Raw genomic sequence first — 272,860 nt, forward strand, 5'->3', positions numbered from 1 at the left:
GTTGTTTATTGTCGCCTAACAACGGCACCACTAACGTTTAATATACCAGCACCAGCAGCCATAGCCACTTAAATTAGGCCGTACATGACTTCTATGTCATCGTTATCATGTCTGCGCCTGGCATTTGTGTTCAGTCGTCTGTTCGCATTACGTTATACTAAATTCGGTATATCGGAAGTCAGTGAAACGGCCGCGAGCACATCATAATCGTGGCATGTAGTCATGTTCTCACACGACACGCATCTCATGATTATCATGTTTCTACAAATCACATACCTTCGTCATCCGTTCACCTCACATATAACCTATGTTGGTATATGTGAAGCCAGCGAAACGACAGTGAGAGCACCATGAGCGTATGACGTGTAGTCATGACTTACATGACATATATACCATGCTTTGCACTTTAGGGCCCGTCCCTTATGTTCGCCTAGCTGTCACGTCATACCATACCAGATTTGCATTTGCCATGTGAACTAAACTACAGCAAGAGTAGCAAGACCATGACATGTAAATCACGACGTTCGTGAGATAAAAGTCATTATTTTAATGTTACGACTAGTCACTTATACTCGTCATACAGTCAATTTATGCCCTACCAATTTCGCTATAGATACCGTCATTGAAGCGGCCGGGAGAGCTAAAATCGTAGGCGGCTAGATAGATAGATAGATAGATAGATAGATAGATAGATAGATAGATAGATAGATAGATAGATAGATAGATAGATAGATAGATAGATAGATAGATAGATAGATAGATAGATAGATAGATAGATAGATAGATAGATAGATAGATAGATAGATAGATAGATAGATAGATAGATAGATAGATAGACAGACAGACAGACAGACAGACAGACAGACAGACAGACAGACAGACAGACAGACAGACAGACAGACAGACAGACAGATAGATAGATAGATAGATAGATAGATAGATAGATAGATAGATAGATAGATAGATAGATAGATAGATAGATAGATAGATAGATAGATAGATAGATAGACAGACAGACAGACAGACGGACAGACGGACAGACAGACAGACAGACAGACAGACAGACAGACAGACAGACAGACAGACAGACAGACGGACGGACAGACGGACAGACAGACAGACAGACAGACAGACAGACAGACAGACAGACAGACAGACAGACAGACAGACAGACAGACAGATAGATAGATAGATAGATAGATAGATAGATAGATAGATAGATAGATAGATAGATAGATAGATAGATAGATAGATAGATAGATAGATAGATAGATAGATAGATAGATAGATAGATAGATAGATAGATAGATAGATAGATAGATAGATAGATAGATAGATAGATAGATATGGTCAAAGTCACCGAACTTCGCTAAGGAATGCCTGGCATTAAAATTCTGTGGATCTCTCCCGAATGAGAAAATGGTTTAAGAGTGCGAATGTGTCTGACGCAGAGCCCTCCTTTTTTTCCTCATTTCTTTCTGTTGCGCTGGCCAATGCTCCATCCTAGCTTTTTTTTTTCCTTCCTCCATACCGGTAATCGGACCATCTAGCACGTGCCTACAGCAGCGCAACACTTCGTTTGTTACAGGCAATAAAAACAATGGGTATGCGTTTCAATTAGCCCCGAAAATGAACACTGGTGTCGCTGTGGTCGCAGAGATGTGACGTCACGGTAAGGACTCGCCTTCGCCACCGCTTGTCTCCTTTTTCTGCGTCCGCCACGTACCAGCTCTTTAGCGATACCTTTGTGGTTACTCTTGAACTGTGTGATGCAAATATTTCAAGAAACAAAGGGAAAGGTTTCGTAACTAGTCAAAGTTATCGACGCTGTAAAAAGTTTACATAATTTAGCTTAGAATAGGCAGGCTCTTTCCCGAACAGCAGATCATCACTGTGTAAATTGATGTTTTCGTTGCGTACACCAATAAATTGGTGCTATGGAAAGTAGCGTAAACGCGCTATAACATAAACTCGGGAATGAGAATATATGTGTGCCAGAATATCACAAATTAAATTAAAACTTTTCTAATTCCCTACATACATTGCGCTTTGCCGTGAATGATGCGCCTACATATGCGAATAATATAAATGATTTGAAAGAATTGAGCTTTCTCCAACGAATGACTTTAGATGAATCTATGTGACTGTCATAAGCACAAACTTCACCTATTCGTAAAATAAACAAAATTGCACTGCCACACACCACAATTTCGGTATTTTGGTATATTTCCGTTTACTCGGATCATGTACACATTTTTTTTTCTAAACAGTCACCAGGGATTGTGAAGTCGTATACTCTGATTTGCGTGAAATACTAAATTGATCTACCGCCACGCCAGAAGCAAAAACGCTTCACATGAGGGCACCTCTCATAACAACAATTTCAACACAAACGGCAGGAAGTCCAATGAACATTTTCGATGGCGCAGTCAGCGATGTGGTCCAACTAATAATTGAACAATCTTCAGCTCGATGTGGCGATGACTGGTCTCGTTGATCATGTTCAAGTACAGGTAATCAATGAGCCGCATGGAAAATTAATTTATTAGATGGCTAACTAAACTGGTAGTTACGCGTGCGACAGCACCGTTGTTACGATTCTGCACGAAGATAGAGTGTGACCGCAATGAGAATTCCCGCAGATAACTTCAGCCGTACTTAGCCTCGATAATTTTGGTGAAATGAAACTCCAACTTTATTGCGAGAAAAACACGAAACAGAATAACGTGTTTAATGAGCACTAATTTTGGTGAAATGAAGCTCCAAATTTGTTGCGAGAGAAACATGAAAGTGAATAACGTATTGAATGATAAAGTACACGCGACAGACAGAACAGTGGTGGTGGTATTCTAGGATGAGCACATACGATATATTTTGCGAGCCTTGATAAATCAAGAAAGCGCGGATCTTGGCACACCAGCGAACGCAGTGCCCGTAGATACGTGGATTCTTCCAATACAAATAACCCTAGAGGAGAGTAAACCCTCCTATTTTCTTTAGGAGTCACCCATGAACACCTTCGCCTAACGATGTAAATATGGTTTCTTGCGTCTCGAAATCACGTGATTATGCGCCAATGAGTCTTGTATCTAAGCATAAGGGTGTTTTAGGAGCGAAGCTCCTTAAACGGCACCCGTTCGTCCCTCGTCCTAGTACGCAACATGTCTTACGCTTTGACCGGCAAGGTGATGCAGGTGGGAGATTTCTCTTGTGTGTTGTTGAAAAATAAAAAAAATCGCAGCGTGCGCGTTAACCAGCAGCCGAATTCTCCTGTCTCATTCCCCATTAGCAGCCATTGGCATGTACATATTGAGCACTATCTGACAAGAAAGGGGTTTTACATGCTTTACATGCAAGTTTTACATGCTTAACAGATTTATTCTGCCTTTCGCGTCAAAAAAGACACTTGGTTAAGTAATTATTTGCAATTTAAAGCGTTTGAAGATTCATGTGAGTCATTTCTTCCACGAAAAAGAAACATTGCGCGCTATTAAACGTATCGTGGATCTATAAGAGCAAACTTTGATGGCCCAGCAAAATGACGAAATAAATGAGGCAAAGTTGATTGATTTGGTGCGTCTTTTATTTACTCTACACCGCCCCCCCCCCCCCCACAGACACTAGAATATTTCTAAATATTGACGCCGTATCCATGGAATGCACGTTGATAAGTGAGCGAACCTTCATAAGGGAAGATCATCGATAAACAGTAACTCTCCCGTGAACAGTTAGTCCATTACATCATTAGAAAAACGTAAGACTGCGCGTATATTATAAAAATCAGCTTTTTTCTTGTTCAATTGTTCTTTTGTTTCTCCGTTTGTTTGTTTTTTTATTTATTCGTTTTCATGGCACCATTGCAACGCCGGCGACAGCAGGGATAGGCAAAATCACTTCGGTGCATGTTTCGGCGGGCGAAAGAGCTTCGCTATCCGTCAGCCTCTCCATCGCAGATAAATGAGCCGAAAGAGTGTTCACTCGATGTGCACTCGAACGTTGCTGGCAGTGGAGAGAGTTAATCGTGAGAAAAATAGGGAGTTTTAGTGCTGGGTACTCAAGCGGCTTGCGTACCTAGGACGTTGGGGTGGCGCTACTGCGCATGTGCGAAACCCCAAACAGATGCGTCGCTAGATCGCTGGTGCACTGCGTCCGCGTGGCAATAAACAACGCTGCCACCACTGGCCTCCTAGCGGAGATGAGGTGCCCTGGCGCATCATGTTACTTTCACGGCGAGCAAAGCCGAGGTGGGCCAGAGCCACCACTTTAACTTTTAAGTTTTACGCGCAAATAGTGTAGTGGCTAGCCACTATACAAATAGCATGGCACAAAGGCGCGAAATTTCGGACATCATGGATCGGCCACCTTGTAAGGTCCACCTTCGCAGGAACTTATGGTATCCGCACAGCAGATACTCTAGCCGTCGAGTTAAAATAAGCCAAAGTGCGAGAACTAATAGCGATTACATTGTTTCAGCCAGATTACTTCAGCTAGTATGGCCTGGAACATAGAAACTGAAAATATGCAAGCCCCCAACCAGCTGAGTAGGTGGCGCCATCTAGTGGGTCACCTACTAATCACAACACTGTTATTGCAGAAACATTGTTGATTGTACATCTGGTGCAGAACCGCGCAGCGGCGTTATTACAAATGAGTGAGCCTTTTATTCATTTTCACCCAAAAAACATTACGCTTAAGCCAACATGCCCATGACTGTGGTTGCACGAAGTGTCACAAGATGTCGACCCTATCGTTACAGTTACTTTGTATTTTTCACTTTTTTGCATATACCAGGATAGGATACTGTACACGATAAAAAATTTTCGTGATTTTGCCGCAATGGTGATTATTTCCTATTTAAGTTAAATGCAGTTTAAATGCAGTTAGCATCACCACATATGGTTCGCGACAACGTAAAGGCCTGCATGTTTACTTATAAGGAGTTCAAAACGTTCGAAGAGGTGCGTTCCGGTAAGACTGTAAACGCAAACTGGTATCCGGTAACACATTAATATAAAGAAGTACACGTACAACCTAAAACTTACACGGAGTTACACGTTACACCACTGTACAGTGTACTAGAAGGGGAGGTGCACCGTGCGTGGCGCGTTCCAATGGAGGCGAAGATAGGGTGGCTAGCAACCTAGCGAAGGGGCCCCGCGGTGATGAAGCAGTTTGAGTACAGCCTGGGGGCGCTAGGGGACGCTGCGAGCTAGAGGAGCGCGTGTGTCAACACATGTTGCGCTGCAAATTTGGCTGTTAACGCATGAACAGTTTCTCGTTGCCGGTATTTCTCGCATCAGATAACTCCGCTACCCACCAGATTGTGCTGTACGTTAGTGAAGAAATTATGGTGTTGCTTGCATTTGACTACTAATAGGTGAAAAAATGGCTGGCAAACTGCGGGCCAATCGAGACGGCTTTTGCTTTGTGTCAAATTGTAACAGCAGCTAACGCTCTTGTAAAGAGGCGCACTCCTTATTTCGGGTGCCGTTGAAGCTTACCGCTGGCAACAATGGTCGCGCAACATCAAGAGAGGTGATCGAGTCCTCGACAAGAGCAGCGCTGTTTGTGAGCGACACATCAAAGCAAGGTTCATACAGCGAACTTTCAAGACGACTATTATTGAGATCCCCAGACACCGGTAACTCCTATAAAAAGACGCAATTCCTACAATTTTTCCTGATGCTCCCAAGTAACTTTCAAAATCGCTGCCAATTAAAAAAACAGAAGGATCGCAACCTTAGTGATCAGATTATCCCCGAACCTAAGCGAAGACGTGAGAGCAACACGCTGTCAGAAGTTGAGTCGAACGACGTTGATCAAGACAGTTCAGTCGAAGATATTCCTCAACAGGAATGCCAAAGAATGCCGATTGATGTTGGCCGAGATGGTGCCACTGATAAAGCTCATGACCAAGAATTTCAATGGCTGTCATTTTCAGAGCTCACGATTCCAAATGAGTGGTTGGAAATTTTCCTGCCGTGGGTTGGGAACTCATTTCTTTATGCCGAGTTAGAAGCCGATGATGTTGAACATCATCGGCTTTCACTCGCAAGGTAGCATTGGAAAAACTCATTCGGATGAAGAAGCAAGCTGCTAAAAGTGCTGAAACCACCAAAACTTTGATAAGAGGAAAGAATAGGCACCAAGAGGAACTCGTTGCACGAGAAGATGCAGAGTTGCTGATAATCAATGTGAGCGAATTGACTTTGTGTCCCGGTGTGATAACGGAGCCTTTAGCTGGTAAATGCCCATCGTTTATTGAGGTGTTCTCTTCGAATAACTGCACGCTTGTAGTAAAGTGACTTCAGTGCTTGTGTTCCCTGCAAATATCAGAGAAAGCTCATACTAAACCAGCTTTCCAGAAGATGTTGTCAGAAGATGTTTACAAAGTCCTCACAATATACGACGTGACCTTCGCAGAAAGAATTTAAGCCAAGCTTAGCAGCGCAAAAGTTAGCTTCAGTCGAATGAAAGCAAAAAATGGGCAGTTATCTGAAGAAACAGTAGCTGAAAGATTAAGAGGCCATCGATTGACGCTTCCAGACCGTTTTGTATGCAAAGCAATATAAAAGATATAAAACACAGGACCTCACCGAATTGTAGTCGGGTGTTTTTGTGTATGCTCGTTATAGCGAGAGAACCATTAATGCCTATGCGCAGAGGCTAAGTTCACGATTAAGTGGCGTTTATCGCATAAAAATCTGCGCATAAAAATGACAGCCATTGAAATTCTTGGTCATGAGCTTTATCAGTGGCACCATCTCAGCCAACATCAATCGACATTCTTTGGCATTCCTGTTGAGGAATATCTACACAGACACTTGTATGCAAAAAAAAATATTTATTCTATATAAGTTAATACGTTGAAATCCACCCAATACTATTTGAAAGTACATCACTACTATATAAAACTTAGTAACTTCAAAAAGAAAAGGGATCGGCTGCTGTAAACGACCTCACCGAATCGTAGTCGGTGTTTTTGTGTATGCTCGTTATAGCGAGAGAACCATTAATGCCTATGCGCAGAGGCTTAGTTCACGATTAAGTGGCGTTTATCGCATAAAAATCTGCGCATAAAAATGACAGCCATTGAAATTCTTGGTCATGAGCTTTATCAGTGGCACCATCACGGCCAACATCAATCGACATTCTTTGGCATTCCTGTTGAGGAATATCTACACAGACACTTGTATGCAAAAAAAAAAATATTTATTCTATATAAGTTAATACGTTGAAATCAACCCAATACTATTTGAAAGTACATCACTACTATATAAAACTTAGTAACTTCAAAAAGAAAAGGGATCGGCTGGTGTAAACGACCTCACCGAATTGTAGTCGGGTGTTTTTGTGTATGCTCATTATAGCTAGAGAACCATTAATGCCTATGCGCACAGGCTAAGTTCATGATCAAGTGGCGTTTATCGCATAAAAATCTGCGACGACCACTCGCAACAATCCACAAATCGGCCGCACAGCCCGCTCACAGAGCCATCATGGCAGCGAGCGAAGTGCTCCTTTAGCCAGCAGCACCCTCTAGGGGCGCGCGGAGCGGTCATCGCTAGAAGGACCCTTTTTCGGCGCCACACGGCACACTTCCCCTTCTAGTACACTGTAACCATTGCTCTGTCGTCGCGCTTGTTGGACTACGACCGGCCGTCTGGATTGCTTGGTATCGACGGTAGAAGTGTGCGCCGACTGGTCGGCGCGCCGACCAGTCGGCGCGCCGCCGCTGAGAGTTTTCGCCGCGCCGCCGCCACCGACACGAACTGATCGGCGCGCCGCCGCCACTGCCACCGACATTTTTCATCGGCGCAATCGGCGCGCCATTTATGCACCAGTACCGAATTTTAACAGATTTGTCTTTTTCTTTTTCATCTTTATTTATAGCTTTGTTTCACATTTATGTAGCCAGTAAAAAACAGGCGTCTTAGTTATCTTCATCCAGCTTTAGAGACCGAGAGTACCACTATGAACAGCGGCACAAGTTCGGCGGCCGCTGCATGAAATGACATGTTGGACTAATTGACAAAAAATAAATGTAACAGTTACAGTAGTGCCTAGACGCTGCCATCTTAGGCTTAAAATCAATTTTTCCTGGTTTTCTATGTCGTAATTAGCAATGATTTTGGTCATACAACGTTGAATGTACTGGCCCAGCGTGTTCACCGTAGCACTATTCGAATATTCATATGGATGCAAAACGGCATCATAATCAGTCCAAAATGGCAGCCTATGATCGTGCCCGAAACAGGGCGTGTGTACAGAAGAAATGAAATGGTAGCAGTGCAGCACGAATGCAGCGCGTTAGGTGAAGAACTACACAAGGCCCCGAAGGATGAAATCAAAAAGGAGAAGTTTAATGGAGATTAGAAGCGTCGAGGCATAATACGTGCTCGAACCTACTGAGGATATATCATCACCTGTCCGTGGTGTTAACATTGATAATTTTCGAGGATGACCACTCATATGCAGCGTCTCAACATGCTGCAGAAAATATTTGATGCCTTTTAATTCAGGCATCAGATATCCGGGATGAAGATTCCAAGGCAGTAAGATGGCAAGAGAGAGAAAGGAAGGCTGGGGGATTAACCGGATCTTGGTATCCGGTTTGCTGTCCAGCACTGGGGGGGCGGGGAGAGAAATAGGGGCAAGAAAGTGGGTGTAGATAGACAGAAAAAAAAAGGCATGTGCACTCGGGAATAGGATGGCAAACTCAGCAGAGGATTTATTACATTCTGTACAGACAGGGCGAGAAATCTCTTGCAAATGAGCTGGGTGGTTCATTATAAAGTGTGCGTTTTGACTAAATCAGGGAATGGGTCCAGAATTAGCTTTTGAATCACGGGGGACACACACTATTTCTGACGGTGCCGCTCACACTCGCTCAAGTCAACGTCTTTGATTGGGGCGTGGCCACCACACTGCACCTGTGACGCCAAGAAACCACTGTGGTCGTCTCGTCCAACGTCTTGTGGTGTCGGAATGCCACCTCACTTCCCGGCTGAGATGGACAAAACACGGCGGACAGCAGGTTGGCAGCCCTTCGGTGACTTGTTTGACGAACAAAGAACGCCGCTCTCCCCCGTCGGCCCAGGCGCCGCGTGTAACAACGCTATGTAAGTGGTGAGCAGAGGCGTAATAAGGTTGTCTGAGGCCATCAGTTTTAAAAAGAAGAAAAAAATTTTAAAAAACTTGCCAGCAAAGCGTGTACAAAAGACGGCTGGATTCGTGAATAATGCTGAGACAGACACTTGAGCGACATGTCATGTATGACGTAGTCCAGCAAACATGTTTTCATCACGTAACTTGAACGGACCTACTGGCACAGTAAAAGATGAATAATAATTGTTGTGGACAGTGGTGATGTACTTCTGTTGCGAAGGTAATGCTCAGAATTAACCAAATAAATCTTAACTTTATATTCAGGTCTTGATAAAAAAGTTAGTCAACTTAGAAAGCTTCTCAGGTGGCCAAGTAATAAATTACTTCACCATACTTTATGGTGAAGTAATTTGCAAGGGAATATTGCAACCTCTGTTTAATGGATATTCAATAACGTGAATGCAATCAACGGTGTGTCGTCACTATAAAACTGGAATGTTATCTGCGGACACAAGCGGGCGAATGCAGCGGAGAACGAATATGTCACGTAATAAAAGCGACGTGATCTCGCACATATTTGCCTGTACAACTCCGTGCCCTTTTGGTTGCTCGTGATGTATTCGAAGGAGCTAGCCAAGTCTCGGGTAAAAGTCAAGAAGAGTAGCCGGGGCTGATAATAGGAACGTTTGTATACACTATTTACACACTAAAGGTAAATATGTTGATGGTAGCATCATGGAAGCGTGATGGGAGCTTCTCAGGGATGGTTCAGAGCGTCTCTGTGCTCACGCTTTACGCCCTGGTCTTCCTAAAATTATCTGCAGGAGAAAACAGTGGACAGTTTGCAATAATCTGCTAGGCAGCTTTTTTGTAAGGTTAGTTTTTCAACCAAGAACTCACGTTCACAGGCTGCTTTTTTCGCTCATTTCGTTTTTGCCATTCCTTTTTCTTTTTTTTTTGAGAGCTTGTTGTGCTCGCGTGCCTCTTGGCACGTCGAACAAATCAAGCAGCCTCGATTTCAAACAGCTCTTCCTAGGCCGTCAGTCAGTCAGGCGTGTCCAAAGAGTTTCTGACGAGGGGAGCCAACAGCCCTAAATAATTCGAAGTAGACTTTCGTGTTGTCGCCGCTTTTGGCGCACCTCGAGAGCGTTGATCCGGAACAAATCAGGGTAGGCTTAGCTGCAATGGTCCCCCGCGTCCAAGCGGCGCCCTACCAGGGAGGTCGATCTTAACATCTTCTACAGACACACGCACATAAGCACGCACAGTTTCACTCCGAGAGGGAATTGGTAGTGGACGCAATGACGTACCTAACGTGGATCTACTATAAAAAGGCGTGCAGTGTATGCGATAGCTTTTTTTTAAAGTCTTGTAATTCTAGTATATTCTCATTATATAGCCGAGGTATGAGGCGGTTGTTACTCGCATACATTTGGGTTAAAGTACTACAAATATTTATTCGCCGCACATGACTTCTGGAAATGATACTCCAAAAAAAAGGAAATCGCTCCAATATTTTTTAAACTGAGTTCGCACGTGGGAGTACTTGTTCTCTGTATGCGCTTTTCCATGGTTCATGAGTGTTAAGCCCCGCTGCTGCTTCTATAGAATGGTGTACGATAAGCCATATCAACGCAGTGACAGGATTTCCTACAGACTACCAAGCATTCGATCACCAGGAATTTTCCCTCCGGCATATTTTGATTGAAGAAGCGACATATTTTTGCTGAAAACCCGGTTTATGCTTTGGGGCCCGGTGCACAGATGTTCCAAATTGCAACTCTTGGTCATCGCGAGCGCGAAGACGGCAAGCGAAAGCCTCTATGCTGTTGTCTGTACGGCCGGTGTAACGAAACCCTCCAGTCTTGAGGGTGTTGGGTTAAACCATGCACTTTGCCCATTGCTATTTTTCATTATGGCGTTTGTCTATTAACTGAGTGGTGCTATGTGGAGCACGCGGCAGTAGTGCCGATGTGCTATTTGGTGCTGGTACAAAAAGAAAACTAGTTTCGATCGCTTCTTCATTGAGTCCTTCAATTAAACCTATGCTAGGGGGCTGCATAGCAGACTATACGCCTGACACACTTGGGGAAGTAATGCATATTGTAAGAGACCACTTCTGCTAATTGAAGGACTTGTAGACCATCACCATCTAGACTTTGGTGTTCTGCAGAAAGATTTTGAGCCAATGGCGCACCGCATTTGGTTCTAAATTTAACATTGATGTGTCCAGACAGAAATATACTAATAGCGCATTTGCTAGCAGCTTGCCCTGTGTACCAACTTACCAACTGTAAGTTTCTTCAAAGAAAGTTTTTTTTTGTTTTTAGTGAGTTAACTAATTTTGAATTGGCGTTCTACTGACCCAGTCCTCACATGTGTTTATATAAATGTGGTTGGCTTACACCATAAGCGATGCATCCTAGCAATAAGTGCAAGCTGAGCGGACGCGAGAAACATCTAGACAGCATATCCAGCTCTCTAAGTACTTATTCAAATTATTTCCGTGGAAGTATTAGCTTTAGTCAACGAGGAATTCCAATACCTTTAGAGTGCACCACGTGGATATCTTGTGACACTGTGAAAGGATACCGACGTTTCAAGCACCTCGTTAATTACACCCGAAGATTTATAAATTGATCGAGCACAACGATCAAGCAAAGAATCCGCAAAAATAAAAAAGGTATACGCTTAGCGGCGGATAAGTTGCAATTATAAACCAACACATGATTGCTTGTTAATTAAACATGGTCCCTCAATTACTATTCGGTTAGTTCATATCTGTGACTTCTCTGCCATGCAACATTTTTTTATTTTTATGGATTCTTTGCTTTTGTCGCACAGGTTGGTATCACTTCCCGGTAAGCAAAAAGCTGCACGTGGTATAAATGCACCTGGGTAGGGTTCGCATATATTGTTGACTAAAGCTATAATAATGTGGCACTCGAAATGCTGAAAATCAAAATGACGAACTTTTGGAATGCCGAAATTTAGAACATCGAAAAATCAAAAAGCCGATTATACAAGATACCGAAGGTGTAAAATGTCAAAAAATCAAAACACCAAACTATGCAAACGCCGAAATATCAAAATGTCTGCGTCACCTAGCTATACTTGAAGATGAAGTATCTAGCTAAATTAGAGGTTACGCTAGCACACTCGTTCACCCTCATTTCCAGTTGTCCCTTTACATTTATCTCAAGCCTTCATAAAAATAGCAAACTATAAATTTTTGCACCTGAAAAAATCGTGTTAACACCCAAGCCAGGCAAGTGACTGCAGATTGCGGACTTGAGACCCATATCTCTCACATCTTGCGTGGGGAAACTCATGGAGCACATGATTCTGGAGAGGATAACTACCTATCTCGAGGACCGGGATGCGCTTCCACCCACAATTATAAGGTTCAGGAGGAACCCCTCAACGCAAGACGCAATGCTACAGTTAAAACATCAGGTTATAGATAATTCGAGAACAGCGACAAAGGCCATTCTAGGGTTAGACCTCAAGAAGGCCTTTGATAATGTAACCTATGCAACGGTGCTAAAAAGGGTAAACGATCTAGATCAGGGACAACGGACGTACAATTACGTGCGTAATTTCCTGACAGGAAGGAAGGCAAAGATCATGATAGGTGACCTAGTTTTGGAGGAAATTGAGATGGGCAGTGTAGGTACGCCGCAAGGATCGGTATTATCACATATGTTATTCAATCTGGCTCTAATTGGACTGCCAACCAAACTCCAAGCAATCAAAGGACTGCATCATACTATATATGCAGACGACATCACCCTATGGGTGAGAAGTGGTAGTGATGGCGAAATAGAGGAGACGCTTCAAACAGCAATCGAAACGGTCGAGCGGTATCTGGAGGGTACTGGGCTAGCCTGCTCTGTGGAAAAATCGGAGCTGTTGCTGTACAGACCTACTCGAAGAGGTCTCAAACCAGACAACTGCCTGCAAGATCTCGCTCATAGAGAAGAAATACAGTTAAGAACAGCCGATGGAAAAACCATACCCATAGTCGACAGGATCAGGGTACTGGTTCTGCTCATCGAAGCCAAGGGCAACAATGGAGAAATCCTCAAGCGACTGGATGCAACTGTAGCCAAAATAATGAGACTCATAAAAAGGATAGCAACTAAGCACAGTGGCATGAGGGAGGAAAACATTATAAGGTTGATACAGGCATTCGTGATAAGCAGAAAAGCATACTTAAAATGGCAAGTCGCGGAAATGATCAAGCTACACTGCCTCATACGAAAAATATTTAAACTAGCTATAGGGCTACCGATTAGCACAAGCACCGACAAACTGTTACAGCTAGGCCTGCACAATCTGAACGTCTCTCTAAGACACGAGCAGGAAGACATATTCTAGAGCGACTAGGCATAACGTATCACACGCAACACGGAGTTAAGGTGGACATCCCGAAAGAGACCAGGGAAACAATGATGATACCACCCTTGTCAAAAAACATGCACCCCGAACACAATAAGGCCAGACGAGAGACAAGAGCAAAACAAATACAAAAAAGTTCGGTAATGACAAGGACGCAGTTTTCGTAGACGCTGCTCGATACAAGCGCAAACGGGGGTTTACCGTAGCCGTAATTGATAGCAACAAACGCTGTACGACATGCGCAACGATACGCACCACAAGTACCGAGACAGCGGAAGAGGTAGCCTTAGCGCTCACAGTAGCTCAGACAAACGCAACCGTGATAGTCAGTGACTCTCAAACGGCAGTGAGAAACTTTGCCGACGGCCGCATCTCCCCGGAGGCACTACGTATTCTCAAAGGTGGGTGTCGAACAAGCCCCAGAAATACATATATTATATGGACACCTGCTCATGCCATCGCGGGGGAGAGCAACAACGGGGCTGTACATGACGCAGCTCGAGGGCTCACCGACCGAGCTGCCCTCTCAAGTGCCGCCCCAGCCTCCTTCTGTGATTACGGCGTGGCAGACGAGTGGGAGTGGGAAGACAGAATGACCAGATACAAAGAAATTGCAAAACATTATAGATTACAGAGGAGCATATTCCCGCCCCTCACCCAAAATTAACAAAAAGACAGTCTGTCGAATGGCGACAGTTACAAACTAGGACATATCCGAATCCTGTGCTATCGCACATTATCTATCCTGTTATATACAAAACGGACAGGTGCAAGCGTTGCGACTCCAGAGCCACTCTGGAGCATATGTTATGGGAATGTAGAGGGATTAGTACTCATAACAAGTATGCGGCCTCTGCTGACAGCCTTCGGGCGCGCTGGGAAGCCGCAATGCTCAGTTGCGTCCTCGAAGACCAAATGTGGGCCGTCCAGTGGGCCGAGGAAGCCGCCAGGATTCAAGGACTCCTGGCCGTAACCTAGGCGGGGCCAATCGCCCACCCCATCTACTCACCGGACTCTAATAAAGTTCTTTCCTCCTCCTCCAATCGCACATCAGAGTGATTTCTTGCTTATCGCAAACAGTTTGCTCTGTAAGCAGTGGGTTTGTCGCTCTTTTGACAATGTCTTCAAGTCTGGCTTGCTTCCTCTTCATGGTAGCAATAAGCCGAAAGTTCATGGCTGTCGTAGATCACTTTCTTCGAGATTGTCATGCGAGTACCTTCTACAGGAAGGTCGGTAGTCACTCTGGCGTTGCAGTCTCTTCACTTCTCGCGCCTCCAATAATGCTTAGGATACACATTCTTGTCAACAACATAAACATAATCACAACTGCAACAAAGTATTGGTTTTCCTTTTTGGTAACACACCTCGCCACATCTTCGTCCATTTTCCTCCGAATATTCACGTGCATGGTTCGCGTGCATGGTTCAAGAAATTTTCGGCGATACGTCTTTTCAACATATTGATTTTCCAGAATTCGTTGCTTTAGGTGTTTCTATTCTGTGGAAGTTAAATTTTTCAGCTTTTTGACATTCGACCTTTTAATAAATCGGCGTCTTGATTTTCGACATTTTGATAGGGATCCAAGCTAATACCCCCTAATAAATCACTTCCATTAGCCTGAACAAAGCTTAATATGTTCTCTAAATTCTCCTCGCTTCCACAAAGCTTGTACTTCATGCTAGGATCCAATGTTACAAAGTATGAACACGTGCAAGCAGACAGATAACTCAGATAAGCCGAAGATAACTAGTGAATGATTTTCTCGCCTAAAACAAAAATTAAACAATACCTTTCAGTCAGTACGCAATCACAATCACTACTAAATCGACTGTTCAATATATTTTACCTGGAACACGTCAATGTTAAACTTACGACCACTCATGAGCGAAAAAAAGCTTTTTTAGCAAAATTTGATGACAGTTGTTCACACTATTTTGCATTACGTAAGTTTAAAATTATTTTTCGCCTACAGAAAAATTACTTGACAATTCGATAATACAATCTATTTAATTTCACTATTATCCATCTATGGAAAAATTTCCAATATGGGCCATATTTCTCTTCCTTAAGGCAGCAATAAACACCCAAGAAAGGGTTTGTAAAAATTATTTCAAGTTAAAAGGACACCCCTGTTCGATTCGACAAGCTTTTCTCTATTGTAATATAGGAGTGAGTTAGTAAAAATTTTATTGAGAATGTAGAACAGATTTTTTGGCAATACATTTTACGATTCAAGCTTCCAACTTTCCGAAGACAATTCGCATGCGTCTTACGGTACTGAAAAATGTATGTCAAGAAACATTTCAAGGAAAAATCTCTTGCTCTATAAATAGATGATCCTCAATTTTTTAAAGCTAATCTCTAATGGTCGAGCGCCAACGTTTGGAGAGATGGCGTGGAATATCCCAGTGCCAAATAAAGCTGTTTGTTTGCTCTAGATTGAGGTATAAAGTTAATTTTCACTTGGAGCCCCATGTGGTGTTAATTTCGTCTCAATGTGGACCCAAATTACGATTTTCTTAAGCCCGTGTTTTTTTCGCAAAAAATAAGACAAAAACTTTAGTCTCCCAAAAGTATAGGCATAATATACTCTCCCCAGAGCAAGCATTTTTTTACTCAGGTATTTATGCATAGCGCAACAACACAAAGAAATAAATCAGGGGCAGCGTCATGATTATTTTTCTGGTGGGCCACTCATAATAAGTGAGTTCCATAAGGGTGGGCAGGGAGGCAGGGAACTTAGCCAGTGTGTTGTGACTATGTTCTCTCTTGGGGGGGGGCAGTGGGGGGTGAATGGAAATTGAAAGGGGGGAGCTCCAGCTCCCCCGTGCCCACCCCTTGCGCCGCTACTTGGAAAAAATGCAAACAGAACATTTCGGCAAGATTTCTGGATGCTTGTATGACAGAAAAATAGCAGCAATATTGTTCAGCTTTTAACACCTGGCACAAACAATTTTGCTTAGTATGAAAACCAAATTCGCCCTTGTTACAAGCTGCCACTCTAGCGTCGCCAGCGCGAAGTCGGCGACGGGAATGACAGCAGGTTGGTTCGTTCCGCACGCAAGCAGAGACAGTGAAGAGATCAGAGACGTGGGAAAACAAAACAAACTTTACTCTAGTGATATTGCAGCACACGGGATCTATTACAACACTTCAATACAACTAACAAAATACATCGACACTTGATACAACTAAAGAGATATATAACAGAAACAATAAATCAGCTTACGAGAGAGAACTATTACAAACTACACAAACTAACAAGAATAGAACGACGGAGGAGAAAGTTCGAAGATATATAAACAGGTGAAGGCATACGTGTGATGACCGGCAGCGTTGTGTCCCCGATGATCGGATGCGAGAAGTCGAAGAGAGTTCTGGCACGACTGCGATGTCGGCGGTGTTGCAACGCTGGTGGCTCCGGGAGGCTAGTGCTTGCAGGTGACTTCGAGCAGGTTGAGCTAACTCGAGGCGAAGTCCCGATGTCTACGTTGCAAACGTTACTATCGCGTCACAACTAGACGAACGGCTAAGTTTAGGTGGCCAGCCGATACAGAGCCACACTAAAACTTCTAGAAGAGATGCTTGTTGATCTGTTTCTACACCATCTTGGTCAGCGACTAGTCTGCCTAGCAGGGCAAAATCCTGCGCTTAAATCTCCCTCGTGTCTCCTCGCTCTCTTCCTTGGGGACAAGAGACCTCTACATGGGTCCAATCATGTGCGTTTAATTAATGGAAACTCCGCCCCAAAAATATTTTGACACTACCCCTTGTTAATTGGGAGAGGGCCCTCAACTAGCGAGAGTGACAACCTGTCGGGTCGTTGTCATACGGCTTGGCCACCAGAGCGTTTCCCACGCTTTTCCCCGTGGGAACGGTCAACCGTTTGGCTCTCAGCCGGTGCGTCTCGTAAGCCCCGTGTACATGGACGCGACGGGGGCGGGCTGAGTTGAGTGGCGGGTTCAGCTTACCTCGACGCGCCCGAGTTTATATGAACTCGCACGGACGAGTTGAGGTGAGCGGTGATCGCAGCGACGCTTTGCGTCGAGGCGAGCCGAAAGCCCGCCTTCTGGTACTGGTTTCCGCTCCTCCAAGCCTGCGCTCTCGCCGCTGTGGGCTGCGGTTGTTTACGCAGTTGTCGCTCCGCCACCGCGGTGGCTGTCTTGGTATTTTTTCTCAGTTTGCACCAGCTGTACTTTATGGTTGTGTTGGTGTCTTGGCTCATTTTGTCAAACCACTTCCACTTTGACGGCTCCCCGCCACTTTTGCATAGGAGCAGGCGTTCCTGCGAATGCCAAAAAAAGTCATTAGAAGTTAAAGCGCCTGAAAACTTTTCGAATCAAAGCGAACAGGGAGGTACTTACAGCCGTGAAGCGTTTCTTCGAATTCTTCCAACAGGTCCTTATTTGCTCCCACGTCCACGTCAGGCCCTGTTCCTTCAAACATCTTTCCAGGTCCATGAATATGTCCTTATTTTTTTGTCGCTTGCTCTCGAGCAAATCACTCATTTTTTTCTCGTTGACTAAAGCCAGCAACGTCGTTATTTCATCATCTGTCCACATGGTGCGTGGAGCCCGCGAGGATGTCATCGTGCCTAGCGCGCGCGTACCCGCCGACAGAGAAAGAGCAACGTCGGAGTGATGGGGACAGAGGAAGCGGAGACCGCGACGGGTGGGAGAGGTCACGAGCCGTCAACTCAGCGCGACCGGTTATACATGCCCTTTCTGAGCGCGGCGAGTTCGGTGAACCTACCCCCTGTCTCCGGGTCGACGGGACTCGCCGCGACGACTCTCCGCCCCGACGCGTCCGCTTATACATGGGGAGGGCGAGTCCAGAAAACCTGTTTATTTCGACTCAACGCGCCCTCGTCGGGCCAATGTAAACGGGCCTGTAGTCTAATCTTTGTTCGGGGTATACCGCGGCCTTCTACGACCTTGCAGACGCCGCCACAGTTACAAAAGAATTAACTGCTGGTGGCGACGTTCTAAGAAGAGCACCCCATTTTGCCCTTCTCGGCTCCCTTTCATGCGCCGCCGTTCTCATGGTCAGTCGGGGAGTACGGCGCCCGTTAATTGCCGTGACGCGGTGTCGCCAAAAATGGCCGTCCGTGACAGCCCTTCAAAGGATCAAGGTTATAGTAAATTTCGCAAACAACACTCAGACTACACTCTGCGAAATACGGAAAGATCCCACGTACGGCATAGGTTGGCAAAATAAGTGGAACTCAATCAGACTAACTCAATAACCACATATAAAAATATTTTGCTTTGGACTCACTCGGACTCAGACTAACGAAATTTTTCTCTATTTAAACTCACTCAGACTCACCAATGTTTTTGTCAGCCGGATCCACTAATACTTCCCTCAAGTATACCCACTCATACTCAGACTGATCAAAACGTTCCTCCAGTGGACTCACTCGGACTCTGAAACTCGCCAAATGTTTCTAAAACAGACGCTTTTGGACTGAAAATGAGCAATATTCGACTTGGTCCGACATGTGTTAAAAACACATGTGAAAGGATTGAAATTGCCGAACAATATATATATATATATATGTATATATATATATATATATATATATATATATATATATATATATATATATATATATATTGTAAAGAAGAGGAAGTACTCCGGTGCAGAGGCAGCAGCATCGAGTGTGCAGCAGCGGCTCGGGCTTGGAAATTGCGGCTGGTGCATCGCCTTCCAAGCCTTCCCAGCACCAACCTTTCTGCTTAATAAATCTCCTTTATAATTGGTGGAGACGTGCCGGGTACCGTCCCTTACACCTTCCCGCTACCATCCTGGAACTCCGTTCTCGACGGCTACCTTCTGCTATGCCGGACGCCGATCAGCAGACGCTTCCATCTCTTCCGGCCACCTGTCCAGGCAGTGTTCCTCAGCGGGAGCCTCCAATTTTCAGTGGAACAGATGACAACGACGTTGAAGAGTGGCTCTCGACTTTCGAACGGGTGAGCTCTTTAAACAGATGGACGGACGCAGACAAGTTGACACGCGTTTCGTTCTATCTCGCGGGTGTAGCCAGCCTTTGGCTTAGAAACCGCCAGGCAGACGTCCGAACGTGGCCGCAATTTAAAACGTCGATTGTAGCAGTCTTCGATCGACCTGCCGTCCGAAAACTTCGTGCCGAGCAACGTTTACGCACACGCGCACAAGAAACGGGTGAAACCTTCACAAGTTACATAGAGGACGTCGTCGATTTGTGCAGACGCGTGAATTCCGAAATGACGGAAGCTGAAAAATGTAAGCACATCCTCAAAGGGATTGACGACGACGCTTTTCAAATGCTCTTGGCGAAAAGCCCGACCACTGTTAACGACGTAATTAGCCTCTGCCAAAGCTACGATGAATTGCGGAAGCAGCGAGCTCTCACAAGACGTCCTCCAGCGCACGATTTGGCATCGCTGTCTAGTGTGATCAGTGGTCATGACCACGCGTCACTAATAGCCGAAATAAAAGCATTTGTTCGCGAAGAAGTTGCACGACAGCTTTCCTTGGTGCCTTTCACACCAGAAGCTACCACAACTTTACCATCGTCTCTACGTGACGTCATTCAAGGAGAGGTCGCCGAGGCCTTACCAGCTGCTCGCGAGCCTAATCTTGTGGCTGCTCCTCTCACCTACGCCGCGGCTGCAGCCATGCCAACTCGCAAGGCGCCTGCGCCTCCGTTCCAGCCTCGCGCGAGCTATCCCCCAGCTCCAGTTCACTGGACCAGCACTAACACCACCAACCCGTGGCGCACCCTCGATAATCGCCCGATATGTTACGCTTGTCGATACCCCGGACACGTCGCAAGGTATTGTCGCCGCCGGACGCATATCACCAATGAAAACCGCCGTGAGCCTTTCTTCCCGCTCGACTCCAACGCGTGATACGGTTCCTCCACTCCAATGCCAGCCCGCTACCAGGACGACCACCGCCCTCGGCCGGGACGTCTTCGCTCGCCCTCTCCACGCCGCCGCTCGCCTTCTCCTATGCGTCGACGGCCCGCACCTAACGAGGAGGAAAACTAGACGACGCAGTTCCTGAGGCAAGAACTGCGCAAGTTTCGGTTTGCCCAAGTCCTCATTTGTCACCTACCAATGTTATTGATGTGTTTGTCGAAAATATCCCTACTGTCGCTCTTGTAGATACCGGTGCAGCTGTTTCGGTTATAGATGCTGGATTTTGCCGCTCAATTCGTAAGGTTACGACGCCTTTCTCCGGATTATCGCTTCGCACAGCCAGTGCTCAACCTGTTCAACCGACCACAGTATGTACAGCCCGCGTGACAATTCAGGACGTTCTGTATACGATAGAGTTCGTGGTTCTTTCATCATGCTCCCATAATATTATTTTGGGATGGGACTTTTTGTCGCGTCATAACGCCGTAATCGACTGTGCTAGGGCTGAGGTCGAATTTTGCTCACTGGATGACCAAGCGTCCGTCGACACCCAGTTTGCCGCTAAACTTGTCGTTAGCGATGACACCTACATCCCTCCATGCTCTTTTGCGTTCGTGCCAGTTTCATACAGCGCCATATCCGACGGCACGGTCTTCTTCACACCATCTCCAATATTCGTCGCCCGAAGAGCTCTCCCCCTGCCTTTTGCTGCTCTCGATCTTGTAGAAGGGTCAACCACAATGCCAATTTATAATCATGAGTCGTCGTCTTTATCCCTACTTTGTCGCGAGTGCCTTGGCCACGTCGAGACAATCAGTTCTTCCAGAATTATATCCGTCCCCGATGAGGTGCCTTCTACCTCCGTCTGTGAACTGGCTGTCGTCTCAGCGCCTGACTCAACGTCGGCAAACATATTTCAACCATTCATCGCTGCAGATTTGACATCTTCGCAGCGTTCACAACTCCTCACCATTCTTGAGAGCTACCGCCACTCTTTCGACGTTGAACAAACATCTCTCGGCCGTGCCTTAGCAGTAGAACACCACATCGACACTGGGTCCCACTCACCGCTGTGACAACGACCATATCGCGTGTCCGCTACAGAACGCCGCGTCATTGCTGACCAAGTAGACGACATGCTTCGCAGAGGCGTCATTTGACCTTCACAGAGCCCATGGGCGTCTCCGGTGGTTCTTGTCAAAAAGAAAGACGGTTCTATTTGTTTCTGTGTCGATTTCCGGCGATTGAACAAGATCACGCTGAAGGATGTCTATCCACTACCGCGCATTGACGATGCTTTGGACAGTTTTCAGGGTGCCGAGTTCTTTTCCTCGTTAGACTTGCGGTCAGGCTACTGGCAGGTGCCTATGGCGGAGGCCGATCGCCCCAAAACCGCTTTTGTCACGCCAGACGGCTTATATGAATTCACCGTCATGCCCTTCGGACTTTGCAATGCACCTGCAACGTTCGAACGAATGATGGACAACATCCTGCGTGGACTAAAATGGAAGATATGCTTGTGTTACCTCGATGATATCGTGGTCCTCGCCCCTAACTTTGACACACACTTACGTCGCCTTCAGCACGTCCTTACTTGCTTAACTAACGCCGGTTTGCAATTAAACCTCAAAAAATGTCGATTTGCCATGCGTCAACTGAACATTTTGGGCCACGTTGTTTCCAAGGAAGGCATCCTCCCAGATCCCGAGAAATTGCGAGCTGTTACGGCGTTTCCTAAACCTGCCACCATCAAAGAACTTCGAAGTTTCATCGGCTTGTGTTCTTATTTCCGGCGATTTGTCCGAAACTTTGCGTCTATTATATCACCTCTCACGCAACTTCTCAGTAGCTGTAAAGACCTCTTATCGTGGTCCCCTGCGTGCGACGAGGCTTTCACCACCCTGCGACGGCTTCTTACGACACCACCCATTCTACGCCATTTCGATCCTGAAGCTCCAACTGAAATCCACACCGACGCCAGTGGTGTAGGCCTGGGTGCTGTGCTCGCACAGCGTAAACCGGAACATCAGGAATACGTCGTGGCATACGCTAGTCGCACACTTACCAAGGCTGAGAGTAACTACAGCGTCACAGAAAAGGAGTGCTTGGCCATTGTGTGGGCCCTTGGAAAGTTTCGCCCATACCTATATGGTCGTTCTTTTGACGTCGTGACCGACCACCACGCGTTGTGCTGGCTTTCGACGTTAAAAGACCCATCTGGCCGCCTCGCTCGCTGGGCGTTGAAAATTCAAGATTACGACATACGCGTGGTTTATCGGTCAGGACGGAAGCATGCTGACGCCGACGCCCTTTCCCGTTCCCCCCTGCCCCAGAGTGCCACAGCTGACTCCGCTTGCGATTCCACATTGTCATCGCTTGACTTTGACACCATTGCTATCGAACAACGCAATGACCCGTGGACTGCGTCTCTCCTCAATCATCTCTCCGACACTTCTGAACTCCCAAAGACGCGAACGCTTCGGCACCAAGTTCCACACTTCTCGATACGTGACACGCTTCTCTATCGACGCAACTACGCACCAGAGGGACGCAAGTGGCTGCTCGTCGTTCCACGAACCCTGAGGTCGCAGATTTGTTCCTCTTTTCACGCTGACCCACAATGTGGCCACGCAGGAGTCTTCAAGACCTACGAAAGGCTTCGACATCGCTACTACTGGCGTAGCATGTATACCTTCGTTCGCAACTTCGTCCGCTCTTGTGCCGAATGTCAGCGCCGAAAATCTCCACCACACGCCTCCGCCGGTGAACTGCAGCCTTTACCATGCCCTTCCCGACCTTTCGAACGGGTTGGAATAGATATTTATGGGCCACTTCCATTGACTCCGACTGGCAACAGGTGGATAATAGTTGCTATCGACCACCTAACGCGCTATGCTGAGACCGCTGCTCTTAAAACGGCTACAGCACAGGAGGTTGCCACTTTCCTACTGCGTCATTTTGTGTTGCGTCATGGATGCCCTCAAGAACTCCTCAGTGACCGCGGCCGCGCCTTCTTGTCCGAGGTCATTGAACAATTGCTCGCTGAGTGTGCTATTGTACATCGCACATGTACCGCTTACCACCCACAAACCAATGGGGCTACCGAGCGCTTTAATCGTACTCTCGGTGACATGCTATCTATGTATGTGACGCCTGACCACTCTAACTGGGACTTAGTTCTCCCATTCATTACATACGCCTATAATACAGCAACGCAAGCGACAACAGGCTTCTCCCCTTTTTACCTTCTCTACGGCCGTCACCCCTCCCACACCATTGACACCATTTTGCCCTATCGACCAGACGCGTCCGAGTGCCTACCGATCTTGGACGCTGCCAGACACGCAGAAGAATGCCGCCAGTTAGCTCGTCGCTTCACCTGCGATGACCAAAACAGGCAAAAAGCAATTCATGATGCCCAGACCTCAAATCCCGTTTTTCTTCCGGGTTCTCTTGTATGGCTGTCAGTGCCGCATCGCACACCAGGGCTCTCTTCCAAGCTTCTGCCAAAGTACGATGGGCCATATCGTATTGTCGAACAAACTTCGCCAGTAAACTACCTCATTGAGCCTCTTACGCCACCATCAGACTTGCGACGTCGCAACCGCGAGGTTGTACACGTCCAGAGGCTCAAGCAATACCACGGTTCAACGCCGCCTGCCCAGGACTAAGTCGCCAGGATGGCTCCTTTTTTTCTCCGTGGGGCCATTGTAAAGAAGAGGAAGTACTCCGGCGCAGAGGCAGCAGCATCGAGTGTGCAGCAGCGGCTCGGGCTCGGAAATTGCGGCTGGTGCATCGCCTTCCAAGCCTTCCAAGCACCAACCTTTCTGCTTAATAAATCTCCTTTATAATATATATATATATATATATATATATATATATATATATATATATATATATATATATATATATATATATATATATATATATATATATATATATATATATACCCTACTGAAACGTTCCATATGCGATGTCCAATAATTCCGTATGTTTCCGTAAGAATCTTACGGAAATATATAGAAAATATATAGGAAAGATATGTATTTTTTACGGAAACATATGGAATAATTGGACTCGCATACGGAACGTTTCAGTAGGGTATATATATATATATATATATATATATATATATATATATATATATATATATAGCGGGAGTAATAATTCAATGGGCCAGTTAGTCTTCGTGATGGTATGAGGTATGGCACAACGGGAGCGTTGTCAACAAGGATAAATATATTTATTTCCCAACAGTTTCGGGAGGGGTCCTCCCTTCATCAGGGGATGAGTATATATATATATATATATATATATATAGCTTTCAGCATACAAAAACAGGTTATTTCTACTGCCTCCAAATCATAATATCTAAGAGAAACTTAACATCACATGCAATTTCCTCGACAGGCACATGCGCGCTGGCAGCACTAAATACAACAAGTACCATATGAATTGGCTGCTGTAAATACCTGTGCTATTTTGAAATTTGGTGATACTATGCTGGTATATACATTCGCCCACGCTTGTAATATGGTCATTGTGCGGAATGCTGTAATATAAAATTTTTGTCAGCTGAAAATCTGAGAACCATGACTTCACAGGGTCACGTTCTTTAAAAAGTCTGTTACCTGTCCCGAGTTTCGTATCAGGTAAGGTGCATTCATGGTTCATCATTCATGAAATCTTTCTGCAAAACACTGCAAGAAAAACTTGTCTTCATTGGAAGGACCTGTGGTTAGTGCACATGTACGTGACTACATAAGCTGAGTCTTTCAACAATAACTCATCAGTTGCAATACAGCGCCTGTGTTTGCGTCTTTTTAGGTGGGCGTGAATGTGTTTTATTGTATGATGCTTTCTCAAAAGGAAAATAATGACTAAGTCGTTAGCTACCTGCTGCAAAAAATAAAAAAAACAAGATGCGACATTTTTTTCTTACAGTACTCCTCTTTCTACCCTCTACCCCACGCACACACACGCACACCAGAGCTATAAGCGTCCAAGAAGGAAGAGGGGATGTTTACGGTTGCGCACCTGTCATTGCTTCTCTAAATGTTTCGGTGTGAGGGAGTTTGTCGGAGCAGCGAGGATATAATGTACGACAGGAATCAAAGGTGAACATTCGACATAAGCCATGTTTTGGATAGAAACTGAAGGAATGAGAACTCCAACCAAAATATATTTCAGCAAAAAAAAACAGATGTTTCGAAGCTGGTCCGGCTTCTTCCTCGGGGGTGACAGATATGCTTCAAAACGTCATTTTTTTAATATGTTTTGGTTGGACTTTTCTCATTACTTCGATGTACGAATAGAAGTGGGGATGGTGGTCAAGGAAATGATTGCCCCAGTGGCTTTTGCAATACTTCATTACTTCATTAGGCAAAATATTTTCTCTTTTCATCTTGCTGTGTAATCTCCTATAGCCATGACTCATGACTCTCGGCTAAGCTTTGTTTTGCGCTCGATAGCTCAGGGTGAGGTGAGTTTCCGCGAACCTTACCTGCCTTCCAAACTAGTTACTGCATGCAAGCTTCCCCTGAATGGGTGAGTCTGTGGTTGAAGAAAAGGAAAAAAAGACGCTATCTTTTCTTGCGAGAGCAGGGCTCAGTGGCTTGAAGCGAGGGGGGGGGGGGGGAGTGGAGAAAAGAGTTTAGAAGTAGGAAGGAGGAGAAGGTTTGGAAGAACGTGATGGCCATGGCTACCAGAGCAGAAAGAGAATAGGGGCTATTGGCAGGGCAGTACGAGTCGTACGACTTGGAAATGTGGAGCTGCAATCACGTACGCACACACCTGTGGCCATTCCCACAAGAAAATAATGTCCTAGATCACCTTTCTTGGGCAAGAATACAGAAAACTAGCTAAACGAGAAAACTAAAATAAATAAACAACCGATAATCCACCCACCAATTGTCACCACAGCTGCGGAAGGAAGGAAAAACGTAATCCGTGACCTCAGCACCAGCGGCTACACAGAGGCATTTATTCGCAGAACACTGTGTATAAGAAAAGACACGAGAAACACGACACCAATGGCACTGCAACGACGCCGCATGTCGACCCAACTTGAGCGCAGGGAACAGCGAACGGAGAACAATGGCAGAACACTGCGACACCACTCCCAACATGTTTCGCCCCATACCAGTCCCGAAGGCACGGTGTAGAGCTCGTTGCGATTTGTAGTCTTTCTGCATTTCTTGAAGGGCACAAAGAGCGCGAAAGATAGGGTACGAGAAACTTGAGCGTGGAAAACGACTATGCCATCAAGCTTTTTGCAGTGTGGACTGGAAAAACCCAATAATGGGTGAGGGACGACAGGAAGTTCTTACGCGCTTCAAAGATGACTATGAATGGAAAAGCGTTTAAATGGGAATGAAAAAAAATCTACAAAAACACGGGCGTTGCTATGTTGTGTCCGTACAACAGAAGAGCAGGCCTGTTGGAAAAAGATGGCAGCAATATCTCATAAAGAGACTCGAGAATTAAAAGCCTCTTTGATTGCCGATAGGCAAAAGAATTCTTCTACCACGTTACAGCTTGAATAAATTTATTTCCGCGAGTGATGAACGATCACGTACGGCATGAACGGTGCGTTTCTGCCTCCTTCCTTCTTGAAGTATGGCTGCGAGAATTTTCATGGTACCCTAAATTACGCAGCCGCTGTTTAATTGGTAGCAAATGGCAAGACAAAAGCCTATGGTCTGTATCATCGTACATTTTAACAAAACTTGAAATCCAGCCAGATGGAGCATTGCTATCGCATTGCTATCGGGAGATTATAATGGAGCATTGCTATCGGGAAATTTTTAGCGCAAACTAATGCTTCTTGACGACGTTAAAAAGCACCCATCCTGTCTCTCTCGTTCTTCTAAACGTCTTGTTTAGCGCTCACAACTTTCCAAATCGCCACATTCATTCACGAAAAAACTGAAGTGGCATCTGAGGGCACAAGCATTTCAACGCAATAGAGAGAGAGAACGGGTGCTCGATTGCTCACGAATCGTGCTGCTTTCTCGTCTTTGAAGCCACATTATTAATGAATTTGGAGCTCAGCACTTATTCTCCGTTGATTAGGTACATAATCATAGATCAAGCTCAGTGTAGATTCCGATGTCACGTAATAAAGGTGAGCTTGAGTGGCACATGTGTCACAACAAGCTGCAGAATCCAATCCCATGCCTTCGTACCGTCATGCTCGTTTAATACAAATGTTTGTAGATTGGATTACAGAAACAACGTTAAAAGACCGAGCAATATTTAATTCCTCCGTCCGTTAGTAACGCACTTTCTTATGTATTCTTCTGTTCTCTGGGAGCAGATCACGTGAGTTTTGTAGCATGAATTAACATAAAGTGCTGTTTCTATTTCACCACAGTCAGCGAATGGTGTACTCTACAAACACATCACCTACATTAAACTTCGTGCCAGCACAATGCATACAATCCTCAATTACATCACAAAAAAATACGGGTTTCACAGAAAGAATTTCTCAATGCTTCGTTATATATTCAAACGTCAAACTTAAAAATACCACCACCATGAATGGGATTAACTCCATGGCCAAATTTCACTGCAAAAAGCGCTCGAATAACTGCACCTTCCAGGTATGCAACATACATTGCATGAGGCTTTAGAGGTGTGGTGAGATCATTAGTTCAGGTTACATTGTTTTAGCGTAGAACTAGCTTTTTAGTCACGTTTACTATGCTTTTTAATATAAATATTTCACCTCATTGGTCATTTAGTGACGGTCATTTCATTTCCACATCCTTAAATGAGAGTTATGAATAGTTGATAGCCGAGCATTTTTTAAAGATATATGACTGGTGTTTATCAAAGGACCTAGAATGAGTTCCGGGGAGGGAGAGATATGAACAGTTTTATCATTTAAAAAATAAAGTTTTCGGCTTTACAAGCCGGAATGTCAATACGACAACAAGGCACGCCATAGTAGGATGTTTTAAATATTCGGAACCATGGGTCGGCAAAATAAATGGAGCCTACACAGACTCGCTCAGTAAATGTGCTTTTATCTTAGTACTCGATATAGGGACCAGCCTATAGCCGGTATTTTGGTCACATATAGGTGACCAAAAATATTTTTCTCTGCAAAACATTTTCGCAATAGACTGCTTTCAATGGAGTAAATCATCCCGACATTTTTCGAATTACACCTGAGGTAGTCGCCAAAATGCCTTGGACGTTTGGCGTGGAATGACCGATCAAACTTTACGTCGATACCTATCCCTTTTCGTCTCCGCTGCCTCTTTCCAAGTTCGTGTTCTTCCTTTTTTGACATTCAACTTCACAGTAATTTAACAAATCCGCATTATATTGGTTCTATAGAAGAAAATAGCTTGTGGTATACGCATCTTAAATAAAACTTGGCCGCGCACTGACTGTTTTGTATCAATCATTTCACCATTCTCATCTCACTTACCATATTTTCACGTGGTTGCGACGGCAAAGAATATGGTACTTGGGTTGCTCAAAACGACACTTTTCATTTCGTGAACATGTGCCTAGAAAAGTACTAAGTACTACAAATTCACGCTTTACGCAGATAGCGGTAATCAGAGCATTGGTCGTCGGTAATATGATCTGCGCGAAGGTACGTCGCCATATATACCCGTGACATTGAACATCATCCATATTGTAGGTTTCTCAAGCTTATCAGAAGATTCCAAAATAATCTAGAATTTTCGCAGGCAGCCAAGCGTGCTTTGCGCAAGGCAATTGATTAATATGTGGTGTTCAACGTTTCAAAACCACCATATGATTCTGAGAGATGCCGAAGTGGAGGACTCCAGAAATTATGACAACCTGGGGAGCTTTAACATGCACCCAAATCTGAACACATGAGCCTACAGCATTTTCGGCTCTATCGAAAATGCAACCACCACAGGCGGGATTCGATTGCGCGACCTGCGGGTCAGCAGCCGAGTACCTTAGCTACTGAACCACAATGGCGGTGTCTTTGCGCAAGACAGTGACATAAAAATACAAGCGAAGTGGCAGTATAATAACGTTGCAATAAAATTTCAGCAGATGTGACAGGATCCACTGTGGATGCTATTTTCATACAGAACCGTCAGCGAATAGCCACGCGTTGCTAGGTGGATCGACGTCTTTGGGTATTTCGAGTAGGCTAAGTTTCTACCTAAAACATACGGCGTGACGACAGCACTCACGTTGACTATAAATTTTAGCGAAACGAAGTGCACGCTTCGGTTGAATGATATGCATAATATTAAGAAGCTGTTGTGTATTTCTCAAAGGTCGAGAACATCAATGGTCAAGCAAACCTTCACTATCACGTGCTGGATGAAAGGAATATATCTATGTAATGTTTACAGCCAGCCTATAGACCGCAACTGACGGTGTGGGCCGACATCACTCATGTAAGTATATATATTTAGGGTTGTATCCGTTACAGTAAAAAGTAACTAAATACGTTACTCATTACTCTAATAAAAAAGGGAACGTTTCACGGCTCCACGTTATATATATAGATAAAAAAGGTAACGCATTACCATTACCATAACCTAAAAAAACATAACGAATGTTACCTCTGCCGTAGCTCCGGAATCATCAGTTTTAATCAATGTGTCTTTGCTGCAGAAACCCACAATGAGAATTTTTAAATTTCAAATTTGTGTTTCACACATACTAACCCAAACAAGGATCATACTCAATGTTCAACTAACGAGAATTATTTGTACAAATGTGCTGAACCTTAACAATGTTATATAGAGGATTAATGACGCTTGCCCATGTGATGGCTTCTGACTCTGCAGTGACCCAGGGTGAAACCATTTTTTTTCATTGGAGCATTATACACAAAATGAGGTTCGATAATCTACGGTATTCACAAAGAAGCTATCATTGAACTCTCAAGAAATTTCCAACAATCGGCCTTTCTTGATCCTTCAGCATCTTCAATAAAGCATGTCGAAATCGGTAGTGTTGGTCCTAGCAACCGAAATGGCCAGCCGTGCGCCAGCAGGCAATCACAGAGGCCTACGGAGGACTACATTGGTGCCTTTTTATTGGGGAGGGGGGTATTGGGAGATGTCGTGGGGAGGAGGGGGGGGGGGGCACTTGCAAGTTTGTGACACCAAATGTGGCTTGCAGACGCGTAAGTCTAGAAAAATCACGAAGGGGGGCACACATCTTGCAATAGCAGCCATTTTGTTTTAATATTTTGCAGGTTTTATTTTTGTTTATATAAGAATTAAAATCATGTCTAGAAATCAAATTGACAAACGAACGTAGGTTCCTAGCTCTCGTAATTGCATTCTTCTATTGAGTCTTTTCCGGAAGCAGTCTAGACTGTCAGTTGCGATTTCAATTGTCTCACACACGTGATGGGTATTGAGTATGTGTACACGCTAGAAAAGGCATTAAAAAGTTGAATGTTTTATACATACTTATCAAGCATTCTTATTTGTGACGTTTATAAGAGAAATTTTGATGGGGCCCACTTGCAAGGAGTGTTCCCCTCCCCTGACCGAGCACAAAGGGGTCGGGGAGTCAACGTTCTCTGCAGGCGTGGTCAACGAGCCTTCAGGTTGTGACCAGTGTGGACTGTGTATCTGAGCAAATATTTCATTTGCTCTTATATGCACATATGGCCATCGACAGGTTTTTCTCTAGGGGGTAAGTAAACCCTTCTTTCAACTTGCATCATGGCTGAGGGAGGGGGTCGTGTTGGTGTCGCTAGAGTGGGTAGCAATTGCTGTTGCGGCTTGAAGGGGTCCAGTGCCCCTTTTGCACCACCCGCCTCGCCCATGTCTACACTTCATTCATAGAACACTGCGGTGAGGACTAGTTGACTAAATGCACAGATTTGTTTTCTTCCGCATCTTATACTGCTACATAAAAACATTCTCATATTGTGAAAAGTAGGTATATCGATTCGTATAAAGGAAAGTAACATTCAAGGCATGACAGATACTCAAAAGAGCAATTTCCTGCCATCGCAATAAGAAAACTCGTAGCAGAGGTGCTTCTTTTTTCGTGACGCGTACAATGTAAAAATGAGATACGATTCGGAAAAAGCAAACTGGGTGACGTTCGTCGTTGCTTGCTCAATGTTGAATGAAAGAAAATTTCATGAAGTATGACGTAGCCAACAACAGAAACAAACTGCTGCATCTTAAATTTAAAAAAACAAGCAAAGGGCTGCACATTCGTGGTAGAACATGGACATATATTGAAATACGCGTATTTTATTATGAAAGCAAAATAAAAAGTATTTTACAAAACGCTTTGCATTCATCGTGATGTCCGCACATCTGTGTAAAGTCATTAGTGCTATTTGGATGAAAATCCCCCAATTTCAACTAATTCAGTAACATGTGGCAGAACCTTTTGAATTTTTAGTTTCGGTTTCCGCGCCGCCGATGAAAATTGGTTGCGCGCCGCCGCCGATGAAAAAACCGGCGTGCGCCGACAACGCCGCCGACTCTGGACGACCCCCACATCGCCGCCGGTCGAAATCGCCTCGGCGCACACATCTACCTCTAGGTACCGCCCGTCTCCACGGAGGAAGGAAAGGCCCGTCTCCGTGATAATCGTGATAATGGATGGATGGATAGATATGGCTGTACCCTTTGGATCGGGTGGTGCCTAGCGCCACTAAGCCGTTATACTTAATGAACCAAAAACTAGATTTATTTACGGGGCAATACGGGGAAAGACTGAGCCAGCAGAGGAGGAGAGGGAGGCCTGGTCACCTTGGCAACGCTTTTCGCGCCACCAGCAATGCCCGGGCGGTTCATCCCTTGGTTTCGCGCGGAATCGCTCGCAGGATTTCAAGCTGGACGGTCGTGCCCTCGCAATCTCCGACGCCAGCGTAGTTCCCCGACTGGTTCGCCCTCCGCGGTCTCCTGGCGCTGTGCAGCTCTCGCATTGTGGCGCCCCGCCCTTGGACTGGTTCGACCGGATCCCCACTTTCTTATCTCCTTCTTTTTTCCGTCGCTTGCCTGTCTACTTCTTCGTCTATTTTCCTTCTATTCTTTTTATCCCTCCTTCCCCCCACCCCTATAAGGCACTGCGCCGTGTCGCCTGAAGGCAGACAGAAATTAGGTGCCTTTTTCCTCTACCTTGTAACCACTACCACCACCATTCACTTGCAACACCTGCAGCTACCGTCACTCACTCCGCTGCCGCGACCGCCGCTCGCGAATCTTCAAGCGCTCACCGTAGTACTCGCGTCAGCGCCGTTCAACCCGTGACTCCACCCGTGCGCAACGCTGCGGTTTCACATCGTATCAGGGTTCCCTTCGGGAAGATGGTGTAATTTCTTTAGTAAATGACTTTCTGGTTATGTGGCCACGAACCTCTGGAGCCTGGTAGTGTCTTCTCTTTTCTTAAATCCCGGCTTGCAGGTCGAGCAGAGCCGCACCACCCCAACTGATTATAATTATTCACGCGATAGCGTAACGAGATCGTTTCGCAGAAACTCCCGCGTCAATACGGACATGTGTGTGGATGGTGGTGCAAGCAAAATCATCATGTGCGACACCAAGAAATCAAGAAGATGCAAATAAAATAAATAATTTTTTCCGGGCCCAAGTGAAGATATAACACGGTCGTTTGGGTGGCAAGCAGATGTACCACTACACAGCCATCCGCCTGCTTGAATATACAGTCAAAATACATTCATCTGCTGGAAAATTCACTCAAAGTAGCATTCCTGTTTTACAGACACACACGTTCTGTATACAGGCTTCACAGTAAAACATGTAATATCGCCACGATATTGCGAGGTAATAGCGTAAATTGCCATCGGGCCTCAGAACATGCAATAATCATGACGACTAAGTACGTGGTTTGAAGGTGGCACCCCATTACAAAAGGCACACATGTTACTGCACGTATTACTATAAAGGGACTCTAAAGGCAATACTAATTCGACCTTTATTGTTTAAATAGCGGCCCAGAAACGATGTAGTGGTAGTTTCGTGCCAATGAAGTGCTTATTTTGAAATAAAATTATGGTTTATTGGTCCGCATCGCTTTAGTGCACTTGAAATCGCCCGCGGCTGAAAGCAGTTGTTCAGACGTCACTGTTACCAATCCTGACATTGCCCGCCTTTGCTGCGAGGCCGCCGACACGAGTAGCAGCAGAGCGAAAGTAGGGGGAGCCACGATAGCAACGGCCTTTGAACAACTTTCTGCAATCTCGGAGGCCATGATTTGGCCACAGCTTCCGCGATAGCGGGAACGTGGCGTTTCTCTCCGGCCGTCCCAATCGCATGGTGAAAGCGTGTGCGTGTTTCCAAAAATGGGCGTGACCCAATCTTTTCACCGCACCGCAGCGCTTCAAAGAGGACCGAAAAGACTGCCACACTTGCGCAACTAAAGAAAATTGTCTCGTCCTTTTTTATAGCCTCACACTCATTGGGAAAAGTCAGGTCAATGTGTACGAGAGGCAAAGTCAATGCTAGGGTGTATATATTTTGAAATGGTCTTTTTATTGCTGTATATTTGCGCCATCTTTATTAGATCATATAAGTTTACAATCCATCTGTAACAAGTTTGCATGTGCCAGATGAATCCAGGCGTTTCCGGTCGGTATAGTATAGGGGCATCGGCAAAGAAAAAAAGGAAATTGGCCTGTATCTGCATGTTCGACTGCAAATCTCGTCGAAAGACAATAGTCTATCATCTGGAGAGAGTGAATAAAAGAAGAAGAAAAGAAAATTGGCCTGTATCTGCATGTTCGACTGCAAATCTCGTCGAAAGACGATAGTCTATTGTCTGGAGAGAGTGAATAAAACCTTTGTTTGATGTTCTCTGCGAGAAAACCAGTGAATGGGTTTCGGAGGTACTGCTTGAGACATTAGCGCTATCTGGCAGTAATCTTGGAAAACAAAAGCGTGGCATCCCATATACTGAGCGCGTGCAATCTCGGAGGTCATAATTTGTAGAATGCAAGGCCATGGATAGGTTACAGCACTATGTCGTCTTAGCAGAGTGTAGGAAGCGCCCAATTTTTCCTGCATAGCATCGCATTGCCAGCGTAGCATGAAAAACGCTACGGCCGTTAGAATTATTTATGTATCCATTTTCTGTTATAAAGACACACAGCTCAGAATACTGGCGAGCTCAGATTGTGTCTAACGTATGCGCAATATTTGCTTTTTAATGCACAACGCGCACAGATATGAACGAAGAAAGAAGTTTGAGATGGGAGGGCATTGAGAAAGTGGTTGAACTTCAGCCGTTTCGGTTGACAGGCACAGACGAATCAACCAACAGACAGACCGAAACTTTCGCGTTGAAGTATCCCGAGAACAATCCAATTCGCGAGCAAAGTCAGGAGAGCGCCGCGTTCACGCTCATGTGTTATTCCATTAAATGTATTTTTCTTTCATTTCATCGAAATAGCAAAGATTTTCATAGTATTTACATTTCAAGAACTCTTGCACACCTGCTGATGTAATCACGTCCTACGTTGAAGTTAGTTTCAAAGCTCCGCGCTGTTCCTCGTGGCGACTTTCTTGTTGCAGTACTATCAAACTTAAGCATTCATCATGCATCTGACCGATATTCTCGTGTCGCATTTGTGGGCAGCTTATGTGATTACCACAAGGTCGACTCTATAGAGTGGCCCGGATGCGCTGCTCATTTCAAGTTGGCTAACAATCGATGTCCTAACTATATATCAGCTGCCTGTATTACGTTTAACCTAAAGATACCAGAAGTTCCAAGTGAATGAACATTTTCAGTGTAGGTTTTATGACGATCGTTACCATTTGAACCACAGCCGTTTTGCCTAGGCGAAAAACGACCCAAGGCGTCTGTAAAAACTTCAAGCAAGTTGACTTATTGGAAAACAGAAAAAAAACGCTATAGAAAAACAGCACTCGTGTTCTCAACTAGTTACAAAGAAGACGTTCTCGAAAAACAGTACTCATGCTTTGCACTGGTCACCAGCTAATTTTTTTATCACTACGCCTATTATTCGAGAGCATAGTGCGCAATTTTACAGCACCATCACCGTTTTTGTAATATTCCATCTTTTTAGGAAACTCGTGAATATTTTTTTACAAAAAAAAGTCTCGTCGCAGCTGAAAACATCATTACTCTAGCCATCATGTTCTGATCATAAACTATTTAACTAATAAGATACAGTGGCAACCACTCCAACTTTTCAAGCACAATCCGAACTAAAGCACCAACTATGGATTTTTTGTCATATGCCTCCAGACAGCTTCCACAGTTGCTTTTAATCCAGAAAGAAAGCCCCGTGGGGGATGATGTAAGCAACATTCTTGAAGACACCTCATCGGAGTGAGTACACTTTCATGTGGTCCGGGCCCGGCTGCTCCCAGGGGTACTTGTGAGAGATAATAGGCACTTTTTAGACGTTCTCACTTTCTGGGAACATACCCACAGATAATGTACATTCCCGGTGTGTTACTTCCTGGTGCGCCATGCTGCACAGGGAAGAAGTGACACCAACGTGTGCAAGACCCCGTTACCTATACTATGGATCAGAAATTAGAACACTGCGATTGAGAACAATATCTATTCCTGTGATATGAAGGAAGTGTAACAAAACCTAGAGACTGGTGAAACCTGGCCACTTGTCTAATATTGATATAATGTCAATGTGATGCAACTCCAAGTATCGACAGGGTTGTTCATTGGGTGCCTTTCGTATTGCTCTTCTATTTCTGGCGGCTCCTTCAGACTAGCCACTGGGCATCTAGGGGTGGCATGTGTTTTCGAGAAAATTCACTCCTTGGTTATGAATTTTTTAGCATTGGTATATGGACTTGAATTGCTGGTAACAAGTGCGGAAGGGTACCGGACGAAAGCTCCCACTTTCTGTGTGAGATCAAAACTTCTTGTCTGGCAAAACGTGACACCAGTGCGTTACCGTGTCATCATTCTCAAAGTGAACGTCATGGGCTTTTTTTTTTTGGCAGTGAGCTTTCTATCTTTACGATGCAAAGCTTGCTCCCACTTGTTCAACTGCATCTGATTTCTTTGGAGGCCTCTTGTGGTGAGAATTAATTGGTTTATATTACAATAAAGAACAACTTATGCCAAGCAAATGATTTACTTCATCATGGCGGAATCGAAACCCCGACAATAGTAACGTGGTCTCAACTTGTTCTGCTCGTCCGGTTACTCTCCTGAGATATTTTTGTTGGAGATTACTACTACCTTTCAGTGTTTGCCCTGATCATGCTTTCAAATTACGTTGTCATATGAACTACTCTATCTTCACCTTTACATATTATGTATTGTGTATTATCTGAACGCGATGACGTTAGAGAGCTCGTTTCGCAAATATTCTGATGTCGGCCTTTGTGTTCGCGTCTCCAGTAGCAAGCGAAAAAACATCATCTTGTCCGTGACCGAAAATCCAGAAAGCTGACAATAAAATAAATAATGAATACCTTCAGTATGGATGAACATCGAACCCTGGCTATCTCAAACGGCAGTCAAGTCTTTTACCACACAGGCACTCCAATGGTCGAAACAGATTAAAAAAAACATTATGAATGTCATGTAGTAGAAGTTCTTATTATTATTGCATCTAATCAAAAATGTGAGGCCGCATGTTCACACTTCTTTCCTACGCGTAAGAGAAGGAATCTTTTTAGCACACGCATAATTACGGGGCAGAAGCTTCGAATCGTGCCGCACTATTCAGGTGTCAAAATATGTGAAATGCGCCTCGAGTGGGTGTTTGAATGGCCTACCCATTACAGAGCGCCCCTCACTGATTCGAAAAAGGAAAAACTATGGCGTAGTTCGTACTTACCAATTGTACTTGCAGTAGACATTTTACGATACTTTGTGGAGCTGGTGTTGCACGCACGTTCTCTCATGGCATTGTTAAATCATGCACTGAGACCTTGCTGTGTAATTGTTGTCACACAATATATATAATGCTCAGAAGTGGCACCTCCATCATATCTGCCAAATGCTGTCACTTGTAATATAGATGGAACGGAATGATAATTTTTATTAACGCGACAATATAAACTCGTGTAACGTGCAAGAACACACAGGAAATTCTCTGAATTTCATACGTCTACTATCCCGTCATCGCAGGGTGATAGAGGCCGGAGGCCATCTATATCAGCTTCTTAAGCAGTTTATGACCTTGGCCCCGGTAACTGTGTAAACATGTTCAGAAAATAAATTAATATTAAATAAATTGCTTGAAGCGGACTCGTCATTGTGGTCACCGCTGTTGGATCCCGGTGCAAAGCAAGTCGGCGTACTTCCCTGTAGATAAATCTGCTCCTCCTCGCTACGCTTCATACATGACAAACGCGTTTTCATACGAGAAAATACACAGTGCCAGAAACAGTCTGAAATGACATGTGTGAAGAAAGCGCACCATTCGCGGTAACCGCGCGCACGTCCCCGCTGCCGATCACAACATGTCCGGCCGCGGGAGCAAAATCTGACTACAGTGCCACAAGTTCCCGCGACCACCACGCGGACCTCTCCAGCGGAGCTTTGATATTGAGTTTGTCCTAGTAACGGTGGCTAGTAACGTTTATCACAATTGGCACGCCAGGCTCGCCCAGTTTCCCATTCTAAATACATCCCATCACGCCACCGAAGCATAAGGCAGGGAGCAAGGTGCAGGCGGTCAGCAGACGTCGCCGGTTACGCGGCAACCACGGGCTGGTTACAGGAGCATTTTGGTAACTTTGGACGGATGTACGGGCGGACGGAAGGTCGGACGGAAGGACGGATGGATGGATGAATGGACGGACAGACAGAAGGGCGGACAAATGGATAAATGGACGGATGGATGTGCGGATGGATGGATGAATGGATGGATGGATGGATGGATGGATGGATGGATGGATGGATGGATGGATGGATGGATGGATGGATGGATGGATGGATGGATGGTTGGATGGATGGATGGATGGATGGATGGATGGATGGATGGATGGATGGATGGATGGATGGATGGATGGATGGATGGATGGATGGATGGATGGATATGGAGGGATGTATGTATGTATGTATGTATGTAAGTATGTATGTATGTATGTATGTATGTATGTATGTATGTATGTATGTATGTATGTATGTATGTATGTATGTATGTTCAGGTGGTAAATGTATACGAACTAATACCGAAATATTTTGCTTGTTCAAGAAGAATGCAACACCTATTTAGAGTTGGTGTACCTGGTATGAAACACTGAGCGTGACATAGCAGTGACAATTTCCACTCGTTCATCTATACTTTACCTCGACGAATACTCAGTTTTCTCTTAGTGTAAAAGACGTAAGGAGTAAATGTAGGTCGGCTAATCGAAGCATTCTACAGTATCTCAGAAAAATTACTTATCGCCTTAATTCAGTGACATGACCAGGGCACTCGGTTATCTAGAGCGTAACTGTGATTCGGTTCACCACCTTACAAATATCTGTACGCGATAAAATAGTAATACAATGTATCACGATAGAGGGGCAATATGATTCAACAGCGATAATTAGCCCAGCTTTTATCGGCACACGTCTTCGGTAAGGAGGAATGCTGAAGTGCCATTAAAATTTGTAAATCAAAGTATTTATAACCGACACAAAATCAACCATAACAAAAAACAAATACTACCACAGATTATTATATAAGAAAAATTTGGCAGTTGGCAGTCTTTTCTTCAGAAATTGGACCAAAATACATGCAGCAACAGAAAAAAATGACTTGTCTTCAGTGCAGCTAGAATATTCTCGCGGTGATCCTTCTTCGAACGTGAAAAAAGCGTGGCTAATCCCCCAACCTAGGAATAGCTACAAGACAAAAGTAAAACGTGTCTTCACATATGTAATTGAGCGTTTATTGTGCATTGTTTCAGCAACAGCAAGAAATTGCAAAGTCACATGAAGAATAACAATCAGCTCAATACTTGCAGCGCACACCTCAAGCAAAAAGAACGCACGAAATTATCATACACAAGACAAGAGCAGAATTAAGAACTGTCATAGTTCTACACCTAAAGCGCGCTGTTAAAGCGTAAAGGCGCACCAAACAAGCGCACAAGCACACACAAAGCAAACTGTCATGATTCTTTGTCATGTGTCGGCAGCAAGCTTCTTTCGTGAACACAACCGCGACTGCAAGCGAAGCGTTTTCGTTCTCATCCAAATTACGAGTCTATAGTAAGCGCGCGCAGGAGAGAACACGTGGCGACGATCTTTAGAACGTGCCCAATGCGACCTCGTCACACCGTTTTTTTACTGATTGCGATAACGCGCTCAAGCTTCGGAGCTCTGAGGACACCCAAACGGTGTACACTAATGCCTTGCCGTTAGCATCAGCGACAACGTACGTTCTGCGGCGTAGTGGCTAGCGCGGCACAATGCAAACTGAGGAGTTGCTGGTTCGATGTCGTGCGACGGAGTATTTCTTTTTCGTTTTTTTTTCTTTGCAGTCTGTTAGTATTAATTTTACAACGCCATATTTGTGACAGAAACCCGTCAGCGAAGCGTGGAGGACCCCGGCATTAAAGACTTGTTAAAGAAGATGCGCCAGCTGGAATACCGTGCGCTCTGCCTTCTGCAGCAGTGCCCGCCGCCGCCAGAATCCACAGTGAATGCGCCCTCTCGCGGTAACTTGGCGCGTGGAGTGAGGCTTGTTGGTTTTGTTGGCGACCCGGAGTAGCCGGAGAGAAACACGCCGCGCACTTGACATCTCGGAGGCCACGAATCTGCTCTCTAGGTTGAACTATGGATGGATAGATGGATTGATATGGCTGTACCCTTTAGATCGGGTGGTGGCTAACGCCATCAAGCCGTAATACTTAGTGACCCAAAAACTAGGTTTGTTTTTTTTCCTTCAAATAGTGCGGTTGAGGACTCGTACTTTGCAGTGAAATGTTTAATTTTTACTCGTGCCTTGACTTTAGCTACCAGTCCTACTAGTTAATTCTACCCGCTCAATGTCTATTTTGCCCTCCCCGTCTCTAAACCCCAGTACTTTGAAAAACTCTGCGCCATCATCCTGAACTATAGGATGAAGCCCTTTACAGAACATTATAAAGTGTTCAGCAGTTTCCTCCTCCTCTCCACATTCACTGCATACCATGTCTACCCCTTCCTGTTTGGCCCGATATGTCTTGGTTCGCAATACTCCCATCCTGGCCTCAAACAGTAGAGAACTACCCCGAGTATTACCATAGATTCTTTCCTTGGCAATATCCTGCTTAAAAGTTGGATACATCTCTGGGGTAGACTTCTTAATCATGCCAATTCTCCACATGTTAGTCTCCGTTTCCTTCACTTTCTTCTTAACCGATAGTTCTTTTCGGTTTGGCCACCTGCTGTTTTCTAAGCATTTACCAGTCAATTTTCTGGTTCGCTTCCTCCATTTTGTATCGACATTCTTCATGTACAAGTAGCTGAAAGCCTTCCTAGCCCAAAGCTTTTCTCCCATTTCTCTCAATCACTTCTCAAATTTTATCTTGCTGCTAGCTTCCCTGCCCTCAAATGATGTCAATCCCATATCACCTTGTACTCCCTGACTTGGTGTATTCCCGTGAGCTATTAAAGCAAGCCTACCTATTCCGCGTTGCTTAATTTGTAATCTTGCTTGAACTTCTGATCTCATGCACAAAACCGCATTGCCGAACGTCAGACCAGGAACCATGACCTCTTTCCGTATTCATCTCACAACATCATACCTATTGTAATTCCACAGTGCCCTGTTTTTCATTACCACTGGATTCCTTTTACCTTTAGTCGTCACGTATATTTCGTGTTCCCTTAGGTACTCAGCCCCATCGCTTTCCCATACGCCCAGATATTCGCATTTATCTGTTATCTCTAGCGTTACTTCCTGTATAATAACCTCACAACCTTCATTATCATTAAAAATCATGACTGCTGATTTTTCCTTGCCGAATCTGAAATCTAACCTATCTCCCTCATTACCGCAGATGTCCATCAATATCTGCAAATCTTTCCTTTTGTTGGCTATTAGCACTATATCTTCTGCGTACATTAATGCTGGTAGTGCCTGATCAATGAGTTCTCCTTGTTTGACGAAAAAGAGGTTGAAGCCAAGATCCTTGAGCCCACTAGATAGCGCCACCTGTCGAGTCTGACCAGCCACAAACGGAACTTTTCAAACACTGGCACCATTCCCCATAGTAACGCAAAGAAGTTCTTTTTTCTATAAATCAAACAAAAACAGACAAGCAGCATGCATTTTATTACGTCTTTTGAAACAAGGAAAGTTTTTTTTGCAACTAGTTTGATTACTAGTGATTAATTGAAGGTGAACGATCTCACATACTTGGCATCATTTCGCAAATTCCCCACTTGTGGCACTCGTCGTGTGATAAATTTTGCTTATTTCTTTGTAAATAAGGCACTGGTGTTGATGATATTGCTATTTTAGACGCTTTCATGCATTAAACTTTTACTCTGACATGAATTGTCCTTTGCCTTCAGTGCCCCTTTAAACCACGTAGTGGGTGCACAGCAAGTTTTAAAATATTTCGCGGGCATGATTGCCCGCGTTTTGAAGCATGTCGCTCATTACATTGACTGCAGCCATATACAAAAGCTTCACTGACACAAGACACTTTCAACTTTATCAATTACAATGTACTATTCCACAATTTAAAGTTCTCGAGTAACCAAACACACAAAAATACTCACTAAATGGATCAAGTACGCACTCGGGAATATTGTTACGTGAGTAACGAGACAAAGTATTGCGAATATATTCGAAAAATATATTTGCAAGAGCGGTTGCAGCACTGGCCAGTCTGGCTCCGAGCTCGAGCAGCCAGCGAGCCTCTTCTTCTTCGTCGGGCGCACACGCGCATTCGCACTATGGTTTGTGGCAGCCTACAGGTAGCATAACCCCCGTCGGCAAAGGCGCCGTCTCGGCGCATCTAGATGTCAAGATCATTGGGCGAGTGGTACTGCTTCAGGCGTGCGACGTGTACGATGTCGCTGGCCCTAGGGGTGGATGAAGACGGCGAGGCAGCAGGAGTGATTTCATAAGTGACGGGAGTCACCTCACGAAGCACTCTGTAGGGCCCTGTGTACCGAGAGAGCAGCTTGTCAGACAGGCCAACGTGCCTGGTCGGAGACCACAGCAGAACTAACGAACCGGGCGAAAAGTGCACATCGCGGTGTCGTTGGTCGTACCGACGCCGTTGGTTTGCTTGGGAGGTCAGAAGGCGAGCACGAGCGGTTTCGCGTGCGTGGGCGGCCCGGCTGATGGCGTCCAGAGCATATTGTGAAGTTGGAGCTGCTGGTAACGGAATCGTCGTATCGAGGGGTAATGTGGGTTCGCGGCCGAACAGCAAGAAAAAAGGGGAGTAACCGGCCGTGTCGTGGCGCGAAGAATTGTAGGCAAATGTCACGTATGGTAAAGCGATGTCCCAGTCAGAGTGATCTGAGGAAACGTACTTTGCAAGCATGTCAGTTAGGGTTCGGTTCAGGCGTTCTGTGAGGCCATTTGTTTGCGGATGGTACGACGTAGTGAGCTTGTGGCGTGTTGCACAAGAGCGTAGAATGTCCGCTATGACTTTCGATAGAAATGTGCGGCCTCGGTCCGTGAGCAGCTGGCGTGGAGCACCATGTTGCAAGATCACGTCGTGTAGAAGAAAATCGGCGACGTCAGTGGCGCAACTTGTTGGAAGGGCGCGTGTGATTGCGTAGCGTGTGGCGTAGTCTGTGGCCACAGCTATCCACCTGTTGCCAGCAGAAGACAGAGGAAAAGGGCCGAGTAAGTCCAAGCCGACGCGAAAGAAAGGTTCAGTAGAAATATCGAGTGGTTGAAGGCGCCCAGCCGGAAGCGTCGATGGTGTATGGGAGCAGCATCACCGGTGTTGATGCGGTGCTTGACAAGCGTATCTTTTTTAGACACATCTTAGCGTTATAAAGTATTATTTCATGTCAGTTTTTCGTAATTGAATATTTTATTAGAAGTATCTCTTGCGCGAACACGCCAAACTGAAGTTGCACTGATTTAAAGAAATTTCATTTATTGCAGGCACATATGAAATAGTTCGGCTTCTGCAATGAATCAAGACAAATGAGATCTGATATATTAGTAAAAACATAGTAAATCAATAACCTCAAAAGTATGCACTAACACTAGAGGCACCTTCGTAATACAGGTAGGCATAATAAATGTTGCGGCACCATTCCTTTTATTGAGGTTCCTTTCCCACTTGATAATGTCATAAAGTGCGCCAAGTATGATATAAGCTCTTAATTAGCAAGACAGCTAGAACTGATCGTGTACGGAATAATGTGAGATATATTGGTTCTGATAAATTAACCAAAAAATGTTTTAAACACGTGCAGTGCTGACACAAAATACTCCCGAGCGTGAAAATTCTCAATATTTGTAGCCAGTTTCATCGTGGACCTATGTGTGCCCCTTTTCTAGCGCCAACTTTACTTTTTTGGGGGGCAAGCTCCTTACAGCGGCACCCGTTCATACCCCGTAGCCGTTGTAGTAGTGTGTAACAAGTATAACATTTTGACGTCCAAGGTGGTGACGGTGAGGGATTTCTTCTGTGCGTTGTTGAACAATAAAAGATAGTGCTTAATGTACATGCCAACAGCTGCTAAGGGAGAATGAGAGAGAGGATAATTCGCCTTTTAGTTAACGCGCACGCTGCGAATTTTTTATTAATCAACAACGCACAGAAGACAAAAAAGGGTCGCTACGTTATACTCGCTTGGCGTAACTTCCTAGGTTTTAAAAATGTTTAGCGAGCGTTGGGCCGTAGTGCCATGAATACAGTGAACTAGTATACACCATGAACTCAAGGTGGTTAAAGGGCCACTCACCAGGCCCCATACCGAATTTTAGTTAGACAGTGGAAGTTGTTGGGTGTTCGATGAGGAACGTTTTGCCACAAAAATTTTTCGAATTGGTTCATTACGAGCGGAGAAAACCGGTTTTTTGAAGCGGCGCGAAACGAGGGTGAGGAGACGATCTCGACACCCTTTCCACTCCTCCGCGTAGCCTTCGCAAGCCAAACCTCTTCCCCACCCTTTCCGGCATCCGACCAAGAGGTGACGTTTGTATGACGTGTCCGAACAAGTCCAGCCCCTGTGCACGCGAGCGGCGTTCCTTTGTTGACAAACGTTATATTGTGTTCTTCTGCCTGTTTCTGCGGGATAGTTTGGAAACGCTGGCTTAGACGAGGAGGAGGAGGAAAAAACCTTTATTGATGCTGGCTGTGCCAGATAGCCCTTATCCCCACCGGGCTGGTTGACATCTCTAGTCCGGGACGTCATTAGTCGAGGCCGCCACCCGAGCCCGCTGAACTAGAGTTCGCTGTTCCTCTAGTGTGGAGCTATTGAGTAGAGTCGTCTCCCAGTCCTCTTTGGTGGGGTTGGGAAAGGGGGTTAATTTTGGGTTCATTTGGCAGGCCCAGACCATATGGTAAGTGTTGGCCACTTCCCCACAGTACTGGCACTGCCCACTTGTTTTTGGGTCGTAATATTTTAGTATGGCTGGACAGAGCAGCGTATTTGTCTGTAGGCGCCGCAGGATGCGCTCCTCCGTTTTCTAGAGTCCCTTCGCTGGTACGGGATACAAGCGGCGTTACTCAATGTAGTATTCTTTGATTTCTCGAAACCGTGTTAAAGGTGTGGGACGTTCAGGTCTATCAGGGGAACGGGGAGTTTCCCGGGAAGTAAGCACGCGGGCCGCTGCATGTGCAGCCTCGTTACCCTGTAGACCCTTATGTCCCGGAGCCCATATAAGACGTTTTGGGGTAGGATCGCGGTTCCTGATGCTGAATTTTAAAAGTCTATTAGCCAATGGAGAGATTTCTCCTGAAAGATAGCTCTCGCAGGCTCTTCGAGAGTCTGTAACTATTTGTTGTGAGTTTGGATGAGATACTGCCAGTGCAATGGCCACCTCCTCCGCCTTACTTGAGCTTGTGGCTTTGAAAGTGACGCCGTCCACCTGCGTTCCTTGATGTATTACCGCCGCCGTGTAGTATCTCCTAGGTGACGGCCCGGCCACATCGACGTAATAGACCCCATTACGGGAGCCAAGCCGTTCTTCAAGTGCCTCAGCGCGCGCTTGCCTTCTACCCTGGTGCGCCTCCCTGGTCATATTGCGGGGAAGCGGGGACACCCAGAGTTTTGTTCTCCAAAGTTCAGTAATACGCTCCGCATTTTCGATTTCGCATTCGTGCCAGATCAAGAGGCGGTCCAGTAGGCGCCGCCCGGGAGGCGTCTGCGTAAGACGCGTATATTGATTTGTGAGGTGGGCTTCTTGGAGCTCTTGTATAGAGTTAAAGACTCCCAATGCAGAGAGTTTCTGATTTGAAGTGCTGATGGGTAAATCAAGTGCGCGCTTAATTACTTTCCTAAGAATAGCATCGACTCTGTTCTCTTCGTGTTTAGTCATTTGTAAGTACGGTATTGAATATAGAATCCTGCTAGTTACAAAAGCATTGGCGAGCCGAATCGCGTCCCTTCCTCGTAGCCCTCCGCGCTTGTTTGACACTCGGCGGATCATGTGCCCTACCTGTTCTCCAATTTTCCGTAGCCTGTCTAGCGTGGTACTGTTTTTTGTTCTGTTGTGAATCAGAAGGCCAAAGATTCGTAGTTCTGAAACCTCTCGTATTGTTGATTTTGATACCATCAAGTTCAGGGTCGTCCTATCTTTAATGTTTTCTCTGATATGCAGGAATTCAGATTTGGATGGAGCACACTGCAACCCACACTGGGCTACATAGTCCTCCACAATGGAGGCGGCCTGCTGCAGGCGGTCTTCAATTTCTCCTAAACTGCCCCGATTCGTCCAGATTGTTATGTCATCGACGTATATTGCATGATATATTCCTTCCACTACTGCCAATGCTTGCGCAAGCTTCATCATGGCAATGTTGAATAGCAGCGGAGACAGGACAGCTCCTTGCGGGGTTCCCCGCGTCCCCATTTTGCATGGTCCATGTTCCTCGTCATCTATGCGAATGAACGCCAGTCTCTCGGAGAGGAAGTCTCTGATGTAGGCAAATATTTTCTTACCGCAATGGACACTACTCAAGTTTTTCAGGATGCTTTCATGTTTAACGTTGTCGAATGCGCTTTTAAGGTCTAGTGCAAGGATCGCTCTGTCGTTGTGCGTCAAAAGAATGGGTTGGATAATGTCTCGTTTTAGTTGCAACACGATATCTTGCGCAGACAGGTGTGGCCTAAAGCCAAACATGGAATCTGCGAAATGCCCCTTGCTCTCGAGGTACGTGGCGAGACGGTCTCTAACCATTATTTCCATGAATTTGCCGGCACATGAAATTAATGATATAGGTCTGAGGTTGTCCGTGCTGATTTGCTTGCCTGGTTTGGGGATGAATGTGACAACTGCTGTTTTCCATTCAGTTGGCAGTGGTTGGCCATCCCAGATCGCGTTAATGTACTGCAATAGATGCCGATAAGAATCGTCTGACAGAGTTGCTAACAGTTTTACCGTGATCAGGTCTCGGCCCAGGGCAGTGCCGATTTCCGCCGCCTTGCGTGACAAACAAGACACGCACAAGGCGACGCTGACCGTACTTGCGCGAGCAATTTTCTCGATTTTTGCAAGCGTTGATCAGTGGCGTCCTCTGATGTCTTCTTTCGAACTATTGTGACAAGGAGGGAGTAGAACCGCCACTCTACAAGCCAAGTGATCGGCGACCACACAGAACGCCACCCCAACACGGCTCGCGTCTCCGGCTGGTTCGGGCACATGATGCGCTCGCGATATTGTGTGCGCATGACGCGTTCACGCGGATGTGTCATGTGATCCCGCTGGCTTGCCGAAAACGGGAGGAAAAGATTTGGCTTGTGCAGGATATACCGGGCGAGAGGCATAGCTTGGGTTTCAATAATAATAATAATAATAATTGTCGGGGTTTAACGTACGTACCAAAACAACCACATGATTATGAGAGACACCATAGTAGAGGCCTCCGGAATTTTTGATCACCTGGGATTCTTCAACGTACACCTGTCAAAGCACACGGGCCTCAGACGTTTTCGCATCTATCGCAAATACCGGCCGCCGCAGCCGAAATTCGAACCCATGACCTGAGGGTCAGCAGCCGATTGCCTAAGCTAGCCGACCATAGCGGGTAGCAAGGATTTCAAGAACCCTCGCCTCTCTCCATCACGGCTTCACGCCACCTCAAAACATCGGTTTTCTCTGCTTGTAATGGACTACATAAGAAAATTCTTGATGCATAATGCTCTTTATTGAGCGCGAAACATCTTCCAGAGTGTAACGAAAATTCGTCGTGTAACCTGGTGAGGGGCCCTCTATAGAAGGTTTGCAAGGTAGCCACAACCTGCAGTGAGCTCGAGCCCGTGGTGTTGTCCATCCGGTGAGGGGTGTGCTCGTTGTGCTCATCAATTACCTATGCACAGCTCAGAACTATAATTTGCTTTTAGAGATAACTCGAAATCACTGAACTTTTGCTCAACCAAACGCACTTGTATTACTCACCGTTACTCACCCAGACTCACTGCTTTATCTGAGTGTGTGTGTCTGTGGTCGACTCATGAGTGACTTTGGCGACTTATGGGTGAGACTATCGCCGTAACCAAACAACTCCGAACAAACCGCACTCATCAATGCACGCAACGTGTGCCCTTCATGTTGGCGTACAAAAGCATTGAATATTTCGTAAATGTGTTCGGAAAAATGTTAAATTTTCGACACAAATGAAAAAATGGTGAATTGAAAAATGGGTAGCTGCGCAATATCAGTGTGTACAGAAACAAACTCACGGTAGTGACACCGCAAAGTGAAAAAATTTACTGCTTAATCCCACAAACGGTCGCTATTGGTGGCGCTTTTAGTCCGAAACCTCCAGTATGAGATGCTTCAACGTTTTGCTCATAACCGGGAACGAAGTCACAATAACCTGCGACATCTGGCTTCCGATCGGTAGCCAGTATATCTTGGCATCTCTGATCCGCTCGCACTGCTCCTCGAGATCGCGAACGTGGTCCTTGGAAACACGCGTGTTCAAAGCGAGGAAATCCTTGAAGCGCCACACTTCACGAATCATGTCCTCCTGGTTCGACTGCGACGCGCTGTGAATGCGAAGCTCGAGCCGTGTGCCACCCTTGCGCGACACGTCGAGGATGTCCACGATGGATCTCAACTTGCGAATGCTCTTGGTGGCATCCAGAGCGACGTGCAAGTGCGCTCTCACCAGGTTGGGGAACTTCAGCAGCATGGTAAGCAAGAGCGTCTTACCGCTGAGATGGCTGATGGAGATGCTTCGCAGGTTTATACAACTACACAGAGTGCTTAAGGCGGAAGGCGTTAGAATCAGGGCGCTGAAGGCGACGCTTAGAAGCTTGTTGCGGCAGCTTTCGGTGAGTAGCATCAGCTGTTGTTCCTGTATGTGGAGGCGCGCCACATCAAAAATCTCTAGATCTTGTAGAAGGCGAAAACGGTGGTCGAGCCAGCCCATGCCACATTTGCCATACACAACGATCGTTCTCAGCTTCCGGAACCGTTCGAGAGCATGGGCAACGGTCACGTCGTTCTCATTCCAGATCGCGCCTATCTGGAGCAGTTCCAGACTACCGCAACTCCCGGAGGCACGCAGCAAAGCAGCCGAAGAAATTTGACTTATCGAAAGGCTCTTAAGATGTCGCAGGTGCTGGAGGCCCTCCCAGCTTTCTCTCCTAGATATCAGATGAGAGTTGAATTGCAGACGCTCGATTTGAGGACAACTGATGCACAGCTGTTGAAGAACGTCATCGTCGATCTTGACTTCTAAGGAGGCTACCAGTGTTTTGAGGCACTTGAGGTGTTCCAGGGTGCGTATGTGGAACGACAGCAGCACGTCCTCGCCGCATAGCACGACCTTGCTGAGTGTTTCACAGTTGCGCAAAATGACCGGCATGCTAGCGTGTGACAACACCCGACCAGGAATCACCATTTCCTTGATCATCTTGAATCTTACAGAGGCCAACGCTATAACGTCGAAGTACAGAGGAGCAGCAGAGATGTCCAGCTTCCGGATCATTGTAGCTCTGTCCAGAATGTCGCGAACATGCTGGGAGCTTCGTCCATTCACCCAGTCGATGCGCACTTCAGTCCAGAGGCTGGGATCAAACGCGAGCGTCTTCCATCGTTCTGATACTTCGGCTATTGCTTGCAAACATCGCTGAGGCAGGTAGGACAGTACCTTTAAGGCAAGCTCGACTGGTAGATCGTCAAACGTCAACATGGCCGCTCACTCTGAATGTGCTTCTTCTTCTTCCTTAGCTACCGCAGCATTCGCTTGCGAATGGACACAAACGTCTTCGTCATCTCGTTCAAGTGAATCACGCGTTCTCCCAACAGCTAAAAACACTCCACCCACGCACACGCTGATTTTGTCGGCTCGTACTAAACAATCTGTCTCCTCTCGCTATGCTTTATATATGACCCTCCTAGCAGATTTCAGACGCTACCGTAAAGTTCAGGCAAAGTTGCCACCGCGTCTACTGAGCAGCCAAGCCCGAGGTGTTACGACGCGTCAGCCTTCAGACGCCGGAATGGTTCGAGCTTGAAAACCCAGTTAGCTGGCCGACGCGAACAAGACACCTTCAAGAAAGCTTCACACGATGTTGCCTTCTCTCCTGTCCTGTAGAAACGCTGAAGTACTTCACGTTCTGCCTTTGCGACGCTTAGTGGCGAGGCACCTCTGGACAGCCAGCGCCATTTCTGACAGAAAAATGCAAACTGCGAAAGTGCGTTGCGCGTTTTCCCTTCTGTCTGTCGCGCTGCCGATCACTTTTGTGCACGTGCACAGCGAAGAGCCTCTTTCGAGCGTCCATTGCGTACGGATGTGCTCTTCTGAGCTCCAACGTCAGCTAGAGACACTGCGGCGTGTCGTGCAACCGTGCCCACTTTCTTCGCTTCTGTCTATGTTAAATGTGAAGCATTTCTTAGCGAACTTCGGCGACTTTGAGCGTATCTATCTATCTATCTATCTATCTATCTATCTATCCATCTATATTTCTATCTATTTATCTATCTAGCCGCCTACAACTTTTAGCTCTCTTGGCCGTTTGCATAATGGTATCGATACCAAACTTGGTATAGTATAGAATGACCGTATGGCGATCATATTTGACTATTCATAACATAAAAAAATGGCAGATCCCACGTACAGTGGGAATCACTTATATACGAAGCACGAATGGGAAATGTTGGTATGTCACTTTAAAGTCAGCACAACGTTACTAGGTGGAGGTAAGTGGTGACGTACATGACCACCGTGTCATGATTATTATGTTTGGATGTGTCGTTTATCTTCGACATTTATTCAAGTCACCTGATACCAAATTGAGTATATGTGGAGCTAGCGAAACGACCGCGAGCATGCTATGAGCGCGGTATGTTGTCATGTTCTTACATGACACGCGTGTCAGGATTATCGTTTTTGCACCAGTCATATACTTTTGTTATCCATTGACGTCACGTAACATCAAATTTGCTATATGGGGAGCTAGCAATACGGTCGCGAGCGCATCATGAAAGGCCCAATATACTCCACTTCAGCGCTGACCCGCACGCACGCTTGGCACGGCGACGCTACGTTAGTAAAACGCAAGCACTCATAATCTGCCGCCAGGTGCTACCAGTAGGGAGCGTACATGAACGGCCGTTTTTAGGGTGGAGACATCTTAATAAGTGCCTTCAAGAAACTCAGCCAAAACCAGTGGGCAACGAGGCACGCTGTTGCCAGCTTCCACCAAAATCAGCATAGTTTTCTGTGCGCCGCCATTTTGGAGCCAGCCGCCGCTCCCTCCAGCTACGCGAAGTACGGCGCAACAAAAAGGAGCCGACCGAGTGACAGCGGCGGTTCTCAGGGTCGTGTAAGCGACCCAGTTCTCAAAGTGAGCGCATGAAGAAATTTGCAGCCCACACACAAACACTTGCAACATAACACTGAGGTTACGCTGACATGAACGCAAGCGTGGCAACAGCTCAGACTAGCGAGCGCGTCTCCGTACGAACGCGTGGACGCGTCCCGTTTGTGGGCTTCCTACTCGCAATGCGTGGACGCAGCAACGACAACTTCGGTTATCTACTCATTCGCGAACACCGCGAAACACATATACGTGTGCCGCAGGAAAAAACTGTGAACGAAATACGCGGTACTCACAGAGCAAATACGAGACGCACTGGTGGGCTCCCAGCCGTCTCGCTTCACTTGAGCCAGCCATAGTTGTCGTCGGCCAGGGCTCGCTGGGAAGCGGAACATTCGCACCCCCTTTTTGTTGTGGTTAGTGCAGAGCGGTACGCAGCATCCAGGTATTCTAAGGCTTCACCGGCAGCGTTTAACACGCTAACGCAACGTTCGACGCCGTATTATTGAGAACTAAACGCAACCGGGCGTAGACGCAGTGCGGGCACCAAGATGGGGCGACAGCGTGGCGTTGCTGTCTGGCAACATTGTGTTTTGGCGGGCGGCGGTGCGTTGGCGGCATGTAGTGGGTCAAAGGCTGACATCACCCTAAAAACGGCCGTTCATGTAGGCTCCCTAGCTACCAGCATCCGTCAGCGCGGCCCAACAGCAACCGGCGCGACATGCGACATGCTGCATTTCGTGCCGATGCGTTACCCAGACAACACTGCGTAACCCTCTTTTCGTGATGGAGCAACGCCGAACGCGCTGAAACGCGCATGCGTCAAAGCAACGCAGCACGGCACGCGCCTGGAAGTATGTGGCAGGACCGGTGCCTGGCGTGGCAACGCCGGCATGACCCGAGGAAATGAACGCCGGTGAGCACATGCACCGCGTCACGTCGAAATGTATTAACGCATTGACTGAGGAATGTAGTCATGTTCTCACATGACACGCATCTGATGATTATCATGTTTGCACCAGTATCATACCTTCGTCGTCGACGACGAAGGTATATACCAAATTTGGTATATGTGACGCCAGCGAAATGCCTGCGAGCGTAACATGAGCTTAGGATGTAGTCATGTTGTTACATGACACGCATGTCTTGATTTTTATGTTATGGTCTCTCACTTGTGTTGGCTATGCAATCATGTCTTACCATACCAGTTTTGCAACATGTCATGTGAACAAAACCACCCCAAGAGCAGCACGACCATCAAATATAAATCATTACATTTATGGCATCCATGTCATGATTTGCTTTTTGTGACTAGTAAAATATGTTCTTCATTGAGTCGTGTTATGCCATACCAAGTTTGGTATCGATACAATTATTCAAACGGCCTGGAGAGTTAAAAGTCGTAAGCGGCTAGATAGATAGATAGATAGATAGATAGATAGATAGATAGATAGATAGATAGATAGATAGATAGATAGATAGATAGATAGATAGATAGATAGATAGATAGATAGATAGATAGATAGATAGATAGATAGATAGATAGATAGATAGATAGATAGATAGATAGATAGATAGATAGATAGATAGATAGATAGATAGATAGATAGATAGATAGATAGATAGATAGATAGATAGATAGATAGATAGATAGATAGATAGATAGATAGATAGATAGATAGATAGATAGATAGATAGATAGATAGATAGATAGATAGATAGATAGATAGATAGATAGATAGATAGATAGATAGATAGATAGATAGATAGATAGATAGATAGATAGATAGATAGATAGATAGATACGCTCAAAGCCGCCGAAGCTCGCTAAGAAATGCTTCGCAATTAATAATGACACGTATGTCACCAATGCCATCATGTACATGTTATGGTCTTGCTGCTCTTGTGGTGGTCTCGTTCACATGAAATGTTGCAAAACTGGTATGTTATGACATGACTGCATGGCGAACACAAGCGACAGACTCAAACATGAAAATATGACATGCGTGTCATTTAACAACAAGTCTACATGCCACGTTCGTGATGCGCTCTCGGCCATTATGCAACCGTCACATATACAGAGACTAATGAGATTCTTCGTTTCCCAGAAAACGAAAAATCTCATTAGGAAGCGTCAAATCATGAAAGTCTCAAGTGCAACAGATGAAATAGAACTGGCGGAGCTTTCAAAGCTGATTTATAGGCGTAAGGTATGCGATGTAAGAAGGTATAACATGGAGAAAATTGAACACGCCCTGAAAAACGGAGGAAGCGTCAAAGCAGTGAAAAGGAAACTTGATATAGGCAAGACCCGAAAGTATGCACTAAGGAACAAAGAAGGCAAAATAACTACCAATATGGATAGGATAGGTAAAATAGCGGAGGAGTTTTACAGAGATCTGCACAGTAGCCTAGATAACCACGACTTTAATACTATAAGAACTAGCAGTAACCCAGATGACACCCCACCAGTAATGATAGAAGAAAACAGAAAAGCTTTGGAGAGCATGCAAAGAGGCAAAGCTGCTGGTGAGGATCAGGTAACATCAGATCTGCTGTAAGATGGAGGACAGATTGTGTTAGAAAAACTAGCCACCCTGTTTACGAGATGTCTCCTGAGAGGAAGAGTACCAGAGTCATGGAAGATCGCTAACATCATCTTAATACATAAGAAAGGAGATGACAAGGACTTGAAGAATTAAAGGCCGATCAGCTTGCTCTCTGTAGTATACAAGCTATGTACAAAGGTAGTTGTTAACAGAGTAAAGAAAACAATAGAATTCAATCAACCAAAGGAACAAGCGGGATTTCGAGCAGGCTATTCGAGAATCGAGCACAATCATACTATCAATCAGGTAATAGAGAAATGCTCAGATTATAACCAACCACTATACGTAGCCTTGATAGATTACGAGAAAGCGTTTGATTCATTAGAAATATCAGCCGTCATGCAGACACTGCGGAATCAGGGCGTCGATGAAATATATATAAACATCATGGAATAAATCTACAGGGGATCAACCGCTACCATAGTGCTTCATAAAGAAAGCAACGGAATACCAACCAAGAAGGGTGTAAGGCAGGGGGACACAATCTCCCCAATGCTATTTACCGCGTGCTTACAGGAGGTTTTCATAAGCTTAGAATGGGAACAGTTAGGGATAAGAGTTAATGGATAGTACCTTAGTAACCTGCGCTTCGCCGATGACATTGCATTGCTGAGTAAGTCAGGGGACGAATAGCAACTCATGATTTCGGAGTTAGACAAGGAGAGCAGAAAGGTGGGTCTTAAAATCAATCTGCAGAAAACGAAAGTAATGTACAATAACCTCTGAAAAGAGCAGCGCTTCGAGATAGGTAATAGTGCACTTCAAGTTGTAAAAGACTATGTCTACTGAGGGCAGGTAATAACCGCGTAGCCGAACCACGAGATTCAAGTAACTAGAAGAATAAGAATGGGGTGGAGCACATTTGGCAAGTACTCTCAAATTATGACATGTATATTGCCACTATCCCTCAAGAGGAAGGTATATAGCAGCTGTATCTTGCCGGTACTTAGCTACGGAACAGAAACCTGGAGACTTACAAAGAGGGTTCAGCTTAAGTTGAGGACGACGCAGCGAGCAATAGAAAGAAAAATGGTATGTGTAACCTTAAGAGACAAGAAGAGCGCAGAGTGGATTAGGGAACAAACAAGGGTTAAGAATATCATAGCTGAAATCAAGAGGAAATGGACATGGACCGGGCATATAGCGCGTAGACAGGATAACCGCTGGTCATTACGGGTAACTGATTGGATTCCCAGAGAAGGCAAGCGGTTTAGGGGGAGACAGAAGGTTATGTGGGCAGATGAAATTAAGAAGTCATCATCATCATCAGCCTGACTACGTCCACTGCAGGACAAAGGCCTCTCCCCTGTTCCGCCAGTTAAACCGGTCCTGTGCCTGCTGCTGCCAATTTATACCCGCAAACTTCTAAGAAGCAAGCGGGTATAAATTGGCAGCAGCAAGCACAGGACCGGGTTAACTGGCGGCACATGGGAGAAGCCTTTGTCCTGCAGTGGACATAGTCAGGCTGATGATGATGATGTTGTTGTTGATGATGATGATGATGATGACATATACAAAATTTGGTATTATGGTACTTGAATGGATGACGAAGGTATTAGACTGGTGAACACATAATAAGCATGACATGCGTGTCATGTAACAACATGACTACATGCTACGCTCTTGATGAGCTCGCGGCCATTCCGCTAGCTTCACATACATGTTTGGTATTACGTGACGCGAATGGACGACATAGGTCTATAACACATCCAAACATGATGATCACGACATGCGTGTCATGTAACAACATGACTACACGCCGCACTCATGATGCGCTCGTGGCCGTTTCGCTGGGTTCACATATGCCGAATTTCGTATTACGTGACGTCAATGGATGACAAAAATATGAGACTGGTGCAAACATGATAATCATGAGATGCGTGTCATGTGACAACAAGACTACATGCCACAGTCATGGTGCTAATGCATTTCGTCGTGACACGGCGTGTGTGCGCGCTGGCGTTTGTTTTGTCGAATCACCCCAGCGTTGCTATGTCAGTCGCCGGTCCTGCCATATACTCGCAGGCGCGCCGCGATGCGTTGCTTTGACGCATGCGCGTTTCAGCGCGTCCAGCGTCCCTCCATCATAAAAAGAGGGAGACGCAGTGTTTTCTGGGTAACGCATCGGCTCGAAATGCAGCATGTCGCATTTCGCACCCGCTGCCGTCAGGCCGCGCCGACGGAGGCTGGTAGATCCTGGCGTCCAACTATAAAGCGCTCGCGTTTTGCTAACGTAGCGTCGCTGTGCCCAGCGTGCGCGCGCGTCAATGCTTCATAGGAGTATATTGGGCCCTTCGTGATGTACTCGCGGCCGTTTTGCTTGCTCTACGTATTCCAGCTTTGGTGTTAGGTGACGTCAATGGATGAACAAATATATGAGTGGTGCATACATCATAATCCTGACGCGCGTGTCCTTCAAGAACATCACATTATACCACGCTTATAGCGTGCTCGTGGCCGTTTCGCTAGCTTCACATCTACTAAACTTGGTATCACGTGACGTGAATGAATGACGAAGGTAAACGACACGTCGAAACATGATAATTATGAATCGGAAGTCATGTAAGGCATCATTACCTCCACCTCGTAACGTTGGGCTGATATTTAAGTGACATATCAACGTTTCTCATTCGTGCTTCGAATATCATCGATTCCCACTGTACGTGGGATCTGTGAATTTTTTTTTCTGCTGTTAGTGTGAGTCACGCAGTGATATTCATTGACTGTGAGTTTGCTTTCAACGACCATCAGTAGTCTTTCGTGTCTCATGTTTCCCACGCCGGGGCTCAGTCTGCACCGCCCGTCGCCATTGTCATTGCCGTTTGGCTATAGTGCTTCAGCTGCGTTGTTGAGGCCTTTCAGAAGCTGTAAGGAGCTCCGAATCTCTGACGCCTTCCAAGCAAACATCGCCACTATTGTGAACTTGTGGCAGACTAGACGCGCTGCTTCCTCAGCAGCTACAGCTTGAATCGTGGCCGCTCCTGCTGTCAATGTGCTGCCGGGCCCACCTGCGAGTCCAACGGCATGATCTTAAGGGCCTTTACAACAGGTGACCTCACACGAGTCACCTCTAGTGCCAACAATGTGCTCACTCGACCCCAGCCATTGCCCGCTGCCTGTGGCCACAGACGACGAGCTCATGGACTCCACGAACTCCCGTAAACGATGCCACGACGACGACGGGAGCGAGTGCGACTCTTCATGCAAGCATGTGCAACCGGCACCAAGTTCGTCATGTACGGACGCTTCTGACAGCTGTGACGCACTGCCGTGTTCAGTGCAGATTTCAGTGATTGGATTAGATTGGATAAACTTTTATTTGGTCCTCCAAAACACAGATCACTGTGTTGCGGGCAGCTCCCACGTGGGGAGTGAGATGCCAAGCTCCTCAGCCGCCTCGCGGGCTTGGTGGACAGCCCAGAGCTGATCTGCCAAGGACGAGCTGCGGATTGCCGCCTCCCATCTGGCAGAGGTGATGTTCGGTATATGAGCGAATTCGGTGCACTGCCAGAGCATGTGTTCTAATGAAGCTATTTCCGCACAATGTGGACAAAGATTACTTGGGTATAGGTCAGGGTACATGATGTGTAACATTTTCAAAGTAGGGTACATCCGCGTTTGCAAAAGCCTTAATGTAAGTGCTTGGGGCCGGGTTAGATTTTTGTGAGGTGGAGGGAAAATCCTTCTAGACAGGTAGAAATGTTTAGTGAGCTCGTTATACGTTGTAAGAATTTCCCGGTTATCCCCTTCACCGGTAGAACGCATCCCCGGGGAGGCGCGGTTGGAGAGTTCTCGCACGGCCTCGTGTGCTGCTTCGTTGAGACTGGGAGGGGAATCGTTGATTTGTCCAAGGTGAGCTGGGAACCAACTCAGAAGATGATGTGTTATGTTCTTGCCTTGCAGTATTTTCAGCGTTTGTTCACAGACCGTCTCTTGGCGAACGCCCGAAGTGCTGCCATGGAGTCACTGTAGACGACTTCAATGTTATCCATTTTGAGTGCTAAGGCGATGGCCACCTGTTCCGCAATGATTGGGTCTTTCGTCTTGACCGTCACTGAGTTGACGACATTACCAGCCCCATCGACTACCACTGCCACAAACGCTTTCCCATTGGCGTAGGAAGCCGCGTCAACAAATACGACCCCTCGTTCCTCGTTTGAGACTTGACGAAGTATAGTCCTGGCCCTCGCTACTCTTCTTCCGACGTTGTGTTCTGGATGCATGTTTCTCCGTATAGGAGATACCGTGAGAGTCTCCCTGATGTTGTCAGGGATATCATTGTAATTGTGTCTGATTGCTATTTGGTGTTGGCCCAGCTCCTGCAGGATCATTCTCCCCGACCTTGTAGTAGATAACCTTGTAAACTGTGCTCTCTCTTGGGCTTCTGCTATTTCTTCGAGCGTGTTGTGTATGCCGAGCTCAAGCAGACGCTCGGTGCTGGTATGTATGGGTAGGCCCAGGACCTTCTTGATAACTTTCCTGAGGAGCACATTCAGTGTCTCTGACTCTGCTCTTGACCAGTTGTGCATTGCTGCCTCGTATGTGAAGTGACTTGGAACAAATGCATGCATCAACCTGATGAGGTTGTCTTCCTTGATCCCATTTCTTTTGTTGGCCACTCTGCGTATGAGGTGCACCGCACTGTCTGTTTTCCGAGTTAACTTGGATATAGATTTGCTGTTGGCGCCGGTAGACTCTATCAGCATTCCCAGGATTTTGATGGAGTCGACCCTCTGGATGAGATTTCAGTGAATGGTGGCGGAATGCCTCAGTAGGGTCCAGCTAGTTCGACACCACAACTTCCGCAGTAACCAGCTGCGGCTTTTCTGAAGCAAAACCCACAGCCGATGACCATGAACACGGTGAGGAAGAAGGGCAAGTCAAAGCGCCCTGGGCCACATGGTACATGGCAGCTCCCAAATCGACCTGCAGTACGCGCAGGCACTGCAACCACATCGCAAACTCAGTGCACACAGGAGGTTCCTCACAGCACCAGCACGGCGGACTGCTCGGCGCCACAAGCTACCGTTCCAGCTCCGGAGAATTTCACTCTGGTGTTCTTTTCAAAGAGGGCCCGTTGACGTGCAAGGGCACTCGCCGCGTCTCCTGAGATTCCCGTTGACTCAGCCGTAGCAGGGACAGTTTTAATCAAACCGTCAGTACCTAACGGTGCCTTCATTTCAAGATCACGCTTGATGCTGGCGTCTGCGCTATCGTCGCGGCGTGGTGTCGTCAAGATCGAGACAACAGCGTCCGAAACATCATGGCAGCCGACATGTCTTCCCGGAAGTGCCAGGAGGAGCTTCTTGGTGTCGCGAAGCTCTGCGGCATCCCCATGTCCGCCCGAATCTCTGCTGATCTCCCTTTGTGAAATTCCCAATGGACATTTTAGAGTCACTGATTATTATTCTGTCGTGTTTTCGACCATTGATTTCGACCAGTGCAATGGCCATTTCTTCCGCTGCCTCCGACGATCTGGTCCTAACGGAGCCCGTGGTCAAGGTCTTCCCTTTTGTATCAATGACCGCCATTGCGAAGAAGGAGCCATGCACAATCCTATTACTGATATCTTTATTTCGGGAATACCGGGTGGCGTCTACAAAAAGCACACCCTCCCACGTGCCATGGTTTTTAAGGATCATTTTCGTGCTGCTTTTTCGTCTCTCAACGTTGTGTGCAGGGTGCATATTTTTTGGAATATTTTCCGTTATTATCGTGTACCGGACATCCGGGTGAATCTGCGCCTTGGGACCTCTCAATTTGTGGTAATTAATGGAGATCTTTTCCATGATTTCTCTACCCGCCATGGTTCCAGACAATCGTTCAAGTTGCGCTATCCTTTATGCTTCAGCGATCTCGTCCAGCGTGTTATGTACTCCGAGTTGTAGCAGCCTTTCCTTCTTTGTAAATTGCGGTAGACCCAGCGCAGCTCTGTACGCTTTTATAATCCGCGCATCAACTTTGTCTTTCTCGGCTTTGTTCCAGTGGACGAACGCCGCTTTGTTCCAGTGGACGAACGTACGCGACATGTCTGATCGCGAATACCCGGACGAGTCGTACAACGTTTCTTTCTTTGTTGCCCGTTCGTTTATTGGATACTCTTTGTATTAGCCTAACGGCCGCCATGACTTTCTTTTCCAGGCGCGTTAGAGTTTTTCCATTGGTTCCTCTGGCTTCGATCCAGAAACCCAGGATTCTTATCTTCTGAACGAAGGGTATCGCCGCGCCAATTCTAGTAGTTATCCTGACTCCTTTGTGTAATTCTGCTACGTTTTTGCAATGTATGCCTAGTCTGTTGGGGTGGTATAGTAGCAGTTCTGATTTTGCCGGTGAGTTGAAGAAGAAGGGGCTCATAGAGAGCCCCGTGGCACCATTATCGATACTGGTTGTGGAGAGCTGAGCGCGTGGCCGACTCTCACACGAAAGAAATGGCATGCGGCCGTGCACGCCCAGGGCTGCTAGTGCCTGCATGACTGCCAGGTGCAGCAGGCCATCAAAGGCATTCTGCACGTCCAAAAGCAGTAAAAGGGCCGCCTTATTCATGATTCTTGCATGCTCCAGCGCCGAGACGACGTCACTTAGTGAGTCTGCTGTGCCACGGTGGCGCCGGAATCCAATCTTCTGTTCGGAAAAGTAGTCCAGGGCCCTAGCAGTCCACTCAAGGGGGGCCAAGACTATTGCTTCCACCACCTTTCAGGCAGCTGAGATAAGAGAGACAGGCCTGTACTATGAATGGGTTGACGCTGGCTTACGTGCTTTTAGGATCGGCACGATGACGACAGTAAGCCAGGATTCTGGTAGCTGTCGGCTGTTTCAGATGCCATTGAAGTAGTCAAACAGCTGGGCCTTCTCACTGCCTGCCAGATTGTGGAGCATCCAAAATGTGATTCAGTCCGCTCCCGGTGCACTTGGCCACTTCGAGCGGTTGAGAGACGCGGTCAGTTCAAGGGGCAGGAGCCGTTCGTTGCACAGGGCTGCCAATCTCTCAACGGTAAAGGCAGGATGGTGTATATGGGGTATACATACTGGTATGTGAAAGAGCCGGGCCTCTGATAGTAGTCCTGGCGGTCTCGTAGCAAATTGACTCGCCATTAGGTCCCTCAGAGAGAGCTCCGTGAGGTCCAGAGAGATGGCCACGGCCAGTATAGGCTGACTAATGGCTGGTCCGTGCGGCAACGATCCCAGTAGCTGCCATGCATGGAACTGCGTCGAGAGCTTGAGATGGTACTGCAGACACCCTCCCAGCTTCGCTTCCACCATTGGTTTGCGTGGCGTGTACAGACGGTGTCGAGACGCCTGAAAGCTGTCCAATCTTCCGTCGTAGTACTGCGGATGGCATGGTGCTCGGCCCACAACTGTAGCTGCTTGAGGTCATGAACGGGACGTCCGGGCTTGGTTCTCGACACGACAGCAGCTGCTTTAGCACCGTCGATTACATGCTGCAGGAAATCACCCTCCGCAGGAGTCGCACTCCGTCGTTGAAATATGCCCCGATTGACCACAGAGAAAACTCGGCTCCTGCAGCAGTATGGTGTCTCAACCCCTGGAGTATGGTGACCGTTAAAGTCCCCGTAGAAGAAAAAACGTACGGCCCAGGTGAGAAACTAGGGGAAGCAGGCCGGAAGCGTTCCAAGATTCGTTGGGACGCGCGTAGAAGCTGGCCTCAGTGGTGTCGCCGGTGCCTAGACGCACTGTTCCAGCACAACATTCCTGCGGGCCACTTGTGAGGCCATAAATACAGACTATCATGTGTGCGATAGATGTACGCACGTACATGGAACATTGGGCAGCGCCTCGGGGTTAGCCATCGAGCAGGAATGGCTAATCGGAGCATCCGGATACTGTACAGGATGTGGTACTGCAGTAGCCGACAAATCCAGGTAGCCGTGTTGTCTCGCTGGTGACGTACACTTCCTGCAGAGCGAGTGCATCGTAGTCGCCCTGAAGCAAGCGCTGTTTAAGTTCGAAGTGCCCCCGTTGCAATGAGTTGGTGTTCCACTGGAGAACACGTGAACGTCGGCTGGGCCCTTGACTAGCCTTGATGTCTGGAAGTTTTCTGCAAGCCACCGGCCTGGAGGCAGGTGACTTTCAGCGGACTGTTCGATGAGAGGAGTTCACTGATCACCCGCAGAGTGCGCTGCAATGAGGCGATGATGGCGTCTCGCGGATCATACCGCAATTATGGCGCGGCCTCGGCAGAAAGCACCACAGCAGGTGTAACGGGAGATGCATTGGATTCAGTATTAGGTGGCACCAAACGGGCCTTAGCCTGCTGGCGGGCAGGAGTTGGTACAAGGCGTGGTGCACTGGAAGCGGCCAGTGCATACGTTCGCGTGGCTGCGCTAGCAGGTGGGCCCGTCAGCTGTCGATGATTTTCTTCCTGTACCATGACGCGCACAGCTCGTCTGAAAAGCGGTACTGAAGAGAAGGCCAGGATGGTGGCCAATTTGCGTGCCTCTTGCCATTTACGACAGATGGGAGTATTTGCTGCGTGGTTATCACCACAATTTACACAATGTGCTCTGGCACCGCCGCTCTCTGTGGAGGGATGACTCTGACCGCAACGTAGGCAGCATTTGGCGTACCTGCAGGTGGCTGTTGCATGACCAAGGCGGCCACACTGCATGCACTGCAATCAGGGCGCGCCCGACACCGCAGCTTGAAGAGGCTCACGTGCTCTGATGGGACAGGACCAGCAAACCGCAGCGTGACTGTCTTTGTGATTCGTACTGCAGACACCACCGAGACGCTCGACTCAATGCACTGCAGCAGCTCGTGATCTGCAAGGTCACCTTCCACACTGTGCAGGTATCCTGTGCTGTATCTTCAGTCGAGAGCTGCTAGTAGAATTCGCAGAACGCCATAATTTACGGATTTCGGATACTTTCTACCGAAAAACTTGTAAACCGCAAGTGGACAAGGAGGAGCCCTAATGGCGAAAATAAGAGCGAAATAGACTTTATAATGAGTGCGCACCCAGGCATCGTGCAGGATGTAGAAGTGGTTCGCAAGGTACGATGGAGTGACCATAGGATGGTACGGTCTCGAATTCGCCTAGACTTGAAGAAGGAACGACAGAAACTGATACGCAAGAAGCCAATCAATGAGCTAGCGCTGAGAGGGAAAGTACGGGAATTTAGAGTGTCGCTTCAGAACAGATACTCAACTCTTAGTGACGAAACCAACCTTAGCGTAGATGCAATGAATGATAATCTGACGAGTATCATTACGGAGTGTGCGGTGGAAGTTGGAGGCAGGGTAGTTAGACAGGACACTGGGAAGTTTTCCCAGGAGACGAAGAATCTCATTAAGAAGCGTCAAAGCATGCAAGTCTCAAGTACAACGGACAAAATAGAACTGGCAGTGCTTTCGAAGTTGATTATTAGGCGTAAGTTTGCGATGTTAGAAGGTATAACATGGAGAGAATTGAACACGCTCTGAAAAACGGAGGAAGTGTCAAAGCAGTGAAAAGAAAACTTGGGATAGGCAGAAATCGGATGTGTGCACTAAGGGACAAAAAAGGCAAAATAACTACCGATATTGATAGGATAGTTAACATAGCCGATGAGTTTTACAGAGATCTGTACAGTAGCCCGGACAACCATGACCTTAATACTATAAGAACTAGCACTAACCCAGATGACACCTTACCAGTACTGATAGAAGAAAACAGAAAAGCTTTGGAGAGCATGCAAAGAGGCAAAGCTGCTGGTGAGGATCAGGTAACATCAGATCTGCTGTAAGATGGAGGACAGATTGTGTGAGAAAACTAGCCACCCTGTTTACGAGGTGTCTCTTGACGGGAAGAGTACCAGAGTCTTGGAAGAACAATAACATTATCTTAATACATAAGAAAGGAGATGACAAGGACTCGAAGAATTACAGGCTGATCAGCTTGCTCTCTGTGGTATACAAGCTATTTACAAAGGTAATTCCAAACAGAGTAAGGAAAACATTAGAATTCAATCAACCAAAGGAACAAGCGGGATTTTGAACAGGCTACTCAACAGTCGACCACATTCATACTATCAATCAGGTAATAGAGAAATGCTCAGAATATAACCAACCACTATACATATATCCTTTATAGATTACGAGAAGGCGTTTGATTCAGTAGAAAGATCAGTCTTCATGCAGACACTGCGGAATCAGGGCGTCGATGAAGTATACACAAACATTCTGGAAGAAATCTACAGGGTATCAACTGCTACCATTGTGCTTCATAAAGAAAGCAACAGAATACCAATCAAGAAAGGTGTAAGGCAGGGGGACACAATCTCCCCAATGCTATTTACCACGTGCTTACAGGAGGTTTTCAGAAGCCTAGAATGGGAACAGTTAGGGATAAGAGTTAATGGATAGTACCTTAGTAACCTGCGCTTCGCCGATGACATTGCATTGCTGAGTAAGTCAGGGGACGAATTGCAGCTCATGATTACGGAGTTAGACAAGGAGAGCAGAAAGGTGGGTCTTAAAATGAATCTGCAGAAAACGAAAGTAATGTACAACAACCTCGGAAAAGAGCAGCGCTTCGAGATAGGTAATAGTGCACTTCAAGTTGTAAAAGACTATGTCTACTTAGGGCAGGTAATAACCGTGGAGCCAAACCATGAGATTGAAGTAACTAGAAGGATAAGAATGGGGTGGAGCACATTTGGCAAGTACTCTCAAATTATGACATGTATATTGCCACTATCCCTCAAGAGGAAGGTATATAGCAGCTGTATCTTGTCGGTACTTAGCTACGGAGCAGAAACCTGGAGACTTACAAAGAAGGTTCAGTTTAACTTGAGGACGACGCAGTGAGCAATGGAAAGAAAAATAGAAGGTGTAAGCTTAAGAGACAAGAAGGGAGAAGAGTGGATTAGGGAAAAAATGTAGACTCCCCCAAACCATACATACGCAAAAAACATGATATCCACGGAGTGAATGGTGATGAGTGGAGCGAAGCTTCGAAGGGTTTTATTGGTAAACCGGGAATCGTCCATCCGTCCATCCAATGGCCGCGTACGTCTCTCTGTCTGCCTTTCCATTCGTCCGTTCTTCTGTCTGTCTGTCTGTCTGTCTGTCTGTCTGTCTGTCTGTCTGTCTGTCTGTCTGTCTGTCTGTCTGTCTGTCTGTCTGTCTGTCTGTCTGTCTGCCCATTCGTCCGCCCGTCTGTCCATCTACTGAACACTCGAAGTACCACCACATCGCATGTTTTCATCATATATTCATCATATACAAGTACCGTCATCTAGCGGACATTCTGAGAATTTTACGAGAGGGGGCTGCCTACAACTACATAAATCGAGGACGCACGACCCCCGAACCATATGTACGGAGTGCTTGGGCGGTGATTTTTTATGCTTCGGTATCTCCTAGTGTGATGTACATGTGCATTTTTTAACATTTCGAACAATTAGCCTGGTGTTATCGGCCACGTGACTCAACGTTGACTCCAGCGCCATTCTTTGCAACCCACACTTTTTCAAAACTTTGTTTGAATGGCGCGTACAATCTCGTTGACTTGTTCTAACTGCTTTGCAAATGGACAAGCAATGACAAAAATGACAAATAAAAGCCACGTATTCCTGATGAAAGTACTGATTCTAGTATAATATACTGTTCGATTTATCTCCACGTAAATCGGCCGCATGCGATCAAGATTTCAGTTTAAAACCAGAAACACTAAAGTGCGCATCTACCAATACATCTGTTGTTTTTGGAGTCCAGTCCGCGGTGCCGTTTAACAGTCCTACACCTCTGCAAGGCATCTCAGACTCTTCCCTTTTAGAGTACCTAGTACTCTAAATCTTTAACCACTTTTTCTGAACACATATAATACCCCTGTCACACGTGGTAACTCAAGTGCACTTCGAGCAAGTACACTTAGCCGCGAGTGTCATTTGCATGCTGTCACACGAGCAAGTTTAGTGTCACTCGCTGCAAAGTGCACTTGCTGGAAAGTGCGTTCCCCAACCTCACTTGGCTGTGACGAAGTGGACAGCCTCAGTAACAGTGGCTTGCACAGAATATGCTGTTACCTAAAGCGGCGCTCATACCATTTTCAAATTATTGTTTTCATTATAACGAATACTGATATGTAATAAAACAAGTCATAAATCAACAAAATCCTTGCTGCGTTTCGTGGCGGTAGTTACCGGCCATTGTGGCAAGTACATCACAAGCCTCACTGTGAACACGGCACACGCTGAAGCGGCAGAGGAAGCGGCTATAGCACTGGCCCTCACACAGACCAATGCCATTTACGGGATTAGTGATTCGCAAACAGCAATTCGCAATTTTGCCAACGGACGCACCTCGCAAGAGGCGTTTCACATACTCCAACGACATCCCATACATCCAGGAGAGGTCGACTTCGATAACCGAAGGCACCTATTATGGATCCCGGCACATACCGGACTGAGCACCCCCAACGAAGCGGCTCACCGCGTTGCTCGAGGCCTCACTCACCGAGCATCGCCGGAGGACGATGAGCCCCCGCGGGGAACTGCAGACATTTGGACATGGGAGGATCATATGACCAGATTTCACGACATCACCACACATTACCAGTTACAAAGACGCATATACCCATCTCCTCACGAAAGGCTAAACAGAACGCAAGCGGTACACTTCAGACAATTACAAACAGATTCATACAGAAACTCTAGACTCATGCACGCCATGTATCCAGACATATACACTACAAACAGATGCACGTCATGTGGCGAGGTTGCCAGCCTTAGTCACATGATGTGGGAGTGTCAGGGCCTAATAAACAATTCGAACAGTGTCGATTCATCTCACTCTTCCACCACCAGCCTCCGCTCGCGTTGGAAGGCCGCACTACTCAGCTCGAACCTGACAGCACAACTCTGGGCCTTCCAGCGTGCCGAGGAAGCTGCTTCGAGACAAGGTCTCAGAACCGCATCCGCGGTGGGTGCCCAGGCCCACTAAAAACGCCGGACTCGAATCGTCTGGATTCGAAAAATAAAGTTTATGTTCTTCTCGCCATCAACCAGTTTGCGGCCATGTCCGCTGGGGGGAGGCGGGAGCACATGCCGTGCCGTGGCTGCGTCCATCGCGTTGTTTACTTCCCGACACACTTGCACATGTGTAGGCGAGTCGTTCTCTAGTCATTTTCGATGGCGTGTGCCACTGGTGCTACTTCAATGAAGACAAAGGAGTCCTACAAAGAAACACGGGCGCGAAAGTAACAAATATATACTCAGATACAAACAGACAGTTCCCACTGTCATCATTTCCAAAGTACACTTAGTTTTCTTGTGCAGCAGCGAACCGCTGAAATGACACTTTAAAAACATAAACTGGCTAGCATTTGTTAATTACAAGCAATTCTCAGCTAGTCATGCACTTCTGCAAGGCATCTCGGGCTTTATGTTCTCCCCTATACCTAGTACTCAAAACCGTTAACCACTTTTTCTGAACTCATATAACGGCCTCATCGATCAAGTGAGGCCCCAGGGATTGCTTTCGGCTCTCCCATAGTAGAGTGTCGAGTACTATAAATCGGTTAACACTCTAAAAAGAGAAATCGTCTAACATGTGTTAATTACAAGCAGTACTCATTCCATGGTTTTGCAGATACGTGTCTATCTAGGTGTTTGTCTAGCAGCCGACGTATTGCTGCTCTCATGGTCACCCCATTGGAGTGACCAAAAATTAGTATGGGAAGGTAACATGGTTTGACGAATATGACCCGCTAGTCATGACATGAATAATGTGACAATCCCTAGGTCGTCAAACACTTTCCCTCAGATACCTGTGACAAGTGTTCCGGTGTGTGCCACAGATGATTGACACTATAGCTACCCAGAAAAAGCAAGAACAAGCAGGGTAATGTCAACGCGTGAGCGTTAAGAAAAAATTGGCCCCGTATGTGCATGTTAATCTGCAAATGTCGTCGAAAGACGATAGTCTTGTGTGTGGAGAGAGTGAACAAAACATTTATTTGATGTTCTGCGCAAGAAAATCGATTAATGGTATTCTCGAAGCGCTGCGTTAGAGTGCCTCGAGCGTGTAGTGGAGGCGAACGAGTGCATCAAGTCACGTCACACGTGAGACATGAGTGCCATCTGGTAGTTATCTTGGAAAACGAAGCGCGTGGCTCTGAAACGGGTGTGCACCATCTCAGAGGTGATAATGTGTAGAACGCAAGGCGGCGGGTAGATGCCACCACCATCTCGTCTTAGCAAAGCGTTGGAAACACTCGCCTTTTCGCGCAAGCGTTGCATGATCAGTGCAGCGTGATAAGCGCTGTGGTCGTTAGAATTACTTATGTATGCCTTTTCTAGCAAAAGACACAAATACAGAACATTTACGTGTTGTTATGGCACCCCAGACATGCGCAATAATTGATTTTTAATTGACAATCGCACAAGTATGAACGCTAAATCTTGAGCAACATTGGTGGGCGCTGCGGATGGGGTCAGCCGTTTCAAGTACCCGGTGCTGTTAATGGTGGACAAACAGACAAGTGTACGGATAAACAGGCAGACAGACGGACCAAAAGTTTTGCGTCGAAGGTCCCCAAGAAAGACTATCGTCTTTAAAAACTTACATCGGCAGTTTTGACCAAACGAACGCAAGAAATAAATCTCAGGTGGTGGTAAACACTTTATTTTTTTAAGAAAAAGAAATGAGCAATGGTACAGAGATAAGGAGAGGTTGCTACACTAAGTATGCTCCACAAATCTCTCTGCCCAACCCAGGATGGCCTCATGGACGTCGGGTTTCAAGCTGTGCAAGGCAGCTTCTCATTGCTCCTCATTACTAACGTAAATACTTTTCGGAGAGATGGTGGAGGCACCCCCACGTGGTAATATTAGGATTTGCTTTCTCTGTGGAGCTATGTTTGAGAGGCTGGGTCTTTTAGGTTTCAACACTTAAGAGTCGAACAAAGTGGCGATATCCTGTCCCCATTGCGTACTTCAAACACTTAATGAATTAAATGTTTTGTAACCTTGCTAATCACCGACTACGTGACATTAGGGAATTGACGTAGTAATGTTTGTCCCTTGTGTAGTAGGTGCCCAGCTTTAAATCATGAAGTCATTATGACAATCGTATGTTCTGAAGCGCAATTACAATGTATGCTTGTATGATTACCGATAAATTTCATGTTGCATTGTGACGCGCGTATACAGGACGAGTGTTTTTGTAAAGCATGAAAGTTACTATCACTGCATTTTCAAACAGAGGAAGTTAAGTCACTGCATTCACAAGCAGTGAGTTCTGCTCTTTCTCTCGTGTCTAACAAGCGGGTTTCTAACCGGAATTCCGCGTGCCTGCTTGATTTATATGATAGTCAAGACGACCACCTATGTAAACCAGGGCCAATCAGCAGCTTTTAACTGGCAGTTTGTCGAAAACAAAATGAGCATGCATATTATGCAGCATGTAACATATGTGTTTTTTTTTTATCTGACCACCACGACAAAGTTCGTTCTGATGCCACCACGTAAGTTGAAAAACATGATGGCAGGTATACCGAATTACCGGATAACAGTTTCGCAGAAGGAAAGTTGCCTTGCCGGCGAGGTGTTTGCGAGGACGCGTTAGCCTAAGCCACAGAACTAGCTGTTATAAAAACTACGCGGGTTGATTGATACTCAATACTGAGATGCCTCCGTGTAACTTAATTTGTGCTACAGACTTGGTTCTTGGTACGAATAAAGCAGCGGACTACTCGAAGCTTAGCTTTGTTGAGTCAGCCGGTACGGTAAAGCTTCTATCTGCTTCGGCTACCGTGCCGAAGTGGCATCGGAATTTATGTCTGGCTAGATAATTCTCAAATGTCTTGCATTTTTACTCGTCGTTTAATTCGTCCTATTTAGTGTTCAAGTTTTCCCGCTTGCCTGGGTCTCCCTGTAGAATAAAGATGTTTAATCATGCAATGTCAATAATACCTAGGGTTTTACGAGCCCGACCCGGTATGATTAAGATGCGCGCCCTAGTGTGGGTACCAGAATTCATTTTGACCGCTTGGGGTTTTTTCATTGTGCACATAAATCAAGGCACCTGAATGTTTTTTGTACTTAGTCCCCATCAAATGCGGCCGCCGTGGCCCGGAATCTATACTGTACCTTTCGGCATAGCAATGCGACACCGTGCGTGTATATACTGTCACGGTGGTTTGCTTGATCAGCACCCGCGTGTATACATACCACCTCCGAAGAAAAGAAAATATTGACGCCACTATACTCCTTGTCTTTATTTTTCCTACTGCAGAAGTGGGCACCGTGGTATCGGCGCAACATGTACTTATCGATGAAGGCGTGTCAGCTTGCATTACCTTGACACAAAGCAGCCAGAAAATGTTGACAAGGGAATCTTCATCACGGCACAGCGCTCTCTCTTCATCGTCGTAAGCATAGACGCAGTCCACGTGCAGAGATTCCCTGCGTTTTCAAGTGATTTCTTGTGAGAGTAACCTTCAGACAAAGTTATTATCTCTAAGCCACAGTGCAGCACCACTGGCGCAATGGCTGCTCTAGCTGCTCTTGCTAAAATTAAGCGCAGGAACGATGCACAAGAGTGCTTTCACTGCGGTACACTGCGGCTGGTCGTCTGGGTGCGAGCGGCCGAGTTGTGCCTTGACACGCCGCCAGGTGCCCTTTTTCGGCGCACCACCTATTGAGCGCTGATCTTCCTTACACGTCCCCCTGGCTGTTGTAGGTTGTTTATAGTCGCATGAAATGCATCTCAGAGCAGACCGCGATGCTGTACAAGCCTGTTCTCATTCAGGATATCTACATTAATGCCACCAGCCAGTATTACGGGGTCGTTCCTGTATTTTGTACATAGTCTTGCATTGCTATATCGATGTACTTTTCTACGCTGCCTTGGGGGAGATTCGGGGCCAAGAACACTATCATTAGAACGGTTCCCTTTAATAGTTTTATTGCAGCCTGTTATTACACTTGCTTAGCGGGTACCTCTTATCAGGAAAATGATTAATGGCATAGTGGGTGCATCAATATCGTCACATCGTCATGACATATAGTGGGTACCTTGCATGCGCGTGTTCTGATAGCAGAAAGCGAAAGTGTGGTCTGGGACACACATGTTCTTCACCACCATCAGCGTCATCATCATCGAGGGACAACGGTGGACATTGTTCGACGCTATAAGGAGCTTCGCCCCCCTAAAAAGCGACGCAATTATCATTCGCCGCATACGTATTCTATGTGGGAGGTAGGGGTTCCGGGGCTCCAGCTAACCCGAGAACCTCTCAGGGAATGTGCGAAGCCGGACCAAGAACCATCTTTAATGACGTACTCCTCGGCTATAGTGAGCTAGAACCAACATATATCTGTAGCCTCGGCCACAACTCTCGCTGCCAGCGACTGCCGCGTGCCACGAGCGATCGTCATTGTCCTCTTCTACGATCGGTGAACTCGTGGCCGCTGCTGGGTGAAACCGCCTAGCTACTGCATTGGTTTACTCACGTTGTGATAACGCTATGGCACGTGCTCTTAAACTTGGTTTTGCGCAACTTGGAGGTCCCGCGAAGGATAGCTTATGGTTCCCTGAGCGGCCAGCACGAATATAATCTACCCCTGTTTAAACCCCCGTTAAAAGCTAATTTATTTATTTGGAAAAGGAAATTTGCATAGCATTTTGCATTGAAAGAGGTTGTCACACACCGCATTGTCACATCGGATGTCTGCAGATAGTGAGACAGGGGTAGCTACACCGCGGTGGTCTAGTGGCTAAGGTACTCGGCTGCTGACCCGCAGGGCGGGGGTTCGAATCCCGGCTGCGGCGGCTGCATTTCCGATGGAGGCGGAAATGTTGTAGGCCCGTGTGCTCAGATTTCGGTGCACGTTAAAGAACCCCAGGTGGTCTAAATTTCCGGAGCCCTCCACTACGGCGTCTCTCATAATCATATAGTGGTTTTGGGACGTTAAACCCCACATATCAATCAAGGGGTAGCTACACTAATAGCCAGTCGTCTAGTGCGTGCCATGAAACTAGTAATTGATTGATTGATATGTGCGGTTTAACGTCCCAAAACCACCACATGAATCTGAGAGACGCCGTAGTGGAGGGCTCCAGAAATTTCGACCACCTGGGGTTCTTTAACGTGCACCCATATCTGGGCACACGGGCCTACAACATTTCCGCCTCCATCGGAAATGCAGCCGCCGTAGCCCGGATTCGATCCCGCGACCTGCGGGTCAGCAGCCGAGTGAGTGCCTTAGCCACTAGACCACCGTGGCGCGGCCATGAAACGAGTAAGATTTGCAATCCCATGGTATAACAGAATACGACGAGCACTGCTGATTCCTGATCTATAGCAGTCGAACCAGTTCTAACGACATTAACGGGCACCTTGGTGCTGCCTACTTCCCTCCCATCCCACTAAATCCTTCCATCCACCCCCTGAGCAGCAAAAAAGCACCCTTCGCGACGGCGTCCCCGACGTCTGTCGGGTGCTGGTTCTGTGGCTCTAAGCTGTCGCATAGGTTGCCACAGGTGTCCTGAAATAGGGACCTTTCCGGTTTCTTCTGAATGGTAAGATGTCATCATCAGCATCATTGTCACTTTATTCGTTCGACGCTTCTCCGAACAACAAATACTGGCGTAACGTGTGCATCCGCAAATATTGTGATTTATGGCGTAGTCAGTGCCATGCATGTGCACCAGTATTATATTGCCCCAAGAGCGTTTATTTAAAAAAAAAAGCTTCCGCTATGACAGCACAGTGCGTTGCGCGCAGACCTGACACATCCCCTTTGTTTTTTTTTTTACTTTTTTTCAAGAGTGTGCAGCACATTTCTAATTGTTGTTTGTTTGACGTGCTACGATATAAATCTAGTGTCTGTGTGTATCGGGTTCCATACTTATACTTGTTGGCTGTAGCGATGTTTGCTAAGCCCCATTCGGTAGCAACGTCAGAAAGACAGCGTTGCATTAGTGACCCCCATAATATGCGTGACACAAACCCGCCAACAAGCGAGTCACATACATTGACTCACTGAAACGTCCAAGGTCGTCTGGACTTTTATAATCATGCGGTCATGGCCGGCGCACCACACAGTAGGCAAAGTAGGACAACGGCTCGCACACGCGACTGTACTCGAGCGGTGATGCGAAATACAAACGCTATTATTGTCTATAAGAATTGTTAAATGGATCTTGGTGTCTTCTGCATGGGCCGCAACCCGATACATGCCTAACGCAGCGTCCGGCCCGTGCAAAAAGTTCTTCACAGAGGCCGCATCCGGGTCATCTCGCGTTACGAGCATACCGTCGATTACGAAGACGGTCGCTGCGTACGGTAAGCGCTATAACGGTTTGTCGGTCGCAGAATGCGGTCGCAACTACGTGTGTACAAAGAGGGCACGTGACTGCCTTTTGTCTATAAGCGGCGCCGCGCGTGCGTCTCGCGAATTCTATGCAGTTCCTCTAAGCGCGCTCGAAATGTCCATGACAGTAGAGCGTATATTTGACCGTCGTTGAGGTTCCAAGCGTGATGCTGCTTGGAACGAGTGAAAACTGCGGGGCACTTGAGTGAATTCCGTTAGGGCCGGCTCGCTGGATTTCGTGCCGACCGGTTGTGCGCCCACGCGCTCCGCGCGCTTGCGACCTTCGGCGTCACCGTAGCTCTGGCCGACTGGGCTCGCCCTACGTCACCTCCTGCCGCCGATGACAGTGAAGCTCTGACTTACTGGACCTGCTCTACGCCATCTACAGACGCCGACAACATCTCTCGCAAGTGTACCCCGTCCTCGGACTCCAGTGACCGTGCTTTCCATCTTTCCTGTCTCTTCTATCCCCTCAGTTTGTTGTTGCTTCTTTTTCCTCTTTTCTATATCTTACTCCTAACTTTTATATCCCTTCTCATCCCCATCCCTTGTGAGCTCTGTGGCGGTGTCGCTCACTGAAGCAGACAATAACGGGGCTCACTTTTCTCTTCCTTTCTCCTTCTTAAGAACCACTTACGAATTCCGTTAGCCAGTTCGCTTTTGCCGAAGACTAGATTTCTTTCCGCATTTTTACTTTTCTTTCTTTTACATATGAACAAACTTTTACTGTGCTCTTTGAACGCCTGCTTACCGAGATGATTATTCATTAGCAGTGCCCTCGAGTTCTATAAAGAGTGCAGCAAAGTATTCCGCGGTGCGAACACTTGTCCATTTTCGACGTGATGCGACATACTGCGCGTTCACAGTGGGCTGTAGAGATTAGAAGCACGCATCTGGCGCAAAGAATTATCAAACGCGAGGTTATAAGTGTCCCCTACTTTTAGAAAACGAGGATTTGGCATGTAATATGCACCACATATTTTTTTTGGAAAACAATGAAGCTGGGTGACATCAAGGCAGAGTTGATTGCATTCCCCCCTCCTATAATAAATTTTCCCCAGCTCCACAAGAGCCACTCAGGCACGAAAAAAATACATACGTCGCGATACTAAAGCGTGTGGGGGCGAGGATAAAACGGAGCGGGAAACTGAGCGAGAGAACGAACATTTCAACATAACAGGTCCTCGTAGCCCTTTTACGTGTCTATATAGGGAGTTCCGTCCCTGATGCATCTCTTGTAATTATAGGTTACCCATGAGTGAAAACAGGCTACCTTGTGGATTTGTCTAGGGCGAATATAATGTGAGAGTCATGCGCTGTGGCTAATTCATGATAATCACCACTGTCGACACCAGAGCTTCTTCACGCGAATAACTGCACACTTTGTTAGTGCTGTGGCTACTTATTATTATGAAGATGGCGATAACTTGTAGCTCAGCCCTTTGGAACGGGTTGGCCCCTTTTAAACGCCCCCGTCGTTACGCAATTCGCGTGGTGTGACGCCTGCTGCGATTGTAAACGCTTCTGCGACGCGATACTGCAGCTGTTAACGATACTGATTTTCCGACATGACGATTGTATAGAGTCTCTTTTCAAAGTGGTTTCGAGCCCAGCCGCTTGTCGCAGGCTTCCATGCACTTTACATAAAATTGAAAGGTTGTGCGATATACTTGCTTCGGCGTAATGTTCAAAGTCTCTAAACCTCTCTTTCCAATAGTGCGCGCTGGATATGAGTGCACTTAATTGGGCAGCAAAATATTCTAGTGGCACAACAGACCACCATATCCCCATGACCCGAATCACAGACCCGAACCGAATTCATCTGACTGCATGTTCAGTCAGCTAAGAGATGTATTTGAACAAATGGAATTTGAACCAATGTGGTGTTTTGTGCTGATGAGGAGTTCTGCCTTATCGCCTTTCTTATGTGCGATTGAAAAGAAAAACCGTTACCTGATGTATCCGCTTCTCAGATGAGTTTGAATGCTTTTATTTTATTTGTCGGTAAATGCGCCGCGATACTAACGGAAGGGACAAATGAGCTCTCTGTATGCCATATAAGGAACATTTATTTTGCTAATAGATACTTGAAAATGGAAAAAAAAAACAGGCATGGCTTGGTAGTGCTTGTTTGTGACGCAGAATATTTATGTTCGATTCCGTCTAGAGACACGATTTTAAAAACACACTCACACCACACCGCCATCTTTTTCGAGAACAGTGTCTGATGTGGCACTCAAGGCTGCCGCCTCTAACATGCGAAAGGATTCTCATAATAAACTGCTATCTCGCCCTCCTACATGGTACAAGTCCGAGGTTCGGGTCTTGGTCATAAACACTGCGGTCAAGTTTTCTTGTTTTAAGTCCCCACGATTATGACGCGCACTGTGGTGGAGTATTCTGTATGACCTTTGACTGCCCTGTGGTCCTTAACGTGCGAGCCATTGGGCGTTCTTGCGTTTTGCTTGCATCGCAGCGCCGCTGGGAATCGACCCCGCCACCTCGAAATCTACAGAGCGGCCACTTACCCGCCCGCAGAACTGCAACGGCACGCAATGTTCGCCGCTCTGGGACGCACCTCTATACATCCATCCCCCCGTACTACCCAAACTTGAATGCCGAGCGCTGCACGCAACTAACCTGACACAGAGCGCATACACGCATAAGCATAAAGGCACCGCTGCAATAAAGCAGCCAGTGGGCCAAACGAGACACCAGGCGTGCGGGCGCTGCGCGAATCGTTACGTAAACGCGTACGCGCAGTGCTTTCTCAAGTAGCAGCGGGACGACTGTGCCATTCTCTCGGAAGGCCACGCTCTGCACGTGCTGAGGTCCCATCTGCCGGCCTCATCTGCAGGGTATGTGTGTTGCAGGTTATAGCAACACACAGACACACGCAACTCCAGAGAGAGCGTGGCGGACGCAGCGACCCCCAACAAGCCGGTTCCAGGGCACATGGTTGCCATTCCAGGCCACCGTCGCCTATCTCTTCCTTCCACTCCGCTCCATTCGATTGCTGCACGAGCGGCGGCCACGCGCACCGCCCATACGTGTGCCTCAGTTGCATGTACGTATGCACGTATGTGAATGTATGTGTTTATATCTGTGCGCGTATGTATGTCTGGCGCGTGTGTGTGCAAGCGTGCGTAAGCGCGCCCTTTTCGTTCAAGGTCAACCATCCTCCTCGCTCGTTCACTCTCAATAACGATGTTATAAGCGTTCGTTTTCCTCCCATCTTAATGTACGCCCTTGCGTGCCCTTTTAAGCTCTCCGTCGTCTGGCATGACGAAGCATACGGAGGGGTTTGTGACTGATAAGCATGCAGACGAAGCCTCGATGCCTCAGAAGCTAAATGTGCGGGCATAGGTTAAACGCTTTTCTTTGTGACATAGGCGTATAAAGTGTGCATAAATAGTGCCTGCTGTCTGATAGCTCGGAGATTTTCATTTCTTCGCGAGGACGACTATCTTATAGGCGAGCACGTGCTACGCAAACAACTTGCCTTTTTTTTTTCTTTTTTCACTGCATCCATCAAGGTTCAGGGGTCACATTCGTGAACATTCAAGAACCAGTGCAGAATATGTATTATGCATTTCACCCAGCACCACATCGAGGCGAAGCGCTTTTTTTTTCTGTCTTTGCTGCGGCTTTAAGTCTCCGATGAAGCCCCTCTTGTGAACTATGACTGCTGTGGTGCACACATTTGGCTCAATCTTGTGACCCTCGATTTAATAAAACTCGCAGGTGCCTTTACACATTGACGACTCCGAAAAGAGAACCATCCTATCTTCTTTTTTTTTTTCGATTGATTCTGTTTTCCCAAGAAACTTTTGAAACCAATGGCGAAGAGAGTGAGACACACAAATTGAAATCCTTTCAGCGTTGGCTGTTACATTTGTGTATACGCAGATCGTCTGAACTGGTTGTGCCAAGCTATGGCTCAAAAAGAGCAAGATTCCTACTGAAACGTTCCGCACGCCGATAGTTATAGCGCGAGAACAGAACGATGACACAGAGACAAGAAGGACACGAAGGACACGAGTGCGGACTTCCAAGCGCTCATGTACGTCCTTCGTGTCCTTCTTGTCTCTGTGTCGTCATTCTGTTCTAGCGCTATAACTATCGTCATGTCATACCAACTAGCCCAAGCTGCCACACTTCTAAGTTCCATACGCCGTTTCAGCAATTCCGTATTTTCCCTTACGGGATCCATATGTCTTCCGGAATAATCTTACGGTAACATGCGGAACTATTCGAATGCCATACGGAACGTTTCAATAGGGGTACATTCCTAGATGAATGAACTAAACCGTCTCTATAACCAGCATGTCTTGACTTTGTTTCAATGTGCTGCGTATGACTCTAATCGAACACATTGTGTTGAGGTAGTGCGATTTCGGACGAGTCTTTCGACGTGCCGCGTTTCAGGACCAACGTCAAAACTTTTCTTCTCCCGAAATGAGTACAACCACGAATCACTTGCCCACGCATTTGGAACCTATAAATTAACTCTTTTCAAGTTAAAAATGAAGTTGCTAAAAATGCAAAATATTGAATATTTATAGTTACATACTGATCACGATTAGCGACTGAAACTCGCACATAACGACACATATTGCTCCATTTTCTTTCTTGTAATGTAACATTGGGGGCCTTGGCATTATGCTATGTGAATTTGACACGCTTGGGGTTGCTTTGCGCTAAACAAGAAATTATGACACACATAAGCTACTGCCCCGCGAAAGTGTGGATAGGCGGTCGGCGGCGCGTATAAAAATTCACGTAGCGGCACTCCGTTGCGTGCGGTCTGAGTCGATTGTCGGCAGATAAAATGCGTTGACTACAGTTTACTGTTAATATCTGTACTCTTCTCTACTGAATCGGTGCACTTCTCCTATGCTACGTTAACATTACCCGTGAGTTAAGCGCATTCTGCCTTCCATAGGGATACTCGCCCTTGGTTGCCTCTCTTCACGCTCTCGCACTAAATCACGCCTTTGTTGTGTTTCTTGTACGTGGTTAGCTTCTGTTCCACCTGCTACGCCCGGCTGTAGCGTGACTGAACTACTTATTTACATCTTTGTCATCTGCATACTACAAAAAAGAGAGAAAGATCGTATAAAGCCTGCGTGTCTGTGCGATTAGTTCAGATAAACCGTTCGCACCTTATACGCATATGATCTTTAGGGGCAAAGCTCCTTAAAGCGGCACCCTTTCGTCCCTCGTAGTAGTGCGTAACATGTCTTACGCTTTGACCTGCGAGGTGGTGCCAGTGGGAGATTTCTCATGTGCTTTGTTGGACAATGAAAAATTCGCAGCGTGCACGCGTGTAATCTAAAGGCCGAATTATCCTGTCTCTCATTCCCCCTTAGCCGCCATTGGCATGTATGTTGAGCACTATCCGACAAGAAAGGGTTACTCGTTGGGCGTAACCTCCTTGGTTTTAGAAAGGTTTAGCGAGCTTTGGGCCGCAGTGCCATGAATACAGTGAACTAGTATATACCATGAACTCGAGGTGGTTAAAGGTGGGAAGTAGACAAGAAGCGCAAGGCGTAAGAAAGTGTGCGTGTGCCACCTCTCGTTTAGTCCTTGTAATGTCTTCTGGATGGCGGTGCTTCTATATGCGGAATATATGATGAAAAGATGCGTGATGGTGGTACTTGGAATGATGACTAAATGGACGAACGAACACACGGACAGATGCATGGACGGACGTACGTATGGCTGCACGGACGGATGGACGCATAGATGGACGCAGGGACGGATGCATGGACGAACGCAGGGATGGGCGCACGGATGGACGTGCGGATGTACGAACAGACGCACGCATGGACGGGTGGATGGACGCATGGACGGTCCCACAGACGGACGCATGAACAGACGGAAGCAAGAACGAATGGACGAACAGATGCTTATCCCCACTCTCCATCATTCACCCCGTGGATATGTTGCCATTTTTTTTTCTCAATCTGTTCACTATGAAATGTGGGACGTTCGATAAGTCTAATCAGGAAAGCTTAGTGGCTGACGACGCTTTGCGCTACATTGTGTCTACTCCGTGTACTCACATGTTCCTGCACCAGTAAAATCTTAGATAAGAGTTCAGCAGAAAGCTTTCATCGATGGATTACGTGCATGATGGTGCTACAACAAACACCTTTGGTCAATGCGACAAGCATGTTTTGTTTGTTTTTTATACAAAAATTACCAATGCCTTCCGTCGGTCACTAATAATGCCATACAAACGCTGAAAACAATGTAAAAAGATTAAATTTTCAGTGAAATCATACGACATTATGTATAGGACATGCCGTCTGAATTAATTTTCAACGTCTGGGCTCCTTAAAGCATTCTTAAATCTAAGCAAACGGTTGCGCATGGTAAATATGTTGTAAGTACAGTGTAAGGACGAAAGTCTCACAGTTTATGCGATAGTAATATTTCTATGTAGTGGTACAACGGCCAGATAAATACAACTAAGGCCCCTGGAATGATCGTTAAACTACAGTGTCGTAGTTGTACACATATACCAACAGCGCGCAAGTGCATGACCTAAAGCATGCTTTCTTTTCCTTTTTTTACAGCCGAGTTTAAACGCTGCAATCACCCAGAATTTAATCGTCCTCGTGTTTGGGAGGACGCCAAGAGTACTTCACGATGTGCTAGAAATAGAAACCAGCACCCACTCTGAAATTATTCTGGTGAATGAAGGGTAGGACGACAATAAACAGCACTCTGGAAAGTTGCGCTCGCAGATCTTATTAATAGGCATCAGAAGCCGAGAAATACCAAAGGCTTTCGTACATTGTTTCAGGCATACATAAAAACCGTTACACTCGCGCTGACATGACCAGACAAACCACACTTCGAGAACGTGCATGACGTATATGCGCACATTGAGGCACGACGTGGCTAGCAGACGACGCAAGCAGCAATCCACACTTCACCGTTTCGGCCAGTTGCCGCCATGCGGCGCCGGGGCTCCGGAAGTGTATCTGAATGGGGGGGGGGGGGGGTAACGTTTGTTGGCAGGAATATATATATATATATATATATATATATATATATATATATATATATATATATATATATATATATATATATATATATGAGAGAGTGAGAGAGAGGGGGTGTTAATACTTATCTGTTTTTGCTAAGGCGAGAAAAAGAGGGGCAGGAGTCATAGCAGCTGTTAATGGGGGGCATGCCCCCCCCCCCCCCCCTAGTTTCTAACCTGTGGGGGCAACGGCCCTGCTGCTCCCCGCCCCCCCCCCCCCCCCTCGTCGTTCCGGAGCCCCTGAGGCAGCGACTCTGCTCGATCTCTCGGCAAACATTATTCACGCGCACTCGGTCAGCGTACATCACCCTGTATTATGCTAGAACGCGCGCCCCACTTTTGCTGGCGTCACATTTATTAAAGCAGAATCGCGAGTTGGGCGAGTAGGTGGATGTTCATCGCGCAATATTTTTACAGCGGAACGGGTTAGAACGGGTGTCCCTTCTCTGTCCATTCTAACCTGTTGCGCTGTAAAAATATTCCACGATTCAAATTTATTTCTGTGCCTTCCACGCTCGGGCGTTGATATATGTTTGGCTAAATATACGAAAGAGCCTTATAAGAAGGCGCAAGAAACATTCATGCGCTGCACTTCCACGAAAAAGCTGTTACGGGGAAGATTTATTCGGTAACAGCGGATCTAGGTAACGTTCTACTGAGCGCACAGTATTGCAAGCCAACAGGGCAGGCACCTTGAGAGTCCAGCCAACAACAACGTTGTCGCCTTCCTCCACTCGATGTCACTTTAACGCCTGTGCCGGAGTGACCGTTCCATACGCATGATAATATGTAATTGACTCTTCGCTACGTGTTAGTACTTTGAAAGAGAGAGAGAAAACGTTTATTAGGTGGCAAGTGAGTGAATGTGGGAGGGTCCATTATTGCAGAAACCCTCTGCGGGGCTTGGACACCTGGAGATAGAAAATACAAGGCTTTTATTTTTAAAACCAAGGTGGAAGCTATAGAGTGATGTTCTCGATAGTTTTCGGTCATTCTGCGAATAGAAGCAGAAGTCAAGGGAGCCTGTAAGGTCTGGCGGTGCAGGCCATGGAAGCGAGTCTTCTCGGTCTCAAACGGGCGCGCTTCCCAAAAAGCCGATTCTCGGGAAATGATAATCTCGGCGCAAGCGCGCCCCTCTGGCAAGGATAACGCGGTCAGTCGTGGCTTCTAGAAACCCACTAAATGGTCCCCGAACCTCGGAATGCCGGCGGGTGACGTGAGAACAGTGCATAGCCACCCAACAGTCAGGTTTAGAGTCCGCGGTACGGCTGTCGCGCTGGACAGCGTAGTCATCCGCGGTAATGGAGGGGGCCCGCAGCCGAACGGCGCCACCATTGTGTGCGTTCGCACAGTTCGCGGAACGTGGTGTACAGGCCGGTCCGTTCGTCTCTCTCTTTCCGACCGAGCAGTCGAGTGCGGGAAGGGGAGAGGGAGAGGAGGGGACGGCAACAAGTGTGTTTTCTGTCCAATAAACAGACTAAATTGTTTTGGTTGGCCGGGAGGAGAAACGGGAGGGGCAACCGAGGTATTAAAACCTGGCTTCCGAGTCCTCGCGGCTGGTTCTGGTCGCAACAAGGAGTGCTCTGCGCTATCGGCTCTGCCGAGGCAACATGCGACGGTTCCGGCGGTCAAGTCTTGTAAATATGTACATAAGTTTGTGTATATAAAATCGAGTTGTTGTCACGTTTGAGATGTGCTAGCTTCCATCTCTGAACAAGCAGCAGCAGCTACGAGAACACAAGACGGACACCGAGAAGCAACCAACCTTCCACTCCCTTCTGTAGCAACAGCCGCTACGCAGCTGGGAGAGCTCTGCTCAAGGGAACAGAGGGAGTGGGTAGAAGGTTGAGTTTTACTGAGCCTGAAGCACTTTTCCGAGTGACCATTGAATAACTTCAGGAGTTTGTTAATTAAGGCCTTACATGCCTCGTCTAACTGTAAAATTGAGCGTCGGTGGTGTGTTATTCAACACGGGTGATGCAAAAAATAACGCCATCATATAATTCTCAAGCATTCGAGATCACAAATCGCCGAATGTAGTGACGTCAAAATGACGTCACAAATGTTTACTTATATGCAGTAACCAACGATCACCATAATCGACTGAGAAAAGGAGGATATTGCTTTCGCCTTCGTGTCATCTTGGGCGAATACATAAGGAACCTTGTGAGTTTTAAACGTGAAGCATTGCTCTGCGTTCTGGAGGCACATTTGCGTGTTGCTTATCTATCTATCTATCTATCTATCTATCTATCTATCTATCTATCTATCTATCTATCTAGCTAGCTAGCTAGCTAGCTAGCTAGATAGATAGCTATAGCTAGCTAGCTGGCCGCCTAGGTTTAGATGCTCTCGTGATTACCCCATAAACTTGTGGTAAACTGAAATTGGTATGGAAGGGTAACATGGTTTGGCGAACATTGCTGGCTAGTCACGGCATAAATAATGTCACAATCCCGTCGCGTATGTCGTTAAACGCTTCGCAGCAGACACGCATGACACATGCATGTAAACACTGGCGGGTTTATGCCATAGGTATGCGGGTATGTGCCACAGGTGTTAGGCTGTTTACATCTTCCAAGGAACGGCGAGAACACTGACATTGGTAGTATAAATGCAAGAGAGTTAAGAATAACTGACGTCGCCAGTGTTCACCCGACGAGCGCGAAGAGTAAATGTTATGGCCTCAGCAGGATTCGAACCCAATAATCCTGCGTGGAAATAAAATATTTTACCACAGAGCCACGCCAGGCATAAGCATTCCTTTCGAAAACGGCCCCTATATACGCAGGCCTCCTTTCATAATTCGCAAGGGCGCTTCTCGGCACTGCATGTTTGTCCTACTAATGGCGACAGCCGTCCTACTTCAAATGGAGACCTTGTTAGACATCCTGGGGCTCGTCTATTGTGCACAGTAATGTCGAGATAGCTAAACCTACATTTTTTAAGTCAGTGCAACTGAGCATGAACATTCTGTTTGCAAAAAGTGACTAGCCGCCATTAGTAGGGCAAACTGCATAGCAGAAAAGCAAGCTTCACAATTATGAAAGGTGTCTATTGCGGCTACGCGGTAGGCTCCTCGACACGCTGTGCTCGGAGGTAGCATTGCAGCTTCTGCGCCAGTTGCCCCATAACCATAGAGGGCGGGGGTGAGCTTTGGGCTTGGCCCCTGTCACCCTTATTATTCATGATGTACCTACAAGGATTAGAGGCAAAATCAGAGGGAAATGGACTAGGATTCAACCTCTCTTTCGTCAAACAAGGAAAACTCATTGAGCAGGCACCACCAGCATTGATGTACGCAGATGATATAGTGCTAATGGCCGACAACAAGGAAGATTTGCAGAGATTGGTGGACATCTGCTGTAATGAGAGAGATAGGTTAGATCTCAGATTCAGTAAGGAAAAATCAGCAGTCATGATTTTTAATGACAATGAAGGTAGTCAGCTTAAAATACAGGAGCTCACGCTAGAGATAACAGATAAATAGAAATATCTGGGCGTATGGATAAGCAATGGGGCCGAGTACCTAAGGGAACACAAATTATACGTGACGACTAAAGGTAACAGGAATGCAGCGGTAATGAAAAACCGGGCACTGTGTAATTACAATAGGCATGATGTGAGAAGAATATGGAAAGGGGTCATGGTTCCTGGTCTGACGTTCGGTCTTGTGCATGAGATCAGAAGTTCAAGCAAGATTAGAGATTAAGCAACGTGGAATAGGTAGGCTTGCCTTAGGAGCTCACGGGAATACACCAAATCAGGGAGTATACAAGGTTATATGGGATGGACATCATTTGAGGGCAGGGAAGCTAGCAGCAAGACAAAATTTGAGAAGTGATTGAGAGAAATAGGGGAGGAGCGTTGGGCTAGGAAGCTATTCAGCTACTTGTACTTGAAGAATGTCGATACAAAATGGAGGAAGCTAACCAGGAAATTGACTGGTAAATACTTAGAAAACTGCAGGTGGTCAAACCAAAAAGAACTCTCGGTTAAGAAGAAAGTAAAGGAAACGGAGACTAACATGTGGAGAATTGGCATGATTAAGAAGTCCGCACTAGAGATCTATCAAACTTTTAAGCAGGAAATTGCCAAGGAAAGGATCTATGATAATACTCGGGGTAGTTCTCTACTGTTTGAGGCCAGGACGAGAGTATTGCGAACCAAGACACATCGGGCCAAATAAGAAGGGGTAGACACGGTATGCAGCGCGTGTGGAGAGGAATAAGAAACTGCCGAACACTTGATAATGTTATGTAAAGGGCTTCACCCTATAGTTCAGGATGATTGCGCAGAGTTTTTCAAAGCACTGAGTTTAGGGACAGGGAGGGCAAAATATACTTTAAGCGGGTAGAATTAACTAGAAGGAGGTTATCTGATTGGTGGCTAAAGTCAAAGCCCGAGTGAAAATAAACCCTTCACTGCAACGTACGAATAATCAACCTCACTATTTAAAGGGAAAAAATCTAAGTTTTTGGTTCATTAACTATTACGGCTAGGTAGCGCTAGCCACCGCTCTATCTATAGGGTACTGCCATATCCATCCATCAATCCATCCATTCATTCTTGGCTACAGCGTTACAGTGTACTAGAAGTGTTCTAGTACACTGTAACAGCGTACTCCTCTTTGTACATTGTAAGCTGGGCCTGCCGCGACATTGCTATAAGGGTCTCAGTGTGTCGATGGTGCCTTCTGTAAACATGGAATGGACCAATATTTGCTCTGCTACGGATCAGTGCAAGCAGTGTTCATGCGTATTCAAAAGTTGTCACGTGGTGATTAGCGACATTTATTCTCGCAGACAGTGCCATCTGGTTTAGAAGAAGTGGGTGACGATTTAGAATACTAGGTACTCCTCTAAGGAAGAGCTTAAAGCCGTCCCGTGGCCTTCACACTTGATCAGGCCCTGTTGACAAAAATCACGCCGTGAGCGAGCTCACAACGGGTGGTCTGTTAAGAAAAATTAGTTAACGATTTAGAGCCCTTGGTACTCTACTATTGGTGAACGGGTGGTCTGAGCGAAAAGGGGAAGTTTATTGTACACTTAACTTGTACGTACACAAACAAAACATCGAAAACAAGTAAAGGATAGTCTATACATCTTACAAATGGGCACCAAAATATAATTGATAACTGAGTATCCAAATGTTACAAGTGAAAAAAAATTAAAAAGAATCAAGTTATTCACGTTGAACAGGATAACAGTTATACATGCGTAATAGAGTGGGCGTATGGCTAGTACGGGACAACTAGAAACCTCAGTTGTCCCTCTTACTTTGAAGAAACGTGTGTGTTTAGAAAAAGTGGTTGCCGATATAGAGTACTAAGTACTCTACTATGGGAGAGCATAAAGCCGTCCCGAAGGCATATAGACCACTGCCGTGTGTTTAGAAGTGGTTATCGATTAAGAGAACTAGGTACTCTACTAAGGGAGAGCTTAAAGCCGTCCCGCGGCATTATGGGCACTATAAACGGCCCGCGAAACGCCAACTGATATCTAAGAGTTAGACGGGCAATGTGCGAAAACATTGAGGTTGCTTTTTGACCCATCTTTGTGAATGACCACGTTAAAGTCTCCGGTTTCAATGGAAATATTGTTAACAAATTTTGACAAAGTTTTATAACATGAATGAAGTACTAATATTTACCCTGAAGTATTTTTACTAGACACAATAAGCTGTTATCTTCAATTAAACCATCTCGCATTTTCATTGAAATAGCCAATAGCGCAAGAGCTCTTGAATGAAAACATATAGCTATGTTGTCGATTTATGAGGGAATGACAACGGGAAAAAATGGCAGCAAATCCACGGAGTGAATGATGGATAGTGGGGCGAAGCCTCCGTCCATCCATTCGTTCTTGCTTCCGTCCATCCATGCGTGCATCTGTGTGGCCGCCCGTGCGTCCATCCGCCCGTCCGAGCGTGTGTCTGTTCGTGCGTCCGCACGTTCATCTGTGCGTCCATCCCTGCTTTCGTCCATGCATCCGCTCCTGCGTCCGTTCATGCGTCCATCCGTCCGTGCAGCCATCCGTGCGTCCGTTCATGCATCTGTCTGTGTGTCCGTTCGTCCCCCTATTCAACAGTCTAATTACCACCATCTCGCATCTTTTCATCATATATTCCTCATATAGAAGCACCGCCATCCAGCGGACATTCCAAGGACTGAACGAGAGGAGGCACACGCACACTTTCTCACGGCTTGCGCTTCGTGTCTACTTCCCACCTTTAACCACCTCGAGTTCATGGTATACACTAGTTCACTGCATTCATGGCACTGTGGCCCAGCGCTCGCTAAACCTTTCTAAAACCTAGGAGGTTACGCCAAGCGAATATAACGTGGCAACCCTTTCTTGTCTTCTGTGCGTTGTTGGACAATAAAATATTTGCAGCGTGCGCGTTAACTAAAAGCCGAATTCTCCTGTCTCTCATTCCCCCTTAGCGGCCATTGGCATGTACATTGAGCACTATCTTTTATTGTTCAACAACGCACAGAAAAAAATCTCTCACCGGCACCACCTTGGAGGTCAAAATGTTATAGTTGTTACACACTACTACAACGTCTACGAGGGACAAACAGGTGTCGTTATAAGAAGCTTCGCCCCTAATACAGGCGTTGTCTAACCAACTAGCGGGCAGCCCTGCTCGGCTGCTCCAACCTGGCGAGCCAGAAGGTCCTGGTCAACCGAGACCAAGCCGCGACATAGTTGGACACCAATGCGCTTCTGCAATAGGGGTCAACGTAAGGTATCTTCGATTTGGCTGCACCGGCGGCAAGCACCTTTCTCTTTGATTTAGTGGTGCTGCGCGTGCGCTCTGCACTGTTTTTTTTTTCCTCGTTTTGTCGCGGTACAATCGCAGGGCTGCGCGAGTTCTCTGCTGGCCTGCACTTGCTCAAAAGAAGGTGGAGAGAGGTGCAGCATGGCATGCGCCCCTTCCCCCTCCCAAGCTTGGAGCAGACGACGCTGCGTATTCAGGGCATGCGTGCAAACAGTTGAGTCAAGCTCGTGCCACCGATGGGTAATCTTAGCCGTGTCTTATCGGCAGCCATTAAGACAAATTTTTAAATGCGAAGCATTTCTTAGCGAACTTCGGTGACTTTGCGCGTATCTATCCATCTATCTACCTATCTAGCCGCATACGACTTTTAGCTATCCTGCCCGTTTCGATTACGGTATCGATACCAAACTTGGTATGACATAACATGACTGTATGAAGAACTTATTTGTCTAGTCGCAACATGAAAATCATGACATGGATGTCATGATTTACATTTCATGGTCCTGCAGCTTTTTCGGTGGTTTCGTTCACATGACATGTTGCAAAACTGGTGTGGTATGACATGATTGCATGGCAAACACAAGCGACAGACTCTAACATGAAAATCGTGACATGCGTGTCATGTAACAACATGACTACATGCCAAGCTCGCGATGCGCTCGCGGGTGTTTCGCTACCGTCGCATATACCAAATTTGGTGTTACGATACGTGAATGGGTGATGAAGGTATAATACTGGTGCAAACATGATAAACATGAGATACCTGTCATGTAACATGACTACATGCTACGTTGATGATGCGCTCGCGGCCGTTTCCATAGCTTCACATGTAGCAAACACGGTATTACGCGACGCGTACGGACGACATAGGTAAATGACACATGAAAACATGATAATCGCGACTTGCATGTCATGTAACAACATGACTGCATGCCACACTCATGATGCACTCACGGCCGTTTCGCTAGCTTTCCATATGCTGAATTCGGTATTACGGGACGTCAATGAATGACGAAGGTATGTAACTGGTACAAACATGATAATCATGAGATGCGTGTCATGTGAGAACATGACTAGATGCCACAGTCAAGACGCCAATACTTTTCGACGTGACGCGCTGCGCGTGTTCACCGGCGTTCATTTCGTCGGGTCACGCCGGCGTTGCCACGCCAGGCACCGGTCCTGCCAAATATTCGCGGTTGCGCGCCGCGCTGCGTCGCTTTGACGTATGCGCGTTTCAGCGCGTCCGGCGTCCCTCCGTCACGAAAAGAGGGAGGAGCAGTGTTGTCTGGGTAATGCATCGGCGCGAAATGCAGCATATCGCATTTCGCGCCGGTTGACATCGGGCCGCGCCGACGGATGCTCGTCGCGCCTGGCGTCAGACTATAGAGTGCTCGCGTTTTGCTAACGTAGCGTCACTGTGCCCAGCGTGCGCGCGCCTCAGCGCTACATTGGAGTATATTGGGCCCTTCATGAAGCGCTCGCGGTCATTTTGCTAGCTCCAAATATACGAAATTTGGTGTTACGTGACGTCAATGGATGACGAAAGTATATGACTGGTCCGTACATGATAATTCTGACACGCGTGTCATGGAAGAACATGACAACATACCGCGCTCATAACGGGCTCACGGTCATTTGGCGAGCTCCGCATATACTAAATTTGGTATCACGTGACGTGAATAAATGACGAAGGTAAACGACACATCCAAACGTGGTAATCATGACACGAAAGTCATGTACGGCATCATTTACCTCAACCTCGTAACGTTGCGCTGATTCTAAAGTGAAATACCAACCTTTCTCATTCGTGCTTCGCATATCACCGCTTCCCACTGTACGTGGGATCTGCCTTTTTTTTACATGTTATTCTCATGAGCAGAAAAATCCACCCCGGTTGTCTGCAGTAAGAATTGTGGGGAAAAAATAAAGTAATATAGATGCAGCTCGAGGCACAACCTGCACGCTCACTTCGTCTTTACGAAAGCGTGAAGCCGGTTTTGGCTGACCCCACCCCAACCTATTAGTGAGTTTGAGAATTGGGGCCCCAAGAAGCTTGCGACGTACCAGGGCGCATGCGTCAAGCTAATCTTGGGCTCTTGCGTTCGTGCTGACCCAAGGCCCGAAACCTTTTGGTTCAGCACTACCAAAGCTATAGGGTGTACGCTCGAAGAAATAGCAGAAGCCCAAGAGAGCACAGTTTGCAAGGTTATCTACAACAAGGTCGGGGAGAATGATCCTGCACGAGCTGGGCCCACACCCAATGGCAATCAGGCACAATTACAATGATATCCCCGACAACATCAGGGAGAATATCACAGTGTCTCCTATACCAAGAAACATGCATCCAGAACACAACGTCGGAAGAAGAGTAGCGAGGGCCAGGATTATACTTCGTCAAGTCTCAAACGAGGAACGAGGGGTCGTACTTGTTGACGCGGCTTCCTACGCCAATGGGAAAGCGTTTGTGGCAGTGGTGGTCGATGGGGCTGGCCATGTCGTCAACTCAGCGACGGTCAAGACGAAAGACCCAATCATTGCGGAACAGGTGGCCATCGCCTTAGCACTGAAAATGGATAACATTGAAGTCGTCTACAGTGATTCCATGGCAGCACTACGGGCGTTCGCCAAGGGGACGGTCTCTGAACAAACGCTGAGAATACTGCAAGGCAAGAACATAACGCATCATCTTCTGAGTTGGTTCCCAGCTCACCTTGGGCAAATCAACGATTCCCCTCCCATTCTCAATGAAGCAGCACACGAGGTGGCGCGAGAACTCTCCAACCGCGCCTCCCCGGGGATGCGTTCTACCGGTGAAGGGGATAACCGGGAAATTATTACAACATATAACGAGCTCACTAAACATTTCTACCTGTCTAGAAGGATTTTCCCTCCACCTCACAAAAATCTAACCCGGCCCCAAGCACTTACATTAAGGCTTTTGCAAACGCGGATGTACCCTACTTTGAAAATGTTACACATCATGTACCCTGACCTATACCCAAGTAATATTTGTCCACATTGTGGGGAAATAGCTTCATTAGAACACATGCTCTGGCAGTGCACCAAATTCGCTCATTCATCGCACATCACCTCTGCCAGATGGGAGGCGGCAATCCGCAGCTCCTCCTTGGCAGATCAGCTCTGGGCTGTCCACCAAGCCCGCGAGGCGGCTGAGGAGTTTGGCATCTCAGTCCCCACGTGGGAGCTGCCCGCAGCACAGTGATCTGTGTTTTGGAGGACGAAATAAAAGTTTATCCAATCCAATCCAATAGGGTGTAAGAAAGCCACACACTTGCGTAGAAAACATGGTCCCAGATTCATTAAGGGTTTTAAAATTGGCCGGGTTGCCTAAAATTGGTGTTTGTTTGGTGTATGATACGCCACATCATTATTTAATACGTTTGTTGTTCGCATTTAGTTCGCAGGTATGAAATTGTTTTTGTCTCTTACCCCCGGTAACTGCGTTTCCAAATGAACATGGCAGCATCCATGCGAAAGCGACCGCCCACTTCGATCCGAAAGCGACCACCCTCCCTCTAGCCACCATAACGCTGCAACTTCAAACATCCTACATGCAACATGGCACAGCGTTTTGTGCGCGTCCGATCCTCCTTCGATGGAATCAAAAAAGAGAGAGAAAAGAAGTATTGCAGCGGGAGACACGAAGGAACGCGTCGATGGAGAAGCAGTTATACGAGAGTCACGATAAGCGCCGGCGAGAAACGGGCACAAAGTTAAGTTATCCGCCGGCATAAGCGCCTACCGAGCTTCAGCATGCAGAACAACAAATCCACGCTTCAAGTTCCTGGTGTGACCGCTTGTTTCACAGTTTTACTGTATTTTCAAGTTATTAAACCAGCCTCATCTACAATGAGTGTGTATAGACAATTCAGCGAGAAGATGCCGTGAAGACGGTGAGCAGACGACATGGCGCGAACGAATACATGTGGAGAGGCTAATCGCTGTTTTTATTGGCTTAGGGGCCCTTTAGCCCCCACAGTGTTGAAGGTTGAGGAGCCAAGGCGTTTTGGATCGCCCGCGAGACGAAGCAAACGCAGCGCGAGCCATGCTGTCGTATGGCCCGCGTCTCGCATAATTTTGAATTTGGTCACGAATGGCGCCCCGTGCGTTTGACCCAGTTCTCAACTCTTATGATCCTGCGAACGCAAGAACAACCTGCGCAACGAAGTTTGGCGACCCAGTGTCTTGGGCCCCTAATTCTCAAACTCTCTATTATTGCGTTCTACTTCCGTTAGGCATTGCGTTCTTGCGCTGCAGTCACACTGGAAACGCGACTGCACGATGCCTATTGGCCCTTAGATCGAGTGGAGTCGCCGCCTGGCGGCAACTGGCCGAAATGGTGAAGGGTGAATTGCTCTTTGCGTCGTTGGCCACGTCGTGTTTTTATGTGCGCGTACGTCATGCACGTTCTCAAAGTGTGGTTTGTCCGTTCGTGTCAGCGCGAGCGTAACTGTCTTTACGTATGTCTGAAACAACGTACGAAAGCATTTCGTTTTTCTCGGCTGCTAATGCTTATTAATAAGACCGGCGAGTACGACTTTCCAAAGTGTTGTTTATTGTTATTGTACCCTCCATTCACCAGAATAATTTAAGAGTGGGTGCCACTTTGTTTCTAGCACATCGCGAAATGCTCTTGGCATCCTCGCATCCTCCCAAACGCGAGGACTATTAAATTCTGGGTGAATGCAGCGTTCTATAGCAACTCGGTTGTAAAAAAAAAAAAAAAAAAAAAAACTGGCTCTAGGTCATGCACTTGCGCTCTGTTGGTTAAACTACGACACTGTAGTTTAACTATCATGCGGGAGCCTTAGCTGTGTTTATCTGGCTATTGTACCAATACATAAATATTACTATCACATGAAACTGTGCGACTTCGGTACTTACACACTACTACGTCTTGTCTTCACCGAGTTAAAGCGTGCGACCGTGTGCTTAGATTTAAGAACGCTTTAAAGAGCCCAGACGTTGAAAATTAATTCAGACGGCATGCCCTATGTGTAATGTACAATTTCACTGGAAATTTCACATTTCTTGCATTGGTCCATCGTTTGAGTGGCATTTAGTTAGTGTCCGACGGAAGGCAGCGGTAATTTTTGTCTATAAAACAAAAAAAAACAAAAAATTGCTAGTCCCATTAACTGAGCCTTTGCTGTAGCATCGTCATACACGTAATCTATCGATGAAAGCTTTCTGCTGATTCAGATTTTAAATTTTTACTGGCGCAAGAACATGTGCGTACACGGGGTAAACGCAGTGTAGCGCAAACCTCCGTCAGCCACTAAGCTTTCCTGATTAGACTTATCGACTGCCCCACATTTTGTGGTGAACAGAATAAGAAAAAAAATCATATGCGTATAAGGTGCGAACGGTGGTACTGAACGAATTGCGTGCACAGATATGCGGGCTTTCTACGATCTTTCTTTCTCTCTTTTTGGTAGTATGCAGATGACAAAGGTGTAAATAAGTAGTTAAGTCACGCTACAGCAGTGCGTATCAGGAGGAACACAAGCTAACCACGTACGAACAACACAGCAAATGCGTGATATAGTGCGAAAGCGTGATATATGTCACCTAGAGCGAGCATCCCTATGAAAGACAGAATGCGATTAACTCGCAGGTAATGTTAACGTAGCATCGGAGAAGTGCACCGATTCAGTAGAAAAAATTGTAGATATTAACAGTAAACTGTAGTCAACGCATCTTATCTGCCGACAATCAGCTCAGACCATACGCAACGAAGTGCCGCTGCGTGTATCTGTATACGCGCCGCCGACCACCTATGCACACTTTCGCGGAGCAGTGCTGCCACCTATTGCCCGATCTGGCCGCGGATACGTTATCGGCCGTGCAGAGCCCCAATTGTGAGGCCTGTGGCACTCCTAAGGAAACAGAACATATCTTGTGCGCCTGCCATGGAAATTCGATACCAAGCAGCAAGTTTCCGAAAAAAGTTCTGTTGGAACCACCACTTCGTGATCAACTCGATATTCTGAAAGCGCTGACCAATTTTTTAACAGATACGGAACTCGACAAAAGGCTATAAGTTGATGGAAAGTCTTGCTCCATCGCCACCTTCTTCCTCATCATCAACAACATCTCTCTCTGCTTTCTTTTTCCCTTCCCCTTTCCTAACGCTGCGTAGCAGGCTAGAACATGGATTCAGGCCAACCCCACCACTTTTCTGTATCAATAAAATTTCTCTCTCTCTCTCCAGTCTAACTAAAATTTGTGATGGGGCCTAGTGATTGGCCCTTTAAGCCGTTTGTGAAAGAATTTACGGTGAAGTGAAAGAGGTTAAGGGTCCCTAAAGATTCCGCAGTGACCATGGATGTCGTTCATTCATCTTACGTTGGTGCCGGTGACTTTACTGCTGAGTGTGCATGGATACGACATGTGGTGCAGGAAACAGTGCTTGCATTCCTCTCAAGCGTGTCCATTCATATTGAGGGGCCCTTTGGAGCGCTCACAAATGAAATGGCCTTATATCGACCAGGCTCCCATTTGGGTACCCCTACCTGTTTTCAAATAAGTCAGAAACACTTCTGAAGGAAAATAGGAACTACTTTTAGACACTACTTTTAGAACTACTTTTAGAACTACTTTTAGAAGTCTGCGTGCTTACCCGCTTTAACGGGACCCTGAAACGGTATTGACAATTTTTTTACAAACACATTGGGCCGGTAGACCAAGTCCCTAATTTAGAGACCGATTTGAGCTCTGTGCGTAAACTGTGTAATTTATTACAACGCTTTGAAGCCGCGAATCGCTCCATGACTGCAGATCGCTGCGACCCGGCCAAACGCGTTTTCAACTGCCCATGCACAAAGCGACACACTCTGCCCCACTGATGTCACTGTTTCCTGCTATCTGATTGTCTGCGGAAAGCGCAGCACAGGCTGCCGGTATCGGATCGGCCGCGGGATTTACGCGTATGCGGTCTCTCATGCCGCATGGTGACGCAGGAGCCGTGAAGGCGGAGCTTAGCCCTGAGCCAACGCCGACTAAATTTCAAGGCCGAAAGGCTGCCGCAGTGACGTCAGAGGTTGGGGGCCCAGTTGCCCAACTGAGCATGCTCAGTAAGACTTTTTTTTCCCACATCTTTTATTCGGCCCAATCAAGCCGCAGCAGCTGCGAGAGCGGGAGCGTTGGTTCTCCTAAAACGTGAACGAAACATACGCTTTCCGCCGCGTTCGCGGCGTAACTGGGCCCCCACCCTCTGAGGTCACTGCGGCAGCCTTTCGGCCTTGAAATTTAGTCGGCGTTGCCTGAGCGCTCAAAGGAAGAGTTGAGGGCAGTTGAGGGTGGAAGGCCGAGGGGAGGGTGTTTCGATTGAACTCTGGTGCTAATGATTTGCTCCAGCAGTGGTCTAATCAAAAACGGAATGCGAAAAAAAAAAAACGTTTCAGAGACCCTCTAAAGCACGAGAACTTGCTAGGGAGCTGAACTATATGATCCGCCTGTTGCGAGAGACACATGCTAAGCACCCCAGCAGAACGCAGAGGACCCGACGCTAGAAAGCGTTGCCGATCTAAACCACGGTGTAAGATATACTGTACGTTACACCGTGATATAAACGCTAGAACGAGTGCCGTGTCGTCGGAGGTCCGAGGGCAAGGTGCGAATGAAAATGAGCTAGTTCCAGGGCAGCTCGACCAGTTTTAAATGCGATTGCATTTCTTAGTCGGGCTATGTCAGGCATCCGGCGTTGTCCGCGCGCTGGCAGGTGTTATATTTCCACTGTCACTCCTTCTCCCATAGCAACACGGAGCATGTGGTGCGAGAGAGTGTAGGAGAGGGCAAGTGCAGTGCTTCGCAACTCCTCTCTTCTCCCTGCGCCCGACTTTCCTGTCCACTCGCGCCTCTCTCGACCGTTCGCTGGGCGCCTCTCAAAAAACACACGGAAATGTCTGCTCGAGACGCCGCTGTGAAACGCTGAACTGAGAACATTGCTTGTTTTGTTCGCTTTATAGTATTTTTTTTTAACCGTGCACGCTAGCTACTAAAGCTGGAAACGCATAGCACGTTTCTCGCGACAGAAAAACGCCACGTGCGGCGAATGGCGCTATTGGCTGCACGGTGTAAGAAAAAAAAAAAACATTATTCCTCTAACGCTGGTCTCTCGCTTGCGAAACGCCGTTATGGACGCCACGCAATGCATTCACATTTTCTCACGATTCCCTTCGAGAAGGGGGGGACATGTTTTCGCCACCGTCGAGTAGAAATCTGGAACGCTTGCTTTCGTTCCCATCAAGCGATACCGCTGCATCATAGACTTACTTTAAAAGGAGCCCCGCAACACTTTTCCATGTCACTTTTGAATGGCCCCATGAAAGGATTTTAATGCCTTACGAATCCTTCCCACAAAAATTTTCAGAATCCGTTGAGAACGAGCACAGCTACAGAGATTTGTCGCACCCAGCAATTGCATTCTCTTTTTTCCCGTTTCTAAGACCGAACTTGAAGGTCATTGGAGAGGGGTGACATGAGGGAAAGAAGTTGCATCACGTTACATCACATTGCATCGTTAATCCTAGATATTTGAATTGAGCAGTATTCATTAAACACTTGTCTCCAATGGTATATGAACCTGGTAGTATATGAACGATGGTATATGAACATGACACCTGGTACAGTGCAGGCCAGTAGCAGCTAACTCTGCGCATTTGGAAAGTACATGAACGTGCTGACAGCAACAATTCAAAAGACAGGTGGTGCAACACCACAGCAAGCGGTGTAAATAACAGGCACCCATGGACAAAAGGAGTGGAATTCAAGAGCTTGTTTTTATTTGCTAGGCACAAATTCAATGAGAAGGTACATGCAATCCAGCTAAGAAAAGTGTAGAGGACTTAAATTGTTGTAATTGACATAAATGTGAAGAAATGAAAGCAAACAAAAAGGCAACTTGCTGTCAGCAGGAACCAAACCTACAACCTTCAAAAGAAAAAATGCCCAATGCTCTACCGATTGTGCAACGATAGTGTTTAGCCTCCTTATATGATCTGTTAGTTCTGAATATACATGTTGATTATGTTACGGTTCCAGAATGTTTTTTGTTATGAATGATTACTGAGTAGAAAACAAATATACGAAAATGTATCTGTTTTTCACTCATGTAATATGCCTGTGCAGGGCTGACAGTATTTGTAAATAAATAAATTTATAGATAAATATCTATGTGCTTTTAAACTTAGGAGTGCCAGTCAGTGCCACTCAGAGTTACAACAGTGAGTTTGGAACACACTTTTCTTGCATGCGGACTTTACGCAGTTGGTGACATTTTTACGAGTAGGATGTTGACCAATGATCTCTTATACTACTTAAGGCACCAAGTTTACCAGGGTGGCAGCTTGTTTGCTTGGTACTGCATTCTTAATTAAAGGTAAACATTTTTAAAAAGAAATATATAGGACAGAGAACTCTGTCATATCTGACTTTTTCCCCGAAACGCATTGCCCACAAAAAAAAGTTCACTAGTTGACATGAACCTTTAGAGTGCCATCACAGACACTCCATACAAAGGAATTGGTGTGCATAGATTGTACATCAATAATTTACCGATTACATTGATGTGCATCTTTGCACACAAATTTCTTTGTTTGGAGTGCTGGGTGAGATGCCTTTTAAATTCGGATTTGCCTTTTGATGTCCTTCTAAGAACTAAATGTAGGTGCTCCGTACAGCATTTGTTTTTTCTGAAGTGTGCTCTACATTTCTTGAAATTATGTAACAGCTTTCCTTCTTTCATACAATTAACATATGCCATATTTATGGCATTAGTTGATGCTAAAGAACACATTGTCGTGTAAGTTGCACTCACGGAGGCAAGCTCGTTGTCGTCTCAACGCATTTTAACAAAGGCACTTCATCTTTGCCATCTCATTATTTGGAACACACAGATTTTAAAAACTGCAAAACTGCTTTGGGATCACAGGCAGGTTTGCTAGCACGGCATTTAAAGGGTTCCATTCCAAGCTCCACGCAGCAAGAGGAAGACAACTTCTCAGCACACTGGAGGAGTAGTGATCAGGAGAGAATTTTCACAAGTCACATCAACTCAAAACAAAAATGTGAAAATACAGGGATATACTTATATACACACACACACACACACATTACAAAACTGACCACAGAACATAGGTATGACCAGACATACTTCGAAGCATGTTCGCAACATGCTGACATGTTTACTACTTCGCAACATACCAAGCATGTTGAGCGGAAAAGTTGGCTCTGATGCAAGAGAAAAAATATGGAAAGTTTGCATCATACGATAGTGTAGTGATGATGAATGTGTATTTTTGGAGTGTTAGCTATGTGTTTAACAAGCTTCTTCCTTTGCAATACCAATAAATATTGCTCCATATGCTACCGAAACAAAGTTTTTCCTTTTCTTTTCATATCATGTTGAAAACACTGTTACTAAGTATACAAGGTATATAACATCACTTTTCAAGCTACACAGGCATTCACTAAAGTGGCTTTATAAAAACTCAATCATCAGAGTAATTTTTTATGGATCGTACTTTTGGGTTCAACGAAACGCATAATCTAAGGTTCATAGACTAACAATGTGTTAACGAAGTACAGCATTGCACTTTTCCTTCAATATTTACAGCACTGTTCATAACATCATTATGCATTGTTGCTCGCCCTAACCGTTGAACATTGCTATAACAAAATTGCACATTATATAAAGATGCCTAAGCTGTATTCAATATTTGTGATTGGTAAAAACACTAACACCAATTAGCTCAATAGATACAAACACAAGACCGAAGCATTCAGGGGGCCATCAAAGGGCTGCCTGTCAATTTCGACAGCCTCTCAACGGTTTTCTATGAAAACTCTGAATTGCAAGTGTATTTTGCATCACTGACATGGAACTGTACGTAATATCAGTAAAATCACAGATAATTATTACTGACCAGCCAAGCCACAGGCCAAAGCACACACGTCCAGAGTAGTTAACCCATTTGACCTTGCGACATTATGAATAGCATATATTATTTCAGCGGTGAAGCTGGTCATATCTGCTTCACCATAAGCTATGTAATCTCAAACACCGCATTTTGTCGTTTTGTTATAGCATCGAAAAACCCACAGAAAGGTCAAGCATAGACAGCTGGAACTTCAAGTTCATAACAGGTTTGTGCAAGGTTCACTTAATATACAGCATGTTTAGCTGCATTAGCTGTACACTGAACAATATCAATGCGGCCTTCAATGGTTAGCAGCTCGGGTTTTAAGCTGACATTGCAGCAAAAACTCCGTGTATCAGAAATGAGCTAGCTCTGCTTCAGCGATGAAATGATCGAACTCTTACACAACTAACATTTTTTTTTAGTAATGTGCTGGGATAAGGCATTTTCTTTCACTTGTCGCAACTACTCTTGTACAATAACAAATTGCACAAACTTGACTCAAAAGCCCCTATGCCGGCACTGTCATTTCACAGGATACATATACGACAGGCATTTTCGTTCGAAACCCTATAAACCTTTCTTTGTCTCAATCTATTGTGGCAACTTTAAGTGACAATGTGAAATGCCAATTTCGTGCTTTTTAACTGCCTGTTGCTAGCCATCTGCAAAACTAAATGAAGCACTCAGCCTTTCAAGTTTCAAGTTTTCAGGTTCTCCTGGACTGTCAAGAGCCCAGTTATCTAACGGCAGCACGACGACCTTTCAAGTAAAGCTTGCAGCTCCGTGAGTTGGTTCATACTTCACAATAAACTGGTGTGCTCAAATAAATAGAAGGACACAGGATGACCGGACAGGGACAGGCGAAATAACAGCTCTAATCAGAGCAGTTATTGCAAGGGCACATTAACACGTGCCTGATTGATGATTGATTTGTGAGGTTTAACGTCCCAAAACCACTATTTGATTATGAGAGATGCCGTAGTGGAGGGCTCCGGAAATTTTGACCACCTGGGGTTCTTTAACGTGCACCCAAATCTGAATTAACACGTACCTGTCCTTGTCCGGTCTTTTCGTGTTTTTGTTTTTATTTGCTCAAACCAGTTTACTTTAAAGACAAATTTTTATCGGCAGGTTTCTGACATTAGAAAACATGCAGGGAGATTCTTTTTTTTTTGCTTGATACTTCCTGTATAAACGGTGTAAGCATATGTAAATTATTTTTTAAACTACGGTGCGTAAATTTCTTGCATAATATCTGATAGTAAAGGAGGTACAATTTTTTTTTCTTCAACTTGTTAGATTAAAATGAGGGTGCTCGCATATGCAGGAGATGCACAGGCATTGAAGACGGGAAATGCACCACCTTGTGGCACAAGACAGAGTTTGCATGAATTTGCAGCATTGGCTCTCGCAGTTCAACCCATGACCCTGCACTCCATCTAGTGTGAACACACAAGGCACCAGATTTACACAGCTTCAACCAGAATGTGTTAATAGAGTAAAAGTTAACATAAAAAATAATATAAAATGAACCAATAACACACTGAGCGACACGAAAGCAATAGTCTGCAAAGATATCAGCCATCGCAATCAAACATGCATCGACTGTCAACAAGGAATGACCCTTACAAAGCAATTGTTTTTAGTTGCACTCCCCGTTAACATTAGTTATCATTGGAGCTGCCAACACCACAGTTAATATGATTTTATCTCAATAAAATACTTTAACGTGCTGATTAGAGCAGTTAGAGAATTAAAGCAACACGTGCACTAGTTTGTCAAAATGGTCAGGCAGCTGACAATTTCCATGTTTTCCAATAAATACACATGCATTTACTTAATCACAACGAATATTATCTCTACTAATCATCACTTCCCATCACCCATTTCGATATTCAACGAAGCAGTATTCAGAGAAACTACGCCGAAGGACAATAACATTGCCAACAAATGTAATCAGCACATTGCACACAATATGATGCGTCCAAAAAGAATCACTACAAATCCATCACTGGGCATCTGTTGCACCGATTAGACTACGCTACAAAAATGACAGTGTAGCTATTCTTAAAAAATTAAGAATGACTCGGAAAATGGCCCCATGTCTACATTCTACAATGACCACAATCACTCATTCTCTGATGCAGCCAGCACCTTCCACATACCCAACAAAACATCACTCACTCTAAAAACTTAGTTCACTCGTTACACCCTATTCCGTTTCCATTCAAATCACTCTCAATAAATGAGAAAATAATGTCAACACCACTTTGAAATTATATTATGCAGACAAAAAAAAAGGGAGTAACGTACAAACATGCACCGTACAAACCAAAATAGATGTATATATACTACACAAAAGAAGCAGCTCTTTACAAGGCTATGACCCCCAACACCAGGATGGTTACTACATGGCCACAACACACTAGAAAGCTTTATAACCCTGGTCCTTCGAAAGCAGACTTCTCACTGAAAGGCGTTCGTTCTTTGGCATCAGTCACTGGGATGGAAGACCATGATGTGCGTACGAAGTGGTTCTAGCAGTCTTTTCAGGTCACGAGTTCTGCAAGAAAATGTTAGCGCTGTTTGTGAAATGTCCACGCTGAAGCTGAGGCCGTTGAAAATGTTGAACACGTTGATAAGTTACATGAGCACAGGAATATGAATCGCTTGGGCTTAACTTGGGTTACGGCAACCAGGTTACGTTAAAGGGACCAACAAGTGGCCAGTACTGGTGGAAATTAAAAGACTGTGAATTATATTAGCGCTGAATTCAAGCATCCTTTTCAAGATTCGACTGAGATATTATTTTTAAATTGCACTTGCAATTAACAAAAAGCTGGTATGTTGCACAGCCTAGTGGAAGAACCTCAAAGCTAGACTACAGAGCCATTCACTTTGCTGTATGTAGTATGATGCTTTCATACATACCATAATCAGTGCTCAATATTATAACAAACACTGATGTAATGAAATATAGCTAATAATGAAGTAAATTAAAAATAGGCTTGCCAATAGATACAGTGTTAAGAATAATTTTCATAACAAATTTTTGCATATAACAAACTTATTTTTTCGTAAGATGCAACTTTGTTATAATTAGATTTGAGTGCTTATTATTATCCATCCCCACATTAATCCATGCTGCTTATAAAATAAAAAGATGCTAAGAAGCAGTGCAGCCTTCACAGCAATAAGTTGAACAAGACGAACCGTGGTGCATGCGCAGCAAATCGCAGCACCCAAACATGAACCATAGTCGCGCTCAACTCCCACTGTTTTCGTGTGTGACTTCAAAGCCAGTACAGATTGAAAAATTCCAATTTTAAGTGCTTCACGGCATTTTCCATGTTACCGTTCTGTGATTATACATTCTAGCTAGTAAGCTTTCCATTGCATTAGAGAAAACAGGCACCATAAAAATTGCTTGTTGGTCCTTTTGAACACCGACTTCCTGTTTCTGTCACGAACACTTTTTCTTGGTGGGTTACTGCTTCCATGCCTCCATATAAAAAACACCAAGTTATTGCTACAGGGGCAAAAGAAATTGGCAACTTCATGCCTATTTTCACCTTTGTAACCCGATTCCTGCTCCGTGGTATGAAACACGTTTTTGCTAATGTTATAGGAATTTACGACAGTAACAACACTGCTAAAAATGTGCCGTGGCGTACAAATTAACCAAACAGCATATAAATAACAGTGCAGTGACTTGACTGTTAAAGCCTAGCACCTTCAAGGTTTAATACTGACATGATACAATATTTAAATGCGAAGCATTTCTTAGCGAACTTCTGCGACTTTGCGCGTATCTATCTATCTATCTATCTAGCCGCCTACGACTTTTAGCTCTCCAGGCCGTTTCCATACCGGTATCGACACCAAACTTGGTATGGAATAACATGACTGTGTGAAGAACATATTTGACTAATCATAACATGAAATGCATGACATGGATGTCATGAATGTCATGATCTACAATTTATGGTCCTGCAGCTCTTGCGGTGGTTTCGTTCACATGACATGTTGCAAAACTGGTATGGTATGACATGACTGCATGGCGAACACAAGCGACAGACCCTAACATGAAAATCATTACATGCGTGTCATGTAACAACATGACTACATGCCAAGCTCATGATGTGCTCGCGGCCGTTTCGCTAGCTTCACTAATACCAAATTTTGCATTACAGTATGTGAATGAATTACGCAGGTATGTGACTGGTGCAAACATGATAATCATGAGATGTGTGTCATGTAACAACATGACTACATGCCACGCTGATGATGCGCTCCAGGCCGTTTTGCTAGCGTCACATATACCAAATTTGGTATTACAGTACGCGAATGGATGACGATGGTATGATAATGGTGCAAACATCATAAACATCAGATGCGTGTCATGTAACAACATGACGGCATGCTACGCTCATGATGCGCTTCCGGCCGTTTCGATAGCTTCACATGTACCAAACTCGATTTTACGCGACGCGAATGGAGGACATACGTAAAAGACACATACAAACATCATAATCACGACATGGGTGTTATGTAACAACATGACTACATGTCACACTGATGATGCGCTCACGGCTGTTTCGCTTGCTTCACATGCCAAATTTGGTATTACGTGTCGCTGATGGATGACAAAGGTATGTGACTGTTGCAAAGATGATAATCATGAGATGGGTGTCATGTGAGAACATGATTACATGCCGCAATCAAGGCGCCAATAGATTTCGACGTGACGCGGTGTGCGTGCTTACTGGCGTTCATCTCGTCAGGTGACGCCGGCGTTGCCACGCCAGGCACGGGTCCTGCCATATACACGCAGGCGCGCGCCGCACTACGTTGCTTTGACGCATGTGCGTTTCAGCGCGTCCGGTGTCCCTCCATCACAAAAAGAGGGAGACGCAGTGTTGTCTGGGTAACGCATCGGCGCGAAACACAGCATGTTGCATTTCGCACCAGTTGCCGTGAGGCCGCGTCGACGGATGCTGGTCGTGCCGGTCGCGCCTGGCGTCAGACTACAGAGTGCTCGCGTTTTGCTAACGTAGCATCGCTGTGCCCAGCGTACGCGCGCGTCAACGCTACATTGGAGTATATTGAGCCCTTCATGATGCGCTCGTGGCCGTTTTGCTAGCTCCATATATACCAAATTTGGTGTTACGTGACGTCAATGGATGACGAAAGTATATGACTGGTGCAACCATGATAATCCTGACATGCGTGTCATGTAAGAACATGACAACATAGCACACTCATAGCGTGCTCGCGGTCGTTTCGCTAGCTCCACATATACTCAATTTGTTATCACGTGACTTGAATAAATGACGAAGGTAAACGACACATCCAAACATAATAATCATGACACGGTAGTCATGTACGTCATCACTTGCCTCCACCTAGTAACGTTATGCTGATTTTAAAGTGACATATCAACATTTCTCATTCGTGCTTCAAATATAATAGATTCCCACTGTACATGGGATCTGTCAATTTTTTTTAAGGCATTTCTTTTTTGAGAAAGTGTCATAGTTTGTTGCTCCCAACTTTGCTAGAGCCATTAAAGCCCAAAGTAAGCCAGTGATTCACAGTGAAATTAAGCTGTCAATCTGCACTACCATTGCAACAAAAACCCACAAGTTACATTACCTTCTTTACAACTCTACAAGACTATTTGTTGAACACTTTCATTCGTTTACACACCTTTTTTAGGAAGCTCCACGTTCTGCCGAATCTGGCTGTGAAGAGTATTCAAGTCCTGCTTGAGTGAGTCAAGGCACACTTGCAGACTCCCAAGTGGCCTATAGAAAATCAAGAAGGTTTGCTTTAGGCAACAAGTTGGAAAAAAAGTAAGTCTAGAAGATAAGTAGTCTAAACTGTAAATATTAAGTAAAAGTCTGCTATACGAAATATGGTGGTTAAAAAAAAACCTATACAATCAGTAGTTCCTTTTGTGCAGATTTGCCTAGTAAGACAGTGCCTAGGCTAACAACACTGAGATGTTTTGATTCTACACAAATCTGGTTCAATAGTCAGAATTTAAGTGCATTCAGTATTATTTCCAGTAGAATCCAAAACTCGCCTGCAAATTTTCATTTAATATTACCTAACGAACTGTGGTTAGTTGCTGATGTAAAGAACAAACTTTGGCACAATATTAGCCACAGAATAGCCTGATTTTGAGTGGCCTTCCAATTACAACCTTATACTGCCAAGTACCAAGGAAGCCAAGTACAAAGCATGATAGGCGTTAGTTATTTGTAGTTTTTAAATGCAGTGACTACAAGAGAAGGCAAAGTTTAACTACTGTTCACAAAAATAGAACCCACTCGTCATAGGTGGGGACCGTACACAAAAGTTTTGCTTATAGGCATCACGCGTGTAGTCTGCGATGCTCGAATGTTCAAGAAAAAAAAGAAGGCACATGATGGAAATACACTACATCTCACCTGCTAGTCGGCTGTGAAGAACACTGCTGGAGCAATTCCGTAATGTACGAGTCGTCTAAGTCCGGCATGACATTAGGCAGGTCAAACTCGGTTGTCTCGGCCAGTTCTGTCAGCTGCCTCTGAAGCTCCTAGAATATTGAGTCACAAAAATAGTGAGGTTAATCATGCTTTCTCCCATTGTAATTGATTTCATACACAGTAGACAACACCTCCGCACTACTAGAGCTAGGGAATCTTACCTCACTGCTTGAATTTGCATAAAGAAGTTGCACAAAAAATATGACAGCTAAAGGCAAGAGTTATGAAGTTTGATTTAGAATCAGGGTCTCAAAATTATGTAATAGATAATGGCATTTAAATTACACCAAACTCTGGCTTATTTAAAACTCTCTATATGCTAGTGAGTGAGTTTCGTGCGACTCGTGCACAAATTTCGCTCTCAACTAACACATACCATGTTGCGAAACGGAAACACAAGTGTCCATAATCTGATGTTTCATGATAACACAAATTGTACTTATAATTATGTCAAGTGCTTATTTCATAATATGTTTCGTGATCTAAGATGTCTGACTGTGCTAGCTACGTTGCTTCTGCAGTGTTGTCGGCTAAGTACAAAACGAAGAACGGGGCAAGTGCATTCATATGTGGGCGATGAAAGCGTCATTTTGCATTTGCAAAACAGACGCCTTTGCACAGTTTTTCTAAACTTTCCCTTTCTACGGTACTGAGGAAATGAGATGCAAAAACTCAGGGACTAAGTGATGTACATACAATTGTTTGCAGCATCTGCTGTTTGCGTCATATCTGCTTAACTCTAACTTTTCATTTCACATGTACACCAGAGGCAACATAACCTTCAGCAGCCGCATCAACAGCGACACGACGTTATCATGAGCAGTTGCTCATGATATGCATTCGAAGTTATTAAAAAAAAACGTTAAGGCAGCTTCACACTAGGGGTGCCCAGCCTGCAGGAATTGCGGAGCTGGACAGCCTTCTTTCTCTTCAATTTTCTCTTTCTTTCCCACTCTCTTCCTTGCTTCTTGCATTGTCTATTTTTTTCTTTGTTTGTATTTTACTTCCCATTTTTTCCTTGAGTCATTCTGTTTTCACCTTGCTTCTTTTTCCAATTTTCATGTGCTCCAAACTTAACATCACAATCATGGCGCTCGTAGAACAAGAGGAAGGAGACTTTGCATAGGCGCGACCACGTACTAAATATGCAGCAGATGGCTATGCTATATGCAGTTTTACCCGACTTAATATCATCAACAAGGCACCGAAAGAACGGGACAAAAAAAAAAAAAAGACTTCTCTCTGGCATGAGCACGTGATCAGATGGCTATGGTACGTGTGCTTTTGTCTGCGTGATGCTAAGCAAAAACAACAGCATACAACAGCCAGGCCCACGCTTAAAAGTGCTTCATGCTTAAAACAATGATGTCGTGTTTGAATCTACTTGATTGATTGATATGTGGGGTTTAACGTCCCAAAACCACTATATGATTATGAGAGACGCCGTAGTGGAGGGCTCCGGAAATTTAGACCAGCTGGGGTTCTTTAACGTGCACCCAAATCTGAGCACACGGGCCTACAACATTTCCGCCTCCATCGGAAATGCAACCACCGCAGCCGGGATATGTTTGAATCTGCTTTGTACTGTACATGTGCTAGCATCCTTGACAATGAAATTATCATGCGTCTGCTCATATAAGTATACCTTGCACTGCTCCATGCGTGAGCGCAGCACGTTGCGGAGCTCCTGCAGCCTGGCCTGGAGGGTGAACTTCTCCTTGCGCACTGACATCAGCTGGGCCGAGAGGTCAGAGTGCTGCTGCTGGGCCTCCTGATGCACGCAGAGGGAAGCAAGGTCATGTGGCAGGAAAGGTGAAGCGACGAAAAAAAAAAAACTGTTTTCCTTTCATATCGTTTGAACAGGTAACCTCACACACTGGAAGACACGACTATGTTTTTCTTCTTCAACTTTTCTTTTTCTTTTCTTTACCTCTTCCTATATTGCCCTTTCACCTCCTGACCCTGACTTCACTTACCCACACCTTGCTATGCAATGTACATATGTGATTATTCAGTGATTTACCCTCTCACATCTTTTTTTCCCTTTTTTTCACCCTAGCTTCCCTTTCCCATCCCCTCGCTAAACTTTATTGTACAAGGCTCCTGAGCATCCAAAGCATACAAAGCAAAGCTGGCGGAAGAGATTATTAAAAGGTGAAAATGAAGAGAAAAGTGAACTCGGCAACTGTCTCTATCAAAGTAGGACACCTCAGAAGTGGTTTACAAGGGAAGCGATGAGGTAGGGTCAAAAGAGTTAGGCAGAAAAGTAGACGGGAGACGGTTAGAGAAGACTGCGGACGGGGGGGGGGGGATCAGTGAGGAGTCTTTGGAGAGAGGACATCGTGGACAGAGCGACCGTCAAGCGTGAAATCTGCGAAGTGTCTCCACAAAGCAAAGGGCCTCCAAAGGTGACGTGTTTGCCAGTGCACTGCTCACATACCTCGACCTGTCTGCGCAGCCCCGCAACTTCAACCTGGTGGGCGGTCTCGGCCAGGCGCACACGCTCCTGAAGTGCCGCCACCTCCTGCGTCTTCTCCTTCACATTCCAGCTTAGCAGCTGCAATCAATGAAAAAAGTGAGACACAGCCCGTTCTTGCATCTAACATGGTAAATAAAAAAACAATACTAGCAAAGAAAGCCGTTCGAGTATGTACGTGCGTGAAGCAGTTTACATAATGCCTACTGAGTAAAAAATATTTTGTGCACTGCTTCTAACAAATACATACTCCTTAGCTGCCCTGTGAAGAAATTCAATTCAGAATTGCAGCGGCATGACGGGTGCCATGTTGTTTCTGGACTTAGAGTTCGACATGCAACGCCCGAAGTTTTTATGGTCAGTTGCCACATTGTAAAAGGTGGCCACAAACTGAAGCTCATGGCCCTGAACTGTTGTTTCCTCAGCATACTATCGCAGAGGTCGTCAGTGACATAAGGTGTAGGCATCGCATATGTGCTGCAGCATTAGGCATTAATGCTTTCACAATAACAACTCGTAAAAAGTGCCTATACTTGTCCTTGTAATTTTTGCTGTCCACTGGCAATGTTTCTATATAAAAGATCTCCCACAGGACATTGACTTACGCTTTGTCGATGCTTACCAATATTTCATTTACAATACAGGAATCAGATGCATGCACACAATGTGTGAGCACTTGGTAAGTCAAAACTGAGGTGCCAAACAAATTTGCTAAACTGCAAGAAAGAAATACATGACTTTGAATGGAGTTGGAATAGGGAATTGGAAATAGCTTTGTACATCAAAGGTTTGGTAAGATCTATCAAGGTTTAGCTGCAGTTTAGGATCTCCTTTCGATTAGTCACATCCCGGTCACCTTCATTTGCTGCTCCAGGGCAGGGTCTCTCTCGTGGGCATTGCGTAGCTTGGCCTCCAGCTCCTTCCTGGCCGCCTGGGAAGCAGCCAGGTCTGCTCGGAGTGCCTCCAGTCGACCCTGTGCCTCCCGCAGCTGGGCCTCGAGGCTCTGCGCCCGCTCGGCCTGTGCCTGGGCCTTGAGCCGACCCGCATCCGCCGACTGGCTTGCCTCCATCAGACCCTGCTTCAGGCTTGACAGCTGACGCTGCAGCTGACCCCCACGACGCTTCTCCTCAAAGATCTGTGGGGAGGGAGGGAGGATGTCGGAATGCAGAGTTTTTCAACCATACCAATTGCGAAAGTAGATTAAAAACCAGGAACAAAATAAAATCATGTGCACCACTCACCCTCTGGCGCAGCTCCTTGCTCAGCGTGCGCTCTTTCTCGAGCTCCCTCTGGAGGTCAGCCACGGAGCTCTGGTGCAGGGCCTGCGCCTGGTCGGCACGCCCCTGCACCTGCTCCAGCTGGCACTGGAGCTCGGCCATGCGGCCTCCCTGCTCCGACAGCTGCCGCTCCAGCTGCTCCACACTCGCACGCAGCTCTTCCTGGGCCTTCAGGGAACCTGCACATTCGCAAGGGGCTCAAGGCACAGGTTTACTGGTAGCAGTAAGTAGTACTAGTAGGGTAATAACATCTGAAGTTTTACGTCCCAAAACCACGATACAGTTACCAGAGATGCTGAAGTGGAGGGCTCTGGAAATTTCGAGCATCTGGTGTTCTTTAACGCGCACCAACAACCGCCGGGATCAAATCCACGACATTCGGGTCAGCAAGCAAGCACCTTAGCCACTACTCCTCCGTGGTAGACATAGTACTAGTGGTGGTAGCAGTTAGACATGTGAAAGCGCAGAAGCCGCGCAGTGCTTCGTCTCAAGCAACAAATCCCATTGCTTGCTGGCTCCTCACCACCATTAATGGGCATTTTTTTTTTTTAAGATGGAAAACTGGGCGAGTTGGCGTAGATTCATTGTGGCTAACAGTACAGAAAACACAGATGCAGACGAGAAGTGGACACCGCACAGCGCTGGCTCTATCCACTGCTTGTCTACAACTTTGTTTCTTTGCACTGTTCTGCGCAATGAATTGGCATTTCACACATCGGACGCAGCACCTACAGCCAAGCTCCTCGCACTAGGCTGTTCGGAGCACTGGTGAAAGCGACTTGCAGTTTCACATGTTGGCATCTCAAAATGCAAGACCAAGCATGCTGTATGCCAATTTATTGTCATCTTATTTATTATCCGTTATCATAACCTATTGTGTTACATTTCGGGAATTTGAATACTTAGAATAGTAGAAATCCTAGGCAAATTGAATCAAATCGCAAACGCTATTAGAAAAATAAAGAGTACGAATATTCACACACTCCTAACAGAAAGTGACTACTAAGAAGACTTTATGGATCGTGTACACAATGGAGAATTCCTGAGGAAGAAGGACAAGAACATTGGTTTTGGATCGACTTTAAAGGGACCTTGCAACAGTTTGCCAAGTAATCGTCAAATGCCTCACGAATCAATTGCAGAAAAAATCTTTTTTAGTAGCCCGTCAACTACCAGTGGACTTCCAGGAATTTTTCACATGCTTTAAGCGCTTTCTCTCTCTCTCTTTTTTTTTTTTTTACATACGCACACAAAGCAATGCAGGAAGAAGGAGATGGCAGAGGGCACGAAGTTACGTCGGTGCCCATCATGACCTTAAGCACTTCCTCTTTCATTCTTTCAGCACATCAGTTGAGTTTCAGTGTCGCTAGTGGCAGACGCGGTAACTGAGAAGCACAAAAGTGCTCAAATTAACCAATGACTGTGTCTCCCCTCCAATGGCCTCCAATGGCCCTTCAACAATGGCGTAATGATGAAACTTGCCGAGAGATGAGCAAGCATTTTTTAGCTGCCTTTAAAAGGTGCTTTTAAATTCCTTAATATCGGGATAGCACGGAGATGAATCCCAAAGGAAGACCACCTGTAAATTCCTTGCCACGTCTCCTGCTGTAATGTTTGGTTAACATGTATGCAGCAGCCTTGACTAACTATTGGCAGCGATTTCAACCACGCTCAAAGAGTTTTCAACTGGAGAAAATTCAAATAACAGACAAGTTATTCAAGAAAGGAGCAAATAGCTGTGTGACAAACTCGTCAGCTGTGCAGTCAAAATAAACAAAACAGTCTACCTCAACAGCTGTTCACTCAAGGAAATCTTGTCTCGCCATGAGAGCTAAGCAAGGAACGTGACAGTAACAAAGAAGAAAGTTACACAAAGTAAGACTGGCAGCTAACACCATTAGAATCCGATCTGGCGTAACCCGACAAAAGCACGGAAGCAAGCAAATGCAGCAGATGCAGGGGACAAAGCTACCTTTCATTTTGTCTATCGCTTGAATGCAAATCTCAGAGTGAGAAAGGAGCTGTCTGCTAATCTGTGTCAAGACGCAGCGCACGCAACCACATGCAGCCGCTCAAAGTGCACAGTTTTTGCCAGAACCATGCAGCCGTTTCTCCCTTCTCCAAGAACCTCTGAACGCCTTTTGAACATCAGAAGATGGCAGCACATTTCCTCCCGGCTTGAGCTGGGATCGTTGAGTGCCCTTGCACGCTTTTATTCACGCATCGAACATACAACAATTCTAGCGATGTTATAAATTAGAACTTTATAGAAAACCAATCGACAACAACAAAGGCAAAAATGCATCTGAAGTGTCCATAGAAATTGCTTTCACAGATATATTGTGGGCAACGACTGGCATGTGATCTAGAAGCAGATTACTGTGTACCTGGAGTCAGGTGTCCTCAGATAGCCTGTGCTGTGGACAGAGTTATCATTACTGGTAACCTCAGCTGCAGGACAAAAAGATATGGTGCAAATGTTCCAATGATAAGGCCCCCCTAACTGCCTAAATAGTTACCATAATTACACGATTTTAAGTCAACTCAAATTTAGGTTGATGCTTCCAAAATTCTCATGGCAAAAGACAAAAGTAACAGTTTCACCGCAAAGGCGAAGCAATGAATGTGATAGCAACAACTTGGAATGTACCGCAGAGAACGGCAAGCAGATCGTGCAGCGCGCTACGCTGCTTATGCAGAAATGACGCACAAAAACAACACACACAGAACGAGAGCTCACTAGCAAGGTTTACAGCTCGACGCTTAAAGCACTGAACAAAAATGACGCACAAAACGTAATCACAGGTACAGATATGAGTGCGAACTAATGAGTGTCCCAGTTGTCATGAATGTCCCAGCTGTGTTTGAAAAGTGCGCTTTTTTCGCAAACGGAGCCTGCCCAGTGAGTGAAGTAGACCTCTGTGGCCCAGGCAACTAACGAAATCGTTCTAGTGAAAGGCCAAGGCACATGATTCTTCCCACTAAAGGATAAGCGCGCCCTACAAGCACCTAATCCCCTAGCCCCAATCCGCGGGGCAAAGTCCGCGTGGGAAATAAGCGCGGGTTGCTAGATTAGGACGAGCTGGGTGCCAAACGTGGGCGGCTTTTTTTCTTGAGTTTTTATATATATATATGGTACATATACATATACGGTGCGTGACGGGGGCAGCGGCAGCGACGGCGAAAACCAGCCGAGACTGTCCATATAATTGCTATCGCAATAAAATATGAAAAAGTACAAGCACATTTCATTAAAAAATTTTATTTACAATGTCTCCGAAAGAAAACAAAGTCGAACACCGTTGTGCCAAGCTGGCTTGACAGCAGTGCTTGAGCTGTGCAGAAAAGTTAGCCTCGCGAAAATATGCGGTGATTATTTTCAGGAGGACTTTACAATCGAAACCAGATTTCTATTCTGGGTCAAACTCCCAACTTCAGATTGCAAACTAAAACAATATGATTGACCTACAATCATGCGTATACGATAGGTGCAAGAATAGCTTGCTTCCTCCCCTTTAGCCATAGAATAGTGTCATACAAGGACTGACTGCACAGTCTGAACATGCATCCAAAGCTGGCCTAACCACCTCTTCTCAATAACTCAGACACACTTTCATATGTTTGACTGCACCAGTGAATGACTAATCGTTAGCAGCTGACGCTGGACAAACATATCTGCTTGGTTTAAGAATGACACAATGAAAACACAACATGACGATTGAGACAAGCGTCCAGTGTCCACATCATGATAAAATCGTATTGCTATAGTGCAGCTTAGTTTTGGGGTGAAGGAAAGATGCAAAGTAGAATCTTTTCTTCATGCTTAAACTGAGCTGCACTATAGTGATACAATTTTATCACATCCTAACTCACCCAATCTGCGGTACTTGTCCACGTCAGTGTGCATTAGTTGTTGCATCATTATTAATCTTAAATTCTAGACCAACTAATCCATAGAAGGTTAGTTGATTATATTTTCCCGGTATCTTTGCACAGTGGGCCAGCATGCACTGTCAATACAATTCATGGAGTCAACATTGTCAATTCCTCAGCGCAGCCCATTGGCACACTACAACTTCTGCATACAGGCTATCTGGCTCATTGCTGAGAATGTGTAATAAAATGTCCTCCATTCTTCATGTATTCTCCTCATTGAGTACTGTCATTCACTTGTTAGTAAGAGTTCTTGAGGCAAAATATCAGTTACAAAAGCACGGCAATTTTTCTTTATTTTCCACAGTACCTTTGATGATACCAAACATACTTGTTTAAAGCAGCCCTGGACAAAACTGCTAAATGATGAACAAAGAAGAGACAATGCTCACCAGCGAGCCGTCCTTGTTCCCTCTCCAGCTGCAGCAGCAGTTCCTGGTTCTTCTCGGCAAGCTCCGTCTGCTCCTCCTGGATTTTTGCTGCCGAGTCAGTCTGAGTCTCGGCGCTGACTTTTTCCAGCTGATCCAGGGTCTGGACTTCCTGGCTGATCAGTTTCTGGCTCGTCCGCCGTTGCTGGTCTTCCTCCTGCTGCGACTCGGCGTTGGCCAGCTGCACCTGAGCCAGCTTGAGCTCCTTCATCTTCTCGCGGAGCTTGCGCGTCAGAAGGCGGATGTTGGACTTGTGCATGCGCTCCTGCTCTCTGCACCCAACAAGCAAGAAGACAGCATAAATGCATGAAGAAACTGGCCGGTAGGAACAGGCTGGCAGGAAGAAAATGTAGTGTGTGTTTTCGGTATACCATGGTTCTAAGCGGAGGGGTGCTAAACCTTTCACAGCTTAGCACTCCTCTACTGCAGCGAAACCACTTTTACAGTAGGTTACATGCATTAAGGGACACTAAAGGCAAAGGACAATTTATGTCAGAGTGAAAGCTCAATGTATGACGTCTAAAATGGCAACATTATCAACAGCAGTGCCTTACTTACCAAACAATCAAGCTAAATGTATCACACAACGTGCGCCACGATGGAGACATTTGAGAAATGATCCCGAAGACGTCGTCCGACTACAATTAATCACTAGTAATCGAACTAGCTGTAATAAGAAAAGCATCAAGAAAAGTAATAAAATGATCCATGCATCAAGAAAAGTAATAAAATGATCATGCTTCTCCGTTCCTGTTTTATCTATACAAAAAAAAGCCGCCTGGCGTTACTATGGGGAATGGCATGAGTAGTTCAAAAGTTCAGTTCTTGGCTGGTTAGACTGGATAGGTGGTGCCATCTAACGGGACCCAGTTGAACCAAGCAAGCAGAATCATGGCCTCCAAGATTGCAGAAAATTGCTCAATGGCCGTTGTTGCTATTGTGGTTTCTGGTACTTTCGCTCTTCTTTTACAGGTGTTGGCGGCCACGTAGTAAAGACGGGCAACGTTGGGCACGGAAACAATAATGTTCAGGTGATTTGAAGTGCATTAATGTGATGCAGGCCATTAAAACGTGATTTTATTTTATAATAAGCACTTTCTTTGGTACGAAACTAGCACTACGAAATTTCTGGGCCGCCATCTCATTGTCGACATTATACTTGCCTTTAGTGTCCCTTTAAAGGGGCCCTGAAACACTTTTCAGGGTAACCATGGAATGAATTCGCTGGAAGAGCTTATTGCCTCACAAATTCAATGCCGCGAAAATTTTAAGAATCCGTCCAGTATGAGCGGAGTTACAAAGATTTGTCACACGCTGCAATTGCATCCTCTCTTCCTTCATCCAGACGAAAGCGCTGGAAGCTAAACAGGGAAGGATGGCAGGGCCACAGAGAAACATCCCATGTGCCCTGTGACCTTGAGCACTTTTTTTTTTGTTTTTATTCAAATGCACGGCTTGTTCAGTGTGATCGCGCGTGCAAGTGTGCACAAGTAGCGGCTTCCCGCGGCGATCTCTGTAACGAGTGCGCGCCCCATGTTCAAATCAGCCAATGGCTGATAGATGGGAAATTTATCCGTGATTTTTGGGTATATTGCATGATTTGTCGAGAGAAGAGAAAGCAATTTTTAGCTGACTTTGATAATTTATTTTGAATTCCAGGCCACATGCTGCACTATAATATTTGGCTCGCGTGTTGTCGGGGGCCTCTACTACCAATCAGCAGCGTTTTCTGACCATGCTCAAAAAGTGTTGCGAAGCCCCTTTAATAACACTTGAACTGGTGTTTTCTCAACTTAGCACCCCTTCACTGCAGTGAAACCATCTTTACAAAAAGTTGCATGTCAACACGTACGCACCTTTTGTTCCTTTCGAATATTTCAAAATTTCCAATAAAAAAAAGTCAAGTCGAAGTGAATTCAAATACTGTTATATTCGTTAGAACACTCAGAGAGCTCGAATATTCGCGCAAGTCTAGATTTTACATTTCACGAATTTATTTAACAGCAAACACCTGATTAGTATGGTAAAACTTCTTCATCGTTGGCTCTCACCAAAGAGAGCATACCTATATAGAAAACAATATCCGCACTGCCTTCTTTGTATAGCTTCTATGACGTAAAGAAAAAGAGAAAGATCAGAGAGGAACAAAGGAGAAGAAGGAATGAAAGTAGAAGTTGTACTTTTGTGTTGAAATTCAAGGTACTATACAAGTTGTGCCCTTCAATAAAGTAAATACTCAGCATCAGTCTAGCGCTGCGTTATGCATACCTCTTGGCATTGTTGTTCTTGTACTAGTTGAACCTGTCTCAAAATATGGTACCATATTTACTCGATTCTATTGCACCCTCGATTGTAATGCGCATTCGGTTTCGACGACAGAAAAAAAGAAGTAAGACATCGATTGTAAAGTGCACCTATTTTTCTCGTTGGAATGCACGATCACACCACTCGAGACTCCTTTCGAGAGCGTCTTACATTTAAATATCAAGTATGGGGGAAGGTTGTGCTCATCTGACGTGCAACAGAGCATTGCCGTCACTCTAGTTTTTTCGTGGCCCGATGTCACCACGTGAACTTGCTTCACCCCCTTCTCGATAATCGTGGTGCCAAGTATGTCAAAGCAAAGAGGCATCTGATCGGCATTCTCGATTTGCTCAAGCAGGTAACCGTTGTTGTGCCGCAAGTTTAGGACGAACCCCTGAAAACTGTGAAGCTTTTCTTCGTACTCCTCCGGCAACTTTTCGCATATGCCCGTTTGCCTTCGGAGGGAAAAGCTTTTCCTCTTTATAAAGTTAGTTAGCCAGCACCTGCTCACTTTGAACTGGCTCCGTGTTAGCCCTTTTTGTAAAGCTAACTGCATAGCCCGCACTTGGAGCAGTTCTGTCGTGCCGCTCACTGCTCAAGCACATACTTGGCTAGCAGCTCTTCAATTTGCGGAAACCGACACTGCTGTGGCCTACTGAAGCCTTTACATGAAGCTTTGCTGTCGACAATCTTCTGCTTTTGTTTCCGCCAGTCCCGCATGCACATTTCAGAAACTCCGAACGACCACGATGTGGCCCGATTTCCGTTCGTTTCTGCACAGGCGATGACTTTTCTTTTAAAGCAACATCGTGGTGCACTCGTCGAGTTTTTGTAGTCGGCCCTTTCATGCCGTCGATGTAAATGCACTAGAATATGATGAACTCCTCAGCACACGTACGAAGTGCCGCACATCGGAAACACATTGGCAGAAATGGCCAACGTGCCATGCCGACGCGCCATGCCGATGCACGTAGGGGGCAGCCATTTTGAAAATGCCAATGGCAATAGAATGACTGTATTCATTTCTTTTTTCGTACTTGATTCTAACCCGCATGCGATTTATGAACTCACTAAACCGGAAAAAAGGTGCACGTTAGATTCAAGTAATTACGGTATATAGAAGCGAAGAGTACTTCAAACAGGGTGAAGTGAGGTCGACGAACAGGTTCGGTAAAAGACTCATCTCCAAAGCGCTCTTCAATTTCACTATAGTTATGCACATCTACAACAAAATAAGACCACCACAAGCAAATGATGACCGTTGTAGAACAATAATGTGTGACATCTTGTCCTCCAGCAAGTTTAATTGTCAGGTAGTATTCGTATTTTGGTGCAGATGTGGCCGGTGAAAAGCTTCACTGCTTTGGTCACCAGTAAATTGTGCTGACCTTTTTCCCCTGCAGTAGTACCACCTGGCCCAAGTCAGACACACTTTTGGATGTCTTAATGCATATAGCTGGGCTATTTGGTACTGAATGAATGCTTCCATAATACAGTCGAATATCATTAATTCGAACACGCTTAATTCGAACTTTTCGTGAATTCGAACTCACGATGAAGTCCCATCAAAGCTATGTGTATTGCAATGGGCGAAAACATCCGGTAATTTGAAGCCCCAAGCACTTCCGACATTTCATTCGAACATACTGCGCTCCGAAAATGCTCTCTGCGCCACGCCCAGTCCCGCAGCGGCACCAGCAACACCTCAACGCTGCCCACGAAAGAAATGAAAAGGAAAGAAAAGGCTGCCGTGGAATGTTTGCTCTCTCTCAAATGCCGATCTGCGACGACCCCTCACCCTTTTCCATCCCTGCCACGTACAGACCCTTCCTCATTTGAACATCGCGCATGAACAGAGAGAGAAAAAAAAAGAAAGCTGTCGATGAGTTGAATGAATGTGTGGTTGAAGGAAATGAAAAAAGGCGCTATCTTTTGCAGCCCTTGCCTCTTGTGGGAGCACGGCTCTGCACCTTGAGGGGGGGGGGGGTCTCTCATGCGCCAGTGCCACGCTTCCCCCTTTCCCTTCCCTGCCACGTAGCCTTTCTTCTTTCAACAACGAGCACGAAGAGAGCAAAAAAAAAAAGCTGTCGTGGAGTGTTGGTTTTCTTTCAGATGCCGATCTGCTTCTCTTCGCGTGGAGACACTTCTCCTTTCTTGTCACGTGTTGGCCATGCTGCGGCTGCGTAGCGGAGAGCGGGAGGCTCAGCTACACAGTCGTTGTTGTGGTCGTTTTTAGAAAGTGTCGGCACTGGACATTTCCGCGCGCAACTTCTCTTGCCCGGAGAACGCTGAAGCTGAAGTAGAAATGCTTTGCAAGCTGCGTGCGAAATTGATGGACTCACTGCAAATCAAGCGTGAGCAGATGCACATCACCAATTACTTCAATTAATAACAGATGTCCTGTGATTTGTGAATAAATGTATGTCTTCTGAAACTCCCCCCCCCTCCCGTGTGTTAGCTCAAAGCACATGCACCACAGCATGGAGAACCCTCCATTCATTTAGCTTTCATTAACTTGAACTTCTTTTATTCAAACAAACTCTTGGGCCTTTTTGAGTTCAAATTATCGATATTTGAGTATACACACACACACAGACACAACACAGGAAGACTCAGAACAAGCACTAGCAGTTGTCCGGCGCCTTCCCGTGTAGTCTGTGTGTGTGTGTGCGCTAATATTATGGAAGCATCCACCTTTGGATGCACTGGCTATTCCACATTTCTTTTTCTGTACAACCACAAGACCTCCAAAGCTGTCCTCACGTTTATGGCTGGACACCACTTTCCTGATTGTAGGCCAAGCAAAAGTGAGAAGGGTCAGTTACCTGGTGGCCATCTCGCGGGTGGCCAACGTCTGCTCGAGCTCCCGAACTCGCGTCTCCCAGGTGGAGGGGTCGTGCAACTGCGCCTGCTCCTGGAGGCTGGCTGCCCGGCGTGCCTCCTCTCGGTTCAGCCGCTGGGTCGACTCCTGCAGCTGGCTCTGCAGAACAGCATTGCGCTGCGCAAGGGTCTCCAGCTCAGCCTCGGCATGTTCCAGCTGTTCCTCCGATTGCCGCAGCTTCTCCTGCAAGACGATGTGGCAGGCCGCAAAAAATTCAAGGGACACTAAGGCTGTGCTACGCCGGAGAACACTGTAGACAGTCTAGACTAATGGCTTACAAGACAGCAGCAAACCACAGTTATCCAAGTAACAGAACACGTCTTGTTTTAACAGCAAGGCAACCAGTCGTATTTGTCTCCAATGATGTCTTTTCAGAACTACTTTTTCAGCTATATGAGAGCTTGAATGAGGTTTCAGATGGCTGCTGTATGCTCAGCTGTCTCATGCAACACCACCTTAACGCTGCACCTACCCAGGATGCTGTCACGTGGGTGGGACAGTGAACAACCAAGCAAGCAGTCAAGCCAGTAAAGATTGATTTAATTATAGGTCAGACTTCTGCATCACAAATGAATCTACAGTGGACTCCCATTAAACAAATGAATCTACAGTGGACTCCCATTAAATGAAACTCGCTTAAACGGAAAAGCCGAATAAAAGAAACTATCTCTGCAATTTCGTTGGTCTCCTATATATTTAATGATAAAAAGTTGCGGGCAATCGAAACATTTTTTTTCCCCTTACATCGGTTAAATGAAACAAAAACAGACAAAGTCCATGAACGGAGGAAGTGGCCACGGCAGCCTAGCAACCACAAAACAAATGCCAAAGCTAGCCTAGTCATGCCAATCCAGCAATCGCACATGGCTGCGCACGCTGAGCAGCAAACGATTAATCTCGTTTTCATCTTTTTTGTTTCCATCTCGTCGTGAACTTGAGATGAAAACAAACAAAAAAAACAGCATCCCAATGCACTTTTGCTCACAACGAAAGTAAAAATCATTAAAGAACTTGACCGCAACGACCTATCGGAGACAGAAATTGTTCAGAACAGTTCAATATTCCCAAGTCCACACTGTTGAGGACAGTCAAGAACAAATAGAAAATTGAAGAAGCTGCAAAGCTTGGGAACTTCGACAAAGACAGAATGCAGATGAGAACGGCGAAGGAGAAAGAAATCTACGATGCTCTTTTTCTCTGTTTCGAGCATGTGCGCAGTGCGAACTTTCCGATCAGCAGCCCCATTTTCGAAGAGAAGGGCAAAGAGATTACTCGCATGGGGATCGAGCACTTGCGGGTGAGCGATGGCTGTCTGAGCCGTTTTAAAAAGCGGCATGGTCTTGTCTTTAAGATAGTTTCTGGAGAAAGTGCGGCTGTAAACAGAGATATCTGTCTGCAATATTAGCAACATTTTTCTTTCTAATCAACTATATAAGTATTGTATACTTTAAAATGTTTTTGTTCAGTCAGCCACAGTTGGTGCTTTTAAAATCAAGTCATATTTCATTCATTTTGTGAGCCTAGCTTAAATGAAACTTCTCATAAATGGAACAAATTTTCTTGCCTTTTCAAGTTTCGTTTAATAGGAGTCCACTTATTACAGTACCAACAAGTAATACTTGCAATACAATGAGAGCAGCAAGCTCGGTCGTCGGTAGCTGACAATCTCATTGCCAGTGAAATGCTCGACCTTTTATACATGTGTCACTGTACACTTCAGCTTTATCACTAATGCTCGTGCGAATTCCAGAATGCACACAGCTTTTATTGTTACGCAGAAGGTAGACAACACTTGAGAACACCCAATACACTTTAAGCTTGGCTTAAGGCGACTGATGGCACACGTAACAGTTTCTGTCACTGGAACACAGTCACACTTTCATTTAGAAACAAATGTGCGTGCCGATACTGTGAACCCATCTGAAACCCTTGGCAATGAAGGCATTGATGGAAGCAGCATTTAGCGTGCCCTCACCTTGTCCGTGCTGTGCCTAGTCGTTGCCTCTCTGGCCTCGGCTGAGGCCTTCTTGAGGTCAGCCTCGAGGACACGCATCACGTTTTGAAGGTCACTGTACTGCTTGCGCAGCTGGCTCACTTCCATGGCTTGTGCTTGAGATTGCGCATTGGACCGTGATGCAAGTTCCTTCCGTGCCAGTGACAGGGCCGTCTCAGCCTCTGAGAGGCGCTCGCCTAGAGAGGCCTTCTCTCTTTGCAGTTGGTCGATCTGTAACATCAGAAACCACAGAAAGAGCACGTTTTTCGACTGGTAGATGAGATTGACTGTGTTACAGAGAAGCAGCACCTGTGAGACGTGTCATGGACGGCTCCAGAATAATAATTAAATTGTAGGACTTCTTAACTTGCGGAGCATGGCACAAGACCAATTTTTCATTCTATCCACATAAGAACAAGGGCCCTGTTACCAGGTATCGTACCCACTACCAAAACAAAGGTTACTGAAATATTAGTAAATTCCATTGCCACAAGCAATATTATGCATTTGAGCAATTAAACCTCTACTCAATATAACAAAGCATTTCAGCTGCAACAGCTATTCAGCATGTCAATTCATGTAGTGACAACTGTGTCACACAGATCGCAATACAAAAGGGACAAGCAGGCAAGACAAATGGCGCTAGACTGCAAATCTAATAAAAAGGTGATGAACTGGAGCACCTTGGTTCTTTAACGAGCTTTCCAGTGTAAATCCTATTTGTTTGCTACCTCAATTACAGCATTTTATTCCTTTTTGTGGTTGTATGTAGCAACCTTTAAAGCTTAGGCTTTGAGTGTGCACGCACATTCATTTTTAATAAGTTTCTACCATATTTTGGTAGTGCTTAAGCTAGCACCATTAAAAAAGAAAACTATAGTCGAACACAACTCAAGAAGTCTGCAGAGGCCACAACCCGACAACCAAAGGGCGGTAGCCAATTTTCTGCGACTAGAGAAATTGTCCCACTCATGCACTCGGAAAGGTCCTCAGAATGTAGGCTCACAGGCCATGTGGTACATGACATCAGTCAAGAAAGTGCGCCCATTTGTGCATGGATTGTATGTACCGCCTTTGAGTAGGAAACCGACCTTTAAAGTTGTCTCCCACTATAGTGGCATACATATCAAACGAAATCAGCATACCACCGGGCGCCCTAGCACACGCTCCTTAATTATGGGGCGCCCCAGTGCAATTTGTCAAAGATGGCACAGCCGACAACCTCCCTCACCTGTGCAGTCTTTGCCACCTGCTCGGTGCGGATGAGTTTGAAGTTGTTTTCGAGCCGTGCCAAGTTCTCAGTCAGCGTGCCCAGTGACTCGCTGACAACCCGCTTGTCCTGGTTGGCCGCAGCCAGGGCCACTTCGAGGGCTGCCTTCTGGTTGCGCAGTTCTGTGGCTCGCTCCTCACTGGCCGCCAGTTCTGTCTGTAGCCGCCGAACTTTCTGCACGCCTTCCTGCAGCAGCTCGTCCTGGTTACGCCGACCGAGTTCGCTGTCGCTCAACTGCAGTCGCAGTCGCTGGACTTCCGTCACCAACTCCGTGCGCTCCCGCTCCAAAGCCGACAGGGCTGTAGACCGCTCGGATAGGCTCGACTCGGTCGAACGCAGCTGCTCTTCCAACTCGGCCACACGTAACTTGATAGACAGGTCGCTTGCCTCGGATACAGGCTTTAAGAGGCCAAGAACACATTACATACCGAATGGCAATAATATTGCGTTAGGCATTGCAAAAGCAATCATAGTAGAGTTGAACACAGGTGTACGGAATTATTTGCTGTCTCGTACAGTTGTAAGATCCCTTTGAAAATCCCAGTAAGACACATCGCTTGTTACTAGGCATATATTGAACTCTATTCCATACCCACACACATCCGCTTTTAGTGTTTTTAATGCTGGACACCCCTGTAAGTTACCTTCTCTTAAAGGCAAATGTGATTACCTTTTTGATTGATTGATATGTGGAATTTAACGTCCCAAAACCACGATATGATTATGAGAGATGCTGTAGAGGAGGGCTCCGGAAATTTTAACCACCTGGGGCTCTTTAACGTGCACCCAAATCTGAGCCCACGGGCCTACAGCATTTCGGCCTCCATCGGAAATGCAGCCGCCACAGCTGGGATTTGATCCCACGACCTGCAGGTCAGCGGCAGAGTACCTTAGGCACTAGACCACCACAGCGTGGCAAGATCACTCTTTGTATCACTGCATACATCAACGCTGAAAAACCAGCACTGTTCTAGAATATGTTGTCAAATGGGCCACTAAAGATCAGAAAGGCATGGAGCAAGGTGTGGAGTTCAAACAAGCAATGAGCCTGTCTCTAAAGATGGTTCGAGTAGCAATAATTTCGTTTTAAGTACATCATGCTGTATTTGCTTTCATGTAGCAAGTTTCACCGCATCGTACAAATGCGTTTCGGTGAATAAAACCATAAGTGGAGGCAACAAACTGCCATACAGTGACGCATATTAGTATCCGTTTTCATTCTTTGCTAGAAGCAGGGCTACCACAGTTTTTCAATATTACAAAAGGCCCCCTGGTTAAATGCATGCCTTTTGCAAAAAGGTGGGCATGAAAAATAAATAAAAAGTCAACTTTTATGCCTTTGAAACGACCTTGCAGAAACCCATACCAACTTGAAACCAGTTTGAAATCTCATACAATTCCAGGAAATGCCGAGCATTCACACAACCTTCAGATAGGCTTTACAATTATTGATATATTAAATTATTTTATGATCACCATCAAGTTAAACAGACCTGCCTTTTATTGAACCGAGCTTAAACTGCAATGCCAATTACAAAAAACTGTATCACCTGTTGAGGCTGTGCTTCAGCGGCCTCGCGAGACAGAATGGCCTCCCTCTCGAGCAGGTCGGCTTCGATGTCCTCGAGCCTCTTCATGAGGCTTTCTTTATCACGTACAGAACGATGCCGGGCCTCCATCAGCTCCTGAGTCAAGCGCGCGTTCTCGGCTTTGAGCATCTCTGCCGTGCCTTCTAGCGCAATCTTCTCGGCCTGGGTGGCCACATGCTCCTTGTGCAGCTGGTTCCTGCCCTGTTGACTCTCGTGGAGCTGGTCGCGGAACCAGTCCTTGGACTTCTCGATCACCTGCGGCCAGTTTCAAAATTTTTGGGCTGACATACACGCAGCAGCGAGAACAGTGGAGAGTTCAAAGTTCGTCCACTACTATTTGCAGAACAATTATTTACTGAAGAAGTAAGCGCAAGCGGCTGAGATGGTGACAGCATTTAGTGGCACAGGGCTCAACTAAGCAAATACAAATTTGTTATTGGATTAACAGAAAGTTGTTTACTTGGTTGCTGGTGAACTTTGAAAATGTATTAATGAGAAAGCATGAAGGAGTTAATTTTGCGGAAATTTCGTGTTGGTGCTGACCACGGCGGTTGGTGTCTTTGGTTTCCAGCAAAAAGGCAGCATTGGCCATAAGCAAAATTTTAAGGTTGATGCAAATAAAAATAGAAGCCAGAGGGCATTTGCACTTTGGCTTTCCTTGCAGCACAGTTTACGTCTCCAACAGGAAACATAGACAGGCTGGCGCTTGAGAAGGCGATAGAGAGAGAGTGTGTGCCTACAACCACACACGTGTAGATATTGCTATCACATTGAACCCTTCAAAGACTACGTTATCGGGTTCCCAAATTTTTCTTATGCCAATGCTACTGTGTACACTGGAACTCTAGACACACTAAAACTCTCTATATAGAATGTCTGCAACAAGAAAATCTTGTTAGTGATTTATCTGCAGCACAGATGAAGTGGCGCTTTCAATGGTGGTGAGGATACCTCATTCATTTCTGCAATGATAGCCATCACTACCTGACTGCTGTAGGGAGACAGCAGACCCATTCCCTCTAGCCTACCAGTCTACCGTATCAACGTGTAGCTGCACACCGCAAAGTGTGCTAGAATCTGCACAGAGATGTAAGCAAATCAGAAAATCGAGTATGTTCATACAACTTGACTATGCTGAATTGCAGCTCAAGAGAACGTTTTCTTACACTAAAGTTTTGAATGCTGCAAAATGCTAAGAGATGGTGCACCATGTCCCCATCTCCTTTGCTGTATTTTGAAATAAAGACATTTATTCTACCTCTCTTGTCTCTGCAACCCCTTGATGCATTCTTATTCGAGACACAGGGCAATGAGAACACATGTATGCACTCTCAAAGAAAGAAATCAACAAGGCAACACTGGAATGGTGCTCCAATAATACAGTGTTCCCAGAAGGACAAGCTTCTTTGAGTCAGGGCTAGGCTAGTGCAAATAGTAAATTTTAGGCTCGAAGCGAATAGTGATTTTGGTCGAATTTAAGAATCAGATACAAAAAAAAGGTGCAGGGGTGGGTGGGGGGGCAATTTGTCGTGATCTAACAAGCCTGCACTATACTTTTCTTTATTTTTCATTGAAAGAAGGCTTCAGCAAATGCAATCTTATTGGTTTAAAGGAAGTGGAAACAACTTTGAATGGCAGCAGGATTTGGCTTTGGTAGAAGGCAAGCGATAACCCGGTAAATATGTTACGTTTTAAAATTTACTACACTTATTGCACATGAGTCGGAATAGGAAGCTTTTAAACTGGCCTTGCAATACTTTTTGAGCATGGTCAGAAAACGCTGCCGATCGGTAGTAGAGGCTCCCGACAGCATGCAAGCCAAATATTATAGCACAGCACGTGGCCTGGAATTCACAATAAATTATCAAAGTCAGCTCAAAATCGCTTTTTCTTCTCTCAACAAATGACGAAAGACGCTCAAAAATCACTCGTAGAAAGCCCATCAATCCGCCATTGGCTGATTTGAACATGGCGCGCTCGGGCGTTACAGAGATCGCCGCGGGAGGCCGTGACTTGTCACGCGATCAACCTGAAAAAGCCGCGCATTCAATGAAAAAAGAAAAAAAAGCTTGAGGTCACGAGGCGTGGGTGACGTATTTTTATTGCCCCTGCCATTCCTCCCTGCTTAGCTTCCAGTGCTTTCATCGAAAAGAGAGAAGGTAGAATGCCATTGCAGCAAGCGACAAATCTTTGTAACTCCTCTCGTACTGGGTGGATTTTCGAAATTTTCGCGGCGCTGAATTCGTAAGGCAATAAGCTCTTCCAGTGAATTCATTCCATGGTTACTTAAAAAAGTATTTCAAAGCCCCTTTAAAAAATGATTAATCAATGTGAGGGTAATTTGTTCATTTAACTTTGAAGTGAGGCTTCGTGGCAGTGCAAATTTCTCCTGGTACAAATGTTTCCACGATTAAGCACCTCTTCGCTGCAGTAAAACCACCTTTACAGGAGGTTACATGCGCCCCAATAAACACCTATTCGTCCATTACAAATACTTTGAAATTTTAAATAACTTAAATTCAAATCAAAGCAGATTCAAATACTGGAATATTCATTCCACAAGCCTAGTCATGACAAATTTTATAGCTTGATTAATTCACCTTTCTATATGCAAGCTCCATGCTGGACTTCGTGCATCAAGGTATTAGGTCCAAAATTTTGACAGCAATTATCACACAGTAAAGATCTTGTGCAATAATGTACCAGCTAGCCCAAACCTTCATGTTAGTTAGCCCCTTTTACTACTGTGTCTCATGCACTGGATATGAAGAGTTTCCCAGATGCGAAGTGTTCAATTGGTCACTCTGTGTAATAAATACTCAGCATACATTTGTCTGCTCCGCTACATCCACCCAACGTCGTTGTAGTTGCAATTATATTTGCACTATGTATTGAGAATAAATTACGGAGCAAACAAATGTGACCACTGCCCAAATGCTCATTCTTATTGCTTTTTTTATTTTGCACCATATTTTTGCAGTTAAGTCAGCAAACAATCTAAGCCTTCTTTCACAGTTTGTTTCTTTTGATTATGGTCAGAGTAGAGGATTTCAGGCACTAACCTGCAGTTGATTGCGGAGACTCGCGTTTTCAGTTTCCAGCTGGGCCCGGGCACACACAGCTGACTGGCTCTCCACATGCATCTCAGCAATCTTCTTTTTGAGTCCCTCGATGGCTCCGCAACGCGACTCCAGGTCCACCTTCAACTCTTCCACAGCGACCTTCAGCTCACGGTTCTCATTTGACAGCACTGCAGCCTCATCGTGCAGGAATCCTGTCTCAGATTCCTTGGAGTGGATCAGGCTGTCATAGTCGCCCACCACACGTCCATAGCGCACCGACTCCATCTTGAGTGTCTGCAGCTCCTGGTGCAAGCTAGCTTCCCGTTGCACAGCCGCGTCTTTCTCCTCCGCAAGCTTTTGGCAGCGGGCCTCAGCGGCTGCGGCCCGCGTCTTCAGTTCTGACTTGGCCTGGACCAGCCGGCCAAGCTCTCCCTGAAGCGTGTCCAGCTCGCCCTCAAGATGGACTTTCTCCTTCAGAATCGCAAAGTGGTCCGTCTCCTCCGTTTCGACGCCAACGTGAGCCACAATGCAGCCAGTTGCCGACAGCTGCTCGGTTTGCGTGCCGGCCGCCATTTTCTCTCGGGCGGTGAGGACGCCGAAATGGGAAGCCCGCGGCACCATCATAGACTTAAGCATCCTGATTTCGTCATCGACGTCGCTGACCCACGACAGGTTGGACTCTGTCTCGGAGCACATGGAGGCCGAGTCGAAGTTATCTGCGTCGAAACCAGCCTCCTCGGAGGGCCGCCTCCAGTTGTGCACGGAAGGAAGCTCCCTCCGGGTGATTGTGCATTGGTTGCGGAGGAGGGGGCTAGGCTTGGTGGACCCGTTCTGGGAAGACTGCACTTGACTTCCGGTGGTGGCTTGACTGCTCAGGATGGTGCGTAGCCAGGATGTCCGCTCATCAACAGAGGCTACAATGCTCTCTGGGGGATATTCGACCAACTCCTGGTAAATTGCTTTGGTCGGCACAGATGGCTTCAGAGGCACACCTGCGAGCACATTGTAAGCAAGGTCTTGAGCTTGAATGCCGTGTACACTTATGTGGTTTATTAGGGTGACAAATAAATGAGCTAAGCATAATAGTCTGTGCATCATGCATTGAAAAAGATTCACCTTAGACAAGACCAGCCACAGGTCACCATGATAAGCTTGAAAAATGATACAGCATAAAACTTGAACACCAATGAATTCTTTCCAGCAGCACATTATAAAGGGAGAACAAAGTTACGCAGGTGATGCTGACAAACAACAAAACAGTAATAAAAAATGCAACTGCAACAACCAACACTGCCATATTCCCCTTGACATCACGTTACGTGTCATGATGTTTAGAGATCAAATGTAGACATGTAACCCTGCATATTAGATGATAAAAAGCATGCAAACCACTGGTACAGGCTACAAATAGACTAACGACTCCCATGGCTTCCTCAGTTTATGCTGCTCTGCTGTGGAGTCTTCAGTCAAGTGAAATTGTTGAAAGCCCATCTTTAAGATACCCAGTGAAGGAATTTTGTGCAGGGAAAGAACTCTTCCTGCGAGAACTTATGACCAACATCAAAGGATATCGAAACCTGATTGACAAAATGAGACATGAATGGTTACTACAGCAATTTACTATGGCATTTTTTATGAGTTTAGAAATTGATACAAACAAACACAACTGGCTAATGGGAAAGCTGGAATGAACTGTCGTCCATACCAGTTCATTTTGAATTTCTAATATTTACAATGCGCAGCACTATTAGTTATGGAAAAGAAGCAATTGCACACAAAGTACACAACTCCATGCACTGCTAGAACAAAGACAAAAATAAAGAATGTGCCTTCTTATTGCTTTGCTTGTGCAGGGCTGTGCGAGTTACTTAGATCTTACTGACGAGGCAGCCACAAGATTTGGGTCTTCTTTCCTTGTTAGTCTGGTATTTATGAAGCGCACCTCGCGAAGGGAATAAAGAAGACGAGCTGAACCTTTAGCAGCAGCCACATGGCCACCAGCAAAGACCAACACATGCGCTAAACATGTGCCCCAAGAGCTTCATGGGGCTTGATAATAACTCTGTCACACGAGCCAACCTAGAAGTTCACTTGGAGGAAGCAAACGTCACCCTTAGTGTCACTCGCACGGTATCACGCGGGAACGTTTCCCCAAACTACCTGTGCCGCAATGAAGGGTCTAGCCTCGGAAGCTCCATAAGAATATGTTTAAGGTTCCTCTGGAACGTCTGTTTCGGTAATTTCACTTAGAAAAACTTTAAAAACTTCGAGAAATAGTGTGAAAACATTCTATATTATTTGCACTCAAAACATATTATTCACACAGCTCTACTTTTTACCAATGGTGGACTGCTGGACAGAGAGGGCATCGGCTGCCTGGGCCATGCACTTGAGCGGTGAACGGGGTGCCACTGAGCTGGCCGCAGCGGCCTGCGCTCGGCGTGGCGAGTGAACCAGCGAGTGCTTCTCTATGCACTCAGCCACCTGGGTGCACAGTGTCGGATTCTCAGTCGCCACATACTCCGCCACCTGAAAATGTTGAATGAATGAATATAATGGATATAATTATTGCAAATACAAATTAATCAAATACAGAAAGAAGCTCGAAAGCAAACCAATGAATTACTATTTCATGATAAATTATTTTTTCTGTGGAGCGTTGCTGTAAAATAAGTTGCCACAACGCTCCACACAAGGTATTCACAGGGACAGGTGCATTTAAACATCAAAAGAAAACGTGCATGCTGTTTTCACACATTGTTTAGGAGGGGGCATAAGGATGATTACGTGGGCAGATGAGATTAAGAATTCTGGGAGGCAACTGGACCACAACAAACACACATTAGAGAAGCATGAGACAAGCCTTTGCCTTGCAGTGGTCATGGCAATCAGGCTGATGATGATGATAATGATTACAGCAAGGATTGAGACAAGTACATCATTACGATGAAGAGACAGGATGAGCAAATGCAAAGAGAAGTGTAAACACACCCAGTAGGAGGGTGGATGCAGGGCTGAAGTGTGGAATTCTTTCAGTAGTGAGCTCAGATGGGAGCATCGCAATGTCATTCTGTGCAGCGACAACTGAAAAACGCAGCATGCATTCTATCTCGCAAGTGCGTAATCAGCGGCACTTCTAAAGGGCTAGTCACTACGTGGGCTCTTGGACTGTGTGCTTGACATGATAGCTCGCGGTATCTTAAACAAGCGAAAAGCAACATAATGCCTCTGATCACCTCCGTTTACAGTTAAACGTTTCGGCCCTCTGAAACCCAGCTGTTCTCAGTTATCGAGTAATGAGTGTTCCCGTTCTCCTGCACTTGTGTGACACATTGGTCATTAATTTAATTTGCAAAGAAACTCTTACTGCACTATATAGGCCCAATAAGATTGCACATTCAGATTTGAATAGCTGCTTAATCCATTGCCACCGCAAAGAGTACTTCGTTTCTTGCTACTTCTTTCATAAAATTGATAAAAGATGCCACAATTTTTTTTAGTTTAACACTCATTAGGAGTCCCCTTTCCCATTTGAGTCGTTGCAATATCAATAGTTCAGTTGACGTAATGCTGTTTTTGCCTATATATTGTCTTTTTTTTCACAACCTTGAGTTGGGACTCACATGGCAAGAGCAAATGTCAATATATAAAGATCACTATTTGTGGAAATGAAAGCAATGCTCGTTTTTGTTCTCCTCACAGGAACACGTTGAGAGGAACTCACAGTGGTGCCAGCTACAAAGTGCTACATTATGTCATGTCTGTCTAAGAAATTCAACCAAAAAACTGAACTGTTCCTCGCACCTTTAGTACTAAACTGAGGCTCCAAGCATGACCCCTTACGGTATTTCAAGCAAATTAAAAAAAATTTACATTACGACACTGCCAGAAACAACTCGATTCCTGCATTAAAAGTGGCATCCACTGTAACTTTAGCCACCTGAATGAGCTAGCGCTGTTCTACATGATCCAATATTCTATGAAATATTATGCCATTGGATATTCCCATTAGCTCAGGTGTCAGCTAGTACACAAGGGCCGTAATTCAGGCTAGTCGGTTGTTCACCACCACAAAAGCAGCACATCAATCACAGATGAACACAAAAAAGCATACGAGGGCTCGTATGTCTCTTCCTGTTTGTTCGTGGTGTCCACTGTTTTTTTTTTACCATTAGGTATGAGTTGTTCAAGTTTTCAAAGTGTTCAAGAGCAAGAAATACTAATTTACGAGCAATTGTGATCAAGAGTTTCAAGTTCTAGCAGGTGAGTTGTAGTTGCACCCTAACTTGGATAAGACAAGCCAAAGACTAGAAATTCAATATGGTTACTAACACATTTTTAAGGCACCTAAATTATTTGCAGACCAGTACCTACGGCACCTTCACTATTTATTCAGTGAAGATATGTGATGGTGACTGCAATTCTAAGAGGTGTAAGGACATGGCTCTGCTTCTTGAAAGATTGTCTCTGAGCTTTCAAAGAGCTGTAAAGCAGCTACAAATGGATTCGTGTCGACTAAACACTAGACTGTAAATTTGGTAATTTGCACTCGCTGACTAAGAGCACTGGTGAGGCCTTACCTTGGAGGTCCAAGGTAATAATGTCTGGGGTTTCATATGGCATAACCACGATATAATGAGGGATACCGTAGTGAAGGGATCTGGAAATTTGGGCAATCATGTGTTCTTTAAAATGCGCTGAGATTGCACAGCACACAGGCCTCTAGCAGTTTGCCTTCATTGAAACGTGACTGCCACGGCTGGGGCCGAACCCGCACACTTTTCAGGTCCAAAGATAAGCCCCGTAACAGCTACCCCACCGCGCCAGACAAGAGGTCCAAGGTAGGTGTGGTGAAGGGAAGCAAGCCTGTATGAGAAGCTAGTTGCGGCCAGACTGACTCGATGCGAATCCCCCACAACTGTTTTCTTTCAAATAATTCAACAGTGGTTATCTAACACTTCTACTGTGCTTCAAAACATGCAAGAGCATGCCGTTAGTAGTGCAAGTGCCCACCCGCGGAGAGATGTTTGGATAGACCGGGTCATCGGGTGCAGCTGCTGGCCGCTGCTCGGTTCCATTGGTGGCCATGCCTGCGGCACCTGTCGGGGGCCCAGGTGGTGCCTGGGCCTCACCCGCCGGGCTTCCCACCGAGCTGACCATGCTGGAACGTCGGCTCTGCTCAGAGTCGGCTGGGATGAACGAAATAAGCGGAGACACAATTGCAGGGACAGAAGAGAGTGAGAGGAAAGGGTGAGGAGAAAGAAAAACCCGAAAAAGCCCGTGTTAGTTCATGGCCCCAAAAAATAAGCACGAATTCATGCACCATTACAGTAAACAAGGCAGGAACTACAACGAGATGTTTTCTGCTTTCCCAACAACAATCAAACCACGATAACACCATGCTAGATGCCTTGCTTTTTGTCGCAATCAGCAAGTGACACGCCAGATTGACGGTACATGGAAATTATGAGCGTTACACGACTCGGTGGGATCTAAGAGCCATTTAAATCAGGAATACTGAACACAGAACCATTTGGGTTCAATACTGCAGAATTATTTTAACTAGTACATAAAATGAGTAATGGTTAGTGCCTGCAATTGGAGACACTACATGCCTTCAGAATACCTACTTTATTGAGAGTGAAAACAGCATGGGAAGATGGGACAATGGAATGAAGCACATATGCACAGCACCAGCTCACCCCATCCTCCATAAATGTTGATTTGCCATTACGCTCGAACCTTGATATAACGAAATATCTGTTATAACAAAGTAAATGAAGCATAGTTTTGCAATATATACAGTGCTAGGGGTATACCTTTATAATGAATTTTCAAATACTATAAGAAACTTCTTTTTGTGTAAGATGCAACTTCGTTATAATGAGATTTGAGAGTATTACCAGGGGCCAAGGCATTAAAACATACATTTTCTGGCTAACTTCCATAAGGTTCAGGACCTATGAGATACGACAGTTTCTCTATTTCACCAGCAGCACATTCCCATCAGCTGCCGTCCATAATGAGCAAATCTTTTCAATTACACCAGCAGAGTTCTCTCTGATTAGACTAATGACACGCATAAAAGTTTACACAGGTAACACATGATCCTTATGAAAAAGGAACAAACCATTATGACAGTCATCCTTATGTCATGACCCAGTATTTTCATAGGTGGTGATGATTACTTGATACACAGTCTATAAACATTACCTATTTACAATGTTAGCAGTTAAAGTACAGACATCGCTCTTTGGCAGACCCAAATTTAAAAGAACGTGAAGCCCTGAACAGCAGTTCTCAAATGTATAAAAACAATTTTAGAAACTTGTTCGAAGCAGAAGCTCAATTTTGATTTTGATTGGCCCTGAGAATCGCCGACCTGTACACTGGCTATCCATTCAAAGTGCACTGCTTAAGTGTACAAGACAGATATCTGGTATACAGAGGTTTTTTTGTTGATTTACATGTAATTTTTTGTTGTTACTGCTATTATAATGAGTGCGAACATTCAAGGTTTCAGGTATCTAATAGCAACAGCTTGTACGACAGCAAAAGACACTAAAGCTCTGCAGGACTTCTTTCATACTTCCAACCAAAGTTCCGAAGTTAGAAAGCAGCAAGAACATGTACGATATATTAAAAAAACTACAGTAGGAACAACCTCAATCAATTTAGATGAGGAACCTGCTGTGAACAAAAAAACTTTGGCAACAGGCAAGGTGTTTCAGTCTTGCCTGCAAGCAGGCAATGTTAAAAACTAGAGATAACTGTTACACTAAAGAATGAGAGGTTATCATTTATTGTTAAAGATTTATTTGTTCATAATCCACAGCAAACAAATCATACATTAGTTTCACAAAGCTTGGTGTAACAAAAATAAAATATTCAATTATAAGATAGGATTTATAGATTCAAAGATTGACCAATTTATTTGAAAGTGTGTGGCATAGAATGAAAATATGGCATTTGCTGCGAAGATCAGTCAGAACAGAGTGAATTTAGCGAAACAATGTTTTGTTTATCAAGTCCCATGTAGCACGCAGTTATGAGAAAAGCAATGGCAAAAGCAAACTAAAACAACAGCAAAACGAAAGCATAGCAATTTGATAGTTCTGCTGCTACACAGTTTTAGATGCACTTATTCTAATTGAAAACAAGTGTTCTGCACTGCACCAGCATGGCCTTCTTTCTGCTAAGAGCTGAGTCCACAGTTCTGAAGCAAAAGGTGGTATATTGAGTTATCCACTCATCTGAAACAATCAATGGAATCAAGTGCTATGTCTTCAAAATAACAGGTAATGTCTTTAAAATTCTTAATTTCAACAGCCATCACTAACAAACATTAGCACTACGCATCCTGCACCAAATAAAAAAATAAGCCACGTGTCTAATGGCACTGCTGTTTCTTAGGGCCAGTTTAATTCATTCGATTTTACAGCAAAAGCTGTTATGAGTTCAGAACACGGGTCACGGGTGGCGCTGTAGTGGTCTGCCACCGCTGGTGTTCGTAACCAGTGTCGCAAGAAATAAGAAAAAAAAACTCAGTAAATACAGAACACCTAAAACACAATGGAATTCGAACCCGGGCCTACTGCGTGCCAGCCCAGTATTCTATTATTGAGTGACGACGGTGCTTGGAAATAGTTTCTAAACTGCCCTTAGGCAAGCTTGACATGGGGAAAAGAATTGCGTTAGTACGAGTAATAAAGCGTTTTAGAACACCAAAGAAACAAGCAGGCATCACACAATGTGAATTGCATAACGAGTGGGTCGTCCAATGCTTTAACCCATCAGAAAACTAGTTCTTGATCACCTATTAACTGTGGCCCATACCCACTTCAGGCATAATTCTTCATCGTCGTCAGCCACTGCATAAAAAAATTTAACAAAAGTCCTAGCAAGTGTCTAGCAGATACCACGCTTCTCCGAAGAATGACCATGGTTAGCATAGTAAATGCTAGCCTACTACACAAAAATTATTATTTTCTTGGCACAGTGGGTACCCACCCGGCAAGTGTGCTTGTAGCAGTTACCCAAAGAGTGCCTAGAAAAGTCTCTGAAAGGCAACTCTTCTAGCTTTCGCTGTGCCTGCGGTGCACGAACCACGCAGGCCTGGCGTTTTCCATATATATTTTTAAGCAACACAATGGTATTTAACTGTATTAAGACACTATTCTAAGTTTAAACACTTTCTGCAGAATTCAGGCAGCAAGCAACAACTTGTTTAGATGAATAGCCGAGAACCAACCATGCAAATGATGCAAAGTGTACATGCCCACAGTCGCACTGAATTTACTGTGCTGTGCTGGTCTATTAACAGCTCTTAAATCATGCCTGAATGAGCAGGGTGCATATGCCTTCCCTATTCGCACAAGTGCTAGCATTAAAGGTCTGCACTAGAATTAGGTCTGCACTAAAGGAAGCTTGCGCGGCAGCGGGTTTTCCCAAAGTTACGCTGTGTCAGGCATGACCACCTACTTTGAGCTGAACACTCGGAGAAAACACAGCAATATTGAAAACAATTCAGAACCAGAATTTTTTGTTAGCGTCAATTTCGCTTTTGCAGTTTTTATAAGCTTTGTATCCACTTGTTTTGCACACTTTCACGTGCATTAGCAATGAGGCTTTGCAGATTTGAGTGTTGCTTTTTGTCGTTCTGGCTAGTGCTTCCATTGTCATTTTTTTTTAACCTTTTCATTTGCAGTTAACAGTCTTGCACTACTTTTTATAGGTAATTTGCTGAAAAGGTTCACTTGTTAGAATAGCATACACACTAGTTTATCCAATTTAATGCAATATAGAAATGGCTATATGGTCATGGTATGCATCAAGACCACTTCACATTACAATAAAAGAATAGATGCAAACTATCTGCATTCTTTGTTATTGTTTTTCTTCTCAAAAAGGCCTGAGATTGCTAAAGGGCATCAAGAAATGATGTGGTGCATTTGATGGCACAGTCAATGAAAATGAGTAGGTAGAAGTTCCCTGCTAAGAGGTTCAAAAAAGTCGTTATGAAAGGTGTGAAGTCATTAGGTATCGAAAATATAACTATTGAGGTGTGTAATTAAGGTCAGATATACACTGCAACGTAATGATAGACTGAAATGTATTTCAGTGTTGGGTAAAACAGTACTACTGCCTTCAAAATACATGGCTGGAGGCACGGGCTACCGTCGCAACAGCAGCATTTCAAGTGAAGCCATGTTTGACATTGAGAATTAGTGATGCATAAAGATCATTTCAAAAATATGAAACTGCTTTGGTGTCAAATAACAGCTCCAGCCTAAGAAACTATCTCAAGTATAATGACATACAGCGTTCATACACTAATATATAAAATGCTCTTTTCCCTTGGGATTTCGAGATTTCACAAAACACCGAGCATTATCTGATCTAAAAGGTTAGCAACATCAAAGATTAGTGTGGCGTTTTTCATGTTCTTTCCAGCCTCTGTCAGCCTGTAGAAACGCCCAGCCAAAGAACTGTCCCACGATATGGTAACGCGGTTTAGGGATTCGATTTTCTCTAATTCAGGTTTTTCCTCAAATGTGAGATTTCTCATATTGATCTTACATGGTGTTCTGCAGATCACTTTCAGTCTGCCAACACAAAACATTTCAATGAAACGCTCTTAGCAAATGTAATGGTTATAAATTATTTTTTTATTGTCAATGAAATGCAATAAATTGGTTCTGCTTAGTTCACGTCAGGAAAGCATGTGTGTGTGGCCTAGTGTTCCAGGCGTTTGCCTTCAGGCTGGGGGTGACCCGGGTCCACATGCCAGCCTCGCAATGAAAAGTTATTTAGTATCATTTATCATTCTTTCGCTGCGTGCCATCACAAGCTTCACGTGTTGTTTCATACAAGCGTTGCTTTAAAAGCAAGCATACTTCAAGAAAACTGACTGGGATTGGTGTCGCATACCCAGGAATGGCACAGTAGAGCCAGCTGTGGCAGACTTGGAAGAACGGATGTCAAGCCGTGGATCGACTACACTAGCCAGGGGGTCAATGTCCTGGGCATCGTAAGGGAGCAGCTCGGCCGCCTTGTTCACCTGCTCGACGTTGAGTTCGAGGTAGGCCATGGTTTTGGGTCCAGTCGAGCCAAGCTAGATCCAGTGGGACGACCAATGTCCCCACAGTTGAGCAAGCTAGTTCACTCCGTGACCAAGGGGTCCATTACGCCATAAATACCCCGCTGCCTGATTTGATGCGAGTATGTCGAAATCTGCATGGAAAAATGAACAATATATTCAAGGATTGTTGGCACAGCATAGACTATGAGCTAGGGCATGTGCAGCTAAAACAACGTTCTTGTGCCTGTGAGAAAGTGTGGATGGTACTGGAAGCAGGAATAACAGCTAATTCAGTTAATCGTCTTTTTTTTTTTTTCAACTTGTTTTCTATGACAACAGCAAGCTCTTGTGGCTTACACTGGCGTGCTCTCAAGAACTTCTTGTTTACATCTTTTTCGCGATGCCATAAAAGTGAACCTTGCTTGCTATAAGAGTGGCCATAGTAATAAATGTTTAAAACTTCGAGAAAGATTTCTTCTAGCACTCTGCTTCGGACAACAAGGCAATGGCAGTCAGTATGTGAACTTGCCTAAGCTTCATCCTTAAAGAAAAGGCAGTACAATAAACATGAAGATGACGAAAATGCATGTACCCCCAACAAGTGCAATGCAAGTATGTTGCACCAACTCGTTCACTCTCTGTTGCTGAACTTCTCTCTCCTTTCTTCAGATAACTTGAGAATGAGAAAATTAGTCATTTTTCAACAAACGTATTGCCGTTTTAGTAACTCCGACTAATTGCAGTAATTCTACACAGCCTTTTTGCTCCAAAGGTACAAAAAGCCGACATGTTTCAAAACAACGGCTAATGAAAGTAGCAACATTGCAATGAATAAAGAAAGCCTGCAAGAACACCTGATGCCAAAAGCACGACGAAAAATCCATGTTTTAGGCATCATTTCTTGTGGAAGCTAAATGACAATATAAACAATGTTCCTTCTAGCGATTGTGGTAGCAAGATAGTACAACAGTCACAGCTTTTAACAAATTAGCACAGACATTCCCAGCGGAATGCAACCCTCCCGCCTCAAGATGCCCTCTCGCAACTACAGCCACTTGGCGGATTAGATATAATGATGTGCTTTATAAATCCAATGATTTAAAAAGAATGAAGCACAAAGATTGCCGCTCTAACTCTGCATAAGAGGCAGGTAACAGAATGCTATAAACCACATCTATTAAACGACCTGAAAGCAAATAAATGTGATTGATTGGCTTAAGGCTTACAAAATGTTATTAGTACTGTTGATGTGAGTTCTATAGGAGTTTTATTCACAAATGGGTGGCCAACTTCCGAACCGTGCATAAAAACTGGGTAATGTAGAGCATTCTATAGAGGGTAAACTAAGGTTTCAGTAGCAACTTTTGGTCAGTTTCTGAATAACGTCTTATTATTCAAGACACTAATTATTTAAGAAAATAATAACCAAGGTGAATTATACACCACAATAATTATTTTTTTAAAAGAAGCATGTGATAATCTGTACAGGTACCATATTTACAGTGAAAACAGTACTAACTAATAATTGGATAGTGTTAACTAACTAATGTAATAACAGTATAATAAAACAACACCCACACACAAAAACACTTCGTGAACTATAGCAACTCCTTTTAGTTAATTTCACTGCCATCTTTAAACTTTATATGTCTCGGCAGAAACAGCTTACAGAATAGTAGAATACTAATTCTACATCTTGCCAGATTATGTATGGTAAACCTCACACTGTATATTTTAAAATCGATTGCCCAGAACTTCTGAAGAGACAATGAAAAGTTTAAATAAAGCCTCCTCCTTTATTCCATAAATTTTTGCCTAAGGCGTCAGCAGGATTTTGTTTTCACGGATGCAAACATGTGTTGCAACACAGCTGGGGGAAAGGGGGAACCGCTGGTGTACCTTTGGTAGAGGAAAGTGCCTCTCTGCTGTACGCCCCTTGCTGACGCCCATGATTTTAGGCTTTCTTATTTAGCATAAATACGTTCCAGCAAAGATCCATCATTAAAAAAAAAAAAGACGAGACAGGGTCATGTTATTTTGTGAATATTTATCAACTTGTGAGCTCACGCAAGAAAAAAAATTTAATGAGAATTGAAGCAACACAGGGCTCTAAATTTATGAAATTCTACAGCTGCTAATAGTATGTACATGTCCATTTATAACATGCTCGTTGTGGATCACAAAATACATTAACAGTAAGACAGTTCATGAAAGATTCGTGCTTCAGAATTAAGTCATCAGCATATCTTTAAAACCGATAAGGTATTTTCTCACAACTTCAATTCTATAGAAATAAAGGTAATGTGATGCATTCCCATGAACTTTTTGATATGTTTAAAAAGTAGATCCTGTGAAGCTTGCAAAGAGACGAACTGCTTCATACACTAAGATGATAGGTAAATTGTTGAACACTTAGAAATGTTTTAGACCTTAGTCTTGATTTGATGAAAAGGTGGTTGACTGGTACTGTTTTTTTAGACTAGTGGCGATGTCCATTACATTACTTTCCATAAAAATACAGGCAATTAATAGTAAAAATCTCTGTGAATTGATGTGCCAACATGACAATTATGGGACCCGCTGTAGTAGCAGATCTCGGATCAATTTTGACCCCTTGACACTCTTTGCTGAGCACCAAAATGTACCTACATGGGTGCTCTCGCACACTGCCCTCGTAAAATAACGGCCGCCATGAGCAGGAATCGAATTAGCCTCTTCGAAATTAGTTATCCCCCACCTTATCAGCTGAGCCACCACGGCAGATAAATGCAAGAAATTATCAATTGTATTAATTATAGACTGGGAAACCATGCTGAATAATCACAATATAGGGTACAATGCTTACACACACAAGAAGTACATTTGCTCAGCAACATGTGCGTATGTCTCGTCTGAATGCTCATTCGCACTCTTGACCTTTTCCCTTGTCCAAGCTGTCAAACTTGGCATGCTTTCAATCTCACATATGAATGCAGTTGTGATTAAAAGTAAACCCTTGGATTATGAGCGTTCTGGCTGCTTTTCATCAAAGTTTCCTATAAGGCTATCTAAGAGAAAATATGACAGCACCATACAAGTGAACGAAGCGTTGGAGGCTTCGAACATACTCAGCACTTATAGGCATGTGATGTGTCCAAAAGTGCAAGATAAGAACCTTATATAAATAACATATTCATGAAATGTGATGATATTGTAGCAGCACATTTTTTTCTATTACCATTTACTCAAAAAGAAATTAAAAGATTGAAACCAATCCATATTCAACAATGACTGACTCACCCTTCCTTCAAATCAAATCATGTGGTTTAATGGTTTAAGCAACGCAACATGTATAAGACAGGAGGAGAGCATTTTGAGTTAATTATGGCAGCCTTGAGTTCTTAGAAGTTATCTTAAGCATGGTACAAAGGCATATTTTGCCACTATCTGAAAGTAGCTCCAATAAAGTTGAAATTCTCAATTAAATTATTTTTTCTCACCATACTGCTCTTCATCAAGCTACTGTAACTTTTTTGTACTCAACTTATTTATTAAAATTTGTCATTCTCATTGGCGTATAAGTTCCCAGGAATATCACAAAGTAGATGAAAAGCTATAAAGTGAAATATGTATCATAGCCATCGACCTTTATGTAGCAAAAGACACATGTAAACTTATACGTATTTTTAAGAAAGAAACACTGCTCAGCTCAAGAAAGATATGGCCTTGTCTGGGGTTTGAACCCAGGACCAACATCTTTCCAATCTAGTCACTCTGCCTACTGAGCTAGCCAAAAGGCTAGCAGTTAGCAGCATTAGAACAAATTAATATGATAAACAATTGTACTGCAAGTCACTAGTTTACAGCTGGTGCATAAATTGTTACATTTCTGCTTACTGGCCATGGACATTTTACAAGTTCCATCAACAAACTACTGTGGTACACTTCAGAGCAGTGCATAATCAGCGTTGAAATTTATTATCTGGTGTCACAGTTGGTGAATGTGCAATATATGCGTTGGTGGCATCAAGTTAAGTTGTCCTGCATCTTAAATGGGTTCCGCAATACTTCTTGAACAGAGTCAGGAAATGCCTCCAGTCAGCATTCGAGGCTCCCGAGAAAATGCGAGCCAAATATTATAGCATAGCACACCCACAGACTGGAATTCATTAAAAATTCTCAAAATTCACTAAAAACACTTTCTATTCTGTCGACAAATGACACTATATGCTCAAAAATCATTGTGGCATATGCCCAAGTACCATGTCATTGGCTGATTTGAGCTTGATGCTCTTGGTCGTTAGTGGGATTGCCGTGGGAGGCCATGACTTGTCCACATGTGTGTGTGCTCACAATCATGCCGAAAAGCCATGCATTTGAAGAAAAAAAAGTACAGAGAAAAAGTACTTAAGGTCACAAAGTGCACATGACAAACCCTCTTCCATCGTTTCATCCCTCTTTGCTTCACGAAAATGATTAACCCAAGCATGCAGCCAATCTCTAACAGGTAAAGAAAAAAAAACGTGCTGTCATTCCGGCAGGGTCCTTCACAGCAAAATGGCATACTGAATAAAATTCCGTGGAGCAGTGTGATTATTTACACATTTATGAATAAAATTTTGGTTTGTACTTCAAGAATTACACTTGGCCTTAGTGGGTTAAAGGGCACTTAAGGCAAATAACAATTTATGTCAGTGAGAAAATCTCACTATACGACAAGGTCTCAAGCAGCAGTGCCCGACGCATCGAGAAATTAAGCTAAATATATCACACTACGTGCACCACAAGTGGGATATTTTGGAAATGATCCCGGTGATATGAGAGCATCTGAGTACTATCAATTGCTAGTAATCAAACTAGCTAAAATAAAAAAAAACGTTCGGTTAATTAAGAAACATAACAAAATACTGCTTATCTGTTTGATTCATAGAAAAATAACCACCTGGCGATACTATGCCGAATGGCGCGAGTAGTTCCAAAACATGATTCTTAGGAAATTTGACGGCTCAAAAGTACTGTTTTTGCTTGGCTAGGCTTGACAGGTGGTGCCATCTAGCAAGGCCCAGTTTAACCAAGCAAGCTGAGAATTGTTGAGTGGCCGTTGCTGCTGTGGCTCCCGCCACTGTCACTTTGCTGCTACTAGTGTCAGTGGCTGTGCAGCAAAGGCAGGCAATGCTGGGCATAGCTGCACCAGTGATGCAAGAGAGACGCCTTTCAGGCGGGTTATTTGAAGTGCGCTAACGTGATGCGGACTGTTAGAATGCAATTTTATTTCAGCATAAGCACTTCCTTGGCACAGAAGAAGCACCACGAGGTTTCTGGACTGCCATTTCAACAATCAACACTGACTTAATATTTGCCATTAATGTCTCTTTAATGGCTATGATTTGGCTAGCTGGCCAAATTTCAATGTTTACGACACAGATAAACACAGCGAAGGATGATTGTGGAGAATACACACACAAGACTGACAAAGTCGTAAGTTCGACTTTCTAAATAACTGAAAATTCACACCCTTGGCAATTTCTATAAAGAACTAGGACACACATAATGAACATGTTTATGTATTTGTTTGTTCTTTATAAACAAAAATTAATTTGGATCACTTAAATGTGTACTCTCAGGAGGCCATTTGTTTCATGCTTATTTAATTCAATTCATTTATTATTCACAAAGAGATATGTACATCAGTTTGGTTATAAAGGCAGGGCCCCATAGCTCGCAGAGGAGTTGTGAAGGGAGCCATTATGTCGTATCCAGTTATACCAACACAAGAGCGCGCAAGGAACTAGTATGATGGGGATAGAATTCAAAAAAGTGAAGGGAGCATGAACCAATGTAAGTGAACTTTGAAACAGGTAAACAACTGGCATTTTGTTACATCTATTAGTAGTTTGTTCCAGAGATGTGATGCGGTATTTGTGAATTAAAATGATCTATAATTTGTGTGAAACTCCAGAGTGTTTAAAGTACAGGAGGTAACTGACCGTATTGGGCATGGGGTGTTCTGGTAACTAGTTTTTACAGAAGAAAGAAAGTGTATTTTCTATTTCCAAGCAATGCCGACAAGTTTCGAAAAATGCAGGAGCTCCACTGCAGATATTTATAAACACGGAAGAGTATGATGACTCGCTACTTAGGAAAGTTTAAAAAACTCTGCATGTTACAGTTAGAGTTCTATACAAAGCATTGAAAAGTTGGGACATGAACCATCAATGCTTCTATGATGTTAATGTTGTGACAAAGGGAAAAATGTCACAAACTGCATGATTGACGCAGGGTACAAAAACTAGACAGACATGGCAATGACAGCTGCCACATTTTAATCGCTTGGGTTAGTAATGCTGACAGCAACTCAGCTATAGAGTTGTGTGCAGTTGAAGGTGTTGAAAAGTAGTTAGGCTGCTAGAATGATGAAGCAGACAAAAAAAAAATCTTGTGCAAAGCATATCATTCATTCAATGTGCATGCCCTATCTAAAAAAAGTCGCAGCAGAGTTTGTAATTGAACGCAAATTATGCAAAACCTGAATGTGGATAGAAAACAAAAACGAAGCTACTTCAGACGAATTTCCGATAAAAATAAAGGGCAACAAGTCCAGAAGTGCCCAGATTAACTTAATAAGCTCCCTCTATATGTCAAAATATGGTTTAATTACTGTAGTATAAATAGATCGATTGAACAGAGACTGAATGAATAATGTCACTGCGCTGAGTGTGATCTTTTTTTTTTTTTCTGACTCCGTTTTTTCGCGCTGCTCTCTACGACTGATAACGGTCTAGAGGCAGCATTACAAAAAAAAAAAAAATCTCAAGAAGCGGGCTTCACGCTTTAAAATAGCAGTGCTTAACACAATTGTTCAACAAGTTCAAACACAGTTACACACACACAAACACACATGCAGTTACAAACACACCTGCACACACACACACAAATGAATACTGGTTCACATGTATGCGCTGTTCAGTAGAGTCTAGTTCCGTCGTGCCCAAGCGTGTACACAATTAAAATAGCGCGTGGCATATACGAGGAACCAATTTCTCAATCACGGTAATCATTCTAAATGCCGCGAGCAGCGCGATCACGTCCAACCTGTTCGTTTTCAGTCAAGGCCGAAGTTTCTAGCGAGGGCTATGTCAGCTACCCCCGCGAAACTGCGGACGTAACGGAACATCTTAGGGCTAAAATTAATCGCAAACGTACGCGAAGGTACCACACAGTGACTTCATCTGCTCGGTACGGGGGTATGCATGAGGTTTCTTTCTTTTTTTTTTTTTTTTTTTTTTGTCATTCGTCAAGATGCGAAAGTGTCCTCGAAAATAGCACTGCGGCAAAGCTCGCTGACATCGCGCCTCTGCGTGCGACAAAAATAGAATGACTGCCACATCTTTCTCGTGCCGGAACTAGCCATCCGTCGCGCGTATTTCCCCGAATAGGAACCGCAAAGCGCGCTCTATTCCACGGCAGATCGCCGCGAGCCGCACCTCACAGCGGCTGGGCGACGTGGATCGTGGCGGAGCTTGGCAAGCGGTTCCGGACGCTGGTCTCGTACCTTTACAGTCCGCTGTGCGGCGTGTTAAAGCACTGCGACGGTGGAGTGGCCCGCGTCCACGATGTCGCTGTTCAATGACGAACGGCCACGCTTCGCGACAAAACAATCACATCTCGCCGTTCTATCGAACTCTGGGGCAACATTATGACAGACGACATCATGGAGAATGACGCGCTGTCTCGCCCCCTGTGGGTTAAAACAGGCATCAGCAAAAATTTCTTATTGTAACTGTACGCACAACAATTTGAACAAGATTGAAACATTTTTCAAACATATTTTTACATTAGTTAATTTTTTGTTGGTTTATTGTGTTTAGTTGGAAGTCTAAGGTTGTTTCTTTTCGTGTAGTTCAAGGAATAGTGTCACCAAGCTTCAAGGCTTCCCTTCTGCAACTGCAGAAATGCGTCATAGCTGCCATGTTTTGTGGTTGGGACATGGAGGAAGGAATAAAGCACTCCGTGGAATAAAGTGTTCCTTCCTCCATGGGTTGAGATCACGGAGGAAAGAAAGAGATCATAGAGAAGGAACACCTTTCCTTCCTCCGTGGAGAAGGAATAATCACTTCGGCTCGCGTTGTCTTAAACTTGGCCAGATATGACTAAGTCTCCGGCTTTTGGCTGTGCCGCACGCGAGCGCCGCACGCCAGGGAGCAGTCGCGCGTCGTCGGAATCGTCAGCTTCCCCCGTCGGGGCGCTGGCTAAGCCTAACCGAGGTTTTTATCCGGTCCCCGCGATGAGAGGGGCTATGCAACGGTGTTGTTGAGGGAAACGCAGCGCGGCTAGGCATGCCTAGGGGAAAACCCAGAGGACGCCGCGAAACCGGCGACGTCGTGAAATGGCAGATCATCGAGCTCTGGGAGGCAGGCGTGAAGAACAAGAGCGAGATCGCGCGCCGTCTCCACCTGTCGTGGACGGCCGTCAACCTGTGGGTGCAGCGCTGGGAGAGCGAGGGCCACCTGAACGTGCGGCCCCGGTCTGGCCGGCCGCGCACCACTTCGGGCGATGACGATACCACCGTGAACACTTACACCGCCTTCTACGGCGGAGCGGCCAAGCCGACCGTTCAGGTCAAGCTCGAGCGGCCGGACGAAAGACTCTCGGCGCATCAACACAACCCTCCGTCTTTCGCGACTGCCGCTGCTGCGGCTAGTGGTGGGACCGAGCAATCGGCTGCGAACGGCCCGTTGCCGCTGCTTCCTCTGCGTCAACTCACGGATCCCACTTGCTTCGCGAACCATCAGAGCGCCTTTAAAAGAAGCTTCGAGACGAACGGCGGGGACCCGCACCATCCGGCCGAGCGTCACGAGGAAGTGGTCGGTCTCGATCCTCCGCCGCCGCAAAGACTCAGCCTGGCCACTCAGACGGACGGCAGCAGCACGACGCCGCCATCTGAGGTGGCCGGATAGCCGATGCTCGCACTTGACGATGAACTGAAAATACTTTATTTATTGTAGTCTTTAAAATACCGTGAGACTGATCGCCACGCGCTCATCCAGTTTTGGGGCGCTGTGGGGAAGCGCGCGCGGCCTCTCATAATCATCGCTTGTATTTTTACAGAGGCGGTACTCTCTTTCTGTGCGTGATGCGGCACAATCTTCTGAATTTAACTGGACGTGTGTGGATATATGCGCGTAGACATTCCAAAGCGCGGCAAAGAAAGGCGCCTGTTCCTGGTCGTGTCAAATACCCCCAGTATACGCATCTAACTGAACTGTAAATAGGCAAGGATGGTGTGAAACACTTTACACAGATTTGTGGGTTTTATTGCACTTATTCTGGCTAGCGGCAACTAATAGTTTTATCAACCGCTGCTCTGTTGGTCAAAAGTGTTCTGTGTGCAGCAGGCAGGATTCTGTGTGCAGCAGGCTTTTTTGTGACTTTTCCCGCTGTGGTACTTTTCAGGCTTTCGCGCTGCGTATACCGTATTGTGTATCGAGCACCTTTTTACTCGTGCATCTTTGTCTGGTCTCGTGTACGTAGTTAATTTTATAGAAACCCGGTGATTTTAATATATTTATGAACGCTTTATGAAATGCAATATGAACGTGATCTCTCGGTGTGCTCCGCGCCATTTTTTCCCCTCACGCAAATATACGAGTGATATGCAATGTCAGTCGTGCAAGTTTGAAAGCGTTGTAATAAACAAAGTGGAGTGGCGAAGTGTGTGAAGGGTGCGTCTCTTGCTCGACATTCGTTCGAAAACGAAATATAAGGGCTCGTTTACACCTGCGAATCGGAAACTTCGTGCGACAGTTGGTCGATTTTGTTGAAAAGGAAAAAGCCGAGTTCGTTTGTCGCAAAGCGTTGTAAACCAAAGGAGCAAGCATAGAACGTCAATTTTATTGCGTCTGCATCGCGGTGCGCGCAGATGTGACTCAACACCGGTCACGAAGCATTTCGTGTGGTGCGTCACGTTATCCAGTGTGAACTGAAATGAACATTAGCTGCCGTAAGTCACTTAGCCGCTGTCGACAATCACCACTGAGATAACAAGTGCTAAGAAAAAACTCGATTGAGGGTTAACCGAGTCTGTCGTCTGCTACCCCTAAACAGACGACGGCGATACGCAACTGCTCCTCCCCTGGTGCTTTGAAAAAAAAAAAAAGTAATTGCTCAGCAATAACTTGATTTGAACAGACAACCAATCTTGCACGAAAGCGTCTAAAACTTTAGTTCTTTCTCGCTTCAGCTCCCCCCCCCCCTTTTTTTTTGTTTTTCAAGAAAGAAAAGAAGAAATTGCGCAGCGTTTACGAAGTGGCGCTGCGGTCGACGTGCCCAGCGGCTCCGTCTGCGAGGCTTTCCACGTGCGAGCGGTGGTCCCAGTGCAGACGAAATGACTCTCGTAGGGACTCTCGAAAATGAGCATTCGGCCAAATTACTGTCCGGCCCAGCTCTGCAGGAGACCACGGTGAATGGAGTAGACTTGTGCGTTCATGCCGGATGCGACAGCGGCTCTGGTAAGCCTCCCTGGACCATTCTCATCCTCGCACCAAAGTGTGGCAATCGCATCCCGAGTTCGTATCGGGCCGCTCAGCGCTCACATGGGATCTCCGTCGCGGTGCGGCCGCGCACATTTCGCTATTTTCGACGCTTCTCCGGCCGAGAAAACGAAGGAGAAGGCTTCGATGACGATGCAACGGGACTACAGTGGGCTCTTTACGCCCCATGTACGGTCTTCAAGTATTAACGAGCACGCAATCGTAAAAAGTCTTTCGAGGTACGACTCGCTACCTTTATTTGACCTTTTCCTCCGGAGGTTAGGCCTAGGCATGTTGAGACCTGCGGCGGCTTTCGTTTTGAACCTTGTGATTTTTCGGGTTTCGATCGTGCGTGCTACACAGCGAAGAGGCGCTCTTCTGGCAGTATTTTTTACCACGCCTGTAGCATGCGTGCACCTTCCTCAAAAATGGGGAGGGCCTCGCTAAAGAAACGCGGTGGAAGAAGCGCGATTTTTATTTTTGTGCTTTTTAAAAGGTTGCGAGGAGGAGCCAAGTTTTGGGGACTCCTCTCCCCCTGGTTATGCTTTTTTTTTTCTTCGCTCAGCTGTTTCATGCCGCCTTCTCCTTTCCATTCGCGCCGGGGTTTAGCGTGCGTGATTGGAGTGAATCGTGATTTTCTGCTTTTTCTTCCCGAACAGGACGGGAAGATGCGCCGCGAGTAATACCTCGCCTTTACATTTGTTCACTCGAAAGACGCTCGTGAACGCCTGGATAAGATTTTTTTTTTTTTTCCCGACAGGCGTAATTTACGAGTGAACACCCCAATGTGGTGCGTGCTCGGGTGTTAAAATAAATAATTGCCGCTTTCGAACGTTGCATGTCTGCAGAGAGAGCGAAGAAAAAGGAAAAGTTGAGAAACGGAAAGCGATAACTTCCGCTTTGCGATCGATTTCACCCTCTTTTGATTGAAGTCGCAAATGCGCACGTTTACAAATGCGATGGTGGTGCCTCGTGTCCGAGCTTTATTTTTTGCGGAAGATGAAATGACCTGCTACTACTGTAGCTGTTCGCACGTAATTACGACGTGCGCGCCGGTGGTTTCCTCCTTATCTCGCCCGCGGCGTGGACGTTATCCCGCGACAGACGTGTTATACGATAAGAGACTCAGTGGAAGGGAGACTAGCATGAAGAGACTAACTAATATCCGACGCGACAGGAGGGTCTGGGTACGCGTGAGCGAAGACGCGGCCAAGGGTTGCGCTGAACGGTGCGAAAAAGACGCACGACTAAAAAATAACCTCGGGGCATTCGCACGGCGCGATTTGCCGACGATTACGTGATGGTGTCCGAAGGCCGCCCTGCGTCGCAACGCTGACGCGCGTGATCTTCGGATGCACAGCTAGCTGCTTCGCCCCCCGGAATATGCGGGCGCCTGCGCGGAACTTGTTGTCCGATTCGGCGGTCATATTTCGTTCCGAGGTCCACTTTATTGCTGTTTTTGAAAAATGAACCGTGAGATTCGTGCTTGGTGTATCAACTGTGAGGCGCAACGCGGAAGCAAAGGTTATTTCTCGGATAGTAATTACGAACGGGCGTGGTAGGCAAGTCGTTAACTCGGTACAAACGACGTCATCTTCTCTTGTGGCACACCTAGAGTCTCGTGGCGAGGGGGGACACCCTTTCATATTTTTTTTTTTAGTTCCCTCTCTCGTACACCAGCCAGGTGGCATGGATCGTTACCGAGAGTGGGTCGTAATTTGAGGCACCATATCCCCGATTGCGTTTGTACTTTGTCACTAATACAGTAGCTAGGTTATGGTTAAGTGTTGAAGAACCTAACGTTAATTTCAATCAACATATACTGAAGTGTAGGAAGTTGTAGGGCAAGTTATTTGTACTGTTTTTACGGTATTGCCGTTATTTTGGCATAAATGCAAAGAAATTACAGCTGCTTTTTGTCCGCTTTAAGTTCTTCACATCTACCTCGGCATTATTGCTTTGAAACACAAGTAGCGTGCCCTGTACCTTCCTCGGCTTGAGAGACTCTTAGTTTTCTTTATGTTCGTGACTAACAAAAACAAAAAAATGGTCCTTTGAAATTTCTCAACTTTGGTTCATTCAAGAAACCTAACAGATGCATCAGCTCGTAGCAACTGCTCAAACAACTCTTCATTTAAACATGGCAAAAAAAGAAAGCACTCCAACACCGAAGGAGGGTGTTAAAGAAAAAAGGGCACATGTTATTCTTTCTTTAGTGTACACAGGGTCATTCATTAACACAGCTGAACTACTTGAAAAATATTTTGAAGCGATAAGGTTATCACTGTTTCTGGTTGGCCACAATTTGCCTGGTCAGGTTGTTGGTAACGTACCGGCGCAAGGCCCACCCCTGGAGAAGCGGGCGCTGCAATCGCGGTGACGCACAGGGTTGGATCACGAGATCTCGCCTCGCTCTGGCGAAAGAAAGCTGGCAGTTGAATGCGTTGTTTCTAACCACGACTTTGCGGTGTTTTCATTTTATGAACAGTGTTGTATTGCTCTGACTTAAGGTGCGCATACTTCTGCAGACTACACAATGCCAGGAGTTGCAGTACAAGTTATCGGCGACGTACCACAGTTCACTGCGTATGCGATGCTACTGTCACCGCCACTGGCAGTGCCACTGTCACATCGCTGTTTCTTTGTTGCGGTTGTTATTTCGAGCCCAAGGGATTAAACTGAGCACAAGCCATGAATGTTTGCATAAAAGCATATCTTTTCAGTTTCTACACGGGAGCCTCATTCACAACGGAAAGTGAATGTACAAATGGTCCAATTATTTGTGTTTTAAAATAGGCCATAGGAGCGTACATGTGGGGGAAGTTGCTGTTATTGCACTAAAGAATGTGCGCCGTCTGAATTGTCAGAGAGTCAAGGCAGCCCTGCAGTCGAATTCATTTCCCTTTACTATTCGCTATTTTCACCCTATTTTGGTCTATTTCATGGCCAGTTGCTTTTCTGGGTTTGGCCAGCGCGTTCGACAAAACCTTCCTTCTTACATCATACATGTGCCGCTTCAGTCTTTGCGAAAGCTTCATTCTCTTGCCGAGGTAACCTTTACCACAGTCTACGCTACCAGCCGGGTGCCCGTGTGTGTACCTGACCACACGGGCTTCTATCAGCCAGTGGCGTAGCCAGGGGCTGGCACACCAAGCCCGTGCCCCCTTCCGCCAAGAAAAAAAATAATTAACATGGCATATATGTGTATAAAATAATGGTCTACCACCTACGCCTGCTCGGGCCCAACTCTAATCAAGGTGGTACCCCCTCCGAAAAAAACTTTCTGCCAACGCCCCTGTCATCCGTGACTTCAGCTCACAGGTTTAATTCCTTGCTTATAGATTACATCTATAGAATGGGCCCATAGCCACTGTCACTTCCTCTCAATGTTGTTTTAATCTACCAGTGAAAACATGGTCAGCTTCGAGAACTGATTCATCTTCTTAGAGTTTCCGTGAAATATAACACAGCTTATGAATCAAGCTGAAAAAAAAAAAAAAAGAAAAAAATTGACATTGGCACCTTTACTGAAGCATGAAATTGCCGTTTTGATTGCGGTACGCAAGACCTCGCAGCTTGCACATTCAAGGGCGCAAACTGACACGGCTGGCTGATCGCATTTTTATTTATCATGATTTACCCCTTTATAGAAGCTCTGGAAATGAACCAATCATTCATAATTTTCACCCATGTGTGGCTCGATGGAGGTCGAATGTGCAACGTGTGACTACCATAGAAATGTCTCTTAATAAATATTAGAACCGTGCCACAAAGAAAAGTTACAGCTTTGAATGAGGCAAGCGCTTGTGGGATTATCACGTTAGCGTGCAATCATAACAGAAAGGTTGCTGCTGCATGCGGCTGTACGAATGCTGTGTTGCTTCCCACAAAGTGCCGAATCTGCTTGGGCTGTGCTTCTTATGGCTGTGTGTTCAAAACAAAAATGTAATTTGTGCTTGCTTGTCAACCACGGCTTCTCTTTAGATGCAAAGCTACAATGAATTAAATTGCGTGGTTGTGCGCAATGGTCACAGCAAAGATAAGTTCCTTCACCATTAGTACCCATTTGGTACTGCAATTCGACACATAATGAGTTGCCGCGTTTTGCTGAGGCGGCGTGCTCTGCCCCCATGGTTTTCATTCAGGGGGCCATAGCAGACGACACCGGCATTCAGGCATTATGAGAAAAACTTTTCCAGGGCAATTATTTAGCCCTTCATACAGTCAGGGAAGAAGCTGCAGCAGTATTTGACTGATTTCATTCAGTGAAGTACAACAAGAAAAAAAAAAAAAAAGAGGAGACGCGAAGGCAGCGGCAGGTTGCGCGTGAGAGAGCCGCAGAGCAATCCGACCGCTTAGGTCACTGGGACGCCTTTGCATGGTGGGGCCATGGTACGTCCTCACACCCAATAGCCCAAAACCAAGCAAACGTAATCACTTTCTTTATACAAAATGGCTGGTAATAACGCCATGATCCTGCTCGAATTTTTATTGCATCATTACCAGCATGAATGTGAAATGCTCAGGGTTACTGCCGACTCCAGCCAGTGATAAGCTTTAACTAGTCATTATTGTGTTTTATTAATATATTTACTTTTTTGAACCACTAGAGCTAATGCACTGTTACCTCTTATACACTGACGGCAGTGTTACTGTGTTACAGCTACCGAGAGGCTGCAGTAAGGTATGAGGTAGGAGCTACAAAGAATTAAATTTGAGAAATAATAATTCTTAGATGTAGTAAAAGTAAATAGAAATAATTAAATAACTATAGGGATGAGTCTTTGTCATCTAGGTTGAAATAAATTATGTTTGTGTTTAGTTAATTTTTACTCTTATATTTACAGTAATGGAAAACTATCGTTTGTTTTGTATCAGCAGTAACAAGCTACTGTGTTGAAATTTGTATCCATAACAGGGTTACCTATTTGTCCTTAAAAGCTTCAAAATAGTGACTTTGTGCCTGTACCATATCCTCCATTCTGTGTTGATAGGTCCATATGTTCATTTTCCATATATGGCCAGTATGGCTTAGTGATTTGGTTTGCTTAGTTCTATTCCTTTCTTATCATTTACCGCTTCTGATTGAGCAATCACAGTGATAACAGTGGCAGTAAACTGTTTAAACCACTAACAAAGCATAAAAAGAATGATTGGGCCATAGAATTCCTGTGTGGTTTAAGTTCATGTTTTTTAATCTTTAAACAGCAGTAGCAGGCACTTCATGGACCATGCCGTGCACCAATCAGAAGCTCTGGTCTGTTCATTGGTTGTTTGACTTTGGCACTTGGCACTGTAACCATGTCTCATGGTCTAGTGGCCAAAGTACTCGGCTGCTGGCCCACAGGTCCCAAGATTGCATCCCGGCCGCGGCGGCATTTTCGATGGAGGTGAAAACGCTGTATCCCTGTGTGCTGAGATTTGGGTGCCCGTTGAATAATCCCAGGTGGTTGAAATTTCTGGAGCCCTCTACTACGGCGTCTATTATCATATGGTGGTATTGTGGTGCTACACCCCAAATATCAATCAGTCAATCAATCAACTATGTCTCATGATGGCATGGCAAAACTTTACACTTGTATAGTAATTCTAAATATTTGAGTGCCACGTGAAATTCTAAAATTAATTGTATTGATTTTAATGGGTCATTTATGATGAAGACAAAGATCATGCTGAATAGCCTACTAACAGGGGAGCCTATTTACCAAAAAGAAATTCGCTGAAAAATACGAATGGGCTGGAGCAAATTTGGCAGCTACTCCCATATAATGTCAGGAAATCTGCCCCCGTCATTTATAGCAGAATGTATGCCTACACTGCATACTGCCAGTTCTAACATATGGGGCTGGAACATTGGGAATAACAAAACAACTAGAAAAAAAAATGTTGAGAATCACGCAGCCTGCAATGGGACATAGAATGATAAGAATAACATTGACAAATTAGATGATGGCAGAATGTGGGTGAGGGAACAAACAGGGTTTGCTTATATCCTTGTGGACATCAAGCGAAATAGGTGCACCTAGGCTGGCTACGTAATGCGTAGAGCAGTCAACCAGTGGACATTATGAGCAAAAGAATGGTTTCGAAGTGATGCGAAATGAAGTCGGAAAAATCATAGTTTGGTGCAGTGACAAAATCGGAAAGTTCGCAGGGAAAAATTGGAACCAGCTTGCACAGGATAGGGTGAACTGGAGATCTCTGGAGGAGGCCTTCGTCCGGCAGTGCAGTAAAACAGGCTGAGAATGATGACGAATTAACATTCTGTTGTGTTCACATTGCATGCAGCACTTTCTAAAAAAATTGGGCACCAGTAATCATATTTGAAAACTTTAGCATCCGAAAAGTTTGTACCTCCTGTCAAGAATGCTATGTCATGTTGTCAAGCGCATGTCCTGTGTGGCTTTCAAATAATTAGGAATACAGCAGTTAAATGAAAGGAAAAACATAAACATGTATTATGCTGACAGTCTGGGGTCAAAATAAATTTCGAGCAATGTGAAAATCCAAGGAAAGTATAGGTCATATTATTTGTATTAATCGTCATATAAGCATTTACACCTCAATTACTGAAAAAATCCCCTATGCACTGTTCATCTTGCTTGTCTGATAGCTTTAATGTGTCTGGCAAGGAAAAACGAGCTCTTGAAATTTGGAAATTTCTCGAGGTTCGATAGTTTTTTTACCACCGGAAGCTCGCTCAAGCCACTGCATAAATGGGTGCAGTGGTGCTCGGTCATTATCTCATGCTTCTTCAACTCTCTGCCTTCCCTGGATGTGATGTTCAAGTGGGGCCGTCATGAGTGCCCCCCCCCCCCCCCCCCCGGTCATGTCCCGCGGCAAGTCTTTTGCACATTCCGTGCGGCAGGAATACTGTACAATCAACTTTCAAACTTCTGCAGGAGTTCACGTGAAGAGATGAATCAGTGGCATCGCACTCTGACCATCAGTGTTCTCATTTTTCGGGTTTATGACAGACGTGTTCACCTGGCTTCTTGGTAGTATAGTCCATTGAGAGGGGGGTAAACAACACAGTTTGACGATATAACTGGTACATGATTGGGTACATAACTGGTACATAACTGGTACATGACTGGTACTAGTCTGGTACACTGGTTGTACCTTGGAGGGGCAAAAGTGTTAGGTAGCATATCACAACTGTCAGCACATTAAGACAATTCATTTCTGCCCTTCGGTTCCTGAAAAGGAAAAAAAAACCATGGTTAGAACTCGTAAACAGTGCAAGCAGTAATTTTTAACAATTTATTTGGGTATTCAAAACGCGGGAAGGCTAGTAGCAAGAACGGCTCATTGGTACACAGTTGAGCTGTATTTTTTGTCGAGAGACAGTTTAGTGGAGGTTGTTTGTCTTCGTCGCTGATGTGCTGGGAGCAGTGCCAAGGGAAATCTAAAATTGAACAGTCCATCGGTCTAGATTCATAGATTACTTCATGATAATCATCAATAACATGGCTGTTTATCAGTTGGCCTGCCTCATAAGGCAGGTGGTATTTTGTACGCATCTTAAGCTAATTGAAAGAAGTACCTGACTTGTTTCAGTGCGCAGCTTTTCTTTGCGAATCCTCTCAAGTTTTCCAATCTCACGCTCGCAGCTGGTGACTTCTGGATGTGCACTTATGTTTGCTCACAGTTATAGCTAAGGAAGGCATCTGCACACCTTTGTTCAGAAATAGTCGACGGCATCGTGGACATTGTGCCTCGTTGCTGAGAGTGGCTTGAAGTCAAAGCAGGCCTGTAGAGACATGTAGCATTGTGTGCATCTGTCTGTTGGGTAAAAGATCGAGGCACAAAGTGACTTCGCTGTACGTTGTTTCGGATGAAACATATTAGACTTGCAGCAGTATTCTAATTTGCCTATCTGAAGCTTTCCCTTTAGTTTGTCGTTCACTAGCTGCACTTGTATGTCCTGCCATTACAACTGAAACCTATAACCGATGCATGTCCTCTTGTCAGTAGTTGTCCAGCCCTTATTGCTTCCTCACATCACAGCTCACGCAGTGTTTCTTCATCGTAACATTCGTCGTGCTGCATCGGTTGACAGGGTCCGTTTTCTTGCTGCCAGCTGTTGGCTGAATCCACCCTCCCGTCATGTTGTTGCACCTACCGTTTGCCCTGTCAAGTCGAACAGGGCAGGTTTTTCTGCAGTGCCATGCACGCGTAGCAACATGCAGTGTGGTTGCTCGACACCTGTGTTATTGTTGTTTTGGTCAGTGTACCTCTGTGAATAGTGAGGCACGGTGAGTATCATCACACAGGCTGGAAGTGGCATTACACGCTTAGTAATGAATCGAGCTTCCCACTTGCAGTCTGTGTATGACACGTGGTTGGAGTGTTGTACCGGGCGATAACTGCAGTTGTGCTTTTGAGGTGATTAGGTAGGTTAAACCCCCCAAAAAATTGAATTCGCAATTTGGACACTGAAAAATCCACTGCACTCTGAGGAACAAACCTGTGGAAGCTCAACGTTGAGCATTCGCTTCAAGTGGTTTAAATGCCAAGCCAAAGTGCACCGCGCGCCCTCTGGCGTAAGCAGTAGACATGCGTAAAACTTTTTTTTTTCTCGTCAGACTGTGCTTTTTACAAGCTTTTCAACTTCGACGTAGCTGTTCTACAAAAGTGTTGAATCAATTTTGATGAGACTTTGCATGCATGTGCGACATCTAAAACGATGTGAACATTTATTTAAAAAATTTGTTGATTTCATGAAAAGTGAAGCTTTGAAATAATCCCACAGCAATACGCACCCCTCTGTGACTTTGTGCATGCAAAAGTTTTATTTTTATTCTTGACAAAACTCCGTAGAGGATGTCCTATTTTTTTTAGTTCAAATATAACCTAAGAGTCTCTACAATAACACGGCTGAATGTCATTACATTCCTTTCAGTCGTTACAGAGAAAAGGTACACTGAATAAGTGAACCCAGTTTAAAATTTGGAATCGGCCATAGGAAAGATAGGAAATTTAGGCATAAAAATAAGGGTGTCTCATGATAACCAGTGGCATTCTTTGGTAGCACATGAAATTTTATGTGCATACTTGCGGCAGTTTCTAAAGTATTACGTAAAAACTGACATATTTCATTTACCCTACTATACCCTCCTGAAAGATGCCGTACTCATTATGCACATTTATTTGATCATTTGCTTTCCACTTAGGTTAACACAGTAGCATTTTTTTGTCACCTTTAATTTTTCTTGGTTAATTCCATATTTTATGTGCCAGAACCACAGTCTAATTATGAGGCACTCTGTAGGGGGCAGGTATGTATTGATTTTGATCACCTGCCATACTCTGACTTGGTGTTGCACCTCTGAGTTTGAGGATGCGTCCTCAGTTCCCAACACAGTTGTCGCACTTTAACGGGGGCGGTGTCTAAGAGTGCAGCTGTGTGGTACGATTTTGGTGCACGTGAAAGAATCCCAGTTGGTCAGAATTCATTTGGATTTTCCCACTACGGCACACCTCATAATTATATCGAGGTTTCAGTGAGTAAAAAACCGCCAGAATTAAAATTATTTAACCTGTTTTGCTTGTGTGCGATGTGCGACACGGGACAATTTCACCCAACCAGGGCGGTCGCATTTTGATACACGCAAAATGGCAGATGTCCATGTACTTTGCGATGTCAGTGCAGGTTGGAACACCAGATGGTCAAAATTTCCGTAGCCCTCCACAATGGAGCCTGTCAATCGTATCGTGGTTCTCATAAGTAAAACCCCAGATATTATCATTATTGGACTTTTAACATTCTATTTGGCACTGTTATGGTGCTGGAATAACACTTCCGATTCTCTTGTTAAAGTTTTGATCCATGTGCGCTGATTTGGAAGTTAAAATTGTCTGAGTGTCATATAAAAACGAACTTGACAACATTCGATCACTACTCCTTCCCCTCAGCTAGAGTTGCGCATTGGCGGAGTAATGCTGAACACTGGATATATTGTGAAAGTACTAGCAAAGGGACCCCATTCTTTTTTTTCTTTCGGGGAGGGGGGGGGGGGGGGCATGCTATTTTGGACATCACTGCAATGCAAGAGAATAAGTGAGCACTTCCTGTCCTGCATATGTAGTGCAAGTTTCAGTGGTTCTTCAAAAGCGCAAATGCAGTTGGTGTTTCAAGTTTGCAGCTTTATCAAACATGTGCTATTAGTGACCCTGGAATGATGATTGCTCATTTGGTCTTCAAAGACTTAATCTTTTTGTTTTAATTACACACTCAAAAAACGCCTGAAAACTACTACTTGTAGCTTTTTGTACTTTGCTGAAAAACTTCACCATGCCATTGAGTTGCTGTCGTTTGTTACAAAGTCCATAAACACGTTACCGCAAAACTCCAGTTTGCTAGAGATCTTTGTAGACTTGCATTGGTTAACTGGATTGACACAGAGCTACTGTTGTGTTGGCCTGGTGTGTTCCTCTCAAAACTGTCATAAGACATTGGTAGGGACAAAGTAAAGTTTTGCTCAATAGCACTTGCATAACTCAATAATGTTTACAAAACAGAGCATCTTCAGCCACTGATCCTTCTTTTGCAGCTGGCTTTTGTGACTCGGGGAACTGAATACTTCATGAATGGTATATGTGTAGGCTAGTCAGAACAATTGAGTAGCCTGTGGGCTAGAAGTGCCTGCTCTTTGCTCTATTACCAATTACTAAAGACAAAACTATTAGCAAGAGGAAGGTATAACGAGACAGAAACAAGAGCTCTTTGTGGGTGGGAACTGCAATCCTCAGTCGACGCAGAAATGTACATTGAAAAATCAGATATCATTCACAAGCGCAAAACGTGTTCCTAAGCTGTAGCAAGGGGTGAGCTGCCTACATTTATTCTCGAATAGTCGAGCCCATACAAGATGCATAAAGCGTCGGGGGTTTAGTGTTATGGCCAGAGGCATGTGTTTTGTACCGAGGATGCAAAGCAGCTCGGCAGCTGTTTCCTGCAAGCTTGTGCAGGCAAAGCATCTGTGGTAGCTGTTGCATGTGCAGACTGCTCTATTCATTGTAGCTTCAAAAAGGTTTTTTTTTTTTCATGATACAGTGGAATTAGTTAAGAAGGCCATCGAAAATCGCTAGTCTGAGCTTCCGCGTACTGGCATCAGTCAGTTCAAGCACTGTGGTGGCCTCTTTATGCAAGTTTAGATAGATAAGTTGTTGCCTGAGAATTACATTAATTACTCATCTTAGACTTCCTTTTCGAAAAGAAAATATAGCCCGAAATTTCACTTCAGAATTTCGCTCCGAATCTTCAGCACTCGAATGGGATGCAAAGGATTTCAAAGTCTTTGGGGGCGGGGGACTCTGGCCCCATTTTCTCAGTAAAAGTACTGGGCAACTGGCTATGTGGAGTCTCTGGGTCACTTGGAAAGAAGTGTAATAAATTTTTATTGACAGAAAATCGTGCTCGCCCTGACAAATGCTATCATAACCTACGATGTTGTGGCAACTTGGTATGAGGGGGGGGGGGGCAACCTCAAACTGGCTGCATTACATGTTTGGTTTTCTGCACGTTTTCCGGCTTCTCAAACATAGTCTTAGTTTAAGAAGCGTGCTTTTATTACCGTGATAGCGCACTGTATTTGAGCGAAAGATTTTTTTTTTTCTTTTTTTTACATTTTCTTAAATCTTGAAGCTTAGTGTTGTATAGTCAGTGAGTTAAAAAACCTCTTTGGATTAAGCGAACACTCGCGACAGGATACTAAGCAAAACGCTATGTACTGTGAAATTCCCAGCAAGCCCTCCACACAATTTTACTCCTTGGATACAGTTGACCCTCAGTAAATGCAAATCTGTTGAAGGATATGGCTGCTTGAGCGGATCAATCTCTTATAATAATAATTTTGTATTGTATTCTATACCCCTGCTCGCTTTCACTGAACAATACTCCTGTTAAAAGGAACACATTTTTCTTGTCCCTTCAGGTCCCATTTAATAACCGCCTAATGTATTTGAAATATAATAGTAATAATAATAGTTTTATGTCCCAAAACTGATAATTACGAGAGATGCCGTAGGGAAGAGCTCCAGAAATTTTGACCATCTGGTTAATGTGCACTGGCATCGCATATTACACTGGCCTGTACCAAATCGCCTCTATCGAAATGCAACTGCCACAGCTGAAACAGAACCGCGATATTCGGGTCAGCAGTTGGGCACCCTAGCCCACTGTTTCACTGAGGCGGACATATTTAAAATATGCGCTTGTGACCAAGAAAGCCACCCCCCCTCTTCACACACCTTTTTCACTCCCGCCGTTTTGACTGTTTTAAAGACGATGGTCTTTCGTGGGGACCTTCGATGCCGAAATTTTTGTCTGTTTGTCCGCGTTAACTATACCCCAAATGGCACCACACGATATCTTAAACGGCCAACCCCATCCGCAGTGCCCACCAATATTGCTCAAGTTTCAGCTTTCATACTTGTGCGATTGTCAATTAAAAAGCAATTATTGCGCATATCTGAGGCACCATAACAACACGTCTATGCTTTGTATGTGTGTCTTCATACTAGAGAAGGCACACACAAGTGATTCTAAAGACCTTAGCATTTATCACGCTGTGCTGACAGTGCAACGCGATGCTCAAAAAGGCAAGTTTTTCCAACTCTTTGCCAAGACGACGCGGGGGTGTCACCTGCCCGTCGCTTTGCGCTCTACACCTTATCGCCTCTGGGGCAGGCGTGTATCTTTCTCTGTGGGCGCACACGCCTTCCTTCGTTTTCGAAGATAACTGCCACATGGCGCCCGTGTCTAGCATGCCTCGATGCGCTCGTTCACCTTAACTGCATGGACCGAGACTCTTCAACGTAACGCTTCTAGAATACAATTCACCAATTTTCTCGTGCAGAACATCAAATAAACTTTTTGTTCGCTTTCTCAACACGCAAGACTATCGTCTCTTGACGACATTTGCAGTGAAACATGCAGATACGGGGCCAATTTTTTATATGCCAGTACAACACAGCTAAATCTTATTCTTAGTGGGTGTTCTTTCACCACTTTGAGTTTTGATCCATGTCTGAACAAGGGCCCTCCCTCCAAATCTTTTCAAATTATCTTCACCATAGCTGGGTGGGGTGTGCTTGCTGGGGACACCTGAGAACACAAGAAATAATGTCACGAGACAACACGCGTAAATGTATGTATGTGAATATTGTCTTTAATCATACTGCAACAACACAAAAGCCCCACTGACATACGAGACTGTGAGTATCTAGAACAGCTTTTGTTTATTGAGAGGATTTCTCCTAACAAGTTTTTCTTCTTTTCATGTGTCAATATGTGCTATAGATGTTCAAATCCTTGGGTATAATCTTGAAACATTCATATCCGTTGTGTGCACTCATATTTGCTTTTATAGTGAAATCTTGCAAGTGCTTTCACCACACTTCGAGCACTTGCCCTGGAATGTGGTGTAAAAGTGAGGGTGCTGGTGGTAGGTGAGGAAATATTTGTTTATTGTTGGTCCACTGAATGTTGTCATAGACTAAAAACATAGCACAGTCATTGCTTTTTGCGAAGAGCGGAGGGGCACAAGCGCAGCTTTATTTCATTCACATGCGGGTCACTCGACTGCTCGGCAGAACCTCATCTCAAAGCCATATAATTGCACACTTTTTCTTTATTTCAAACAGTAGGCACGAGCTAGCCATAGTAGATGGGAAAGGGTATACGTTAATTGCCAGTGCCTTCTCACAGACTTCCGAGAATGGAGAAAGCAGAAGAGTGTGCCCCCCTGAATCAGTGTGATAACCTCTCCAGATGACCACAAAGCAAACAGGCATGCTATCTCTTCACTTCCCTCTCTTTCATTCTCTCTAGCTCTAGGCATCTTATCTCGGGCCAGCTTCATGCTGGGCTGTCTAGTGTCTCCTCCAGTCTCCTTGGTGTTTGTTTTTAACAGATCCTTTAAACCTGTTATCTCGCTCTCTTGGTACTGTGGCGCTGCTGAACAGGGGCCTCGTCCAGCCGAGAGTAGTATGTGGTGAACCTTCAGTGGTTGGGCTGGTCTATTGTAGCTCTGCTGGCTGCAACGATTGTGGTGGTGGTGGTGGTGGTGTGGTGAAAATCCTGTGATCAAGAGAGCTTCTCCCGAAATGTTCTTACTTGTGCCTCAAGAGGATGGGACGAGGAGGGTTGTGTACTTGAGCCAGGGCTGCCTCTTGAAGATGGCCACAGGAGAGTTGTTGGCAGGTGGTGGTAGCGGTAGCGACACGGCGAAGGGTGAGGAGTCTCTTGAGTACCGAAGTTAGGGTGTCTTACTGTCATTCTATGTCCGTTTTCTCTATGTATAACCTTGGTAGTGCAGATTTAGAGTTCGCTGGTGTTCTCTAGGTGTAGTTCCTAATGTTAGCAGTTTTTATAAGCAATCGCCCACGGCAGGGGTCGTGGTTACACTAGTACACGGCTGATGCAAAGACCATTGCATGGAATCCCAGTAGTGGTAGCCGCATTTCAGTTGAGAAAAAAAAAATTGTAAAAACTGGCCCGTGTGCTTAGTTTAAGTGCACATCGATGAACCCCAGACGGTCAGAATTTTCGAAGCTCTGCACTCCGTTGTCTCTCATAACTATATTGGGGTTCCGGGACACAAAGCCCTGACATCTATTATCTATAAGCAACACGGCATGGAACACTGTGAAATGCAGTCTTAGAGCGAGGAGATGAGCTACGAAACAGTCGGTAAAAGGTGGGAGTCAAGTGAGGTGGACTTATGGTGAGCTGCTTTAGTAGCTCTGGCATCTCTGTAAAGATTGAGACCTGGCTGCTTGAACAAGGAACACATTGGTAATACATTGTGTTAGAAAGCAAAGCAAGGGACAGTGAACTTTCGGCAGCTGCGCACTGCACTTTCTTTGCGTCTTGTATGATAAACGAAGAGTTGGTTCATTCATCTTCGCTTCATGTCAAAGTTGACAGGAGATAAGACAGCTCTTTGCACTCTGCATATCTACTTTCATTGGTGGCTTGCTTCGGGTCCCTTAGACTTCACATGTTGGCTTTGTTTGCCTGCGTCCTATTGAGGGTAAAACAGAGCTTGGGCAGGTTGCGGTACTAATCTTGCTCGACATTATCTTTAACAAAAGAGGAGTCAAGATTACATACACTTCAAGTGGGATTTAGTCTGGCAACAAAGTTCCCCCTGTGTTCGATTTTATCGTGTTTTGCGCTGCCACTTTCATGTTAATGTGAAAAAGAAAAGTGCATTGAGGCTGTGAGGCTGTCATTTCTTTGGTATATATTTTGCGCATTCAAGGAGCTCTTGTGAAAGAATGTCTGTGTAATTTTTTTTCCTTCTTTTTCAAACATTAGTGGTTTTTACCTTGCACCATTGTTGCCCCATTTGTGTGTTTGCATAGACATCTGGTGGACAACTCTAGCTTCCTACTGATGTGCAGTTCTGTTTTATGAATGTCTCTGCACATCTTAACCTTGCAGCAAATTAGTCAGTGATACGAGTTTGTTGCCATTAGCTTAAGCTTACTGTTGTTTTTAATGGCAGAACTTGGCATTAGAAACAAATTTGTTTATGGCTTGTTGCTATTTGTGTTTCTGTAGTGATGGTAAAAAATTTTGACGTTATTTATTAAGATAATGGTCTGAATTTACCTTTTCGTTTGCAGAGAGCGTGAATGTCTTTGTTCCTGAACCGTGTGAATGTCTAGGCTGTAGTCCAGGACATGCACAACTGCAACTGTGGACTTGGTACAAAGCAAAAACATAAGTTGCTTTTAGTTGGAAGAAAGAAAAAAGTCAAGTAGGGTAGCATTTATCATGGTCATCTTGAATTCTCTTCGAAATGGACGATACAGTGAAAGAAAACAATTCAGAGTTGTCTTCCACCGCATGCAAGGTATTTGGGTTGATGGCTTGCGAAACCGTGGCTTTTATTTGCAATTTCTCCAGATTCTTTTTCCTTAGCTGTTTGTGCCTCCAGCTTTCATAATTATTGTGGCTACTATCCTGATGTCAGTTTCACCTTATTGGCCGTAGTTGAGACAGTTCAGAGAATCGGACAGAGATAGAAAATATTTGAAAGTCAGCAGTTTTGCAAATGTAGTCGTCATGAAATGTTTTAAGCTATGCGATTGTTTCCTGTGCATGTTCTGTGTTCAAGCACGTCGTAATTTTTTTTCCTGCAGTTTTTACTGCCTCCAAATAGAAAACATTTGTGCAGAGTCTGGAAAAAATGAATTTTCAGTGACACGGTGATGTTTGAAGTGCATAAAGTGTCACTAAACATCCCAGTTTGCAGTAGTGATTCTTCAAGGGTGGATAATCATGTACAGCTTGTTCATTAATTGTTTACAATTCAGCAAAGTAACAAAAATCCTCATGGTGACTTTTTACTTTTTTTTACTTTGATATTATTGTGTGATGACCTCAGCAATAGCTTCACACGAGTCTTGCAAACTCGAGGGCAGTTGTCAAGCAATGTGCTACCTCTTACCTAAACGCTTCTCCTCGTTACCAAGAATTTAGTCTCTCAACTCGAATGTTTGCTTTGGTTTGTTTGTGAGCATGCTATCCTTGCCACATTTCCTTTTGCCACATTATATCTATGGCTTGAACAGGACAGCATATTATACCAAAGGCATCTCCTCTTAGTGCCTTGGTTTCTGACCATCTGCACGAAAAACTTTGGTTCACTGGACCTGCAGAGGGTGCTCTGAACCTTAAAGAATGCAAAGTTAAGAGGCAAAGGCAGTGCACCAGAGCAAACGATTTCTTTTTTTTTTTTTTTTTCTTATCACGTGCACCATTGTTGTTAGGTGCCGATTTGCAGCGCACGAGCTATGAATCACCGCATAGCCATGTCGTTAGCGACTGTTTTGTTCAGTGGAACAGTTGGAGATATGTAAATATTCTGGACATTAAGGAATGCCAAATTGCATAAACAACACATGAAAACAGAGGAAACAAGCAAAGGAAATGCCTATGTGATTGTCCTTAGAGCATTATTACTGTAGGAATGCACAACTATGCTATATAAAATTGTGTGTAGTATATTTTGTGCTATAAAATGGAATGTACAGTAAGCAGGTTGTATTTTTGCTTTGTTAGCACAACATGGCGGGCACATCCTGGACATGGTGCATTTGAGAGCTAAGATGTGTTTAGCATATTGATAATATTGTGCTCGGCTCTGCTGGCAAGCTACAGCAAGTGATGTCAGGCCATGTTTTACTATAATAACAAAAATAATTAGTAGCAAGTTGAACATTGAGTGAACTAAAATTTAACACTCACCGGTTGGCATCATATCCAGTTACCTTCATTCACACACACGGTGGTCATGTGCCACCCAACAACAAGGCCGTACATATTCATAGAAATATACTTGCACACTATGCTACAACATCCGTACGAGGTTGTACAATTTGTTTTGTTTTGTTTGTCTTTTCCCTATTGCGCAGAATCAAAGCCAGAAGCCATGACGGCCGCAGCGGAGGTGGATGTGTCCAGTCTTGGCTCGGCTGAGGACAGTGGCAAGTGTTCCTCGACATCTGAAGAAGAAGATGGCGCTGTCGTCAAGCCGGATGCAGCCGCAGGAGAAACCGCGTCGGAGACTGGTGGTCAGGAGCTGGTCTTCATCCAGGACACAGGATTCAATGTGCGAATTCAGGCACCGGGTTTGGAGACATTCGACATTCAGGTGAGGGGCGGCTGTGCACGCACTTCTTTATTTATCCACATATTTGCACAGCACAAGACTACGAGTAGTTACGACGTAACTACAGAGGAAGAGACAAGGACAGAGCGCTGCGAGTAGGTACAACTACTCGTAGTCTTGCATTGTGCAAATATGTTGATTCCCAATCACCAACTAGCCCAAGCATCTGTCTTATCAAGTTTATTTATCCAACTTTGAACTATGCTGCTACCTTCTCCTCTTTTTCCATTTTTCGATCATCTGGATGGCTTGGGCACGTTCCTAAAAAGGGCAAAACACTTTCATACTCAACAGGAGATTATGTGCTTGTAATATGTGCTTATGATTGTCACTGATGTCATAGATTTCTTTCTCTTTCTTTTTTGCACTTTGGCCATTGGTTCAATGAAATTTCCTTGAACGCGCTGTTTCAAGCTTATGGCTCTCTCAGTACACAATTAGATACGTTTTACTGATAGCCCTGCCCCAGTGATCTAGTGGCTAAGGTACTCGGCTGCTGACCCGCAGGTCGCGGGATCGAATCCTGGCTGCGGCGGCTGCATTTCTGATGGAGGCGAAAACGTTGTAGGCCCGTGTGCTCAGATTTGGGTGCAAGTTAAAGAACCCGTTGTGGTCGAAATTTACGGAGCCCTCCACTACGGCGTCTCTCATAATCATATTGTAGTTTTGGGATGTTAAACCCTACATATCATCATCATTTTACTGATAAAAAATCTCGTTTGCCCGAGCAGATGTAGCCAAATTATTCACATCACAAGTTGATACAGAGGTATGAATGTCGCATAACTATTTAGGTTTGCTTTTTACACAATTTCTGGCTTCCCAAGTGGTTTGTGTCAAGAGGGGTGCTTTTGTTTTTGTGAAAGGGTAATGTAAAAAATTTAGAGTAAAAAAAATTGTTTTTCTCTCTAGTTTTTGTTAGACGAACCACATCTGATTGAAATTTACCTAAAAGTTCCCCACCATGGTGTGGCTCGTGAATGTATTGTGGTTCAGGCTCGTAAAACTCTTGACCCAAATTTAATTGCAAAAACTTGCTTTTTTGTTTTAATAGTGTTTTTAAGTGAGTGTTACTTTGAGACGTGATTGTACCTAGAGAGACGTGCACGAAGCAGAGATAAGAACAAAGAACAAGGTGCATACACAGCACAGGCAGCTTTGCGTTTCTTATCTGCTTTGTGTGTGCCTTTTTTACAGCAATTATGTCTCGTAGCAAGTGCCACATAGGCAAAAACAAATTCTTCTTAGTTTGTTGCTGTGATCTTTGGTTTTCAGACATGAATACGCTATTGATGTAGACGACTGTCAATGTTAGACTGTGTAAGTTTGCTGAAGAACATCTGGTCTTGCTTTATGCTTTGCACTTTTACGCCCCTTGTACTTCTCTAAACTTCTACTTCTATCGTCGTTTGGGCATGTCGGCACCCAAGGATGTGACTATTTTTTTTTTATCTGGGTGTACTCGCTTTAACAGCTTATAGTGGAAACGGGGCCTGCTTGATTTTGTAATTCCAATGCCCACATTTTCCTGCAGGTTAGCTCCATGGAGCTGGTCCAGGAGATCCACCAGCTTCTGATGGACAGGGAGGACACCTGCCATCGGACCTGCTTCAGCCTCCAGCTGGATGGCACCACGCTGGACAACTTTGCTGAGCTCAAGAACATCCCGGGGCTCGTTGAGGGATCCCTCATTAAGGTGGTCGAAGGTAGGTGTCCACGGCCCTGTTTGCAGGGTCTACTAACTTGTTGCATAGGATTTTTGAAATTGGGTAAATACGGTACATGGGCACTGTGTTTACAGTCTGCTTTGTTAGCTAGCTGTTCTAGTTGTTGATCTGCTCAAGCTCAGTTGTAAGTGCATAGGTCTTATGCTTGATAATTTTGCTGAACTGCTTTTAAACCGAGATATCTCTATCCTAAAGGTTCGGCTTAATAAGAGTCGTATTTGCATCATTTCTGCATTCCTGCGGGTTTTCGCTTAAACTTATCCCTACGTTACTCATATTGTGAAGCTTATAGTATGGTTTTTCATGCAGCTGCCTAACCTTACCGTCATTACACAGCTATTCCTGATGATTTTGCCACAATTATAACCTGAGCAGTTGTCTTCCCACTGTGCGATTTCTCGCTTCTGTTCAGCGTTTTACAGACCCTGACTTGCAAGCTATGCTGTAATGGTATCTCTGAACCTTTCTACTCAACCGCCTCACAAAATAAATGTAAATGCTTTCGGCTCCCATCTTTTCAAAGGCCATCAACCGCGCCGAGAAACGGCTTATCTATTTTCGTGCCATTCAGAGAACGGCTATTACAGCAGCATGTCTGAAGCGCATTTTATGTTCCACATCAGGGGGCATTCATATAAGAACAAGTGAAGCGATGTTGTAAAAGAAACACGCCTACTGTTCAGTGTTTCATTGCCACCGGAAGCGCAACTGTAAATGCACAGTACCTGTTCCAGGCATTATGATGTTTATTCTTTAGATAAGAGAAAGAAAAATCGCGAGGTGGGAGTGTTGCTGCACTGTGTACTTCTGGTTGAGTGCTGTGGTTAGGGTTAGCATTTCTTGATGAAGTGGCATGTGACTTGGCCTCGCGCAGAGCCCTACACGGTGCGGGAAGCACGCATCCACGTGCGTCACGTGCGAGACCTGCTCAAGTCCCTCGACTCCGGTGATGCCTACAACGGCCTGGACTGCAGCTCCCTGGCCTTTCTTAATGTAGTTACGCAAGGGGATATACTGGGTGAGGAGGGGTTTTTGTCTGGTCATATTTCTTTTGAAGCTATTCTATTTTCTTTCGCAATTCGTTTTACTGTGTTTACAGATCTGTTCAGTATAATTGCAATTAGTTAAGAAGCTGTGCTTGGAAGGAGAGTCAGTTACGTTAATGGCTGCGATGCAGTGATATTGCTAGCGGCATCATAATTTTTTTATCTACTGATGCTATATTATAACATATAATTTTACATTCATGGTGCATTTTCATTTTATTTGTTATATATCTTCGGCACTTTACTGTGACTGTTGCCTTTATACAGCGAATTCTTTCCAATCTTTTCTCTGAATTCACTGTTGAATACTACATATCTCGTAATGCATTTTGGCCATTAGTGGCCCTTGCACCATGAAATCCTTGAAATATCAGGAAAAAGTCTCTTCTTAAAAATATTTACTCCTCATTCTTCAGCCCAATATTGTTGCCTGTTGTTTGCAGTGTTTCTTTGTTTTTCATATTTCAATTCTTCTTTGTTGTGGCAATGGCCTTGTGATAGTGGCATAATTGTATACATTTACATAAGTAGATTACCACAAATTTTTAAGAAGGAAAAGTGATTGAATTTAGTTGGCAGACCCTTCTTGCGATGTCTTTCATAGCCTCAATTGTGGCATTAAGCCCTGTAAATCAATATTTTCTTGCCATTTTGTGTTAACTCTGCAATTAAGGTGGCATGTTTTGTTACCTGTTTTTATTATCCTTGTGTTTTTAATCAGACATTTGCCTAAAGCAATTTTTCGCACTAAGGCATCAAATTAATATGTGCAGACCTATTTTGATGCATGTGCTGCATTGCTAAGTTAGCGAAATTGTTTCCTGTTATTTAGCGGGTAACAATATCACCTATTTTTAGTCACACAATCACAATCGCAAAGGTTTTTGTTTTCCAACAAAATTGTTGGGGGTCCGCCAGGCGAAAAGCTACATCATACAGCTTGACTCCTGTCCTGTGTGTTGTACCACTTAGGGCTACTCATATGGGATGTAGGCGCCAAGTACCCACCTCCCCATGGTGCCCAATCCTTGTTGGGTGATGGCCAGTGTGAGGCCACACCCAGACCTCTTTTATGCAATTCCGTCCACACGCAACTTTCTTGTAATCCGGTGGAAATTACATGGCTTGGGGATTCAAACCACGGACCTCTTGCATGCAAAACAGAAAGTTAAACAAGTTTGCAGAGATAATCTCGTCATAGCAAGTACAGTATTGGGTTGATTGATGAAACGTAAGAGAGGCCTTTGCCCTGCAGTTGGCGTATTTAGGCTGATGATGGTGATGTGCCACTTGACCTCTGCAGAGAAGAAGAGCCGAGGGGAGTCTGTCGACTGCACGCCACCCGACTACATAATCCCTGGCTGCAAGGAAAGCCCACCGCTCGTGCCTCTGCTGCCGCAGCCTAAGGACCAGAAGGTGGGTGATAGAGAGACTGAGCGAGCGTGGGACTTTGATTGAGGGCAGAGATTAATTCATTAAGCGCTTCAGTAGGAACACTTCATTAGGGAGAGTAGGATGCAACAGCCCTGACACCTCTACCAAATGCATAGTGTGGAACGACTCGTGGAGTCATTTGTGTAGCAAAATGCAACGGCATGTCTCAAAAATCTCCTCTTCTCCCCACCTAGAAGAGCAACGTTAAAGGGGCCCTGAAACACTTTTTCAAATAATCGTGGAATGAATTCACGGGAAGAGATTATTGCCTCACGAATTCAATGCTGAAAAAATTTTAAGAATCTGTCCAGTGCGAGTGGAGTTACAAAGATTTGTCGCATGCTGCAATTGCATTCTCTCTTGTCCCGACGAAAGCGCTAGAAGCTAAAGGAGGGATGGCAGGGGCAAAAAAAGAATAAAGCATCATGTGTGCCTCGTGACCTTGAGCACTTTTTTGTTCTGTTGTGAGGGTGGCCGAGAGAGGACACTACGTGACGGCGTCATCATCATCATTGGGACTGGAGTGGTGGGGGTTGCGTGTGTGGGGAAGGGAGAGTTCGGGCTGGTCGGAAGGAGTGGCAAGACGTAGCGGTGTGTGGTGTGCGAGTTAGGGTTAGCGCGTGACAAGTGGGGGCTTGTCCGGGATGGCTTCAGGCCCGACAACAGCAGCGGACGACATGCCTAGGCTCCAAGGTCTCGTTGAAGAGCTGTTGCTGGGCACCGACGGCTCCGCCATGGAGTGCGAACGAATCGCGGCGGTCGTGCGCAATCGAGTGATGGCGACGCCGCTGCCCACGGCTCCGCACGTGGGAGCATGGACTGGGGCCGCTAACACTGGCGCGGCCCCTCGGGCCACCGACGACTGCGCCTCGGCTCGCCGCTGCGCACCTTCCCCGCTACTGCGGTGCTAGAGACTTGCAGTCGCCGGAGGAGTTTCTCGAACGTTTGGAAAACTTCTGCCTCGTGATGGGGGTCGCCGCCGATAAGCGACTGACACACATGGTACCGGCTGCCCTCGAGGGTGGCGCGAAGTTGTGGTGGCGGTTCGTGCGCGGGTTCGACTCGTGGGAGCAATTCACCGCCGCCTTCCGCTCAGAGTTCTCGTCGATTGACGCGAAGCGTCGCCTGAAGGCGGAGCTCGAACAGCGCACGCAGCACCCGGAAGAAAATTTGAAGGAGTTTATATATGCGATCGCTACTTTTTACGACCGCATCGGGGAAGAGGTCTCCGAAGCCGAGAAGGTGCAGCGCGTACTGAGGCAGATGCACCCTCAGTTGCAAGATTTGGCGGAGGGGCATGCCTACAACGACCTCGCCGAGTTGGTGAAGGCAGCCGACGGCCTAATGGAGCGGGCTTGGCGTCGCCTCCAGTACAGACCACCACCACTTCCGAGCAACCAAGTAGCCAGAGATCTGGCGTTCCGCCCTAGCCAGGCCCCCGACCATCGCTCACTGCCGCAGCCGAACACTATGGCGACGGCGTCGTTCGCTTCGTTTGCTGCTGCCCCACCGGCACCGCCGACTTATCACTGGCCACTGCATCCAGCTGCGCTAGACCCGTCGTACTGCCGGGACCGACATTACTCGTGCGACACAGCGCCTCCGTTCTCACCCTACGGGCCAGGACCGATGCCGCGGCAGGAGCCCGCGACTGGAGCAATGCGTGTGCAGTGCCACCGCTGTGGTGGATTCGGCCACATATCTCGTAACTGTGCCACGGGTCGACGAATGGGGCCACCCGTTTGCTTCCGGTGCCAGCGATCGGGTCACCTGCAAGCACAGTGCCCGGGAAACCAGTGGCGGTAGGTGCTGCCCCGGCGGGCACCTACGGCAGTGCGCACCAAGTAGCGACCACAGCCGGTGGCAAAGAGCCCCTTATGGACGTCCGTATCGGGTCGTCGACGTTCAAGGCCCTGCTAGATACAGGCTCAAGTGTAAGTTTCTTCGGACTGCACGCCGCGGCGGCGGCCCAAGCTTCTGGAGCCAAACCCAAGGCAGACGTACGCGTGCTGCGTTTGGCATCAGGCTGGTCGCAGTCAACCATGTCTCTGAAGTTCCAGATCGAGTGGGCTGCCGGTTGCCGCAGACAGCAGTTTTTGTGCATTCCTGACCTGTGCCGTGACGTTGTCCTTGGTAGGGATTCCCTGACGGTGAGTGGCATCTCTCTGCACGTGTCACTTGGTGGGTGGACTGTCGGCACAGAACCACAAAGAATTGTGCCATTTGTCAAGGCCGTTAAGGAACAGCCAGAGGCAGTGGACGATTTTGGAGACAGTCTGCGCTGCATTTTTGCTGAGAGCGATGCCACTGTGTGTGCCAGTGTGCCGGAGGCGACTGCAGCCTGCAATGTGATCATTTCCGGCCACTCGTCGGACCTAGACCCACGCATGAAAAACATTTTAGAAGAGTTCAGCGAAATCTTCACCACAACTCCGGGCTGCACAACCCTGGCAGAGCATCGCATAGACACGGGAGACAACCCACCTGTTCGATGCAAACTGCGACCAGTGAATTCCAAGAAGCAGGCCATCATGGACAACTGCATTCAAGACCTGCTGGCACAGAACCTCATCCGCCCTAGCCAAAGTCAGCATGCCAGTGCTCGAGTCCTGGTTGAGAAGAAGTCTGGTGGCTACCGCATGGCTGTGGATTACCGCCAGCCAAATGCACGCACTAAGGTGCCAGTCTACCCCATGCCGAGGACTGATTGGTTGCTGGCACAGCTGGGACGAGCCAGGTGGTTCTCAAGTTTTGATCTTTCACAGGGTTTTTTTTCAAATCCCTGTTCAAGAGCAAGATATTCCAAAGACAGCGTTCATTTGCCATCGGGGAACCTTCGAGTTCATGAGAATGCCCTTTGGAGTTGCCGGAGGTCCTGCCACGTTTCAGACCCTGATAGACCGACTACTGGAGTTTCACCAGTTTGCCATGGCGTTTCTCGATGATGTCCTGGTGTATTCGGAGACCCTAGAGGATCATCTTGAGCATGTTCGGGAGGTGTTGAAGCGGATAAGTTCGGCACAGCTGACCATTAACCCAGAGAAGGTGCACGTGTGCTGTCAATACCTTAAGTTCCTTGGCCATGAAATATCGCCCGGGCAGTGTAGGCCGGACAAGGAAAAAGTGCGAGCGGTGCTAGACTATCCTCAACCAACAACACTCAAACAGCTGCAGGCCTTCCTGGGACTAGCAGGCTATTACAGAGGGTTCATACCTCAGTTTTCTATCACTGCACGTCCACTCACAGAACTCCTTAAGAAAAATCAACGTTGGCGATGGGAGCTGCAGCAAGAGGAAGCCTTTAGAGCACTTAAGTGACACTGTTTTTTTTTTTTCTTTGAATACCCAACTTTTTCACTGCGATCGCGTGTGTAGACAAGTTGCGGCTTTTCCCGGCGATCTTTGCAACGACTGAGTGTGCCATCTTCAAATCAGCCAATGGTTGATAGATGGGCTTTTCACGAGTTGTTTTTGAGCGGCTTCCGTAATTTGTCGAAAGAAGAAAAGGCAATTTTCAGCTGACTTTGATAATTTATTTTGAATTCCAGTTTGCGTGCTGCACTATAATATTTGGCTCGCATGTTGTCAGGAGCCTCTACCATCGATCGGCAGCATTTTCTGACCATGCTCAAAAAATGTTCCAGGGCCCCTTCAATGCCAAGCCCACCAGATATGGCGCCATCCCTTTCTGTACTTGGTTTTCGATCTCTATAATTATTAAGGTTGCTGTGCCCAGAATCTGACCTTCTTGTGTTTCGCGTCCTTTACAAAGGACGGTGTTTGCTATGTTGACCAGAAACTTGCAGGCTTTGCATATAATTAGAAGACTAAGTTAAAGCCGAGCTATCAGTGTGCACGAGGAATGCAAGTTCTTTTTTGCAGCCAGGGCAATCAGCCATAAAGCACCTAATTTTCAACTCTAGTTGATTGTACGTAACTGCCATGCCTAGCAGTATGAAAATTACATGATGTGTTGGCGATCAATACCACCAAAATATTTGTTTCTTTCCATGGGGCTTACTCTCATTTTAAACCTCGCCATATTGATGTTGGCATTGATGTCTTGGCATATTCTATGCTACGGACCGTTCTGGGCAGGTTACGGGCACGTCTATTATGACGCGGTGCTAAAGTTTGCTTGATTATTTATTGCCTCCAGCTAATGTCACAACAGAGCCACAGTTGTCTGTTGCCATTGTGCTGTCCATTCAAGTGTTGAGCTTATGCTAACTTCCTTATTTAAAGCCGTGGTGCTCACTGAAAAGTGTAAGCTATGTGTTGCCAGTCAGCATTCTGCTACAGTCAAGTGCAGTGCTCTGTGTGTTTGATATTGCAGTTTGAACAAGCCTTTTGTTCAGGAATGTCCAGCTTTAGCACTTGTGAAACTAAGTTTGGAATGCCTTGTCTCATGAATGAGCCATATGCTGTTTTCTGGTAGGGTGGGGTGACATCCTTTATTTTATAATTTACTGCTCTGCCTTTCTTTTTCTTTAATGTTAGCATACACGGTCGGCATAACTTACAATGATAGCAGTGGCCCCGCCACGGTGGTCTAGTGGCTAAGGTACTCAGCTGCTGACCCACAGGTTGTAGGATCGAATCCCGGCTGTGGCGGCTGCATTTCGGATGGAGGCGGAAACGGTGTAGGCTTGTGTACTCAGATTTGAGTGCATGTTAAAGAACCCCAGGTGGTCGGAATTTCCGGATCCCTTCACTACGGCGTCTCTCATAATCATATGGTAATTTTGGGACGTTAAACCCCACAAATCAATCAATGCAATGACTGCAGTGAGAGGTTTTTCATGAAAGCTACCTTACCCCTCTCATTGTTGCTTGCAGAGCTATCAAGCCTTGAAAGTGTTGACCACAAGTGGTTGGAACCCCCCACCTGGGCCAAGAAAGCTGCACGGTGAGTTGCTGCACTCAATTTGTGGATGGGGGGGGGTGCAAAGCTTTTGTGTAACCAGAAAAAGGGGGCTGGGTATTTTATTTAACTCTGAATTCTCTAGGTGCGTGCACACCAAACGTAGCGCACATGAGGGGGCAAGCATATTTTCAAAGCGGAGAAACAGCGAGCGCGCATGGCTATTCAGACAAGCCGCATTGCCATCTGCACGTGGGGCCGCGCGGGCAGAGCAATTCACGAATTTGTGTAGACCTGTTTCCATCTTGCGGTAAGTACTGGTCGTGCGTGTCTCGGACCCTGATTGGCTGTGGTCAAAGCGCATTTCTGCAGGGAGAAAATTGGGCTGGGCACAATCTGAAGTGGCCGTGGATTTTCTGCTTAAGCGGATAATCCACATCCGCTTTCCAGATCTACACTCGTTGTGAACGTGTATTCACTCTAGGCATAGCTACTGTTCAACGATGTACTTCCTCATTGGATTGTGCGCAACAGTCTTGCCACCTGATGCTTTATGCGTTATTTTCACTTCGTGCAGGGGACCTGATGTATCTGTATGTTGTGACGCTCGAAGACAAGAGGTACCACATCACAGCGTCTACGAGAGGCTTTTATATCAATGAGTAAGTTTGATGCACTATGTCTTTGCACTGTACCGTTGTACTACAACTTTAACATAATCTGCAATTTAACTTTTGTATTCATTATGCAGGTGGTTGCAGATTGCACAGGCTGTTGTAAAGGTACCCACAAACTAACTGGGCTGACTAGAATGTGAACTAGAAGTGTACCTGTACCCTGTACATTCATTCGGTTGTATTTGCACAGTGTAGTAGCATCTATGTGCAGTTTGATTTAGCTATACAGTCGAAGCCCGCTACAACGAAACTGAAGGGGCGCAGAAAGAACTTCATTGAAGCGAAAATTTTGTAGTAGTGAAGTCGAAAACACATAGCGGATCTTAGCTAGCAAGACAAAGGAGCGTTTATTCTCAAAATTTAAAAAGTGTCCGCTACTTCCTACTCTTTCCCAGCAGCATCACGCGTGATTCTCACCCATGCATAGCGAGGCCATGGTGATAAACACACTGAAACAACGCCTACAGCCACTTTTGTGAACGGACCAAGCAGTTTGCATTAACACGTTAACACCAGCAGCTCTCCACTGTCAAAGTGTATCCGACGATGTTGAGATGGAGGCTGTAGTGTTTGCGTATCCCGAAGGAGTACGGCCACTAGCGTGGGTCTGGTCTTAGCGAGCCGCAGGGCATGTGTTAACCGTCGCCATGGCGAGAACACGATACTGCTCAAAGTCGCAACACTTTATTGTGGCAACACCAAATGCAGTACAGCCTGTTGCAAAGGCGGGGCGGGAAAGCAAATAGGCTTATCCACGCCATGGGCAAAAAAGTACTACACAGGGTGCCACGAGCACGTCTCCGCGGTAAAAATGATCCACGGAGACTCCGGGACGAAGGCCCGGTTGCTCGAGCGAGGGCAAAGGCGCTCGCGTTGGCTTCGAAGGGAGGCGGGTCGGCGTAGCTAGGCCACGCACTAGGACACCGTACTGCCCTTCGGCCATGCGTACGCAGTGGGGGTAACAAAAGGTGAGCGTTCGCCTCGAGCGCGAGGCGCCGTCAGCGAAGTCGGACGAGCGACGGGAGTCGACGGCCGGAAAAGATTGCGTGGCTCACCGTCTGCAGTCCCGGAGAGTATCTCCCGCTCTCGACACAGCGCGCAAAAACATCTCGGGAGACTCCGCGCGCGGCGCCACAGTCAACATCCGCTACCGGGTGAAGAGGTTAAACGCCACTCCACTCTCCCAGCGCAGCAGACAGCAAAGGAGGGGAGACATGTCGGGCATGAGAACGGCAGAAAAGGTGGCAAAGCCCGCGCAAAGGCATCGGGCTAGCCTCAATTCCCACAAGGCAGGGTATCGTAGAGCGGTGACTTTTGCCTTATTCTATGCCATTATCATCCACCATGCTCGGCTAACTGATCTTGTTAATGCAAACAAACAGCCGCTCTAATTAGTTACCACAATGACCAAGCACGCACAAAATGATATGCATTGGCATTGAAAAAGGCATCGCTCCGCACAGCTGCATGAAAAAAAAAAAAAAAAAAACACTCGGAACTGAGTGACGGAGCTTCAGTTTCGGATCGTCTGTCGCTCAAAAGCAAGCCAGTGGCAAAAGCAGGGCCAACGCCCCTTCTAGACAGATGCTTGTGACTTGAGCCGAAAAGCTGGTTCTCGGTCCTCTCCTGTTTTCTCCTCCTCTGCTGCCCAAACAGTGTCGGCGTCGAGCGCTCACTGCGGCGGCTGTTTTAAACCTTGCTGCCTCTGAAAATAAAGCAATGTCTACTGCCGTCTAGAAGGCAACACGGTCATGTTTTAGTGATTGTGTCACTTCCGAATCGAGCGGAATTAGTAGTGTCGGCTGTGAGCGCTCCTTGCGGAGAAAGTACTGAACTACGAGCAACCCACCGTCCCCATAGAAAAGTGTGCAATGTCGCAGGCATCTTTCTAGAGGAGACGTTGGCGAGGCAGTCTTATTACCATCGCAATCGAGCAATGACGGCGCCCATTCTTGCTGAATAGAGGCAATTTATGGTGGTGCCAGCATGTGTTTTAGACTTCATTGACTTATTTTAAGGTTCTGAAAATGCATCAAAATGGTAAAGATTGTGTTTACTGTATACAGTCAACTGCTGATTTTTCGGACACCCAAATTTTTGGACATGCCCGAATTCGGACATCATCGCGGCACCACCACGAGCCCCATAAAATCAATGTATAAGGAAGTCTGAAATTTTGGACTCTTGAACCCCCCCGGAGTCCAATTTTCCGGACTTTTTGATGCGACAAAAGGTCGGAAACCACCACTGACCTCCAGTGGAAACCGCCACAACTGCGTCACACGCGATTACGATCGCATGAGCGCGCGGTCTACTGTGGTGGCATCTGTTGCTTGGACTCGTTGATCGTTAGCGGAGAAACACACACAGCCTCTGAGATTCCTAACACTGGCCGTGTTTATCGTGCAAGGCTGCTTCGCTGACAGTCGAAACTATCCACCCGCAAATTTTTTGACGCCAATAAAGTTCCTTTCGCTTTAGCACTTGTGCTCGTGCTTGTCACTGTGGCTTCCCGCGCAGCGCTTTTGCGAAGCGTTTCACCACTTCGAACTAGAACTAACTGTCACACATCGATTTGGTCTAGCCACGCTGGCTATCTTGAGTGTTTACCAGCGCTACCTTCGGAGTACCCGAGGCACCGTCGCCTGCCGTCGTGCAGTTCTGTTTACGCAGCCCACATGGTGTTTGGCTAGCTTAGTGTGTGGTTGTGCGATCGTGTGAAGTGTGCTCTGCAACGCTAAGCCTAGGTGCTTCGACGCTCGTCAGCAAACTCCTTTGTTCACATCGTGAGGATTTCGCTTGCCTGCGATGGCCCCCGCTCCGCCTTCGTCATCATCGCCGATGGCATCGAAGCGTGAAAAACAGTACCGTCAGTTAACGATGGAGAAGAAAGCCGCCATTATTAGGTTAGTGAAGAGTGGCCGATCGCTGGCTGACGTGAGCAAGGAGTTCGGCATTTCCTAACTTGTGCCCTCTCATGGACGATATTATCAACGACCTCCGCTCTGCTGGTGCTTCCATGCCCACGGAAATAACTTTTGAGCGGTTCGTCGACGCTGACAATGAGCTCGTCTTCTGCGCAGAGCTAACCGGCGACGAAATAGTCAGTCAGGTTATGGCGGTTCAGACGACTCCGACGTCAAAAATGAGGAACTAACGCTTGCACCACCTACGAACACCGAATTGATGCGAGCATTGATGACGCTGTCATCGGTGTACAGTGATGACATGACCCTTGCTCAGATCGAGGCGAATGTGATCACATGCAAGCGGAATGCCATTCAAACTAGGATCAACAAGTTTTTCAAGCCGCTACAGCTCTAACACCGGCTGCCCTGACGGCACCCGCTGTCGGCTGCATGTATTTTTTTTAACGGCTCTTTTCAGAGCCACCCCACTGATGCTTTGGCAGAGTTCCGGAAGTCTGTTACTTCGACCTTGACTCTCTTGATCCGAGAAATATCAATGAAATGGTGCGTTTTTTGCTTGCATTGAGAAATATTAGCAAAATGGTGCTTTTTTTTTTTCTTGCACTGAAAATTATCAGTAAAATAATGCGTTTTTTTTGCTTGCATTCATTTCTTCGAACTGCCCGAATTTTCGGACGGTTTTTCGCTCCCTATAGGGTCCGAAAAATTGGCAGTTGACTGTAGCAATAAATATCTGAGCTTGGAATTTCATCGTGAAATTTTGTTGTAGCATGACAGCAGAAGAAAAAGTGTTCGTTGTGGCGACAATATTTATGCATGGACTCCTATGGACAGCTGACGGGGAACCGTGAAGTTTTCGTTGTAGCGAAAATTTCATTGATGCGTCGTTTGTTGTAGCGGGGTTCTACTGTGTACAAACCACCTCAGCCAGAAAGAAGGAATTCGTTATATGGAAATATCGGTACACTCCAACTTGAGAGCAGTTTTGCGATATACTACTTTTCCTGCAATTATTCACAGGTGTACGTGGTTACTGCTTTTGTTGGCACACACAAAAAAATACCTGCCTGGTAGAAACTCCTACATATATTGAGACATGGGTAGGCCTTGCTACTTGATGTTTTCCTGCATTGCTTGCTTTATTGCAGTCCCCATCTCCTTCCCTCGTTAGTTGGCCTTATGGCGTTAGAGTAGGTTGCACGAGATTGTGCAGGTCTGGCGGGTTATCAAGGTAATCTACGCCAGCAGATGTTGTTATATGCAGTATGATTGTGTCCCTCATAATCATATAGTGGTTTTTGGACGTTAAATTCCACATATCAATCAATCATGTGCAGTATGATTTTAAATCACTCTGTATTGACAGCATAACGAATGTACATCGCCTTGTGCTTGAATATTTTTGAATCCTTATAAGAGAACTCTTGGGCAACTCAATTTCTTTCACTCACATTATGGTTAGCAAGTCAATGTCTCTATTGTAGTACTACATCCATTCTCTGCTGAGCATCTCATTTGTTGCTGAAACTTGACACACCATGTTACTAACTTGTTTTTGCAGGTCCACAGAGGAAGAATTCAACCCACGGCCCTGTTCACCGAAGCATGTTTATCACTCCCTCGTCGACTTGCTGAGTCAGGTAAGCAACTAGTCGAAAGGTTCAGCCCCTCCTTGTTCAAGCAGCTCTAAAATTGTGCACAAAGATGGGTCAATCTAGCTCCTACACTATCGGCATAAACTACTTATAAACTGCATCGTCAAAATATATCATTGAAAATATATCATCACTTACAATAGCCAGTTGTCAAAACTGGCATGTTAGCATGCGTATCGGACTATCGTAGCATGTGAACTATGTGGTAATGGGCTGACATTCGTCTATGTTATTTGTACAAAGACGTTCAGATCTGTGCGACTTGCTGAAAACCACCACTTCTTACACTTTGCAGGTGAGCAGCTCCTTCAAGCGCAATTTCGCGCTCATCCAAAAGAAGCGGACCCAGCGGCACCCCTTCGAGCGAGTAGCCACACCGTATCAGGTCTACTCGTGGCTCGCGCCCACGTCCGAGCACAATGTTGACTCCATTCGTGCGGAGGATGGTGAGTCTACAGGTCTTGTTCTTTAGCTAATGTACATTGCTTGCATGTCACGTTTTAGAAAGTCCTGTATTTTCTCACTCCCAACATCAATTTTACATTACATGAAAAGGTAGTGTCGGAAGTGGAGTAAAGGTGCCTATGGCCTGAAAAGTTTGGCTGTCTCGAGCTTCACACGTGCGAGAATGGTTGTGTGCTAGTAGTGTTATGGCATTGTGCAGTGGCTAAGCACACAACAACACATGTGTTCATTTGCCAGCCATGGTGGCCACATTTCAGTGTGCAAACTCTTATGCTTAGTCAGACGACAAAACACCGACCAGCATCGGTTGTTGAGGCTATTGGAAAATGGCTCACACAGCCCGAGAGCAGAAACTGTGTTTTTTTGTGTTTAACCTTATTCACTTTGCAGTTCATGCTAATGATGCTCATGCAATTACCTACGCATGTTTCTCTTTCCCTCAGCATTCTCGTTCAAACTGGGCTACGAGGAGCACATCCCTGGGCAGACCCGCGACTGGAACGACGAGCTGCAAACGACCCGCGAGCTACCTCGCAAGACCCTGCCCGAGCGGCTCCTGCGCGAGCGCGCTGTCTTCAAGGTGCACAGTGACTTTGTGGCTGCTGCCACACGAGGAGCTGTCGCTGTGGTCGACGGCAACGTCATGGCCATCAATCCTGGGGAAGAGACTAAGTGAGTGTGCTGGGCACTTAGTGTGCAGAATCTTGGTTTTTCACAATAATACGTAGAGTGATATCTGGCACCATCGTCTATCCAAACTTTTTAAGGGGGCCCATTATCCCCATTAGGGATAATAACATACTCAAACCTCTGTATAAAGACATTGCATGTTACACAAAAATAAGTTGTTGCGAGTCGCGATGATGCGAAATTTCAAGGTTGCTTCAGATGGACTGCGTTATATAAAATATGCTGCGATTTAGTGGTATACAAACGGTTTCCCCAGCAACTGCGAATGGTACGAACGGAAGATTGACCCCTGCACGCGAGCTGTGCAACGCGGCTCGTGTGTGGGAGGAAGGCCCGTTCACACTTGGCCTCGAAGGGAGCGAATGCGGCAAAACTCGCCGGAGTTTCTCTCACTTCGCAGCCAGAAAAATGGTCTGAAAACGATGCCGCGAGGCCGACGCGAAAAAAATCTGTCTGAGACCAATTTTGCCGCCACACGATAGTGGATCACCTTACTGCTGCGGCTTTTGCTACACCGGCTGCGCTAGCTCTCAAACCACATGTTGTAAACAACCAACCGTACATTTAAGATAGCGGCCAAGGCCTCCATCACTACGCATCACTACTAAGCTCACTGCCTTGAAAAAGACGTGTTCATCGAGAGCTTGGTTTAGATTACGATCGTTGTGAAGTGCAGCAGCGGCGAGTCGGCATGCCATAACATGTCTCTCTTTCGCACCGCTGGTTGAATCCATCGCCGCCTCTGCAGGTGCGTCTGCTCATGTTGTTTCTTCTGACGTATCTCCCGAAACAACATTTGTAAAGGTGTAAACTGTTTATCTTCAGTGCTTTGCAAGAATAACTGGATTTTGGTATGGATTTTAATGCTCAGGAATAAATTCTAAAGCAGCGAGCGATGGCAACAGTGGCACGTATACGAAGGGCAGAACGAATGTGAACATTTTCGACGGGTACAGACATAGTTTTGTGGCTACTCTCGCATTTTCGCTTGAATTCTCTGGTGTGAATTCTCTTAGACTACCGTAATTACTCGAATCTAACGCGCACCTTTTTTCCGGTTAAGCGAGTTCATAAATCGCATGCGGGTTAGAATCGAGTACGAACGAAAAAATTACGGTCAATCTATTGCCATCGGCAAATCTAAAATGGCCGCCCCCTACGTGCGTCGGCCATTTCTGCCTATGTGTTTCCCGTGTGCGGCACTTCGTACGTGTGCTGAGGAGTTCGTCATCTAGTAGTGCATTAGCATCGACGGCGTGGAAGGGCCGACTCCAAAAACTCGATTGCACCACGATTTCGCTTTTAAAAGAAAAGTCATCGCATGTGCAGAAACGGACGGAAATCGGGCCGCATCGCGGTCGTTCGGAGTTCCCGAAACGTGCGTGCGGGACCAGCGGAAACAAAAGCAGAAGATTGTCGACAGCAAAGCTTCACGCAAAGGCTTCAGTGGACCACAGCAGGGTCGGTTTGCGCAAATTAAAGAGCTGCTCGGCGAGTATGTGCTTGAGCAGCGAGCGGCACAGCGGCCCGTGACGACAGAACTGCTCCAAGTGCGGGCTATGCAATTAGTCTTAGAAAAAGGTCTAATGCGGAGCCAGTTTAAAGCGAGCAGGTGCTGGCTAACTAACTTTATGAAGAGGAAAGGCTTTTCCCTGCGAAGGGGAACATGCATATGCGAAAACTTTTGCGGAGGAGTACGATGAAAAGCTTCACAGTTTTCAGAGGTTCGTCCTAAACTTGCGGCGCAACAACGGCTACCTGCTTGGGCAAATCGGGAATGCCGAAGAGACGCCTCTTTACTTCGACATGCCTGGCACCACAACCACAACCGTCGAGAAGGAGGCGAAGCAAGTTCGCGTGCTGACATCGGTCCACGGTAAAACTACAGTGACGACAATGCTCTGTTACACGTCAGATGGGCACAAGCTTCGCCCCTACCTCATATTTAAATGGAAGACGTTCCCGAAAGGAGTCGTTTTTTCGAGTGGTGTGATCGTGCGGGCCAGCGAGAAAAATGGGTGCGCGTTGCAATCGATGTCTTACGTTTTTTTTTTTTTTTTTCGCGGTGGAAATCAGGTGCGCGTTACAATCGAGGGCGCGATAGAATCGAGTAAATACGGTAATTTTTTTCGTATCGGCTTCGTGGCGCGTTTTCCTGGCCACTTAAGTGTCAAAGCGAATGAATATTTAATAAGTTTTGCTGCTTTCACACTCTCTGATGCGAAGTGTCAAAGCGCCTTATATTGCCAGCAGCATGAGTGAGGAAACCACGGGACTTTATTGAAAGGCAGTGAAAGCAGGGAAGTTCAAAAGAACATCATGAACTTTTTTTCAGCAAGAAGTAGTTGACCCCGGTAAGGTTCTTGTTCACCTTCATGATATGCTTTAACTTGTTTTTGGTTTATGCGAATTCAGGATGATACGGCTATTTTGCGGGCTCTATTTGAACTCATATCATCGAGATTCTACTGTATCCGAAAATTCATTACAAAGGTACATTCCTAACTCTGTATACAGTCGAGCCCACATATAACGGCCCCGCTTAAAACGAACAATATCCGCGTGACCGTGAAAATATACATTAGATCAATGGCACAAAGTCGCACTTACAACGAACGTCTCCGAGCGCCGCTGATCGGTTACAGCGAACGGAGTCAGCGGTCTGCCGATTTCCCGGAAAACTAATTTCGACCACAGATCAGGCATCGGCGAGGTGTCCATACATTCTTATTGTTAAACGCCGACCCTGCCTCCGTGCCCCTCTAGTTGCCGCTCTCCCCGACCGCTTTTCCTTTTGCACCCCTCCGTCCTTTGTCCCCCTGCTACTCTGAGCACCCCGCATCGCCAGACGAGGCCCGTGTTTTCACACTGCCACCTATTTTTCAAAGACTTGTCGGCCATCTACCCTGTTTTTAATCGCTAGTACTGTCGTTGGCATCCCCAGCTTGCAGTGACCAGACCATTTGCCAACATCCTCGGCCACAGACTGTATCCGATAGTCTGCGTCTAGTGCACGCGAGTACGCTACACCACCGACTATGATAACTTGCGATTCATTTCGTGTTTAGGACTTGGCTCACTTCACACTCGGCTCAGCATGCCTTCCGCGCGCATGCGGAAGTGCGAAAACTGCTGTTAATTTGGGTGGAACGAATCGCGAATTATTGGAAGTTCGTGCGGCCACGCAAACCCACCGGTGCAACGAAACGATTTTTTGACCACGGCCGCCGATTCATTGAACACCACCGCTCGCACAGATTTAGGCGGCCATGCACTCTTTCCAAGTTTTTATACGTGCGAGTTTCGCGGACCTTTCAAACAAGCTACCCAACCTGCCTCCTTCTCGTGTGTTTTGGTTTTCAAGGTCGCCCTCCAGCCGCATTCTCCCCTCCCTTTATTGCAACTCCTTGCCCTTCTCTCGCAAGTCTGCTCACCTCTCTTGATCACAACCCCTTCGCTCGTCCACACCGCTTCGCGACACCCGCCACGCTTGCTCGAATTAGTTTCGTTTTTTGATGGGAAACGGGCCCAGAGCTGTTCCACGCGCTCTGGCATGTGGGTCACGTGTGCGCGTCTTGCTCGCTCTCGGTGTGTGCGTGTGGTCATGATGGCCAACGGGAGGACTAGCACGCTTTTTCGTGGCACTCAACAAAACGTCGAAAGTGTGACCGCTTGGCTTGAGCGTAATCCGCGCATTAGGTGCCGCGTTGCGGAGCACTTGCTCATAGCTAATGACCACCTGGCAGCCACCTTGCCGCTTCGGGCATCCCGGTATTCAGCTTTGGAGATGGTGAATATTTCATGGGCGGCGGTGACGGCTACATGCGTGCGAAACTGTTTTTGCGAGGCAGACTTCGTCGACCTCGGGCCCGGTGCCGAGCCTGAAGCTTCCGAACAGGACCACTGCGGCGGGGATTCGTGGCAGCGCATCGTCGACTCTGACCTGGGAGAGCGGGTGGGACATTTGTTGCTATGGTTTAATTATAACCGACGATGATGCCGACACTGCGGAACCATGCACGGATTAGTGCATAGTGAATGAAGTTCGTGGCGAGAGTGATTTGGAGGAATCGGATTGCGAGAACGACCAAACTTTGGAGCCAGCGCCTCATGCAGCTTATGCCACGGGCCTTGGCGAACGATCACCCTGCCGTTCTACATGAACTCGAGACCGCCCTTATTGCTTCTGTTCTTCGAAACACGTGCATCACGAACTTTTTGGGGCAAAAAAAGTTTGTTTTCACTCGCAACTTTTTTAAAAGCTGCGTTTCATTTACTACGAACTTCGGGATACAGCGAACGGGTGCTGCGTCACACTCAGGTTCGTTATAAGCGGGCGCTCTGTATATTCAAACTACGCCACAACGAAATTCACGGGGATCAAAAAAAGTTCGTTGTAGTGGGACTTTCGTTATCGCGGGAATAGTTGGAAATGAAGAGAGAAAAAAAATGTGCACGAGCAGATTATTTCCCAAATTGAAAACAATCGCTTTTTTTCGACTGCTTGTGCTTTCGCACGAGCTACAGCAGAATGCACTGCTCACATTATGCGAGGAGCTGCATGGTGACGTTGTTTGTCATGGGCGCCAAAGAAACATAGACACAAAAGTTTCCAATGCTAAATAAAACTTGTCTTGTTGTGCAATTTTAAAGAAATAGCTTACTACGTGCTCTGTCTGTACAAAATCAATCATTTTGTCGAACGGAATGCGTTGAAGCCAGACACATCTTCGAGGTGTTCGGTCTCCTCGTGAACGGTACAAATCTAAGCCTAATTCAGAGCTCGCATATCCCAGCATTCAAATGCGTCCAACAGCTCACAACACCAGCTTTTTTCTCTAGGTAAGCATAAGAAAACTCCGTGCGCGGTATATATGAAATTTTCTGTTCTACCTCATCCCCCTCTCCCCCTCTCTTTATCATTGCTCGTTGCTTGGGCTGTGTCACAATACTGTAAGAAGCTTGTTTTGAATTTGAAGGCGACTGAACAGTTGTCCAAATTAGCAGGTAGCACTAGAATAAATAGACATTGTGCCACACTGTGTGGGCAAAACCCAAACGAGTCACCTCAAGACTCGTTATTGTGGATTAGGCACTGTTACGCATCTGTGGCAGATGACTTCGTAAGTCCAGTTCAAGGAGCTCGAACAGTGAAGAGAATGAAGTGATCGGTCAATCGTACACCAGAAATAAGTGCAGACATGCATTTAAGTGAGCAGTGTGCTTTGATGTGAAATATATAGTGCTATTTTTGCTCCAATTCATGTTTATTTACATGGCATAGTCAACGCAATCATCTTAAAAGTAATAATGACTGATTTGCATTTGCTCGCGTTCTGTTGAGACTCTGTGATCGTTTGCAGCTTGCTTAAGGGCTTTAGCTGCATCCGAATTTTCATTGCCAAATGCTGCTGTTTTGTTGTTTCACATTTCTAGTAAATTTGGTTGCATTTGGTTTTCACAAGACATTGTGATCAACCTTGGCTGACTTCTGTGTGGAGTGATAAAAACCATGGGCTCCTAGTTCGATTTGGTCGTACCGGATACCAACACTTTCGAATTATCGGGTTTTCCCCTCATGGGAGTACTCAGTGATGTGCTGGGACCAGGGCATCAAAATTAAGAGTTCACATTAACGAGATTTCACTGTATTGTAAGATGCTGCTTTTGTGTGCACATCTCCTTGGTTACTTGAGCTCTCACATCATTTTGAGGTGAGCCAGCATTTGCATTTACAGGTGCACACCTCATCAGCCATTGACGCGTGTCACACAGTCTCCATGCAGTACCTTCACTGGGCACTCACTTGCGTCCTTGCAGGATGCAGATGTTCATCTGGAATAACATCTTCTTCAGCCTGGGCTTCGATGTGCGAGACCACTACAAGGAACTAGGTGGCGACGCAGCAGCCTTTGCGGCACCGTGCAATGACCTGCAGGTAAGCAGAGTATACCCACAAATCCCCAACAGCACAGATATTGCAGCTATGCATAAAAGCGCCAGAAACATGGCAGGCAACATTGCCAGTAAATGACCGTTCTGGCTCCCTGCAAAGACTTGTATTTTGGGGTAATATTCTCGAGCCCAGTGAATTGCCCCGCTGCAGTGGTCTAGTGGCCAAGGCTGCTGACCCTGAGGTAGGTCGCAAGATCGAATCCCGGCTGCAGTGGCTACATTTTCGAAAGAGGCGAAAATGCTGTAGACCCGTGTGCTCAGATTTGGGTGCACGTTAGAGAGCCCCAGGAGGTCAAAACTTCTGGAGCCCTCCACTATGGCGTCTCTCATCATATGGATTTTTTGGGACTTTTAACCTCACATATCAATCATGCCCAGTGAAATTTTAACAGCACTTTATTTTAGAGCTGACAAATGTTGGCCATCTTCAAGAACATTTACCATGCAACAATGGCCAAAGTTTAAGAGAATTCTTCGAAATATTGCGCCATCACATTGGCATAAAAGCAGAGAGGTAATGCCACGAGATTCGTCAAATGGTCTGGCTTTCATTTTATCCAGTCTTGTGTGAATATTCGAGCACTTTGAATATTCGAATGAATATTAATGTATTTGAATGAAAATAACGTATTCTACTTCGCTTCGGTTCGAACTTAAGTCATTGGAATTTTCTAACTATTCGAAATGAACGAATAGATGTATTTTAGTCTGCATATAACTCTCTGTAAAAGTGGTTTCATTGCAGTGGAGGGATGCTGCACTGTGAATGCACTTTTCCAGGCAAAATCCTCACTGCTGTGAAGTTGCACAGTGCGGTTAAATGAAGATTTTACCTTCAGATCTATTCTTCCTTTATTAATTTGAAAGCTTCTTATACCCACTTTTATGCTATAAGTGTTGTAAATTTTATAATCACTTGGTTATGGCTTGCATTTTACTGAAAATCAAATCCTGCTACTATTTAAGGTTGCTTCCTCTTTCTTTGAACCAAAATAATGACATTTGCACATGTCTTGTCCTAATTATAAATCTGTATATATGTATACATTGTGCAGTATAGTGGAGTCATGAAAAACAAGTTAATTTTTCTATATAATACGTCATACAGTCGACATCAGACTTCCCGGAACCTCAAAGGACCACGAAAGTGTGGAAAATCGGGCAATCCATAAACACGAATCCACGCGAAACCCATTTATGCAAGGGGGGAAGTGGCATTGAAAAAAAAACTATTTTATTTGTTAACCTACAGCAATGAAATTTGGCATGCATACTCATAAGTGTCTCGAATAGGGAAATGTGCAGTTTCACCATGATAGCTTCAGTAGTTCTCAAGTTACATAATGCTGCACGATCCAATTACATGGTCTGCTCGTGGAAAGCCTAGCGCTGCAACAAAATATGCCAGGAAGCTGCGAATGGTGTTGATCTTTACTCAAAAGAAAGCTACAGGGAATGACACTCTCAGAATTTTTTAATAAGTTCTCTCTTTTTTTTTAGATATCATCATCGCTGCCGACACACATTGTCAGAAACAGTGGCATGGACAAATCATCGTCTAGAAAAATAACAGGGCCATAAAACAGAAATTGAAGATTGCTGTACCCACAAGCAGTGTTCAGGGATTCAGGAAAAAAAAAACGGAACCAAAATCGGTCTAGTCACTCCCGTGCTACTCTCCACAAGCAGTGCACAATGTCCAAAACACACTTGTGAGAAAAAGCCTGTCAAAGTTTTCGACAGGCTTTTTTCAATGAACTTTTTTGTTTCTAGTTGGATATTGATGAAAATTGGCACAGACACTAAGAAAAACCTCACAGTGCTTCCATAAAAATTTTGAAGCGATACCACAAATGCTTTACGAGAAACAAATTATTTCTTCATTGAACCGTGTCGAGGGGCTGAGCATAATGTAAAAGAAAAAAAAAACAGTATTGAAAAAACTGCGTTTAAAGTTTCAACTTTTCTTTACATCTCTAAGACACCTAAAAATTGTGATCTCAGGTTTGTCTTGTGATATTTGACTTCTTTTCATGATTTACTCCTTTTCATGATTTACAAAGAACAAGTATGGATTTCGAACCAAGTTCTTTGTATGAAGGAGTGGTGTGATAGGTATGACAGAAAAGATTGTAATTGAATAAAACCATATACTGAAATCATTACACATACTTTTTTGTGCTGAAGTTGTAGTTATCGTAATTAAGTACTTGATTACAAATATTCACTGAACTTTTCTTTATTTGGAGAGAGGTTTATTGCATCAGAAAAATGGATCACACGATGACGGCCTATGCCTTCTTTCTAAATAACAAAGTTATGGGCAGAAGACTGGTGGCACGGGAATTTCTAGCAGTATAATTAATGACACGAAACGGGCATATAAAAATTCGTGCCCCTGATTCATACATACTCTTTCGCCGCTCTAGCTGTGAAACGCATCATCATACAGCCGGTTGTGGAAACTCTAATCTACAGCAATTCATTAACCTCGGAACATTCGTAGATGTTCGTGGCGATATCAAGCACGGCTCCAAGCACGTCTGAATCGCATCACAAAAGCTTATTGACAGCGCTTCATATGACCGTGGGGTGCGCGGCCGCGTGGACAGTGCAGCCGGCGCGTAATGCACTTGCCGGCGGCGGTCGATGATGATGCGCGAAATGTGTGACTACGAAGACGAAAAATCGGCACGCACTGCACTTGGCATCGCATTTTCGAATGACGATGCCCGAAACTGCTAGCCGCTGTTCCGAGCGATTCTTGGCAGTGAAAGGAGGGGGGGTGGTGACGAGCTTGACTGTGCTGCGATGCGTAAAATGCCCGTACGTGATTCAGAGGAGCTAGCGAGTGATGCGATACATTCCTTGTGAAGAAGCACGTCGCCAAGAGTGCGCTTGCGCTTCGTTCCTGCCCGCAGTCACGCTGTCAGCGGAGTTGGGCCTAAAGCCGACTCCGATGACGCGCCGCACTCGTAGACCGTTGCGCGCCCACTCGTAGTAATCTGATCGTGCATCCGGTGCGGCCACTCGTAGTAATCAGATCGTGCCGCCACTTTCAGCATCGTTGCTTGCGAAAAAGCACGTCACCACAAATGCGCTAGCGCGTCGTTCCTGCCCGCAGTCTCGCTGTCGGCGGAGTTAGGGCTAAAGACAACTCCGATGACGCGCGGTGCTCGTAGACTGCGCTCCCGCTCGTAGTAACCTGATGGCGCATCCGCTTACTGCTCGTAACTAAAGCGTAGTTATATCTTAAGTGATTATCAAGCCGTGAACACGTCACGAAAAACTGGCGATTTTCGAGAGCCATGTCCTCGCGACGCACAAGCAGCAGACGACGATCTCCCGGGGCGAGCATCGGGCCAATGGCGAGGCGAGCTGAGGCAACATGGCGGCCACGACCAATCAAGGGCCTCAAAACGACCTTCAAACATTTGCTTTTTGCTCGCTTGTTGTTAAAGGGAGGAGCCAGCTGAGGCGGGAAAGTTACACGGAGAAATGCTCTTTCCGATGTGCCCAAGAAGCCGGCTGCCAGCCCAAGCATCGCGAAGCTATAATTTTTTTTAAATCGCCGTTTCCTCGCCATTTCCAGAAAAAGTTTTGCTACCTAGGTGGGTGAAATAAATTTTCAGAAGCACTTCTGCGCGGTTTTCAGTGTAGATATTTTGGAACCAGATAGAAAAAGGGTTCCAGAAACTGAACACTTGAGTTTCAAAAAATCAATTTTTTTGCCATTTTTCACGATCCCAAAGCCGCGTCCCCCTTAACGGGTATTTTTCCCTGACAGAAAGGGTCACAGTAGTTGTGCAAGATTCTCGTTCCAATCTAGCCAATGCATTGTTTAAATGGCTCTAAAAAAAAAAGGCTTTTTCTCTGTAAAAAAGATGGAAAAAATCTGACATAGCCAGCGCTACCCCAATGGTCAACACTTTGGCGCAAAAGAAGTCACTTATTTTGTTTTGCATGGCATTCTACTTCTCGCGATGATGTCTGCCTCAATTTCAGCTAATATCATGCTGTCGCTGTGCACTGACGACAGTATCATCAGTGCGCTCGTTAACTCCGAGCTCGTTGGCTGTATAGGCGCAGCTCTTCATATCGGTGTCGGAATCCTCCGTAACTTGACGAATGATTTCGTCATCAGTCAATTCTGTACGCAGCTCGAGGTCTTTGTCAGCGTCTGCAAAACTTTCAAAGATTATCTCGGCTGGAATCTAAACACCTGTAGCACGCAGATCGTCGAAGGCAACATTCGGGGACAAAAGTTTGTGACACACGCTGTCCACTCTGGGCGAGGCGGTTGTCTCTGCGAATTCGCTTGACAAAAAGTGCAGCGCCAAACAGCTAGAAACGCGGTGGCTGCTGAAGATTGGGAAATGCGAATGCTGCAGATGGTGAACAGCAGCACACAATCTGCCGTAGAGCTGACAGAACAACACATGAACTAACGCAGCAAGGTTTGACCACAGGTTTGACAAAGCTGCGGCTGGCAACATATTGGCATGCTCTAGATCGCGGCCATTGGGGTTTTGAGGGTACGGCAGCAGCAGCATGGTGCTGCTGGTCGCACCTGCAATCGGACGTCGACTGCATATACTATTCGAATTCGATTGGAAACTATTAGAATCTGAAATTCACTATTCGCACAAGCATAATTTTACGCAGTAATGGACAACCTATTACAGTTATGGTCCTTTACCTAACTATATAAAACTCGATAAATCGGTTACTGCTACAAAGGTTACCGCTACAAATCGGAAGCCGCTACAAACTGATTTAAGCATTTCTCTTTAGTGGCCATGTGCGTGCTGTCAGATTTTTTTCATTGTTACATTGTGTCATTGATTTGTGATGCCCTTTTAATTAGGCTTGTGCGAATATTGGCTTGTACGAATTGTGCAAACAAATAATGCAGTACTCGAATTCGCTGTTAATTTAACTTAAATAATCGAAACTTTCTAATTAATCGGGACGAACAAAGAAACGTATATTAGTTTGCATGTGACATCCTCTAAATGTGCTTTCACTGCAGTAATGGTGCGAAGCCGTGAAAGCACATGTTCAGGGAAAATTAGCAGTGCAGCTAGGGGGGTGCTGACACCCCCTGTAAAGTTGTTTGCGCCGCGTGGAGCATCTGTCTTGCACAGAAGCCGTATTTTGGGGGTGACGATTATTGAGCGACAAATGGCGTTGTGTTAGCGAGCGGTGATCACCACTATCATAATCATGGTTGGTTGAGTGGTAGTGCCGGCGGTGACCTCTGGAGGAAGGCAAGCCTTGGTGGCGGGCGAGAGAGTTGAGCGAGTCTCTTCGGCTGGTGGCGTCAGGCGCCGGAGGTTGTCTCTTGCAGTGGGTGTGCCGTGAACGGCACCGCGGGCCGCCTGCCATAAGCCCACGTGTTGAGTGAAGCGTTGGCGTCGCCACCTTTTGTGTGCTCTTGTGTTATGTTGTTTGAGTGTATGTTAATTTTGTGTAAGGTTGTTTAGCTCTTCAGCGCGTGGCGGTTGCTGCGAACAGTTGTCTCTAGCGTGGGTCCCCGGTGCGTGGCACCGCGGATTGCGCATCAGGGGCCCTCGTGGTAAGTCAAGCGTTGGCAACGCTGCCTTGGGTGTGGTATTGTGTTTGTCATGTTTTGGAGTATTGTGTAAGGATGTCTTAGCGTGTTGATCACTGATGTATAATAATTCAGCGGATGATATCTAAAAGTAGTTAAATAAAAGTATGTTGTTTGGTTTGTACCGACCGCGTCTGCTGTGTTTGTTCACTCCAGGAGCGTGGCGTGGCGCTCGCTCGCCAATTCGAGACCCTACACCGCAAAGCCCCACTTCAAGGCTAAATGAACATAGTACCCTTACATTGATTCACTTTGCCAATGTAAAAGCTCGTTATGCCAACTTATATGCTTTAAGTATTATATCAAATTTCAAACCTCAGCATAATTTCACAGGCTATCACTTTCATTCTACCAAAAGTCAAATCCTGCTACTATTCAAAGTTGTTTCCAGTTCCTTCGAAGCAAAAAAAAAAGGGCATTTGCACAGGCCTTGTTTCAATTCTTGAACATATTGTGCAAGTTAGTTTGGTCATGACAGGTATGCCTCTTTTTCGTTATAATATGTGATGTATATACCATTAGAATTCAATTTGGTATTACTCAACCAAAAGCACTTTTCACTTTGAACCTTAAAATTCTACATCCGCACAACCATACTTCTAATGCTTAGATGTTTTTGGGTACAGGGTGTGCGAGCGTATGCAGCTGTGGACGTGGACGGCCTGTGCACGCTGGGCACGGTGGTGGTGGACTATCGGGGCTACCGGGTCACGGCACAGTCCATCATCCCGGGCATCCTGGAGCGAGAGCAAGACCAGTCGGTCGTTTACGGGTCAGTGGACTTCGGCAAGACAGTCGTCACACATCCAGACTACCTGGAGCTGGTCAGTTTACTTTGATGCGTTGCTTTTCTTGAACAACCTGCTTCAATCATTTTTTATTTTTGACTTTTTTGTGAATTGAATGAATGCACAACTTTCCAAGCCTTGATGTGTATCTTTTTGCAGTTGAAAAAGGCTGGAAGTGCGCTGAAAATACTGCCTCACAGGTGAGCTTGCTTGGCCGGATGTGATAAGATCTTTCCTTGTGCATGATTTTGCACTGCACAGTATTCTGAACGAAAATGACTACTTACTGGTGTTTGCTTACACTCTTATGCACAGTGTGATCAATGAGAAGGGTGAAGAAGTGGAGCTGTGCTCCTCTGTTGAGTGCAAGGTGAGTGGTCCCATTCGATTTGGACGCTGCACAAAAGGGCCAATATTGTCCTGATGTAACGAGAGGGTTGTTCTTTTTTACTCTTGCAAAGAATGACTAGAAATCTGTTGCAGGTAGCTTTTCCTTTGCATAAATGACTACACCACTATGAGTTTATCAAACTGCCTTGCATGAGAATGTAGCCTGACAGCCATTAAAGCAATCTGGTGTGTCACATTATAACTGGGTACAAAAGGGCAAATTGTGCATCTCAATGGTTTACATTTAAATATATTGTCATCCTTGATTGGCTAACGTGCTAACTAGCTATGCTTTTCAATGAAAATTGAAGTAGTTTCATTAGCTTAGCTTTCCTAAGGATAATTCTCATCTTTGGACATCGTCTTTCTGTGTTGGGTGACATCCTGTGGTCGGGGCAGCCGAGGTGTGACGAAGCAATTGTATGATAGTAAAATTAGGGTGTTGCAAAGGTCTCTGCATACCAGTTCATTGGTGAACGTCGGACTACTACTTAGTTTGAAAAATTAAACATGTACTAAACAGTTTCACAGCATCCGGCATGACCTGTCAAGTCATTGCCCTAATTTAGGCCTAGTTTCTGTGGAATCAAAGCTCTCCGAGTGTGTTTTTCATGGTACAGTCGAACCCCGCTACAATGAAACTGACGGGGGCATAAAAAAAATTTCGTTGTAGTGAAATAAAAAAAAATTCGCTGATCTGAGCTAGCTAAACAAAGAAACGTTTATTCTCAAAATTCAAAAAATGTCCGCTGCTTCCTATTCTTTCCCAGCAGCGTCATGTCGTGATTCTGACCCATGCATAGCGAGACCATGGTGAAAAGCACGCTGAAACAACGCCTACAACTGCTTTCGTGAACGAGCCAAACAGTTGCATTAACACGTTAACACCAGCAGCTGTCTGCCGTCAAAAGTATCCGACAACGCTGAGATGGAGGCAGGGTATCGTGGAGTGGCGACTTTTGCATTTATTCTATGCCGTTCTTATCATCCATCACTCGCAGCTAGCTGATTTTGTTGATAATGTGGACAAACAGTCGCTCTAATTAGTTGCCACACTGGCCGAGCGTGAACATAGTGATAAGCATTGGAATCGGAAAAGGCATCGCGCCGCGGTTGCACCCAGCAGCTGTGAGAAGGAAACCGTGAACTGAGCGACTGAGCTTCAGCTTTGGATCGTCTGCGGCTCAAGAGCAAGCCAGTGGCAGAACAAAAGCAGGACAGTCTCATTGCAATCACTATCGAGCAATGGCGACGCCCATGCTTGCTGAACAGCGGCGATATAGAGGCGGTTTCTGGTGGTGCCAACGAGTGTTTTAGACTTCGTTGATGCATTTTAAGGCTCTGAAGATGCATCAAAATGTTAAATATTGGGTTTATTGCATAGCTATAAGTGTCAGAGTCTGGAATTTCATCGTAAAATTTCGTTGAAGCAGAACGATCGAAGAAAAAGTGTTTGTTTTGGCGACAATATTTATGCATTGACTCCTATGGACTGCTGACAGAAAATCATGAATTTTTCGCTGTAGTGAAAATTTCGTTGAAGTGGCGTTTGTTGTAGCGGGGTTCAATTGTAGTACATTCATTTGAATGTGAGCGACGCTTCTGCTTTTTTGTGTTATTTATAGCCAGAGGAAATGCCTTTAATGCTATATCAACTGGCTGCAGCTTTCTTCATCAAGTGCGACACTCTGTCCCCTTTCAGGGCATCACTGGCAATGACAACAGGCACTACATCCTGGACCTGCTACGAACGTTCCCTCCCGATGTCAACTATCTCATTTGTGAGTTGCCTCGTCTAGCGCTGTTTGTGTGGGCATTTGGCCGGGGGTAAATCTCCAGGCTGTGCAGGAGGCAGCACGAACTGAAGAGATAGTGTGTTGCATCACATCACCAAACTATATTTCAAAAGGGCCTTTGAATCTGAAAATATTGAACCAAAGCTTCTTGCCAATCTTTCATTGAAGCTAGTCTCACATTTATGGCACAGTGTGTATTTAAAAACACACTCGACTCTATATATTTAAAGGATTGCTATCGCCGTTGCCCAGGAATTTGGGAATCAAGAAGCGGGAAGATAGCATGATATACAGAGTCATGTATGCGCCAATGGAAAAAAAAAGCCCACAAGTTGCACACTGCGATTGTAGGTTCTTTCGTGGCGCCAAGACCGGTGCCTACCCTGAGCCGGACGTGCAGCTAGTAAAGTTCGAAGATGTGAGAAGTAGGGGTCACGCCATATGGACTGAGATGGCCTACCTCGCGGATCCCGTGCGAGCTGCGGATGGCTGAACCGCTTCTTGAAGCGACAAGGGCTCTCTACTGCTTCAGCAGTATTTTGTACAGCCTTTTCTGTATATCAAATGTGCAGGCAATGCGCAAAGATTTTTTCTTTTCTTTCTCGGGGAGCTGAGAGTTGAGGTGCAGATTGTATGCAGGGGCAGGTTATGTGCGCAAAAATATGTAACATTGTTATAACCGACAATTCATTAGATTCGTGTTCGTTTCATCGAGGTTCGAGTGTAGTTCACCGGTGATGCATCTCGCGCTTTGGGAAATAACAGCTCCCACTGTTTGGACGGTACTAGTTCTACGTTATTTTGTGGTAAATTTCTTTCTCTGTGCCTCTGTTTTTCAGTGGATGGTGTGGAACTGTGCAAGGAGTCGAGAGCAGCGGGCTACCCACGGGAACACAAGCACAAGCTGTGTTGCCTACGACAGGAGCTGATCGATGCCTTTGTCGAGTAAGTGTGCTGACGAGGCATCTTGCGTTATAGCGTGGCACTTTGTGTTATGCATGCTGCCTCGTCAGAGTGACAGTTAAACACAAAGGTGAAACATCCACTGAGTACTCTGAAATATGTACTCTTTATTTAACTTACTCTTTGGCATTAAAGTGTGGCTGTTATAATATTTCGTTATCAGTTTCATATTTGGTTGGGTTGTGTGCCAGTGCACCGCTTTACAATGCGCCATGCTAGCATTACCAAGGACAGCGTTGTGCCTGATGTTGTTTGTACTTGCTCGTTGATTTGCATTCACTTTGACGCTCTAATTGAGATTGGGTCTTATTCAAATTGTTTCTGTACACACTGTTCCGTTTGGTTTGTCTGGTTCACCCTGTTTTTCTTGCCAGTAGTATTTTGCCCTTGCTAGTTTTTTTCAGGTCAGCAGAGATTTGCACGAAAATCGTAAATGTTACATCGGCGGTTATATACCTGCAATTTGTAGGCTTGTGCGTATGGTAAATTTGAGGTTTGAATCAAATTCGAAGTGTATATGGATTTGGCCGAATAATTTAGAACTGGATTTGAATAGTACACTCAAAACTCGTTATAACGAAGTTGAAGAAGAGCCACAATTATTTTGTTATATCGATTATAACAGTTTGTGGCAATGTATGCTCAGATGGGCACACACCTATAAGCATGCAAAAAAGGAAACCGCCTTGCGGCCCGATGTACCGCTATGCGACTACGCGTGCCACGGAAAATAAACTCAGTCGAATCTCATTAATTCTAAGTTTCGGGTAATTCGAACTCACGCTGAGGTCCCGTCAAAGCTTTGTGTATTCCAATGGGCGAAAACGCCCTGTAATTCGAACGCACAAGCACTTGCGACGGTTAATGTTGAACATACCGCGCACTCAAAATGCTCTCAGCACCATGCCCGATTCCGCGGCGGCACCTCTCAACGCTGCGCACGAAGAAGGCAAAGAAGAAAAGGAAAGGAAAGACTGTGGTGGATTGTTTTCTTTTTCTAAAATGCTGATCTGCGACGCACCTGTGCCACGCTTCTCTCTTTTCTGTCTCTGCACGTAGAGAACCTTCTTTTTTCAAGGCCGCTAAGGAGAAGGAGGAAAAATAAAAGAAAGCTGTCGTGGAGAGCCCTCCTTTCTTGGTGCAGAGGCTAGCAGCCATGGTAGCAGCGGAGGCACAGTCGTTGCCGTTGTGAGTGCTTTGCACCACAGAGCCACACCGAATGAGCGTTAAACTCCACAGAAAATAATATACTTAACACACTACGGTCATTTTTTTTTTTTTTTGATAGACTAATTTAGTTTGTTATATTCATTTACCAGTCAATTTTACTTAGCTACAACGAGGTTTAAAATGCATTGTTCTCAATGGAGCTTTTCAAGGGGAACTTCATTTACTTTGTTATATCCATTATTTCATTATATCCCGTTACGTTATAATGAGGTTTGAGTGTAGATACGTCATGTAAACCAACATGGGCATATTTGTCATAATCCAACTAATCTTAGGAATGTTTTTTTTTTTTTCATTCTTTTAAAATTTACCATACTCGGAGCATGTAAGCCAGTGTAACAAGCTTGCTAACATTAAAAAGAAAACGAACAAGCGATTTGATGGTAAAATGTTCCTAAGTGTGGATTGCACATAGATATGTGTATTCATTAGGCTTGTACGAATATTCGAATGCTTCGATTCAAATTTAAATTATCGAATATTTTTTAATTATTTGCAATGAACGAATAAATATTAATCCGCATGCAACTGCTTGTAAGGGTGGTTTAACTGCAATGTATAGGTGTTAAACCGTGAAAGCACCTTGCCATGGAAAATTTGTTTTGCCGCAAAGCCCTCTTTTAAATTTAAATGGGTCCTGCAACATTTACTGAGCATAGTCAGAAAACGCTGCCGATCGGTAGTTGAGTCTACCTAGAACACACGAGACGAATATAGCGCAGCAAGCGGGCTGTATTTCAATAAATTTTCAAAGCTAAAAATTGCTTTCTTCCCTAGGCTAATGACATTACAAGCTCAAAAATCACTTGTCCCAGCCAAGAAGTTAATATACTGCTCTGGTCACAGCCATTGGCTGATTTGAGCATGGCGCACTCGTCGTTACCGAGGCCACTGCAAGATGCTGCCGCTTGTCTACATGTACATGTGTGATCGCACTGAAAAGTCACGTATTCGAAGGGGAAAAAAGGTGCTCAAGGTCGCGAGGTGCGTGCGACGTATTTTCTTACCCCATGCCATTCCTTCTTGCTTAGCTTCCAGCTATTTTGTCGGGACGAGAAGAGAGAACGCAATTGCAGCGTGCGACAAATTCTTGGAACTCCACTCATACTGAACAGATTCTAGAAACTTTGCGGTGGTAAATTTGTGAGGCAACAAGCATGTTTGTTTACTGGCTCCATGGCTACTTGAAAAAGTGTTGCAGGGACCCTTCAAAGGAGCATGTTACCCTCAAATCAATTCATTTTATTAAGCTTGTTATGATGGCTTATATGCTCCAAGTATAATATATTTTAGAATGTCAAGTATCTTACAGGTTATCACTCGCATCTTGCCAAAACTACCACTCGAGGTTGTTTGGACCTCCTCTGAACAAAAAAAAAATGGCATTTGCATACAGCTCCTATTTCAATTCAAAAGAAATATTGCGCAAGTTAGTGAGGTTATGATAAATATTCTCTTTTTTTATATGTCATACATATCATTCTAATTCAATTTGAAATTATTCGGTCAAGATCACTATTCCCTTCAAATTTGCTTGGAACCTAAAATTCACTATTTGCACAAGCCTAGCATTCACAGTATAGCATTTCTCCACTGCAGTGAAACATGTTTTACAGGGTGTTACATGTGCTTTGTTTACTAATATATTTCGAATACTTAAATACAAATACTGTAATGATTGCTCAAGTATTCGAAGTGCTTGAATATTCGCACGTGCCTATTGATTAAGCAATACTGCTTCTCGTCTTTGCAGTGCTCGGTACATGCTGTTCATGAAGCTTGCCGCCTTCCACTTGCGAAGCCTCGAAAAAAAGCAGCTTACCAAGGACGGGGAAGAGGCAAAGGTTTGTGGGTCACTAGTTATCTCGCTTTGCATCTTTGTTGTACTAGGTGCATGAACTGTTTCCTTGCCAAAAGAACAGCCTTAAGTACACAACCCACCATAGTAGCTTTGCAGCTGCAATGTTTTGTTACTGTCACGACAGCTGCATTCCAACATGGGTAAAATGTAACACTTGCCCATGAACGTAAATTTAGGTGCCGATTGAAAAAGACCAATGTGACGAAACTCTAACCGCTTGTTGAATCGCCTCGCATGTTTCAGGATAACTCCAAGGAAGGGTCCCCCGAGGAAGACTCTAAGGACAAGGACATGTCGGAGGCACCTCTAATGCCAGGGGAGATCAGGAAGTCACCAGAACGGCTAAGAAACGGAGATAGTCATGGCACAAATGGCGTGTTGTCCGACGGTAAAGCATTTATATTCTGCCTCATTCCAGTCATCTACAAGGTTTCACTGCACTTGGTATTAGACCATAGTAATGTATAAACAAGCCGTTCTTCTTGTGTGGTTTGTTCTATTTGAGGGGGCTGTTTGTATCCTTAATAAAAGGACAAAATGTTCATAAAAAGGACATTCATGATAAGTCAACAATGAAAACTTAACACAAACTCTGTACGGAAGCTTCATGTCTTGGTCACGTATGTTTGCATGCTATCGGCATGTTCAGAAATCTGTCGGGTGCAACTTGATGTTGACCTTTACAACAGTAAACAAGAAAGTGGGAAAGGTTGCGATCATTCTATGACTGTCCACAATGATTAGTGTGTGCCGTGGTGGCTTTACAACTAACCATAGTTTGAGATACGATTTCCTAGCCATAATAGCCACATTCTGATGGCAGTGATGACCAACAGCACTCATGTGCTGGTAGCTTCAGGTTAAACTCAAATTAATCTGAAGGCCTCCACCGGAGTTTGCTTGTAGCCTACCATAGCGGAGTTTTGGAAAGTGGGCCCTGCACATGATAGCTATAATTAAGCAAAGGCAGTGATTTGTGGGCACTTAAGAATGGAGCCCGAAATCTTGCTTGGTGTGAGTGCGACTCTTGCTCATTCTCGGCTGTGTGCTTCTCTCGTTCTTTGCAGCTGAGAGTCAGAAAGATGTGATAGTCAAGGCTGCTCGGGGCGTTGGCTCCCTGAAGGATACAGGTGAGAGTCTCACGTCGGTGTGATTTCTCGTGACGCACAAATAACTGGTGCAGTATGCTTTTCTAGCTTTACGCTAGCAAACACTTGGTCACGAGATTGAATGCAGGCCACGTAGGCCTCCTTAGAAACGTGAACATTAAATCAAACTGGTCATTGGTGTTTGTCGTATTAACATTTGCACACACTAATGCCTGTATATATACGTTATTTCTTTTTTAATTCATTTTCCTCGAAGGCAGTAGTTTTGCTGGCATGACGCAGTTCTTCCAGTGGTATCAATTTAGTATGTCCTTCTGAGCATGTTTCTGGTGCGAGTGTAAGCAAGGGTACTATCAGTTCTTAGCGTGAGGGAGGCTGATCAGTTGTTTTTCATTCCTCTATGCAGAGTTTGACATCCGGTTCAACCCTGACGTGTTCTCTCCTGGAGTAAAGCACGCTGGTGATGTAAGTGATCATGATTTGTTTTTCTCTTCTATTCTTGTGCCCATTCATTGTTTTGCCTGTAGAAGGAAAAAAAAAAAAACTGCCCTCATGTGCTCTGGCTCATGCACATACCACATCGATATTAGCACCTTCATATGTAGCACTTGCTTATAAAGTCGTGTCACTTGTGCATGACTGCAGAATATTATCAAATTTTAGCTCAATGCTGTGCTTGTGAGCAATTAGTGTGACAGCATTCTTAACTTTTTTTTGACATCCTGGCAACTGTATCGTTGCATAAAAATTATGCTGTTTGCATGAAGTGCTCCCAGTAATTTATATATTATCGATCAGATCTGATCATTGACTGATCTTAGTCTTTATGATTTCTTAGGTGTTAATTTGGACTTAATGCAATAAGTATGGAGTTATGAAGCACATTGTCTGTGCGGTCCTGTGCATCGCGCTGGCAGCATCTTGGTAGGGCAAGTTTCAGTTAATCTTGCATCGCTGAACTTTGAGTTGACATTAATCTCTTATTGCCGGGTGTCGCAAATTCGCAACAGACCAAAAAAATGCCAACTACACTTGTCCCAAAACGCTTGCTGCTGCTTTCAATTCCAGCTGTCACGTATTCGTGGCAAACGTACTTTTCAGCATGAGACATTTAGTACCATCTTTTGTAAGGTATTCTAAGCTAAAACCAAATGTTTTGTAGCTGATGTGTGTGAAGCGCGTGTAGCAACTCTCGTGTCTTTGTTCTTTTTCTTTTTTTTTGTCCGAGTTACTAAAGTTCAATTTTGTATAAAAAATTTAGTGTGAACTCATCCAAGGAAGGGGCTGCACATAACACGTTACATTATTCTGAAGTACATTTTTTGTTGCACGATCCTCACCTTTATGGTATGTCGCGAATTTGCGACATCTGGAATTTAAGGCAGTAAGTGGTGAGTGTTGGTACGACAAGTTAATATTTTTTTTATTGATAAGTGATGGACGTTCACCTATTTATGGAAAAAAATACTATTTTTTCATAAAATGGATAAACATCCACCAGATGATAAAAGTTACAAAACCTGTCATAGTGATAGCAAAGATGACGATATCTATTCTGATCATCATGCACAAGCATGAGTGCCTTCATCAAGCAGTGAGGATGGAGCTGAAGATGTGATACATGAACCAAGTGCATGTCTAAAACATACAGTGCAATGAAAAAAAAATTCCCGTATATCCACGAAGTGAATAATGATGGAGCTTGCTCCAGAGGTTGAATCTGGTAAACCGTGAATCCTCTGTACATATGCTCAATCATCATATAAAGACGTGACACAAGAGTTGTCGTGGTGTGATTGTATATACACGTTATACACACAATATTTATTAATTACATATCAACGGACAGTTAAACCTGCATATAATGAACCTTCATATAAGGAATTCCTCGTTATAACGAAGTTTTTCTATTCCCCGCCGTTGCTCTATAAAAGCACATGTATTTACGACCTCTATATAACAAAGTAACAGTGGAAGGCAACGTTGATATAACGAATTTTCCCCACGGCCAATCTAGGAATTTCGCTCCGCATTTTGGCACTTTTATACCAGCATGCACGAAGGCCAAAGCGGCAGCAGGGTGCACGGCACACCAGGCGCAAGTGAGCGCTCGTTATTGATTGCAGGAGAGCCCAAAGCGGGCAGGCGAGCTTGCACCCTACGAGCCGGCATTGCCACTGTTCTCGCCGCCACGAGTGCATGTGGAGGCGTGCCCCCCCCCCCTCCCCCTCCGAACCAAAATTTAAAAAAAACTACATTTGCGCGTTGGCAGTGCCACGCTTTTAGTAAGCATCACATATGTGGGGCCATGTTTCATATGAAGGGCGCTTTACCGAATAAATACTGCTCTTTGTTTTCGACGCCATGCACATGGTGTGGCTCCTGACAACGTTCAGCTTTGCTTTTTTTATTATTGCGATAGCAATTATATGGACAGTCACTGCCAGTTTTTTGCTGGCACCCCTGCTGCCGCCGTCATTTATTGTGTGTGTATACGTATCCATATATATCTGAAAACTCGTGGAAATGAAAAAAAAACGCCCGGGCTTAGCGCCCAGCTCGTCACGATGCGCCAACGCGCGTTTGTCTCCCACGCGTACTGTGCCTCGCGAATTGGGGGTAGATGCTTGTGCGCGCACGCTTATCCTTCGGTGAGGTGAATCGCGCACCTTCAACTTTGACTGGTGCGATTGTGTTTAGTTGCCGGGCACAGAAAGTTCACTTCGCCCACTGGACAGGCGCCATTTGCGAAAAAAGTACGCTCTTAAAACACAGCGAAGTTATGACTGGGGCAAATTTTAGTTCGCACTCATATCTGTACCTGTGGTTACGTTTCGTGCTTCGTTTTTGTTTAAACAGCGCGTTAAGTTTCGAGCGGTAAATGTTGTTATTTTGCTCTCGGCCTGTGTATGTTGTTTTCGTGCATTATTTGTGCGTTATGTTTCAATGTGCTTGCCGTTCTCAGCATTACATTCTAAGTTGTTGCTTTTGCATTGAAACTGTGACTTTTCTTTCTTTAATTTCGGAAAACCGCGTTGTCACCACCAAGTGGATGTCAGATTAGGCACTGATGAAAACTCTATCAGAGACCACGGTGACGACGTACCTTCGGAGGTAGACTCATCACGCGCTTTCGTCTTGCGCCACACTGCGAGTTCGCAGGCTGGTAGCTTTCGCGATTAGCCGAATAGTTTTGGCAACAGGACGGCGTGTTGAATGCAATGCAACGAAATGCGATAGCAAAAAAAATTGCAATGTTATAAAAAGTAAGGCTGGCAGCCAACTCTTCTTGAGCAGATGTCGCGGAACTCCTACAAAACACTGGTATGAGCAAGTACGGCCGCTCCAGGGAGAAGTGCTCTTTTCACACTGTCCCTTCGCGTTTAAACTGCGCTGATACTCACCGATATAGCAAGCGCCCCAGCGATCGCGACCGCCCTTAAAAAAAGTTCATGTATGCTACTCGAGCGATTCCCCCTTCCCTCCCTGCGTTGTTTCATGCTTGTTCAAGACTGGTGGTTTACTTTCTGCTTGAGCATTCGATGGCAGTTCTAACACGCAGGAGATGTTATCTTATGCACTTTCCAGGCGAGAGGGAAGGGTCGACTCATTTGATCTCTGCTTTAGCAGCGGTCGCGCGCTTTTACCCGCTTGTGAAAGTTACGATGCGTGGGGGGCATGTTATCAATTTGGACTTGTTACGAAACATGACGGCGACGGCAAAAACCCGTCGAGAGTGTCTATATAATTGCTATCTCAATAATAAAGCAGTTTTTTTTTACTGTAAAGTAAGTGTTTTAGGTTAAATCTGCCTTCAGTCCCCCTCTTGTTTGATTTGCACGTTTATTTTCCAAATTTTCGCACGGAACCTGCATGTAACGAAATTCTCTTTATAATAAATTTTTCTGGGAATTTATCAATTTCGTTATATCCGGGTTTAACTATACTATCTACAGATATATACATACTGATGCAGCATTAACATAAGCTTGGAGGAACGTTTTTCTTTTTAGTGTAATGGATTTGTGATCCATAAAGTACAAAGCCAGAGGATCTTGAAAAATAAGATGTAGTTGAAAGTTCGAGAAGGGTCCTGACAGGCGAGCCTTCACTGCAGCCGCATTGTGAGCCCTCCGTGCCACCTCCTTGGTTCCTGCGGTGTTCATAGTGTGTAGCGGTATCGACGCGCACTGAGTGGTGTCTGGCGAAAGAGAAGGGAAGCACGCCGAGAGCGAGCGCTATATATAGGAGCGGCCACCTAGCGGTCTCCTACCAAACTATAACTCGCACCGAGAATGGAGCGAGTGGCGGTGCGCCTCTAGCAGGAGCAATGAGCACTAGCGTACACACCGGCATAACAAGAGACAACCTCCCAGCAGAAGGAGCAAGCTCCTAAAGGTCTGTTAAGAACAGCAGGGAATTCCACATTAGATAGCTACTCATTTTTTAGTGTGGCGCTGTCCTTGGTTTTATTGAATGTTTAAAGGAATTTTCGGTGTTGCCTTCATGGTTAACATTATTGAGCAAAGCAATCTTTTAGGATGCAGAAACGTCGTAACAAAAAACTAGCTCTGCCTCGTGACAATCTAGATCAGTTTCTGGGCACCACCACATTTATGTCACTTTCGACTCCCAAGAAATCTGCTATGATAGCAGGCATAGTCTAGGGTTCCCACTCAGTCACAGACACTGATGTCACATGATCGTTGTGGAAACAATGTAGCCAAACTTGCATTTAAACAAGTGACTACAAGCTATTGCCTGATGACACAAGCAAGGATTGCCTTTTCAAGGTTCGACTTTGAACATATCTCTGTATTGAGCCACATACTGGCTTGACTGCCTGCTGTCACCAATTGGCGACATACCTAAAAGTATGCATTAAAGTTGCATTTCGGACAAATTAACTGCAGAGTTAAGTAAAGGTTTATATATCATGCTCAAAAACGAAAAATTCATATTTTTTCTTCGGCGGTTTCGTAATTCAGGCATTAAAGGGTTAAAAAAACTTTGGCCATCAAAGTTTTTCTTTATCTCTCAATGTATTATTCCTCCCCAGTGTGCAGATACAGGATGCCCATACCTTCAAAATGTTTTGCACCTCATTTCCTTTGCAGGAGGAGCAGCTGAAAAAGCAGCAGCGTCTAGTCATTGAGGCAGCAGACTTTTTGGTTGCCGACCAACTACCCGCTTTTGTGAGTACTAAAGAGAAACACCTCGTTTTATAAAGTGTTGCATGGTGTGAGGTTGTTTATTGACAACACAAACACACTACTGACAAGTTTTTTGTGTTGCTTGCATTCTTTCTCTTGTGTCTATGGCAGCACTCGTAAGGGGGGACACGGGTCTTAGAAGGCCAGAAATCGCAAAAAAAAAAATCTACTTTTTGAAGTTGACATTTCCGAAATCTGCGCCTATTTTTGCACTTATCTGAAAAGTTTCTAGTTTCTCGCGTCATTGTTTCTGGCGCAAAATCAATTTATGACATCCCTGTGAGATGAATGTGAGCGCAAATGGACGCTAAAATCGCGCTTTTTCCGCGCCAAACTGTTGCCGTAACACACAAGCTATCGTGTTCATCTTAGTCTCGTTTGGAAGGGTCGTTCTTCATCTTCAATTTCCCGCCATCGCTGGCTCACCTTGCTCATTGGTTTTTTAGCAAAAACGCGTCACCGAGAAGCACTAGCGCGCGATTCAATTGGCTGCTTGGGGCACGTGACCGAATTTAGGCATCCGATTGGCCAAGGGGCGCTTTCGGTGTCTGCTTCACCATGGTGATGCGCACGGACATGCGCCATTTCATCATGGTGCTACTGACTGCTTGCGGCAGTAAAGAAGTTTCGTGCTACAGTAATTTGTGAAGCGGGTTTGGCGATGGTTCGTTCGCTGTGAACTTCAGAAAGATCCCCGCTATGGCTCAGGACAACGAGGATAACGAACTCGACGCGGTCGCCGAGTCACCGGTGTAGGCCTAACTCACGTACGAGCCCGTAGGTTGCCGACAACGTTACTGAGAGCGGCTGTGTTTTGCAACCTCATTAGTTAGAGGACGGCAAGTAAATAGCAGAAGTGAAGCTACCAGAGATATCAATCTTCGTAGTGACTGAACGGAAGTGCAGTCTTATCGCTAAACCGGCCGATGTTGTGGTTCCCCCCGCCTGACGAAAGGACCTTGAACTGTGCGACGGGTCGTCAGAGTGGAGTACGTCGCGCGTCGACCAACAACAGAAAGTCAATCCGTTCGCAGTGAACATGCTCGGGGCCCTCGTAATGGAGGCTACTGGCAACAGGTAGACTGCTTTTAACGGAGTTTTCGCTACGTTGTCGCGATCTCCGCTCGAAAATGCGGCAGTCTTACGTGAAAAGAAAACTACCACCTGGGCACTCGTGTAGCTTCAGAATTGATGAGCGAGGGAGCAACTTTGGTTCGCGACACTTATGGGTAACTTATTCTGGACAAGCCGGAAAACATCGCCGCGTTATTCGACTGATCGTGGATGACGCACGCACATGTGTCGCACATCGCTGTCAGTACAGTCACCGAACTGATAAGCGGCTTCGCGGCAGACGAGCACACGGCGACAACTTGCTACAGGACTAGAAGAAACGACACGCTCGTACAAACAATCAGTCCTATCACATTCCTGGTGCATATTAACTGACTAAAAGTATGTGTGCCATGATATTTTTCCCTCGGAATGGCGAAATTAAGTTTTAACAGCATTATTCTCGAAGCACAGATTTTGACCACTTCCTTTTGCTTATTCGGTAAAAGCGGATCTAGGACAACTAGAGCTGTAATTTTTTTTTGCACAATGTAGCTAAATGTGGCCAAAAAACAATGCTGGGAGCCTATATTTAATGGGCAGCTTCAATTTTTTTATTTTAATGTAAAAATTTCTGTATTTGGTTACATGCAATGAACTTTACTGTGCTGTAATTCGAGAAGTACTCGTTCAGTTTTCGATCAGCTTGCAGCATTGCACTCCTTAGGCTTTCTAGCATTCATTTATATGTCAATGGCTATGTAAATATAAGTGCATACATTTTTACAGTTAACAATGTTAGGATTCTTTGTTTTCTTCATTTTCTCAAAATGGCAATTTTGTACACCCTGCATGAAAATTACTGCAATATATCTGAAACTATTTCAGATAGCAGAATATTTTATTTTGCAGCTATATGTTTGGAGCGCACAACATAGGAAGCAGATTTTGATTTCTTTTGATGCAAGTTTTTCAAACTAGTCTTTTGTGTGACCACACAATGGCCACATTCAGGGCTGTGAAGTTTAGTGTTCTGTAAAGTAAGAAATAATGACCCATTCAAAAAAGTGCTTCTTATGTTGCATGTCTTATGCTTTCTACTGTCAATCTCTATGTTATTTATAAATTTTTGACAGGTGGTCATTTTCTATTAAGGTAAAAACAATAGAAATTGTTATCTTGATTATTTAATTAACTAATGAAGCTACAGAAAAAAATAACTACATTTTTAGAATCCGGAGAACAAAGTAAGTATGCATGCCAACTTCTGTCAGTCACACTTGGTTCAAAAATAAACGAGAGCCCTAAGAACCATGTCCCCCCTTAACTTTTCTATGGTGAATCCTTTCAAATTGGCTGAAATTTCAACCATTATATGTATGTGAATATTTATCATATTTTATTTATTTATTTAAAGAAGTTTTACATCTCTTCGTAACATTCACTGGTGGGCTTTGTAGCTAGTTGCCGTAAAAATGGGAATATAGGTTGACCCCCCAACTTTTAATCTCCGAAAAAGAAATTTTTATATATTGGAAAGTATCGTGGCAGACCTCTAGCTAGATAAATATGCGACACACCCAGCTGCACTGTGGTGACATTTCTTTTTATTCCGACACTAATCTTGTGTAGTTAAACGCCCCAAGGCCACTAGCGCTGTCACTCAGACTTGTCCAAACTTGAGTTTGACATCTGTTTTTCTCTAGAGTGCATCGTATCCAATTCCGTCCAATGGGTTGCTGATGCAGCATATGCCGAAAGACTTGCGCACCACCTCTTTTGGAGGAGATTTCTATGCTAATGACACCCAGCCACAAGCGGTGGATGTCATAGGCAGCCAGCGGGGGTCTTGAGATTGTCGCCCAGCATCCACTCATTGTAGAGCTCGCGCACGCGATCTTTCAGCGGATTTATTGAGCACTACATCCAGTGGCTGGAGCATTGATGTTAGTCCCCCAGGTATCACGACAAGGTCTATTTTTCCATGGGACAGAGCACTTTTACATCGGTCGTGAAGTAGCCTCGAAATGGGTCGAGCACCAACATGCTCAGCCACTGAAAAAGCGCATCGGGTCGCCGATTGCACACCAAGCCAGATCCATTCAAGCATGATGAGGGACTCATTCATGAACCCTTTTTCGTTCGCTCTCATGATAACATCTTGGGGAAAGTGTTCTTTTGGTAGCCCTTTTCTCTTGAAAAATGATATAAAGGGGCAGCTTCTTTCCATCGGCTGTTCACGCGAGCATCACTGTAAATTGCGAATGCTCGTTGCCCATTGTCCAGAGTTTCACTTGCTTGGATTCTTTAGCGGTCACAATCCGGTTCGAGAGCATATCAAACCGGACCGAAGTTTCGTCAGCGTTGCTCATGTGTCCCATCATGTAGCAATGCTGTCTACTAAGCCCTAAGACAAAGCGCTGATACTCGACCAGCTTGTTATCGAAATCTTTAGAAAGTTTTTGGCACACGGACGTACGCCGCCTCAGCGCAAAGCCCTTCTGGTTCATAAATTGGCGCACCCACGATGGTGAGTTCTTGAGTTAGTCCTCGTGAGCCCAGAGTAGTACGCTATCTCGATAACCTTCATGCGGATGCACTCCGCTTTTACGAGTAGCGACCTTGCACACAGCTAGCCGAGGAATTCGGCAAGTAGCGTTTCCTGTTCTGGGTGCAGTGCAGTTAATCCATGAAACGGAGTGTTTTTTTTTTTTTTTTTTTGCTTGTTGCAGGATGTGATGCACTGCTTGTGGCTCCTCCAGTATTGGACGCTTTTCTTCAATGCACCGAATTCCCATTGTGACGCCAGGTTGCCGTGCGCCTGAGCATGCGCGATAACTTTTTTCTTAAAGCCTATCATAAGCTGCTGACTATCACTCGTTTCTCAAGGAAATAGAAAAAAGAAGACAGCAGACTGACAAAAGATAACCGAAGCGAAATGGCGTTGCTAGTACACTGTCCGCCTTGCTTAACCTTGCCCGACGGCGCCGCTGCTGATGCTCGCAATGGCAGTGGAGGCTCTTTTTTCTGCCAATGACTGGTATATATGACAAGGGTCTGATTTTCATCGCATTTATTTTTTGTATTTTTTTCCATTCGACCTATCATTCCAGTTTTTAGGGCAGGTTACTTCCCAGTCTGTTTGCCTGGCCTGCTGAAGCTGCCATGGATTATCACTTTTATGCTATAGACTTACGTGCGCTAAAGGTTGCAGTTATTGCTTTATCTGATAGAGGTATTCACTTGCAACTTTGTCTATCTCATGTTTTCTCAGGTGAAAGACTGCGTGGAACACTCCTGCTCTCCCATCGATGGAATTACACTCAGTGAAGCTATGCACAATCGGTGAGTAACTGCAAAACGCATGTTCAGTGTGGGCATTTGAACAACCTGCTGCAGCCATGTAATATTATGGAATGTGTTTCTGATGCCAATAGCTGCCATTATCTGCTACTAATTTTCATGGTCGGACCCCTTCTTTATGCTCATGCAACATCTGTCACAAGCTCTGTATAAATGGAACAGCGACATATGAAATATTGCGCAGTTCTTTCCGAATTCTCGTCAAATTTTATGTCTCCTACCTCGTCATGTTGATAGAGACGGAAATGTTGTAGGCACATGTGCTCAGATTTGGGTGCAGGTTAAAGAACCCCAGGTGGTCAAAATTTCCGGAGCCCTCCACTACGGCGTCTCTCATAATCATATCGTGGTTTTGGGACGTTAAACCCGACAAATCTCCATTACTCGTCATGTTGGGTTGTCTTGGAAGTTTCTATGGGTATTAATTTCAAACCTGGCCTTGGTATGAACAGTATCGAGGCTAAAGTGCTGAAAAGCCTATCTTAAGTGTCCAAATTGTAATTTCAGCACCAGTGTTTAATCTCATTTTACTATTTTGTGTGGTGCATGTCTTTCTTAAATGATCTTTCTTTCTTTAATTGCAGGGGTATCAACATTAGGTACTTGGGACGGCTTGCAGACATGCTGGCACCCATGGAGCAGCTGAAGTATTTGCATGTTAGTACCTCTTAGTTTCACAATGGAAAGCTCGCCTATTTTGTTACTCGGCAATGAAAGTGTCTGCTGTTATAGATGGCCGTCTCAAAAGTTCTCCTTTATTCAACGTCAACAGCGATTCGGCATTGTAAAAGGTACAGACAATTGCAAGTTTCCTTCATAGATTGAGATTGGTTTGGTTGTCTCTTAAAGGGGCTCTGAAACACATTTTTAAGTAGCCACGGAATAAATTCAGTGGAAAAGCTTACTGCTTCACGAATTCAACGCCGCGAAAATTTTACGAATTCGTCCTGTACGAGTGGAGTTGTACAAAGATCTGTCGCACGCTGCAATTCCATTCTCTCTTCTCTCGTCCTTACGAAAGTGCTGGAAGCTAAGCAGGAAGGGCTGGCAATGGCAAAGAAAATACTTCGCGCGTGCCTCGTGACCTTGAGTCCCTTTTTTTTTTCGAATATGCGACTTTTTCAGTGTGATTGCGCATGCACGCGTGGACAAATCACCATGGCGATCTCTGTAACGACCAAGCGCATCATGTTTAAATCGGCCGATCGCTGATAGATGGCCTTTTACAAGTGATTTTTGAGCGTCTTCTGTCATTTATCAAAAAAAGAGAAAGCAATTCTTTTAGCTGACTGGTAATTTATTGTGAATTCTAGGCTGCATGCTGCGCTATATTATTTGGCTCTCATGTTCTCGGGACCCTCTACTACCAATCGGCAGTGTTTTCTGACCATGCTCTAAATGTGTTGCAGGGCCCTTAAGATGACTTCTTGATGCATATTGTGTGCCGATTCAATGGCAGTTACCTAGGCAAGCTCGGTCTTCAAAGAGCCACTTGAGCAAGTCGTCTGCAAGCTCGTTTTTGAAGTCTGCATATTTTTCTATGTTCAGTTCGTAGAGGCTATTGCTGGTTGACGTTCAACTGATGATCTTTCTTGGTTTGCACTAGTCAATATAGTGTTAGCTTTCATAATAAAAGCAGTGAGTCACCATTTGCACTTCACAAGCAACAGATAAAATTCTCTCGATCTGCGGCGATGCACCAAATGAACCCACACAACCTCGAACAGAACATGATGATCTCTCTTGGTTTGCACTAGTCAATATAGTGTTAACTTTCATAATAAAAGCAGTGAGTCACCATTTGCACTTCACAAGCAACAGATGAAATTCTCTCGATCTGCGGCGATGCACCAAATGAACTCACACAACCTCGAACAGAATATGCTCTGTCACCCTTTTTGTGATGGCGATAGCAATGAATTTGGCCCTTCTAAAAGGAGGGACATGGTTTTAGAATTATACTCAGTTATAATGCACAAGGGAAATTTTCATGAAAGAAAAGATGCATGTTAGATTCGAGTAACTCTGGTATTCAGTATCTACTTTCGTTATAATTCGTGTGCTCAATTTTGGGTGCAAGTTAAAGATCCCCAGGTGGTTGAAATTTCCGGAGTCCTTCACTACTGCGTCTCTAATTATTATATGGTGGTTTTGGGACGTTTTAAATACCACATATAATTATTCTGTTATCTTTTATTTTTTGTGCAATAGCCACATTTTTCTCACTTGCGGGCAGTGCACGTAGTGCCCACACTACCCTAGCGCCAGTGACTTGTATCGTTACACGTGAGCCTTATTGCAGGCAGTGGTTGTGGGTGAGCTGCTCACTCGCGCCGCCAAGCACCTGCTGACCACCTACCTCCAGGGCGTCGACCCCACCAACATGGCAGCCGCCATCAGCCACTTCCTCAACTGCTTCCTCGCTGCGCCCACCGTCAATGTCCAGGCTCCCGTCTCCTCCGATGAGGTGAGCATCTCATCTTCTCTTTCATGGCTTGTCAAGGTTGCCGCTACAGTGTGGAACTTCGTTAGGTTTTGCCCTGGTATAGGGGTAAATACGGAGTGTCTCCAAGGTGGTTCCCAGCTTTTGCAAGAACGTGTTAGGTCCTCTTCCTGGGGGTGGATTACAAAACTTGTGGGCGGGGGTTTAGAACACACGAACTTTCCTTTTTTCTTGTATTTTTCTTGTATAAAGCGTACATTTTAGAATAGAAAATATTTCATGTGCCTTTTAGGGAACAAGATCAAATTAGTTGTTTTGTGGCCGTTAGGTAACATATTCCAAAACATGCCCTTGGGGCCTTGGACGTTTACTTCGTGAGACATAAACTCTCTTCCTACAATCGCTGCAGTGGGTGTACCTTCTGAAACTTGGGTTCAGCTTTTGTCTGCGGGGAAGTGTCTTTGGTTGCTTCATTTGTAGAAATCATTCATATCTTTTTTTTTTTTTTTTTCAGCTCAAGAGCAACCGGAAGAAGGGCAAGAGGAAGGGCAGGCACAACTTGTTCTCTGTACAAGGTACAACCACCGCACTATCTTGCGTGTCGTACAGCACTACACTATGTCGTAGCATGATGTAACTCGACCCCACTTCGATGCTCGCTGAGGCTACGTGATTCTATATTTGTAAACATGATTTGCATTCTATGGTAAGAGAGCCAATTTCGTAATGTGGGAAATTTTATTTATTTATTTATTTATTTATTTACAGAATACTGCAGGCTCAAGAATGAGCCCAAGCAAGGGCTCATTTTTAAATGCACAAGGCATTTAAACAAGAACTATGCACGAACGTTAGAAAATGTCAGTAATGCATAAAGCAAAGAAATAATGCAATAAATACAAAACAAACATAAAAAAGAAGGAAGGTGCGAACCGTACAATTATTCGGAAAGAACAATGGGAAATGTAGACGCCAAAAGTAGCCAAAAACCAAAATTAGACACCACCAAATGTAACAAAATTTATATGTGTTAATAGGATTGGCATTCCATGCTAAGAGAGCCCAAGTAATATGGTAGCAACTTCAGGAAATTTTATTGAGGTAACGTAGCGACGTTACAGAAGCGTCCTCAACATCAGTGAAGTGACACTGACACGCAGGGGGCTGAACTCTCGGCATGTAATTCAAAAATGATGAAACTTTGATTTGATTAGCCTATAAGGGGAGACGCTGCTCTTTAAAAAGAGTTTTTTTCTCAATTTATTTTGATAAAACTTGGTGAGCTTATATATATGTGTGTGCAGATTTTAGATATGCAATTATTTTTCTTGTATAAAGCATAGTTTTTAGAATACAAAGTATTATATGGGCTTTTATAGGGAGCAAAAGTTTTTTAAATTAAGAGAGTTACAAAGTAATTTAGCATATCACAATAATCTGGAATCGAGACTGTGTGCAATGCAAGAAAATTGGATGTTCTACATTATTGTGAAGAAAAGTTATGGTGCGTTGAACATTTAGAGTGAGTCAACTTGAAGCTAGTATTTCACTGGGAAGCGTTAAACATTCCATAGTTTTTTTTAGAGCGGGCTTTGAACATCTATCTTTGTTGAATTGCAGTCAGATTTCATTCCGCATTATTTTGATATGCTGATTTACTTAGTAACTCATGTAGATTAGACAAAAACTTGCTCCCCAAAAGGCACATGAAATATTTAGTACTTTAAAAGCTACATTTAATATAAGAAGAACAACTGCATACTTGAAATTGGCACACAAATATACATACGCTCGCCAAAGTTTCATCAAAATTGATCAAGAAATAAAACGTTTTTTAAAGGGGCCCTGCAACACTTTTTGGGCATGGTCAGAAAGCGCTACCTATAGGTTGTAGAGGCTCTCGACAACACCCGAGCCAAATATTATAGCGCAGTACACGGCGTGGAATTCACAATAAATTTTCAAATTCAGCTAGAAATTGCTTTCTCTTCTCTCAACAAATCACGGAATAATGCCAAAAATCACTCGTAGTAAGCCCATATATCAGCCATTGGCTGATTTGAACATGGCGCACTCGGTCGTTACAGAGATTGCCGCGGGAGGCCGCGACTTGTCTACGCATGCGTGGACGATCACACTGAAAAAGCCGCGTATTCGAAGAAAAAAAAAAAAGAAAAGGTGCTCAAGGTCATGAAGCGCTCGTGACATTTTCTTTCGTGCCTGCCATCCCTTTCTGCTTAGCTTCCAACGCTTTTGTCGGGACAAGAGAAGAAAGAATGCAATCGCAACATGTGATGAATCTTTGTAACTCCACTCGCGCTGGACGAACTTTTAAAATTTTTGTGCCTTTTAATTCGTGGGGCAATAAGCTCTCCCAGAGCGTTCATTCTATGGTTACTTGAAAAAGTGTATTAGGACACCTTTAAGTGCCATGTCTCCCCCTATAATGTTCATATTGACCCCAATACAGACCTCAGAGGATTATTCGTCTTATAAAACTAATTTGTTGTGTCCCTTTGTTTTCCTTTTAATGGCATGTGCTTGACAACTAATCTATCTTTGAGAAGAACGCCTGGATCAGATCTGTGCCAACTAGCTTGACACGTCATACTTCGCCACGTACAGACACCAATGAGTGGGCAAGCCTGACGTCGCGCTCCCTGTGGGAGCAGCTGCGTGGGGAGCTGCGCTCCTACTACGGCTGGGAGCTGCCTTCGACGGCCGCATCTGTGGGCGCCTGCCCGGACGAGTACCTAGAGGGCCTGCGACTCCACAAGTGCTCCTTGCTGCGCTCCATCTGCCTCAAGATGGGCCTGCAGCTACTCCATCGAGAGTACTCCCTGGAGCACAGGTCGCGGGCCCCGTTCACCGAGGACGACATTCTTCAGGTTGGGGGTGCTTGCCAGTTCGGTGATCAATTTATTTAGTCAATCAGTCAATGAATCAGTATTTATTGTTCAGCCAATAAAATGCCGGCTGCGTATGAGCACACAATCGACTAAGTTTCAAGAAATTAAGGCAGTTGAAAAGGTGAACTCTACCAAGCCTGATGGTGAATCTCGTACAGTTCAGCTCCTCAGAACTGTGATGTGCACCTTGTAAGCAGAGACCAAATTGTTGCTAAAGTGTTCGAGATAGTGAAACAATAAACCTTAGAAAGTGTCTTCGTCGAAGCCATTTGCTCCTTTTTGGTAAGGCTCCTCCCATCTACTTTTGCTCTCTTGTGTTCATGCCTGTTGATCTGTACCTTCAGAAAATGTGCAGCCTTAGCACATTTTGAGACAAGTGGGCAGTAGTTCTCATTGTTACTGTTTTGGTATTGCCTGGTATACTGCTAGGCGGCATCTGAGGTTTCCCTTTCTGAATCACAAGTCCCACGCAAGGCATTGGCTGTCTCAGCAGCTAGGAAGAAAGAGAAGTGAGAATGAAAGTGGGGCTCAACGGCGCAGCACAATGAGAGTTCTCAACTCCATCACGGGAAAAAGTTGGTTAGCGATGTCATTTAATCAAATCTCATATTACTTCGTCACTGAGATTGGGGTGCATTGCATGCGCTTGTTGTTGTGCGCCTGTTCTTCACCCTGCCGTCTTTCCCCGAGCAGGTGTTTCCGGTAGCCAAGCATGTGCATCCTCGTGCAACGGACGCATACCGCTTTTACCTGACGGGCCAGAGCAAAATTCAGCAGGGCCTGCTGCGCGAGGGCTACGAGCTGGTCAGCGAGGCCCTGAACCTCATGAACAACGTGTACGGTGCCCTGCACCCAGAGATTGCGCAGTGCTTGCGTCTGTTGGCGCGACTGTGCTACGTCATGGGAGACCACCTGGAGGTTGGTGGGCTGCAATTACTATCTCTGGGCATTGTCTATCTCGTTCATCACTTGTGGAGACAGTTGGCTAAAGGGCTTGCTGAATGTTGAGAAGATAGCATATCGCCTTGCAGTGGCCAGTGAAATGAGTGTCCTTCATTCAAGAATCTAGTAGTAGCATATCTTCTCTGCTGTAGCCTCAACCTCTATTTTTGCATCGACTAATCAAGATGCAACATTTGTTACTACCCAAAGATGCTTTTTAGGTGTATGAAGACACCACACATACATACACATGCAAAATGATTTATGGTACTTCTCTGAAACCTCATTATAACGAAATATTGGTTATGAATGAGTAAATTAAGAATAGTCTCGCAATAAATGTAGTCCTATAATTATATCTTTATAACAAATTTTCATATATAACTAACCTATTTTGCTATAAGATGCAATTTTGTTATAATAATATTTGAATGTGTTCAGCCACGGAATGAACTGCCAGTTTGAAAAAAATGATTGGAGGTGTGCTATTTTCACATATGCCCATTGTAGCAATGCATGACTGCAGAGGCATTGTAGCTGTAAAATAAAGTTTGTTTGTTTTATTCATTCATTTTGAGTCAATCAATCTCACTAAAGTCTCCTAGTGAGGGCATTGAGAATGTAGGTGGAGGGGTTCAGACATGCTACCCAAACTTTTCTTTTTTGGGATATTACAGAAGAGAATAAAAACCTAATAATGAATGCAAACAATGCAACTTGCTGTCTAAAATGGCTTTCTGTGTTCTAAGTAAAATGATGTTACTGGATAATTAATCAATGTTAAGATGCTGGCATGATTAGTGAGGAAATGGACAGTGTGGACATTAGCTGCACATTTCATTCAATTGAGTGTACAGCGTACGGTTGTCACTCCCAACAGGCAATGGCATACCAGCAGAAAGCTGTGCTCATGAGTGAACGAGTGAATGGCATCGATCATCCCTACACAATCACCGAATACGTAAGTCTGCACCAACATTTGTTCAGGTGCCTTGCGCCGAGTGTTCTGTGCTGAGCGAGCCTTTGCATGTGCAACACTGCATGAAGACGCCGCTTGCAGCCTACGGTGCCTAAAACAGGGAGAGGGGGGTGGAGGAGAGGTGTGGTACCTCTCCAATGCATTATCGCGGCTTTCTCATTTAAAGTTATTGTCTTAAAGATAGCACACAGCATGAAAATGGGACGATGGCTTTGTGAAGTTGGTCTTGTTGCTGTTGCCCGCCGACGGCTATTTTATATATGCTACAAGTGTATCAGTGGAAAAAGGAAAGTTTTTGCTCTCTTGAAAATTGTTGGAAAAACCCCTGTTGTAGAGTTTCTGATTCAGAATAAAAATAACTCTGTTCAAGGAAATACTTGGAAGCGTACACTTGTCATGCACCTATAGAGCAATGAAAGCTTTTAGGCTCGGGGCAAAGCTAGGTTTTTGTTGTGAATGGAGATGCTGGTTCTTGCAGACCCACCTCGCTCTCTACTGCTTCGCAAACTCGCAAGTGACGACGACGTTGAAGCTGCTATACCGAGCAAGGTACCTCATGCTGCTAGCGTGTGGGGAGAACCATCCAGAAATGCCAGTGCTTGACGTAAGTGTACTGTTATTTTGTGAGGTGCTCACGTGCTCGGCTTGCTCGAGAGTGAAATTTGTGGAGAGCCATATGGTGGTGACACTATGGCAGGTAATGCAGCTGATAACTTTAGGATTAAACCTTCGGTGAAGGGTAGCAAACCTTATCTTTCAATTCTGTTAAACTTCCCCTGCCTTCAACTCACTTGTCTCTCTCATTGGTTAACGTGATAGTTGAGCACGCTCGAAATTTTGACACACTTCCTCCACCACAGCTTGGGTCACATTATGTGGAAAGCATGCGAAATTCATTTCGAATTGAAAACTTGTTACAAAATGTTGTGAGACGTAGCTGTAGCTTTGCAATGAGCTTAGTGCTGCAAGCAACTTCTACTCATTTAAGACCAGCTGCCAAGGCGCCGTCTACTAATGTGATGTCACGTGTCAAACGGTCTCTTCAATTAATGGTAACACAATGAAATCTCGGTATAACGAACTTCAGGGGACCGCGGAAATTTGTTACTTTGAAAAGTCGTTATAGTGAAAGCTCGAAAATTAACCATAAATACTTATTTTTCACCGACCAAAACAACATTACAACGGTGGGTCCTTGAACTCGTTTTTCACGAGAAATGAACAAATGCACAAGTTAACACCAAAAAATGCACGTTTACTTTTTAAAAGGTGGTGTTTTTTTTTTGTTTTGTTTTTTTCCCCCTCGTCGCGGTGGTCTAGTGGCTAAGGTACTCGGCTGCAATTCCGATGAAGGCGGAAATATTGTAGGCCCGTGTGCTCAGATTTGGGTGCACGTTAAAGAACCACGGGTGGTCGAAATTTCCGGAGCCGTCCACTGGGGCGTCTCGAATAATCTTATGGTGGATTTGGGACGTTGAACCTTACAAATCATCATCTTTTTTTTTCTTTTTTTTTTTTAACGCGAGCAGCACAAACTTTGCAGCGCGAAGACCTCTAGCTCATCCAAATTCCTGTGGTGCGATTCGGTTCTATGGTCACAACAGCCTGCTTTTTGCCTTCAAATCGCCGAAGAATATCCATTGCATTGCTTAGCAAAAACTGCTTCCGCTTCTTCGTCGCAAGCAGAGATGAACTCATTTGTAGTATCACTGCAGCGCGAATGCCGACTTGCTTTGCGAACCCGTTAAGTAATCACCGAAAAGAGATGAACACGACTGAAAAAACAAGGCCTCCAAAGAAAAACCTGAAGCATCATGGCTGTCATCGCCTCTTTTGAAGGAAAAAAAAAGTGATAAAAAAGAAAATTCCTCGCGTTTCATTTTTTGCTCTCTTGCTGTTTCAGGTTTTCCGCGCCCATGCGTCCTGCGTTTCAACAAAAAGAAAAAAAGTTGCCCTTTCGTTTTTTTTTTTCCTCCACATCACGCGTCTTCCGAGAAGCGAGGCGTCCATTCGGTTTGTCGTCTGCTTGCGTACCGCTCCAGTGGTCGCGATGGATTTCAGAACATAAGTTCGTATTACTGAGGCGTTCTTAATATAATGTGGAACTAAATTAACGCTCGTTATTTTAAAAAGTTCGGTATTCTGAAGTTCGTTGTAGTGAAATAATTTTACATTAAAACTATTAGCAGTCGGCACAGGATTTTTTAAGAGTTCGTTAATCTGAAAAGTTCGTTAATGTGGGGTTCATTCTACCAAGATTTCACTGTATGTTGCTAATATTTGCAGGTTGCCTCCATAAATAAATCGATGGAAAATACATGGTACACTTTCTTCGGATGCAGTAGAGTGCTTGGTGTGAATAATTGATCAAGGTTTACAGAGGTGCTGTTATTGAATTATACAGCAGTCACTATGAAGCTTGGCTTAACACAAGTTGCCTTCTTCCTTTTCTGTTTGCAGAGCAATATAGGTCTCATCCTGCATGCTGTTGGGGAGTACGACTTGTCGCTAAGGTTCCTCGAGAATGCCCTCAAGCTCAACATTGCGTAAGTGGCACACTTGCTTCTATACCTTCCGTAGCATACGTGGTCACTGGTTTCTTTGAGCCTCACTTAAAGAATCTATAATACTTAATCTCTTGAGCTAAAAGAGACTGGGGAGAACGGAAAAACCTTGGGAGTCTGGTGGTTCCGTGGCACAAACCTGTCATTTTCGCGACATTTACCGTATTTACTCGCATAATCCTCGCTCTTTTTTGCCGGAAAACTGATGCAAAGTTGGGGGTGCGATAATTACGCGGGGAAAACTTTTCCACGAAAACGTACAGAGCGAAAAAGAAAACGAAGTGGCCGCAAATCGGGATTCTCACACCAGCAACTTACAGCAAGCTTTAAGAAGTACTAATTAGAACTTACCTCAACAATAAAAGCAGAGGTTCAACACAAGGCAATATTTATTTGGGACACGAAAAGTGCAAGCAAATAGTCGTGAATTAGAATACCATAAGCAAAGCTTGTTGGCGTTGCGGGCTTAACGGTAGCGTTCGTCGCTCAACAGGAGCCCTCAAAAAGTAAGCGTAGGACGTCAGTATTGGGCTGATGGCTATTTAACAGAATCGTCCGCAGTTTTCTTCTGAAGAAATAAAGTTTACCATCAATCCCAGTTTTAGGCCCACGGCAGGTCCAACGCGTTTTAGTGGGTTTCAGCTGCCGTCACCAGTAGCGAACACAAAACTCGTAGACTTCGAAGGGCCTACCGGCGGCCCTGTTGACGTTGTTTAGTGTATGATCTATCACTTGCAACTTGAAGCAGCCGTGTAGCTTCAGTATCACCCCATAACATGCCAAGATTACCGACACAGCATATAAAACACGCCACAACGCGCATTGTCCACTTTGGCTTGGCTTGGATTGGATTAAATCTGCATGCAATAGTACGCTTGATGCTCAAGAGATGGCGCGCACTATCATCATCAGTGGTATGTCGGAGTGGTAGAGGTCGGACGTGTTTTTGGAGAGCTCCGGAATGACAGCTACAGATAAGTGTTCTTGCATGTTTCCAGCTTGCCTCTATATGTAGCGTTATGAGAACGTAAGGCGCTAGCGTAAAGCTTGATTAGGTCTAGTACGGTGTACGTTTTTTTTTTATTATTAGTATTTTGTGCTGTGTCTTTTTTTTCTCCAGCCACCACGTGGCTGAAGCCTGCGCGTAGACCGACCACGTGCATGCGCAGGTGCTGTGAAGTGTAGCGTATTTATTTATTATTGTGGTTCTTTTTGGCTTAGACCAGTGTATTTTAGTACAGTTTTCTAACACGTGGGCATCGGTAAACTGAGCTAGCCATGGTCAAAAAGACCGTAAAGTGTTCAGAGTGCGGGGTAGGGTGGAAGGTGGAAATTAGTGCGGAGGAGAAAGCAGAAGATGACGCCAAGTGTAGACAGTGCGAGTTCGAGGAGAAAATGAAAAATATGATGGCGGTCCAGAGTGGGCTCATGGAGAAAATCGTAGAGCTGGAGAATGCATTGGCGAAGGAGCGAGAGAAAACGTCAGCCATGGAAGAAAGGCTCCGGGCAGCCGAGAAGGGCCTATCGAAGGTCGTGAAAGGGAACGAAGACGCAGGTGACGGCGGAAGCATTATGGCGACGACCCCCTGTGCGGGAGAGATGAAGGAAACAGGCATGACAAAGGCAGATACATTGGCCACAGGGCCCAGCTACCGGGAAGTAGTTTTGAGGGAGGGAGGGAGCAAACCAGCAGCCGTGACTCACGCTAGTCACCTAGTCAGCAGCCAGGTGCAGGTTTCAGAAGGAATGTCTGAACAGGTCATCATCGCCGGTGACTCAAATTTTGTCCGATGCGCAGCGGCAATCAAAGAAAGGGTGAAAGGCGACAAGAGAGTTGCGATAGGGACGTTCCCAGGACAAACGCTGGGGACAGTAATGAGTCAAGCGAATGAACAACTCGCAGCTAAAGCTAACAATCGTAACCTCGTTGTAATTGCGGGAGGGTTAAATGACGTCCTGAAAAAAGAATCGTCAGGACTAGCGACGACCTTGGCGAAAGGGGTGGATGACATGCACACCGTGTCCCCCCAGGTGCAAATTGTAGTATGCACAGTGCCGGAAGTACCAGTACGCAACGTCAACCTGCAAAGAGCGGTTGTCGACGCAAACAAAGAGATATGGCGAATTAGTCGAGAGAAGGGTTTCGAGGTAGTGGATTTAAACAGGGAAGTGCACAGGTGGGGTGGATTCCAAAGAGACAAGATTCATTTCGATAAGAGGCTTGGACACGAGGTGGACTGGCGACTGGCAGGACGCGCAGTAGCTTTTTTGGGGGGCTCACGGGCCCTTCGGAGTCCGGGGTAGCTCGTAACAGGGAAAACAACCAGGAGGACGCTTTGACAGGTAGAATTGCGAAAAACCAAAAAAAAGGTAAAAGAAAAAGGAAAAAGGCGCGTGTTGCAATTAGTTACATAAACATGCAGGGTGGCAGAAAGAAGGCAAAATGGTTAGAGATTGAGGAGCAGTTAAACAAAGAACAGATAGGCGTGTATGCGGTTACAGAAACACACCTTAGAGACTTGGAAGAGCCACCACATATTAAAAATTATGTTTGGGAAGGGTGTAACAGGACCATATCGGAAAGGAAAGGTGGGGGTGTAGGAATGCTAATTCACCGCGGAGCCAAATGGGTTAGAGTGAAACAGACGTGTTCAGAGCACCTCTGGGTTCTGGGCACAGTAGGTGGAAAGGAAACGTGGCTAGGGGTAGCCTACTTGTGGACGGGGAATAACTGCAGAGAAAAGAATCAGGAGATAGTGGATTGCATTAGTGCGGATATTAAGGAATTTGGTAATGGGGCCGAAATCATCCTTCTAGGGGACATGAATGCCCACATACATGACCTTGACGGATATTCAGACACCAATGGGAAGTTATTACTAGATCTTTGCGAGCAACATAGTCTGGAGATAGTTAACACGGGGCCTAAATGTGACTGCCAGATCACATGGGAAGTCGGAAACAAGCAATCAAGTATTGATTATTGTCTCATGACTGAAGGAATTTACCACAAACTGACAGAAATGAGGATAGACGAGGAAGGCATTAACAGCTTGGGTAGTGATCATAAACGAATAACATTACAAATGGGATACGAAACTGAAAATATGAGCATGGAATCAAAGTCTGGCAGCTCGTATTTAAATGACAAACAAATAATAAATATAGCCGCAAGAGTCGAGGAAGAAGTAGGCGAAATACCAGGCAAGGACTGGGAGTATAGTGAGCTGTTACATCTAATGACGAAGGAGATAGGGAAAGAGAAGAAAACTGTTTGCTGGAAAGGAAAAAGGAAGCCAAAAAGTTGGTGGAACAAGGAAATCCGGGAGGCGATCGAGAAGCGACGCGAAGCATCACGGGAGCATAGAAAGGCAAAAAAGGAGAAGCGGCCGCAGGACGAAGTCAAAAAAATATGGGAAATATATTTAGAGAAAAAATCCCTTGTACAGAAATTGGTAGAGGCAAAAATTAAAGGTGAAAGTGAACGCTGGATGACAGAGATACACGAAAAAAAGGAGGCCGCGCCTAGGATTTTTTGGAGCCACATAAAGGCGCTACGTAGGAAGTCTGTCACAACGCAACAACATATTCTAGATGAAGGAGGAAATCAATTGGAAGGGTACGAAGCGCTAGGTTACATCCAAAAGGTAACAGCCGATTCGTTTCAAAAGAGCGTCCAGGGGATCTCCCCGGTGAGTAAAAGTGTGGCGGAGAAAGCAACAGAGGAAGAGCTAGTACTTGATAATTTCAACTGGAAAAAGGCCGAAGGAAAAATTCCAAAGCGCACTGCCGCGGGTTTAGATGGGATTCCCGTTAGCCTCATTAACGAACTAGGACATAACACTAAAGAAGCATTGTTAAAAGCAGTAGAAAAAAGCTTAAAGGACGGACAAATACCGGACAGTTGGCGACAAAGTAGAATGAACTTAATCTATAAAGGCAAGGGAGAAAAGGACAAGATTCGCTCGTATAGACCACTAACCATTACATCGGTACTATACAGGATGGCGATGCAAGCAGTAAAAATGAAAATAGAAACATGGGCCGAACATAACGATATTTTGGGAGAACTTCAGAACGGATTTCGAGTCGACAGGCGGTTAGACGATAACCTGTTTGTTCTCACTCAGTGTATAGAAATATCTAAAATAGAGAATAGGCCCTTGTACGTGGCTTTTCTAGACATCACTGGGGCATACGACAACGTTAATCAGGAAATGTTGTGGGATATATTGAAAGGAATGGGCATGGGCGACGACTGTATACAGCTTTTGAGGGAGATATACCGAGAAAATACAGTTTGCATAGAGTGGGAAGGAATGCGTAGCAAAGAGAACGTTGAGGTTAGCAGGGGTCTGAGACAGGGATGTCCTTTGTCCCCGCTGTTATTCATGCTGTACATGGTGAGTATGGAAAAAGCGCTAGAAGGTAGCAACATTGGTTTTAATCTGTCACACAAACAGGGCGGCATGATGATTGAGCAGAAGCTTCCAGGTTTATTTTATGCGGACGATATCGTCTTATTTGCGGACAGTCGAGATGATATACAGCAGCTGGCGAATATATGCGGAAGGGAAGGTGAAGCTCTTGGACTAGGATTCAGTGTAACGAAGTGTGGATTGATGGTATTCAATGATCCCTGTGATCAGACGGTGTCCATACAAGGCCAAGAAATACCGAGGGTAAGTGAATACAAGTACCTTGGAGTATGGGTAAATGAGAGTGATAGATACATGGAGGTACAGGAAAAAGCCTCGGCAGCAAAAGGAAAGAGGAATGCGGCAATAATGAAGCACAGAGCGTTGTGGGGATACAATAGGTATGAGGTGCTTCGAGGTCTGTGGAAGGGTGTAATGGTTCCAGGGCTTACTTTTGGGAACTCAGTGGTGTGCATGAGGGCAGAGGTGCAATCGGGAATGGATGTAAATCAAAGGACTGTGGGACGCCTCGCGTTGGGTGCTCACGGGAAGACGACAAACGAGGCTGTAAAGGGCGATATGGGGTGGGCAGGTTTTGAGGAGAGGGAAGCGCAGAGCAAAATAAGGTTCGAAGAAAGGCTAAGAAATATGAAGGAGAGTAGATGGGCAGAGAAGGTGTTCCGTTATTTGTATAGGAAGAGCGTGGACACACAGTGGAGAAAAAGAACTAGAAGACTCACTAGTAAGTATACGGCTGGTATTGTAAGCCATATGTCAACAAAGAGCGTTAAGGGAAAAGTCAGGGAGGCGGAGAGGATTTACTGGATGGCAGCTATGGAGAAAAAACCGGCTTTGAGTAACTACCGAAAGGGCAAAAATGAAATAAGGAGGGAGGCATTTTACGATAATTCAAGGGGAAGCGCTTTACTGTTTGAAGCGAGATCGGGTTGCCTTAGAACGCGTAGCTATAAAGCAAGATTCAGTAAAGAAGAACAACAATGCACATGCTGCGAGAAAGATAAGGAAACGGCGGAGCATGTTCTGATTGAATGTGGAGATATCCACCCAGGTGTACGTTTGGGCACGAGCCTACAGGAAGCCTTGGGTTTTAGGGACAACAATGGAAAGCTGAACACACCCGCGATTGAAATAAGTAAGAGACGGTTAGAGTATTGGTGGCAGAAAATTAGAGAGAAAAGACAAAAATAAATATTGGAAAAATAAAATATGGACAGTGTGCCGTAAATGGCAGAGAACTTAAGCTGAAAATTTACCTTTTTTTCCATTAAGATAGAATTTATCGAAGTAGAGGCATTAGGCCAACATAAAAAAAGAAAAAAGTTTTTTTTTCTTTTTTTTTCTTTTTTTTTTTTGTCGAGCCTGGTGGCATACTTGTCACCACCCCGTTATAAAGGGGACGCTCATAGCATCCATCCATCCAGTGGCTGGAACGAGCAGACGGCATTATTGCGGCAGTTTTCGGGAGTGTGGTAATTACTCGAGGGAAAAAAAAAAAGAAATCATATTTTTCTTGGGCGATGTGGGGGTTGCGAGAATTATGCGAGTAAATAACGTCCTTGTTCCTAATAAAGAACGGGAATGGTTTGAGAGGCTCGTCTCTCTTTTTTTTTTATTTTTTAGACACAATGGAATGAACGTAGTCTTGTCATTCACCTCAGGAAATAGCTCAAGTGGAGCTACACCTCAGTTGTGCAGCAACAGTGTCCACATCTCAGTGGGGACGAAATGCAAAAACATCCAAGCAAAGAAATTTAGGCGGTTCTTGAAAGACCTCAGTTGGTTGAAATCAAGCCATAGCTCTCTTCTATGGGTGACTCGTTATCTTTTGGTGTACAACTGCGCAGTCCTCAGTAGCCATGCATGTTGTTGTGCGTGTGCAGGTTTTATGGGAGCCGCAGCCTGAAGGTAGCGGTGAGCTACCACTTGGTGGCTCGTGCTCAGTCTTGCCTGGGCGACTTCCGAGGGGCCCTGCAGAATGAAAAGGAGACGTACACCATCTACAAGACCCAGGTGCGTGCATGTGTGTGGGGGGGGGGGGGTGCATGTGTGCACGGGCGCCCGCTACTGAGAGCATTTTGTTATGAGGTCAGTACTGCCGTCGACGCGTGATGTGGGTCTCGGATCAAGGCAGTGACACGAATCGTGGATCCAGGCGACAGGACAAACTGATCCTTTGGCCCTTGGTGTCGCCGCCAAGTGACCCTCCACTTCTGTTTGGGTGAATTCGTAGCTTTGGCTGTGGGCACAGGAAGGCCAAGAAGGCTGAAAACACTGTCACAAACCGCCCGTCTCCATGCTTAGCTAAGGGGCTCGTGCTCGGAGGGGTGAGGTGTCGAGAAGACAGGTTGTCTTTTTCTTCTCTCTTTTTTTTTTTTCCTGCCGAGTACGCTGGCAATTTTTTTGAACGTGCAGTTTCTTTTTGAAGGCACGTGAGTGGCATCGTTTCCGCTTGGAACTGGCTTCGGCATGGGCTTTATCCCTCGTGTTTCGGACTGTGCATGCGTGTGGCGCAATCAGACGGGCTGCTTGCGTTTTTACTGTCACATGACTCGGCCATCTGCAGGTTGGCTCGTCTGGATATACCGTAACAGTTCAGCATGGTGATCTCATATAACCATGCTGAATTTGGTGGTGTTGTCTGTCTAGCTGATAGCCTGTGTGATGAATTTGTAAGTGGACACCTGCAGAAGTGTCATGGCAATGGTGTGGTAACTTGGGCAAATAATTTTTAAAAATTGTTTTCACCAAACACCATCTTTTGAGTGGTGTCAGGTTACTGAAATATAAGGTGGTCCTCATGAAATCAGTTTGTTGTTGAAAGATGTAACAGTATTCAGGTTCAGAGACCCTGCGATCTCGCCTATCATTGCCTGTGTCAATTTGTGCAGCTCGGTGAGGAGCACGACAAGACTCGCGAGAGCTCAGAGTGCCTGCGCCACCTGACACAGCAGGCGGTGGTGCTCCAGAAGAAGATCAACGACATCTACAAGAAGAACACCACAGCTGCTCTGCCTCCCATTCAGGTGTGTTTGCCTGTCAAGTGCTTCGTACTCGTGGGACAAGAACAGTTCAGATTTTAGAACAGTGCTCCCCTATGCATGCCAAAGAGGTCATGATCATAGGTTGGCAAAACGTGCAATCATAGGTAGGCAAACAATTCAGAGCTCACTCAGACTCACTCATGAAACATACCTTGCCCCCAGGGCCCGCTCAGACTCGCACGCTAAGATTTTGCTCAGACTCGGGCTCACGGCTCTGAGTACACGTGAGTCGACATAAGGGTGATAATTATGCTGAGATTGAGTAGGTAGGACAAAAGGTCGGTCGTCAAAAAAATGTGGAGTTCACTCAGACTCGCTCGTAAAATACAGTAAAACCTCGTTAAGGGGGGGACGCAGGTCCTAGAATGGCGAAAAATGGCCAAAAAGTTGCTTTTTTGAAAATCCTATTTTTAGAATTCTTATACCTATAGGCACGTGTTCTCAAATTGTGAACGGGAAATTCGATCGGTAAATGGGTTAAAATTGGTTATAAAGTCGTCAAGGGAGTCGCAAAATGCCCCTCAAAAGGTAAAATTTTTTCAAACTTCCCGCGTGCCGCCGGCTAAGGAACCGGCCAATTGCCACCATCTTGAGCTTGTTTTGAAGCTGATTTCTTTGTGCGCATTTTGCCGCCCTTCAAAATGCCATCTGGCAGGGCTTCCCTCGCCCCTTTTCAGAAACTCCCGTACCAACCGCTAAATGGCTAGAGCGCGCGCACGCCAGGCGAGCACCCCGTCTCTCGCTTCCCATTGGTTGATGCGGCCAAGGTTGCTCGCGCTTTTTTTTCTGTATTTTACTTGTCGGCCGCCCGCTCCCATTCCGCGCGCGCGTTGTTCACCTGCTTTTTGCTCGTGCTACGCGACCGACGCACCGGCTTACAGTCTTTTGCCGGCATGACTGGAGATGCTCGTCTAAAGAAGACGCGCCAAGTGTACGGCAAGAAACGAAGGCATCCGTGGAACGCGCCGCAGAAGAAAGCCGACCACGTGCGGCCAAAGTGGTGAATTCCGACAACGGCGCGCAGCCGCAGGCACCTTTTGTGTCCAAAACGGTGCACTCCCCAGGGCTCATCTGCAGCACATCCACAGATTGTTACATCATCGGATCATCTGGCACTTCCAGCAACATCAAGACCGCATTGACACGGCATTTTATTCTGTGGACGAGTCTGCTCAGTGTGCCAGGAATGTGGCGAGCTTGAAGGCATCCCTCACATCGCAGTGTGCAACGGAACGCGAGTTCAAGCTGCTAGATCTTGATCTGGCGAATGGTGAAAAAGAAAACGGGGCAGAATTTGGCATTGTTGACCTGGCGGTGATAGACTTGTTATTTCGGCTTGTCGTCTGCCCCGAGTGCGGTGAAAAAAGCGTGACGTTTTCGAAGGGCAAGAAAGAATACGGGCTGTGTTCGAAGCTCCTTGTCACGTGCAGCAGTTGCGACTTTCGCGAAGAACGGTTTTCGTCCCCACGTGTAGCCGACGAGACCGACACCAAATTAAGGCCATTCGAAGTGAATTTGCATGCCATGAAGGCCATCAGTAGCATCGGCAAGGGGGCAACGGCTCTGTCGGACTTTTACGCCGGGATGAACATTTCGCATCGAGGGCTCCACCACAAGACCTATCAAAGCCACATGATGTTAATAAAGGAAGCCTGCAGTGCGACAGCTGCCGAGTGCGAAGTAGTGAGCGTTGCTCGCGTCAAAGAGCTCTATGCAGAGTTCGGCAACGCGCCTGGCAACGTCGACGTTATATATGATGGCACTTGGCTCACTCGCGGACATAGGTCACATATATGCGTTGGCTTCATTATTGAAATGTACAGTGGTCTCGATATAGACCAAATTGTACTGTCGAACTTTTGCCTCGCTTGCACCAAAGGACCTAAGGAAGGAGAGGCAGGACGTTCTGCCTGGCTCATCCAGCACGCCCCACTGTGCCAGAAATACGTTGACTGCAACGCTGGCCAGATGGAAGTGGAGGCAGCGCTACGCTTGCTTTGGCGGTCACTTGAAAAGCACAAGCTTCGGTATACGACCATGCTGTCAGACGATGACAGCAACACAGTTTCTTCTTTTACCGAAAATGAAGTGTACGGCCATGTCAAGGTAGCCAAAAAAGACTGCATCAATCATGTGCACAAGCGTATAGGAGCTGCCTTACGTACACTTGTGGAAAAAAAGAGCTCAAGGTGGCTCGCTAGGCGGTAAGGGCAGGCTCACGCAACACAAAATCAAGAGGATCACCTCTTACTATGGCTATACCTTGAGAGGTCACAGGAACAACGTTCCAGGCATGCAGAAAGCTGTGCTTGCAACTCTGCAGCACATGTCGTCTACAGACAAAGCACCAAAGCATGACCTCTGCCCTGGAGGCCCAGACCATAGCCTCCTATATTTTTTCATGCCCGCCGAGTGGGGAGCGAAACAAGGCGCCCCGCCCGTACCTTGCATTTCATGCGCTCGCCACCACACGGCGCTGTCACCCCATACCCACTCCCAGAGCAGACGATGCGACTACGCTGTTGTGCGCGTGCTTTTGGAGAGAAACTTGCGTTCGTATTAGAGATGGAGCTGTAAAATAAATGTGCAGGTTGCATTGGTGTTTCTTCATGATGCACAAGGATGATAGAAAAAAAAAAACGCGAACAATGCGGTGCGATCTTTGCATCCCGCTGTGACCCTGGTGGGAATAAAAATAAAATATGCTAGAATAGTTTTATTCTAGTGGCTTTTAACTATCATGCAGGATACAACAACCCGAAAAGAAATTCGAAACAGCACAGAATGAATACGCCGCACTTTTCGCGTTTCTTTCCATCCCCACAGTACATTGAAAGCAAGCAACACGAGACATATTGTGAAAACTGGATCTTTCACTTGGGCCCCCAGCTGTGAGATCAAGCTCACAGTTTCAGGGTCTTTCGTGAAAGCGGCTTTATTTCGAACAATTTGGCGACGTCATGTTTTCCTGTCGCTTTCAGAGCGAAGTTGGTGAATATTGGGTGGAAGAACTTTGTCATTAACAGTTTGAGCAAATTCTCCTGGTGCCCTGGCCTCGAACACATCAAAGCTTTGTGCTCGCGGAGGATTTCAGCAGCATTGTTCACAGCCTCCTTTAGAGGGTGATGCATACGCCTTCTTCTCGCTAGAACTTCGACGAACTTCTGTAGTGCGTAGAGAACATCTAGAAGTTGTGCGGACGGATAAAGAAGTCCACCGCGGTCTTGGTGTTTAATGAGCGAGTCTGATGGGGTCGAGGCGCTTGGCTTTGTTAAGAGCGCGAAGCACTCCTCACATTCGATGTTTTCTCGTACGGCTCTTGCGAGGTAGCCACCGACCATAGCCAATGCGGCCACATCTGGAGTGGGAAGTAGAGGCTTATCTCGGTTTAGCCGCTCTATGAGCTCTCTACGTGCATCTGCAGGGAATTCCTCGCTGGTTTGCACACTTGTGTTTTTCTGTTGCGGCAGCGTTGACAAGCAATTACTCTCTTCTGCTGCCATTATGTTGCTTGTACTCGACGCCGATGCGACACCGGTCTTGAGGGTTTTCTCAATGCCTGTGAGCACGGCACGGACGTCCGTTTGATCATTTGATCCTGCTGATTTCCTCAGCCAGCCAAAGAACGACTCGAGAGGGTCTGATGACATTTTCCTCGTCAAAACGAAGTGAAAAGACATCTCTTCAAGAAGATATCTAATGCACTCAACGTTCGAACGAGTTGTGATCACAAGACCCTCGTGAGTCTCTTTGGTTAGGAAGTTCTTTGCCAGGCACTGATTTTTGAGATCGGCCAGGTAGTCGAGGAAGCTTGTCTCCAGCCAGATTAGCCGTTCATCGCCTGCAGATTCAAAGTGCTCGCAGTCTGCATTCTTCTGATGTATGTGCTGGGTACAGTTACTCACGTCCATGAGCAGGAACCAGCGGTGCACGGTGTCCATAAATTGCACCGTCGCTCCGACACCCGCGAAGCTTGCGTCGCACGTGTGGCCCGCCTGTTCTTGCAAGAGCTTCAGTGCAGCTGTCACAGGAGGAGAAAACACTTGCACTGCTCTCTGCGCGTTCATTTTTTCCGAATTCGTAGGGAATACGTGCTTTTTCGTCAAAAATCGTACTGGCTTTACAAGGCTGCCTTGCTGCACTTTGTAGAGGCTCTTCAAATGGTTCGATAATGTTTCGCCGCCTTTTCCGATGTCGCGGGACAAAAACTGTGATCGCACGTTTTTGATCAGGTGGCACTGATCGAATGCAAGAAAGAGCTTTCGATTCGGTTTTCCAGGGTGCAATGCTTGAGGCTTCCGTTGCACAGAAATTGCATAGCCAAGACATTGATCTTGTGGTTGTCTGCGACAATGTGCACGACGATAAATCCTATTTCTTCAACTTCCTTCAGAACGTGTCTCATGAGCATGTGCAGCTCACGGCCTGTGCACTTTCTCATGAAAAAGTACGCCACGGCTATTTTGAACGAAACTGAAAGGCCGTTAAGGACGAAACACAAGAGTGAGTTGGCCAGCACAGGCTCATTTGTTGTTTCTTTGGGGGAGTTCACACCATAGTCCACCTCACCGATGAAGGCATCTCTTTGCTTGTGATAAAGTAGCCGTTGTTTGACTCGCATTTCGTCTACAATTAAAGAGCATGCCCTCGCTTGCAACGAGGGATGAGAAGCGAGTTCTGCAGACAGCCTTTGCTTCACGATTTCGGTCACGCCAACTTCTCCACGTGATGAGCCCATAAAGCGCTCGAGGGTACTTCGACAGGGAAGCCGAAGAATACCTGTGCTCCTTACGTGTTCGTATGCACGAGTCGAGAGGTTACGCAACACCACAGCATGACGTACTGTCAGCTCAGACCACGTTGGTTTCTTCTTCGCGAAATTCTGAACTTGTTCTACTAATATTGAAACAGCCAGGTCTTTCTCTTTCGCTTTCTCCACAACTTGCAGGAATGCAGACACATAGGATTCTTCCTTGAGCTTTTGCAGTTCCTGTTTGTACTTGTCGACGGTGTTCTTGAGCCTCTCAATTCGTGCGTTCAAGTCTCGCTCCTTACGTCTCCACTTTCGTTTGTCCATTGCTGAAACCTGGGATAATGACGACACCTGCACAGCTCTGTCCACCTGCACGGTCGCAGTAATGCAGCGCTCGCTTGCGCCGTTTTCCAGAGGTAGCAGCAGTTCGCTTGCGGTGCAATCCATCGGTGATAAATCTTGAGAGCCGACGTCGACGGACGGCAAGTCATTGCGAGGAAGTGAAGGAGTCTCCAGTTGGCTCTCAACTGCTCTTCGTTTCCGCGGTGGTGTGTTCACTGGCGCAGCTGCCTCGCGTTTTCTCGCAGACGCGTTGCTTCTCTCTCTCTTTTTCGGAGGCTGCAGGTACGGAGGATACTCTTCGAAAATGCTGGGAACAGCGTCTTTCTTGAGTTTGCGAATTTTGCAGCCCTCCTTGAAGTCGGAGGAACCGAAGTGTGGGCGGCATACAGTAAAGTAGCACGACGTCGTATTCGGTGTCCAGTCGTCCCGAGAAATGACCTTTAGCCATTTCGCTCGAAGTTCCGGATCGCTTGGTATCTCGTGGAACGATATGCCCGGCGTCCGTTGTTTGCTCGAAGACTTGCAGCGTGGTACGCAGCAGTACGGCATCTTGTCAGGTACAGAGCACCCTTACTGATTCCACACTGCAGATAGAAAACCGAATTGGTATGTGAAAAGTAATGCAGCGTGAATATGCACCGTAAATCAGTTTTTAGAGTAGCAAACAATATAGATTGTGACGGCGCTAGCAACTCACACATGGACCCGTAGAATAGTAAACAAACGGTCGCTTCATTCAGTGACACTGAACCTTAAGGATCAGAACGCTGTTAGAACAATAAACGTTCATGTAAATAATTCAGTGTAAAATGCTCCATTAATTAAAAGCGAGAATTTAAAGCTATGTGTTAAACGTACTTCCACTTGCAGCGTTCTGAATTCGTGCTACGATGGCGTAGGGCTGCCTCTTACACTTACACCAGAGACCACGTTAACATTAGCGGTCATATTTGCAGCGATATGGCGTTCTTATCATGTTAAATTGCATATACCATTTGTTGTTTTTGAATCTTTACAGGCCCTGTTTTATTCCGCGAGCACTGTACACATTGTCTGCGAGTTCTGTCATGCTTCCCTGATAGTCCAAACAAAAAACATAATTAAAACCGTTGCTTCCGCAAGACACACAAGCTTACCTGCGGCAAACACGGCGGACACGGAACAACTTTTGCTTGTAGAGCCACTTTTGTAGGTACTTTGAGGGCTTCGAGGTGCCTCAACACGTTGCAGCGTAGCGAACTATGCTGCTATGCTGACTATGCTTGGTACGCTCCAGAGCGTGTACGGACAAGTATGGGGTGCGAGCGCCCCTTGCGGAGAAGGCAGGCGTAAATCGATGAGGAAGAGAGAGGGCAGCGGACGGCCTCCGCCGCTCCACTGCGCGGGCATAAAAAAATCTAGGAGACTATGCCCAGACTCATGGTGCAAGTACCAGAGAGCTGTGGCGAAGAATGAGAAGCCCCCACCACACAAAGACAGCTTGCCTGATTTTGTGAGCGAGGCACTAGAGCCCATGTTCAGGCGGCTGAGCGTCAAAGCGCTTCTGGAAAGGTGCAGTGATGGGATCACTCAGAACTCAAGTGAAAGCCTGCACTCTGTGATTTGGCAGCAGGCCCCTAAAACCCAGCATGCATCCTTGCGGAGCATTGAGAGGGATGTTGCAGAAGCCATAAGCCGCTTCGATCAAGGCGTAATGAAGAGCTACGTAGAAATTGCCGAGAAGGAAGGCTACAGCGCGGGCTACAACCTGGTTCGTCGCAGCCTCGAAAAAGACAAAAACAGGCTGCAAAATCGCAGAGAAAGCATCTCAGCAGTAACACAACCAAGACTAGGCTTGCACAGCTCCACAAGCCAGCAGGGGACCCCCCTTATAGCCCCGGTATGCTGTAGCACTGTCCTCATGCAAACGGTGACAATTTCTTGTAAAATAAATATTGTGTGTTTTCAGCCTGAACATTGTGTAGGTGTACTGTATATGCAAGGACAACATTATTGTTCAATTTTTGGGCATTCCTTTCTCTTGCAACTCACTGCACTGACCAAAAAGTAAAAAAAAATTCTGCTGCATCAATGACCATGTAATAGTTTTGGAACAAGCTGTGACAAATATTTTGGAAGGCTACAGTCATAATTTCAGCATGGTCATTATCATATAACATAGAGCTACAAAACGGTGTCACTTATATTGCCGTAGCTTCACTTTAGCAAAAGTTACAGTTGATGGAAACTTCAAATGCATTTTTCTCAGTTCGTTGTTTTTGCATGTTTCACTCAGCCTTATGGGGGTTTTTCCCATGTTATATTTTAGTGAAAGTGACAAAGTTGGTATCATTTTATTCGCCTTGAAATAATCCAGGGGGTGATGCTATTTTCAATTCTCTAGAGCCACTTTACAAATTACAATTAAAGATTATAAGAGGAATTTAGTGTAAAATATTCATCATAAGTGTTTGTCCATTTTCATGCCTATAAAATGCCTTCTAATGGAAAAAATAGCATCACTCTCTACAGCAAGTTTTCAGCATTGTAGTTATGCATGTACTTGTTCATTTTTCTAAGGGGAAATTGCCAAAAAGACCCGTAAGAGATAGGCAAATAATTAAAATTCACACCATAATATTTCCTCAACCAATTGAGCTATTATGAAACAAATTACAGATTTGAAATCAGCATAAAAAACTACCTTAAATAGTCAAGTTTAGTTGAGATTGAGCCAAGGTAGAAAAAAGTTTTTAGCACTCACATCCCTCCTTAATTCTAACTCGGCTATTTCGAAATCCCGCTTAATTCGAAGGATTTCCGCGGTCTCGTATTTTGCAATGAAAGTGGATAATTTGAAGGGGCGGCCGGCACCAGCCTGGTTAATTCAAAAACTTTGGGTGCCGTGTGCCACTTCCAGATCCCAATTTCGCCGCGAATCCACAGAAATGACGGCCATTAATTGCCACAAGGCAATGCAACGTATCGATACTAATAAGTAGCAGCTCAACCAAAACGTGCGCCTGCGGAAAATGAGCTATGCTTCACTGCAATACAGTGGAGACACGCGGGCAGCTTATCGCATGTTTCTTGCAACGTCAGCAGGTCATGGTTTACCCATTCTTTCTGGGATTGTAAAGCAATTAATAAAGGACAGTTTAACGGAGATCGCGATGTGTGCGATTTTCGCTAAATTGCCGGCTGCTCCAGCAATTTGTGTCTTTGCACTGCTAGCGGAGTTCTTGCCAGCAACACCTACTTCGAAAACTAAGTTCAAAAGTTTGAAAGATAATTTTTTGCAGCCAAAACACATTGTGAGCTTCGTCATGCTGGCCATTATTAAATTCATAATTATAACAAAAAGAATGTGCGAATGGTCACACCATGAAATGCTGACGCAGCGAGGAGCAGGCGACATGCTGTCCACGTGTCACTACTGTGTTGCAGTGAAGATGTCATGTTTTCTGCAAGCGCACATTTCAGTCGCAACCATTTTTTTTTTTTTTTTGGCAGCAGCTAGGCCCACCATTCCTCCATGTTCGCGGAAAAATAAATACCAGGTATTGCTGAAAAACGGAGCCTTTGGAGCCGCAAGCAAGCCGAGCATCGCTGAGCACCGATTACTTTGAATAGTTCCAAGTTTCCTGCATCCCACTTTTCTAGCGTTAGCTACACTGGCCTCGCTGAGCCAATTTCGCGTGGCACTGGTCTGCGCATGCGCTATGATACTCCGCCGCCGGTGTGCGCGCAATTCGATGCGCTGAGCAGACGATCAGTGGTGTCACACACCGGAACCGGCACTCCCTCGCACTCGGCCGTGGCCGCGCGCGACTCGCCGCCGCCGGTGCGCGCTTTCCAGAGGAGTGCCGTCATAGCCTTGGTAGACATATGGATGCCGACACGCGTGCCTTCCCTGTGCAGTCACCATCTGACACTGCGCTGGAGCCGCTTGATAGCGCCTCTGACTGGCGTTTGCCACTGTGGTATAGCCATGGAGAAGAAGAGTGCATATGCTGCTCAACGGTGCAGCAGAGCGGAGAAGCTTAACTCATCGGATCCCGAAGTAGTTGCCCGGCAAAATAAATATACATGTGCCACATAATACGTATACCGTGTGTGTGTCATTGGAACAGCTGTAAGCATGATATCTGGAAAGCTAAGAATAATCAGCTGAACCTTTGCTAACGCTACGTATATCCTGGCATAGCTGAGCTAAGCCACTGCCATTTTTTTGTATGTTCTCTTAATTTGAAAACCCGCTTAATTCGAAGCTTTCTCACGGCCCCAGTGACTTAGAATTAACAAGGTTTTACTGTATATACCTCGTCCTTAGGGTTGGCTCACTCGAGCTTGCTCTCGACATAGTTTTCCTCAACTGGACTCACTCGCACTCGGGCTCACTGGCATTTCTCTTACTCGCTCGGACTAGCCAGAATATTACTCGCCTGGACACGCTGCTCGATCTGAATCTGCGCGAGTACAATCGGGAGTGAATTTGCCAACGTATGCGCCTGTCGGCGAATTCAGTCTCAACCTTTACATCCTCAACTCATGCTTAGCATCCATGACAGCGCGTGTAAACTGTAGTAGCTCGCTGAACATGCGATCTGTCAGGCTCGATGGAACCTGCATTTCCTTCTCACCTATCTATGACTGCATTGCATTGCCCATGTTTGCCATAATGGCCCGATATATTACTCTGTCAAACACTATAGTAATGATTGCTGTCTTTCTGACATGCCCATCTTTTTGTTGTTGCTCTAATGTTTGTGGCATCTTTCCCTCTTTTTCCATGCTCAGATCCAAGCACCGTCTCAGAGCAACGTCCTCGAGATGCTCAACATAATCAATGGCATTCTCTTTGTACAGATCAGGTGAGGACCATGTAGTTTGCCTAGAGTATTGACAATATGTGGCCTTTAATCACGCAAATGACGTCATCCAGATTCTAGCCTCCTTTATTTTTTCCTTTTTTGGAACACTGCTTGATGAAAATGCTACTGATTATCTGCTGAGCGCATTGACAAACATGGCAGTGACCGCTTACTGATGCCACCGAGCCCAACTTGTAGTTTTTGATGTGCTCTGTTTATGAATACCTTGAAACAATTAAAGTGCGAGAATATGTAATTAAAAAGGTTACTGATAAGTAATTCTATAATTAATACTTTAATAATGTTTCTTTTTTTTTTTTGTCTATGTTAGGGGGGCAGACTGGTCTTAAACATTTTTTTCATTTATTTCTTCAGTGACCTTGTTCAAACTGCACAGGGTTATGCAGTTTTTTCTGCTGATTTCAAACATTTGATTAGTTTTCCTGTAACTCACCTTGTTCCTGAGATAACTTAAGTTCACCCCCTATTGTTTAAGGCAACCATAGAAAAATAGTGTTTAATTAAAAGTGATATTTAAGATATGCCAACATAGACTAATGACTGTAGAGTGAAAGTATGCAAGAGTCTTTCTTGGTTACTTTACAGCAAAATGAACTACCCTATTTTCAAAAGTAGTTGGAATTGTGTTACAATTTTGATTAGTATTTAATTAAAAAGGCTTGTGCTCTAAATTCTGCTCCCTTACTTGCATTCTACGCACGTACAGGTTTCCATTGCAAAAAGCTTTATTGTTGTACCTTCCCTAGCTGCAAAGATATTGAGGCCTCAAAATTGAACAGTCGTAACTTTGCTTTCTTGAAAAAAATAGAAAAAACTGAAAAAAAACAGGGCTTCTCTAAAAATCAACAATCATGGTGCGCATGTTTTGCAATCCTCATATAGGTGCTCATAAATTCGTAGCAGAACTTCTAACACAGGTGCTGGCCAATTATAAAAAAGCCTCGAAGTCGGCTCCCCATTTTTTTTGCACGTTCTGCATGTTAACAGCAACAAAAATCTGGACAGTTAGAATGACATTACAAGAATATTACCACTTCCTGGTGTATGAAAATTTGCAGACACGTAGAAAAATACTTGCAGAAACCAAATGTGTCAATATTAAAAAATGAATTTTTTTATCACTTTTTGGTCCCAAAGACGAGTCTGCCACCTTAATCTTTAGATATGCCAACATAGACAAATGCTATAGAGTGAAAGTATGCAAGAGTCTTTCTTGGTTATTTTACAGCAAAATGAACTACTCTATTTTCAAAAGTAGTTGGAATTGTGTTACATTTTTGATGAGTATTTGATTAAAAAGGCTTGTGCTCTAAATTCTGCTCCCTTACTTGCATTCTACACACATACACGTTTCCATTGCAAAAAGCTTTATTGTTGTACCTTCCCTAGCTGCAGAGATATTGAGGCCTCAAAATTGAACAGTCGTACCTTTGCTTTTTTGAAAAAAAAAAAAAAAATAGAACTCCCGATAATTCGAAGTTACTTAATTGGAATTATCGGTTAATTGGAAATGGAGTGGGGGTCCCATCAGTTCTGCATGCAGTTCAACAGGAAGAAATTCTCAGTAATTGGAAGCTAGAGGTCTGAAATTTCGGTTAATACGAATTTATTTTCAATCGAATTCCCGGAGGAAATCGTAATGTTTGTTAAATTTCCTATTTTCGAAGTGCTAAACAACAATGCGTGTCCGACCGGCACCCAGGGGCATCGCAGTTGACCACGGCGCCGCAGCTCAAAGCGTCAGCTGATGGCATCGCAGTTGCATGCAGCGCCCCAGATCACGAAGCGGCTGCTCTGGCGGTTCCGGTTTCGGGCCTCATTGTTGATCTCGTTACGGTCATGTGCAGACTCAGCGTTTCCATGTGGGGCGAAGCTCCACGTGCATTTACTAATGCAACTGGCGGGCCTTATCAGATGCTTGACTTGGGATCTTGTACAGTGGGGGAAGAAGACGCAAGTGAGCTTGACATTGGTCTCCTGCCAGCTCTCGGCGACGTCCCTTTCGAGGAGTACATTGCCACTGACAGTTTGGTAGAAACATGCGGTGCACTGTCGAACGCTGAGATCGTCGAGATGGTTCGGCCCAGCGAGCCTAGTCACGAAACTGAGGTTGACGACGACAACGCCGCAAGTGAGCCACTACCGCAGGCTGCTGATGTAGCCGCAGGCCTTGCCCTCGCGCAGTGGTTTTTAACTGCCGAGAGCAACGCCAAGGAAGCACTCGGGCACATATACAGCCTGCAGGACTTGCTTTCTGCTGCAAGATTCAGCAAACAGAAGCAAACGGCAATCACAGATTTTTTTCTCATAAACTGCTTTGAAATAAATGTATTTTTCATTAATTGTGGTTAATTGGAATTCCGCTTAATTCGAAGTTTTTCGCGGTCCCCGTGAACTTCGTATTAACGAGAGTCGACTGTATAGGTGCTCATAAATTCGTAGCAGAGTTTCTAACATAGATGCTGGCAAATTATAAAGAAGCCTCGAAGTCTGCTCACCATTTTTTTGCAGGTTCTGCATGTTAACAGCAACAAAAATTTGGACAGTTAGAATGACATTACAAGAATATTACCACTTCCTGGTGTGTGAAAATTTGCAGACATAGAAAAATACTTGCAAAAACCAAATATGTCAATTTTAAAAAATTAATTTTTTTGTCACTTTTTGGTCCCAAAGACGAGTCTGCCACCTTAATCTACTTCTTGTGTAATAAGCGGTGTTACCTGTGTCATATTTCTTTGAAATTTACACTGCAAACCCTTCTTTCTTTTCGAAAGATAACTCCTGTTATAGTGTAATGTGTTGTGTAAGTGATCTACCGTATTTACTCTCGTAATGAACGCACTTTTTTTTTTCTTAAAAAATCTGAGCAAAGTTCGTGGTGCATTTATTACGCGGGGTAAATTTTGTGAAAACTTTTCGGGGGGGAGCAAAAAATGCGGTAATGCAAAAAAAAAATTAAGTCGCTTAGCCTTTCTCAATTGACATACACGTACACTGTTTGGAAAATGCTTTTTTGTTGCACTTTACTCATCTTCGGTGGTTGATGGCGCTATCTTCTGCAAGCTGTCTCCGGGCCCCTTGTGCACGCCATAAAACCATTTTGCGGCTACCTCTTCTTGCAGTCATATAACCGCAACAGTGGTATCTGCTGTGATCTCAAAGGGCGCCCAAAAGTGTGCGGCGCTATGACACACTTTGCCAACATTGCAGGAAGCTACCCCCGAAGCATCAAAACAAACCATCAATAACAGGATTAAGGACAAAATACGGCCGCCACCTCGCTTCTACACAAGTTCCTCTACGCACGGATAACAAGCGAAGCGAAAATTGGGGGTGCCACCGTGTTGTAAAAATCATCATGATCTTTTCTGGACAACAAGCGATTTTTTTACTGCATGGTTTTCCAGGAACCTGCGACGCGATAGCAACGAATGACTCTTTGCGACAGCAATTCCTGTCGTCGTCATTTGAAAATCGCGTGCACGGGGTTGGGCTTTTTCGTAATCGCAGGAAGCGACTGTCTATCGGCTGATGCAAGCAGTTTTAAGCACACAGCGAGCGAAGGTCACGATCGTGACCTTCCTTCGCTTTGTGCTTATCAGCTGCGATGTCTCCACTCACACCGTTCGTCGATCCCGCTGTGGCACACAAATAAGGCGAGGAACGTGCCGCGCACAGGTAGAAAGGAAAAATATGGCACGCGGTAACGGACGAGGGGGAGGGGGCGAGCCTAGGTTGCCGAAGGGGGCCGGCAAAATGCAATATAATAAAAAAAAACGAAAGAGATCTAACGGGTGAGGAGGCGACAGGTGTCTGTTAGCATGACTGCAGTGGAATAATGTAGGGGCTGCGTTTATTATGCGAGTGCATTCATTATGCGAGTAAATACGGTATTCCTGCGTGGGAAAACTCGCTTGCACTACAAATATGCCACACAAGCTTCGTATGGCCGAAGTCACTGTTACATTAGAGTGCTTGTTCTTACACGCTAGCAGTTTTCATTATTTGTGAAATGTAGTACATTCTAACTTTAACCACATATAGATAATGGAGTTTTATAAAACAAAATAAATAGAAAATTCCCAATTTTCTTTCGTCACACTAGTCTGTATCAGTGTAAATGTATCCTCAATGCATGAATCGCAGCATGTATGTACGCTTATACTACTAAATGTAGTGGGCATAATAAAGTATGTATTCTTGTGTGTGTAGGAGATGCTTTTCTTTGCTTTGCTACTTGCTGCACTGCAACAGTTTCATATGAAAACAAAAAACATTGTGTTTTCACACAAAGATATTGTATTTGAAGCAGTGGGACCATAAAATGTCAAAATATCTGCATAAAAACATGAGGGATAACATAAATTTAGTCTTCCGATATTAGCACGAAAAGTGTATGAGATATGAAAAGTGCATCTGTGCACGGTATGCCATTCTTCAATAATGAGAGTGAACAGTCTTTTGTGCCAGTCCCCGATCGTGCACCGTGATAAATCCCTCTTTGCCAAATTTCAGCTTGACTTTAGCTGAAACCATGGTTCGTTGTTGTCTCATTTGTAAAAAAATAATTTTCTCTCTGGAACAGTCCACAGGACATCGAGAACTTCAAAGCCGAGTTGGAACGCCGTCAGCAGCTGGCTCTCGCCGAGAAGTCCACAGCTGCCTCCGCCAATGAGGCAGCCACTACCAAGGAGCCATCAGACTCTTGTTGTAACGGTGGTGCCGTGGCACAGTCCAGTAGTGCAGTGACAAACGGCAGTCCCGTCGACACGGCGACGACAGAGACGTCTTCCCCCGCAAATGCCGCTGCAGCCGAGGAACCGAGCCGGTGAGGAATATCGCATCGGTCTTCATCGCCAGTGACACCATCAGAGAGGCGTGCATATCCCCCTTCCATCAACTGGGCCGTGTGGTAAGGTCGTGGAACGAGACCGGCACTCAGAGGAATCTGCCGGGCGGACCGTCATATCTGTGCCCTGTGGCGCCGTGTATTCTGCCTCCTCTCTCTCCTCCAGATATTCTTTTCCCTTTTTTTTTTATTTTTTTTTACCCTTACAAAAGTAGCATTGTAAATTTCTCCTTCATTCTTTTGTGTGCCTTCGTTTTTTTTATTATTATTATTGTTAGAGGGCAAGTGCATGAAATCGAATGATTTCGTCCTGATTATGGAGAGAGAGATGCACGTCCTTTTTCTTTGGCTTACTGTCTATTCTCTTTTTTTTTTTTCCGTGGACAAGTCTGCTGTGCATGTATGTCTCTTCTGGCTCAACAATGTCCTTTCTTGGCAAAGTTGCACTTTGGTAGACTGCAGTCCTTTTTTTCCTCCTTACCCACGGACTCTGAGAGTCGCAACTCCTTTAACGCTCGATACCAGCCACGTCAGCAACCGACAGAGCATAGCTGAGTGGTTTTCAAAGACTGAACAGTTGCACTCGGGATCTGACCTGTCAGACCAGCCTGCACTGCATTTTTATATTTTTTTTCTTTTAACGTGCAAGAAAAAGATCAAAGCAGTGCTAAAAGCATGTTTGACGAGTTGTTGCCTTTGGCAACAGTGTGTGAAAGTTGTTGCGAAGCGAGCGACACAAGACAAAAGGCTGACCATAGCAAACGGTTAGTCGTGGCTGCTAGAAAGCATTGCGTGCTCACATCCTTTCGAGCATGTGCCTCAAACCACTCTTGCTCTTCAGTCAGCGAGCCTTCATATCTGCGACTTCGGAGCTGCCGTTCAAAACTTTTCATTGCCTAGACACAGCATGCTACTAGTGATGGCGATCAAGTCTGAAGGCGAGCAGGTCGACATGATGAATATTGCCTGGTATTTCGTTTTTTTGTGTATGTGCGTGAATGTAAATGTGCTTTTCTTTTTTTACGCATCGAGGCTTAGTTTGCCTGTTGAGCACTTTGCCTTCACGTTGTTTATGACCGCTTATGTCATCTCGCACATTGTACTTGATTTCCAGCAAATGGCATCATTCTTTTGTGAGCTGCAAGTGTTTAAGCTGGTGCAGTCACCTCCATTTCGTGGTGGTACTATTGGTGTCTGAGCATGAACTTAGTTGAATACTGTGAATGAACTTGCTTGGGCGCTCTATACAACGTGCTCGTCTGCATGAGTGTCGAGGGCCGGTGCAATCTGCATGATTTTGTTTTTGCGTAGTCTGTTGCCGTTTCCCAACGCACTTGTCACACCCTGTGATTTCAGAGTTGAAACAGCATAATAAGATGACTACAACTGTTTACACACCGTCGCTCAATCTTGTACTCTGTTAAAAAGGATGTTAAACGAGAAGTGTCGGTAACGGGTATTGTTTATCAAGCTAAGCCACCTTTTATGCTTCATCTCTTCGTTGCTCTAGCTTATCTTTAGGATCTCTTACTTGGCTGAAGTCTGTGCTTGCGACACTAAGCAAACATAGAAATGCATAGTTAGTGTGCAGGTTCAACTGTTGGATACGGGTGTCATTTCCTTAGGGACAAAAGCTTCTAAAATTGAACGAATACTGTTGGAGGTTGTGCGTGCTTTTAAGGGCTATTATTGCCTGTATATAACCATTGAAAGTCAAGACAGCCGACACCTTGTGCAAGATCTTAATTTCTCTGTATAATTCTTTTGTATGTCCTTGTCTATGATATCGCAGTCTGCTCTTGCACTGCTTTTTTTTTTTTTTCAACAGCAGTGACCAAAATGTTACCTCAGTGCAGCTGCTAACAGAGAATGCTTTACTCTTTTGTGAAAGCAGAAGTACCACTATTATTTTGTCAAGAATTGATGCGACATATTTTTATTGCTTTTTTTTTTGCATCGGCAGGTAGAGATTAATTATTATTGCTAGAACTGCCTGCGAATTGCTATGCATAGCTCCTCGACAGGGATTGTGAATTTCTTGAGAAAGAGAGAAAGGAGTGCTTGTGATGATGTTTGGCCCTTTGGTGACTTTAAGAACGGTGAGTGTAGTAAATTCCTCGGAGTAAAATGATTGTAGGAAAGTCCTTAGAGTAGTGATGCTCCTGCGGAGTTGTTCTGCACGTTGTTTTTTTGCACATTAGGAGAATCGACGAGAATGATAGCTCTGTTCTTGGCAGAAAGGTACGCGCACCTGCTGTAATGCAAATGTACAGTGTCAATTTTTATTAAAGGGAACACGGCGACGCGTGGCTTGCGCGCTCCGGTGGCTGCTGGCATCGCGTTCTTGTGTTCCCTTTCATAAAAATTGACACTGTACATCTGACAGTGTGTGCGGTGTCTTTTCAGTTTGAAATTGTATCAGGATGAGGTAGTGTCAGCGCCCGCATTCCCAACCAAAAGCCCCGTTGCTACTTATGTGGGCCAGCAAGATTGCTGTAACTATCCTAAGGACCCCCCCCCCCCCTCTCTCTCTGTCTTTTGTCTGGATAATTTTTTCATAGATTTTCATAGCTTCAAAACTGCGATGATAGATTGCAAGGCAAACAGAAAACATCGTGCTGCATTGAACTGAGGTGTCGAAAATTGCTTTAATACTGTCACGATTCTCGCAGCAGCGGACAAAGAATACGAGATGCATTGCACCCGCAGAAATTTCATAAAACGTCTGCTGTGCTGTTTGTGTGTGTGTTTTTTCTCTCTTCTGTGTGCATTGTGTGCAGAGAGCAGGTGAGGTGGAAGGTATGTCGTTGCCTTCCTACAGACTGATGCCTAGCTGGCTCTTAATACTTTTTCTGGTTGTTGCAGGCACCTAATAAGTGCAGGACAGTGAGCAATTCAGTAGGAAGTGCTGTTCAAGGCTATTTTTCGGTGTCTGATGATGCAACCTTGTCACGGCATATGTCACTGTGCTCCGAATGAGCCTATTGTTCACATAACTAAGTTTGAGTGCCTTTAAAGTGTTGTACAGATTTTGATGCTGGCTATTGTGGAGCCCATATGTGTTTGTATGTGGATGCATTGCCCCCTGAGGCTTGGTAGTTGCTGGCATGAAGCAGTTTTCCTAGAGGCGGCAACTTCAGTCTAAAGCTTGCTTTTCTTTTTTTTCTTGCTGCCCTTCACAAATTCGTGCCAATCGTCGGCTAAAAGAGAACAAACTTCCCCTGGGGCATTTTTTTTGCGGGAAATTTGCATATCTTTAAAAACTGCTAACCGGTCTATGGGGCAGCTCTTTTAACAGACATGCCACATTTTAACAGCCATGAATTGGTGTGCTAATCGCTGCAAGGCCCGAGGCTGTTCACTTCATGGGGTCCTCTGCATGAGATGTTGAAGCAGGTGACTTGTAATAATACAGCGGGCCCTTGCACGCTGAGTTCGTTGTTTTTCCAGTGACCAGGGCGTTATACTAACGTGCCGCCTGATGTTGGCATTTTGTATAACGTGTGCAAGGGCAATGTAGGCAAGAAAAATTTCAAACATTGGCCTGTATTTTATCTACTTTGACTGCTCTATGCATGAACTTGTTGCAGTGATGCCACTTTACTGCACACTTTGTTGTATCATTTTTCCCCCCTTCTGACACGTTTCCCTCCCACATTTATTTGATTGTTGATAGTCTGGGTGTAGTGCTAGTCAAGTTACTGTGTGATGCTGTGTGACCGGTGGCTGACTGCATTCAAGGGGCCGGTGTGCCTTGTCAGTGTTCATGAGTGAGCTATACGAGGGGCCTTCTGCTTATGTTGTGTAACCTCACATGCGCCGTCTTCCTGTCTCTGCATAACCCGTCTTCGATGTGCACGTTCCTGTGTTGTATTAGCGCTTTAACAGCGCACACATTTTCGTTAGAAACTGCAGCGGGGCTCAGAGTTGTTTAGTCCGACACGTGGCGGATTAAGGATGTCACTTTGTTTTCAGGCATCTTTAAAGTGTGTACGATGTTGCTATGGCTAACTTTGTCCTTGTACGTTAGAGATACCTCGAAGCCTGAGTGCTTCCTTTTTTTTCTTATTAATTTTCTGTGAACTTCGCTATTATTTAAGCAGTTTTACCTTTGCTCTTCACCCTTTGTGAAAGAGTCAACAACAAACCCATTCCTCTCCTTTAGTTTCTTTTTTCTTCCTCTTCGAGGCAAGTTGTTAAACGGACCCTTTTTGCTCCATTTTGCTGAACTGTGCATATTGTAAACACATTGTTTCATAGTGTCATTGCAGCCCTGTGCTTCCACTTAAAAGTCTTCATGCTGACCGCATCTTTGCATGATTGCTTTATACCATGTGTCAACATTTGTGAGCTCTTTCTATATTTTTACATGTGACATTTACATTGGCCAGCATTTGGAAGTTTTCTGTTACGGAAGCACGGTTCCTTAGTCCTCGTCGTTTGAGCGCCTCCCATGTAGGTTGTTGGTGCAGTGTTGAGCTGATCGCCACGGCAATAACTGTTTGTGAGACTATGTTGCTTTTGTCAGACAAGGTTCGCTTTACTTAACACAAGCCCATTATGCAAGGTTCTTGAAAAGATTGAGTGGTGGGCAAAGTCATTGTGGAATGAAGTGTAGAAAAAAAATCGGGAACAGGAGATAAAAAGTGTGTGGCATTACCCTGCCTCCTGTCCCTGGTCTTTCAGTGCTTTATTTCATGAAGTCATCAGATGGATGTGCCTGCCGTTGCATTTATGCTGGTTAAAGGAGTTGCGAGGTGCTCTTGTGGCTCTATCTTTCTTTTCCTTCATTCACATAGAGACTCGGTGCTCTCCGAGCATTCATAGCGATGCACCGCTTGTGAGCTTGCGGCTTACAAGCGTTTCAAGCTGTGCCTCTGCCCATATATAGCGACTGCGGCATTCATAGAGCACTCGCTTGGGAATGTCCGGTTCACGACATATCTCGGGTTTTCTGTCCACTGAATGTGCACGTACTGGAGCTTTGTGCAGAAAAGAGTTCTTAAAAGGAATAACTTTTCCAGTAAAAAAATTTTAATCAAATTTTATTGCCTTCGATCATGAAAGTCTGCACAAATACGGCTTGTGTCTAGTATAGTGAGAGAATAATTTTGTTTGACAAAAATAGTGAATGATGGAAATAGTGAGTGGAACGATTTTCCTGCAGTTCATCTAACTACACCGCAATTGAAAGCACCACAAAAGTTGCAGTTCCACAAGTACCTCCGCGACCGTTTTTCGCAGCAACTCTGTTCAGCTCGAAAGATTGACAAATGCGTGCCGGTAAGCGAGCGGTTAAACTGCAAACCAGGTCCATCTGTAAAAAGAAAATGGCCATGCCAGTCGGAAAATGTGCCAGATGAGAGGCCTATGTGGGACAGATGCACAGCTGAAAGGGTGCGCCACTATCTATCCTCTTGCCAGCTGATAGTAGCAGTCAACATTGCAGAGAATTCAGCTTTGTTGCTTCCAGCTTGCACAACCCAAGTACAAGTTGCAGTTGACTGCCATTGTTGATGAAGACCTTACTTGAGCGAGAACATTCGTTTTAAGCATTCTCGTCCACGCGGTGGGTGGAAACTGAAGGAAAAGCGGTGAAAGTTCGGCTTGTGTCGCTTTTTGTTGAACAAGTCTGTTCTCCGAACCAGGCTCTACAGTTCTTTTTTGAAAGTGAGCGTTTCTTCACAGCACATGCTGAGGGACGTGTTAGGCTAGCTCAGATGCTGAAACGTAAACCTTGTAGCTCATTCGTGCATGGTATGTGTAAACTCTTAGATGAGGTTTAGGTATTAGGGGCTCTTTTTATATCTCAATCCATCGCCTGACGTGCTGCCAACTTGTGGGCAAGGAGTGTGTGCGTGGCCCTAAGCTGATTTGCGCTTATTTTTTTTAATGTATTGAGAACCGAGAATGATAAACAAAACGCCATGGCTGATAACTTTGGTTGATGCTTTAGACGTTTGCATGTAGTAGCACGTTTCTCCTTCCAACTGCTATGATGCCTCTTTCCCCCTTTTTTTTTTTCACGTTATTTACATGTAGTTGTTGAGTATTAGCAGTTACATGCAGCTGGGCTATATTTTCTTGTTGTTTGAATAGATCCTAGCATTCCATGTGTTTCATAGAGAACAACCTAGCCAGACTGTTGTACAAAATGAGTCAGCTTGTAAGGTAGCCATTGTTAAAAAAAATAAAATGTTGCATCACTGCTGATGTGTTGCCTGTTTTACAAGGCCATGACTGAAATGGAGTGGACCCTTGCCTCATTAGAACATGACTGCAATGTGCAATATGCCCTACACACAAGTCGTGCATGTGTGCATTATGCATTGTTCAACAAGAAAAGCCCTATTCTTAAAAATTCGGGAGATCCCACGCCTATACGAAGCAGGCAGTCAGTAGTTCTATACTGCATTTTTTTATATTCTCAGCCACGCGATTTTCTTTATGGAGTAGTTGTGGGCACATGCCAACTACACTTGCGTCTACAGTCTGACATCGGTATCAGCAATCATGTTAGAGCACAGATGTCTGCGTTATTGAAAAGATGTGCACTTTTGGTGTGGTGAGGTAAATGCCACAACCTTCATTAGCGTATTACTGCATTGTCCAGCAACACATGGAATATTGCTCGCTGAATTTTAGGAAGATAGGTGTAAGGTTTCTTAGACTGCTATAAAATCAGAGCCAGCACTAAAACCACAATTGCCGTCAACTCGACGCGTTAAAAGGATCACTGACATTAAATTTACGCATGTTAAGACTTTTGCATTCACAAGTAGTACGACCCTCCAGTTGTGATCGGCGGCCTAAAATGCAACTGAGGGATGAATAACTACATTTTATTGATAGATATTGCAGATATCTAACACGATTCAAAATGACTGGCGAACCAACCATTTTTAGCGCTTCTTCGCGGTGACCTCTGGATCGCACCCCAGCTGACTACTTCCCACAGAAAGGAGCGAGGCGAGGCGAGGCTGATCCTTTAACAGTTCGTCTGCACATTGTCATGCCTTGTCACCAGCATAGCATGCAGTCAAAAGGGTCTACTGGTGTTTAATACATCAGTCTGAAGCTTGGGATTGTCTTCAATAATTTTTGCTTCTATCAAACCTTTGCAAATCGATTCAAAAATAGACACTGTATTAAACAGCAACAACGAGGTGCCTGGGTATGCACGCTTTGGCTATGCTTGCTGATTGGCGAGTTTTGGTGCGCACAGCATTATGAATATGCAAAGAGGTTTATGGAATATTGGTACAGAGAATGCACACCAGCAGAGAAATAGAATAAGCCTGATTTCTACAATAACAATTCTGTGCTTGCCAGGTTTTTCTTCATGCCTCTAGAGAGAACTCTGGCGCTAGTGTTCATGGGAGCTGTAACACGTGGCACTTCAGCGAGAATGGGAATGATGGGTGGTACACGGATTTGTCTAATCTTCGTACTTCTGGCTGCGCATGTGTTCGTGTGGCTTGGAGCTGTTCTGTCATGAAACAAAAATCTGCGAATGTTCAACGGTTACGTTTCACCACCTTAAAGCTTACCACGTCAAATTGGGTCACAAAATTCAAAAGGGTTCATTCTTTCCTTTTTAATAAAACCGAAACTCTGCAAAAAACGAAACCGCAAGTGCGATTCACCCCCCACAAGTACGAAGACCAGGCAAATCCGTGTACTACCCAACATTCTTATAGTCCCTGAACAATTGCAGCCAGAGTCCCCTCTAGTTAATTTTAGGAAACTCTCTGAGATGGCCCAACCTATCCAGCGTCTCACGATTACAGCAGGCGAAATCCAGTATCACAAGAGCAGGAAGAAGTGTATGGGCAAACTAAAATTCACTGTTAACGATAGCTGCGTGTTGCTCGTTGGCAATTATATTTTAGCATTCGCTACTCCACGTAGCGAATGTGTAACTTGTGGTACTCCACATAGCGAATGGTAGCTTGTGGTCATGTAGGCGTGTACTACAGTACACACCTACGTCTAAGGAAACGACACACTCGCTGCGCTTTTTTTTTTTTTTGCACTTCTATCATGATTGCAGCTTGCAACAATGCCCCAACACGCCGACTGAGGAACACGCATCGAATCATGCTCCTTTGTTTTGCCAATATTTTATTGGTGGCTTGAGTCTTGTAATTTCATGAAATCGTTTGAAGTGTAACGACAAAGATCAGACATGAAGAATGAAAGCATTTCCAGGCGTCGGTGCTAGTTGGCGCCACGATAAGAACACTTGGATCGTCCAAGTCGTCGCTACTTGCACATCGTCACTCTGGATGGTATGTGCCACACTGACACATCACAGTAGTGTCAATGTCCTGATGTGCTGAAAGCCCCCTTTGAGCTTTCTCAGGCTCTGCCCTCGAAATAAAATAACTTCTAGGTGACGGATGCCACTCAAAATTGTCCAAAAATACTTGTGCATACCGAGAAATTGAACGAAGGACACATCTCAAGCTTACCCACAATGATGTCGAGGTAAGTATAAGGGATGTCATCAGAAGTAAGTGTAATGTAAATGAGAAGAAAGAAAAGTGTTCTTGCCGCTGGCAGGGAACGAACCTGCGGCCTTCGAATAACTCAGTGGGCTACGGTGCTAATCATCCCTCCGTCGACATTGTCTAACAAAGAAAATGAGCCCTTAAAATTTACTTTTTTTTTTTCCTTCACTCCTACCAAGGTCTCCTTGAGGCTGACTCGGTGCATTCAGGTAGTATATGAGGGATTATTGGCCAGCTGCCACCTCGGAAGATCACATGTCACGCAAGGCCAACAAGCAAAAAGACTGCTCAACACATGCTATAATGGCTACTGGCGGAGCTGACCGACATTCACATTTAAAACATTTAAATGCGCATGTGCCCCCTACAAAGAGTATGAACGAATGACCGCTGCCGTAGCTCAGTGGTAGTGTCGGACGCGTCATTCGAAGGTTATCTACTGTTCAGTTTACACCTACCTTCAAAAGTGGAATCAGTGAATGACAAGTAACAATGAAAGACTAAATAATGTTCAATAGTTTGTTTCTATTGCCAGACCAGCTCTGGGTAAGTATAAGTTTAAGACACCACATTGAAATTTAATAATAATACCTTCAAACTTTCTCAGCTGACGATTGATTGATTTGTAGGGTTCAACATCCCAACACCACCATATGCAGCCGACTATGCTGAGGCTTCCATGGAAATAGGAGGTGCTAATATTCTGTTCATTTAGTTATAGTTTCCATCATATTAATAAAAATTACTAACTTTTTTATCTTATCCCACCTATATGTTCTACTTCTGGCAGTACCTAAATTATATGACCAATTGATGCTCGTACTAAAGAATCGGCAAATTCATGTAATTGTAACCCGCAGTGATTTGGGACTCGCTATAATTTCAAGAGTTTCAGCTGTGGTAGTACTAATGTGTGGAAACTCACTAGGGATTGTGACTGCTTTCTACTACTTCATTTTCAAGCACAATATCTTCATCCTCCACTAAGTTTGCTTACACGCAACGCATAAGAGCCTCCTCTAGGGACTGTCTAGCGATCGAAAAAATTTCCCCACATATCGCCTATCTTGCTTGAAAACATATATTACGCTTAAAACTGCACATTATGCAGTTTTGGTAGCTTTCCCTGGTAACAAACAGTAATTTTAGCTTTTTTTCCTGCATGTTGAAAAAGGCACTCAGCGGTGCTGCTGGCACCCCTTTCGCCTGCCTGCCTGCCACAAAGAGATGAGAGCGTGGCGTCTGGTGCGGCTCGCAAGGAAAAAAAAAAATAACACATCTAAGTGCACCTAAAAAACTGCAAGAACATCCTCTTCTCAGAAGCACTTTTCCTGTTCGTTTCAATCGTACGCTTGGCACCAGTGGAACCACTGCAGTTTGTTTCACAATGCCCGCATACGCGTTGCTAGAATACACAAGGTTTTCCACTGATTGCGGTGCTTTTTCAGGCTAACTAAACAAAAGCTTGAAAGAATGCAGTAATATTTTATTTGGCAGTTTACAAGCTCTAAACTGATATGATAATCGTTTGATTATTAGATAACCCTTAATTCAGCCTTCAAAAACTACATGTGGTTCTACTTTTCGATTTTCACCAGCACAACTAATGTCATTGCGTGCAGTAACTGGTGTTTGTGGGCGTCTTCACACCAATAGAAGATCACAGAACGTAGATTGCAAAATACTGTTTTAAAAGCGTCTACGCACTTTCCAGAGAAACAGCTGCGGGGATGGACATTTCAGACAATCTGCATTCTATTTCAACACAAAATATAACAACAGTAATGCACGTTACACAGTCGCGAAAGTCCTTACTGCATCATTCAAGACCCTCTATGAGCATCTATTAAAGCTGCATAGGCACAGTAACCTGCAACTTATGTCATGGCTGGAAGGCTTGATATTGAAGTCCTTAGCATTTTACTTCTACATTGGAAGTTCTGCAAAATCGCCTCGTCAGTTTTCATTGGAGTCTTTGAATCATCTTCAGGGAACACTTGGATGAAGCTTGCATTCGAATTCAAATACCAGCCTAATAGAGACATACATGATGTTCAGATCCAGAAAGTTGTACCTGCGAAATCTTTTCTCTAAACAATCCATTTCAAACTTTCTCAGGAGCTCGTGGTTAAATCCAAGGTCTTCGAGGCAATGCGTGAAAAGCTTAACCAATGCCTCTGTACTTAGTCGAGAAGCACTGCGACTCTCCCATGAGAGAATTCCGTTATTGAACTTCTACTGCTCCAACATGCGTCGCCACTGCACAATGCTTCAGAGGCATTCCACTCGGCACAGTAATAATGATGTTGAAGTCTGCAGTGTCATACGAAGCAGCTGTCCTTTTCTAAGTGACTCAACATTGATAATCTTCCACCAGTTTTCAACGATCTTTAGGAAGTCTGCAGTTACAATTTCGTGCTGCAAGTTATAGCACTTAGCATATGCTCATAAAGCAGCTGTCATGGATCGATTGAACACTTTCAGGGCAAGTCTAACATTCTGCCTCTGCAATTCAGTGATGTTCCATGCAGAGAAATTTTCCGTTTTTTAGAGAATTTTCACCTGTCATTTTGAGCCAGAGGGAGAAAGGGAATCTTTGTGATATCGTAGGGCATTTCAGGAATGGTTTTAATTCTCCTATGACTACCAATAATTGGTGGTCACAGTGCACCTTGATCTGCTGTAATCGGTTTTGGCACATGCATCCCACAAGCTCAGCTCTTCGAATTTGTTTTTGATAATTACGCGGAGTGATTTATAGTTCACTGTTGGCATTAGACATATAGCCCACAATGCCCAGTGTACTAACAGTAAATGAAATTAATAAAGTCATGCTTTTGTAGTGTGGCAGTAGAGGGACTAGTCATAATTTCAAAAGTTGCCGGTATGCAAGACACGTGCAATTATAGGGTATGTGGATGGGGGCGGAAATTATTACTGTCGTGGAAGGAAATATGTTAGGAATTTCGTAAACGTTTGCAGAGAAAATCCCCAATATAGGGAATTTTCAGGTGTCTGAATGGGAATTCTTTGGCGTATTACGGAACATCGCTGCTTGGCATGCCGGAAGGGTTGAGAGCTCTTACTGAGAGCAGTGGAGCAGTTTTTGCAAGTTATTTTGCTCCTTTGCCGGAAGGTCATAGAGGGTTTTGAATGATGATGAATAAACTTTATTTCCGTATCCGGCATCTTTGTGGTCTGGGCTAGAACGCACAAGGAGGTACCGGGAGACCTTGTCTCTGTACAGCCTCCCTGGCCTGCTGGATAACCCATTTTTGGTCTTGAACCTCCGAGCTGAGCAGCACAAGCCGCCACTGCTCCCAGAGGACCTCAGGAGAACTTGTTAGTGATGCAGTAAGGATTTTTTGGTTGCTCGGCAGGTCCGAAATAGAAGGAGAAAACATGCACGTTCCTTAGTTCTTTTGGTCAATCTAATTGTTCTGGACATATTTTAACAGGTGAACAGGATCAATAACAAAAAAAGGAGGACGTGTCGGTTCTGATGGGTGTGGTGTGAGCTGCTGCTGGCTTTTAATGAAGTTTCAAAAAAAGACTTTATTGTGAGATTTATAGAATTGTCTGCGATAAAAGCAACAATGCAAAGAGCGAAATTCTCGAGCTCATTCATGATGGTCTGGGGGGGGTGGGGACACTGTGATGCTGTTCAACATATTTTATCAATTGGCAAAACATGAAAACATTTTCTTGAGATAAAAGAAGGATCTGCATCATAAATGCATGTGCTGTCGGCTGCATTTGAAGCGTTACTGGCAACGCCGACAATTATGCCACCTTTGTAATCCAAATACAGTTGTATATATATTTCATTCATCATGAGTATCACAGATTTCTCGTGATCCTGCACTGTGGTCACGAGCTCTTTCACACACAGCAGAAATGAACTGACCAGCTGTTCAGCTGCCAGATTCACAACAGAAATGCAAGAAGCATACCCTTCTGATTGTTGACCCAAGAGGCATTTTCAAACCTTTTTAGTTCGTTAAGTAACAATACGTTAAGTAACAATAGGCATGAGGAGTGATAGTAAATAAAACACTCAAAAATACCTGAAAGTCTGAAGAGTAGTGGGGTGACATGCTTAAAAGTGGGGAGCATGACTTGTTTCCTTAGAAAAATACAAGCATCACACCGCTCTTTGTTTTGTATTTCTTGATTCAATGCGCCCTCAAGAAGTGAGACCACGGCCTTTAGTATGTCCTCCATCTTGTCCTAAACCTTCAAGATGTCTCATCCAATTGCTCAACAGCTTCCAGAAAACGTGTCAAGCACCGCATGTCATTCACTGTTTCTGGAATGTCTATGCCATCAATTTTGGTCACCTTGACATCTTCAAAGAACAGGCTTAAAAAAAGGTCCTTTGTGATTTTTACAGATTTTTTGATTGCAGGTGCATCGTCGACAATGAGGTTGAGGAAGAGTACACAGTCATGCTGTGTAGCAACTGTCCAGAATTTCGAAGCCTTCATACGAGGGAGACAGTTCAAGAGTGCCTTAAAAGTATCAACATTGTTATTTCGCTCTTCCTCGTTATGCATCGCAATGGACTGGTTGATGGCATTTTGGAGCAAAGCTGCTTCTCGACGAGTTTTCTTTTCATCCGAGGCCTCTCGAGATGCAGTTGCAGCACGGGCAGAAGAATAAGTGGGACAGTTTGGCAATATTCGGCTTGGAACTGCGTCAGGTCGAAGACGTGTCAGCTTCAGCTTTGCATCAATTACTTTGCCGGTCCTTGTATCCGTGTAGCTTGTCGTGTTTACCATGTCGGACGGTTTGAAGTGGCGTTCGCATACCTGGGACATTGAAAAATACATTAAAACAACGTACTGTTTCAAGTTCAAAAGCAGTATCTCATGCTCGTGGCAGCAAAGCGATGGGCACGAGCATGAGATACTTCGCATGTTCCCCGAAAAATTCAGTGGTGCCCAATTTCACCTGTACTGTGTCACTTTGTATTGGCTTAAAATCTGACAGCGCAAAAGCATATTGGCTATACAAGTATTCTAATCAATCTAGAGTAGGTGCGCTCGTTACCTCGCACATTAATCAACGAGGTGTTATTCATTGTAGAGGAAGTGAAGTCAACGGCACTTGTTAGAAAGGTTAGCCTTACCACCGATCGCTTTCCTGGTGTGAAGTCCGTACGACGAATGGCTTTGATCCACTGAGTTTTTCTGGCTGGGTCCAAGGGGAACGTGAACACGCGCACACATTTTCCACCATCATAGTTCCCGCGACACTTTGGTACACAGCAATGCCCAGGCATTATCACAGCTTGCTCGCTCGACGCACACACTCTTGGTCTCGCTCAGTCATACCACCGTTAATAAATACATGCACAGTCTTGCCGATGCTCCCAGCACACAGAAAAATGCAACAAAGCAACAGCTCGAAAGATGTGACTACTGTGACAACAATCGCGAAGCCACTGATGTCTACTGTCATGCAGATATGTGTAAACATAGAGCATTGCCACAGAACACCTACCAGTTGGCATTGCGATAGAAGAATATATATATATATATATATATATATATATATATATATATATATATATATATATATATATATATATATATATATATATAATATTTTAGAATTATAACGTTCTAAAATATTATACGGCTACGCATGTCATTTACAAAACATTAGACTAATTTTGTGGCCGAAGCCCTGCCTTCATATGGTGATTTTGGGACGTAAAACCCCAGATACTAATATTGTTATCTGAATTTATATACCTGACATTGACTTTTGACAAAGCAGAGTCAACGTGTTACTAGAATAGATTCTAGAATCTTTTATAGTAACTTTGGGCAGAGCGTGCAAGTTCCCGCAAGTTATCGCGTCAAGCGCACACGTGCACAAATATGCGGCGAGTACGCTAGTCCAGGCGCAGTGATACAAAACAAAGGAATATCTCCCTCTTTCGAAGGCTCCTTTGTTGTAAAAGCACTGTACTCTCAACGGAGGCTGTGAACCGCCATAATCCCTTTTGGAAGTGTGGCAGCTTGAGCTAGTTGGTATGGCATGACGATAGTTAGAGCGCGAGAACAAAACGACGACACAGAGACAAGTGCCTTTCGTGTTCTTCTTGTCTCTGTGTCATCGTTTTGTTCTCACGCTATAACAATCGTCATCCCTTTTGGAGCTGTTGAAAACATAGAGGCACGTGCATGAAGGCCTCCATGGTTGGAAACATGCGTGACTTTCTCCTCTCCCCCCACGTTCCCCTGATTGCACTGTCGATGCAGCGACTTCACAGGCCTTATCTGTGAAAAACCTGAAACTATAGACAATGTTTTCTTACATTTTTGGTAAGAAGTATATTTTTGGGATGCACTTCAAAGAACGATAAAGAAGGATTTAGCTTTAAATTCTTATGGTATACGATTTCTGCCTAATTGACGAAGAGGGAATGCCTTTTGATTTGATTATGTTATGTAACCTTCACTGTTTACGGCGCGCCCGTATGGCGGGCTTTTATTACGATCAGGATTCACGGCCTGCACGAATGTATTTCCGTCAATGAGTGGCCAAGTTTTTCGAACTGCAGAAAACTCAGGAGATTGTGTCTGAGTGGTTGGCGAGGGTAGAACCTTTGGCAGCACTTAGAGAATTTTAGTTTGCGTCAGACTGTCACTGCTTGTTTCTGTTATGCTTGTGGCTTGGTGTAGGCGCCTATGTACAGACATTAAAGCAAAGGAAAAAAAAAATGGTGTGGCATAGTGGTAGAATACTGGGCTGGCACCCAGCGGACCCGTGTTTGAGCCCCATTATGTGATTGGTGGTAGGTTTTTTTTTTTCTAATTTCGCAGGATGTCGTTACGCACACCGGCGGCGGCGGCGGACAACTGCGCGTGACCCGAGTTGCTATCTCACAACAGCTTTCGCTGTAAAAATCAGGGTATCATAGTTACGTATATGCCAGGGGAACGGAGGAAAAGTGAGGGGGGATTTATGTGAGGGTGGGGTAAAGGTAATGGAGAGGGTAAAGCATAACATAACATATGTATGGTGTCACGCAGTAGCCACGTATTGTACAGTAGCTGTAAGGGCGCAGATAGGGGAGCGAGGAAGAGGAGGAGAAAAGTGAGGACGGGAGACGCGTAGCCATATATGGTGTGGCACACTGACAACTATAAATAACGTAGCTATAACGTAGTGTGTGCGGGAAAGGAAAGTGAAGAGAGGGAAACAAGCATCGGAGAGGAAGGCATAGTCATGTATGGCGTCACGCACTTAAGAATTATTGTGACGGAGGCACCTCCACCTTATGTGATGGCGGCGAGATGTATAGATTTATTCACACAGCAGATCATCGTGCCGACAATGTGTCCGATGGGTAATGACGACGATGATGATGTTCCTCTTGCATTGATGGCACTCGCCCACAGAGGGAGATCGGCCAAGAGCCGGGCGGCAGGATCAAGCGGGAGGGAGACTGCTTCAAGTTCACTCGTCGTCTTCATCATCGGCGACCACCGCACTCCATGGTTTGTGTCCATTTACACCGTAACATCACGTAGAACGCAGCCATCAGCGGTGTATCCAGCGAGTGGCACACCGGGCACGTGCCCCCGCTCCCTCAAAATTTTTTCACTATGGCATAGAGAGCGAAGAATGACCATTTAAAGGGGTGCCCCTCTCGATATAGAGGTGGTGCCCCCCCCCCCCCACTTCAAAGAAAAAAAACGTGGCTACGCCCCTGACAGCCATGTATAGTATATCCATGTGTAGCCGTGTACAGGGAATCGAGAGTGATATGGAGGGAAAGGAAGAGAGGAGTGGGTCAAGCAAGACTGCGTATACATAGCCATCGATAGCATAGTCATTATAGCATTCAAGGGAGGAATGGATTCAAGGATTAGTTGTGATATATAAGCGATGATAACGTTATTAAGGTTGGAAGAAGGGAAATCGAAGCATATCAAGTGCACAGCCATGCGGTGTGTAGAGTAGCGTGTGGTGGGATAGAAAAATGAGGGTGGAGCGGGAGAACAATTGATGTCAGGATGATGATGAGGGAAAGGTGGAAGGTAGGGTAAAGTATAACAATGTGATGGAAAGGGGAAGTGAGGAAGAAAAGGAGGGGAAGAGGAAGCATACCGAAAAGGGCATTGGGGGGAGGAGAGAAAGAAGGACGGGACATAGTGCCCCTGCATCACAAATAAGCGTTTTCTTTCTGAAACTTAATTAAGTAGCTGACTGAACTAGTTGGTTGTGCATACTGAGGCTAACAAGTGTTTGGCGCTCTTCGGACTGAGTTGGCCTTGCGCCAATAAAATCAACCATCATCACTGTTTACTTGAGGTTAACAGCGCGAAAAACACACGGCCACGGACAAGAAGCGGCTTGTCTAACAGCTTATCTCGTCTGTTTCCTGTCAGCGGCCGTGTTTTTTTTTTTTGTTTTTTTTTGTGCCACTATAACCATAGGTTTCTTTCCGGCCGAGGACGCCTGCCCGTATGACACGCAAGCATGGCGCATGCTTGCCCGTGAACGCGAGCGTCGCTGAGGGAGATGGCGATCATAACTGCTCCACTCTTCTTACAGCATCTACGTTGAGTGCAACTGCATATAGTCTTCTCTTTTTCAACGTTTTTCTGAGTAACTGGAGCTAATCGCACAGTATATGAACCGCCTGAAGAGCTTAGTGCGGTGCCGTATATGTGTCATCGGAACAACTTCCTTTTGCAAAGCGTTCTGAGCAACATATGGTGTTAACAGGTTTACAAACATCCGTGAGCACCCATAAATGCACTGCCGAGACTGTAATAATCAGCCTTTGCCCTCCCGTTCCCCAGCCCAGAATGGCGGCTTGTCTCTCGTGTGAAAAAGTATGAAGTTTTTCGCGGCATAGTATGCGTTAAGAATGAACCAACTCGCCCAACAAGTCACTCTGCTGAAGAAAAGAGATGCTGTTTCGTCCATAAATGCACTCTCGAGGCTGTGACGTCACCCTTTGCACTCCCGGTACCCAGGCCAGAATGGTTGGTTTTCTCTCCTGTGAAAAAGTCTTACGGTGGTTCGGAAAAGAAGAAAAGAGATGCTGTTTACCCAATGAATGCACTGCCGAGACTGTGAACCCAGCTCTTGCAAGGGGGAGGTGGGGGGGGGGGACAAAGTCTATTTCATACATTGGCTTAATACGAAGGGTGGACGCTGCGACAAACCTTCGCCCCCCCCCCCCCCCCCCACCTCAAGGGGAACCCTGCGCACGCCTATGGTAGGCACTGTACCTATGGCTATACAGGAAAAAAAATTGTGCCAGAAAAGAAAAGACACCTCAAAGAAGACGTCCTGATCACCTATGGCTGGCAGCAGCTGGATTTACCACTATACTTATAAAGGCGGTTATTTTCAGATTCGCGTGTGGCCTTGTGGCCCCCACAACGCTGCTTTTGCTCTTGCCCAATTTCCTTACAGATGCTTAAGAAGGCACGCCATGCTCCATTGAGCTGGTATGCGTGCCTGCTCACGCGGGAAGCTGGGGAACGTCGCGGCCCACCAATATGTTCGGGGATTCGTCAGCCGAGCGGCGATACCCGCCTCTTATCCGGGAAACCCTGGTGAGGCACTGACATCCTACTATGACATTACGCAGTATTACCGTCTACCAAGGCAGTTAAAACCGCCTTCGCACCGTAAGCTAACTATAAGCTTACGAGAGGGCACGGCAACGTTCTTCAGAACAACATGTCTAAGCTTGCATGGATTGTCGTGCAGGTGTTTCTTCTTGTCAAGCCTGGTCCGCTGCCTGATACTGGACGGCCATCCCACTCTGGGCATGCGCCGCTGGATCGCGCTCCAGGCACGTGGAAACCACCGTCGACATCGCAGCTACGCACCCTCGTCTCCAGTGAACCACGCCGTTGGCTTCAGTCATCGGTGACGTCAGTGGAGCCGAGTATAAAGCACCAAGATTTCGCCTTCCGCCTCAGAGGGCACGGCAACGTTCTTCAGAACAACATGTCTAAGCTTGCATGGATTGTCGTGCAGGTCAGTTTTCACACCCCTAATTCATCTGTCCGTACTAGTTGCTACGCGCTTTTGATTCTGCCGTGCCCTCGGCAATGTGCCCAAATTGTTGACGATTGCTGGTCTGTCTTAACGATTTTGCTGTGTGGTGATGTGGAGAGCAACTCTGGTCCAGATCTTGAGGAACTTATAAATAGTATACTAGCTGAACTAAAACAATCTAAAGAGGAACAAAAGAAACGCGACACCATACTTTCAGATATTAACAAAAAACTTTCCAAACTAGACGAAGTATTAAAGGTATAAAAGGCGAACGAAGAAAAAATAAAGAAACTGGAGGGAAGAATAGAGCGCGTAGAAAAAGCCCTGACAGGACAAGACAAAAAGCTTGTCGATTACGAAGATCGTTCAAGAAGGAATAATTTGGTCGTATTCGGCATACCGGAAGGACCAGACGAAAACAGAGAAATTTTGGAAGACAAAGTTGTTTCTAAAGTTTTCCAAGACACTTTAAAGGTCACAGTTACTTCCGTGGAGCGCATTCATAGAATTGGACGGGTGAATGAACAACGCCCAAGGCCGGTCATTGTGCGGTTGTACAATTACAACGAAAAACTTTTTGCTTTTTCAAGATGTGTAGCATACTAAAAGATTCGGGTGTATCAATATCTCACGACTACTCGCAAGCAACACTTCAGCTACGAAAAAAGCTCTGGAAAACAGTAAAGGATAACAGAAGTCAGGGTGATAAGGCGTACTTAGTTTATGATAAGCTTTACATCAATGGTGACGTCTACGTATGGGACGAGCATCAAAACCGTAGGAAACTGTTGCGCAGCGCTGCGCGCTCAGAAGATTGACATCACGGTGACGAGCAAACCTTAGCGCACAAACGGCTTCGTTTGATAAACCTCAATGCACAGAGCCTGCGGAACAAACAAGAACAGTTTGAACATGTTCTGCTATCCTATGACCCTCACATAGCCGTAATTTCAGAAACCTGGTTGCACCCTGACGATCGAGATAGTTGCGTGTTTCCGCCTTCATATACGTGCTATCGTAAGGATCGCAAAACAAGGGGCGGTGGCACTGCGGTTCTTGTCAAAAGTGGTGTGCCGTCATATCAATTGCCCGAGATTGATGTCGACCACGAAAGTGTGCTTTGCAGATGTGAATTTTTAGGAAACCAAATCATCGTCGTAGGTCTGTACAGACCACCCAATGCTGAGCCAGATTTCTTGTTAAAACTTTACGACAAGCTAAATCAGTATCGCAACCAAATTCTTTTAGTTGTTGGGGATTTCAATCTGCCTTGTATTGATTGGGAAACGCTAAAGTGCGGCCCAACAGACATACCGAATTCCGAAATTTTTCTGGACATGCTCTTGGCGTTTAATCTGACCCAAACCGTTTTATTTCCCACTCGGGTGACAAGCTGTACGTCTTCGATTCTAGATCTCGTCTTGTGCTCCTCAACTATAACTGACATTACCACCAAAATTTGTGAGGGAATTTCAGATCATAAATTGGTATACTTTACGTCATTGCTCCCACGTCAATCCAACCCACCCCAATACAAACCTATTACTATAAAGCAGTACACATCTGCAGATGATGTAAATATAACTAATTATCTCGAGGAAGCCATTGTTTTGTTTGATGATAGTGATGACATCAATACATTATGGACAAAGTTTAAAGCGCACTGTCATTTCTGTATCCAGCATTTTATTCCAGATAAAGTGAAAAAAGTTGGCAGGACGAATCCGTGGATAAATAGAGAAATAATTCATGTGAAACGCAAATTAAAACGCTTGCGGAAATGTTCAAATGCTGCTCAAGCAGACATTTTTGATTTACAGGCTACATTAAAGTCCAAATTAGCTGCTTCTAGGGATCACTACTTTAATGTGACACTCAATCGTTTTGTATCCGAAAGTCCCTCTAAATTTTGGCAATTTTTATCAAATAAGGGTGGCACGAGGCTTGATCAAATCGCCAAGGGTGATCGGGTACTTACTGATCCAAGAGAAGTGGCGGAGGTGTTTAACGAGTATTTCCAAAGTGTGTTTTCAACGTCAGATCCTTTAAACGGGGCTGTTTGTGAAAATGGTGATTGTTGTGTCATTCAGATTTCTTTGGAAGGTGTCACAGAATTGCTTTTGCGATTGGATCCGAAAAAATCGACAGGCCCTGACGATATTCCTTCCGCATTTCTCAGACGCTATGCTACACTGTTAGCCAGGTTCCTTGTAGTCATTTTGCAGAAATCCGTTTCGTCTGGTGCGATACCTGATGATTGGCGTATTGCACGTGGGACTCCTGTGTATAAGAAGGGTAACCGTCTCAATTTTTGTAACTATCGGCCCATCTCTCTCACCTGTCATTGTTGTAAACTGCTGGAACATATTATCGCAAAATACCTCAATAACTTTCTTCAATCCCAAAATATTCTCACTGAGCACCAACACGGTTTCCGACGAGGTCTTTCTACTACTACGCAGTTATTAACTACAATTAATGAATTTGCGAAGGCCCTAGATGCTGGTAGCCAGATTGACGTGATCTTTTTTGACCTCTCGAAGGCGTTCGACAAAGTTCCCCATAAAAAATTAATAAATAAACTGAAGTCAATTGGCGTTCCTTCAGATATAACAAATTGGGTTACATCTTACCTACTAAACCGTAAACAATACGTAGAGATTGAGGGTTCGCGCTCGCGTTTTTTAGACGTTTTTTCCGGAGTACCGCAGGGGTCCGTACTCGGTCCTGTTTTATTTAACATTTATATTAATGATTTGGTTCAAGCAATAGATACCAGCGTATCAGTTAAACTGTTCGCAGACGACTGCATTCTTTTCAAAGTCATAAACTCAATGGCAGATCAACAAGTTTTAAACAGAAACATCGGTAACTTGGAAACTTGGTGTTCCGAGTGGAACATGGTAATTAATCTAGAAAAAACTGCTCACTTGTGTATCACCAACAAAATCAACAAGTTTCACTTTAAATATGTTATAAAAGAGTCACAGATTACACAAGTCGAAGAATATAAATATTTGGGTGTTACAATGACCTCAAGCCTCAACTGGACAACCCATATAGTAAATACATGCTCTTCCGCACGTAAAAAACTAGGGTTTCTAAAGCATCGATTAGCTAATGCCCCCAGTTCCTTAAAGCTTAAAGCTTACAAAATAATGATAAGGCCTTCCTTGGAGTACGCCTCCGTAGTATGGGACCCTCACACAAAAAGCAATATACAAAAGATAGAAAAAATTCAGCGCCTAGCAGCCCGTTTTATTTACAGTAGGTATAGACGCCGCGATTGCCCCTCTGCGATGTCGCAGTTGGCAAATCTTGAACCTCTTGAGGACAGACGACGAGCTGCTCGACTTAACTTACTCCGTCTAATATATTTTTCTAAACTCGAAATAAAGCCAGACAACTACATGGTAAGGGATTCTTCCAGGCCTTCCCGTCACAAACACAGCTGTAGCATCAAGCCAATTTTCGCAAGAACTAATTTATACAAACACTCTTTTTTCCCGAAATCAATCTCTGAGTGGAACTTGTTGCCCCGAAACTCTACTCTTCTTTCCTTTTCACCATAAAATGCGCCTTGTGTTTCCTGGCTTTCACAATACTTGTTTGATTTAACAACTTGTTGTGTGCCTAAGAGTGTGGTGCTTTGCTTATGGATTGTGCTGCAGTGGGTGTACTCAGCCCTCTGGAAACGAGTATAATTTGATGGTGATTTCTATGTTTTTTTTTTTACATTTCGTGTATACCAGTATCAATTTTGTTGTAACTTTGTTGTACCTTTATTTTACCTTCGAACTTGCTGTACCTTTCCTGCTTGGACCTTAAATGGTTCGCAGTATATGATAAAAAAAAAATAAGCGCCAGGACGGTATCTGGCGTCGACTACAAACACATTAATTCTCGTGCCTGTATATGCATGCACGTATCTCTACCCGACACAATTGATCCGCACTTCTCGCATTGTGTGTCAAAAGCCACGCTCAGTCATATTCTCTGGGCCTGCAGGGAAGATCCCCCTCTCCCGATCTCCTGGCCACTTCATCGCCAGAGGGGTGGGAGATGGTCTGGCCTTAACCAGCCTGACAGTTCAGCTCCAGGCCATACATAGAGCAGAGGAGGTGGCCACCAGGTTTAGCCTGGCGGATCACTTACCTTGTTAAATCTCACGCCGATGAAGTTGTATTCTCTCTTTCTCGTCACGTACTTCACCGACCCCAAAATTGTAATCTTCAAAGGAAAACGCATCCCACAACTTTGTAATCGCTAATGTACGTACTCCTTGTATATAATTTTACGGATATGCAAGTGATTACATCTTGTGTTATATTAGCGTATATAATTGCATCGATATGTAAATAATAAATATCGTGTATATAAGTGTATATACAAAGCCCTATATTAACGTGTAGTCTTTATATGATGTGTGGGCGAATGTCTTACGATTTTACCGTTAAGCATAGCAGCTTCACCCCACTCATCATCACTCACTTTGTAGAGATGACGGATATGGCGCGAATTCTCGTTTGTTTTCGAAAGGTTATTAGGGTTTATGTTTGCTTAAGTCCGTGGAGTATATGCCCATTCAAAGGGTGTAATCCTGCTTGTTACGCTCTTTCGGCTGGAAGCACCTATATATGCGCAATTTTCGCCCTTTTACACTTCGATCACAATGTTGACGCGGCTCAAGACCCACGCGTCTTGTAACATTGTCACATCCATGCATTGCTAATCGTCCCATCTGCAGCTTGGGTATTCGGGATTGTGCGATTCGATCGGAATCAGGCCTGATCGCAATCGGAAGTGGCTGCGTGACAACGTGCTCTGAAGCCTCAAGTTTCGCCTGCACTTGCGGATGTCAACCACAGCCCACGGCTAGGCTACCAAGGCTGTTTCAGCTGTCCGAAAGTGCCGTTTTCGATCCTTTGCATCGCGCACAATTTTTCCGCACTTCGCACTCGGCGTGCTCCGAGCATCGTCCGAATCAACAGGACCACGGCTAAGTACGACAGAATTAACTAGAGTGTGATAACATTTTTTTGTGCAGTCAATTTATGCAGTCAGTCGATAGTTGTACACAATAAGTGTTTTTATTGCGTGATATAATTCTCGTTTCATTACCCAGCAAGAGCTTTAGCAGACTTTTTAGCACAGTGGCTACTTGCCATTTACCACTACATAGGTTGCTTGGGCCAGATGACGACTAACTGAAAGAGCTTTCCATAAAATTTTACGTGCTCACAAGAAATGCTACTGCGTATCAATTGACACCCTTTTTTATGCCTAGGTTGCTTATCTTTTCTTTGGCCCACTCCCAAATTTTAAAGGGGGTTCACTTATTAAATGTACCATTTTTCGGCAACTGCCGAAAGGAATGTAACCATATTCAGCGGTATTGATGTAGAGACTCGTAGGTGACATGTGAACTAAAAAATATATGACATTTTTAATAAAGCTTTTGTAAAGAAAAATAAAAATACTGCTTGCAAACGCCACAGGGGGTGCGTATTCTTCTTTATAGCTTCGCTTTTTACGGAATCAACAATTTTGTTGTAGCTCACGCTTGCAAAGTTTCATCGAAATCGATTCAATAGTTTTTGACAAAAGGTACATTGCAGTTGAAAAAGTTACATAAAACACAAAACGCAAGTTTACGTGTGCATACTGCTTACGCTAGAGGGCGCGTGGCGCACTTCGGCGCGGCCATTAAACCACTTGGAGCGGCCACTCGACGTCGGGCTTCCAGATGTTTGTTCCTCAGAGTGCAGTGGATATTTAGTGTCAAATGTGCAAATTCAATTTTGCGAGTGAGGGTTTACCCTACCATACCCTTTTAGCAAATTTACGATCCAGGAACAAACAAATGAAACGTGGATTCGCGTATACGTCGACCCTACACTGAAGAGGAGTATTTTTTTCAGCTAAAACTACGTGGACACAGTTCTTTCTCATTTGTCTTTCAAGTGAAACGCAATATGTAACTTTTTGAACACTTCACTTTTACTCCCAGATAAAAATGTCTCGCAAAAGAAGTACCTCTTATTAAGCGGAACTTATGTCCGACCAGATTAAGAGTGCAGCAAACCGGTCGCAAAAAGGTTAGTCACGGTACAAGAAAGTCAGTAACTGTTACAGTTGCTACCAGTTTTCTCGCAGCTACTGACTTTTCTGTTTTTCTCAAGAGTGCCGTAAATGTAGACAGCACTCGCGGACCACCATTGCAGCTATCACCGACCCGTCTTCGGTTAAGCACACTGAGATAGCACCCAACACCACCTATCCACCACCGCTTATGCGGTCTAGTGGTCTTACTTGAAGGAGCCCGGTGAACAAATTCTAATGTGTTTCGTCCACCGAGTCGGAAAATATTAAGACTATGGACGAAGGGGGTAAAACGAGGCTGAATTTATTCGTATTAAATATTGAAGCTGTAGGCAGCGTGGGTTTCATCGGAGGCTACATGGTGGGCAGCGTTGTATCCATCGTCGTCATTCACAGACAACTAGACAAATGTCATGTCGATAACATAACCAGCAGCCCACGTCACGCTTTCGCATAGCATGCCTTGAAGACATTCGTTCAGCGCCGTGAAGAATGGCAACGTCTCAAGACGCCTAATCACCTTCACAGTGATGTGGATCATGACAGAAAACAACGCGCCTTGTACGGTCTTCATGCTTTTGGCACACTCACTGCCAACAGATGATATGATGTCTTTCGTAGTCTTCTCGACGTCACGAATTACGTTGTCTGCGTACTCCAGCTACTTCAACTTGTTGACCAATGCTTTCAAAAACTTCGTCTTCACGGAGTTGTAGAGTGGCTCCATGTCGGACTGCTCTTGTGGCCGCGCAACCCCAGATCCAGCGCAAGTCAGCTGCTGGGTCTTTTCTTCGGGTTTCTCGACGACCTTTGGGCCAGGATCAGAAGTGGTTGTTGGAGAAGCTGTGTTTGGGTTTTCATCTGGATCCGATGGCGTCCATTTTATCTTCTTCACCTCACCAATACGATCGCATTGCGGATCACTTGCTTCTTCCCTGTTCCTCTTCTTTTCGAGGGTTGAGCCTGGTGCCCTAGTGACATCAGACTTTACGGTGTTCACTTCGGTGATGACGACGTTGCCAATGTTGATGATGATGGAGGGAGCCGTGAGCCTTTCGAGTTGCGGCATGATGGCGCGGCAGGAGCTAGACAAGTGGCTCTCGCCGGATGCTACTCTCGCGTGACTCACTACATCGGACTCCTTGCTGTCGCTCGGCCGTTGACCAGCCCCGGCGAGCTAAGGCGACGCTCGCCAAAACGACCCGCACATGGATACGGCCCGGGCTGATGCTGATGGCCTCAGATGGATGGCGCTCACCCACAGAGGGGGATGGGCCAAGAACTGGGCGGCAAGATACTTAAATGAAACTAAAGTGAAATTAAAGCCAATCTGAAAAATTAGTTTAGAGATAACACTACCAATAAACAAAAATGTTTGCTGAGCAAGCGGTCAAACCATCTCTTGTTTTTGAGAGACATCGCTACGAATTATAAACTAAAGAGCTGAAAAGGTTAAAGTTTACTATTACGGTAATCTTTTAGTTGCGTTGATGTAATCAAACACAGTGGAGCATATATCCCTGTGGCAGTAACCAAATGAAGTGCCGCCAAGTGATGAAAGTACTGGTATATTCGTTGCTCGTGATTTAATGCACACACCAACCTCTTGCTTGCTTGCTCGAACTTATGTTTTGGCTCGTACCCACTATTAATTGGCTATTAAACTGGTGGCTAATATAATGGGCGAAAAGGATTTAGAGCTTTTAGATAAAGAAAAAAGAACTATTCCATCATCTATATATAGGGTATATAAATTTAGACAATCATAACGTTACGTAAGGAAGGTACGCAAACATTAACTGAAATGAATAAATATATGAGAATTCCAAAGAACTTCTTGGCACGCACCAGCAAATTGTTTTGTCATTTGCCCGGAGTCGAGCATCCCTCTTATGCAGTGCACTTACGACTGATTCCAACGTAAGCCAACGTTTATTACCCAGATTGACTTCTGAACATTTCCCATAGATTTCAAGAAAAGCCCTGCATTATAACTTTTTAATGTCATTAATAAGCTTGTGCAGCTACAACAGTCTAAAGATAGCTCGATCCCTGACCCATTTTTGTGAATCTTATGACATCATATTAGCAGCCATGATGATCTCTTTCTTACATTTCCTCTGGAGTAATAGGCGGGTAACATGGTGGTGGATAGCAAAACGGCGTGTCGTCAGATGCGGTACTTCCGGTTCGAGGCCTATAGCATTCCGTGGCTTCATAGGAGTGTGCTGTTCGGTGTAATCGGGGAGGAAACACGCGTTCTTGTGGGACACATTTGTTGCAAGTTGTCAAGTTGGATTGTTTCGTGAAGGCATACAATATATGAATTTCGCATTTTACAGAACGAAGAGAGAAGTGGAAATGGGCAAACACGGCAACAGTGAGAGGCGGGTCTCGCGCACAGTTTGCGACGGTACATGTACGGTTATGCTCTAAAGCACGCAGTGATATTTTGCAGGATTAGCATTTTCCAGCACACATGGGGGCTATACCTATGGATCCCTCACACGTATATGACATGGTGCCAAATCTCAACATGCGTACGTTCCCAGGTCGCTTAGAGACTTCCAGCAAAAGCACATGTATTCGGCCCGATTCATGTACTTACATTGCACCAATGCCTTGTACTTTCACTGCATATATTGCATTGCGTGGTGTCTGGTAAACTTGTGGAAACTGCATATATATAGCACGTAGAAGGTCAACAGACCAAAACGGCCGCCCGCTTAGTACACTGGGTGTTAAACAATCGGCGCTGCTTTTGAAGAAATGAGCGAGTTGCATGGTATGGCGTCAGTATTTCAGAGACTACAGTGCCATTACCTTTAAAAACATTTCGAAGATGTCGAGTGCACAGAATTCCGCATACATACAAGTACAATGTTCGAGTATGCGAGGGAACAACACGTCACGTAAAGTGAGATTTAGGCGCGTAATACAAAAAGCGGAAAAAGTGCGAGATTTCGGACTTTAAAAAAGAAATGTTTTACTACTATACCATTCACCATTTCGAACCAGGGGTGTTATCTGTGCAACAACAAAACAGTCACAGATTTGCCGCAAAGGTGAAGGAATGAACGCGATAGCAACAAATTGGAAGGTCACGCGAAGAATGGCAAGCAGACCGAAACGTGCGCCGCGTTTCTCATGCACAAATGGCGCACAAAACTTACTCACAGAGTCGCAGGTACAGATGAACGCGAATAAGCGTCTCACTTGTTACTTAGGTGTGTCTGAAAAGCACCCCCTTTTCGCAAACGGAGACTGTGCAGTGACCTTTGTGCACCCGGTAACTACAACAAAATCGTTCCGGTGAAAGCCCAAGACGTACGATTCTCCCCACCCGACATAGGCGTGCACACGAAACTTACTCACAAAGTCGCAGGTACAGATGAACGCGAATAAGCGTCTCAGTTGTTACTTAGGTGAGTCTGAAAAGCGCCCCCTTTTCGCAAACGGAGACTGTGCAGTGATTGCAGTGACCTTTGTGCACCCGGTAACTAGAACACAATCGTTCCGGGGAAAGCCCAATGTGCGGCCACCATCATCTCTCGGCCCATCGGCAAGAATGGCAACTTCCTGGCTGCGTCGAGGGATGCGATCACCGTCTTCCTCTCGGGGTTCCCAGCCACCCAGTGAGTGCGGTTGAATTTACGGCGCAACTTCGTTGTGGTTGCTGTAATCGGCCTGCTTGGCTTGACGCCGCTTTGTCGCATGAAACATTGTGGCTGAGCCTACGCTGATTTCTTCCGAGTCAGTGCTCCCAGAGATGCACCAAGAGCGGCGACAACAGAGAAATCGTTCTTCAAGTTATCCCAGGTCGTCGGCGCCACTCGTAAAACCCTTTGGACAAGCCTGACCGACTGACAGATTAGGAAGAGTTGTTGGCCGTCGAGGTGGCTTGCTTTGTCGTCAAGGTGCCCCGGGCAAAGGGCCCAGCGTCTGAGAACCATCTGCGGATGTATTTCCCACGTTCTCCGTGGCGCCTTAACGCCGCTGTTTCCACAATTTGTGGTCTGCTTGGCGGCGCATAGCCATCACTGCAACAGACTGTGAAATTGACTTCCAGGTAAGACTCAACGTCTTCGTGCTGTACTGTGTCGTGCGTGTTGTGCAATGTTTTCTCCCTCGCCATAGGGTAAACTGGGCGCGCCTCTTCCCCCCTTTCGTGGGTTGAGAAAGAGGTGGTGTTTCACCTTCCCTTTTCGGGGGTGGAGGTGAAGATGAGAAACTTCATTGGGCTGTCCTGGCCTCCATTGTTTTTTTCCTGCAGGGAATCCTGGGAAGGCCTGGACATAAAATGCGAGCGCCGAGGTGCTCTCACAAGCTCCCAGAAGCTCCCATCGTGCTTCCGTCGAGAGCTTCTATGATGCTACCACCATCATGTAACCCGCTACCTGTAAATAATGTAAATAAAAGTTACTGTTAATAGCTCCGGGCTCCTCTCCTTGACATATCTCCCTGAGACTCTGGCTGGCTCCGGTCCCCAGGGCAGACCCCCGACTACATCACGGTCGACACACACCCTACCGCCGATCTGACCACCCTACTCCAGGTCGGGACGATCTGCGAGACCAAGGTTCGGGCCAAACAACTCGACAGCTGAACACCTGCGTTGGCGTGGCTTTCGGAGTGGACGCAAACGATCACCTTTGAGGACCTCGCCGACAACATGGCGTCACCTGTACCACTCGTGTCTGGTGCCCGAAGAGGCAACTGCCTCACCCTCACCTTCGTGGGTACCATCGTCCCGCCGGATATACTGTTTTAATAGGCAGGGCGCCCTGTTCGACCTCGCCTGCCCCGGCCCCTGCAGTGCTCCCGTTGCGGCCGCTTCGGGCACGCAACCGCCATCTGCTCACGAGGCGAACGGTACTTGCGCTGCGACATCAAGCACGCCACAGGATCCTGTGCAGCACACCCTCGCTGCATAAACTTTTATGGGAAACATCTCGCAGCCGAGCCGCGCTGCCCGTCCTGGCAACTCCAAGGCCACGGTCATCATGGCGTCAATCCGACGGCACCGTGACTCACCGCCAAGCCCTGAAAACGCTAAGATCCCTGTCAGTAGCGCTACCATCATCAAGGGACGCTTCTTCGGAAGTGCACTCGTCGGTACCGGCAACACGACCTCGGAGGCTGCACCTCATCGTACAATGAGTGCACCCGTCGTCCCCACTACAGCGACGACAGCCTCACGCTCATGCACAACTCAGCCGGCCCCTACCGTCGTCAATAAGCGCTCGACGACGACGCAGACACCATGCGCTTTTTCACAACCATCGGTTCCTGCCGCCGTCCTGCAGGAGTACGACGACTGAGCCCGCTTCCTCGACCTCGCGGGAACCTGACAACACAACTAGGAATAACATCTTGACCGGTCTTGCTTCAGGACTTCGTATGGCGCTAGGGGCCCTCCCGATTGGCGCCCACGAGCGCAATCTTTGTGTTGTGCCCCTGCTCGCCTTCGAGCACATGACTCATCGGTTGGGCCTCTCAAGTGAGCTCTCCCCGGATGAACGGGGCGCACTTCGTGAGTTAGTCTTTAACCCGTGTTGAAACATGCACATCACTGTTACCTCGGCTGTCTCGGTGGTTTTCTCGGTCATCTGCTTGTGGCGTGCGAGTGTTTTCGCGCGCGTATGTATGGCAGATTGAATGCGCCTCTTTCTTTTTTTTCATACGCTTCTTTCACATTTTTTCTTCTGTCCCTTTATTTCCCATTGCCCCACCCCATGCGCAGTGCTATGGAGGTGCCCTCCATTGAGAGAGGCAGTAACGACAGCACGCTTATTTCTTCCCTTCTCCCACTAAGAACCTCTACGTGCAACTATATAAGAGACAAGAAGAGAGCAGAGGGGGCCAGGTAACGAACCGGGGTTAATAATATAATAGTGGAAATCAACAGTTAGGTGGGCCGATTAGAATAAAAAGTTTGCAGGTATAATGTGGAAACGGAAAACACAAGACCGAGTTGATTGGCGGATCATAGGAAAGACCTTTGCCTTCAGTGGGCGTAGTCAGGCTGACGATGATATTTCTAAAAAACGTGGAGCTCACTTAGACTCACTCATGAATTATTCAAAAGTAATGACATATGTCTTACTTCCGTGAAAATTTGGTTATATGTAGACGACAATGACCACTGTTCTCCACTAGGCCCAGACGCACAGCGCTCAGGCGTACGCGTTTGTACGGATAGAACAGGCGCTTGAAGTGCCTTTTATAACCCGCAATGAAATGCTTCATACTGAAACTGAGTAAAATTTATTCGCACAGAAAGTATACAGCAGACAAAAGATGAAATTAATGGTCCATGTGGTGGTCGGCCCGGCCTTGGGCCTGTTGCACGGTGGTGGCGAAGACGGCCATATTATGGTTTCAGTGTACTGGATAGTACACTCTACTATGGTCCCTAGAATATTCTAGGGACCATAGCCATTCGCAATGCCCACGGCCTATACACTCCGTGTGGGACCTATAGGGGGTGCAGACCCGCTCGCTGGATTCCGTGCTGACCGATAATGACCTCGCGATCTCCGACGACAGGGCAGCCCTGGCCAACTGGGTTGGTCCTATACGCTATCTCCTGACGCTGGTCCCCTACGACGACGACCACGTAGCTCTGGCCGACTGGGTTATCCCAACACCATCTCCTGTCACCGACACGACTCTCGCCAGTGCTGCCCCGTCCTCACACTCCTGCAACCGTGTCCATCTTTCCTGTCTTCTCACTTCCGTCGCTCCCTGTCCCTGCGCCTCGCTCTCTCCTTCCTCTCTATATCTCTCTACTTTTTAATTCTATCCTTTTATTCCCTTCTCTACCTCTATTCCTCGTGAGCTACTGTTGAGGTGTCCTCTTCCTGAGAGACAGTTACGGGGCTCACTTTTCTCTTCAGTTATAATCACTTCAGCTATAGGGGGTGCCTTGAAAGGCGCGCGCAGCGCCGCTTGTGGTGTGGTAGGTGCGCAACGTTGAGAGTCGGAGCAGACAGCAGCGCCTAATTGCTTTGATAGCTATGGTGGCACAAGCGCCCGTGGCCGGCGGGTTAGTGCGTGCTTCGAGCAGAATTTAAAGATATCGCAGGGGGACAATCTTCCGCGATGCCACCTTGAATAAATGGGAAAACCTTCACGAAAGTGGACACGTTTTTTTTTTTTTTTTTTGCGTTAGTGAGCGCTTTGCTGCCCGTCGCCAGGAATGCCGGCTAAACGCGTGTGTCGAGTGTACG

The 272,860-nt window shown here is 45.3% G+C and overlaps 5 protein-coding genes across 6 annotated transcripts; 2 read left to right on the forward strand and 3 right to left on the reverse strand.

Moving 5' to 3' along the window:
- Positions 1 to 100,245: 100,245 nt before the first annotated feature.
- LOC142785386 (uncharacterized) lies at positions 100,246 to 135,965 on the reverse strand. The gene is made up of 16 exons (XM_075883866.1): positions 135,663 to 135,965; positions 130,746 to 130,921; positions 128,072 to 128,261; positions 125,733 to 126,724; positions 122,632 to 122,925; positions 121,043 to 121,480; positions 119,794 to 120,042; positions 117,763 to 118,001; positions 112,598 to 112,905; positions 108,237 to 108,451; positions 107,852 to 108,130; positions 106,960 to 107,076; positions 106,165 to 106,290; positions 104,442 to 104,569; positions 103,696 to 103,793; positions 100,246 to 100,549 (listed from the first exon to the last, which is right to left on the reverse strand). Exons 1-16 carry the CDS (start codon positions 135,820 to 135,822, stop codon positions 100,536 to 100,538), a joined length of 4,023 nt encoding a protein of 1,340 aa, XP_075739981.1. The 5' UTR covers positions 135,823 to 135,965; the 3' UTR covers positions 100,246 to 100,535.
- A 7,999-nt stretch (positions 135,966 to 143,964) lies between these two features.
- LOC119169968 (uncharacterized) lies at positions 143,965 to 145,503 on the forward strand. The gene has a single exon (XM_037420976.2). It carries the CDS (start codon positions 144,129 to 144,131, stop codon positions 144,747 to 144,749), a length of 621 nt encoding a protein of 206 aa, XP_037276873.1. The 5' UTR covers positions 143,965 to 144,128; the 3' UTR covers positions 144,750 to 145,503.
- A 605-nt stretch (positions 145,504 to 146,108) lies between these two features.
- LOC119169979 (clustered mitochondria protein homolog) lies at positions 146,109 to 240,999 on the forward strand. Of its 2 annotated transcripts, none has more exons than XM_037420996.2 (34): positions 146,109 to 146,300; positions 163,755 to 163,993; positions 165,546 to 165,717; positions 166,613 to 166,756; positions 168,088 to 168,200; positions 173,058 to 173,127; positions 173,660 to 173,744; positions 178,251 to 178,329; positions 178,640 to 178,790; positions 179,253 to 179,481; positions 185,320 to 185,437; positions 191,695 to 191,892; positions 192,016 to 192,056; positions 192,172 to 192,226; positions 193,949 to 194,027; positions 194,882 to 194,987; positions 197,989 to 198,079; positions 198,340 to 198,484; positions 199,164 to 199,226; positions 199,612 to 199,670; positions 204,323 to 204,400; positions 208,746 to 208,816; positions 209,419 to 209,491; positions 211,137 to 211,301; positions 211,792 to 211,852; positions 213,903 to 214,165; positions 214,880 to 215,104; positions 216,009 to 216,089; positions 216,586 to 216,711; positions 218,568 to 218,653; positions 224,991 to 225,120; positions 225,999 to 226,133; positions 236,026 to 236,099; positions 240,709 to 240,999. In XM_037420996.2, exons 1-34 carry the CDS (start codon positions 146,177 to 146,179, stop codon positions 240,953 to 240,955), a joined length of 4,176 nt encoding a protein of 1,391 aa, XP_037276893.2. In that variant the 5' UTR covers positions 146,109 to 146,176; the 3' UTR covers positions 240,956 to 240,999. The 2 variants fall into 2 exon arrangements, with proteins under 2 accessions (XP_037276893.2, XP_037276884.2); XM_037420987.2 differs by lacking the exon at positions 146,109 to 146,300 and adding an exon at positions 160,347 to 160,560.
- On the reverse strand, positions 229,005 to 230,336 carry LOC142785387 (uncharacterized). The gene has a single exon (XM_075883867.1). It carries the CDS (start codon positions 230,216 to 230,218, stop codon positions 229,055 to 229,057), a length of 1,164 nt encoding a protein of 387 aa, XP_075739982.1. The 5' UTR covers positions 230,219 to 230,336; the 3' UTR covers positions 229,005 to 229,054.
- A 12,633-nt stretch (positions 241,000 to 253,632) lies between the features above and the next one.
- LOC119169994 (uncharacterized) lies at positions 253,633 to 254,909 on the reverse strand. Its single transcript, XM_037421006.2, has 2 exons — positions 254,617 to 254,909; positions 253,633 to 254,296 (listed from the first exon to the last, which is right to left on the reverse strand). Exons 1-2 carry the CDS (start codon positions 254,767 to 254,769, stop codon positions 253,724 to 253,726), a joined length of 726 nt encoding a protein of 241 aa, XP_037276903.2. The 5' UTR covers positions 254,770 to 254,909; the 3' UTR covers positions 253,633 to 253,723.
- Between the last annotated feature and the right edge of the window lie 17,951 nt (positions 254,910 to 272,860).

The sequence above is a fragment of the Rhipicephalus microplus genome, unplaced genomic scaffold (genome assembly GCF_043290135.1).
Source record: "Rhipicephalus microplus isolate Deutch F79 unplaced genomic scaffold, USDA_Rmic scaffold_21, whole genome shotgun sequence".
Classification (NCBI taxonomy): Eukaryota; Metazoa; Arthropoda; class Arachnida; order Ixodida; family Ixodidae; genus Rhipicephalus; species Rhipicephalus microplus.

Excerpts from the sequence above, each read along its gene's own strand:
- LOC142785386 (XM_075883866.1), bottom strand. The coding sequence starts at position 135,822 with ATGGCCTACCTCGAACTCAACGTCGAGCAGGTGAACAAGGCGGCCGAG. Across the intron at positions 108,131-108,236 it reads GCAAGGAGCTGCGCCAGAGG|ATCTTTGAGGAGAAGCGTCG; the intron begins GTGAGTGGTGCA and ends CCCTCCCCACAG. Across the intron at positions 106,291-106,959 it reads GGCTGCGCAGACAGGTCGAG|GAGGCCCAGCAGCAGCACTC; the intron begins GTATGTGAGCAG and ends TGCGTGCATCAG.
- LOC142785387 (XM_075883867.1), bottom strand. The coding sequence starts at position 230,218 with ATGAACGCGCAGAGAGCAGTGCAAGTGTTTTCTCCTCCTGTGACAGCT.
- LOC119169979 (XM_037420987.2), top strand. The coding sequence starts at position 160,434 with ATGTTCTTACTTGTGCCTCAAGAGGATGGGACGAGGAGGGTTGTGTAC. Across the intron at positions 185,438-191,694 it reads CACCGTGCAATGACCTGCAG|GGTGTGCGAGCGTATGCAGC; the intron begins GTAAGCAGAGTA and ends TTTTGGGTACAG. Across the intron at positions 211,302-211,791 it reads CTCCCGTCTCCTCCGATGAG|CTCAAGAGCAACCGGAAGAA; the intron begins GTGAGCATCTCA and ends TTTTTTTTTCAG.
- LOC119169994 (XM_037421006.2), bottom strand. The coding sequence starts at position 254,769 with ATGCCTGGGCATTGCTGTGTACCAAAGTGTCGCGGGAACTATGATGGT. Across the intron at positions 254,297-254,616 it reads CACCAGGAAAGCGATCGGTG|GTATGCGAACGCCACTTCAA; the intron begins GTAAGGCTAACC and ends TCAATGTCCCAG.
- LOC119169968 (XM_037420976.2), top strand. The coding sequence starts at position 144,129 with ATGCCTAGGGGAAAACCCAGAGGACGCCGCGAAACCGGCGACGTCGTG.